At 47.4% G+C, this 288,358-nt stretch overlaps 1 protein-coding gene across 1 annotated transcript; it reads right to left on the bottom strand.

The window, feature by feature from the left end:
* Positions 1–139,546: 139,546 nt before the first annotated feature.
* Positions 139,547–141,546, bottom strand: LOC128843503 (brain-specific homeobox/POU domain protein 3). Its single transcript, XM_054040372.1, has 2 exons — positions 141,399–141,546; positions 139,547–140,619 (listed from the first exon to the last, which is right to left on the bottom strand). The coding sequence occupies exons 1-2, from the start codon at positions 141,516–141,518 to the stop codon at positions 139,714–139,716; spliced, it is 1,026 nt and encodes a 341-aa protein (XP_053896347.1). The 5' UTR covers positions 141,519–141,546; the 3' UTR covers positions 139,547–139,713.
* Between the last annotated feature and the right edge of the window lie 146,812 nt (positions 141,547–288,358).

The raw sequence follows: 288,358 nt of genomic DNA, 5'->3' as shown, positions 1-288,358 counted from the left end.
TTAAACTAAAGTACTACAAAACCATATTTTTCACCAATCTTAGCCCGCCACCTAAGAGTTAATTTACATTTTGACAAAAACAAATTAAAGGACAGTGATAACTATAGGTAAACAAATTGAAATATTAAAAATTAAAGAACAGACAAAAACAATTAATAATATCTTTTCAACCGAAACTGCTGGTTAGTGGTTTTGCCAGACAGAGTGTTATCTTGCAAAGTTTTCTGTATACATTTTAAGATTTGTCTGCTTGTTTGGTTACTATTGGTGCTATTAGGGCAGAAATGCTTCTTAACAACCCAATATTATGTTGTTTTGGTGCAATTTAAAGGGACATGACACCCTGTTTCTTAGCTCATGGCTGCTGCTTCTTACAGAAGAAAGGCCTTGGCCTACAGCATAAGGTATCATTGGAAAAGTTATAGTTTAAGTATGATTATCCTGTGTATATGCATGTATCATCATTGTATATGCAGTTATAAAACTTTGCTATGTGTTTGTATCTCCAACCTGTTGTGTTTCTGGGTAACACCCCAAAACAGATTTACATTAATTTTCCTGCTTGATGGCCCATTAAGGACAATCAGCTCCAGGAACCCCTCCCATGGTCTCTTCAGGCAGTATATAGGCAATGAATGCCTCATGACACAGCAAGGCACATGTGACCTGGAACTCCATATTTGTGCCAGTAACTTTCCATGCACCTGGACTAAGAGGTATAATCATAGAATATTAGGGTTGGAAGAGATCTCAGGAGGTCATCTAGTCCAATCCCCTGCTCAAAGCAGGACCAACACCAACTAAATCATCCCAGACAAGGCTTTGTCAAGCCGGGCTTTAAAAACATCTAAGGATGCAGATTCCACCACCTCCCTAGGTAACCCATTCCAGTGCTTCACCACCCTCCTAGTGAAATAGTGTTTCCTAATATCCAACCTAGACCTCCCCCACTGCAACTTGAGACCATTGCTTCTTGTTTTGTCATCTGCCACCACTGAGAACAGTCTAGCTCCACCTCTTTGGAACCCAACTTCAGGTTGTTGAAGGCTGCCATCAAATTCCCCCTCACTCTTCTCTTCTGCAGACTAAATAAGCCAAGTTCCCTCAGCCTCTCCTCATTAAGTCATGTGTCCCAGCCCCCTAATAATTTTTGTTGCCCTCTGCTGGACTCTCTCAAATTTGTCCACATCCCTTCTGTAGTGGGGGGACAAAAACTGGATGCATAAATTGCAGACACTGACATCATTATTTGTCTTCATTCCTGCTCCCCATCTCTGGACTGTGATTTTATAAAAAGGGAAGCTTTGAACACAGGACTGATGACCCCCAATCTTTTTGGGTGATCCTATCGGAAGCTAGGAGATTTAACATCACTGCTATTATCCTGATCTAAAAACTCTGAAATTGATTGCAATGTATATGATTCATTTTCATCTCTTAATAACTTTTTCTTTCTTATATTAATAAACCTTACGTTTTTCGTTGTTAAAGGATTGGCTGCAGTGTGATATTTGGTGAGACCCTGAAAATGCATGTTGACCTGGGGGAAAGTGTCCAATCCTTTCGCATTGGAAGAACCTAATGTGTGGTGAACTTTTGTTTTAATAATCTTTCATCACGAAGTCCGGTTGTCTGGATGATAAGCAGGGGCTGGAGTGCCTAAGGGCTTTTGTGTGGCTCTCCGTGTAATGATACAAGATCTCATTTTTATTACTGATCATTGGTCTGACCAATTTTGACCTGAAATTGGCACTCTTACCAGGCAGCGTGACATTAGGACCTCAAGATTTGGTTCTATAATAACAATGTTCACATTAGCCCATTGTCATCTTTTTAACTTGCCAGGTAAATCCTCTTTCTTGGTTTTGCTGCATTGGTTGGACTCATCAGGTTCCACCAGGAAGTTCTCTCCTGTCTTAGAATCATAGAATATCAGGGTTGGAAGGGACCTCAGGAGGTCATCTAGTCCTGCTCAAAGCAGGACTGTAGCGGGGTGGTCACTCCACTCCTGCCCGGAGGGATTAAAACAGCCCGGGGAGAGGGCTGCTCTGGGAAGAGAGAAACCTAGGCTGATTGGGGAAGCAGCCTCAGCTGGGGCCATGCCCCAATCAGGCCACAGCTGGCCCTATAAAAGGCTGGGTGCCAGGAGCTCAGTGAGAGTCTCTCTCTGGCAGTAGAGAGAGACGGGCCTGGCTGCTTGGGGGCAAAGCAAAGTATCTAGAGTGGAGCAGGGCTGGGGGAAAGCTAGAGGAGCTGGGGGAGCTCCAGCCTGGAAAACCCCCAGGCTGCAGGCCTTTGATGAAAGGTCAGGAAGGGTACTGGGGTTGCAGAGGTGCAGCCCAGGGTAGACCAAGGCAGCAGGTCCAAACCTCCCTTGCCAATGATGAGTGGCTTTTACAGACTGCAGTCTTCCCCAGCGAACAGGGGCTAGATGGTGACTGGCAGTAGCCACTGAGGCGAGGCGGGGATAGGGGGTTGGGAGTTCCCTGGGGAGGGGAGACCAAGATCTTTGGGGATACTGTCAGGGGGCAGCACCCAACATAAAGGGGCACTGGGGTGCGTGAAGGACATGGGGGCCAGCGGCAAGTGGGACATCGGCCAGCAGAGGACGCGCCGGAGCTGGAAAAGATAATTCCCTGGATAACCAGCAGGAGGCACCACGCCGGTGAGTCACCTCGCCGGTGAGTCACCTCATTACAAGGACCAATCCCCAACTAAATCATCCTAGCCAAGGCTTTGTCAAGCCTGACCTTAAAAACCTCTAAGGAAGGAGATTCCACCACCTCCCTAGGTAACTCATTCCAGTGCTTCACCACCCTCCTAGTGAAAAAGGTTTTCCTAATAGCCAACCTAACCCCCACCCCCCTTCAACTTGAGACCATTACTCCTCATTCTATCATCTGGTACCACTGAGAAAAGTCTAGATCCATCCTCTTTGGAACCCCCTTTCCAGGTAGCTGAAAACAACTATCAAATCCCCTCTCTACAATGAACCAAACAGAGGTGAGCTGAACCAGTTAACAAAGCACACTAGGGCCCAAACTGCTTTCAATGGGAGTAAAATGCCTAAATATCTTTGAGGATCCAGGCCTATGTGCTTCCTCCCAGTTCTCATATTAGTCACTGCCACTTGATTATTCCAGGAACTGGATGGAAAATGAGTTTAGTTTTGTTTTTCATGGAAAATTTCAACTTTTAATTGAAAACCACCCCCACACCACCAAACTGAATATTTTTTGGCTGAAAATCACTGTAAAATGTTTTTGATTTAATCAGAAGTTCCATTTTCTGTTTAAAAACAAACAAACAACAGTTTAGATGGAAAATTTTTAGCCAGCCCTAGTTAATTCCTTAGCTGAGGTACTGCCTCTGCTATGTTGCTTATGTTGTCCCTTGGACATTCTGCCTTGCAAATGGCTCCTCTGATGAGAATGATGCTAAAAGTTTGGATGAAGAAATGGAGTAGAGAAGCGTAATGGTTGACATGTGATTTTATTACAGGACATATCAATTTTGTTGGTTGTTCTTCTGAGAGTGACCTGTGGGCACCAACCTGTATCCTAAGGCGGGTATTTGATGATGGTGGAACCCAACAAGTTTGGCATCTGAATAGGTAGGTTGTAGACATAGCCACAGTGGAATCTGCAACTTGGCAGATGGGCTAATATTGACTAAGGGAGCTTAGTAGTTGTATGAGCTCATGGGTAGACTGGCTATTCTGAAGTTGAAGCAACCTGCCAATTTGTGGCTAAGTGGGGTGATTGGGGTGGTGGAGGCTGCCAGTCCCCAATCAATGATGGGTGTGCTGGATATGGTGAGAATAACCAAAGGAACATGTGATGACCATGTCTGATACCAGAAACTCCACAATTTTGCAGATGACCTTATGGAACAGATTAACCTGTAGCTTCAGACACAGAAGATTAAGGCTGAAAATAGACTATTTTGTAGATATCAGCTAAGCTCACCTAGGCCTAGCTCAGCACATGAACAAAACCCAAAGAACATTCCAGAACAGAAGAACCTGACCTCATCTAGCAAAAAGTTCCTCAGAAGACTTGTCAACTGGCTCTTGGTGGAGAGGGCAAATAAAGGGTTAAGAGCCTGGGATGGACAGTGAAGTAAGGAAAGGACCGTTTGAAAGGGCAAGGCCTCCTTTCTGCCATGAAATGTGGTTCTGCAAGTTTAGCCTAATTGCACAGGGGTGTTGGCAGCATGTCAGCACTATAAAAAATCTGGAGAGGTTAAGACCATGTTAATTTGTACACACAAGGGGATTGCAGGAATTAGGAAGTGGGAGGAAGAGAAGGTATATGAGAGAGGAGGAGGAGGAGGGAGGAGGACACTGAAACATGAAAATGCTGGGTTTGTGTGGGTTTTTTTTCCATTTCCAAAGCAGGAATACAAATGATCCCAACAAAGCCCAAGCTGTCCTGAAACCCTGTAGCCAATTAGTGCACATCAATATTTAATCAGATCTATGCTATTGTGCAGCCCGGGCTGTGCTACTTGAGGCCCTGCCACGCTAACTCTCTTCTCCCATCACAGACACACTGTTATGACACATAATGATATTGTCAATGAATAATTTAAAGCATTTTTCTCCTCTCTCTTCTCCCTCCCCGACCATTCTCTTATTAACAGAAAATGTGGAACAAGTTCTTGGAGGAGGAGAGAAAAGTAACTTCCCTTCTGTCATTCAAGGTCTTGGCCGCCCTCCCGCCTCCATCAGGCAGCTGTAACTGAGTGATCACAGAATCATAGAATATCAGGGTTGGAAGAGACCTCAGGAGGTCATCTAGTCCAACCCCCTACTCAAAGCAGGACCAACCCCAACTAAATCATCCCTGCCAGCGCTTTGTGATTGATGCTCCCAGGATAGGGTGGCTGGCGGGGTTGATGGGGAAGGAGGGAAGGGTGATAAGCCAAGAGCGCTTATCTCTTTTGAAAAGCGATAGGGATGTCATTTTGAGAATCCCTAGCATGGGCCTTCTGACACATTGGAGATGGTGAACCACACCACAGGCCCAAGGCACATACAAGGGAGGGGCCCAGAAATAGCCACCCTCTTAAAAATGAGACCCAAAATGGCATGTTCTTCAGAATGATAGTTCTGGGATTTGGAGCTGATGAAAATCAGGGCCCAGTCCTGGGTGTATTGGCAGGTTTGGCAAAGACTGAATTATTCCTTGTGAATAAATTATCTATCAGCTGTATCCCTTCTTCCAGACCGTTTGCATGGTGATCCTGATCCTGCAAACATGTTCATTATTCATACTTAGTTGAACCTCAGCTCATGGGGCACTCGTGAGCTGTTCATTCTGGACACTTGCTTTTATGATGTGAGGCAAGAGACTGGTCATCCCATGGTGCTGTTTTTGCTGACCTAGCAATGCTAGTGTTCCTACACAGAGCTGCCATTCCCCAAATTTCAGTGCAAACAAAAAACATCTGGAATAAATGTCCATGAAGAGTGGCTAATAAAGGCCACAAAGGTGACTGAAGGGAACAGCTGTTTGGAAATCCTTAGCATGATAGTCAATAAACACTATTCTTACAGTCTCCACACAGTGGTAGTTCTCCATTCTTTCTGAGTCCGGGTATATCTATCTTAATCACTTGCTGCCTTCGCAGGGGCCTTGGTGCACCTTGGTCCCTTCTGTTCTCTGCTTGTGGCACACAGTAGCTTAGTCTCCTGATTGTTCTAACACTTGGGTCTAGTTCTGGTTGTTGGGCTTGGTGTGCAGGTGCTGGGCAGTGCTGGTGGCCTGTGAGATACAGGAGGTCAGACTGGAGGATCTGGGTATCCTTTCACACCTTAAATTCTATGGCCCAGATCCATAAAGGTAACTGCCATCAAAATCCATGGAAGCTAGGATCCTAAATACCTTTGTGGATCTGGGTCTGAGAGTCCTTGTCTTTTGGCTTTCCCATCTCCTCCTCCTTCCCCCAAGCCTCCTGTCTGTCTCCCCTCTCTCCTTGAAGAATGTCTGCTGGGCAGACTGCCTCCTCTTTCAGCCAACCCTTGGCATGGGGGGGGTCTCACCTACAGTGGGGAATTTCAGCAGAAGTTTCCCCCTGTTGCTTCTGCCAGCTGCGGTTTAATTGACCTGGTGGTAAAAATACCCAAAGCCACCAGATCCCTGCCTATTATCGGCTCCCAGCAGTGCTAACACCAGGGCAGTTCTCCTGCTAGAATGTCCTAAGATAGACTAGATCTGAAAGACCAGTTGACTTGGCCACAGTCATGCAGAAAGTCAGTGGCAGAAATGTGAACAGAATCCAGCTCTCCTGGGCAGATGACCTTGTCCTACAGTGCAACTCCACCCAGAGTAATGGCAATCTGAGTGTTAAGGAGCCTCCTACATCTTCCGAGCACCAAACTAAGGCTATTTGAGTTTGGTTAATCATTTGGGCCCCGATTCAGCAAAGCGCTTAAGCATGAGCTTAACTCCCATTGATTTCAATGTTTAAAGTTAAGCACAGGCTTAAGTGCATTGCTGAAACAGGGCCTCAGTCTAACCCTCATGTAGATTCTACACTACTTTTTATTTTGTTTTCGTCACACAAATGAATCAATTTTGCATCAGACTCCAAGGAAATGGGACACAACTTTAATTACAACTTTTCTTTTATTATTATTTTTGGTGCACTGGACTCCTTGTAAAGGTCACAGGGCTGTGACTTCCAATGATGCCCTGATCACCAAAATGCCACTCAACACAGTTCATGTTATATGGGTGTGTGATGATGGTGCCAGAGTTGCTAGTAAGAACCAGCATTTACTGGGTTGCAATACTGGACTTCTAACTTTTATAATTACCTGATCCCTAGCATGGCAGTACCTGAGTAATTCCTAACGTTCAATGTGTTTCTCCTCATTTCATCCCTGTGAGGCAGGGCAGTTCTGTTATCCCCATTGCACAGCTGGGGAACTGAGGCACAGAGAGGCTAAGTAACTTGCCCAAGGTGATACAGGGCAAGGAATTGAACGCAGGTCTCTCAAAGTAGCACCCTAACCACTGTACCATCCTTCCTCTCTCCCATCAGGCCAGTATTGGTGGGATTCCCTGTGTTTAATTCTGAAAACAATATAATTGCTGCAGCAGATGTAACTGTGTGTCAAGTGTTATCATTTTATCCATTCCCATTGCAAATGTAATTCAGTCCACCTCTCTGAGGGCTTTTGTTTAATACTTCCCAAAAGTAGATCCACTGTTACTTTATTGGAAGAGCTCCTTCAGCCAGACTGATGCTCATCAGCTCATGCTGTATTCACTGACACTTTATTATCTGAAGAGAATAGGTCTGAGGTAGGAATCTCCCAGACATGTAAGGTGTGGCATTTTAAATTTATATTTGTCCTTTTCATTTCTCAGTAAAACCTATTGAGAATGTAGAGTGGATTCCCCCACTAGTCCAAATGGTTTAGCTGAACTTCTAGGCCTGATTCTGAACTCAAAGTGTTTTGACATGGTGTAACTCCATGGAATTCAATGGATTTGTTCTTTATTTGCCTCAGTGAAAATGTCAATATTGTTTAAATGCTTATGTTTAAATTGCCTGACTTTGTGCTTTTGTAACACAGTACATGTCATGGTAATAATACATAGGACATATGTGGTGCCTTTCATTCATGGATCTCAAAGAACTTTACAAAGATGGGTCCGTATAATTATTCCCTTTTTACAGCTGGGAAAACTGAGGTACAGAAGGAGGCGGGTGGTCGGGGACTCCCTCCTCAGGGGGACTGAGCCATCTATCTGCCGTCCCAACCGGGAAAACAGAGAAGTATGCTGCTTGCCAGGAGATAGGTTTCACAATATGTCGAGACTCATCAAGCCCTTGGATCACTACCTCTTCCTGCTTCTCCACGTGGGCACCAATGATACTGCCAAGAATGATCTTGAGCGGATCACTGCAGACTACATGGCTCTGGGAAGAAGGATAAAGGAGTTTGAGGTGCAAGTGGTGTCCTGTGGAAGAAAAAGGCACGGGTAGAGACCGTCGAATCGTGGAAGTCAATGAATGGCTACGCTGATGGTGTTGGAGAGAAGGCTTTGGATTCATAGAATATCAGGACTGGAAGGGACCTCAGGAGGTCATCTAGTCCAACCTCCTGCTCAAAGCAGGACCAATCCCCAACTAAATCATCCCAGCCAGGGCTTCATCAAGCCTGACCTTAAAAACCTCTAAGGAAGGAGATTCCACCACCTCCCTAGGTAACCCATTCCAGTGCTTCACCACCCTCCTAGTGAAAAAGTTTTTCCTACTATCCAACCTAAACCTTCCCCACTGCAACTTGAGACCATTAGTCCTTGTTCTGGCATCTGGTACCACTGAGAACAGTGGGATGGTGTTCCCAGAAGAACATGTTGACCATGTCCCAGAAGAACATTCCTCTGTTGACCATGGGATGGTGTTCCAAGAAGGAGTGCTAGGCAGAGACAGGCTCCACTTAATGAAGAGAGGGAAGAGCATCTTGGCAAGCAGGCTGGCTAACCTAGTGAGGGGGGCTTTAAACTAGGGAAGGAGAACAAAGCCCTGAGGTAAGTGGGGAAGTGGGATACCGGGAGGAAGCACGAGGAGGAGAGCACAAGAGGGGAGGACTCCTGTCTCATACTGAGAAAGTGGGACGATCAGCGAGTTATCTTAAGTGCCTATACACAAATGCAAGAAGCCTGGGAAACAAGCCGGGAGAACTGGAAGTCATGGCACAGTCAAGAAATTATGATGTGATTGGAATAACAGAGACCTGGTGGGATAAATAACATGACTGGAGTACTGTCATGGATGGATATAAACTGTTCAGGAAGGACAGGCAGGGCTGAAAAGTTGGAGGAGTTGCACTGTATGTAAGAGAGGAGTATGACTGCTCAGAGCTCCAGTATGAAACTGCAGAAAAACCTGAGTCTCTGGATTAAGTTGAGAATTGTGAGCAACAAGGGTGATGTCGTGGTTGGAGTCTGCTATAGACCACCAGACCAGGGGGATGAGGTGGACGAGGCTTTCTTCCGGTAACTAACAGAAGTTGCTAGATCACAGGCCCTGGTTCTCATGGGAGGCTTTAATCACCCTGATATCTACTGGGAGAGCAATACAGTGGTGCACAGACAATCCAGGAAGTTTTTGGAAAGTGTAGGGGACAATTTCCTGGTGCAAGTGCTGGAGGAACCAACTAGGAGCAGAGCTCTTCTTGACCTACTGCTCACAAACAGGGAAGAATTAATAGGGGAAGCAAAAGTGGATGGGAACCTGGGAGGCAGTGACCATGAGATGGTCGAGTTCAGGATTCCGACACAAGGAAGAAAGGAGAGCAACAAAATTCGGACCCTGGAAGCAGACTTTGACTCCCTCAGGGAACTGATGGGCAGGATCCCTTGGGAGAATAACATGAGGGGGAAAGGAGTCCATGAGAGCAGGCTGTATTTTAAAGAATCCTTATAGAGGTTGCAGGAAAAAAACATCCCAATGTGTAGAAAGAACAGTAAACATGGCAGGCGACCAGCTTGGCTTAACAGTGAAATCCTTGCTGATCTTAAACACAAAAAAGAAGCTTACAAGAAGTGGAAGATTGGACAAATGACCAGGGAGGAGTATAAAAATATTGCTCAGGCATGCAGGAGTGAAATCAGGAAAGCCAAATCACACTTGGAGTTGCAGCTGGCAAGAGATGTTAAGAGTAACCAGAAGGGTTTCTTCAGGTATGTTAGCAACAAGAAGAAAGTCAAGGAAAGCGTGGGCCCCTTACAGAATGAGGGAGGCAACCTAATGACAGAGGATGTGGAAAAAGCTAATGTACTCAATGATTTTTTTGCCTCTGTCTTCACGAACAAGGTCAGCTCCCAGACTGCTGCACTGGGTAGCACAGCATGGGGAGGAGGTGACCAGCCCTCTGTGGAGAGAGAAGTGGTTCAGGATTATATAGAAAAGCTGGACGAGCACAAGTCCATGGGGCCCCATGCACTGCATCCGAGGGTGCTCAAGGACTTAGTGGATGTGATTGCAGAGACTGTGACCATTATCTTTGAAAACTCATGGCGATCTGGGGAGATCCTGGATGACTGGAAAAAGGCTAATGTAGTGCCCATCTTTAAAAAAGGGAAGAAGGAGGATCTGGGGAACTACAGGCCAGTCAGTCTCACCTCAGTCCCTGGAAAAATCATGGAGCAGGTCCTCAAGGAATCAATTCTGAAGCACTGAGGAGAAGAAAGTGATCAGAAACAGTCAGCATGGATTCACCAAGGGCAAGTCATGCCTGACTAACCTAATTGCTTTCGATGAGGAGATAACTGGGTCTGTGGATGAGGGGAAAGCAGTGGATGTGTTATTCTTTTACTTTAGCAAAGCTTTTGATACAGTCTCCCATAGTATTCTTGCCATCAAGTTAAAGAAGTATGGGCTAGATGAATGGACTATAAGGTGAATAGATAGCTGTCTATATCGTCAGGCTTAACGGGTAGTGATCAATGGCGCCATGTCTAGTTGGCAGCTGGTATCAAGCGGAGTGCCCCAAGGGTCAGTCCTGGGGCCGGTTTTGTTCAATATCTTCATTAATGATCTGGAGGATGGCGTGGACTGCATCTTCAGCAAGTTTGCAGATGACACTAAACTGGGAGGAGTGGTAGATACGCTGGAGGGTAGGGATAGGATACAGCGGGACCTAGACAATTAGAGGATTGGGACAAAAGAAATCTGATGAGGTTCAACAAGGACAAGTGCAGAGTCCTGCACTTAGGATGGAAGAATCCCATGCACTGCTATACACTAGGAACCGAATAAATAGATAGGATATCTCTATCTCCTAGAACTGGAAGGGACCTTGAAAGGTCATTGAATCCAGCCCCCTGCCTTCCCCAGCAGGACCAAGTACTGATTTTGCCCCAGATCCTAAGTGGGCCCCCTCAAAGACTGAACTCACAACCCTGGGTTTAGTAGGCCAATGCTCAAACCACTTAGCTATCCAAATGGCTATGTAGCAGTTCTGCAGAAAAGGACCTAGGGGTTACAGTGGATGAGAAGCTGGATATGAGTCAGCAGTGTGCCCTTGTTGCCAAGAATGGCATTTTGGGCTGTATAAGTAGGGGCCTTGCCAGCAGATCGAGGGACGTGATCATTCCCTTCTATTCAGTATTGGTAAGGTCTCATGTGGAGTATTGTGTCCAGTTTTGGGCCCCACACTACAAGAAGGATATGGAAAAATTGGAAAGAGTCCAGCAGAGGGCAACAAAAATGATTAGGGGGCTGGAGCACATGATTTATGAGGAGAGGCTGAGGGAACTGGGATTGTTTAGTCTGCAGAAGAGAAGAATGAGGGGGGATTTGATAGCTGCTTTCAACTACCTGAAATGGGGTTCCAAAGAGAATGGATCTAGACTGTTCTCAGTGATACCAGATGACAGAACAAGGACTAATGGTCTCAAGTTGCAGTGGGGGAGGTTTAGGTTGGATAGTAGGAAAAACTTTTTCACTAGGAGGGTGGTGAAGCACTGGAATGGGTTACCTAGGGAGGTGGTGGAATCTCCTTCCTTAGAGGTTTTTAAGGTCAGGCTTGACAAAGCCCTGGCTGGGATGATTTAGTTGGGAATTGGTCCTGCTTTGAACAGAGGGTTGGACTAGATGACCTCCTGAGGTCCCTTCCAACCCTGATATTCTATGATTCAGGGCAGTAGAGGATCAGTCTGGGGTCATTTGCACAGGACCTGGCTGTTGCCCCAACCCCTATTAGGCAGACCAGTGTCGAGACTTGTGGCATTAATGGCTAGAACTCTATGTTCCTGGGCTCTAGTGCAGTTGGTGTGATCTGCCTCCTGTTCATCTGCATGTGCTCTGCTCCTCGTGGGTTGCTCCAAAGACATTCTCACCATCAAAGAAGCAGAAACTTTCACTGTAGCGTACAGCTGTACAACTGAATAGAAAGCAGCAGGCTCTGACTGGTACAGCCATGATCTTCATCTGGTGAAGTGGTACCATTGCCTAAAAGACTCTAGCAAACAGTTGTTCCAAGACTGGTGAGCTGTAATTACTTCCTCCCAGCAGAGCTCATCAAATGTTTCCTAGTGAATAATTTATTTGACACATTTAGCTCTTTTTTTTTCTCTTTGCAAATTACCCACAAACAGACACTGCATTTATAAATGCATTTGTTATCCATAGCTGTTCAACCAGCAGTTTGTGCAAACAAATTTCTGCTTATGTGGTGCTTGCTTTTACTGTTTGCTATCTCGGGTGCTACTGGTGGTCACTAAAGTCATCTGCTACTTGATTGGGTGATGGAAGCTTTTTTTAACCAGGAGACTAGTGAATAATGAATAACATTAATTAATAATCTTGTTTGTAAACTGATATGGAGAAGAGCTTTCTCTTTACAAGTCTTAAAGCATCTCAATGTCCAGTCTTTGCCTGCAGAGTTGCAACAAGTGTGTATTAATATAAAGTCTAAACTGTTCGTTTTGGTCAAAATGAATGAGTGGAAGAATAGTGTAGTGGTTGAGATCCTATACTTGGACTCAAGAGATGTGAGTTCAGCTTCTGATTTTCTTATGTGATCTTGGCCAAATCATTTAATCTCTGCTCCTTAGTTCCCTGTATGGAAAATGAGGATAGTAATAATTCTCCCATCTTTGTCATTTATATAGGTCAGGGCAGAGACTGTCTCTCACTAGAGGTATGGGCTGCTTAACACAAGGTGGACTCTATGTGCTGCTAGAATACACATAATACATGATATCAGAACTCATATTGAAATAATTTGTGTAACCCTTCTGCCAAGTGGAGCCAGCAGCAACAAGGGCTCAGTGTCTAGGGGTTCCTTTTCAACAATATAACACAAAACTGGCTTGAGCTCCCATCCAGTGACCTGGAACAATTACACACCACCCCCTGGGTGCATCTAAGAGGCAATACTTCACCTCTCGCAAGCACAGAGTCTGAGTGTAGCAAAACTTTTAATAAAAGGAGGGAAGGAACTCAGCATTAATTTTGGAAAACACCGCAACTAGGGTTCATAAACATAAACTATGAGCAAAAGACCCACCCCCGAGTAAGTTGGGCAGTGTCCTTTTCCCCTCAGGTTCTTAAGTCCAGCAACCCAAAGGTCCCTTTAACGTGCCCCTCCCTTCTCTGCACCCCACTCACAGTTGCTGTCCTTGGCCAGTGCAGCCCCAGAGTTCAGAGGTTCATCCTCAGAGTTCACCTCCCACCCTGTGGTGGGGTGGGAGAAGGGGAAGGGGAAGGAGGCAGCTTACATGCTCTACTGCTCAGGCACTTGCTGGTTTCCCTCTGTGGGTCTCTGCTCTGGCCCTCTCCACCAGCTGCCCACACCTCTCTGCCAGGTGCCCTCCTGGCCACTTGCTGCACCGCTCCACCAGCTGCCCACTCACCAAGATGGCTTCAGGGCCCCTGCTCCACTTAACACAGCTCTCAGTGATTTCAGCTGTTAGCGGGGGAGCCTCACTGCTGGTGCATACTGGGTAGTGTCTTGCAATAGCAACACTGTCCCAAAGCAGGTGTAATACTTAGACCTAATATCAATGATTTCAGCTCTGCAGCATGTAACAAGACTCTCAATTGAATCTAACTTAGCTCTTTTATTATACCATGAAGAGAGGAGGGGCTAATGTCTAAGACCCTTCACCACCACCCAGATGCAAGTGCCTATATCTTCCTCACTCACTCATTAGGCTTTGGAACCCATGTCCTCTGCCTAGCAAGTGCCATTCAGTTGAGAATGAGTCCCTCCATCGTACAGGTACAGTTCTGCTACCTTCAGTTCACACAACAAGGATAACAACCCTTTATTACTCCTGCCCCAATAACAAGGAGACTGGGGATCCAACACCAGCCACAAGCGATCATTTGGGCAAGCAATCCCATCATGCTGAGCACCTCGGCAGAGTGGGTGTGTCCATGCAAACGAGATCAGCTGCTGAAGTCTTTTTCCACAGCTTACCACTAGATGTCGGGGAGAGCTCATTCAGACTCTGCTTACATCCTCCCTCCAGCCAAGAATTTGTCGTCCCGACAAATCACACTCCATATTATACCAAATTCATTAGTTTCCCCCAAAGGGCCTCAGGAAACACACTATGGCTTCCACAAGCCTGTGAACTAAGTGTATTGGTTTTTCACTAGCCACCCCAGGTGCATCATAAGTTAACTGGCTTACTGACCTTATAACCCTGTCCCGCCTATTGAGAGTGGGCATTGCACGGGCAGGGGAGGACATCTTCTTGGGCAAGGGATGGTGAGGGTTCCTCTGAGGATCCCTTGGCTACGGGCATAGGCCCCTGCATCTCTGATTCTAATGGAAGGTCCAAGGCATCTGGGACACCTTCCACCTGTATGTCTCCACTGTCCAATAATCTAGATGTGTCATCGCAGGACGGTCTCAGTGGTGGCATGGTTCAGCTGATCGAGACAGAAATCTCGTCTCCATTCTAGGATACACCATGGTAGTGTCTTCCTCCTCAGACTCACTCTCAGATGTGCTGAGTAGGGGTAGGTTAGCCGCAGGGGGCCTACGGTCCATGTTGGATGGTGGCTTTGGTCTAGCACATTTGTTCTGCTCAGGTACCATGTTGTGGTCCACTTCGTAAGGGGTGCCTACCAACTCCCCCACAGGGAATAAAAGGTTTCTATGTACTGTCTTTATTTGCCCTGGCCCCACTTCTTGTTTAATCTTGTAGACCAGCAGAGCTCCCAGTTTTTTCACCACCATGTAAGGTATTGCTTTCCATCTATCATCTATCTTGTGTTTGCCAGCAATATCCAAATTTTGCAGCAGAACTCTATCCCCTAGCTGAAGATCCTGCAAATCAGGATACCGATGCTTGTTATGGTCTGAGTTTTTCCAGGCTGCAGACATAGCTCTGCTTACATTTGTTTAGTTAGTAGAGATTGTAATAGCTCTGAGCCTTCTAGGCCTGTCCCCTCCTTGCCAGTTTGCTCCTCACTACAGATGAGTTTTATCTGTATGCTTTGGCTCTGAAAGTGGCTCTGAAAGTTTGGAGGATTGTTGTGTGCTCCAATCTGAGATTCAGGTTCATGCTGTTAGAGACAAAAGGACAAGAAGCCACCAAATTTAGATCCAATCCAAACTTTTCCCCAAAGTCTGGAGGTTGTTTAGATCCATGTTTTGGTTTGAGCTCAACTCTAATTCTGATCTGGATGCTTCCAGTGGCTTGTACTACCCTGGAGGTGGTTGCCTCGGATCAGTCTATGGCCCCTCTGAGAGGATGCTTTCTGATTAAAGGGACAGTATCCCTGCAAAAGTCCCACTCACACCCTTACAAATCCTATTCATTCTTCCTGATCCACCACATCTCTATTCCCACACCTCAGGAGCCTCATTCCTTGCCCAAAGATCATCCCTCCATAGCTGCTGCTGCCCAGCCTGCCTCTGGCTCACCAGGGATGTGCGGGCCCCGCTGGGGAGTCAGCAATAGAGCTGGTCAGGAAATGCCAAAACCAAAAATGCTAAGGGGAAAAAGGAAGAATGAGAATTTCTGAGGGTTTGGGTTTTTTTTTTTTTTTTTTTTTTTTTTTTTTTTTTTTTGTGCCGTTCTTCCTTTCCTCCCCCAGTTTTCAGTGAGTGGGTTGGGAAAAATTGACAAAAATGACAAGATGATGGCAAAAAACAGAAAAGAACCTTCTGGAAAATGTCATATTTGCTTTTCATCCCAACCAGAAGTAGCAGAAATATCTAGGCAGCTCCATAACATGCGGGCAGGACTGAGGTAGCTTGCCCTAAAGAATGGGGAATAAATCAATGGGCTTAATTTTAAACATTCAGAAGTTGTTTAGGCCTGAGATATTGTGTATGTCCGCTTGACTCTGTCTGTGAAGGCTGGTGGTTGTGGGGTCTGTGGTTGTTTAGCTACAGAAACCCAATGATGTGAAGAAACCTGGGCAAATTTCATAATGTTTCCTCTGGAAAAGTTATTACATCTTTTACAGCAAAGAAAATGTAAATAAGGAAGTATTATTTACCCCACCACATCACACAAGAACTAGGGTTCCCCCAATGAAATTAATTAGCAGCAGGTTTAAAACAAACAAAATGAAGTACGATTTCCTACAGCGCACAGTCAGCATGTAGAACTCACTGTCAGAGGGATGTTGTGGAGGCCAAAAGTATAACTGGGTTCAAAAAAGACTTAGATAAGTTCATGGAGGATAGGTCCCTCAATGACTATTAGCCAAGATGGTCAGAGATGAAACCCTATGCTCTGGATGTGCCTAAACGTGTGACTGCCAGAAGCTGGGACTGGATGACACGGAATGGATCACTCAGTAATTACCTGGTTCTGTTCATTCCCTCTGAAGCACCTGGAAGTGGCTGCTATTGGAAGGCTGTGTTGGTGAGTATCTGAGTGTCTGCTGCTGGGACAGTTGGTCAGTTTGACCGTGTGCTTGATTGCTTGCTTGTTTGAAAAGTGTGAATTGGGAGTGCTTTGTTCCAGGTGGGCCTTGAGTGGGCCTGACTGGTATATAAGGGCAGTCAGCAGCGAACCACCTGAATGGCGAACAGCAGAGGCTAACAGAGGGAGTTCGCCTGGAGAGAGATCACTGAGGCTTTCATCTGCAGGTTTCTCTGAGTAGTTCCTGCAACAGTTGAGGAAGCTCTTAAGAGGACGGTGATATGGAAGGTGAGCGATCAGCTGTTGTAACCTGCACAGGTTGTGCCATGTTTGTCTTTCTTCCAAGGACAGAAGCGACTTTGTCTGTACAAAGTGCAAGCTGGTCTCCATATTGGAAGAGAAGGTTCGAGGGCTGGAGAAACGAGTATCAACTCTGCGTTGCATAAGGGAAAATGAAGATTTCCTGGACAGACATCAGGAGATGCTTCTATGGCCACAATGTTCTGAAGATTCAGAGCAGGCGGAGCAGGGACAGAAGGATTGTGAAGAGGTTTGGCAGCATGTGACCTCCAGAAGGAGAAAGAGGAGCGTCCATGCACCAGCAATGGAGATACAGGTGAGCAATCGTTTCCATGTTCTCTCTACAAGTACTAATGTGGAGAGTGGACTAGATGACCCATCTGAGGGAAGGGAGCAGAAGGAGACTCCACCGATTGGAAGGCAAAAGATACACTGTCCTAGGGATGGGGGTTCCACGACCACCGCTCCCAAGAGGAGGAGGAGGGTGGTGGTGGTCAGGGACTCCCTCCTCAGGGGGACTGAGTCATCTATCTGCCACCCTGACCGGGAAAACTGAGAGGTCTGCTGCTTGCCAGGAGCTAGGATACACGATGTGACGGAGAGACTGCCGAGACTCATCAAGCTGTCATATCGCTACCCCTTCCTGCTTCTCCATGTGGGCAACAATGATACTGCCAAGAATGACCTTGAGCGGATCACTGCAGACTACGTGGCTCTGGGAAGAAGGATAAAGGAGTTTGAGGCGCAAGTGGTGTTTTCGTCCATCCTCCCTGTGCAAGGAAAAGGCCTGTGTAGAGACCGTTGAATGGTGGAAGTCAACGAATGGCTATGCAGGTGGTGTCGGAGAGAAGGCTTTGGATTCTTTGAACATGGGATGGTGTTCCGAGAAGGAGGAGTGCTAGGCAGAGACGGGCTCCACCTAACGAAGAGAGGGAAGAGCATCTTTGCCAGCAGGCGGGCTAACCTAGTGAGGAGGGCTTTAAACTAGGTTCACCGGGGGAAGGAGACCAAAGCCCTGAGGTAAGTGGGGATATGGGATCCTGGGAGGAAGCACAAGCAGGAGAGCGCAAGAGGGGAGGACTCCTGTCTCACACTGAGAAAGAGGGACGATCGATGAGTTATCTTAAGTGCCTATACACAAATGCAAGAAGCCTGGGAAACAAGCAGGGAGAACTGGAAGTCCTGGCACAGTCAGGGAACTATGATGCGATTGGAATAACAGAGAGTTGGTGGGATAACTTACATGACTGGAGTACTGTCATGGATGGATATAAACTGTTCAGGAAGGACAGGCAGGGCAGAAAAGGTGGGGAAGTTGCGTTGTATGTAAGAGAGGAGTATGACTGCTCAGAGCTCCGGTATGAAACTGCAGAAAAACCTGAGTCTCTGGATAAAGTTGAGAAGTGTGAGCAACAAGGGTGATGTCGTGGTTGGAGTCTGCTATAGACCACCAGACCAGAGGGATGAGGTGGACGAGGCTTTCTTCTGGCAACTAACAGAAGTTGCTAGATCGCAGGCCCTGGTTCTCATGGGAGGCTTTAATCACCCTGATATCTGCTGGGAGAGCAATACAGTGGTGCACAGACAATCCAGGAAGTTTTTGGAAAGTGTAGGGGACAATTTCCTGGTGCAAGTGCTGGAGGAACCAACTAGCGGTAGAGCTTTTCTTGACCTGCTGCTCACAAACAGGGAAGAATTAGTAGGGGAAGCAAAAGTGGATGGGAACCTGGGAGGCAGTGACCATGAGATGGTCGAGTTCAGGATCCTGACACAAGGAAGAAAGGAGAGCAGCAGAATACGGACCCTGGACTTCAGAAAAGCAGACTTTGACTCCCTCAGGGAACAGATGGGCCGGATCCCCTGGGAGAATAACATGAAGGGCAAAGGGGTCCAGGAGAGCTGGCTGTATTTTAAAGAATCCTTATTGCGGTTGCAGGAACAAACCATCCTGATGTGTAGAAAGAATACTAAATATGGCAGGCGACCAGCTTGGCTTAACAGTGAAATCCTTGCTGATCTTAAACGCAAAAAAGAAGCTTACAAGAAGTGGAAGATTGGACAAATGACCAGGGAGGAGTATAAAAATATTGCTCAGGCATGCAGGAGTGAAATCAGGAAGGCCAAATCGCACTTGGAGTTGCAGCTGGCAAGAGATGTTAAGAGTAACAAGAAGGGTTTCTTCAGGTATGTTAGCAACAAGAAGAAAGTCAAGGAAAGTGTGGGCCCCTTACAGAATGAGGGAGGCAACCTAGTGCCAGACGATGTGGAAAAAGCTAATGTACTCAATGCTTTTTTTGCCTCTCTCTTCACGAACAAGGTCAGCTCCCAGACTGCTGCACTGGGCAGCACAGCATGGGGAGAAGGTGACCAACCCTCTGTGGAGAAAGAAATGGTTCGGGACTATTTAGAAAAACTGGACATGGGGCCGGATGCGCTGCATCCGAGGGTGCTAAAGGAGTTGGCGAGTGAGATTGCAGAGCCATTAGCCATTATTTTTGAAAACTCATGGCGATTGGGGGAGGTCCCAGATGACTGAAAAAAGGCTACTGTAGTGCCCATCTTTAAAAAAGGGAAGGAGGAGGATCCGGGGAACTACAGGCCAGTCAGCCTCACCTCAGTCAGCCTCACCTCAGTCCCTGGAAAAATCAGGGAGCAGGTCCTCAAGGAATCAATTCTGAAACACTTAGAGGAGAGGAAAGTGATCAGAAACAGTCAGCAAGGATTCACCAAGGGGAAGTCGTGCCTGACTAACCTAATTGCTTTCTATGATGAGATAACTGGGTCTGTTGATGATGGGAAAGCAGTGGATGTGTTATTCTTTTACTTTAGCAAAGCTTTTGATACAGTCTTGCACAGTATTCTTGCCGCCAAGTTAAAGAAGTATGGGCTGGATGAATGGACTGTAAGGTGGATAGAAAGCTGGCTAGATCGTCAGGCTCAACAGGTAGTGATCAATGGCTCCATGTCTAGTTGGCAGCCGGTTTCAAGCGGAGTGCCCCAAGGGTCAGTCCTGGGGCCGGTTTTGTTTAATATCTTTATTAATGATCTGGAAAATGGTGTGGACTGCAATCTCAGCAAATTTGCAGATGACACTAAAGTAGGAGGCGTGGTAGATACACTAGAGGGTAGGAATCGGATACAGAGGGACCTAGACAAATTAGAGGATTGGGCCCAAAAAAACCTGATGAGGTTCAACAAGGACAAGTGCAGAGTCCTGCACTTAGGATGGAAGAATCCCATGCACTGCTACAGACTAGGGACCGAATGGCTAGGTAACAGTTCTGCAGAAAAGGACCTAGGGATCACAGTGGACGAGAAGCTGGATATGAGTCAGCAGTGTGCTCTTGTCGCCAAGAAGGCTGTCAAGGCTGGATCCCCACTTTGAACTTTAGGGTACAAATGTAGGGGCCTGCATGAAAACTTCTAAGCTTAACTACCAGCTTAGCTCTGGTCCGCTGCCACCATTTCCCAATTAGATTTCCACCCTGGGAAGCCCTGAGAAAACCTTTCACCAACTCCTGGTGAATACAGATCCAAACCCCTTGGATCTTAAAACAAGGAGAAATTAACCATCCCCCCTCCTTCCTCCCACCAACTCCTGGTGAACATAGATCCAATCCCCTTGGATCTAAAACAAGGAGAAATTAACCTTTCCCCCTCCTTCCTTTCACCAACTCCTGGTGAACATAGATCCAACCCCCTTGGATCTAAAACAAAGAAAAATCAATCAGGTTCTTAAAAAGAAGGCTTTTAATTAAAGAAAAAGGTAAAAATCATCTCTGTAAAATCAGTATGGAAATTAACCTTACAGGGTAATCAAACTTAAAGAGCTCAGAGGACTCCCCTCTAGTCTTAGGTTCAAAGTACCGCAAACAAAGATAAACACTCTAGTAAAAGGTACATTTACAAGTTGAGAAAACAAAGGAAAACTAACACGCCTTGCCTGGCTATTTACTTACAAGTTTGAAATAGGAGAGACTTGTTTAGAAAGATGTGGAGAACCTGGATTGATGTCTGGTCCCTCTTAATCCCGAGAACGAACACACTCTCAAACAAAGAACACAAACAAAAGCCTTCCCCCCCCAAGATTTGAAAGTATCTTGTCCCCTTATTGGTCCTTTAAGTCAGATGCCAGCCAGGTTACCTGAGCTTCTTAACCCTTTACAGGGAAAAGGATTTTGGAGTCTCTGGCCAGGAGGGATTTTATAGTACTGTACACAGGACAGCTGTTACCCTTCCCTTTATAGTTATGACACGCCCCCCAAATCACAGATAGTGTTGGACGTTCGGTTCCACACTGGCTGTGATTTCTTCCTGGAGTTCTAGGAGAAAACAGAGTTAATAAGACACATGTACCTTTAGACATACTACTGATTATATAAAAACTAAAAATATGTTTCATTCCAAGAACAATTGTTAACCAGTTAACTCTGGGAAACTTTCCCGGGAGAGTGCATCAGCCACTTTGTTAGAAGTTCCCGAAATGTGTTGTATTTCAAAATCAAAATCTTGGAGAGCTAAACTCCACCGAAGAAGTTTTTTGTTATTTCCCTTGGCGGTATGAAGCCACTGTAGCGCAGCATGGTCTGTTTGTAGTTGGAAACGCCGTCCCCAAACATATGGGCGTAGCTTTTCCAGTGCGTACGCAATGGCATAGCATTCCTTTTCGCTGATTGACCAATGGCTTTCCCTCTCAGACAGTTTCTTACTGAGAAACACGACAGGATGGAATTCTTGATCCGGTCCTTCCTGCATTAAAACTGCTCCCACGCCTCGCTCGGACGCATCTGTGGTTACTAGGAACGGTTTGTCAAAGTCTGGGGCCCTTAGCACAGGGTCAGACATGAGTGTTGCCTTAAGCTGGTTAAAGGCCTTTTGACACTCATCAGTCCACTGAACTGCATTTGGCTGTTTCTTTCTGGTTAGGTCTGTCAGCGGGGCGGCGATTTGGCTGTAGTGGGGTACAAATCGCCTATAATATCCAGCCAAGCCTAAGAAGGATTGGACCTGTTTCTTAGACTTTGGAACTGGCCACTTTTGGATAGCATCCACTTTGGCCTGTAGGGGATTTATAGTTCCTTGACCCACCTGGTGCCCCAGGTAAGTCACTCTGTTTTGGCCTATTTGACACTTTTTAGCCTTAACAGTTAGTCCTGCCTGCTGGATGCGCTCGAAAACTTTTTCCAGGTGCTCCAGGTGCTCTGCCCATGAATCTGAAAAAATGGCCACATCATCGAGGTAGGCAACTGCAGATTCTCCCAGTCCTGCTAGGAGACCATCTACAAGTCTTTGGAAGGTGGCGGGTGCATTTCGCAACCCAAAAGGGAGTACATTGAATTCATACACCCCTGCCTGGGTGACGAAGGCTGACCTTTCCTTAGCGGGTTCATCCAGTGGTACTTGCCAGTACCCCTTGGTTAAGTCCAAAGTAGAGATGAATTGGGCATGTCCCAATTTCTCCAATAGCTCATCTGTGCGTGGCATTGGATAGTTGTCAGGACGAGTTACAGCATTTAGCTTAAGGTAGTCCACGCAAAAGCGTATTTGCCCATTTGGTTTGGGAACTAGAACTACTGGAGATGCCCATGCACTATTAGAGGGGCGGATTATACCCATCTGTGGCATGTCCTAGATCTCCCTTTGTATAGCAGTTTTGGCATGAGGTGACTCCCGGTAGGGTGGGGTTCTAATAGGGTGAGCATTACCTGTGTCAATGGAGTAGTATGCCCGTTCGGTCCATCCTGGAGTGGCTGAGAAAATTGGTGCAAAGCTTGTGCACAGCTCATAGACTTATAGACTTATAGACTCATAGACTCATAGACTTTAAGGTCAGAAGGGACCATTATGATCATCTGGTCTGACCCCCTGCATGCTGCAGGCCATAAAACCGTCCCTACCTCTTCCCTGGACTCTGCTGTTGAAGTCCCCAATCCTGTTTTTAGTGACTTCAATCGGCAGAGACCCTCCTGCTAGAGATCCCTGCCCCATGCTGCGGAGGAAGGCGAAAAACCTCCAGAGGCTCAGCCAATCTGCCCTGGAGGAAAATTCCTTCCCGCTGCAGACGTCCAAGGGTCGTGGAGAGGTTCACCTCTTCCACACCACCATCCTTTTTTCCTTCGTAGTAGACACCCTCAGGCCACTCCGCGTCATCTGTTTCCTGGGCTGTAAACTGGCAAACGTTTAATTCTCTGGAATAAAAGGGCTTAAGAGAATTAACATGGCATACCTTAGGCTTTATGTTGGAGGTGGGGGAGGCTATGAGATAGTTAACAGCTCCTAGCCGCTCCTGGACCGTGAATGGTCCTTCCCACGATGCTTCCATTTTATGGGCCTGGAGCGCCTTTAAGACCATGACTTGGTCTCCTACTTTGAAGGACCGTTCTCTGGAATGTTTATCATACCAGGCCTTTTGCTCTTCCTGAGCATCCTTTAGGTTTTCTTTAGGAAGGGCTAAAAAGTGTCGGAGGGTGCTTTGTAGGTTGCTTACAAAGTCTCGAATGTTAGTTCCTGGAGAAGGCGTAAACCCCTCCCATTGCTGCTTCACCAACTGTAATGGCCCCTTAACCTCGTGGCCATACACAAGTTCAAATGGTGAAAACCCTAAACTGGGATGTGGTACAGCCCTGTAGGCAAAAAGCAACTGCTGCAACACTAGGTCCCAATCATTGGAGTGTTCATTTACAAATTTACGTATCATGGCCCCCAAAGTTCCATTAAACCTCTCCACCAGGCCATTGGTTTCATGGTGGTAAGGGGTGGCAACCAAGTGATTCACCCCCTGAGCTTCCCACAGGTTTTCCATGGTCCCTGCCAGGAAATTAGTTCCCGAATCTGTAAGGATGTCGGAGGGCCAACCTACCCTGGCAAAAATGTCTGTTAATGCCTGGCACACACTTTTAGCCCTGGTGTTGCTTAAGGGTACTGCTTCCGGCCATCGGGTAGCAAAATCCATGAAAGTCAGTACGTACTGCTTTCCTCTGGGTGTCTTCTTTGGGAAAGGACCCAGAATATCCACAGCTACGCGCTGAAATGGGACCTCAATTATGGGTAGTGGCTGGAGAGCGGCTTTAACCTGGTCTTGGGGCTTTCCCACTCGTTGGCAGACCTCACAAGACCGGACATATTTAGCAACGTCCTTGCCCATTCCCTCCCAGTGGAAGGACTTCCCCAACTGGTCTTTGGTTCTGTTCACCCCAGAATGGCCACTGGGATGATCATGGGCTAAGCTCAAGAGCTTTACCCGATACTTAGTGGGAACTACCAACTGTCTTTGAGGATGCCAATCTTCCTGGTGCCCACCAGAAAGAGTCTCCTTGTATAAAAGTCCTTGTTCTACAACAAACCGGGATCGGTTCGAAGAGCTGAGAGGCGGTGGGGTGCTCCGCGCCGCCACCCAAGCTTTCTGAAGGCTGTCATCTGCTTCCTGCTCAGCCTGGAACTGTTCCCTTGATGCTGGAGACATCAGTTCCTCCTTGGACTGTGGACTGGGGCTTGGTCCCTCTGGAAGCGATGCAGGTGCTGGGGCTGTTTCCATTGACTGTGAACTGCTGTCCGCTGGTGCACTATGTGGTATCTCAGGCTCTGGCTGAGCCTCTTGGGTAGGGTTATCTGCTGCTTCCACCAGGTCAGGCTCGCTGGTGCCCTCTGGCATTGGAGTTGTAGACGGGTTTGCAAGCGCTGGACTCAGTGCTGGCAATGGTTCTGGTGCTGGTTGCGTTGCCAGTTCCGGTTCTGGGACTGGCTTTGGCTGGGTCTCTGGGATTGGATCCACTACGGCTGTTGCAGTCGTTGGCAGGGGATCCTGTTCCACCACCTTTGTTTGGGTTTCTGGTAACACAGATGGGGCCCTGGTAGACGGCTCAGGAACAGGGATGGGGGTGAAAGCTTGCTTAGCCTTTGCTACTTCCAGTTCATGCTTCCTTTCTTTTTCTCTCTCCTCCATCTCTTTTTCTTTCAGCTCCATAGTTCTCTTGTGAGCCTCCTCTTTGGCTTTTTTCAGCTCCATCTCTCTTTTATGGGCCTCCTTTTTGGCTTTTTCTTCTCTTGCTCTCTGCTTTGTCTTGAGTTTTGTTAATTGAAGCAGTCTTTGATGTTTTCTTTCATTTTCTTTTGCTTCTAGTTTGGCCAGTTCTATTTTTGTAGCTATTTCTTTGGTAGTCATTTTCCTGTTTTCTTGTGCTGGGTCACCCCCTCTGCAGTTGACTGAAACTGGGAAGCTCTCAGCTCTGGCTGCTGCTGAGTTAACAGAGACTTTCTAACTAGCTACTCCCGAGGATGTAAAAAGAAAAAAATAACACAATTCAGCTTGTAAATTCCTTTTACCAGTCATTTGCTAATTGAACCCTTCTCTTAACAAAGGACCTTGTTAAAAAAACTTAACACCTCTGCCTTCAGGCAAGGAGAGATAAGATATGCATCTATCTACCTCCAGCTCATCTTTCCAAGCAGCTAGAAGGAAAAAAAAATCTCACTGGCTTTTGGGTTTAAAATGATCCCACTGCTCTACCACCATGTCAAGGCTGGATCCCCACTTTGAACTTTAGGGTACAAATGTAGGGGCCTGCATGAAAACTTCTAAGCTTAACTACCAGCTTAGCTCTGGTCCGCTGCCACCATTTCCCAATTAGATTCCCACCCTGGGAAGCCCCGAGAAAACCTTTCACCAATTCCCTGGTGAATACAGATCCAACCCCCTTGGATCTAAAAACAAGGAAAAATCAATCAGGTTCTTAAAAAGAAAGCTTTTAATTAAAGAAAAAGGTAAAAATCATCTCTGTAAAATCAGTATGGAAATTAACCTTACAGGGTAATCAAACTTAAAGAGCTCAGAGGACTCCCCTCTAGTCTTAGGTTCAAAGTACAGCAAACAAAGATAAACACTCTAGTGAAAGGTACATTTACAAGTTGAGAAAACAAAGGAAAACTAACACGCCTTGCCTGGCTATTTACTTACAAGTTTGAAATAGGAGAGACTTGTTTAGAAAGATGTGGAGAACCTGGATTGATGTCTGGTCCCTCTCAGTCCCGAGAACGAACACACTCTCAAACAAAGAACACAAACAAAAGCCTTCCCCCCCCAAGACTTGAAAGTATCTTGTCCCCTTATTGGTCCTTTAAGTCAGATGCCAGCCAGGTTACCTGAGCTTCTTAACCCTTTACAGGGAAAAGGATTTTGGAGTCTCTGGCCAGGAGGGATTTTATAGTACTGTACACAGGACAGCTGTTACCCTTCCCTTTATAGTTATGACAAAGGCTAACGGCATTTTGGGCTGTATAAGTAGGGGCATTTCCAGCAGATCTTGGAGCATGATCGTTCCCCTTTATTCGACATTGGTGAGGCCTCATCTGGAATACTGTGTCCAGTTTTGGTCCCCACACTACAAGAAGGATGCGGAAAAATTGGAAAGAGTCCAGCGGAGGGCAACAAAAATGATTAGGGGTCTGGAGCACATGACTTATAAGGAGAGGCTGAGGGAACTGGGATTATTTAGTCTGCAGAAGAGAAGAATGAGGGGGGATTTGATAGCAGCCTTCAATTACCTGAAGCGGGGTTCCAAAGAGGATGGAGCTCGGCTGTTCTCAGTGGTGGCAGATGACAGAACAAGGAGCAATGGTCTCAAGTTGCAGTGGGGGAGGTCCAGGTTGGATATTAGGGAACACTATTTCACTAGGAGGGTGGTGAAGGACTGGAATGCGTTACCTAGGGAGGTCGTAGAGTCTCCTTCCTTGGAGGTTTTTAAAGCCCGGCTTGACAAAGCCCTGGCTGTGATGATTTAGTTGGGAATTGGTCCTGCTTTGAGCAGGGGGTTCGACTAGATGACCTCCTGAGGCCCCTTCCCACCCTGATATTCTATGATTCTATGAAGACAGTACATGGGGCTAGATGGACCTTTGGTCCCACCCAGTATGGCCATTCTTATGTAAAATTTCCATGGAAATTCAAGTGTCCTTTGAAGAATGGTTGTGTCAAACACAGAGGTCGATCGTCAGCTGGCCTACACCCCATGATGTGAGGTGCCCCTTACTCCCTTTCATGTAATACCTGCATCATGGATCACAAGATGGTGGGTAGAGCAGCCCCATAGACTATGACTTCACTGTAGAGCTAGCCCAGGCTCTTCCTGGGTGTTGCCCTTAACCCCTTCCCATCCACACACAAACCCTCTCCCCTGAGTGTGGTGCCTCCAGCCAGGGTTAACTGGCTTGTTTGGGGCAATAGACTGAAGTCTGAGAGCGCCTTTCACTCAGGCTGTAACCTGCCTAATTTTTGGTGTGGTCCACAGGCTAAACAATTTGAGTGCTGATAGTCCTCCAATGTCTTCCCACATTTCCCCCCATGCAGCCAGAAAGACAGGCAAGTTTTCTCACTGCTCTCTGGAAAAGAATCATTGAGCACTCAGCTAAATGCAATGCTAAGAGCCATGGGCTAGACCCCTAAAGACCTAGGGACAAACACAGATGAGTGCAGTATCAAGAAGGACACAATAACTCACATGAGGTCTGCTCAGACCTGGGCGAGGCTAACATGGGTGCTCAGCCCTGGATGCGGATCACCCAAGTTAACTCTGCAGTGAAGGCACACCCTAAGGGATCTCTGGTCACTTAGTTGGGTGGGGAATGGGCAGGGGGTGGGAGTAGGTGGAGTCAGGGCCGGTGCAAGGAAGTTTCACGCCCTAGGTGAAACTTCCACCTTGCGCCACCCCACACCAGCTAACCCCAGCCACCACGCCCCCCACCCCCCGCGGCAGCTAACCCAGCCCGCCACCCGGGGAGCCCCCCCCTCCATGGCAGCTAACCTCGCCCACTGCCCCACCCCGTGGCAGCTAACCCTGCCTGGGAAGCCCCCCCGCAGCAGCTAACCCTGCCCGGGGAGCCCGGCCCAGCTCATCTCCGCCCCGCCTCCTCCGCTGAGCACACCAGTGCCGCTCTAATTCTCCTCCCCTCCCAGGCTTGCAGTGCCGATTGGAGGAGAATTAGAGTGGGGGCTGTGTGCTCAGCGGAGGAGGCAGAGTGGAGGTGATCTGGGGCGGGGAGTGGTTCCCCTGTGCACCCCCCCACCCCATTACTGCAGGCTGCCCTCCCCGCCCCAGATCACCTCCACTCCACCGCCTCACCTGAGCGGGCTTTTAGGCGCCCTCAACCACTAGGTGGCCCCTAGTTCACCTAGTGGTTGCACCGGCCCTGGGTGGAGTTTTGAGTCTGCTCCCACATCACAATGCACTGTTCAGCAGAGCCAGCTGAGTGGGCACCGTGGGGTAGTAACCTGCTCCAGGAACAAATGGGGGCTGTTTACTACCACCTTGGAGTGAGAGGAAAGCCAGGACTGAATTGTGACTTTGAGAGCCCCATACTCTGAGCAGAGTGTAAGGTGCCAGGCCAGATCAAGGCCGATTTCCAGACATCATCTGTGAGTTCTAGCTGGAGTAAAGCAAATCTCAGGCTGCATCCCGCTGCGTTTCCTCTCCTCCCAAATTTGCATGCACCACTGTAGCAATTCCACCCTCTGCCCCCATCACAACATGCGGCATCAAAGATCCCACATCCCGTCTTGAAATCATTTTATTGGCAAAATAATTGCAACAACAAAACTGCTAAAAGCCCTGTTTGCACCCCTTTCATCTCAGCTCACGCAAGATCTAACTGGCCCTCATAATGGGTACTTTAAAGGGGAAAAAGAAAAAAAAACTACACACAATCCTTATCTTTACTGAGCCATCACTGGATATTCTCATGCTATAAAGCACAGTATTATTTGAGTTGCAGGGGGAAGGGAGAGAGGTTGTGTGAGTTTCTGAAGCAATTCAAAGTAGATTATTGATTGAGACTAGGGGATCTGAGACTCACATGAGGAGAACTGACTGATTACGCCAGCCCCATTCTCTCTCATTGTTTTGCATCAGGATTGGATTGATCATCTCCAGCCTTATTATCCTCCCCCGCCCCCCTTCTGGCCCCTACTGGGGATTCCTCACTAAACTATGGCAGGCAGGGCTCAATTGATCTTCCTCCGAAATTCACTTGCTTCTTGTGAGGAGGAAAAACTGCACCATTGCATAATTCAGAAAGCAAACACAGAGGGGAGAGGGAGAGAAAAAAATCAATACAGCTACAACTGATCCTGCAGATAAGTGAACTGGCAAGAGTTTCCTCCATGCAGCGGGGTTGAACACAAGGAAAGTTATATGACTCCAGGATGGGAAGAGAGGTGAGCAGACACAGACTGGACACATTTTAGGTACTTCCTAAAGCTGAGCAGCCAACCTGGGGCAGGTGATTTAAAAGCTGCATATAAATAACTGCCATGGGAGACTATCTGGATCCCATTGACGTCAGTAGGTTGGTACGAGAGTAGGGTTTGTCTCTCCACACCAGCAGTGAATCCAAGTGCATTTCATAAGTGCAATTATGTCCAGAGAAGTGACTGTAAGAACAGCCTCTTGCTAATTCCCAGATCTGCTTCCTGTTTGGCTTCTGAGTCAGTCCTGCCTACCTTACTTACAAAACAACATGGTTTTCTTACTGCTCTCAGAACCAGTGTCAGTATCATTCCTGAAGAGAAAACTGGGCTCTGTTCTGCCTCCCTCCATCCACAAGGCTTTGACCCCAGATGCTTTATGGTTGGTGGTGATGTAGGAAGCAAAATGGAAATGAACACAGCCTGATTTTCAGACCCTAGGGTGCACTTTGCTTGCTGAAAAATCTGGGTTTCCTTTATGGCCTGTACAGATCTCCTCTGAAAATCTAGGAAAGGAACATGTAGATTAAATATAGACTGTTTGTTTCATTATACTGGCTTTCCAGCAGGGACAATCACTGTCTTCTGAAAGGCAACTTTTGTCATTGAAATAAAATCATTGGTGAACTTTTTATAACTTAAAAATATAGCATATAGCTCCATTGACTTCAATGGGAAGACCGACATCAGCTGTCTCCTTCAGATGGGTTAATGAACTGGGTTTTAAGTTCTTGAGATGTGGGTTCAAGTTATGCAAACTCAAATCTGCAATCTAATGTTGGGCACCTGTGTTACATCGGAAAATCTGTATAAATAAGGCCCCAGGTGTGTTGTACATTATCAAACTGAACAGTCTCTACGCAAAAGAATTAATGGACACAAATCTGACATCAGGAATCATAACATTCAAAAACCAGTAGGAGAACACTTTAACCTGTCTGGTCACTCAATGACAGACCTGCTGGTGGCAATTTTGCAACAGAAAAGCTTCAAAAACAGACTCCAATGAGAAACTGCTGAGCTTGAATTGATATGCAAACTAGATACAATCAACTTAGGCTTGAATAGAGACTGGGAATGGTTGAGCCATTACAAACATTGAATCTATCTCCCCATGTAAGTATTCTCACACTTCTTATCAAACTGTCTGTACTGGGCTATCTTGACTATCACTTCAAAAGTTTTTTTTTTTCTTACTTAATTGGCCTCTGAGTTGGTAAGACAACTCCCACCTTTTCATGCTCTCTGTATGTGTGTATATATATCTCCTCAATATATGTTCCATTCTATGCATCCGAAGAAGTGGGCTGTAGCCCATGAAAGCTTATGCTCAAATAAATTTGTTAGTCTCTAAGGCCTGGTCTACACTACGAGTTTAGGTCGACTTTAGCAGCGTTAAATCGAATTAAGCCTGGACACGTTCACACGACAAAGCCCTTTCTTTCGACTTAAGGGGCCCTTTAAACCGGTTTCTTTACTCCACCTCCGACGAGGGGATTAGCGATAAAATTGGCCTTAGCGGGTCGGAATTGGGGTAGTGTGGCTGGAATTCGACGTTATTGGCCTCCGGGAGCTATCCCACAGTGCTTCATTGTGATCACTCTGGACAGCATTCTCAACTCAGATGCACTGACCAGGTAGACAGGAAAAGCCCCGCAAATGTCTGAATTTCATTTCCTGTTTGCCCAGCATAGATAGCACAGGTGACCACGCAGAGCTCATCAGCACAGGTAACTGTGATGGAGTCCCAGGATCGCGAAAGAGCTCCAGCATGGACCGAACGGGAGGTACGGGATCTGCTTGCCATATGGGGAGATGAATCAGTGCTAGCTGAACTCCGTAGCAGTAAAAGAAATGGCAAAATATTAGAAAAGGTCTCAAAGGCCCTGAAGGATAGAGGCCATAAGAGGGACGCACAGCAGTGTCGCGTGAAAATTAAGGAGCTAAGGCAAGCCTACCACAAAGCCAGAGGCAAACGGAAGGTCCGGGGTACAGCCGCAAACATGCCGCTTCTACGCGGAGCTGCATGCCATGCTAGGGGGTGCAGCCACCACTACCCCAACTGTCTGCTATGACTCCTTCACTGGAGAAACACACAGGGAAGAGGGTTCGGGGTACGAGGAAGAGTAGGATGAAGATAATGTGGATAGCTCACAGCAGCAAGGAAGCGGAGAAACCGGTTTCCCCAACAGCCAGGATATGTTTATCACCCTGGACCTGGAGCCAGTAACCCCCGAACTCACCCAAGACCCTCAGGGCACACAGGAGACCTCTGGTGAGTGTACCTTTGTAAATATTACACATGGTTTAAAAGCAAGCGTGTTTAATGATTAATGATTAATTTGCCCTGGCAATCGCGGCCAGTACAGCTACTGGAAAAGTCTGTTAACGTGTATGGGGATGGAGCGGAAATCCTCCAGGGACATCTCCAGAAAGCTCTCCTTCATGTACTCCCAAAGCCTTTGCAAAAGGTTTCTGGGGAGGGCTGCTTTATCCCGTCCGCCATGGTAGGACACTTTACCACGCCAGGCCAGTAGCACGTAGTCTGGAATCATTGCATAACAAAGCATGGCAGCGTATGGTCCCGGTGTTTGCTGGCATGCAGACAACATCCATTCCTTATCGCTCTTTGTTATCCTCAGGAGAGTGATATCATTCACGGTCACCTGGTTGAAATGGGGTGATTTTATTAAAGGGACATTCAGAGGTGCCCGTTCCTGCTCTGCTGAACAGAAATGTTCCCCGCTGTTAGCTACGCAGTGGGGGGAGGGGTGAAGTGATCATCCCAGAGAATTGGGTGTTGGGGGGAGGGGGTTAGTTGGGTTTGTGCTGCATGTTAACCCGGGAACTGCAGCCCCTCCTTTTACATTGCAAACCCATTTTAAATGGCCAACCCAATGGGTGCTTGGTATGGGAAATGAGGGCGCTACAGTTTGAAACCATTCCCACATGTTAAGAAGGTGAAAAAAGCCAAAAGACTGTGGCTTACCATGGCTGCCTGCAAGCTGAAATCTGTTGCCTGGCACTGCGTGAGTGATCTCTCACACCAAACCGACAGGCCCTCAATATAAGGAAAAATGCGACTTTGTAATAAAAGCACATGTGCTGTGTAATGTGAACAGCAAAATTTAATGTGAAAGAGTGTACCCATTGCTCTCTAAAATGTGTCTTTTTTAACCACCTCTCCCTTCTCCTCCACCAGCTGCAAATGTTTCTCCTTCACAGAGGCTAGTGAAGATTAGAAGGAGAAAACGGCGGACTTGGGATGACATGTTCACGGAGCTCCAGATGTCCTCCCACGCTGAAAGAGCACAGCAGAATGCGTGGAGACAGTCAATGTCAGACTACAGAGAAGCACCGTATGAATGAAAGGAGAGGTGGCGGGCTGAATCGCGGGATGAACAGAGCAAGTGGCGGGCTGAAGATGATAGGTGGCGTCAGCTTGCAGACAGAAGGCAAGAGTCGATGCTCCGTCTGCTGGAGCATCAAACTGATATGCTCCAGCGTATGGTTGAGCTGCAGGAAAGGCAGCAGGAGCAGAGACCGCCGCTACAGCCCCTGTGTAACCAACAGCTCTCCTCCCCAAGTTCCATAGCCTCCTCACCCAGATGCCCAAGAACACGGTGGGGGGGCTTCCGGCCACCCAGTCACTCCACCCCAGATGATTGTCCGAGCATCAGAAGGCTGGCCTTCAATAAGAGTTAAAGTTTTAAACTGCAGTGTGTCCTTTTCCTTCCATCCTCTCCCACTCATCCTGGGCTACCTTGGCAATTATCCCCCTAGTTGTGTGATGAATTAATAAAGAATGCATGAATGTGAAGTAACAATGACTTTATTGCCTCTGCAAGCGGTGCTCGAAGGGGGAGGGGAGGGTGGGGTTTTTGGTTTACAGGGAAGTAGAGTGAACCGGGTGGGGGGTGGGGCGGAGGGTTCATCAAGGAGAAACAAACAGAAGTCTCACACCGTAGTCTGGCCAGTCACAAAACTCGTTTTCAAAGCTTCTCTGATTCGTACCGCGCCCTGCTGTGCTCTTCTAACCGCCCTGGTGTCTGTCTGCGCGTAATCAGCGGCCAGGCGATGTGCCTCAACCTCCCACCCCGCCATAAATGTCTCCCCCTTACTCTCACAGATATTGTGGAGCACACAGCAAGTAGCAATAACCATGGGTATATTCTTTTCGCTGAGGTCTGAGGGAGTCAGTAAGCTGCGCCAGCGCGCTTTTAAACATCCAAATGCACATTCCACCACCATTCGGCACTTGCTCAGCCTGTAGCTGAACACGTCCTGACTACTGTCCAGGCTGACTGTGTACGGCTTCATGAGCCATGGCATTAAGGGGTAGGCTGGGTTCCCAAGGATAACTATAGGCATTTCAACATCCCCAACGGTTATTTTCTGGTCCAGGAAAAAAGTCCCTTCCTCCAGCTTTCGAAACAGATCAGAGTTCCTGAAGACGCGAGCATCATGTACCTTTCCCGGCCATCCCACGTTGATGTTGGTGAAACGTCCCTTGTGATCCACCACGGCTTGCAGCAGCATTGAAAAGTACCCCTTGCAGTTTATGTACTCGGTGGCTTGGTGCTCCGGTGCCAAGATAGGGATATGGGTTCAGTCTATCGCCCCACCACAGTTTGGGAATCCTATTTCAGCAAAACCATCCACTATGGCCTGCACGTTTCCCAGAGTCACTACCCTTGATATCACCAGGTCTTTGATTGCCCTGGCAACTTGGATCACAGCAGCCCCCACAGTAGATTTGCCCACTCCAAATTGATTCCTGACTGACTGGTAGCTGTCTGGCATTGCAAGCTTCCACAGGGCTATCGCCACTCGCTTCTCAACTGTGAGGGCTGCTCTCATCCTGATATTCTGGCGCTTCAGGGCAGGGGAAAGCAAGTCACAAAGTTCCATGAAAGTGCCCTTACACATGCGAAAGTTTCGCAGCCACTGGGAATCGTCCCACACCTGCAGCACGATACGATCCCACCAGTCTGTGCTTGTTTCCCGGGCCCAGAATCGGCATTCCACGGCATGAACCTGCCCCAGTAACACCATGATTTGCACATTGCTGGGACCTGTGCCTTGTGAGAGGTCTATGTCCATGTCAATTTCCTCATCAAAACTAGTATCTGATGGACGGAGGGAGGGAGGGAGGGAGGAGCGAGTGACGACATGGCGTACAGGTACAGGGAATTAAAATCAACAAAGGTGGCTGTGCATCAGGGAGAAACACAAACAACTGTCACACAGAATGGCACCCCCCCCCCCAAAGATTAAACTCAAAACCCTGGGTTTAGCAGGCCATTGATTTCACGGAGGCAGGGGAAAGCAAATGAATACAGAACAAATCTATTTTTTACATCTTAAGCTGGCAGACGACGGTGCAGCATGACTGATAGCCCTCGGCATCTTCTGGGTGCTTGGCAGAAAATACTAGGCTCTTGGCAGAAAATAGCATACTACGACTGATAGCCATCATCGTCGAGACTGCCCAGGTGCCCATGATTGACAGCCACTGCAGTACAATGACGACGGATACCAGTCGTAATATATCATCTTCTACCAAAAGGCAAGGGGCTGCTGTGTGCAATGCAGTCCTACGTCTGCCAGCCCCACGTCTGCCAGCACCCAGATCGCCGATGAAGGCTACCAGTCATACTGCACCGTCTACTGCCAAAAGGCAATTAGCTGCTGCTGTGTAGCAATGCAGTACCACGTCTGCCGGCACCCAGAGGATATATGGTGACGGTGAGCTGAGCTGAGCGGGCTCCATTCTTGGCGTGGTATGTTGTCTGCACAGGTAACCCAGGTAAAAAGGTGCGAATTGATTCTCTGCCGTTGCTCTGACGGAGGGGGATGTGCCTGACGACATGTACCCAGAACTCCCCGCGACACTATTTTGCATCATTCAGGCATTGGGATCTCAACCCAGAATTCCAATGGGCGGCGGAGACTGCGGGAACTGTGGGATAGCTACCCATAGTGCAACGCTCCGGAAGTCGATGCTAGCCTCGGTACTGTGGACGCGGTCCGCCGACTTCATGCACTTAGAGCATTTTATGTAGGACACACACAATCGGCTGTATACAACCGATTTCTATAAAACCGGCTTCTATAAATTCGACCTAATTTCGTAGTGTAGACATACCCATAGGTGCCACAAGTACTCTTGTTCTTTTTGCGGATACAGACTAACACGGCTGCTACTCTGATCCCAGAGGACAGGTATTTGTGTCCAAAAATGTATTATTATAATAACACAGGCCATAGCCTTTTTTGGACTGTATACAAGACCCAAGGTGATGGATCAGTTAGGAAATTTCTCGTATGAGATGGCAGGTTTGATGGGTTCTTAGGATATGTAGACTTTCTGGCCTGGATTCTGAACAGTCTGAGCCGCACTTGGCATAGATATGGAGGTGTTTGTGCAAATAAGTGACAGTAACATAAACACCACCCTATAACGGAAACCTACTGACCCCTATACTTACCTACATGCCTCCAGCTTCCATACAGGACACATCACACAATCCATTGTCTACAGCCAAGCCCTAAGGTACAACTGCATTTGCTCCAATCCCTCAGCCAGAGACAAACACCTATAAGATCTCTATCAAACGTTCTTAAAACTACAATACCTACCTGGGAAAGTGAGGAAACAGATTGACAGAGCGAGACGGGTACCCAGAAGTCATCTACTACAGGACAGGCCCAAAAAGGAAAATAAAAGAACACCATTGGCCATCACATACAGCCCCCAGTTAAAACCTCTCCAGCGCATCATCAACAATTTACAACCTATCCTGGAAAATGATCCCCCACTCTCACAGGCCTTGGGAAGCAAGCCAGTCCTCACTTACAGACAGCCCCCCAACCTGAAATAAATACTCACCAGCAACTATACACCACACCACAGAAACACCAACCCAGGAACCAATCCCTGTAACAAACCCCGTTGCCTTCTCTGTTCCCATATCTACTCTAGAGACACCATCCGAGGATCCAACCACACCAGCCACACCATCAGAAGCTCATTCACCTGCACATCTACCAATCTGATATATGCCATCATGTGCCAGCAATGCCCCTCTGCCATGTACATTGGCCAAACAGGACAATCTCTACATAAAAGCATAAATGGACACAAATCAGACATCAGTAATGGTAACATACAAAAGCCAGTAGGAGAACACTTCAATCTCCCTGGCCACTCAATAACAGATTTAAAAGTAGCCATTCTTCAACAAAAAACCTTCAAAAACAGACTTCAAAGAGAAACTGCTGAGCTACAATTCATTTGCAAATGTAAAACCATCAATTTGGGCTTGAATAGGGTCTGGGAGTGGTTGGCTCACTACAAAAGCAATTTCCCCTCTCTTGGGATTGATACCTCCTCATCAATTATTGGGAGTGGACCACATCCACCCTGACTAAATTGGCCTTCAACATTGGTTCTCCACTTGTAAGGTAACTCCCTTCTCTTCATGTGCCAATATATATTTATGCCTGTTTCTGTAATTTTCACTCCATGCATCTGAAGAAGTGGCTTTTTTACCCACAAAAGCTTATACCCAAATAAATCTGTTAGTCTTTAAGGTGCCACCGGACTTCTCGTTGTTTTTGTGGATACAGACTAACATGGCTACCCCTCTAATAATAAAGATGTTCACTGCCTCCATCATAGGTGGTGCTGTGCCTTTATGTTATTCCCAAACTCTAGTCTTCTTTGCAAGCTTTGTTGTTGCTCTGAAAAATTCCTCTGGGAATTGGGATAAGGCTCTGCCTGTGAGTTGTAATGAGTTGTAGTTACCAATAACTAACTTTCAACAAAGTCAAGAAGCATGGCAATATATTATGAACTAATACCTGGGATCCAAACAGTCCTGAATTTGGGGGGTATTTGAAATCAGAATCCACATCCAAAATTTGAAAATGGGCCCCTATCAGCCAAACCCCAGTCTGAACTACCGTGAATATCAGAATGTTCATACTCTCTGGCTGAATTTTGCAACTCATAAATATAAGCCTCTTGTGGGGGAGGGGGAATACAAGCTCTAATTAAAGATCTAACAGATTAAGCAGGAAAAAGCAAGGTCTAGATTAAAGATCTAGTAAACTTGAAGTTTCTAGTGATGTTGTAGTAAGAAAATCCCTGATGGTATCAAGGCCTTGTAATTTGCAGCCACCTACCACGAGGTATGTCTACTCTGCAAAGAAAAACCCACGGTGATGAGTCTCAGAGCCCAAATTAGCTGACTTGGGCTTGCAGGGCTCAGGCTGCGGGACTAAAAATAGAATTGTCAACATTCAGGCTTGGGCTAGAGCCCAGGATCTCAGACCCTCGATGGGTTTCAGAGCCTGGGCTCCAACGCGTACACTGCTATTTTTAGCCGTGCAGCCTGAGCCTGAGTCAATTGACCCTGGCTCTGAGACTTGGCACTGCAGGATTTTTTTTTTTTTTTTTTTTTTTTGCAGTGTAGACATAGCTGTGTGCTTTTGATCTCCTGCCTGTAATGGAATTCCTTGAAAGCCCCTGAGCAGGGCCTCACTAGCCGTAGGAACGTCGCCAAGCCGGATTGAGGTTTTATGTGGCCAGGAGAGAGCCAAAGCCTTTTAGGACGCTGGTGCTGTATATTTTAATGATTTAGGAGCCATCTAAAAAGCAGGCCAACACTGGGCTTGCTAGCGGAGGGCATGTTCTGTTCATTTAAAAGCTTTTAAATGCTTGTGAAAGGGGGAAAATAATACAGCTGCCTCATTTAGAAACTTTTGTATAATAACCTGCTTCCGGCCCCTCAATATACTGCTTTGATTCTTCATTTATGGGGGGTGGGACCAGAGACATTTGATTGCTTAGTATCATCCCTGGCTGGAATTTTCAAAGGACCCTGACTGATTTAGGTGCACAAATCCAAGTGACTTTCAATGGGGTATGTGCTCCTAATCACCTATGTGCTTCTACAGATCCCATCTCCAAATCGTGTTGAAATTCAGTGAGAGTTGGGCATCTAACTGCTTTGGCTTCCTTGCTAATGCCAGTCCTGGGGCTGCCAGTAGCTGATCTCTGGATGGGGATATCTCCTCTTGGAATCCATGGCCTACGTCCTTTTGGTTAGAACACATGGCAGCCCTTCTTTATGCAGTTATCTTGCAGTCCAGGAAATATTTGGCACCAACCATCAAATCCATAGCAAATTTCCTACCCTCCGTTCTAGTGGCTACATCCAAACGAGCTGACCCTGCTGGTGCAGTGGAACTCAGCACTGGGCACACTTGAGACATGAAGGGATGAAAGAGGCTGTCCTGTGAGGAGCAGTTCTTGTCTTTGACATTGAGTTGCTGAGGTCCTGGGGGGGTCACATGAAGGAGACAACATAGGATTGTCATTTCAGAGGTGTATGAATGCATCCAATGTGCACAATCAGTCACACAGTGGCCATGCCGAAGGTATGTGACTCTCCCTCTCTCTAGCAAAGGAAACGTATAGACCTGCTCAGACACCTGCTCAAGAATGGCTAGCTACTTGATATTGGGAAGAGGGGAACTCCAGGCTACTGCAATGCAAAAGGCTCTCAAGCCTCTGGTGTGGGATGCAGTGTATTTTCCTTTCACAAAGCAATTCTTTTGTAAGGTGCAAACAGACCACACTACAGAGATCGAAAACTGAACTCCCCTCTCACCCGTAGAGGGTCCCTCTAGACTAGGGTTGAGATAAAATTGGGTGGTCACTGTTGGGATGCTTGTGCAGCTGAGAACTGGGATGCCACTGTTCTGTGGGCAAACTGAGAACTTTGCTCTCTAAGGCACCAGATTCAGGAAGGCTGCATGGCATCCCCGTGCAGAGACAGCACAAGGCCTAGGGACTCAAGTGGGACATCAGTGGTGTACTGGTTTGTGCAGGGCTGAACTGCACCATACATGATTTTGTTTAAAACTCTTGAAGAACATCTCCTGTGATTTCCTGTTTGTTATTAGTATTTATGTGTATTATCACAGCACCTAGAAGTGCCAGACCTGGGCCAGGATCCCATGGTCCTAGCTGCTATTCAAACCCAGAACAAAAAGATAGTCTCTGCCTCAAATTTCCAACCCTCTCTTGACCCAGCCGCACACTGGGCCTGTCTGACAGGCAAAAGGAGCTCTGCTTTATCTCCTTTCTTGCCGACAGCTTTCCCAGTGCACCCTGCAACTCAAAACTGAGAAACCAGAAATAGAGCTGGGAAAATAGCTAACAGGAAACAGCAGGCTCCTGGGTTTGTGCTCCACAGCGGCTGGCTTACCAAGGAAATCACCAGGATCTGCTCAAATGTTTTGCTGAAAGACAAAGTAATGCTACTTTCCCTGCGGTCTGAGGGGAGGGGAGGGTTCAGATCACCCAGAAAGCCCCTGAAAATATTGCCAAGCTGGTATAAATCAGTGTCACACCATTGGAGTCAATGGGCCAGAGCTCCATCTGGTGTAAATCAGCATGGCTCCATTGCAGTCAGTGGATCATATCCCCTCTGGTTTAAATTGGTGTCACTCCATTGGAATCACTGGGCCAGATCCCCAGCTAGAGTAAATCAGTATCACTCCACTGAAGTCAATCTCCCACACTGAAGTCTGTGGAGCTACACCAATACACACCAGCTGCGGATGTGGTCCAGAGCCTGGAGATCTTTTATCTCATTGTGCTCCCCCAGCCCAGCCCCAAGTCCACACCCAGCAGTCCCTTCTTTGGGGACAGCTGCCTCTAACTTTGTTAAAGGACAATCTCTTTTCATAGCTTTGGATTTTCTTTCTATCTTTCTATTGCCATTGGCTCTGCCATATCCCCACCCCAACCATTCTCTCTCTACTGGAATATAAACTCCCCATCCCCCGACCTTTACCTAGTTTTGTATAACACTTGCACCACTCCATACTCTATCTTCTGTGGTGTAAACCTCCCACCCCCGGTACTCTCCCTTTGCTTCAGGCAGGAGTCAGCATCCAGTAGAACTCCCCTCTCATTTGTCCTGCACCTTTGTGATGTTCTTGTGTCTTCCTGTGTATAATAGCCCCACCTGTCTGTGCTGTGCACAGGCCTCATGTCACCATTGCTGTTCTCCAGCATAGAGGGATGGACAGGGCAAAGCAAGTACAACTTAAAATCAACCATTCTGGGATTGCTAGATCAACACCAGGCTGGTTGTGACACAGCCACTATTGCAACATTCGCTATGCCCCACCCCCACAGCACACCACCAGTGGCTCCGATCAAGCTGAAGATTCAAACTTACTGTGAAATTCACTGAGCTTCTTCTAAGCCAAAGACAAGACTGGGAGATGTGCTCTGTTATGGGGGGGGGTCTAATGGCTCAGCTAATCCAGGATCCAATCCAGTGGTCCATACCTGGGGCAACTGTGCATTGTCTGTCATTATGCAGTGCTACACCTTGGGATCATGTGTATTTCCTTCCTGCTCATGCAGGCAATTAGCTCAGGTATGTCTCCAGACTGATTAGCTCACACGGCCATACCCAAGAGCTATTTTTACTCCAGATAGCTCAGATACCAGAACATTGAACCCCTGGCAACACAAACTTGCCACACTAGTAATGACCCGGAGTGCCAGATAGGTTTGTACAGCCCTTGCTAAACCAAGCATTGCTGTGGCTTCACTGGTCCAGGACCCCAGCTAGCTAGACAAAAGCCAGCTTGGGTATGTCAGCTCCAGTGGAAGTCTTACTTCTGTGAGTGCAGTTGACACCTGACATTAGACTTGGCAACATTAAATTACTGACACTAGCTAACTATTAATGCAGAGTATGCTGCTTTTCATTTTCAAGGTGCTACATAAACAGGAACTAATTAGTTAATGAGCATCAATTGTCTTGATTGTAATCAGAGCTGAGCAAATAGCTGCCGGGGCTCCCAGTTCCAACTCTGCCCCTCTCCCCAATCCTGCTCCTGACCCCTGCCCTGCTCCTGATGCCAACCCCGGCCCCCTCCCCACCCACCTCCTGTGCTGCTATTGATGCTCCAGCGGCCGTCTCCTTCCCCTTCCCAGAGGATGACCCCCAGGGAGCGGCCTTCGTGTTCTTCTGTTCTGACCCCATAGGGGCTGCTATTTTCCCTCCTCTGCCCCCCCACTGAGCCGGGGTCTAAGGCGGGCTGCATGGCGCCGGCACATTGGGCGCCACGCCGGGGATCCGCCCCCTGCCTGCCCATCTTGGTAGCCCATGGGGCTTTGACAGGGGCCCCACTAGAGGATGGCCAGGGGCCTGTAACCCTGCCCCCCAAAAGGCTGTGAGAGGAGCGGCGAGAGTTTCTCCAGGACGCCCGTGGGTCCTGAAACAAGGTGCAGCTCGCTCTCCAGCTGTGGGAGGACTTTTATCAAATCCTCTGGGCCGTAAGGGCCATTCTGGGGGAGGGTAAAGGGACCGGGAGGCAGGCAGCTTCCGTGACTCTTTGCTCACCTATGGGGTAGGTCATGGTTTGCTGCGCGGCCCAACGGGGGCCGTGAGCGTCCCTGCCAGTGAGGATCCCCCCCAGCCCTCCACATGGCACCCATCATCTTCGCAACGGTAAACACCCGGGGCTGTAGGATGGGTCTCCGCAGGTGCCAGGTGCTCTCCTTCCTTCAGGGGGGGGTTACTCTGTGGTTTTTCCTGCAGGAGTTCCATACTGATCCAGCCACCGAAGCAAGTTGGCGGCTGGAGTGCGGGGACAGAGTCTATTTTCGTCACCTCACAGTTCGTACAGCTGGAGTGGCTACCCTGTTCTCCCCCGACCTACGGCCCGAGGTGCTTGGGGTCGCCATGGCTGTGCTGGGTCACCTGCTGCACCTCTGGGTCCATATGGAGGGGCTAATGGTCAACTTCATCAACATTTACACCCTGACATTGGGCCAGGAGCAGCTGCACTTTTATCAGCAGGCGTCTGCCTTCCTTGGCTCTTTGGATCGTCGTGAGTGCCTGGTCCTGGGCGGGGACTTTAACACCACCCTCGAGGAGTGGGCCCGCTTGGGGACCGAGCAGTGCTCGGCCTTTGCGGACGTCCTCCGGGAGATTGTCGACCGTCACTCCCTGGTGGACGTCTGGAACGACCACCACCCAGACCACGTCTCGACGTTCACCTTCATCCAGGTGGAGGCCCATCGGTCACGTCACTTCCGGTTGGACCGCATTTACTTCTCATGCTGCCATCTGTCACAGGCCTACTCCTCCAGCATTTGGCCGGTCCCAATCTCAGGTCACCACCTAGTGACCGTGATGGCCTCTCTCTGTGTGGAGAGGCCGGGGCCAGCCTATTGACACTTTAATAACAGCTTGTTCGAGGATGTGGCATCCTTCTGGGAGTTTTGGCTGGCCTGGCGAGGGCAGAGGTGCGCCTTTCCCTAGGCCCGGCGGTTGTGGGATGTGGGGAAGATGCGCGCCCAGTTCTTCTGCCGCAACTACACCCAGGGCGCCAGCCGATGGAGAGATGTGGCAATAGAACAGTTAGAAAGGGAGGTCTTAGAGCTGGAGAGGCATCTAGCCGCCAGCCCCGAGGATCCATCCCTCTGCTGAGCATGCCGGGAGAAGCGAGAGGAGCTCCGGGCCCTCAAGGACCATTGGGCCCGGGGTGCCTTTGTTCAATCCCGCATCTGCCTCCTTCAGGAGATGGATTGCGACTCCAACTTCTTCTACGCCCTGGAGAAAAAGAGGGGGGCCAAGAAACACGTCACCTACCTCCTGGCAGAAGACGGCACCTCCCTCACGGATCCAGCGTAGATGTGCGGGAAGGCACACCAATCCTGACGCTTGCAAAATGCTCTGGGACGGACTCCCAATGGTCAGCACGGGTGACCGAGACCGGCTAGAGCTGCCTCTCACTCTGGCCGAGTTCTCGGAAGCCCTCCACTGCATGCACACCAATAAATCTCCGGGCATGGACAGGCTGACCGTGGAGTTCTACCGCGTGTTCTGGGATATCCTTGGCCCAGACCTTGTCACCATCTGGGCTGAGTCCTTGGAGAGTGGGGTCCTCCCCCTGTCGTGCAGGTCAGCCGTCACGAACTGCAACTGGCTCATTTCCGGACTGCACCAAGAAGACATCTATACACGCTCATACTCCACACCCTTCATGTCCTCATCCTCGCATCCCACCCTGCCACAAAGTGGTGGGGCCTCCTACCACCTTGGAGGGTGAGAAACCCCAGTGGGCCAGCCTATATTCCACCCTGATCCCGAAGCCAGCCGGGGATAGTAGTTGGTGGCTCCTTCACAGAGCCATGAGCATGGGCGTGTTCTTGGTGCGGTTCACCCCCGTCCTGGACACCTGTCCCTTTTGCAGCGTGAGGGATACCCTGGCGCACGTGTATGTGGAGTGCGCCAGGTTGCAGCCCCTATTCTGGCTCCTCTTAGATATCCTGTTATGTTTTTGGCTGCACTTTTCCCATCACCTCCTTATCTATGCACTCCTTATCCATGGCCCCACAAAGTCACAGGACCTCCTTGTCAATCTCCTCCTAGCACTGGCCAAAATGGCCATCTACAAGACCAGAGAGAGGAGGTTGGCTGACAGGGTTTCCTGCGACTGCAGGGCCTATTTCCAATCCTCCGTCTGTTTACACATCCGGGCAGAGTTCCTCTGGGTGGTGTCCACTGGCTCCCTTGACACCTTTGAGGAGCAGTGAGTGCTGTCTGGGGTTCTCTGCTCAGTGTCCCCATCAGGTTCCCTTCGTTTAGCCACGTTCCTTGTGACTTCACTCCTGTCCCTGTTATATCTTTAGTTGTCCCCTGTATTTAATTGAGATCCTGGACTTTGTGGATTCTCCCCTTAGACTGGGGGAGGTCCTTTAGCAGTGGGTGGGCTTCCGCCTGCCCACTTCCAGGATCCCAACAGGACCAAACTCCTGCACCCAACTGGTCTGGGTCTGGCTAGAAATCCCTTTAGCCCGGGTCCAGTCCTTCCCCTCAGTCCAGTCTTCATTCCTCAGGTGTTTCCAAGAGTCTCCTTTGGGCAGCGAGTCAGTGAAGAACCACAATGATGTCACTCCCCTGCCTTAAATAGCTTTTGCATATGGTGGGAACCCTTTGTCTCCAAGCTTGGTTCCCATGCCTTTCAGTGGAAAAACACTGGTATTTCAAGATGGAGTCTAGTACCAGGTGACTTGGTCATGTCTCTGTAGGGCCATAGCAGCCATGATTTGGAGGCTGGTTGTAGCGTCCTCAGGAAGGCTCCCCGGTGGGAGATGAACTTCTTCTAAGGCCTATTGTTTTCTCTAATGGCCCTTCCCAACCAGCCATCTAGATCAAGGATCTCAAACTCAAATCACCACGAGGGCCACATGAGGACTAGTACATTGGCCTGAGGGCCACATCACTGAAACCTTTTCATACAACAATACAAAAGTATAGTCAAAAATGAAAAAAAAGAAGAGTAATATAGTATGCTATTAAAAGTCAATGTAGTAACTTTTTAAAAACTGTAATGTGAAAAGGGGTTTTAATATAATATAAACACCTGTAACTATTCCTTATGTGTTCAGTAACACTGATGATGATCTACACTAACAGTCTATCAACATAGCTGTAATGGCAGGAACTTTTTAAAGTAACTATTCATACAAAATACGTTGCTACTTTTAACAAACATTCTTCCCAACTACTCACAGCAAAGAATCATATATGCTGAACTTCATACCTCAGACTGCTCATCTAGTCCATACTGTTTGGCAGCGGAAAGCGCTGGGAGGTAGGTGGAGGAGCAGGGACGCGGCATGCTCGGGGGAGAAGAGGAAGCCTGGGGGGAAGGGGAGCTTGGCTGCTGGTGGAGTCGGTGTCTATGGTGGGCTGCAGGAAATAACTCCGCCGCATGTTTAGAATCATAGAATCATAGACTATCAGGGTTGGAAGGGACCTCAGGAAGTCATCTAGTCCAACCCCATGCTCAAAGCAGGACCAATTCCCAACTAAATCATCCCAGCCAGGGCTTTGTCAAGCCTGACCTTAAAAACCTCTAAGGAAGGAGATTCCACCACCTCCCTAGGTAACCCATTCCAGTGCTTCACCACCCTCCTAGTGAAAAAGTTTTTCCTAATATCCAACCTAAACTTCCCCAACTGCAACTTGAGACCATTACTCCTTGTTCTGTCATCAGATACCACTGAGAACAGTCTAGATCCATCCTCTTGGGAACCCCCTTTCAGGTAATTGAAAGCAGCTATCAAATCCCCCCTCATTTTTCTCTTCTGCGGACTAAATAATCCCAGTTCCCTCAGCCTCTCCTCATAAGTCATGTGCTCCAGCCCCCTAATCAGTTTTGTTGCCCTCCACTGGACTCTTTCCAATTTTTCCACATCCTTCTTGTAGTGTGGGGCCCAAAACTGGACACAGTACTCCAGATGAGGCCTCACCGATGTCGAATAGAGGGGAACAATCACGTCCCTCGATCTGCTGGCAATGCCCCTACTTATACAGCCCAGAATGCCGTTAGCCTTCTTGGAAACAAGGGCACACTGTTGACACATATCCAGCTTCTTGTCCACTGTAACCCCTAGGTCCTTTTCTGCAGAACTGCTTCCTAGCCATTCGGTCCCTAGTCTGTAACAGTGCATGGGATTCTTCCGTCCTAAGTGCAGGACTCTGTACTTGTCCTTGTTGAACCTCATCAGGTTTCTTTTGGCCCAATACTCTAATTTGTCTAGGTCCCTCTGTATCCTGTCCCCGCCCTCTAGCGTATCTATCACTCCTCCCAGTTTAGTGTCATCTGCAAACTTGCTGTGAGTGCAGTCCACGCCATCCTCCAGATCATTAATGAAGATATTGAACAAAACCGGCCCCAGGACCGACCCCTGGGGCACTCCACTTGAAACCAGCTGCCAACTAGACATGGAGCCATTGATCACTACCCGTTCAGCCTGGCGATATAGACAGCTTTATATCCCATTATAGTCCATTCATCCAGCCCATACTTCTTTAACTTGCTGGCAAGAATACTGTGGGAGACTGTATCAAAAGCTTTGCTAAAGTAAAAGAATAACACATCCACTGATTTCCCCTCATCCACAGACCCAGTTATCGCCTCATAGAAGGCAATTAGGTTAGTCAGGCATGACGTGCCCTTGGTGAATCCATGCTGACTGTTTCTGATCACTTTCCTCTCCTCTAAGTGCTTCAGAATTGATTCCTTGAGTACCTGCTCCATGATTTTTCCAGGGACTGAGGTGAGGCTGACTGGCCTGTAGTTCCCCGGACCCTCCTTCTTCCCTTTTTTAAAGATGGGCACTAAATTAGCCTTTTTCCAGTCATCTGGGACCTCCCCTGATTGCCATGAGTTTTCAAAGATAATGGCCAATGGCTCTGCGATCACATCCGCCAACTCCTTTAGCACCCTCGGATGCAGCGCATCCGGCCCCATGGACTTGTGCTTGTCCAGTTTTTCTAAATAGTCCCGAATCATTTCTTTCTCCACAGAGGGCTGGTCACCTTCTCCCCATATTGTGCTGCCCAGTGCAGCAGTCTGGGAGCTGACCTTGTTCGTGAAGACAGAGGCAAAAAAATCATTGAGTACATTAGCTTTTTCCACATCCTCTGTCACTAGGTTGCCTCCCTCATTCAGTAAGGGGCCCACACTTTCCTTGACTTTCTTCTTGTTGCTAACATACCTGAAGAAACCCTTCTTATTACTCTTAACATCTCTTGCTAGCTGCAACTCCAAGTGTGATTTGGCCTTCCCGATTTCACTCCTGCATGCCTGAGCAATATTTTTATACTCCTCCCTGGTCATTTGTCCAATCTTCCACTTCTTGTAAGCTTCTTTTTTGCGTTTAAGGTCAGCAAGGATTTCACTGTTAAGCCAAGCTGGTCACCTGCCATGTTTACTGTTCTTTCTACACATTGGGATGTTTTTTTCCTGCAACCTCTATAAGGATTCTTTAAAATACAGCCAGCTCTCCTGGACTCCTTTCCCCCTCATGTTATTCTCCCAGGAGATCCTGCCCATCAGTTCCCTGAGGGAGTCAAAGTTTGCTTTTCTGAAGTCCAGGGTCTGTATTCTGCTGCTCTCCTTTCTTCCTTGTGTCAGGATCCTAAACTTGACCACCTCATGGTCACTGCCTCCCAGGTTCCCATCCACTTTTGCTTTCCCTACTAATTCTTCCCGGTTTGTGAGGAGCAGGTATAGAAGAGCTCTACCCCTAGTTGGTTCCTCCAGCACTTGCACCAGGAAATTGTCCCCTACACTTTCCAAAAACTTCCTGGATTGTCTGTGCACCGCTGTATTGCTCTCCCAGCAGATATCAGGGTGATTAAAGTCTCCCATGAGAACCAGGGCCTGCGATCTAGTAACACCTGCTAGTAGCCGGAAGAAAGCTTCGTCCACCTCATCCCCCTGGTCTGGTGGTCTATAGCAGACTCCCACCACAACATCACCCTTGTTGCTCACACTTCTAAACTTAATCCAGAGACTCTCAGGTTTTTCTGCAGTTTCATACCGGAGCTCTGAGCAGTCATACTGCTCTCTTACATACAATGCAACTCCCCCACCTTTTCTGCCCTGCCTGTCCTTCCTGAACAGTTTATATCCATCCATGACAGTACTCCAGTCATGTGAGTTATCCCACCAAGTCTCTGTTATTCCAATGACATCATAGTTCCTTGACTGTGCCAGGACTTCCAGTTCTCCCTGCTTGTTTCCCAGGCTTCTTGCATTTGTGTATAGGCACTTAAGATAACTCGCTGATTGTCCTGCTTTCTCAGTATGAGACAGGAGTCCTCCCCTCTTGCACTCTCCTGCTCATGCTTCCTCCCGGTATCCCATTTTTGCACTTCCCTCAGGGCTTTGGTCTCCTTCCCCCGGTGACCCTAGTTTGAAGCCCTCCTCAGTAGGTTAGCCAGCCTGCTTGTGAAGATGTTCTTCCCTCTCTTCGTTAGGTGGAGCCCGTCTCTGCCTAGCACTTCTCCTTCTTGGAACACCATCCCATTGTCGAAGAATCCAAAGCCTTCTCTCCGACACCACCTGCGTAGCCATTCGTTGACTTCCACAATTTGACGGTCTCTACCCAGGCCTTTTCCCTGCACAGGGAGGATGGACGAGAACACCACTTGCGCCTCAAACTCCTTTATCCTTCTTCCCAGAGCCACATAGTCTGCAGTGATCTGCTCAAGGTCATTCTTGGCAGTATCATTGGTGCCCACGTGGAGAATCAGGAAGGGGTAGCGATCCAAGGGCTTGATGAGTCTCGGCAGTCTCTCCGTCACATCGTGAATCCTAGCTTCTGGCAAGCAGCAGACTTCTCGGTTTTCTCGGTCGGGTGGCAGATAAATGACTCAGTCCCCCTGAGGAGGGAGTCCCTGACCACCACCACCCTCCTCCTCCTCTTGGGAATGGTGGTCGTGGAACCCCCATCCCTAGGACAGTGCATCTCATGCCTTCCAATCGATGGAGTCTCCTTCTGCTCCCTTCCCTCAGATGTATCATCTACTCCACTCTCCGCATTAGTACCTGTGGAGAGAACATGAAAACGGTTGCTCACCTGTATCTCCATTGATGGTACATGGACGCTCCTCTTTCTTCTTCTGGAGGTCACATGTTGCCAATTTTCTACACCATCCCTCAGTCCCCTCTGTGCAACCTGCTCCGATTCTTCAGAACGTTGTGCCTGTAGACGCATATCCTGACATCTGTCCAGGAAATCTTCATTTTCTCATATGCAACGCAGGGTCGATACTTGTTTCTCCAGACCTCGAACCTTCTCTTCCAATATGGAGACCAGCTTGCACTTTGTACAGACAAAGTCGCTTCTGTCCTGTGGAAGAAAGACAAACATGGTACAAGCTGTGCAGGTTACAACAACTGAACACTCACCTTCCATATCACCGTCCTTCTAAGAGCTTCCTCAGCTGTTGCAGCAACTCACAGAAACCTGCGAGATGTAAGGCTCAGTGGGCTCTCCGCAGGTGAACTCCCAGGCAAACTCTCTCTGTTAGCCTCCGCTGTTCGCCGCTCAGCTGGTTCACTGCTGACTGGCTTTTTATACCAGTCAGGCCCACTCAAGGCCCACCTGGAACAAAGCACTCCCAATTCACACTGTTCAAACAAACAATCAAACAAACAAACAATCAAGCACACGGTCAAACCGACAAACTGTCCCCTGCAACAGACACTCAGCTACTCACCAACACAGCCCCCCTAATGCAGCACTTAGCGTACCTCCTCTCTGACAGATCCCAGGCAAACTCCCTCTGTTAGCCTCTGCTGTTCGCCGCTCAGCTGGTTTGAGTCCCCTGATCTAGACTGATTGCATTCTGCCTAGTGGGCATTCCCCAGGAATAAATACATTTGTAATAGATGCATAGACAATATTCCTAACTTCAGATACCAAAATGATACATGCATACAAATAGGACAATCATATTCAGTAAATCATAAACTTTTCAATAATATCTCACATGACCTATCTTGCATAAAATACCTCATAGTTATGCCATAATCATATCATAATAATATCTCTATGAAGAATATGGGGCATAGTGTCACAGTGATTTTTATGAATTTCAACTATAAAGATTTGCTCCCACTAGAACATTCCTGCTGCTTCATTTCTTCTGAGTTACCCCACAAGTTTACTGAGAATTAACCCATTTTCTTTCTGAGCCACTATGACCTCTCCCACAGTCTCATCATTCCTAGTTCTGCGAGGCTAGTGAAAGATTGACTGACTGACTGCAGAGTTTAAATTCACTTATCTCTCATCTCAGGAGCACCCTGCTTATGTGAGTGTGGTCCTAGCTGCTAAGTGAGTGATCAGAAGAACCTTGTAGGACTCATTCAATCACCTCTACCAAGAGATTGAGAGGGGGCTTGGAAACCCCATCTCCTTCAACGTCCCATCTTTAAAATGGGGGTGTGTAGTGGGGCAGCTGCCCCACTCTGGTGTGGAAGGAGTTGGAGCAAGCCAGAGAGGCTGCGCAGAACCCAGCCAATCATGGAAGGGCTTACCGGGAGCCAATCAAGTGGAGGCTTGAAAGCAGCCAAGCAGGGCCAGGATGGGCTCTATAGAAGGCTGCAGGGCAAAGAGGAGGGCAGTCTCTCCCTGGAGAGCAAAGGGAGAAGAACTGGCTCTTAGAGGGAAGCACCTAAGACATAACAGGGCTGGGCAGGGTCAGCAGAGGCTGGGAGAGCTCTAGGCTGATGACTGCCAGACTGGGGCCCTGACGCAAAGGTGCAGAGAAGGTGCTGGTGCTACGGGGAAGTGGCCCAGGGAAGCAGGCAGTAGAGGAGAGTTGGAGGAGGGCAGTAAGTGGCTGCCACTAGAGGGTCCCTGGGTCTGGGCCCAGAATAGTGGGGGGGCCTGGGCCCACCTTTTTTCCCCCCACTTGCCAGTGATGAGAGTAGCTAAGCCAGACTGCAGTTTGCCCTTGGAGGAAGGGGCTAGACTGAGGACTGCAGTGAGCCACTGAGGCGAGTGATAGAACCAGAAGCTGATGGTCCCCCAGAAGGGGAGGAAAGCCAGCGGAGTGGGCACAGCCGGAGAACAGTGTCCAGAAGCGGCCACCACAGTCCAGGAGTGATGTGGGTCCGACTGTGAGGAAGGTGAAGACAGAGAAAGTAACGGAGGGTGAGACACCACTAGCGAAGGCACACCACTGAAAGAGCTAATTCCCTAACCAACCAGCAGGAGCTGCTGTTGTGGTGAGTCCCATTACAGGGTGACAATCCTTCCTTTTGTCTGGAGTCCTGATCTCAGATAGTACACCTAGTACTGGCATACAAACTATAAAGAATATTAAGAATAATCCCATATAAAATATGCCAAGTACATTGCATTCAGTGGTCATTAATTTTCAGGAGTCTGCTGTACTTGAACTTACAAAATCAAGCAAGGAAGGTTCAGATGTGTCCACATGTTTCTTCATACATTTCCTACAGCCCTAGATAAAGCCAACTTTGTATTTCTTCCACATCACCAAGTCACCTAGCTGGTACGTGGTGTGGGCTGTAGGTTATTCATGCCTCCCTCATTCTCTAGGCCAGGCTAGATGATCACCGTAGTCCCTTCTGGCCTTAAAATTGATGAATCTGTGAGAGAGAAAAAAGATGAATCCCTATGTGACATTCCCCTCTGGTGTCATCTGGACCGGTGATCTGCTAGGTCACTCCAATCCTTGACTCTGGGAGCCAGACTTACCCTGCTCTGCTGTGAGAACCTCGACTCCTGGGCTGTTCATGCACAGCCTCTGGCATGTAAGCTGCTCCTTGGATTATGCAACTGAATGACACTAGCCATTAGTAGAAGCATTGCCAGCAGATCGAGGGAAGTGATTATTCCCCTCAATTCAGCACTGGTAAGGCCACATCTGGAGTATTGCATCCAGTTTTGGGCCCCCCACAACAGAAAGGATGTGGATAAATTGGAGAGAGTTCAGCGGAGGGCAACGAAAATCATTAGGGGGCTGGGGCATATGACTTATGAGGAGAGGCTGAGGGACCTTGGCTTGTTTAGTCTGCAAAAGAGAAGAGTGAGGGGGGATTTAATAGCAGCCTTCAACTATCTGAAGGAGGGTTCCAAAGAGGATGGAACTAGGTTGTTCTCAGTGGTGGCAGATGACAGAACAAGAAGCAATGGTCTCAAGTTTCAGTGTGGGAGGTCTAGGTTGGATATTAGGAAACACTATTTCACTAGGAGGGTGGTGAAGCACTGGAATGGGTTACCTAGGGAGATGGTGGAATCTCCTTCATAGTGATTTTTAAGGCCGGCTTGACAAAGGCTTGGCTGGGATGATTTAATTGGTGTTGGTCCTGCTTTGAGCAGGGGGTTGGACTAGATGACCTCCTGAGGTCTCTTCCAACCCTAATCTTCTATGAGTCTATGATTTTATAACATTTCAATAGATTGAGCATACTTAAGGTTTACCAAAGCTATCTTTAAGGCTGCCTCCAAGTCCACCCCACATAGCTGCCAAAAAATCTATATACCATGTCTGGATGAAAAATGTGCTGATCTCCTTAAACAGTATGAAAAATCCAGTGATCTAGAGCCTGAATGCAGCTCAAAGAACATGCTGGGAAAAAGTAGTTTTAGAAATGGACATGTCATGATCTACCAAGAAAGCATGGACACTCATCAGGAAGTTCAGAGCAGTACAAAACCCACCAGATACGTGGCAGTGGAAGGTCTCCCCAAACAGTGTTGCCACACATCTGACCAACATTGCTAATGCAGATAAAGATAATTTTTTGAGGTGTCAATCAAAAAACAGTGGCAACAATACAAGCAGCTTGATCAAGATGAAAACTTCCAACCATTCTCTAGGGAAGAAATACAAAAGGCACTGAAATCAATGAAAATAGGGGAAGTTTGCAGCTTTGACTAAGTGCCACCTGAACTACTACAAGAAAATGGGAAGAAAAGGCAACACTGGTTGAACATCTTCATTTCCTGAGGCATACAGGAGAATATGATACTCAAGGCCTGGTGAAAAGCTAAGATGATAGCTTTACCAAAGCCAGGTAAAGACCACTTGTTAGCAGCTAGCTATCAGTCAATATCACTCCAGAGTTGTAGCTACAAACTCCTGGAGTGGATGATCCTACAGAGACTCAAGCCTACGACAGAACAACTTCTGAATGATGATCAGGCAGGTTTTCGACCAGATTGAAACACCTGTGATCAAGTGCTAGTAGTTACTACATACATTGAGAATACATTTCAAGAGAAGAAAACTGGAGCTGTCTTTTTTGACCTTATAGCAGCCTATGACACCATCTGGCAGACCAGTCTGCCATACAAGATATCAAGAGCTCTGCCTAGATGCGTTGTCATGGCAACTGAACTGATGCCCCAAAGGCAGACATTTTCAACTATCTCTGGGCTACAACCTCAGCATCTGAAGATTCCAGAAGACCAGACTCCCACAAGGCTCAGTGCTGGCACCAAGTTTATTTAATTTATTCACCAATGATCTACCAAACACCATCACCAGTCAGTCCATGCACACCAATGATATTTGCTTGGCCTTAAAGAACTGTGACTTCTAAAAGATTGTAGAGACCCTGATTAGTGATATGGGTGCCAATAGATGACTACTGAAAGAAATGGAAACTGAAACCAAGTATAATCAAAGACTGTATCAACATGCATCCACTTTCACCATGCACAGAGCTCACTTGAGCTTCACATCTTTTTGAATGGTCAGCGATTGGCACACAATCCAAAGCCAGTGTACCCTAGATTGTACACACACATACAAATGCCATCTCACTTAAGTAGCTCAAAAGATCAAGATCAGAAACTGTCTCCTGAACAAATGAATAGAGTCCACCTAGGAAGCCAATGCACAAACACTGTGTAGTTGAGGGCTCGCTCTCTGCTATTCAGCTGGTGAATAGTGTGCCCCAATTTGGTTAAACTCTGCTCACACTAGATTACCAGACACACAGCTTAATCATACCAAGAGAATTATCACAGGCACAATCTGTATAGTTACCAGTCCTAATCAATGTTCCTCTGCCTAACATCCAGCATCTGAATGCAGCCAGCATACAGCAGATGCCACGCTTGTCCCTGTTTAAGGATCTATGGACTGCTCCCTGCCACAGATAGTGCTACCCACTTTTCATCCAGCTGAGAACATCATCAGCACACTGTGGCAGACAGAATGCAAGAGAGCCACTGCCACTTCCAGGAACTCCCAAAGCATCACTAGGCCAGATGAATGGCTACCTGGCTTTGGGCTACCAGGTGTGGTATGTCAAGTATCAGAGGGGTAGCCATGTTAGTCTGAATCTGTAAAAAGCAACAGAGGGTCCTGTGGCACCTTTGAGACTAACAGAAGTACTGGGAGCATAAGCTTTCATGGGTCAGAACCTCACTTCTTCAGATGCAAGTAATGGAAATCTCCAGAGGCAGGTATATATCAGTGTGGAGATAACGAGGTTAGTTCAATCAGGGAGGGTGAGGTGCTCTGCTAGCAGTTGAGGTGTGAACACCAAGGGAGGAGAAACTGTTTCTGTAGATGGATAGCCATTCACAGTCCTTGTTTAATCCTGATCTGATGGTGTCAAATTTGCAGATGAACTGAAGCTCAGCAGTTTCTCTTTGGAGTCTGGTCCTGAAGTTTTTTTGCTGTAAGATGGCTACCTTAACATCTGCTATTGTGTGGCCAGGGAGGTTGAAGTGTTCTCCTACAGGTTTTTGTATATTGCCATTCCTGATATCTGACTTGTGTCCTTTTATCCTCTTGCGTAGTGACTGTCCAGTTTGGCCAATGTACATAGCAGAGGGGCATTGCTGGCATATGATGGCATATATAACATTGGTGGACGTGCAGGTGAATGAGCCGGTGATGTTGTAGCTGATCTGGTTAGGTCCAGTGATGGTGTTGCTGGTGTAGATATGTGGGCAGAGTTGGCATCGAGGTTTGTTGCATGGGTTGGTTCCTGAGTTAGAGTTGTTATGGTGCGATGCGTGGTTGCTGGTGAGAATATGCTTAAGGTTAGCAGGTTGTCTGTGGGCGAGGACTGGCCTGCCTCCCAAGGTCTGTGAAAGTGAGGGATCATTGTCCAGGATGGGTTGTAGATCACTGATGATGCGTTGGAGAGGTTTAAGCTGAGGACTGTAGGTGATGGCCAGTGGAGTTCTGTTGGTTTCTCTTCTGGGCCTGTCTTGTAGCAGGAGTCTTCTGGGTACACGTCTAGCTCTGTTGATTTGTTTCTTTATTTCCTTGTGTGGGTATCGTAGTTTTGAGAATGCTTGGTGAAGATCTTGTAGGTGTTGGTCTCTGTCTGAGGGGTTGGAGCAGATGCGATTGTACCTCAGTGCTTGGCTGTAGACGATGGATCGTGTGGTGTGACCGGGGTGGAAGCTGGAGGCATGAAGGTAGGCGTAGCGGTCGGTGGGTTTTCGGTATAGGGTGGTGTTAATGTGGCCATCGCTTATTTGTACGGTGGTGTCCAGGAAGTGGACCTCCCGTGTAGATTGGTCCAGGCTGAGGTTGATGGTGGGGTGGAAGCTGTTGAAAGCATGGTGGAATTCTTCCAGGGCCTCCTTCCCATGGGTCCAGATGATGAAGATGTCATCAATATAGCGTAGGTAGAGAAGGGGCATGAGTGGACGAGAGCTGAGGAAGCGTTGTTCCAGGTCAGCCATAAAAATGTTGGCATATTGTGGGGCCATGCGGGTGCCCATAGCGGTGCCACTGGTCTGGAGGTATATATTGTCACCAAATTTGAAATAATTGTGCGTGAGGATAAAGTCACAGAGCTCAGCAATAAGTTGTGCTGTGTCATCATCAGGGATACTGTTCTTGACAGCTTGTATTCCATCTGTATGTGGGATGTTTGTGTAGAGAGCCTCTACATCCATGGTGGCTAGGATGGTGTTTTCTGGGAGGTCACCAATGCATTGTAGTTTTCTCAGGAAATCTGTGGTGTCACGGAGATAGCTGGGAGTACTGGTGGCGTAGGGTCTGAGTAGGGAGTCCACATATCCAGACAGTCCTTCAGTGAGAGTGCCAATGCCCAAGATGATGGGGCGTCCAGGATTTCCAGGTTTGTGGATCTTAGGTAGTAGATAGAATAACCCCGGTCGGGGCTCTAAGGGTATGTTGATTTGTTCCTGTGTTAGTGTAGGGAGTGTCCTGAGTAGATGGTGCAGTTTCTTAGTGTATTCCTCAGTGGGATCTGAGGAAAGCGGCCTGTAGAATTTGGTATTGGAGAGTTGTCTGGCAGCCTCCTTCTGGTAGTCAGACCTGTTCATGATGACAACAGCACCTCCTTTATCAGCCTCTTTGATGATAATGTCAGGGTGGTTTCTGAGGCTGTGGATGGCATTGCGTTCTGCACGACTTAGGTTATGAGGCAAGCGATGATGTTTTTCCACAATTTCTGCCTGTGCACGTCGGCGGAAGCATTCTATGTATAGGTCCAGACTGTCATTTCGACCCTCAGGAGGAGTCCATGTGGAGTTCTTCCTGTGTTGTTGGTGGGAGGGTATCTGTGTATCAGTGCGCTGTTCAGTGTTATCATGAAAGTATTCTTTGAGTCGGAGGTGGCGAAAGTAGGCTTCCAGATCACCACAGAACTGTATCATGTTCGTGGGGGTGCTGGGGCAAAAGGAGAGTCCCCGAGATAGGACAGACTCTTCTGCTCTGTGACACTACAGATTTCCTGAGAAAACTACAATGTATTGGTGACCTCCCAGAAAACACCATCCTAGCCACCATGGATGTAGAGGCTCTCTACACAAACATCCCACATACAGATGGAATACAAGCTGTCAAGAACAGTATCCCTGATGATGACACAGCACAACTTATTGCTGAGCTCTGTGACTTTATCCTCACGCACAATTATTTCAAATTTGGTGACAATATATACCTCCAGACCAGTGGCACCGCTATGGGCACCCGCATGGCCCCACAATATGCCAACATTTTTATGGCTGACCTGGAACAACGCTTCCTCAGCTCTCGTCCACTCATGCCCCTTCTCTACCTACGCTATATTGATGACATCTTCATCATCTGGACCCATGGGAAGGAGGCCCTGGAAGAATTCCACCATGCTTTCAACAGCTTCCACCCCACCATCAACCTCAGCCTGGACCAATCTACACGGGAGGTCCACTTCCTGGACACCACCGTACAAATAAGCGATGGCCACATTAACACCACCCTATACCGAAAACCCACCGACCGCTACGCCTACCTTCATGCCTCCAGCTTCCACCCCGGTCACACCACACGATCCATCGTCTACAGCCAAGCACTGAGGTACAATCGCATCTGCTCCAACCCCTCAGACAGAGACCAACATCTACAAGATCTTCACCAAGCATTCTCAAAACTACGATACCCACACAAGGAAATAAAGAAACAAATCAACAGAGCTAGACGTGTACCCAGAAGACTCCTGCTACAAGACAGGCCCAGAAGAGAAACCAACAGAACTCCACTGGCCATCACCTACAGTCCTCAGCTTAAACCTCTCCAACGCATCATCAGTGATCTACAACCCATCCTGGACAATGATCCCTCACTTTCACAGACCTTGGGAGGCAGGCCAGTCCTCGCCCACAGACAACCTGCCAACCTTAAGCATATTATCACCAGCAACCACGCATCGCACCATAACAACTCTAACTCAGGAACCAACCCATGCAACAAACCTCGATGCCAACTCTGCCCACATATCTACACCAGCAACACCATCACTGGACCTAACCAGATCAGCTACAACATCACCGGCTCATTCACCTGCACGTCCACCAATGTTATATATGCCATCATATGCCAGCAATGCCCCTCTGCTATGTACATTGGCCAAACTGGACAGTCACTACGCAAGAGGATAAAAGGACACAAGTCAGATATCAGGAATGGCAATATACAAAAACCTGTAGGAGAACACTTCAACCTCCCTGGCCACACAATAGCAGATGTTAAGGTAGCCATCTTACAGCAAAAAAACTTCAGGACCAGACTCCAAAGAGAAACTGCTGAGCTTCAGTTCATCTGCAAATTTGACACCATCAGATCAGGATTAAACAAAGACTGTGAATGGCTATCCAACTACAGAAACAGTTTCTCCTCCCTTGGTGTTCACACCTCAACTGCTAGCAGAGCACCTCACCCTCCCTGATTGAACTAACCTCGTTATCTCCACACTGATATATACCTGCCTCTGGAGATTTCCATTACTTGCATCTGAAGAAGTGAGGTTCTGACCCACGAAAGCTTATGCTCCCAGTACTTCTGTTAGTCTCAAAGGTGCCACAGGACCCTCTGTTGCTTTTTACAGGTGTGGTATGGCTCGCTGTACCAAGACCACCCATGCCTGGGACATCCAGGACAGCCCACTGTGCCTCTTTGGTGCTATGAAGGATGCTGCGCACATGCTGGATGGTTGTTTTGTGTGTGTTGGACTCCCTGGAGGTCTTATCCAGCTGAACACTGCAGATTCAGAGGCCATTAACTGGCTCAAGACTATTTAGCAGTTTTCTAAGTATAGCCTTGCTTGTCTTGCCCATACACAATTGTGCTCTCTCTCTCCCTCCCACCCCCCGTGTGTGTACACACACACACACACACACACACACGTCATGGAGAGATTACGGTCATCATTTTCATACTTGGGGGCCTCAAATTATACACCTACCTGTAAATCAGTACTTAGGCCCTAAAGAAGTTGCTCAGCATCTTTGAAAATCAGGCCACTTGTTTAGTGCCTTTAGACCCTCCAGTACCTCTGTCCCCTGCTCCCTTCCCTTTCTCTACTGCTCCAGGAGCTCTGCCCCCAGCTTCTTTCCTTCTCTATGACCCTTCAAAGTCCTTTAGCTTTCTTCCCGCTCTATGACCTTTCAATAGCCTCTGTCTCTGTGACCCTATAGTAATGTCAGGTTTGAGATCCTCCAATAGTCCCCTGCCCTTCCTCTATCCTTGTGACCCTCTATCCAATACCCCATGATGACTGAGACTTTCCAATATCCCTTCTCCCCCAACTTCTCTTTCCCTCACTGCAACCCTCCACCTCCATAGCATCCTTCTTCTTCCCCCTCATCCACTCGTATGGGCTCTAAGGGAGCCCTGGCACTGGTGGGAGTTGGGGAGTGGAGGCAGGAGGAGGGATATGTACCCATTTCTGGGGTTGGGTATGGGAGATTGGTGAAGGGTTGTGCCTATTCTCACTTTTCCCAGCCCTAGTAGGGATTTGGGGCACCAGGGGATGGGGCATTATCCCATACAGCAAAGCCCTTTCTGGTGTCTTTCATGGCCAAAGGCAGCTTTAGCTAGACTTGTTAAGACAAGACAATGGGGAAAGGTGCTTCACAGTGAAATGACAAGCTGATCCAACAACGGAGAGAATTCGTATGAAAAGGAAAATGAAAGCTCAGCAACAAGGTCACCTACACTGCCTCAGGCAATCTGGGGGCTGACAAAAGTTGAAACGTAGCACAATCAGCAGAAGACAAAACCTATCTCTGGGGAGAAGAGTGACAGAGGGAAGGGAGTGGAGCATACAAGGAATTTAATGGTGGAAAATTCACACCGATTGCTTCCTATGTAAAGGGTGCTCCTGAACAGATGACAGTGAAGATAGTAGTTTGTATAGGCCCTGTCTCCACTGTGGCCCTGATTCTCCACTGCCTTGCATGTTCTGTAGTCACTTATGCCAGTGCAGTAAAACACCACTCTTCTGATCAGGTACCTTTAACACACGCTTTGCACAGGTGTTGCTGAATGTGCAAGGTGGGGGATTTTAGCCACCTGGGTAGCCAACCCTGTGCAACCCCCTAGCAGAAACATGTTGCATACTAGCACAGTGCCATTTGCATAGGGTAAATCATGTTTTCACTAGGGGTTTGCACTAGAGCTGCTCGGGAATTTCCTGACAGTTTTTTCTCCAAAAATGTTGATTCGTTGAAACTGTTTGCAAGGCAGCTTCAGTGCTGACAAATCTCCAGACTCAAAAGTTCTTTTTGGTAACAAACAAAAAAAACGGAAGGGTCCCATTTTGACATTTGAAGGGTCCCATTTCAACATTTGCCCTGTTGAAGTGTTCCATTTTGCCATTTTCAGAATTAAAAGTTTCAGTTTTTCCAGTAAATATGACTTTTCTTGTAGAAATTTTAGTAAATTTAGACTAAAGTATGGTTAAGAAAAATAAAAAAAAGTCAGCATTGCAATGTTTCAACCTACCTAAGCCATTTTTAGTTCATTTGTTTGTCAGTTTGCAAAAATGTTGGAGAGTTCAACTTTTCATCCCAATTTGGGATGGTGACATTTTTCAAAATCTCACAAAGATTTCCTGTCTAGCCCTAGATTGCAGTAGTGCAGCTACACCAATGGCTAAAACCCCAGAGTAGAGATACATCCCCACTTGGATTTTTCCAGGGGAGCTCTAAGAACTGAGTTATTTCTCTATCCTGGGGTGTGCTGCTCTGTACCTCGGGGAAACACCCTACACCCACATGTTCATTTTTATAAAATTAGTGTGTGATATCCAATGCAAGGTTTGTCATGTTGGGTGTCTTCAGAAGGCTCATGATGCACTGAGCATGGAGGTTATAGTGATGTTATAGTAATTGTTAAAGTAATGTTATAAATTATAATTTCATGTATATAGTTATGAGGCTGAAAATGTATCCTCATGGCTTAAAGCAAGACCAGGCAAAAACTCTCCAAGAACAGAGAGACAGTTTGCACCTCATCAGAGCATGTATGGGACAAACACAGCCCAGCCTCACAGGAGCAAAGGACGCTGGCCTAGGCAATGACAAAAGGGTCTGTTAGACTCTGAGTGAGTCACCCCCCTTCCTTTGGTCAGTTTGGGACTGCAATGAGGTAATGCTCACCTGACTCTGAAGGGGAGGGGGGCAAAGCTAAGAGGGAAGAAAGGACATGATAAAAGGGCGAGACATTTGCCATACCCTCTCTCTTCCACCTACATCTACAGACACCACTACCATGTGACTGAAGCGCTGATCAAAGGGGAGAGCTTGGCTGAAGAGCAACTAGTCAGCCTGTGGTGAGAAGCATCTAAGTTTGTAAGGGCATTGAAAGTGTTAAGATCAGTTTAGGACGCATTTTGCTTTTATTTCATTTGACCAAATCTGACTTGTTATGTTTTGACTTATAATCACTTAAAATTTATCTTTGTAGTTAATAAATCTGTTTGTTTATTCTATCTGAAGGAATGCATTTGGTTTGAAGCATGTCAGGGACACACCTTGGGATAACAAACCCGGTACATATAAATTCTTTGTTAAATTGATAAACTCCTATAAGGTTGTAGCATCCAGTGGGCATAACTGGACACTGCAAGATGGAGGTTCCTAGGGTTGTGTCTGGGACCGGAGATCATAGAATCATAGAAGATTAGGGTTAGAAGATACCTCAGGAGGTCATCTAGTCCAACCCCTGCTCAAAGTAGGACCAACACCCACTAAATCATCCCAGCCAAGGCTTTGTGAAGCCGGGCCTTAAAAATCACTAAGGATGGATTTCACCAATATCTGGTCTGGAGCTTCCATGACAGCCCCTAGAGGGAGCTCAGAATCCTACTCCCAGAACCTGGCAAACAACTGAAGGCAATGTCAATGATCCTTTTGTTTGGCAAATAAAGGAAGTAGCCCACAAGGGAGCCATGTTGGCTAATGCTTTAGAAGGGCCTGTGGGAATTGTGGGAATATCAGTGCTTGCCAAAGGGAAAATGGACCTTACCAATGAGGTAAAAAAAGAAATGCAATTATCAAGCTTTTAAGAAGTTATTACAAAACGTGGGCTGGATCCTGGGAGATGCTGGGTGCCCTCAATTCCCATTGACATTGGAGGGATTATACAGAACTCAGCACCAGACAGGACTGGGCCCAAAGAAAAATTATAGATCAAACATGGGGGCTGAAGTTAGGCTACTAAAACAATAGCTAAAACCCTACATATAAATTTTGGCCTGATTTTCAGAAGTGCTGAGTACTTGCACTTCTCATCAATTTGAATGGGAGCTACTGGGTACTCATGACCTTTGAAAATCAGGCCCTTTTTGTGTAGCTGCCTAAGCATGGACTTAATAGCATAACTTTAGGCACCTAAAGATTGTAATTTTCAAAGGAGTGTAAAGAAGTTAGGTGCCCAACTCCCCTGGGCTCATTGAAAATCTGTAGTTAGACTGTGGAACTCGTTGCCACAGGATGTCATTGAGACCAAGGACTGAATACGAGTCGACATGAGATTGGATAACAAGATTACTCAGAGTTATCCTAATTAATGTGGGGGAGGGGCAGAGAATTGGAAGGGATATAAAACCCTTTTGGTTTTAACCCAATCTCTAACTATTAGAGGTCAGAATGAGTCTTAATGTGTGTGGGGGGGAGGCGCGGCAGATTATACCACATCTACCTACTCTGAGGTTCTTATCTCTTCTGAAGCTGCTGGTGCTGACTACTGCCAGGGACAGGATGCTAGACTGGATGGACCTTGAGTCTGATCCAGTCTGGCAATTCCTATCTTCTTATTTTCTTAAAATCTCAACCTTAAACGGCCTTAGTCTATTTTCAACTGTTTTAATAACGCATTATTAGCTGTGCTGTGACTGCCAATTATACATTATGATTATTATTATGATTCTCTGTGTTTAATGAGTTCAGGGGAAAGGGAGGGGTGCAGCTGTGTGATAGGAGTGGTTCATGGAGCATGAAAGACACTTAAGAAATTCCAAGAAGTACTATGCGCTAATAACCACACAGTTTGGGATGATCCAAATTCAGGATGGCCTATATCCACTTTATAATGTAGCTTTGAGAAATGAAGTACTAACTAAACAATCCAAAGAACCCTTCCCTTTAAGAAGAAAGGGTGCCATTCTTTGACCTTTCCTTTAAGAAGTAAGAATTTCAGGTGTTATTCATTGAGTAGTCTTGACTCAGGATAGCAGTCCTACTGAAGTCAATGGTACTACATGTGGGTAGGGTTACCATATTTCAGGCTACCAAAAAGAGGACACTGCAATGTGGTGGTGGTGCAGGGGTGGGGGGATTGAGGGGGTATTTGGGGTGTCCTGGAAGGGTATGTGTAGTGGGAGGGGTATTTGAGGAGTGCTAGAGAGGGTAGCTGCAGCGGGATACTCACTGGAGGAGGGGGGCAGTATCACTTCCTGTCATGGTGGCAGGGTGGCTGGTGCAAGCCCAGGACACAGTGACAGCTGTTCGTCAGCACCTCCCTGCGGGACTCCCTCCCTGAGGCTCAGAGCAGGGGCCTGGGTGGGCGGGATCCAGCAGCTGTGTCTGCAGGGGACTGGACCAATCAGCTACAGATGCAGGGAGGGACCAAACAGGAAGCAAACCAATCGGGGCTCTTTCTGAGATGCAATGACTGTTCTGCAAAAATCGTGGAAATTGCCTCTTGCTTGAAAAACCCACCCGGACAGAAGGCGGGGGCTCAAAAAAGAGGCAATGTCTGGGAAAACCAAGACGAACGGTAACCCTGCATGTGGGCTGTGATCCAAAACCCATTGAAGTCAATGGGAGTCCTTCTCAGCTTTCAGAGGGCTTTGAATCAGTCCTTAAGGTGTGCAAGGATTGTTCCGGTGTGTAAAGATTTGTAGGATCATGCCCCAATTTTGTCCTGACAGATAAATTCACTTTCAAGCAACATTCGGAGACAAAAGATGTTATCTGATTAATCTCAGGAGCATACAGTGCTAGTAAAACATCATTTTGAAAACACCAGATGGATGATGGAAACATCTTAACAATACCCACCATTTAAATGTTTAATGTGCAGTGTGCTCAGCCAACCAAGCTATCTGATTGTTGGTATATACCTAAATGCTTCAAGGTGGAAATTCACCCTTGGGCAGAGAACCCATACTAGGCCTTTTCACAGCTTAAGTCCAATTAGGAGGACCCTTGTGCTGGCTTTCTACATGAGGATGAATTTTATCCTAAAAGATTAGATGCATGGAGAGGTGTGCAAATATTGCAAAATCAGAATTTGTAAGAATGCACTGGAATTCTCAATGACTGTTTGGTTCACCTTGTTCATGCTCATTTTCATTTGCTATTTTCCGGTGTTCATGCAACTGTGTTTTGACAACACACTTGTTTGGGGAATGACTGTTCTTTGTATTAATACCCTTACGAGGCATATGTGGATATACATGCACAAACAAGAGCATGTGCTAGTCATTTATCAGAGGGGTAGCCGTGTTAGTCTGAATCTGTAAAAAGCAACAGAGGGTCCTGTGGCACCTTTGAGACTAACAGAAGTACTGGGAGCATAAGCTTTCGTGGGTAAGAACCTCACTTCATCTGAAGAAGTGAGGTTCTTACCCACGAAAGCTTATGCTCCCAGTACTTCTGTTAGTCTCAAAAGTGCCACAGGACCCTCTGTTGCTTTGTGCTAGTCATTATTATTCTGTCTAATCTACACGGATCTCACCACCACGGTATCTAAATACCTTCTTTTGTACAGGTATCCAGTCAGGGAACAGAAGCAACACCATGTGACATAGACAACCAATCATGCAACCTAAATAATTAACAGTGAGCTGCCTAAGTGAATAGTTTGCAAATACTTCATAACTTTGTTTTGTCAAAACAAATTTTTCATCAAAACCTCTGAGCAGTGAGTAAATATGAACAAATAAGAGTCTGTTCACAAACTATTTATGATCACAAAAAAGGGCTAAATTTCTCTGATAAATTTATTTGTTAAAAAAAGTCAATCTCCAGCTATGGAAGAAGATTTTATGCGGTTATAAATTCAGGAAGGATAGAAGAAGAAAAACAGCATAGACACTGCATACAGCAAAATTACAATATCATAGAAAAAATACCAAGGTGATCTAGTTTAATTTCAATTAGCATGTGCTTAGTAACTGCAACTTTTACTTAGCGCATTACAGTGTTGTCACTCACTGCCATTCATGGTGATGTTCTCCCACTGAAATTTTGACAGGTCAGTGGTGGGGATAACTTGTGGTTTGAGATAGTGGTTATGAGATGATTTCCAGATTTAGGACATTGAATGAGGAGATTCTACATTTTGATAATTGGGCAAACTCCTCCAGAAGGCACACTTCTTTCATAGTTCTAATGTTTATCCATCAATGACATTAGTAATATTATATCTATAAAAATATTTGAGCTGCTTTGAGATTGGACCTTCCAGTCCTTGGATATGAGGTATATTATAGACCTGAACTGAGTTGTCATTAGAGTTGGGTGAAGAGGACACAATAAAGAATGGATTCAATGAATTTAGCCTTTTTTTCTGCTTGTCAATCAATCATTGGTTGATTTGCAATATACTTGTTATTAAATCTCATTTTTAAATCTGTGAATTGATCATGAATATTCCAAATTTGAGCTCCTTTGCAATTGGTTGGCTAAGTCACATAGCATTATTTCTTCGTGGACACTACAGTGCAAATAATGATGGGCACATAAACACCACCTTATACCCGAAACCTACTGACTGCTGTGCTTACCTACATGCTTCCAGCTTTCATCCAGGACACATCACAGGATCCATTGTCTGAAGCCAAGCCCTAAAATACAACCGCATTTGCTCCAATCTCTCAGACAGAGACAAATACTTACAAGATCTTTATCAAGCATTCTTAAAACTACAATACCCACCTGGGGAAGTGAGGAAACAGATTGACAGAGCAGGACGAGTACCGAGAAGTCACCTACTACAGGACAGGCCCAACAAGGAAAATAACAGAACACCACTGGCCATCACGTATAGCCCTAGGTAAAACCTCTATAGCACATCATCAATGATCTACAACCTATCCTGGAAAACAATCTCTCACTCTCACAGACCTTCGGAGGCAGGCCAGTCCTCGCTTACAGACAGCCCCCCAACCTGAAGCAAATACTCACCAGCAACTACATACCACCACACAGAAACACTAACCCAGGAACCAATCCCTGTAACAAACCCCGTTGCCTACTCTGTCCCCATATCTACTCTAGCGACACCATCACAGGACCCAACCATATGAGCCACACCATCAAAGGCTCATTCACCTGCATATCTACTAATGTGATATATGCCATTATGTGCCAGCAATGCCCCTCTGCCATGTACATTGGCCAAACCAGATAGTCTCTACATAAAAGAATAAAGGGACACAAATCAGACATCAGGAATGGTAACATACAAAAGCCAGTAGGAGAACACTTCAATCTCCCTGGACATTCTATAACAGATTTTAAAGTAACCATCCGTCAAGAAAAAAACCTTCAAAAACAGACTTTAAAGAGAAACTGGAGAGCTACAATTCATTTGCAAATTTAACACCATTAATTTGGGCTTGAATAGGAACTGGGAGTCGCTGGCTCACTACAAAAGCAATTTTCCCTCTCTTGGTATTGACACCTCCTCATCAATTATTGGGAGTGGACCACATCCACCCTGATTGAATTGGTCATGTCAACACTGGTTCACAACTTGTAAGGTAACTCCCTTCTCTTCATGTGTTAGTATATTCATGCCTGCATCTGTAATTTTCACTCCATGCATCTGAAGAAGTGGCTTTTTTACCCACGAAAGCTTATGCCTAAATAACTCTGTTAGTCTTTAAGGTGCCACCAGACTCCTCGTTGTTTTTATAGCATTATTTCTGTTCTCTGACTAGATGAACACACTAGCTCTTCTGGTGTGAATACTTACTCATTCACATTTCAAATACATTATCTGGAACTACTCATGCACAGACTTTAAAATTTGCTTCCTGCAGACATTTGCACTGAAAAACTTGATCACTTGGATGTTTGCCGAAAGCAGATATAAAAGGAGCGCTGGCCTAGCTGAAGCAAAAACATTTAAAAATTAAAGAGAAGGTCCTTAGCTTTCCTGAGCCTGCCATAAGAAATGTCAATAAGAACCAGCTATACCATTGCTTCCTCTGACGGAGACACCTGTCTGCTATCCTCAAATTCATATAGGGGCCACTGAACAGCAACAGCTATTCTGAAATGGGTCAGGATTGAACAAGTAGTCTAGAAGCAAGAGTTCCTGAAAGCCCACGCCCAATTCCTCGAGCCATCCAGTCCTCTGAATTTTTAGAAATTTAAAGGATGAATGAACACATCAAATACCAAGACATTTTGCAACAGCAGCAACTGGAGGAAAAAAAAACATGCAGCTACAATCATTGAGCATGGACAGCTCCATATTTGTAGCTTTGAGACAAAGTCAGCAGCAACCATCAGAATCTGTTTCAAGTTCGACCTTCTGCTTTTATCTATTTTTTAAACCCCACACAAGGTATACAAGGCAACTGTTTCTGTTACAGTCAGAGAGGCCTAAATAATGGATGAAGAACAGAGGCTAAAAAGAAAAAGAAAAAGCTAGAGGGGAAAAAAAGAAATAAAAGAACTCTCCAAAATCAGAAAAAGCTGAACAGCTGCCACCAGTGAGAGCATATCATGATGCTGCTCCCATGCCAAGACACACACTGAGTCACTTAGCTGCCATCCCTGACATCGCTTAGCAGCAGCAAGTGTCAAAATTAAGCAGCATATGTTTTGCATTTCATAAACTGGGATCAGCATTCAGGGAAAGATGCAGGCTCCCTCCACAGAAAGGGGACAGGATATTTTGAGAGGGACATTGAAAGGGGAAGGTCCCTATATTGGCTGTGGTTGTTCCATATTCCTCTGGTGAAGCTCAGAATGTCCCAAAATATCTTCAGGGCTGATGCAACAGTTGCACCTGTGATGATGTTGCTTCATGACACAGTGACATTTCCAGGAACATGCTTGCCTTCACTGAAGCCCAGGCAGGTGGTTTCCTCCTGTTTCAGTCCAGATTGAAGATGGGGGCCATTATTTTGCAATGGTTTGGAGATGCTTTTTTGTCTAAATAGATCCTCTGAAGCTCTGATTCATGGATGTAAGTTATGGGTTCAAGCACTGTGTGATGGGGGCCCTGCGTGTCAAGCTGGGGCGCCCCTGTTGGTCTAGTGCAGGGTTGGTACATCCCATCACCCTGTCATCGGACTTCCCCGTTAAGTGGGTGATTTCGGCCAAGTGGATCTCGGCCCCCAGCGGGGTGACTTAAACAACTAGTCCGGGGTCTCTGGGCAGACAAAACAAACAAACAGCCTGGAGCCCTTCAGCCTCCTGGCTGGGGCAGGCAATAGTACTTGGGGAACTAGCCCCCTGGATGGGGCAAAGCAGCAAGCACGCTGCAGCCCCTGGGCAGGACAAAGTAAGCAAATAGTCTTGAGTCCTGCAGCTTCCTGGCTGAAGCAACAATGGCACTTGGTGAATTAGGGCATAACATCAATCAGTCTATGGCCCATGGATGGGGCAAAACAAACAAACAGTCTATGGGCCTTACTTCCCTCTGGGCTGGGACATAGAGAAGGCAGCAGCCTCCTCAGAGGTTGGCAGCTTGGCTTCCCCGGCCATCTCTGCCATTGGCGAGTCGCCTGGAGTGTAGTCCGGGTCTTCAGGCTCTACCACCCGGAGTGTCGCAGGAACCAGCAGTGTACATCCTTACTCCTCTCTCGCCCACCTTGACTGAGCCGGGCTGCCTCCTTTTAACTGGCTTCTCCACCTGGAGCACGTGCAGCAGGGGAAAGGGGGCATGGCTGCCTGTGCCCACAATGATTGGCCTGTCCGTGGTGGCCCAGTGTAGGGTTGGTATACCCCGTAACACACCCTCCCTCTCAAGTCCGGACCAGATGGTGGTCCCCGCCCCATCTTCTTTCCCCCCACCCGGGAAAAGAAGTCCACATTTACGTGGGCTCAGCCTGGGTGGTGAAGAACCTCAATTCATAGGGTTGGAGGGCAAGATACCATCTCATAATCCTGGCATTAGTATCTTTCATAGAATGGAACCATCAGAGGGGTGCGTGATCTGTGATAAGTTGGAAGTGGTTCCCCAGCAGGTAGTACCGTTGGGCTTCAACAGCCCATTTCACAGCCAGTGCCTCTTTTTCTGTTGTGGAGTACCTTGTCTCAAGGGAATAACTTTCTACTCAGAACACCAGGTGCTCCTCAGCCTCATGCTCTTGCGACAGGACCGTTCCAAGGCCTACCTCTGAAGCATCAGTCTGGAGTAGTGGATGGTTCTCTGAAATCATCCACTCAGTGTGTAGCAGCAGTCAAAAAAGTGAACAGACTGTTGGGAATCATCAAGAAAGGGATAGAGAATAAGACCGAAAATATCACATTGCCTCTATATAAATCCATGGTATGCCCACACCTTGAATGCCGCGTGCAGATGTGGTTGCCCCATCTCAAAAAAGATACATTGGAATTGGAAAAGGTTCAGAAAAGGGCAACCAAAATTATTAGGGGTATAGAACGGCTTCCATATAAGGAGAGATTAAGAAGACTGGGAATTTTCAGCTTGGAAAAGAGACAACTAAGGGGGGATATACTAGAGGTCCATAAAATCATGAGTGGTATACAGAAAGTAAATAAGTGTTAATTACTCCTTCTCATAATACAAAAACAAGGGGCCACCAAATGAAATTAATAGGTAGCAGGTTTAAAACAAACACAAGAAAGTATTTTTTCACACAACGCACTGAGTCAACCTCTGGAACTCCTTGCCAGAGCACGTTGTGAAGGCCAATACTATAACAGGGTTCAAAAGGGAGCTAGATAGATTCATGGAAGATAGGTCCATCAATGGGTAGTAGCCAGGATGGACAGGAATGGTATCCCTAGCCTCTGTTTGCCAGAAGCTGGGATTGGGTGACAGGGCATGGATCACTTGATGATAACCTGTCTGTTCATTCCCTTTGGGGCACCTGCCATTGTCCACTGTCAGAGGACAGGATACTGGGCTTGATGGACCTTTGAACTGACCCAGTATGGCCGTTCTTATGTTCTGATGATTATAAACCTTTTTGAAAAATTTGGGTGAAAAAGGACTGGCTCCTGATTTAACCACTCCTTCAAGGTCTGGGCAGGGTATTTGCAGGCCCTGGACCACTGTACTCTCTTGGGTTGGAAGCTTTTTGTCAGGTCTGTTAGCGGTGCTGCTAATGTGGCAAACTCTGGAACAAAGCATCTGTAGTAGCCAGCGAGGCTCAGAAACTGTCAGTGGGTTTAGCTGTCCCACCCTACCATGTATCCAAGCTATGTTACCTCCTTTTGCCCTAGGTGACACTTGGAGGACTTGGCCATCAACCCAGCTTCTCCAAGGGCTTACAGCACTGCGGTGAGGTGTCTAAGGATATGTCTACACTAAGAAATTAGGTCGAATTTATAGAAGCCAGTTTTATAGATATCGGTTTTATACAGTCGATTGTGTGTGTCCCCACATAAAATGCTCTAAGTGCATGAAGTCGGTGGACCGCGTCCACAGTCCCGAGGCTAGCGTCAACTTCCGGAGCATTGCACTGTGGGTAGCTATCCCACAGTTCCCGCAGTCTCCGCCGCCCATTGGAATTCTGGGTTGAGATCCCAATGCCTGATGATGCAAAACAGTATCGCGGGGGGGTTCTGGGTGCATGTTGTCAGGCCCCTCCCCCTCCATCAGAGCAACGGCAGACAATCGATTCACGCCTTTTTACCTGGGTTACCTGTGCAGACAACATACCACGGCAAGCATGGAGCCTGCTCAGCTCAGCTTAGCTCACTGTCACCATATGTCATCTGGGTGCCGGCAGACGTGGTACTGCATTGCTACACAGCAGCAGCCCCTTGCCTTTTGGCAGTAGATGGTGTATTACGACTGGTATCCATCGTCGTCGTACTCCAGTTCAATCAGAGGCACCTGGGCAGACATGCTTTGTCTCCTGGACACTCAGTCCTGCCGGCAGTCCTATTGAACCGTCTTGACGATGATGGCTAGCAGTTGTAGTACAGTATTTTCTGCCAAGCACCCAGAAGATGCCGAGGGCTATCAGTCATGCTGCACCGTCGTCTGCCAGCTTAAGATGTAAAAAATAGATGGACCAGATTTGTTCTGTATTCATTTGCTTCCCGCTCCCTCCGTGAAATCAACGGCCTACTAAACCCAGGGTTTTGAGTTCAATCTTTGGGGGGGGGCATTCTGTGTGACAGTTGTTTGTGTTTCTCCCTGATGCACAGTCACCTTTGTTGATTTTAATTCCCTGTAACTGTATGCCATGTCGTCAGTCGCTCCTCCCTCCTTCCGTCAGTTTCACGCCTTTTTTCACAACAGACGCCATAGCACTGGGATCATGGAGCCCGCTCAGATCACCGCGGCAATTATAAGCACTATGAACACCACGCGCATTGTCCTGGAGTATATGCAGAGCCAGGACATGCCAAAGCAAAACCAGGACCAGTCGAGGAGGCGATTGCAGCGTGGCGACGAGAGTGATGGGGAAATTGACATGGACATAGACCTCTCACAAGGCACAGGCCCCAGCAATGTGGAAATCATGGTGTTACTGGGGCAGGTTCATGCCGTGGAACGCCGATTCTGGGCACAGGAAACAAGCACAGACTGGTGGGACTGCATCGTGTTGCAGGTGTGGGACGATTCCCAGTGGCTGCGAAACTTTCGCATGCGTAAGGACACTTTCATGGAACTTTGTGACTTGCTTTCCCCTGCCCTGAAGCACCAGAATACCAGGATGAGAGCAGCCCTCACAGTTGAGAAGCGAGTGGCGATAGCCCTGTGGAAGCTTGCAACGCCAGACAGCTACCAGTCAGTCAGGAATCAATTTGGAGTGGGCAAATCTACTGTGGGGGCTGCTGTGATCCAAGTTGCCAGGGCAATTGAAGATCTGCTTATATCAAGGGTAGTGACTCTGGGAAACATGCAGGTCATAGTGGATGGCTTTGCTGCAATGGGATTCCCAAACTGTGGTGGGGCAATAGACGGAACCCGTATCCCTATCTTGGCACCGAGTACATAAACCGCAAGGGGTACTTTTCAATGGTGCTGCAAGCGCTGGTGGATCACAAGGGACATTTCACCAACATCAACGTGGGATGGTGCTCCCGTCTTCAGGAACTCTGGTCTGTTTCGAAAGCTGGAGGAAGGGACTTTCTTCCTGGACCAGAAAATAACCATTGGGGATGTTGAAATGCCTATAGTTATCCTTGGGGACCCAGCCTACCCCTTAATGCCATGGCTCATGAAGCCGTACACAGTCAGCCTGGACAGTAGTCAGGACCTGTTCAACTATAGGCTGAGCAAGTGCCGAATGGTAGTGGAATGTGCATTTGGACGTTTAAAAGCACGCTGGCACAGCTTACTGACTCAGATAGACCTCAGTGAAACCAATATCCCCATTGTTATTGCTGCTTGCTGTGCGCTCCACAATATCTGTAAGAGTAAGGAGGAGACATTTATGGCGGGGTGGGAGGTTGAGGCAAATTGCCTGGCTGCTGATTATGCGCAGACAGACACCAGGGTGGTTAGAAGAGTACAGCAGGGCACGGTGCGCATCAGAGAAGCTTTGAAAACGAGTTTTGTGACTGGCCAGGCTACGGTGTGAAACTTCTGTTTGTTTCTCCTTGATGAACCCTCCGTCCTGCCCCCCCACCCTGTTCACTCTACTTCCCTGTAAACTAACCACCCTCTCCTCCCCCCTTTGAGCACCGCTTGCAGAGGCAATAAAGTCATTGTCACTTCTCATTCAGGCATTCTTTATTAATTCATCACACAACTAGGGGGATAATTGTCAAGGTAGCCCGGGATGGGTGGGGGAGGAGGGAAGGAAAAGGACACACTGCAGTTTAAAACTTTAAAACTTTAACACTTATTGAAGGCCAGCCTTCCGATGCTCTGGCAATCATCTGGGGTGGAGTGACTGGGTGGCTGGAGGGCCCCCCACCATGTTCTTGGGCGTCTGGGTGAGGAGGCAATGGGACTTGGGGAGGAGGGCTGTTGGTTACACAGGGGCTGTAGCGGCGGTCTCTGCTCCTGCTGCCTTTCCTGCAGCTCAACCATATGCTGGAGCATATCAGTTTGATGCACCATCAGCCGGAGCATTGGCTCTTGCCTTCTGTCTGCAAGCTGACACCACCTATCATCTTCAGCCTGCCACTTGCTCTGTTCATCCCGCAATTCAGCCCGCCACCTCTCCTCTCATTCATATTGTGCTTTTTTGCATTCTGACATTGACTGCCTCCACGCATTCTGCTGTGCTCTTTCAGCATGGGAGGACATCTGCAGCTCTGTGAACATATCATCCCGAGTCCACCGTTTTCTCCTTTTAATCTTCGCTAGCCTTTGCGAAGGAGAAACATTTGCAGCTGGTGGAGGAGAAGGGAGAGGTGGTTAAAAAAGACACATTTTAGAGAACAATGGGTACACTCTTTCACGTTAAATTTTGCTGTTCACATTACACAGCACATGTGCTTTCATTACAAGGTCACATTTTTCCTCTTATGTCGAGGGCCTGCCGGTTTGGTGTGAGAGATCACTAATGCAGTGCCAGGCAACAGAATTTGGCTTGCAGGCAGCCATGGTAAGCCACAGTCTTTTGGCTTTTTTCACCTTCATAACATGTGGGAATGGTTTCAAACAGCAGCGCCCTCATTTCCCATACCAAGGACCCATTGGGTTGGCTATTTAAAATGGGTTTGCAATGTAAAAGGAGGGGATGGGGTTTCCAGGTTAACATGCAGCACAAACCCAACTACCCCCCCCCCCCACACACACACACAGAGTTATCTGGGATGATCACTTCACCCCTCCCCCCATCGCGTGGCTAACAGCAGGGAACATTTCTGTTCAGCCAAGCAGGAACGGACACCTCTGAATGTCCCCTTAATAAAATCACCCCATTTCAACCAGGTGACCGTGAATGATATCACTCTCCTGAGGATAACAAAAAGAGATAAGGAATGGATGTCTGCTGCCAGCAAACACCGGGACCATACGCTGCCATGCTTTGTTATGCAATGATTCCAGACTACGTGCTACTGGCCTGACGTGGTAAAGTATCCTACCATGGTGGACGGGATAAGGCAGCCCTCCCCAGAAACCTTTTGCAAAGGCTTTGGGAGTACATGAAGGAGAGCTTTCTGGAGATGTCCCTGGAGGATTTCCGCTCCATCCCCATACATGTTAACAGACTTTTCCAGTAGCTGTACTGGCCGCGATTGCCAGAGCAAATTAACCATTAATCATTAAACACGCTTGCTTTTAAACCATGTGTAATATTTACAAAGGTACACTCACCAGAGGTCCCTTGTGTGCCCTCAGGGTCTGGGAGCACACTTTGGATGAGTTCAGGGGTTACTGGTTCCAGGTCCAGGGTGATAAACATATCCTGGCTGTTGGGGAAACCGGTTTCACCGCTTCCTTGTTGTGAGCTATCTTCATTGTCTTCATAATCATCATCATCTTCCGCATACCCTGAACCCGCTTCCCTGTTGCGTGTTTCTCCGTTGACGGAGTCAAAGCACATGGTTGGGGTAGTGGTGACTGCACCCGCTAGGATCGCATGCAGCTCCGCGTAGAAGCGGCATGTTTGTGGCTCTGCCCCGGACCTTCCATTTGCCTCTCTGGTTTTGTGGTAGGCTTGCCTTAGCTCCTTAATTTTCACGTGGCACAGCTGTGCATCCCTGTTATGGCCTCTGTCCTTCATGGCCTTTGAGACCTTTTCTAATATTTTGCCATTTCGTTTACTGCTACGGAGTTCAGCTAGCACTGATTCGTCTCCCCATATGGCGAGCAGATCCCGTACCTCCCGTTCTGTCCATGCTGGAGCTCTTTTGCGATCCTGGGACTCCATCATGGTTACCTGTGCTGATGAGCTCTGCGTAGTCACCTGTGCTTTCTATGCTGGGCAAACAGGAAATGAAATTCAGACGTTTGCGGGGCTTTTCCTGTCTACCTGGTCAGTGCATCTGAGTTGAGAGTGCTGTCCAGAGCGATCACAATGAAGCACTGTGGGATAGCTCCCGGAGGCCAATAACGTCGAATTCCGTCCACACTACCCCAAATCTGACCCGCAAAGGCCGATTTTAGCGCTAATCCCCTCGTCGGAGGTGGAGTAAAGAAACCTGTTTAAAGGGCCCTTTAAGTCGAAAGAAAGGGCTTCGTTGTGTGGACGTGTCCAGGCTTAATTCGATTTAACGCTGCTAAAGTCGACCTAAACTCGTAGTGTAGACCAGGTCTAAGATGGTCCTCCCAGCTGGTACTGTATATCACTATATTGTTGATATAGGCGGCCGCGTATTGCTCATGTGGCCGCAGTAGTTGGTCCATAAGCCTCTGAAAGGTCACAACAGTGCCATGTAGCCTGAATATAGCCTGGAGCTAGTTGCGGGGACTGTTTGATAGTGTGTTTGTCTGTTTGTTTGTTTGTTTGAAAAGTGTGAATTGGGAGTGCTTTGTTCCAGGTGGGCCTTGAGTAGTTGATTGGAGGGAAGGCTTTGAGCCAGGCCAACTGCTTTGAGCCATCAGCCTTATAAAAAGGCAGCCAGTTGCAAACTTAGTGAGCAGCAAACAAAGAAAAGGCAAACAGAGGGAGTTTGCCTAGTGGGACTTCCCACAGAGTGTTTTTGCCTTTCAGGCTTCTGTGAGAAGTAAATACAACATCTGAGGATGCTTTTAGAAGGAAGACATGGATAGTGCGCGATCAGCTGTTGTGACCTGCACAGGATGTGCCGTGTTTGTCTTTCTACCAGAGGATAGAAGTGACTTCATCTGTACAAAGTGCAAACTGGTCTCCATATTGGAAGAGAAGTTTAAAGGACTAGAGACGCAAGTATCAACCTTGCGTTGCATCAGAGAAAATGAAGACTTTTTGGACAGAAGTGAGCGTTTGGTTCTGGAGGCACAACATGCCGAAGAATCAGAGACGGCAGCGCAGAACGGGGAAGAAAATTGGCAGCATGTGACCTCCAGAAGAAGAATGTGAAGAACCCATGTACCCCCTGTGCAGATAGAGGTAAGAAATCCTTTTCAGGCTCTTTGCATAGGTTCCACAGTGGAGAATGATTTGGAAGAGCCCTCTGAGGGAAGGAATAAGAAGGATTCCCTATCGACCGGAAGACATGAGATGCATTGTCCTAGGGATGGGGGGGTCCACGACCACCACTCCCAAGAGGCGGAGATGGGTGGTGGTGGTCAGGGACTGCCTCCTAAGGGGGACGGCGTCATCCATCTGCTGACCAGACCAAGAGACTCAAAGTGTGCTGCTTGCCTGGAGCTAGAATTCAGAATGTTACGGAATGTCTGCCAAGATTGATCAAGCACTCAGACCTCTACCCCTTCCTACTTCTCCACATGGGCACCAATGATACTACCAAGAATGACCTTGAGCGGGTCACTGCAGACTACGTGGCTCTGGGAAGAAGGATAAAGAAGTTTGAGGTTCAAGTCGTGTTCTCATCCATCCTCCTTGTTGAAGGAAAAGGCCCACGTAGAGATCGTCAAATTGTAGTGGTAAATGCGTGGTTACGCAGGTGGTGTTGGAGAGAGGGCTTTGGATTCCTTGACCATGGGATGTTGTTCCGGGAAGAAGGATTGCTAGAAAGAGATGGGATCCACCTAAAAAAAGAGGGAAGAATATCTTCACAGGCAGGCTTGCTGACCTAGTGAGGAGAGCTTTAAACTAGGTTCGTCAGGGGACAGTGACCTAAGCCCTGAAGTAAATGGGGAAGTGGGATACCGGGAGGAAACACAAGGAGGCCCTCCTGATTCATACTGAGAAAGCAGGGCAATCGGCTAGTTATCTTAAGTGCATGTACACGAATGCAAAAAGCCTGGGAAAAAAGCAGGAAGAATTGGAAGTCCTGGCACAGTCAAAGAATGATGATGTAATTGGAATAACAGAGACTTGGTGGGGTAGCTCACATGACTGGAGCACTGTCATGGATGGGTATAAACTGTTCAGGAGCAACAGGCAGGGGAGGAAAGGTAGAGGAGTTGCACTGTATGTAAGAGAGCGGTATGATTGCTCAGAGCTCCAGTATGAAACTAGAGAAATGCCTGTTGAGAGCCTTGGGTTAAGTTTAGAGACGAGAGCAACAAGGGTGATGTCATGGTGGGCATGTGCTATAGACCACTGGACCAGGAGGATGAAGTAGATGAGGCTTTCTTTGGACAATTAACTGAAGTTTCCAGAACACAGGTACTGGTTCTAATAGGGGACTTCAATCACCCTGACATCTGCTTGGAGAGCAATACAGCAGTGCACAGACAATCCAGGAAGTTTTTGGAGAGTGTTGGAGATAACTTCCTGGTGCAACTACTGGAGGAACCAAGCAGGGGCCATGCTCCTCTTGACCTGCTGCTTACAGACAGTGAAGAATTGGTAAGGGAAGTAGAAGTGGGTGGGAACCTGGGAAGCAGTGACCATGAGATGGTTGAGTTCAGGATCCTCACAATAGGAAGAAGGGAGAGTAGCAAAATACGGACCCTGGACTTCAGAAAAGCAGACTTAGACTCCCTTAGGGAACTGATGGACAGGATCCCCTGGGAGGCTAATATGAGGGGGAAAGGAGTACAGGAAAACTGGCTGTATTTTAAAGAAGCCTTATTGAGGGCACAGGAACAAACCATCTCGATGTGCAGAAAGAATAGCAAATGTGGCAGGTGACCAGCTTGGCTTAACAGTGAATTCTTCAGAGGTCTTAAACACAAAAAAGAAGCTTACAAGAAGTGGAAACTTGGTCAGATGACTAGGGAGGAGTACAAAAATATTGCTCGAACATGCAGGGGTGTAATCAGGAAGGCCAAAATATAACTGGAGCTGCAGCTAGCAAGGGATGTGAAGGGTAACAAGAAGGGTTCCTACAGATGTGTTAGCAACAAGAAAAAGGTCAGGGAAAGTGTGGGACCCTTTATGAATGGGGGAGGCAACCTATTGACATATGATGTGGAAAAAGCTGAAGTACTCAATGCTTTTTTTGCCTTGGTCTTCACAGATAAGGTCAGCTCCCACACTGCTGTCCTGGGCAAAACAGTATGGGGAGGAGGTGAGCAGCCCTCAGTGGTGAAAGAACAGGTTAAGGACTATTTAGAAAAGTTGGACATGCACAAGTCTATGGGTCCAGATCTAATGCATCAGAGGGTATTGGCTGATGTGATTTAAGAGCCATTGGCCATTATCTTTGAAAAATTGTGGCGATCAGGGGAGGTCCCAGACGATTGGAAAAAGGCAAATATAGTGCCCATCTTTTAAAAAGGGAAGAAGGAGAACCTGGGGAACTACAGATCAATCAGCTGCACCTCAGTCCCTGGAAAAATCATGAAGCAGGTCCTCAAGGAAACCATTTTGAAGCACTTGGAGGAGAGGAAGGAGATCAGGAATGGTCAGCATGTATTCACCAAGGGCAAGTCATTGCTGACCAACCTGATTGCTTTCTATGATGAGATAACTGGCTCTGTGGATATGGGGAAATGGTGGACGCGATATATCTTGACTTTAGCAAAGCTTTTGATATGGTGTCCCACAGTATTCTTGCCAGCAAGTTAAAAAAGTATGGATTGGATGAATGGACTATAAAGTGGATTGAAAGCTGGCTAGATTGTCGGGCTCAACGGGGAGTGATCAATGGCTTGATGTCTAGTTGCCAGCCGGTATCAAGCAGAGTGCCCAGGGGTCACTCCTGGGGTCAGTTTTGTTCAACATCTTTATTAATGATCTGGATGATGGGATAGATTGCACCCTCAGCAACTTTTTGGATGATACTAAGCTGCGGGAAGAGGTAGATACCCTGGAGTCTAGGGATAGGGTCCAGAGTGACCTAGACAGATTGGGCCAAAAGAAATCTGATGAGGTTCAAAAAGGACAAGTGCAGAGTCCTGCACTTAGGATGGAAGAATCCCATGCACTGCTACAGGGCGGGGACCGACTGGATAAGCAGCAGTTCTGCAGAAAAGGACCTGGGGATTACAATGGATGAGAAGCTGGATATGAGTCAGCAGTGTGCCCTTGTTGCCAAGAAGGCTAATGGCATATTGGGCTGCATAGGTAGGAGCATTGCCAGCAGATCGAGGGAAGTGATTATTCCCCTCTATTCAGCACTGATGAGGCCACATCTGGAATATTGCATCCAGTTTTGGTCCCCGCACTACAGAAGGGATGCGGACAAATTGGAGAGAGTCCAGCGGAGGGCAATGAAAATTATTAGGGGGCTGGGGCACTTGACTTATGAGGAGAGGTTGAGGGAACTGAGCTTGTTTAGTCTGCAAAAGAGAAAAGTGAAGGGGGATTTGAGAGCAGCGTTCAACTACCTGAAGCAGCATTCAACTACCAAAGAGGATGGATTTAGACTGTTCTAAGTGGTAGCAGATGACAGAACAAGGAGTAATGGTCTCAAGTTGCAGTGGGGGAGGTATAGGTTAGATATTAGTAAAAACTTTTTCACTAGGAGGGTGATGAAGCACTGGAATGGGTTACCTAGGGAGGTGGTGGAATCTCCTTCCTTAGAGATTTTTAAGCTCAGGTTTGATAAAGCCCTGACTGGGATGATTTAGTTGGGGATTGGTCCTGCTTTGAGCAGGGGGTTGGACTAGATGACCTCCTGAGGTCCCTTCCAACCCTGATATTCTATGATTCTATTAAATCAATGCTCCATAAATTCATGGAGGATGACTTGCCACACTGGACTTCCTTTGAGAAACCTGGGAGGAACAAAAGTCATGAGTTATGGGGTCAGTTCCATATATATTACAACTGTGAGAGCGCCTGAAGAGGCTTGGAGAGTTTGCCCATGAAAACTGAATGAAAGCCCAACAGACCCAGGAGCAGAGATACAACCAGGGCACCCGTCTCAGACCTTCAAACCCGGTGATTGTGTCTTGTTGTTACTCCCCTCATCTGAGTCCAAACTGTTAGCCAAATGTCAGGGGTCATTTGAAGTTGTCCAAAGGTTGGGACCGGTAGATTACAAGGTACAGTTGCCCAGACGGCAATGCAATACCAGAGTGTACCATGTCAACCCCTTAAAGGCCTGGAGGGCCCAGGAGGGCATGCTAATTGCACCTTACATGGTTGACTCTGAATTAGGGCCAGACATGTTGAATCCCCTGGATGCAACAACGTCGCCATCAGGCAGGAGCTCAATGAAGAACAGCGGTAAAAACTGCAACAACTCACCCAGTCCTTTCTGGCCATTCTATCACCCTGCCCCGGATCTACAAAGATGACGTACCATCACATAGCTGCCAGCCCAGGACAGAGGGTGCGAGATCATCACCAGCCATTACCCTGGAAGATGTGGGGGATCATCAAGGAAGAAGTTGAGGCAATGCTAGCCTTGGGGGTCATGGAAGAGTCCCATAGTGAGTGGAGAAGTCCTATCATCCACGAGGTTCTGCATAGACTTTCGGAAAATAAACGTAATCTCCCAGTTTGATGCATACCCTATGCCATGGGTAGATAGATACTGGAATAGCTGGGGAATGCTGAGTTCATATCTACTCTAACACAGGGATACTGGCAAATTCCCCTGACTCTGGCTTCCTGGGAGAAGATGGCCTTCGCCACATTGTTCGGCCTCTTCCAATTTACGACTATGCCATTCATAGTATCATAGAACATTAGGGTTGGAAGAGGTCATCTAGTCCCAGGGCCGGTGCAAGGATATTTTGCACCCTAGGCAAAACTTCCACTTGTGCCCCCCTCACCCTCTTCCTCCCCTCTCCTCCCCCTGGAGCATCGCTTATTATAAACTTTCAAAAATGAATACTGCATAATGTGGCATTGTTCATTAGAATTAATACACATTCGGCTTGAAAATGTATTAATTTCATTATTTAGTCTACATACAATATTTAATGAAAATAAATGGCCTTGGGTCTCCTGCACATGAGCTGGCTCTGGGGGCAGGCGGGCAGTGATGTGGGGCACGGTGCAGGGAGGCGATGGGGCCAGCAGTTGCAGAGGACGCCCGCAGAATTAGGTGCTAAGGGGCAGGTTCTGTGGGTTGAGAGGGGAGCGCTGCAGGGTGGGTTCTCGAGGGCAGGGTCTGCGGGGAGAGAGGAGCGCTGCGGGGCGGGTTCCCCAGATCAGGTTCTGAGGGTGGAGAGGGGAGCGCTGCGGGGTGGGTGCCCGAGGGCAGGGTCTGGGGGGAGAGGGCAGCCCTGCGGGGCGGGTTCCAGGGGGAAGGGTCTGGGTGGAGAGGGGAGCGCTGTGGGGCGGGTGCCCGAGGGTAGGGTCTGGGTGGAGAGGGGAACGCTGCTGGGCGGGTTCCCGAGGGCAGGGTCTGGGGGGAGAGGGGAACGCTGTGGGGTGGGTGCCCGAGGGTACCCTTCTCCACCCAGACCCTGCCCTTAGTTTTTACTAATCTCTAACCTATACCTCCCTCACTGCAACTTGAGACCATTACTCCTTGTTCTGTCATCTGCTACCACTAAGAACAGTCTAAATCCATCCTCTTTGGAACCCCCCTTCAGATAGTTGAAAGCAGCTATCAAATCCCCCCTCACTCTTCTTTTCTGCAGACTAAACAATCCCAGTTCCCTCAGCCTCTCCTCATATGTCATGTGCTCCAGCCCGCTAATCATTTTTGTTGCCCTCTGCTGGACTCTTCACGATCCCATAAAACCTCTCGACTAAGCCATCGGTCTGGGGATGGTAGACGGAAGTCTTCAGAGCCTGGATGTTTAGTAGCTTGCACAACTCTGCCATTAGTTGAGATGAAAAGTTGGCACCTTGGTCGGTCAGTATCTCTCTTGGTTGGTATCCCAACTTGGGCAAACATTTCCAAGAACTCCTTTGCTATGGTGGTTGCAGTTGTTGAATGCAAGGGGACTGCCTCGGGGTGTTGGGTTGCATAGTTTACCACCACCAATATGTAGTGGAACCCTGAACTGCTTTTCTCTAAGGGCCCAGTTAGGTCCATGCCTATCCTCTCAAATGGCACTCCTACCATTGGGAGTGGGATATGTGGTGCCTTGGGTATTCCTTTGGGGCTGGCCCATTGGCACTTTGGCCAGGAGGCACAGAAGTCACTCACTTTCTTATGGATGCTGGCCAGAAAAACCTAAGGGCCACCTGGTGTAGGTCTTCTCTTGCCCTAGGTGTCCAGCCCAGGGCACCAAGTGAGCCAACTGCAGCAAGTCACGCCAGAACTTACGTGGCACCAGCAGTTATTGGATCACTTCTTGGGTTTGCGGGTCCTTGGTCATCCAGTATAGGAGTGCATTATGCATCTCAAAGCGGGGTCCTTGGGGTGTCTGTGGCTTGGCATCCCCTTCCTCCTTGATTGGGGTCAATTACTCCCATGTGTAACTCAGAGTCAGGCTTTCCCTTTGCTCTCTCAGGAAGTCCCCATCAGTCATCAGCCATTCCCGCTTCACTTCCAGCATCTCCCCTCCCGCAGGGCATGGTCTGGGGCCTTCTGCAGGGCCCTGTAAACTGTTCCAGGGTGATAGCCTCTGCCACTTGAGGCCCGGTCATATTCTCAGGTTCCAACCACCTGCACCGCCCGAGGTCGCGCTCCCGGGGAATACCTTTCCCGTCAAAACCACTAACGGAATGTTTTGGGGCTTTCCCTGGTGTGGTCTAAGATGGTGGCCTTCACTTTGGCATAATTTAGGGCTTCTATAGAGTCTACGTTCCGGTAGACCATTTGTGCAGGTCTGGTTAAGTATGGGGCCACTAGAGTAACCCAGTGCTCTGGAGCCCAGCAGGCTGCCATGGCGACCCACTCAAATGTAACCAAGAAGGCCTCTGGGTCATCTCTGGGTCCCATCTTGGCCAACCTCACTAGCAATCCAGTAAGAGCATTCTCCTAACCCTGGCTCACCCCAGTAGTTTCTGGTGGTCCCCTCAGTTGCAGGAGTACTACCATCTGCTGAACTAGCCATTTTTGCTGGGATTGGTGTTGTGCGGCTAGCTCCTTAATCAGCTGCTGCTGCTGCTGCTGCTCCTGGTGATGGGCCATCTGTTGTTGTTGGGTGGACATTTGCTGTAGCAGCTGGCTTTGTTGTTGTTGTTGCTGAGTAGCCGCTGCTGCTGGCTTTCCAGCATCCATTTTAATATCTTGTCTGTATCCATGGTGTCTGTGGGGCTCTCTCATGTAGCTCTCCTTGGGTTAGTCCTCGTAGCAGGATCCGTCTGGTGCCTGCGTTCTCCACCAGGTGTGACGGGGACCCTACATGTCAAGCTGGGGAGCCCCGTCGGTCTAGTGTGGGGTTGGTTCACCCTGTCGTCGGGCTTCCCCATTAAGTAGATGATTTCGGCCAAGTGAGTCTTGGCCCCCGACGGGGTCACTTAAACAACTAGTCCATGGTCTTTGGGCGGACAAAACAAACAACCAGTCTGAAGCCCTTCAGCCTCCTGGCTGGGGCAGGCAGTAGGACTTTATGAATTAGCTCCCTGGCCAGGGCAAAACACTAATCAGTCTACGGCCCTGGGTGGAGTAAACAAACAGCTATGGGCCTTACTTCCCTCTAGGCTGGGACATAAAGCAGGCAGCAGCCTCCTCAGCAGGCAGTGGCTTGGCTTCCCCGGCTGTCTCTGCCGTCGGCGAGTTGCCTGGAGTGTAGTCTGTATCTTCGGGCTCTACCGCTAGGAGCATTGCAGGAACCATCAGTGTACGTCCTTCTTCCTCTCTTGCCCACCCTAACTGAGCTGGACTGCCTCCTTTTATCTGGCTTCTCCAGAGCATGTGCAGCAGGGGAAAGGGGGCATAGCCGCCTGGGCCCACAATGATTGGTCCGCCCCTGGTGGCCCAGTGCAGAGTTGTTACACCCTGTCACACACTGAACCAAAAGAACTACAACTATTAGCCCCACTGACAGAGCATGTGCTCCTCTGTAAGATGCAGCCTCTTCAAGCCCCCCTTGGGACTGCAAGTGTCTGTGTAGGGAGTAGAGAAGGTTCTTTGTTGCTTTCTGCTTTGTGTAGCCATGCAAGGGTCAGACACAATGGCCAGTGACAAGCAGAAGCTATGTCCATCCCTGGAGTAATGTTCCACAGTTTCACCATGAAACCGATCCTGTCAAAATAGAATTTTCCCCTTGCTGCTGTTAAATTTCAGTGGCTCACCCAAAAAACCCACAAGACCAACAGAAAGACTGGAGTATTGACACGATGTGCTAATTAAACCCAAACAGTTAAACTCCCACAATTCCCCGCCCCCCCCCCCCATTGTACTTTTCCTTCAGGCCCGGCTTTCCTTACGCTCTCCCTTTATTCGTGGGAAGGTTTCAGAATTGATGAATTAAGACCACCTGGGATAATCACTGTTGATCTAATGAGGATTTCACTATGGAAGCAGCAAACATATAAGAGTTTCATATGGAAATGTTTGCTGGGTACTTATTTATTTCCATAAAATGTTAATATGTAGCCAGAGACATGCATTTGCATCATGGTTTGGCACAGCAGGGAAATATTTGCTTTTGGCAGCAAGTGTTTCCTTTGGATCACTCTGAATGCACAGTGTAAGGGTATATAGCATGTATCACTTGTATACTGCAAGGCGGAGTTTAGACCCCTGCAAGTGCCATGTAGGTATAGATTTTTTTTTCTCCATTTGGCCTTTTATTACTAAAGATAATTAGTATCAGGTACCACTGAGTCTGCCTATTCCACCAGCCTGGGCTCCCTTATACTGTCCTGCTGAGCCAGGCCCTCAAGCCTCCTCTACTACACACACAGGTAGGGACACACCCAACTGCAGAAAGACAGACACTGAAATCAGCACTGCCTGGGAAGGCTTTCAGCTAAGGAATTGCCCAGCACTCAAGTGCACTCCCCCTCTGGAGTGTAAACCTAAAATTGTATTGTCTTGTGCTGCACAGAGAACTGTCCAGTGTAAGCTAATTGAAATTCACCCTTTCCCTCAATGTAGAAAGAGATATGCACAGCCTTTTGCCCTCCCCGCCCCAGTTATGAATTACACAAACTGAGTTTAAAACAAAAACAAGTTTATTAAGTACAAGAGGTAGATTTTAAGTGATTATAAGGGATAGTCAGCAGATTACCTTAGTAAATAAACAAAAACCGCAAACTGAGTTTAATACACTAGATAGGTAGGATATGAATTAGCAAATTCTCACTGTGAGTGATAAATAGGCTGGCAGACTCTTAAGGCACAAGTTGCCTTGGCTCTCTCAGGTTTTCATACACAGGCTAAAGATCCTAGCCTGGGACCATCACTTCCCTCAGTTCAGTCCTCGTCCCTCAGGTGTTTCCAGGTGTGTTGTTGCAGGGAGAGTGAGGTCCCATTATGATGTCATTGTCCCCCTTTTACATCTTGTTCTCACTTGCTGGAAAGCTCTTTTGCTGTGACCTGGGTCAAACAGTTCCCATTGTATAGTGCTATCTGTGAGAGGTTTCTATTGTACACAGTTCCTGGGGTAATCCTTGTGCTTGTGTGCATTTCCTCAATAAGCCATTAACATTGTTTGGCCTTTCTACCATTATACCTGAAAGGCTGTATGTAGGTGCTTTCAACCTTACAACATGTTTCAGTAACACATACATAGCCAAACTTCGTAACTTCACATATGACAAGAACACATACAACCCAACAAGATTTTAATGTCTAGCAGATCAAGACTTTTTGAATGATACCTCACAAGATATACTTTGTACAAAACATATCCTAATTACATGACAGTGGTGAATATTGGGGTGTCAGATCATGTGGTGATTATTGGGGTATCAGGGTGTCACACCCAGGATGGAATCTTAACCTTAATGATGAATAACAGAGGTGTGGGTTTGAAGCTCACTTCTTATGTCAGGCTAAGAGCTGATATAAAGACCTGCACAATTTGTGGAGCACAAGAAGATGTTTTACTGGTCCTACAGGAACTATGCTGCATGTTCTTCAGTGCCATCTATTGGCACCTTATCTAGTAACTACATATACACAGCCCTCTTGTAACAATAAGCATCAAACTTTTGTGTGTTTATCGTTGGTGGTGCATATAATAGGTCAGGGGAGGCTACCGGACTCCCTGTTGTGGGGTTTGGCGATGAAGTTTTTGCTTTGTTATGCCCCATGCAGATTCCAGGGCAGCTGAGGAACTGGTATGTGCTATTCAGCTTCCTGGGTTCATCAGTAATCTTCCTGGACTCCAGAGAAATTACTGAAGAACCCATGAAACTGAGTAGCCTTGGAACCTACATGGGGCATATCAAAAGCATCTCCAAAGAGATGCTTTTCCCCGGGGTGCCTTGGGTCTGGAGAGGGGAGGGGAAGGGCGGCATGGCTGCGGCTGGCCCGAGGCACCTCCAGGCAGGTGAGGGGTCACTCAGGGCTTCGGCCGGCCCAGGGCTCCTCTGGCCAAGGGGAGGGGGGTGCTCCAGGTTGCGGCTGACCTGGGGTTCCTTCGTCCAGGGGGGGAAAAGGGGGGCGCTCGAGGCTTCTCCAGGCGGAGGGGGTGTGGCGCCAACCACAGATGGGGGGCAGAGATCTCGGGGTTCCAGATGTGGGGGGAGGCAGAAGGGGCACAGACAGGGGCTAGCCTTCCCAAAGGGGGACTCCACCTGTCGCCCATAGTGTTTATCCAAACTCTGGGACATTTTGAGCTCTGTCCATCAGGTTATTAACCTCCCTGTCTGACCGCACCTACTGTGTCTGTTATCAGATAGTTTGTAATGGAAGGTCTTGAGTGACTGACTGTGTGTTTGCTTGTTTGAAAAGTGTGAATTGGGAGTGCTTTGTTCCAGGTGGGCCTTGAGTGGTTGATCGGAGGGAAGGCTTTGAGCAAGGGCAACTGCTTCGGGGCCAGCAACCTTATAAAAAAGCAGCCAGTTGTGAACCAAGTAAGCTGTGAACAGAGAAGCCAACAGAGGGAGTTTGCCTGGGGGGAGTTCCCACAGAGTTTTTGCCTTTCAGGCTTCTGTGAGCATTAATTACAACCTCTGAAGAGGCTTTTAGAGTATGTCTACATTGGCAGAGATGCAGCACCGGTAGATACAGCGCTTCTCAGAGAGCGCTGAAGGGAAACCGCTGTTGTGTGTTCACACTGTCAGCTGCCTGCGCAATAGCATGTTCACTCTTGCGGCACTTGCAGCGATATTTGGAGTGGTGCACTCTGGGCAGTTATCCCACAGAGCACCTCTTCCTCTTCTGCCGCTAAGAGTTGTGGGAAGGCAGAGGGGGTCATGGGGCACCCTGGCTCCTGTCCCAATGCCCCGTGATGAATTGCTTCGCATCCCAGCAATCCCTGTGCTTCTGTTCGCATTTGGCGCCACCTTTCAATGGTTTGTGTACTGTGCGCTCTGCCTCTTCGGTCTGCAGGAATGGATCTCGAACTGTTGATCAGTATGCTGCTTGTTCTGACTAATACATCATGAGTGGCAGTGGAGTTATTGCTTAAACTACAAAGGCAAGAGGAGTGTTACATTGATCTTGCCATGCGTACTAGCTATGACACAAGATTACTTGTGGAATTCACAGAGGTGCTGACCAGAGTGGAATGCCGCTTTCGGGCTTGGGAAACAAGCACTGAGTGATGGGATCAGATCGTCATGCACATCTGGGATGATGAGCAGTGGCTGCAGAACTTTCGGATGAGGAAAGCCACATTCATGGGACTGTGTGATGAGCTCGTCCCAGCGCTGCAGCACAAGGACACGAGAATGAGAGCTGTCCTGCCGTTGGAGAAGTGTGTGGCGATTGCACTGTGAAAGCTGGCTACTCCAGTTCAGAGTGGGAAAGTCGACCGTTGGACTTGTGTTGACAGAAATGTGCAGGGCCATTAATCACATCCTGCTCCGAAAGACCGTGACTCTGGGCAATGTGTGTGATGTTGTGGATGGCTTTGCACAAATGGGCTTCCCTAGCTGCAGAGGGACGATAGATGGGATGCATATTCCAATTCTGGCACCAGACCACCTAGCCACTGAATACATTAATCAGAAGGGATATTTCTCAATAGTTTTCTAGGTGCTTGTGGATCACTGCAGATGTTTCACAGACATTAACACAGGCTGGTCCGGAAAGGTGCATGACGCACGCATCTTTTGGAACACTGGCCTGTTCAGAAAGCTGCAAGCAGGGACTTTCTTCCTGGACCAGAAGATCACCATAGGGGAAGTTGAAATGCCCATTGTGATCCTGGGAGACCCCACCTACCCTTAATGCTATGGCTTATGAAGCCATACACAGGGCAACTTGACAGCAGCAAGGAGTAGTTCAACAGCAGGATGAGCAAGTACAGAATGAGTTTTGAGTGTGCTTTTGGCCATTTGGTGCTGCCTATATGGGAAGCTGGACCTGGCCGATGACAATATTCCTATGCTTATAGCCGTGTGCTGTACCCTCCATAGTATTTGTGAAGGGAAGGGTGAAAGCTTCACTTAGGGCTGGACTGCTGAGACTCAGCAAGTGGAGGCTGAGTTTGAACAGCCAGAGACAAGGGCTATTAGAGTGGTGCAGCACGGGGCCATAAGGATAAGGGATGTCTTGAGGCAGCAATTTGAAGCTGAAAGCCACTAATATTTGTTGCTATGCTTCGGAGTGCAGTGCTTGTAATGCTAGGAGGTGATTGTGATTGGTGCAGACGATGCAATATGAAGGTTAAAGATAATTGTCTGTTGTTTTGCAGAGCTCTGTTTTATTTCAATTATAGATTCATAGATTCATAGATTATAGGACTGGAAGGGACCTCGAGAGGTCATCGAGTCCAGTCCCCTGCCCGCATGGCAGGACCAAATACTGTCTAGACCATCCCTGATAGACATTTATCTAACCTACTCTTAAATATCTCCAGAGACGGAGATTCCACAACCTCCCTAGGCAATTTGTTCCAGTGTTTAACCTGACAGTTAGGAACTTTTTCCTAATGTCCAACCTAGACCTCCCTTGCTGCAGTTTAAACCCATTGTTTCTGGTTCTATCCTTAGAGGCTAAGGTGAACAAGTTCTCTCCCTCCTCCTTATGACACCCTTTTAGATGCCTGAAAACTGCTATCATGTCCCCTCTCAGTCTTCTCTTTTCCAAACTAAACAAACCCAATTCTTTCAGCCTTCCTTCATAGGTCATATTCTCAAGACCTTTAATCATTCTTGTTGCTCTTCTTTGGACCCTTTCCAATTTCTCCACATCTTTTTTAAAATGCAGCGCCCAGAACTGGACACAATACTCCAGCTGAGGCCTACCCAGAGCAGAGTAGAGCGGAAGAATGACTTCTCGTGTCTTGCTCACAACACACCTGTTAATACATCCCAGAATCATGTTTGCTTTTTTTGCAACAGCATCACACTGTTGACTCATATTTAGCTTGTGGTCCACTATAACCCCTCGATCCCTTTCTGCTGTACTCCTTCCTAGACAGTCTTTTCCCATTCTGTATGTGTGAAATTGATTTTTCCTTCCTAAGTGGAGCACTTTGCATTTGTCTTTATTAAACTTCATCCTGTTTAACTCAGACCATTTCTCCAATTTGTCCAGATCATTTTGAATTATGACCCTGTCCTCCAAAGTAGTTGCAATCCCTCCCAGTTTGGTATCATCCGCAAACTTAATAAGTGTACTTTCTATGCCAATATCTAAGTCGTTGATGAAGATATTGAACAGAGCCGGTCCCAAAACAGACCCCTGCGGTACCCCACTCGTTATGCCTTTCCAGCAGGATTGGGAACCATTAATAACAACTCTCTGAGTACGGTTATCCAGCCAGTTATGCACCCACCTCATAGTAGCCCCATCTAAATTGTATTTGCCTAGTTTATCGATAAGAATATCATGCGAGACCGTATCAAATGCCTTACTAAAGTCTAGGTATACCACATCCACCGCTTCACCCTTATCCACAAGGCTCGTTATCCTATCAAAGAAAGCTATCAGATTGGTTTGACATGATTTGTTCTTCACAAATCCACGCTGGCTGTTCCCTATCACCTTACCACCTTCCAAGTGTTTGCAGATGATTTCCTTAATTACTTGCTCCATTATCTTCCCTGGCACAGAAGTTAAACTAACTGGTCTGTAGTTTCCTGGGTTGTTTTTATTTCCCTTTTTATAGATGGGCACTATATTTGCCCTTTTCCAGTCTTCTGGAATCTCTCCCGTCTCCCATGACTTTCCAAAGATAATAGCTAGAGGCTCAGATACCTCCTCTATTAGCTCCTTGAGTATTCTAGGATGCATTTCATCAGGCCCGGGTGACTTGCAGGCATCTAACTTTTCTAAGTGATTTTTAACTTGTTCTTTTTTTATTTTATCCGCTAAACCTACCCCCTTCCCATTAGTATTCACTATGTTAGGCATTCCTTCAGACTTCTCGGTGAAGACCGAAACAAAGAAGTCATTAAGCATCTCTGCCATTTCCAAGTTTCCTGTTACTGTTTCTCCCTCTTCACTAAGCAGTGGGCCTACCCTGTCTTTGGTCTTCCTCTTGCTTCTAATGTATTGATAAAAAGTCTTCTTGTTTCCTTTTATTCCCGTAGCTAGTTTGAGCTCATTTTGTGCTTTTGCCTTTCTAATCTTGCCCCTGCATTCCTGTGTTGTTTGCCTATATTCATCCTTTGTAATCTGTCCTAGTTTCCATTTTTTATATGACTCCTTTTTATTTCTTAGATCATGCAAGATCTCGTGGTTAAGCCAAGGTGGTCTTTTGCCACATTTTCTATCTTTCCTAACCAGCGGAATAGCTTGCTTTTGGGCCCTTAATAGTGTCCCTTTGAAAAACTGCCAACTCTCCTCAGTTGTTTTTCCCCTCAGTCTTGATTCCCATGGGACCTTACCTATCAGCTCTCTGAGCTTCCCAAAATCTGCCTTCCTGAAATCCATTGTCTCTATTTTGCTGTTCTCCCTTCTACCCTTCCTTAGAATTGCAAACTCTATGATTTCATGATCACTTTCACCCAGGCTGCCTTCTACTTTCACATTCTCAACGAGTTCCTCCCTATTTGTTAAAATCAAGTCTAGAACAGCTTCCCCCCCTAGTAGCTTTTTCAACCTTCTGAAATAAAAAGTTGTCTCCAATGCAGTCCAAGAATTTGTTGGATAGTCTGTGCCCCGCTGTGTTATTTTCCCAACATATATCCGGATAGTTGAAGTCCCCCATCACCACCAAATCTTGGGCTTTGGATGATTTTGTTATTTGCTTGAAAAAAGCCTCATCCACCTCTTCCACCTGGTTAGGTGGCCTGTAGTAGACTCCTAGCATGACATCTCCCTTGTTTTTTGCCCCTTTTAGCCTAACCCAGAGACTCTCAACACTTCCGTCTCCTATGTCCATCTCTACCTCAGTCCAAGTGTGTACATTTTTAATATATAAGGCAACACCTCCTCCCTTTTTCCCCTGTCTATCCTTCCTGAGCAAGCTGTACCCATCCACACCAACATTCCAATCATGTGTATTATCCCACCAAGTTTCAGTGATGCCAACAATGTCATAGTTGTATTTATTTATTAGCACTTCCAGTTCTTCCTGCTTATTCCCCATACTTCTCGCATTTGTATATAGGCATCTAAGATACTGGTTTGATCTTTCCTCCCAGTTTTGTCCTGACTCTCCTTTCTCTCTGCCAATATAGCCCACACTCCCTCTCGTTTCCGACCCATCTCCCCGGTCTCCATGTTCCCCACTTACCTGTGGGCTTTGCTCACCTGTCCCCGTCGAACCTAGTTTAAAGCCCTCCTCACTAGGTTAGCCAGTCTGTGCCCGAATAGGGTCTTTCCTCTCCTCGAAAGGTGAACGCCATCTCTGCCTAGCAGTCCTTCCTCGAATAGCATCCCGTGGTCTAGGAAGCCAAAGCCCTCCTGGCGACACCATCTTCGCAGCCAGGCATTCACCTCCATGATGCATCTGTCTCTGCCCGGGCCCCTACCTTTGACAGGAAGAATTGAAGAGAATACCACCTGCGCTCCAAACTCCTTCACCCGTACTCCCAGAGCCCTGTAGTCACTCTTGATCCGCTCAGTGTCACACCGCGCAGTATCATTTGTGCCCACATGGATGAGTAGCATGGGGTAGTAGTCAGAGGGCTGGATAATCCTCGACAATGCCTCCGTAATGTCTCAGATACGGGCCCCCGGCAGGCAGCATACCTCCCGAGATGAAATGTTAGGGCGAGAGATGGGCGCCTCCGTCCCCCTCAGCAGAGAGTCTCCGACCACCACTACCCTACGTTTCCTATTCGCAGTGGTGGCAGCAGACTTTCCAGCCTTAGGGGTACGAGGCTTCTCCTCCTTTACTGTAGGGAGTGATTCCTTCTTTCCTGTATCAAGAAGAGCATAACGGTTACCTATAACCACGGCAGGAGGGTTCGGAGCAAGGGTGGAGCGCTGCCTGCTGCCAGAAGTAACCAGCTGCCAGTGTCCACCCTGAGCCATCTCCTCCTCCACCAGTGGTGTATCAGCAGTCCTGTGTACTAGGACAGCTACCTCAGCTGTCTCCACATGGACACTGTCGAGGAATTGCTCATGGATACGGATGCTCCTCTACCTAGCCACCTCCTCCTGTAGCTCTCCCACCTGCTGCCTGAGAGATTCCACCAGCAGGCACCTCTCACATTGGATGGCCCCCGCAGCCTGGATATCAGTAAGTGGAAATTGCAAGTTACAGTCTTTGCAAAACCACACCAGGATCTGGGTAGAGGCATCCATGCTCAGGCGCTCTGTCTGGCTACAGGCACAGGTGGAGGAGACAGTAGCAGTGCTGGCACAGGTGTTGCGGGTCTTCCTAACCATCGTAAGCCTCCCTCTGTCAAACTCCCGTCTGCAGCCCCCTGTCAGCTGAAAGGGTTGTTTAAGCAAAACGTTATGAATGTAGTTGCTTTATAGGTATTAAGGGGAATCAAGAGAAAACAGATAGAACCGACAAGGGACCCTCGCCCCCTTCCAAACTCCCTTGCGAAACTCCCTGTTAGCAGCCCCTGTTCGCAAAGCTCCCTGGTCGCTTGTGCGCTGCTTTATAAAGCCCTGGCCTGTATGAATGCCCCGCCCACTGATGAAGGCTCAGCCACTTACCAGAGGCTTCTAGCTTTCAAACCTTCCTTTGAAGCTCACAGCTTCCAACTGCCAGCCACAGCACACGGTCCTTCAAACAACCAAAACAAACAAACAGACTGACAAACACAAGCTCTGCACACAGCAAGTAACCCTCAAACACAAACAAACACACACTACAGACAGTCACTTACCCCAAAAGGGTGCTGTATTGCTCCTCCTTCACCTGGAGAACTCCCTTGCGAAATTAATAGAATAAAGATTGCTTTCAAACCAACGCAATTCTTTTATTAAAAAAACAACAACTGGAAGAGAGATTCAAACAAAAAAACACATCAGCGCTGAGGGGGATGGGGGAAGGGAAGGGAAGGGAAGGGAAGGGAAGGTCCCAGGAGGAGGTGGGGTCCCGGGACAGTTAAAGATTTGTGTATGTCCAGGGATCATATCCAACCTTCTCCTTTGGAGTACAGTGCAGTGAGTACTGTACTTCAGCAGGGCCAAACTGCAGAGGGATGGGTGCTGAGTGCAGTGGGTACTGGGAGTCCACAGTGCTGGACTGTGATCGGGCAGGAGTGGAATGCTGCGGGTACAGACTGGAGCTAGGAGGTTGATAAGAGTTTGTTAGTGGTGTCTGGGGGGTGCATGGGAAAGAGTTTTGTGGCGGCAGGGGAGGGTGGACACAGAGCTGCTTGGTTTTCAGTGCTAGTATCACCTGGAGCATGTCTGCTTGACGCTCCATAACATTTAAGAACTGCTCCATGGCTTCATTCTGGTGTGCCGCGTTCTCCTTTCGATCCCTCTACTCACTGTCTCGCCACTCCTTAAATTCCTGTTTTTCAGCCGCGGAGTGCATCATAACATCATGCAGAAAGTCCTCCTTAGCTCTTCGTGTCCACTTTCTAATTCTGCACAGCCATTCAGTCAGCAATAACAAAGAGGGAAGCTGGGCTCTCAAGGTCATCTCTGTGAAGCCAAAACACAACATTTTAGAGAAGCAGTATTGTTTGCAACACACAGATTCCGTGATTTAAAACACAGCCAGTATTCACATACCTGTCACTACTGGCTGACCCCAGGCAAGCACACATGAGCCACAAGACCCCCAAAATGGTGAGTAGCCGCAGGGGCAGGGTAAATCAGTGATCCCGGATCCTACTGTACACTGGGCACGTGGCTCTTGGGGAGAGCCAGCACTGGGGGGGTGGGGGCTGATAATCATTCCTGTCCCCACATTTTCCACAGGCTGTGAACATTATCGTGCTGATATCTTGCTGCTGAGAGTGAGCAGGGAATCAGGGGAGGGTCTTCTCCAAGACGGCGGCTTCCGCCCTGGCCCTTATGTGGCTCGCCTGTGTGCAGCAATGGTTGTCCCCCACATCCACCTTCCCTCCCCCCGCCCCCCATGATGGCACAGTAGTGTGGGAAAGTTACTGTTAATGGGGCAAGAAACAAAGCAGCTCTGCCAAAGAACCTGCTGCAGTGGATTGCCCAGTATCTCCATGATAGTTTCCTGGAGATCTCTGAGGCAGATTCCGATGAAGTGAGGGAATCAATCAACACCCTGTTCTGCCACTCAGACTAGGCATGTGGTGGTGCGAACATCATGCAGACACAAGCCTGTTTTCTGCAGCCCTCCTGCCGCTGAAACAACTTGCTTCAGCGATTCTCAAAATCAAATCCACTTATCAGGGACCTCCTCTTCTGTTTGCGCTTCGCCAAGATCTGACAGCTGTGACTGACTAGCCTCCTCCGGGGTAGAAAAGAGCTCCTGGCTGCATGCATTTCTGACCTCCAAGTCATCCTCTGCCTCTGGGTCCCCCTCCCCATCCTCATCCAAGATTTCCTCCTCCTGGCTTGGTTCATTCTCGACTGGCACACGAGCCACCGAAGTATCCACAGTGGCTTTCGCAGTGGAGGTGGGGTCACCACTGAGTATCATGTCCAGCTCTTTGTAGAACCGGCACCTCGTGGGCGCAGCACTGGAGCGGCGGTTTGCTTCCTGTGCCTTGTGGTAGGTGTTCTGCAGCTCCTTCACTTCCACCCTGCATTGCAGTGTGTTCCGGTCATGGCCCATTTCTGTCATGCATCATGAAATCTGTCCATAGATATCATAATCCCTCCAGCTGGAGCACAGCTGGGACAGGACAATCTCCTCTCCCCAAATGCTGATGAGGTCCAGCAGCTCCGCATTGCTCCAAGCAAGGGATCGCCTGATGCGTGGAGTAGGCATGGCCACCTGGAAAGATGTGTTGAGATCACTGCACGCATCACCAAGCAAATGGGAAGGGGACTTTCAAAATTCCAAAGGAATTTATGGGGTGGGGATGATGGTTGGTCACCTGAGGGCAGGGCAATAGAGTTCAAACTGATGACCAAGAAGACAAGAACAGGCATTGTGGGAAACCTCCCGGAGGCCAATTGTAGCACTGTAATCAACCAGGGTGTCTACAGTGGCACCGTGTCTGTACCCCCCAGTGCAGAAAGCTGTACGCCTCTCATAGGGGTGCTTTTTACAGCGCTGCAACTGTGAAGTTTCTGAGCACTAAGAGGCTTGGGAGTGTGTTCACCTTGGGAGTTACAATGCAGAAAGCTGCTTTACTGCACAGAAACCTGCCAGTGTAGACAGGGCCTTAGAAGGAAGACATGGATAGTGAGCAATCAGCTGTTGTGACCTGCACAGGATTCATAGATTCATAGATTCTAGGATTGGAAGGGACCTCGAGAGGTCATCGAGTCCAGTCCCCTGCCCTCATGGCAGGACCAAATACTGTCTAGACCATCCCTGATAGACATTTATCTAACCTACTCTTAAATATCTCCAGAGATGGAGATTCCACAACCTCCCTAGGCAATTTATTCTAGTGTTTAACCACCCTGACAATTAGGAACTTTTTCCTAATGTCCAACCTAAACCTCCCTTGCTGCAGTTTAAGCCCATTGCTTCTTGTTCTATCCTTAGAGACTAAGGTGAACAAGTTTTCTCCCTCCTCCTTATGACACTCTTTTAGATACCTGAAAACTGCTATCATGTCCCCTCTCAGTCTTCTCTTTTTCAAACTAAACAAACACAATTCTTTCAGCCTTCCTTCATAGGTCATGTTCTCAAGACCTTTAATCATTCTTGTTGCTCTTCTCTGGACCCTCTCCAGTTTCTCCACATCTTTCTTGAAATGCGGTGCCCAGAACTGGACACAATACTCCAGCTGAGGCCTAACCAGCACAGAGTAGAGCGGAAGAATGACTTCTCGTGTCTTGCTCACAACACACCTGTTAATACATCCCAGAATCACGTTTGCTTTTTTTGCAACAGCATCACACTGTTGACTCATATTTAGCTTGTGGTCCACTATAACCCCTAGATCCCTTTCTGCTGTACTCCTTCCTAGACAGTCTTTTCCCATTCTGTATGTGTGAAACTGATTTTTCCTTCCTAAGTGGAGCACTTTGCATTTGTCTTTATTAAACTTCATCCTGTTTACCTCAGACCATTTCTCCAATTTGTCCAGATCATTTTGAATTATGACCCTGTCCTCCAAAGCAGTTGCAATCCCTCCCAGTTTGGTATCATCTGCAAACTTAATAAGCGTACTTTCTATGCCAATATCTAAGTCGTTAATGAAGATATTGAACAGAGCCGGTCCCAAAACAAATCCCTGCGGAACCCCACTTGTTATGCCTTTCCAGCAGGATTGGGAACCATTAATAACAAATCTCTGAGTACGGTTATCCAGCCAGTTATTCACCCACCTTATAGTAGCTTCATCTAAATTGTATTTGCCTAGTTTATCGATAAGAATATCATGCGAGACTGTATCAAATGCCTTACTAAAGACTAGGTATACCACCTCCACAGTTTCTCCCTTATCCACAAAACTCATTATCCTATCAAAGAAAGCTATCAGATTGGTTTGACATGATTTGTTCTTTACAAATCCATGCTGGCTATTCCCTATCACCTTACCACCTTCCAAGTGTTTGCAGATGATTTCCTTAATTACTTGCTCCATTATCTTCCCTAGCACAGAAGTTAAACTAACTGGTCTGTAGTTTCCTGGGTTGTTTTTATTTCCCTTTTTATAGATGGACACTATATTTGCCCTTTTCCAGTCTTCTGGAATCTCTCCTGTCTCCCATGATTTTCCATGTGCCATATTTGTCTTTCTACAAGAGGATAGAAGCAACTTCGTCTATATGAAGTGCAAGCTGGTCTCCATAATGGAAGATAAGGTTAAAGGACTAGAGACCAAAGTATCAACCCTGCATTGCATCAGAGAAAATGAAGAATTTCTGGACAGAAGTCAGCGTTTGTTACTGCAAGCACAGCATGCTGAAGAATCAGAGAGGGCAGTGCAGAATTGAGAAGAAAAGTGGCAGCATGTGACCTCCGGAAGAAGAAAGAGGAGAACCCATATACCCCCTATGCAGATAGAGGTACGAAACCATTTTCAGGCTCTCTGCACAGGTACTATGGTTGAGAATGGTTTGGAAGAGTCAGCTGAGGGAAGGGATCACAAGTGGACTCCATCGACTGGAAGGCATAGGCTGCATTGTCCTAGGGATGGGGGTTCCACAACCACCACTCCCAAGAGGAGGAGATGGGTGGTGGTGGTTGTGGACTCTCTCCTAAGAGGAACAGAGTCATTCATCTGCCGTCCAGACTGGGAAACTCAAGAAGTGTGCTGCTTGCCTGGAGCTAGAATTCAGGATGTACTGGAGTGTCTGCCGAGACTGATCAAGACCTTGGACTACTACCCCTTTCTACTTCTCCATGTGGGCACCGATAATACTTCCAAGAATGACCTTGAGCAGGTCACTGCAGACTATATGGCTCTGGGAAGAAGGATAAAGGAGTTTGAGGCACAAGTCGTGTTCTCGTCCATCTTCCCTGCTGAAGGAAAAGGCCCAGGTAGAGATCATTGAATTGTGGTGACAAATGCGTGGTTACATAGGTGGTGTCTGAGAGAGGACTTTGGATTCTTCAACCGTTGGATGTTGTTCCAGGAAGAAGGATTGCTAGGAAGACATGGGATCCACCTAATGAAGAGAGGGAAGAGCATCTTCTCAGGGAGGCTTGCTAACCTAATGAGGAGGGCTTTAAACTAGGTTCGCCAGGGGATGGAGAGCTAAGCCCTGAGGTAAGTGGGTAAGTGGGATACCAGGAGGAAACACAAGGAGGAGGGTGCAACAGGGGAGGCCTCCTGATTCATACTGAGAAAGTAGGGCAATCGGCTAGTTATCTTAGGTGTCTATACACGAATGCAAGAAGCCTGTGAAACAAGCAGGAAGAATTGGAAGTCCTGGCACAGTCAAAGAACTATGATATGATTGGAATAACAGAGACTTGGCATGGGAGAAAAGGCGGAGGAGTTGCACTGTATGTAAGAGAGTGGTATGATTGCTCAGACTTACATGGAGAAACTGGAGAACTGCCTGTTGAGAGTCTTTGAGTTAGGTTTGGAAGCAAGAGCAACTAGGGTGATGCTGTGGTGGGCATCTGTTATAGACCACCAGACCAGGAGGATGAGGTATATGAGGCTTTCTTCGGACAGCTAACAGAAATTTCCAGATCTCAGCCCTGTTTTAATGGGGGACTTAAATCACAGAATATCAGGGTTGGAAGGGACATCAGGAGGTCATCTAGTCCAACCCCCTGCTCAAAACAGGACCAATTCCCAACTAAATCATCCCAGCCAGGGCTTTGAAAAGCCTGACCTTAAAAACCTCTAAGGAAGGAGATTCCACCACCTCCCTAGGTAACCCATTCCAGTGCTTCACCACCCTCCTAGTGAAAAAGTTTTTCCTAATATCCAACCTAAACTTCCCCAACTGCAACTTGAGACCATTACTCCTTGTTCTGTCATCAGGTACCACTGAGAACAGTCTAGATCCATCCTCTTTGGAACCCCCTTTCAGGTAGTTGAAAGCAGCTATCAAATCCCCCCTCATTCTTCTCTTCTGCAGACTAAACAATCCCAGTTCCCTCAGCCTCTCCTCATAAGTCATGTGCTCCAGCCCCCTAATCAGTTTTGTTGCCCTTCACTGGACTCTTTCCAATTTTTCCACATCTTTCTTGTAGTGTGGGGCCCAAAACTGGACACAGAACTCCAGATGAGGCCTCACCAATGTCGAATAGAGGGGAACGATCACATCCCTTGATCTGCTGGCAATGCCCCCACTTATACAGCCCAAAATGCCGTTAGCCTTCTTGGAAACAAGGGCACACTGTTGACTCATATCCAGCTTCTCGTCCACTGTAACTCCTAGGTCCTTTTCTGCAGAACTGCTGCCTAGCCATTCGGTCCCTAGTCTGTAACAGTGCATGGGATTCTTCCATCCTAAGTGCAGGACTCTGCACTTGTCCTTGTTGAACCTCATCAGGTTTCTTTTGGCTCAATCCTCTAATTTGTCTAGGTCCCTCTGTATCCTGTTCCTACCCTCCATCATATCTACCACTCCTCCAGTTTAGTGTCATCTGCAAACTTGCTGAGGGTGCAGTCCACGCCATCCTCCAGATCATTCATGAAGATATTGAACAAAACCAGCCCCAGGAAAGACCCCTGGGACACTCCGCTTTAAACCAGCTGCCTACTAGACATGGAGCCGTTGATCACTACCCATTGAGCCCGACAATCTAGCCAGCTTTCTATCCATTATAGATGGATAGTCCATTCATCCAGCCCATACTTCTTAAACTTGCTGGCAAGAATACTGTGGGAGACTGTATCAAAAGCTTTGCTAAAGTCAAGAAGTAACACGTCCACTGCTTTCCCCTCATCCCCAGACCCAGTTATCTCCTCATAGAAGGCAATTAGGTTAGTCAGGCATGACTTGCCCTTGGTGAATCCATGCTTACTGTTCCTGATCACTTTCCTGTCCTCTAAGTCCTTCAGAATTGATTCCTTGAGGACCTGCTCCATGATTTTTCCAGGGACTGAGGTGAGGCTGACTGGCCTGTAGTTCCCCGGATCCTCTTCCTTCCCTTTTTTAAAGATGGGCACTACATTAGCCTTTTTCCAGTCATCTGGGACCTCCCCTGATCGCCATGAGTTTTCAAAGATAATGGCCAATGGCTCTGCAATCACATCCGCCAACTCCTTTATCACCCTCAGATGCAGCGCATCCGGCCCCATGGACTTGTGCTCGTCCAGTTTTTCTAAATAGTCCCGAACCACTTCTTTCTCCACAGAGGGCTGGTCACCTTCTCCCCATACTGTGCTGCCCAGTGCAGAAGTCTGGGAGCTGACCTTGTTCGTGAAGAGAGAGGCAAAAAAAGCACTGAGTACATTAGCTTTTTCCACATCCTCTGTCTCTAGGTTGCCTCCCTCATTCAGTAAGGGACCCCCACTTTCCTTGACTTTCTTCTTGTTGCTAACATACCTGACATCTGCTTGGAGAGCAATACAGCAGTGTACAGACAATCCAGGAAGTTTTTGGAGAGTGTTGGGGACACCTTCCTAGTGCACGTGCTGGAGGAACCAACTAGGGGCCATGCTCCTCTTGATCTGCTGCTCACTAACAGGGAAGAATTGGTAGGGGAAGTAGAAGTGGGTGGCAACCTGGGCAGCAGTGACTATGAGATGGTTGAGTTCAGGATCCTGATATAAGGAAGAAAGGAGAGGAGCAGAGTACAGACCCTGGATTTCAGAAAAGTGGACTTAGACTCCCTTAGGCAACTGATGGATAGAATCCCCTATGAGGCTAATATGAGGGGGAAAGGAGTCCAGGAGAGCTGACTGTATTTTAAAGAAGTCTTATTGAGGGTGCAGGAACAAACCATCCCAATGTGCAGAAAGAATAGCAAATATGGCAGGTGACCAGCTTGGCTTAACAGAAAAATCTTCGGTGAGCTTAAACACAAAAAGGAAGCTTACAAGTGGAAACTTGGTGAGATGACTAGGGAGGAGTATAAAAATATTGTTCGAGCATGCAGGGGTGTAATCAGGAAGGCCAAGGTACAACTGGAGTTTCAGCTAGCAAGGGATGTGCAGGGCTGCCCAGAGGATTCAGGGGGCTGAGGCAAAGCAATTTTTGGGGCCCCTTCCATAAAAAAAAGTTGCAATACTATAGAATACTATATTCTCGTGGGGACCCCTGTGGGGTCCGGGGCCTGGGGCAAATTGCCCCACTTGCCCCCCTGAGGATGTGAAGGGTAACAAGAAGGGTTTCTACAAGTATGTTAGCAACAAGGTCAGGGAAAGTGTGGGACACTTACTGAATGGGGGAGGCAACCTAGTGACAGATGATGAGGAAAAAGCTGAAGGTGATCAGGAACAGTCAACATGGCTTCACCAAGGGCAAGTGATATCTGACCAACCTGATTTCCTTCTATAATGAGATAACTGGCTCTGTGGATGGGGAAAGCAGTGGACATGATATACCTTGACTTTAGAAAAGCGTTTGATACGGTCTCCCTCAGTATTCTTGCCAGCTAGTTAAAGAAGTATGGATTGGATGAGTGGATTATAAAGTGGATGGAAAACTGGCTAGATCCTCAGGCTTAACGGGTAGTGAACAATGGCTCGATGTGTAGTTGGCAGCCAGTATCAAGCGGAGTGCCACAGGGGATGGTCCTGGGGCCGGTTTTGTTCAACATCTTCATTAATGATCTGGATGATGGGATGGATTGCACCCTCAGCAAGTTCGTGATGACACTAAGCTGGGGGGAGAGGTAGATACACTGGAGGGTAGGAATTGGGTTCCCCTACTGGCCCTGAGGAAGGGGGTCTGCAAGTTCACTATAAGGTTTATCGAGCCCAGGAACGGGCTGCAGGCTGAGCTGAAGACAGGCTGAGAAAAAGCCACAGTAAGGGCAGAAGGATTTGTTTTGTGTGAGACATTTTGGGATTTTTAGCGTGGAAAACTGTGACACCGGAAGGGGTGGACTTAAGATGGTGACCAACCCAGAGGGCCATGTTACCAGGCAAAGAAATGGCTACCACAGCAGACTGACCATTGGCAGGGGCTGTTAACCCAGTGAGAGAGTTTTGACTCCACATCTGGCACAATGGGCGCCTGGCAGTGCTTGACTGTTATACACTCCAGTGGCTCATTACAGAGGGACCTGCTCATAGGGGACACTTTTTTCTAACCGCTCTCAGTAAGTGGTTGCCTTGTGCCCTGATCATGAGAGTTGATATTCTTACAAAACAGAGAAAGGATACCAAGATTAGGCTCAATGGCAGGCTGCTCTTACCCAATACCTTGAGAATTTCCCCAGAAATTGCATAGTGACTTGTTCAGGAATTCCCCCAGCTCTATTTTGTACTGTCAGCGGTTTCCTTGATTTTCTAGTGGTCGTTTCTTAAAGGGGCAAACTGCCTTGCTAGAGTGGGATGCTATATCAGGTGAGAAATGAACCCCCTCCCCAGCCAGTCAAGGCCCTCCACCACATGGAGAGATGCCCAGAAACATGCATGTAGAAAATCTTGCCTGATCATGGTTAATAATAAGGAAAGGGACTATTTGACTCCAAATTTGTCCCATAAATTAAAATGCCATAGGCTGGCTGTTTGCCCCCATGTAGTGGGGTATGCTTGCCCCTTACTGGTACTGTGAGGGTTAACTCTACTCCCTGAGCTGAGGAGGCCATACACACACCAGACCTGATGTGCATGCTCCACCTGGAGACTAAGTATAAGAGGGAGTAACTTTTGGACTCAGTGGTTCCAAGCTCACGCATGGTAAACCTGAGTTTACAATTGCTGGACCCTGGTCTCACAAGCATGATAATGCTGTGAAACCCAGTGAAGGGGAGAGTCTCAGATCCTGAGCTCTAGCCCAAGCAGGAATGTCTACACTGTCGTTTTTAGCCCCATAGCACAAGGCTCGAGTCAGCTGACACTGGCTCTGAGACTTGCTGCAGTGTAGACATACCTTCAGTGTATTGATGCTGCAATGTCATTCCTGATTCTGCTACTTGAAGAGAGACAGGAGTTCTGGGAATAACTATGCAGAGTGGCGACAGGCAGAAAAACATTTATCTTATAGGCTTGGTAACAGCTCAGCATCTCATGCCATCCATCCATTGTCAGCCTTCTGCAAGGCAAAGGCCTCTCCAGCACAACTCCTGCCCCTCCGTAACAATATCCATATCTGCCTTTCTAAACCTATTTCAAAGCAAAAGTCTCCTCGGCATTGCTCCTGTCCATGCATCTCAGATATTCTCATCTCACAGCACAGAGAAGTCTCTTCAGTAAGGCTTGTGTCCATCCACCATGTCAGCCATTTCAGCCAATTGCAGGAGGAAGACCCTTCAGCACAGCTTCCATCCATTCCTCCATTCCTCCCTTTCTCCCTCCCTACCAGACTTTGTCAGTCCCATTGTGGCACAATAGTCTCTTTAGCTCTGCTCCTGTCCGTCTCTATCCGTCCGGTCCACTGCTGATGTCCATCTATACCACCCATTCCCAATCTATGCCAGGGAAAAGGCTTTTCTAGTTCTGCTCCTAGTCTGTAGGGTTTCGCTGGATCCTCACCATGCTCAACTAGCAAGAGAATGGCACTGAGGTTGAACTTTCTGAGGCTTGTCTTTGGGTTCATCCTTGATGGCATTATTTAGAAACCCTTTGCCAGGTTATTCATGCTGGCTCACCACCTATGCGATAACGTCTGTGACTTCTGAGTCATTGTTTAAGGAGTGTGGGGGAGGTGTGGGTTATACACAACTTTGTACTACTCCTAGTAGTTAGCTACACCCAGAAATAGTCTGGTGGGGTGTAGTGGGCAAGCATGACCCGTCTCCTCTTGGGGCAGGGTGAGGGTAATTACTTCCCTGCAGCCACGTCTTTAAGACCACCCCTTATCTTGGGGTAGTACTTGTGATGCTCTGTACCTCGGGGAGAACACCATGCACCCCCATGTTCATCCTTATAATATGATTGTGTGGTATCCAATGCAAAGTTTGTCATGTTGTGTGTCTTCAGAAGCTCATGATGCACTGAGCATTGTTTTTATAGTAATATTATAGGTTGTAATTTCATGTATATAGTTATGAGGCTGAAAATGTGTCCTCGTGGCTTAAAACAAGCCCCGGCAAAACTCTCCAGGAACAGAGGGGCAGTTCACACCTCACTCAGGGCATGTATGGGACAAACCAAGCCCAGCCTCACAGGAACAAAGGACACTGGCCTAGGCAGCAACAAAGGATCTGTTGGACTCTTGAGTGAGTCACCCCCCCCCCCCGCCTCTTGGTCAGTTTGGGACTACGATAAGGTAATGCTCACCCGACTCTGAAGTGTGGGGGGGCAAAGCCAAGAGGGAAGAAAGAACATGGTAAAAGGGAGAGACGTTTGCCATGCTCTCTCTCTTCCACCTCCATCTACAGACACCACCACCAAGCAACTGAAGCACTGATCAAAGGGGAGAGCCTGGCTGAAGGACAGCCTTGGTGGTGAGAAGCATTTAAGTTTGTAAGGGCATTGAAAGTGTTAAGATCTGCTTAGAATGCGTTTTGCTTTTATTTCATTTGACCAAATTTGACACATTATGCTTTGACTTATAATCACTTAAAATCTATCTTTATAGTTAATAAATCTGTTTGTTTATTCTACCTGAAGCAGTGCGCTTGGTTTGAAGCGGGTCAGAGACTCCCCTTGGGATAACAAGCCTGGTACATATCAATTTCTTTGTTAAATTGACGAACTCATATAAGCTTGCAGTGTCCAGTGGGCATAACTGGACACTGCAAGATGGAGGTTCCTAGGGTTGTGTCTGGGACCGGAGATATTGGCTAGTGTTGTTTGGTTGCACAATCCAAGCAACGGTTGGCCAAAAGTGCTCACTCACGTAGATGGGAGAAGCTTACATGCTAGAGGCTGTGCGTGAACAGCCCGGGAGTGGGGGTTCTCACAGCAGAGCAGGGTAAGGCTGGTTCCCAGAGTCGAGGATTGGAGTGACCTAGCAGATCACCAGTCCAGATAACACCAGGGGAATGTCACAGCATGGCCTAGTGGCAAGAGTCAGTAGGGCTGCCCTCTCTCAGGGCTGCGTGGCCCAATGGCCAGAGTCAGGATAACTACCCACTTCCGTAGGGCTGTGTGGCCTAATGGCCAGAGTCGGTAGTGCTGCCTGTTCAGCAGGGCTGTATGGCCTAGTGGCTAGAGTCTATATAGCTGCCGTGGTCAATGGCCAGAGTCAGTCTAACTGTCCTCTTTCAGAGCCGTGTGGCCCAATGGACAGAGTCAGTATAATGGCCCTCTTTAGAAGGGGTTTTTGGCCTGGCAGCTGCTCAGGGGAGTGAGCCGCCACCTGGGGGAGGAGAATGTAGCGGCCAGGTAGGGGTACCTGGGCCCTCCCTGCTCCACTGAGTCCGAGCTCAGGGCCCTGTCAGTGGCAAGCTGATTTTACCTTGACTTTAGCGAAGCTTTTGATACGGTCTCCCACAGTATTCTTGCCAGCCAGTTAAAGAAGTATGGATTGGGTGAATGGACTATAAGGTGGATAGAAAGCTGGCTAGATCGTCGGGCTCAATGGGTACTGATCAACAGCTCGATTTCTAGTTGGCAGCCGGTATCAAGTGGAGTGCCCCAGAGGTTAGTCCTGTGGCTGGTTTTGTTGAACATCTTCATTAATGATCTGGATGATGGGATGAATTGCACCCTCAGCAAGTTCACAGATGATACTAAGCTGGGGGGAGAGGTAGTTAAAGGCTGCTATCAAATCCCCCCTCACTCTTCTCTTCTGCAGACTAAATAAGCCCAGTTCCCTCAGCCTCATCTCACTATGTGCCCCAGCCCTCTAATAACTTTTGTTGCCCTCCGCTGGACTCTCTCCATTTTGTCCACAGCCTTTCTGTACACAATACTCCAGATGTGGCCTCCCCAGTTCCAAATAGAGGGGAATATTCACTTCCCTTGATTTGCTGGCAATGTTCCTACTAATGCAGCCCAATATGCCGTTAGCCTTTTTGGTAACAAGGGCACACTGTTGACCCATATCCAGTTTCTTGTCCACTGTAATCCCCTGGTCCTTTTCTGTAGAACTGCCTCTTAACCAGTCAGTTCCCAGCCTGTAGCAGTGTTTGGGATTCTTCAGTCCTAAGTGCAAGACTCTGGACTTGTCCTTTTTGAACCTCCTTTTGGCCCAATCCTCCAATTTGTCTAGGTCACTCTAGACCCTATCTCTAGTCTCCAGTGAATCTACCTTTCCTCCCAGTGTCATTCATGAACTTGCTGATGGTGCAATCTATCCCATCATCCAGATCATTAATGAAGATGTTGAACAAAACCAGCCACAGGACTGACCCCTGGGAAACTCTGCTTGGTACCAGCTGCCAGCTAGACATCGAGCCATTGATCACTACCTATTGAGCTCAACAATCTAGCCAGCTTTCTATCCACCTTATAGTCCATTCATCCAATCCACACTTCTTTAATTTGCTGTCAAGAATACTGTGGGAGACTGTATCAAAAGCTTTGCTAAAGTCAAGGTAAAGTCAACTTGCCACTGACAGGGCCCTGAGCTTGGACCCAGTAGAGCAGGGAGGTTCCAGATCGCCCTACCTGGCCACCACTCTCCCTGCCCCTAGGTGGTGACCCACTCCCCTGAGCGGCTGCCAGGCCAAATGCCCCTACTCAAGAGGGCCATTATACTGACTCTGTCCATTGGGCCACAAGGCCCTGAAAGAGGGCAGTTAGACTGACTCTGGCCATTGAGCCACGGAGCCCTGAGCCATGGCTGTGGGTAGTTATGATGACTCTGGCCATTGGGCCATACAGCCCTGAGAGAGGGCAGCCCTACTGACTATTGCCACTAGGCCACATAGCCTTGCCAAGCCAGGTAGCCACACTGACTCTGACCACTAGGCCATGCTATCTCAAGATAAGGGGTGGTCATAAAGATGCAGCCACAGGGAAGTAATTACCCTCACCCCACCTGTGTATATTCTGCTAACTACTAGGAGTAGCACAAAGTTGTGTATAACCCACCCCCCCACACACTCCTTAAACAATGACCCAGAAATCACAGACGCTATCCCATAGGTGGTGAGCCAGCATGAATAATCTGGCAAAAAGCTTCTGAATTATGCCATCAAGGATGAATCCAAAGACAAGCCTCAGAAAGTTCAACCGCAGTGTCATTCTCTTGCTAGTTGAGCATGGTGAGGATCCAGCAAAACCTTACAGACTAGGAGCAAAACTAGAAGAACCTTTGCCCTGGCATAGAATGGGTATGGGTGGTATAGATGGACATCAGCAGTGGACTGGATGGATAGAGATGGATGGGAGCAGAGCTGAAGAGGCTATTGTGCCACAATGGGACCGACAATGTCAGGTAGGGAGGAAGGAAGGGTGGGATGGATGGAAGCTGTGCTGAAGGGTCTTCCTCCTGCAATTAGCTGAAATGACTGAAATGGTGGATGGACACAAGCCTTGCTGAAGAGACTTCTCTGTGCTGTGAGATGAGAATATCTGAGATGCATGGACAGGAGCAATGCCGAGGAGACTTTTGCTTTGAAGTAGGTTTAGAAAGGCAGATATGGATATTGTTATGGAGGGGCAAGAGCTGTGCTGGAGAGGCCTTTGCCTTGCAGAAGGCTGACAATGGATGGATGGCATGAGACGCTGACCTATTACCAAGCCTGTAAGATAAGTGTTTTTCTGCCTGTCACTACTCTGCATAGTTATTCCCAGAATTCTTGTCTCTCTTCAAGTAGCAGAATCAGGAATGACATTGCAGCATCAATACACTGAAGGTATGTCTACACTGCAGCAAGTCTCAGAGCCAGTGTCAGCTGACTCGGGCCTTGTGTTGTGGGGCTAAAAACAACAGTGTAGACATTCCTGCTTGGGCTAGAGCTCAGGATCTGAGACTCTCCCCTTCACTGGGTTTCACAGCATTATCATGCTTGTGAGACCAGGGTCCAGCAATTGTAAACCCAGGTTTACCATGCCCGAGCTTGGAACCACTGAGTCCAGAAGTTCATGTCCCACAGACATGGGTTTACAATGCAGTGTAGACATACTCTGATTAGCTGGTTCTAGGCACAGCAGGCCAGTCAATTGGCTGGTGAACTATTGAGAAGACAGACAGATAGTACCACATGGGACATGAAACACTCGATAATAACATGAGAGGACTTCCTGTTTCTAAAATTAAACCATCTCTTGATCAAGAGAACTATTTACAGAGATGCTGCAGCTGTAGCTAGCATTCCAACCATGTACACACAGACTGACTTCCTGGTGCCCCTACAAACTCTTCCTTCATTCAACCAGTGCTCCTTCCACTAAGGTCCTTGCAAATGAATCATAGAATAATCAAAGATTAGGGTTGGAAGAGACCTCTGGAGGTCATCTAGTCCAATGGTGGTGATGGATGGATAGATAGATGGTGATAGATGGATGGATGGATAACTATGCATAGCAACTATAGTTTGCTCTTTTATTTTAAGCTGTCAGCAGTTGGAGTGAGAGTTTGATACTCAGGAACTCAAACAATTTTGCCTTCCATAAAGGCTACAGTGGCAGTCAATCAATTAAGCTTTGTAAGATTAAATCTAAATAAGATAGTCTACTTAATTTTAATAATTGAATGATTTTATCTGGTTAAGTGTCTGACCAAGTAGTTGGTTGACTTGCGTGTCCATCAACTGTTTGGTCAGATGTCATACCAGGAAATACCATGTATGACATACCAGATGTCGTACCAGGAAATACCTCTTCCGGGCTGGCAGTACATCTAGGAAATAACCAAAGTGTTTAATACCAGGGTGCATGTGCAAGACTTACTTTTATCAGTGTGGTGCCACTGTGTGCACATTTGTCATCCTGGCCTATCTCTGTCAGTTCTTTGGCATTTTTTGGTGTGTGGTTTCTCCTGGGTTTTTGGTGGCAGTCTCCACACCATGTTAGGTTCTTTGTGCTGGCAAAGGGGATTGGAGGCGGGGGCAGTAGAGTTGAGAAGGTCCATGGAGTATGAAAACTGAACGTGGAAGGAAGTTGATGCATCACATGAGTGAGGGAAAGGAGCTCAATAACTCGCAAGTAGTGAAATAAACCATGGTGATTTGAAGCATTAATAACATGCGCTGTAACAATGGGAATGGAGGGTACATGAGAGGATGGAGAGATGAAGGGGAGGAGGGCGAGATCTGTCTATTTGCCAAATGCCTGATACAATGTGGCTGTCTTGATCAGATGCTTCAGATGAAGTCTGACAGCTGCCTTTGAGAAAACACACATATATATAGTGGCTGTTGTCTCTGAGTGTGCATACACACATTCAGGCATATATGTCTGTATCTTGGGCCAGATTTCCAACCAGTCTTCAGGTTTGTCTGCCCAAACACTCATTTGCAGCACGCTGGGCTGTTAATGTACTCTGTGGTAGCCTGCTGTACACTAAGTGCCCATGTGGCTCCTGCTGCACCCTAAAAATTCCACAGCCCACTTAGATTTACTCCCATTTGAGAGGAGTAGATTGAAGCTCCCTATGGAATGTTTAGTGCACAGCAGTAGGGTTCACATGGACACTTAGTGCGTGGCAGGCTGGTGTGGGGTAGACTTACACCTCACCTTGCCACAAACTAAGTGTTCCTTTAGACAAGCTTTTAATCTCCCCTCCTGCTGCATTTGCATGTGCAGACATGGCAACTGCATGCCAGCTGGAGGCTATGTGATCCCTGCACCAGGTGCATGTGCACATGAATACAGCATGAGCTGTAGATACAACAACCAAGCTCATTGGCAGTAACTAGGAAATCCCTACAATGGACAATTCTGCCATAACCTGCTTATGTGTTATGGGGGAAGCTCCTCCCTACTGTACTTAGTGTTTGGCTAATGGCCTGAAGAATGAACACTTATATTCTTTAAAACACAGTAAGGACATGAGGAATTGGCCTACTGAGAAGACACCGTTATCCACCACCAGAAGACATTCCATGGAATCAGGGCTTAAATTCGGCCAGAGCTGGCTGGAGTGGAGCTCCGGTAAATATTTTCAAACACAAAGGACCCTAGGTGCCTCCCGCTGGGCTGAAGCCCCGAGTCCTGGTGCGTTCCACAGAGCTGAAGCCCCGGCGCATGCCGCAGGGCCCAAGCCCCAAGGCTATGGGAAATAATGAGACTTTAAGCCCTGCATGGAATGTTCTATCAGCTGAGACCTTAAGGATCCAAGCAGGGAGCTAGGGTGCTAATGTCTGTGCCTGTGGGAAAACCTGCCAGAAGGAGATAAGCACCAGGGGAATCTTGTGGAGTTGTCTATCTGAAGTGTCCGTCAGGATGAGGGGTATTGGCCTCACACAGGGACCAACCCATACTGACAAGCCCAGAGATACACATGGAAAGCAAGTTTCTTCCTCACAGTATCCTGGGGAGCCAGGTGGAGAGAAGAGGCCTCTGCGGTGCTCCTGAGGAAGCCATGCAGCTGGCATCTCTCCTCTCCTTTGCTTGAAGCTCATCCCCATCCAAGACCCTCCTGCCCTGACACAGCCTTCCTGACCTAAGAATGACTAACCAGCAAATCTGTGGAGGAGCATCTGCGGGTTTAGACACCAGAAGAAGATTCCCACAGAGCCAATGAATAGCTCCCCACTTCCATACTCCCTGCCCTAGTTCCTCATGCATTGGTTCCCTCTTCCTGTGTTAGGAGAAAGGCACATGCAGCCTCTGATAAGAGCACAACAAAGGGTGTCTCCGTAGCTGTGCTCCTCCAAGTCACAAACAAATGTGCTTAGGCACTATCTCTAAAAACCCAAGAAAGGAGAAGAAAGATGGTAGATGTTGGTGGCTGAAGAACGGTGGGATTAGCCAATTAATCTACGCAAGGAGTTAAGTCGTCCTTTCAACTGATGACTCTTTTAAAGGCCTGGGTTGTGCTGAGGAGAGGTCATCATGTGTGCTTATGTGTGCACACACCCACCAGCAGACATTAAAGTTTTATATTAAATAACACAGTTTTGCCTTCTGCTACTGAGGAAATGCAAATCTCGGCATCCTGCTGGCAAGTGCAGTCAGGTATCCAAATGAACAGGGGAGTGTTATTTTTAGGCTGTGATATTTGAAGGGCAATGTGCTGGACAGGGGCTTCCTTGAATCTGTTGATTAATAATAACAGCAGCAGTGACTTGGGGTCTGTGGGTTAAGCAAAGCCTTTAATCTTTTCTGTGTGGTGGAGATTTCGTTCCCCCTTGAGCTGGAGGAATACCATAAGGGAGTATTTAAGACAGGCTCTAGTTCAGACAGAAATTATTTCAAGAAAGTTCTCTGGCCTGATGGGTAGGAGGGCAGGCTAGATGATCACAGTGGTCCCTTCTGGCCTTGGAATCGCTGAATCTATGTATTTAACTAAAGCTCACAAATGCACTGCAGTGAGATCTGCTGCCTCTGTCATTTGCATCCCTCCGTTGTCCCCAAGAGATGAATTTAGCAAATGCTCATGGAATGAGCATCCTGAGTGCTTGTGCACATGTATATTTACACCAATATTTATGCTTGCAAGTATTCAGCCAGCCATCTTGAAAACTTCTTGTGGGTTCAGCATTCATTCAATCAGGGAGTTGACACAATAGCATGTGACCTAAGGAGTAACCCACTGCACAGTGAACACTGAACAGCAAATTGCAGCTAGCAGCCATTCAGAGCAGTAGGAACCATGAAGAGCTCGCTAGCTCTTTGGAGGCTGATGGTGTTTCCACAGAGCAGTGGTTGAATGATTGATTAAGCATCTGTTCATGATTAATTTGTGAAAATAAAAGGGGGGTAAATTCAATGAATGACTTGATCTCTACAGGTAGGGACTGATCCAAAGCCCCCTTCAGTCCATGAAAAGACTCTCTTTGGCTTTGGATCAGGCCTTAGGCCCCGGCACAGGAAAGCATCTATCCAGGACAACATTTCAGCATATACTCAAGTCCCAGTGATGTCAATGGGACACAGGCTTGTGTCCCATTGACCACATGCTTCAGTGCTTTTCTGAATTGAGGCCTGAGGCCCTGTTCTTGCAAAGGCTAATGAGTGTGCTTAACTTGGTTCATGGTCCCATGGATTTGAATGGGATTATTCGTAAAGCTTTACAGGATCAGGGCCTGGTTTTGCTTGGCTGTGGCCTTCATCCCACAGTCATAGACAGGAAGGATGGTCTAAGGGTTAAGGAGCTAGCATGGGAAATCTGGGTTCAATTCCATGCTCTGCCACAGACTTGCTGTGTGACCATGGGCAAGTTACTTAGCCTCTGTGTGCCTCAGTTCTCCATCTGTACAATAGGATAACAGTACTGGCCTGCTTCCCAGTATGTTGTGAGGATAAATACATTAAAGATTGTGAGGTGTTCAGATACAATGGTGATGGTTGTCATATAAAAAGTGAACATAGAGAATACTAAGGTTAGAAGAGTCCTCAGGAAGTCATCTAGTCCAACTCCCTGCTCAAAGCAGGCAGGTTTTTACCCCAGTTGCCTAAATGGCTCCCTCAAGGATTGAGCTCACAGCCCTGGGGTTATCAGGCCAATGCTCAAACCACTGAGCTATCCCTCCCCCATGCACCAGCTAGTCCAATCCCCTGTTCAAAGCAGGACCAACACCAACTAAATCATACCAGCCAAGGCTTTGTCAAGCCGGGCCTTAAAAACCTCTAAGGATGGAGATTCCACCACCTACCTAGGTAACCCATTCCAGTGCTTCACCACACTACTAGTAAAATAGTGTTTCCTAATATCCAACCTAGACTTCCCCAATAATATGTCTGCATTACGATGGAGGGAGGGGTTGGGCCACCAAAACCCCAGTACCAGACACCTCCAGACTTTGGGGAGTTTCAAATCTGGAACTAGATCTTTTCTTTTGCTCAGGCCTCTCTCTACCCTAATAAGACACTGCATTGGTATTACACGGGGCTGTTGTATCCAACATATGAGTGTACTGTCTACCTCAAGTTTTGCTAGTGGATGTTTCCTACACAGGCTGTGCTTCTTGCTTTAGCTCTAAATGAGCCTTGTGGTTCTGCAGCATTGATTTATTAAAAGAAGCAGTTTAAAGGGAGGTGGGAAGGGGATTAGCCCAAGCTTGTAAGCTTTAGCTGAAACCCCAAGAATCTCCCATACTACAACCAAATGCATTGCCAGTATGTGTATGGCACTAACGCCAGTGAAGATAATATGCTCATTGGGTAGGGTTACCATTCGTCCGGATTTACCCGGACATGTCCTCCTTTTTGTGCTAAAAATAGCGTCCGGGGGGAATTTGTAAAGCACTCACAATGTCCGGGATTAGCAGAGCGAGCAGCTGGGAGGGCTGCAGGGAAGTCCCGGGCTGGACTTAGGAGCAGCTGTAGAGGAGCCGGATCCGCCCTGCATTCTGAGCCGGCAGCTCCCTTGCAGCCCAGTCCGGCAGCACTGTGCAGGGCCAGACCGGGTTTTGTTGTGCAGGGCCAGGGACCGGGTTTTGTTGTGCTGGGGAGCTCAGCCACGTGTCCGGCTCGGCTGCACAGAGCTCAACACTCTGTTCTGAGCAGCAGGGTAAGGAGGTCAGGGGGCAGGAAGGTTCTGGAGGTGGCAGTCAAGAAACGGGGGGGGCTTTTTGGGGGGGTGGAGAAGGTTTTGGGCACTCAGGGTGCAGGTAGGGGGTAGGGTCCTGGGGGGCAGTTGGGGGGGGTCTTAGGAGGGGGCAGTTAGGGGACAAGGAACAGGGAGTCTTAGGTAGGGGGTGGGGTTCTGGAGGGCAGTTAGGAGCAGGGGTCCCAGGAGGGGGCAGTCAGGGGACAAGGAGCAGGGGGGGAGTGTTTGGGAGTTCTGGGGGGGGCTGTCAGGTGGCAGGGGTGGGGAGATGGATCGGAGCAGTCAGGGGACAGGGAGCAGAGGGGTTTAGATGGGTTGGGAGTTCTGGGGGGGGGGGGCTGTCAGGGGGTGGGGAGTGGTTGGATGGGGCGTGGGAGTCCCAGGGGTCTGTCTGGGGGTGGGGGTGTGGATAAGGGTTGGGGCAGTCAGGGGACAAGAGGCAGGGAGGCTTAGATAGGGAGTGGAGTCCTGGGGGGCAGTTAGGGGCAGGGGTCCCAGGAGGGGGCAGTCAGGGGACAAGGAACGGGGGGAGGGTTGGGGGTTCTGGGGGGGCGGGAAGTGGGAGGGGCAGGGGCGGGGCTAGGGCGGGGCTCCTCCCGTCCTCTTTTTTTCTTGCTGAAATATGGTAACCCTATCATTGGGGAGTGTGGGAATCATTCTCTGGCCCTACTTTATTCATCCCAGGGTGCAACTGTGCCTTTGTTACATTTTTTTTTGCTGCTGTCTTTACAAAAGCAGGTGAATATAAAGGGCCAAATGATCAGCTGGTGTCGATTACTCAGTGGAGCTATCCAGATTTACCCCAATTAAGATTCTGAGCCATGTTGCCTTAAAGAATTTACCCTGTTAAGAAGCGAGCAATGGCCAGAGACAGATACCAATAAGCTGTGGATGCATATGGTGAAGAGTGTAATGATACTAACCTGTTGTTATACAACACCTTTCATCCAGAAAATTCCCCAAGGGGTTTCCTATAAGCCCCAGGTCAAATTCTCCTCTGTTAGATGTGAAACCAATGCAATTATCCCAAATTTATGTTGGTGTACATGAGAGCAACATGTGTAGGAATCACTTTACCCACAAATGCAGACACCTCTGGGGTGGAAGGTAGTAGCTATTTTACAGTGCACAGCAACACTGTTAGAAGTAAAGCTAGTCAGAACTTTAGGGCAAATTTAGATAGACCAACTATTCTCACTCCAATTGAAAAAAGAAGAACAGGAGTACTTGTGGCACCTTAGAGACTAACAAATTTATTAGAGCATAAGCTTTCATGGACTACAGCCTTTTCATGGACTTGTGGAAGGTGCCACAAGTACTCCTGTTCTTCTTTTTGCGGATACAGACTAACACGGCTGTTACTCTGAAACTTGTCACTCCAATTGGAAATTGTCCAGGATGACTCTGGGACAACTGTTCTTCCAAAAGGTGTACTGGGATATTTAATGATTGTAAGAGATCCAGGCCTTAGAATTAAATTTAATCTGAAAGTTGGCACCTCCAGTGGCACAGTGCACCCTAATGCCAGGATGGGACATTGGTCCAGTATGGGTTCTGAGGTCCACTTTTTGCAACCCTTGGATTTTCATTTCTAGGATTTAACTCAGAGGAGGACAAATCCCCCATTGCCCAATCTCCCTGTCATATGCTGCAGACATTTTTAATGTGAAGCACTAAAGTTGATGAAATTTGATACATCTTAGAGCGTGGCAAATCATTCATCAAAATAATGGATAGATCATTTTTTAAAATGTTGACAAAATATTTTCCTGAACATATCTACCAATTTTTATCAGCGCTGGTCATTTATTCAATGAAGATACCTCTTTTCCTTTCACACCTGGCAAATTGTGATGTTCTCAAGCTTGTTTGTTATTTGAAATTATTTTCTAAATAGGTTCTGTCACTAATTCCTGGTCTGTCAATCATTCACAGACAGTTTGTGGGAATTTGATATTGAAGATTTGGAATTCAAGTTATTTTGATTAGGCTAGATGGGATTGTTCCTTTTTTCTTGATTGGATGAGCCTATCTTTTAGAATAATACTAATACCTAGCTCTTATGGAGCACTTTTTATCAGCAGATCGCAAAACACTTTACAAAGGATGTCAGGATCATTATCCCCATTTTAAAGATAGAAAAACTGAGGCACAGAGAAGGAAAGTGACTTGACCAAGGTCACCCAATAGGCTAATGGCAGAGCTGGGGATGGACCCCAGATCTCCTGAGTCCCTGGCTAGTGCTGTCTCCACTGAGCATGACTGCTCTGTCAGCTTTCTAATGCAACTCTCTGTGTTTATGAATTCAAACTGTACTTTTTAAGTTGTTATTTGTATTGCAGTAACACATAGAAAGCCCAAGTGGAATCAGGGCCGCATTGGGCTAAGTGTTGTGCAGGCACATAGTGAGAACCAGTCCCTGCCTAAATAGACAAGAAAAAGGGCAGAAGGGGAAACAAAAGTGACACTCCCAAGGTCATGCAACTGGTCAGTGGCAGAGCTGGGCATAGAAACCAGGCATCCTGAGTCCCAAGCTTGTGCCCTAACCACTAGACCCTACTGCCACTTCTGCCAATGTTATCTTAAAGGCACATAAAATTCACTATTTTTGCCAACATTCCTGCCAATAACCTGGAACACTAGGCTGTTCACAGAGCGTGGATACCAACAGACAACTGAAGTATATTTGTTTAAAGATTCCAATGACTTTTCATTGCAATTTTGTTGTTGTTGCATCACCTGCCAGCCTCTCATATAAATGTTGATAATTAACATGCTGCCAACTCATGTGGCACGTCTGCCCCAGGAGAGTCACCAGTGTTAAGTGGTGTCTAATGCTCCATTCAAACTTTTCCCATTGGGGGAAAAAAAAGGTGTTTCTCCTACAGGAAAATTTGAAAAATTAAGCAACAGTAACAATGAAGTTTTCCCTGATTTCTCTTGCTTTCTAATTGTTTTCCAATAGGAAAAACAAAAGTAAAGATCTTTTGTGGTGTCACAGTCTCTCACTTAAAGAGAGAGCTTAAAAAGTAGATAAAGTGTTACTTTTAAAAATGACATTGTTACATTCTCTCTCTTTTTAACTTTTTTTTTCTTTATCACCACTTTCATGGGGAAGTGGGGAGGAGTCAAAAATTGAGAGAAGGTGGGCATTTTCCCACAATTTCACAAAAATAAAAATGTCACATGAAAAATGTTATTTTTTATTTAAAAAAACAAACAATTTTTTGGCAACCAAAAACAAAACCCTAACCTTTTTGTCAAAAAAATTCCAGCCACCTCTATTGATGTCTCCCTGGGATGGCATCAGGAGTAACAAAGTTCTGGTATATGTAGTGGAGTAGGACACTTCTCATGCCATCCATGTGAAGCCATCCATTCCCCACACCCTTTTTCTGATCCTTGAACACACTGGTTCTTCTTGAGAGCTTCCAAGAAGGCAGAGTGGATCCCCAGCTCTTGTCCCTGAGAGCAATGGGAGATTAGGTTGTCTAGCTCCCTGGGGATCTGATTCTGACTGCAGACCCTCTCAATGAAGCGGGTGATTTCCATAATAACCTGGCATCAATTTCAAACACAACTTTTCACTCTCTTTGCCAGCTGGGAAATAACCAGGGAGGGGAGGCCTAGTTAAATTCAATACATCAAGATAGTTTAACAGAAGTAAGAAGACAAGGAGGTGGGGGTCAGAGAGATGGAACCAGCATAAAAATGAAACAGTTTCTGGGCTAACTGCAAAACAAAGAAAAAAATACAAAATTTGCAAAGCTGATCTAGATCTGTCCAGAAATAGTCACCAAAGGTTGTTTGCCCATTACAGGGGAGACTCGTGTTCAATAAGATTCATCTTCAGGGAAGTCTTCTGTCCCTGCTGTTATGACCCCACAAAAGGAAAGGATGGATGCTGGAAGTCTTTGTAGCCCTAATGATAGAGCTAATGTTCTTTCCAGTAGGATAATGAGGTACATCACTCAAACTGTATTAATGTTCCTCATGCACTGAAGAATTAATGGAGACATGATGAGTAACTCCACATCTATTTGGCTTAGGTGATGAAGACTGCATTATCCTTGGCTCCCATGCCGCCCATGCTGTGCTGAGCCTTTCAAGATGGTGTTTGCTATCTAACAGCCACTAATACCATTTCCCTGGATAGATGGGCTGATATGTGCCAAGAGTTGTGTGGAGTGAAGTTAAATGCATAGAGATCTTGGTCCTGCTGTTCCTAGAGATCAGGGTACATTGGAGGAGGACCTTCATAAAGCAAGGGACTTCTGAATGGGGAACATTCTCTGCTAAATCATATGGTGTACCTTGTCTCCTTGAGGTTTTATTTTGGGGTTCAGTTTGTTACCCCCCTCGACTCTTCTTTTCTCTATCTCTGTAGTGCAGTCACTGGTTAGCTGACTGAGCTTTCCCTCTTATGCACCTGCAACAAAGGCAAGAGCAAATTCAGACCAAGTTCATGGTGCAGAGATCCCATTTTTGCAAGTTAACTTGCATGACTGCAGCTTTGACTCTCAGATCAAGCAGCATGGGGCACGGGTCAGTTGCTGGAGGATTCTCTGTGCCTTGAGGTCTTTAAACCACGATTTGAGGACTTCAATAACTCAGACATAGTTTTGTTACAGGAGCGGGTGGGTGAGATTCTGTGGCCTGCGTTGTGCAGGAGGTCAGACTAGATGATCATAATGGTCCCTTCTGACCTTAAGTCTATGAGTCTATGAGTCTAACATGCCTTATATGTCCCAAGTATAATAGGCTGGTAAGTGTGGAGGGCTCCTTGCTAACTCTGAATGGCTCATTGTAGCTCTGTTTTCAAAAAAGAACTAGATACATTCATGGAGGATAGGTCCATCAATGGCTATTAGCCAGGATGGGCAAGGAGGGTGTCCCTAGCCTCTGTTTGCCAGAAGCTGGGAATGAGTGACAGGTAATGGATCACTTGATGATTACCTGTTCTGTTCATTCCCTCTGCGGCACTTGGCATTGGCTACTGTCAGAAGACAGGATACTGGGCTAGATGGACCTTTGGTCTGACCCAGTATGGCCATTCTTATTTTCTTGTGTTTTCCAGCAGGGAAAGTTCATAAATGAAGCACATCAAAGCTTGAGGTATCAAAGCCTTTGAATGTGGCTGAGGTTTCCAAAGTCCTAAGTCATCATGTTACCCAGAATTCAAGTGGTTTCAACATTTCTTTGCAGTTTTGGGTGGCAAAGGGGTCACCATCAACTGGGTCCTCCTGAAAGCACAAAGGAAACAAAGCAGAAGTGTCTTTTAATCATTGCCACCAGAAAGCTGATGACTCCAAGAAGACCTGAAGACGAAAAGCTTTGTGTGGCTCAAAAGCTTGTCTCTCTCACCAACAGAAGTTGGTTCAATATTACTGTATCTCACCCACCTTGTCGCTCTAATATCCTTGGACCGCCACAGCCACAACACTGCACAGGAAGCTCTCAAGAGTGGTTCAGAGTGGAACACAACTCACAGTGGACAACACAGTCAGATGGGATCATTGGAAAAGTTTCCATCTGAGCACGAAGCTGAAATGAGACGTGCAGGTGAATATTGTGTCAATAAGAGAGTTGTTGCAGTGATTGCAAGTGGATTTGGCTATTAAGGTGCCATTACAGTCAGAAAAGGGAGTGTGGAAATGACCTCACAGAATCCCCTATTCTTGCTCAGTGGCTTCTCTGCCCCTGGGGAAACTACTATACCAAGGATATCAAGGTGAAACTGAATTACCTCCTTGCACCATTCCTATCTGTTAACTGCACAGGATCCATGAGCTACTTCAATGCAAGAGGCAGGGCAGCACACATTTGCATGAGAACAAACCTGAGACTTTGAGGTTGTCACTGCACTGCATGACCATCTAAAACTTCATGGGAGTAGAACTCAGACCTCCTTGATTCCCAAAGCATGGGCCACTGCCTAGAGCCTGAGCTACAAGAGATTCTCTAAGAGGAACTCACAACATAAGGCCTATGACACATAGCTGAGCAGTTCTGTTTCTATCCAGTAGACATTATTATTTATACTATTTATGTGTATTACCAGAACACATAGGAGCCCCAGTCATGGATCAGGACCACTATGCTAGGCACCATACAAAAACAGAGCAAAAAGATGGTCCTGCCTCAGAGAGCTCACTATCCAAGTATACAACACAAGACAGCAGACGGATACAGACACACCAACAGGGGAGTGCAAAGAAACAATGAGACAATATCGGTCAGCATGATAGGCAGTGGTCTCAGTATGTCTGCGTTGCTCATACACACTAGCCAGTTTATTTCAGTGTATTCCAGTGGGTCCTGCCTTCACGTAAACAGCATAGCCCAAAAACCAAAAAAGAGAGGTGAGAAAAGGGAATTTTCAATTAAATGTTCACTACCTTTTTTGACCAGCTCTAGTCTATCTTTACACATAGGTAGGTTCATATACAATAAGTCCAGAAACAATCATCTTCTCTGACCTCCTCCATAAGTGAGGCCAAAGATCCTCACCCAGGAATTTCTGCATCAAGCCCATCACTTCTGATTTAAGCTATAGCATTTCTTTTAGAAAGGCATAAAGATGGCAAGTGCTGGAGAAGCCACTGTTTCCCTTGGTAAGTTGTTCCAATGGTGAATGCCCTTACTGACTAGGGCATGGGGAGAGAGAGAGAGAGAGAGAGAGAGATTGTACTGAAAGAGATAGATCTATAGAGCAAAAATGCATCTCACTTAGATTTTTTTTTTTTTTTTTTTTTAGGATATGTTATACAGAACCTGCAAATGTCAGAAATGTGAAAACAAGAATGAAACATCATTGGTATCACAATGGGAAGAAAAACACTTGTTAAGTAGAAACCAACTTAGGCTGAAGTGCCCATTTCTGGAAAAAAATTAAGGAAGAATGTATTGCAATGATCTGCTTATTAGAAATAAATAAGTCTGTTCATAGACTTGTTGCTAAGGAAATAAAGTGAGTTAATAATGCTATAAAATATCTGTGCTCGATTTGTACACTGTATGAAGATTATTAGCAATATGGTTTCACTGCAAGTAGTTTTGCTCCTTAGGTTTGAATTTAGCACTTTCTGCCTTGGCTTTTCTGTTTTTAACTTTTTGTTTTCCAAAACATCCTACTACAAGAGGAAATACACTCGGAATGAAATCCTGACCTTGTTGAAGTTAATGGAAGTTTTGCTATTGATTTCAGTGGGGTCAGGATTTCACCCTAGATCTTGGAGCTTCCCATTTTAATGCCTGACCTTGAATTCTTACACGGTAAAACTTCCATTAAGTTCAATGGGAATCTTTCCTGGGTAAGGGCTGGCAGATCAGGGTCTCAGTGCTATCTCTAGTGTCCTAGTTTTCCACTTGCAACAAAAAAATAACCAGTTATAAATTACAATATAACATACCAATTATAATTCCCAGTCATGCCAATAGCAAAATGCCCACTTGTTACAATCAGAGCAGAATAGGCTCGAAATGCACTTTCCAAACAAGGGTCAGATCCTTTGATGTGGTGAGTAATCGAAGTTCAGGGTGCTCAGCTCATCCCATGAGATACTGAGCAGCTCACAGAATCAGGTTTCTGGAGACTGGAGATGCCAATGAGCTAAATGCATTTTGGGCAAAAGCAACTAAAATCAATGAACTTGTAGCTGGAATGAATGGCATATTTTCTTTCTGCATTCTCCATTGTATTGCATATCACAGTTGAGATCTACAGATGAAAAGCACTATATCTGAGCTAGGTGTCATTATTATCATCGTTATACATAACAAATTATCTACCTTTCAAGAGCATAGGTATGAAACTTTCTAACAAAGTCCCCCCCAAGCAAATGAAGGGCAATGGTGTACATTGCAATGCTGAAGGGGTGGAAGGGTTAAAATTAAGATGTGATCAACATAAAATGGACAATTTTCCAAAAAGTTACTTGTATCAATTATTAATTAATGCAAGTCAGGACATTATGCAGTCAGGGTTCAAGCAGAGGTATTTATATACTAGATTAACCTTGAATAAATTTATGAAGTCACCAACACAACCATTAATCACAGTCACCAGATGAGCACCCATGATTATTAGGAGCCAAGTCTGTGACGCTGCACTCCATATTTTTATACAAATATGTTTATAAGTGTGGATACAATGTAACTGGAATATGCTTTATGCAAAAGGTCTCTTGTAAGGATTCATTACAAAGTTTATAATCTACTGAGTGTGGTCATCCTATTTGTGTGAATGTATCATTATTGTATCTGAAACTAGGAATATGAAATATAACTCTGAGGTCTTATTCTAATTATGCAAAGTGTGGGCCATTAATGGTGGTTTATAATCTTGATGGCTCCCATCAACTAGGACAATTGGTTGTAAATGGCTCTGTTTACTTGTAAGCCTTCCTGTATAGGTGGTTGGCAGCCACTGAATAATGAAGTCTCACAGGACATGTGAACATTTCACATAATACTGGAATCCATCTTAAACCTGGTGCTTCTCCATTTAGAAGGAAGGCGGGGAACCCAGAGAGAAATTAAGGATTCCCGCCTTGTGCCAAAGCCATAAAAGGGGGTGGAACAGAACAAAGGAGGCTGCAGTAATGAGAAATCCCCTAGTCACCACCTGAGCTGGAACAAGGACTGTACCAGGGGAAAGGATTGGGCCCAGACTAAGAAGGAGTCTAGTCTGTGAAAGAAGTTTATTGGAACATCTCTGAGGGTGAGATTTACCTGTATTCAGTTTCTTAAATGTATTAGGCTTAGACTGTGTGTTTTGTTTTATTTTGCTTGGTAACTTTGTTCTGTCTGTTATTACTTGGAACCACTTAAATCCTACTTTTTATTCTTAATAAAATCACTTTTATCATTATGGAACCCAGAGTAAGTGACTAATACCTGGGGGAGCAAACAGCTGTGCATATCTCTCTATCAGTGTTATAGAGGGTGGACAATTTATGATTTTACCCCATATAAGCTTTATACAGAGTAAAACAGATTTATTTGGGGTTTGGATCCCATTGGGAGCTGGGTGCTGGAGACAGGAATACCTGCTAAGCTGTTTTCAGTTAAAGCCTGCAGCTTTGGGGACGTGGTTCAGATACTCGGTCTGTGTTGCAGCAGGCTTGCGCATCTGGCTCAACAAGACAGGGTTCTGGAGTCCCAGGCTAAGAGGGAAAATGGGCTCAGAGGTAATTTCAGCACGTCAGGTGACAGTCCCAAGGGGACTGTGACCAAACCTGCCACAGTGGCATAGTCGAACAGGATCTGTTCACAGCTGATTGCTTTGAGATACTGGTAATGAGTTTTGAGTGTGGTGGCTGGAGAACAGACAAAGTGGTACTGGTTTGTTATTTTCTGTTTGTTTATTTCAGGTGAGGGAAATAAACACAAGAAAGCAGGAAAATGACTACCAGTGAGGCAGCTACAAAACTAGAGCTGGCCAGACTGGAAGCAGAAGAGAAGGCAAAGGACCACGAGTTTCAAATGAGGCTCAAAGAAGCAGAGGCAGTCATGGAGGAAGCTGCTCACAAAAGAGCCATGGACTTAAAAGACAAAGAAATTGAGGCACAGAAAGCTGCCCAGGAAGAGAAGGAAAGGGAGAGACAGCTAGCCCTGGAGTTAAAAGACAGATAAATGCAGGCCCAAATTGAGACCCAGATGCATGAACTGGCTGTAATGAAGTGGAAAAGACAGCAGCTGGCTCTACTTCCCCAAAAATCCACAAATGGGAACGATTATGCCCACAGTATGATGAATCCAGTGATATTGCCGAATATTTCATCACCTTTGAGAGACTGTGCACTCTCAAAACAATTCCTGAAAATCAAAAAATGACTACTTTATTTGCAAAATTGACTGGGAGAGCTCTGGACATATTCAATAAGATGGCTATTGCTGATGCTTCAAACTATGGTAAATTTAAAGAACTGGTTTTGAAACAGTTTCAGATTATACCTGAAACCTACGGGGTTAAATTCAGTAGTCTTAAAAGGGGATCTGGATTAAGTAATGTGGCCTATGTAAATGAAATGAGAGATTTGTTAGACAAGTGGGTGTGGGGAAAGGGCATCACAAGCTTGGAAGAAATGTGTGATCTGGTTACTCAGGAACAGTTCCTGAATATGTGCAGTGATGATGTAAAACAGTATTTGTGGAACAAAAAGGTGGATGCAGTGAGGGAATTAGCTGGGTTTGCAGACTCTTATGAGCAGTCACAAGCTGCAATTAAACATAAACCACTGGCAGAGGGGTACAGGGTTGGTGGAAAGCAGAATCACCATTTTACCCCTGGGAAAAAGGAGGCTGGGCGTTCACCTCCCCATTCCCCTGTTACTCATTCCAACTCTCCTGTACAAGCAGAGGAGCCCAGAAGGTGATATAATTGTAAATCCACTGAGCACCTGAGGAATAAGTGTCCTTGGCTGAGTGGAAACAGGCAGCTGGTAGCACATGAAGCTGCTGCTTCTCGGAGCACAGGGGTATCCCAGGCTGTTGCCTCTTTCCACGCAGGATTTGTAAAGGTTGCTTCTGTACAACCAAGCAGTGAGCATATGCATGCTATTAAGCTTAATGGCAAAGTACTCCAAGGTTTAAGGGACACTGGTGCAGAAATTTCTAATCCAGGAGAAGGATTCTAAATTCTAAAGACCTAATCCAGCAGAAGGATTTGTTACCAGGAAAAATGGCAGAATTAGATTTGGTGGGAGGTTACAAAGTCCTTGCACCTTTAGCTAAGGTACACATGGTAACTGGTGATTTGCAGGCTGAAATGACTGTTGCCGTGGTGGCACACAATTTTGCACCATTTCTACTGGGGAATGATTTTTTTGATGTGGCAGAATCTGTCCCAGGGTTTGTTAGCAGAAGGAATTTTCTGCTAAAAGCCCCAAAGGGGATGGTGAAGTCACATGTGCTGCTGGGAAAATAGAAGAGTGTCTCTTTAATTCCTCGGTAGCAGCAGTTTCTGTAGCCCCAGGGCTCAAGGCAAGTCCCTGTGGGAGGAGTTAGATAAAGCCAGCTCCTGTCCTGTGATCATCTCCCTGGGAGAGATGTAACAGGGAGGACTTCCTAGCTGCTGACTGCCAGGAAGTTGCAGGTCAGCAGGGGACAGGTCCTGCCTTGGAGTGCACAGAGTCATGTATCCCGGAGATGGAAGTTGGGGTCTGTTCCCACCACTACGGTGGGAACAGACCACAAGGACACTGTAGCTGGAAGCAAGCCCAACCTGAGTGGGGGAGGGGGGGGTTGCTGGCCAGTAAAGGGTCTATCATAGCTGGTAGCTGTGAGCCCACAGCTGGATCAGGGTCACCTTCCCTTTTAGGGGACACAGGAGTGTCTGCCTCAGAGGGGAGCGCAGAAAGGGAAGTCCAGATGGAAGGTGAGGAAGGACAGGAGGGTCTGCCCACCTTTTGTAGGAAGTTTTTTCCCCAGGAGGAGGGTGAAGGATCTGCATCTGAAATGCCAGATCCCTCATCTGTGGATGAGGTTGTAAGGGAAGACTGAGGGTCAGATCATCTGGAGTAGTGAGTCCACCCAGCTGACCTTTTGGGAACAGAGAGTGGGGTAACGGAGGGGATCTTACCAATCCAAAGCACTCCATTGAAAGATGTTCCTGCTACACTTGTAAGAGATAAAACTGTCTCTTCAAGGCAGGAGAAAGAAAAACTTTGCATTTGGGAAGCTTCACAAGGGTGTGGGGTCCAACACAAAGAAATTCCAGAGGAAGGGGCCGAGGGTAGGCATGGTTGCAGTGCACCCTTTCCTTGCCAGGACCCCAAACACATACCTGAATTAAGAGCCTTCTCCAAAGAGACAGAAGTACCTGTATCTGAACACCTACCATGGTACACAAAGGGATTGGAAAATGGAATAGACACTGGACAGGCCAAACTGTGTGAACAAAGTCTGTCTGTCATAAATTGGCTGTTAATCTTGTGTCTTTTGCTACTTTATCTATGACTCAAGACAAAGAAGTTGATGCTAATGGTAAACGCTTTGAAGATGTGTGACATACCTGATTTATGGAAAAAACTTTTGTACATGCTAGGGGTGGTAACAAGACAATACCACAAACCTGATGCTTCTCAGCTAATACCTGTAAACAGGCTTATAGCTTGGCACAGCAGCAGAAGCATAATAGGCATACACTGCTGTGTGGGAGGGGAAAATGAGGCACACCGCCTCATGGCATTTGTGGCTAAATACCAAGACACCTACACTTTAACAGATATTGCTATCTGCATTCTGTTAGCAATACTACACCCCAACGTGTTTTCAGGCACCCAGGGACCAGGAACCCCAAACCTTGCTAGTACACCTGTGAATGACATCAAAGGGTTTAAAGGTACTGGGGGGATGTGTAACCAGAGACAAACAGGGATTTTACAAGAACTGCCGCCGCCATGGACAGTGTCCAAGTCTCTGGCAGTAAGTGCAGGAGGAGGGTGTGATGTTTCACTCCATATATTTATAAAAATATGTTTATCATAGAATTGGAAGGGACCTCAGGAGGTCATCTAGTTCAACCTCCTGCTCAAAGCAGGACCAATCCCCAGACAGATTTTTACCCCAGTTTCCTAAATGGCCCCCTCACAACCCTGGGATTAGCAGGCCAATGCTCAAACCACTGAGCTATCCCTCCTCCTCCATTATAGTCCCATCCTTATGGCACTCACCTGGGGTGTGGGAGACCCAGATTCAAATCCCTGCTCTAGAACGGATCCCAAATGGACTTTTTTGATCCACCGAAAATTCCAAAACAATTCAGATTCAGTCACAAAGTCAAACATCAGAGGAAAGGAAATGAAACCTCACTAATAAAGCACATTTGTGATGCAGTGCTCCTATCATTGTCTCCTCGTAGAGTCTCAGCCATTCTCCAGCAACTCAAACAGCATTTCAGAGGATAGAAAGCCTCTGGCTTGTTCAGTCTTCTTAACGTAAAGGAAATATTTTGGGAATTGGTGCACATCATACAACAGAATCTGATGAATGGCATCATTTCCCCAGACACTCTGTGGGACCAAAGTCCAAATTCCTCCTCTATAGTCAGAAATTCCTGCTATGGCAGAAAATTGAAAACCTCTACCTATAAAATACTATGATATTGGGAAAACACAGACATTAAAAACACAATACAGTACATCAACACCAACTTAATGTCAGTGTGTAAATCATTTGGTTAGTTTGGAAGATGGATAAAGTCCCCTTTGATTTTATAACAGAACATCTTGACAATAATGGCTTTATATTTATATAGCAGCTTTTATCTTGAAGGATCCCAGTGCATTTAACAAACATTATAACCTCTGACTATATGTAGGACTCAGCTTTGAACTGCAGCTGCCTCTGGGGTGGAACACAGCAATTGTTTAACAGAGCAGAGAAGCAATAACCTACAACTTAGTGCATGAAGGGGGGAATGCCTTTTTCCATTTTAGCTCACTTGCTTCTTCTGCACTTGTCTGGGGATGGTGACTCAGACCACATGTGGCCTTTAATGATCAGGCATCAAATCCAGGAGGACCTGATCCTCCACAGATAGCGACTCCCTGTGTCACAGGTCTTCCTCCTACTCTTTCTATTTAAACTGTAAACTCTTCAGTGCTGGGACTGTCTCTTCTGATGTATAACACCTAGCACTAGGATGCCAAACTAATTACACAAGGGGTCCCGCTTGTGAACATGGTATATTCAGATTCTGCAGAATCTAAGCTTTCTTTTTTTTTTTTTTTGTTAAAGTAAGTCTTTAGCCCCAGTGATTGTAAAGAAAACTTCCCAAATATGATCACAGGGTAACTGATGTAGTGAAGTCTGCCTGGGTCTGCTGAGAGCCTGAAGCAATGATGCAGATTTGTGACTCCCCACCTCCCAGTAATCTTATTGGAGGATTAACTTTAAAACCCAATAATGACAGTTGTGTGTCAACATTAACTGTTTCACTACTGATCTTTTCAGTGGATAGGCTGGAGGAAGGGATAGGAATAAAGCCCGTGCAGTTTGGAGTTGCTATAGGGAAGAAAATGCAGAAGGAAGAATAGAAGAGACACCCAAATTGAGGGAAGAGGAAGAAAAAGAGGAAAAGATGTATGGGGAAGAAAAATAATCAATGGCAGAAATAGGGGTGAAAAAATGGGGAGGAGATTTTCTCACTGAATGATGCTGAAAGAGTCAATGAATAATAGTAAGAAGCTTAGTGAATACCTAAAGGTCATACTCTCCCCTTGATCTTTGTGCAACCCTTCCATTGATATCAGGGGGTGCTTGTTTCTGCTCTGAGGGGAGTGTACAGTTCTCAGTGCATACCCGAACCCATGAAGCATAATTAAAAGAGGAATATGGCACTCTCCAGAATGAGTTTGACACCCCTGGCCTGACATAATGGGGCCCTGATCTTAGTTGTGGCCTCTGGGAGCTACTGCAATTCAACTCACAGTAAAGAGAGAGTTGTTTTCATATCTCCAAGGCTTGAGTGCCACCCCTGGCTGAGATTCCTAGTGCTACTTTTATTCAAAAGCAAACAGTGCTATAGGTACGTCTGTATCATACTGCATTGCAGAGCATCAACTGTCCAAATCCTTCCTGAGCTGTGAGCTAAGTTTCATGTAAATTTCACTCTCTTGCTTCAATATTTAACAATAATCTGCAACAGGACTGGAAAGCACTTTTTATGGACTAGATGATGAATGAGGCAGAGTTTCTGCTGACTAGTTTGGTACCCAGTTGCTGTGTACATCACTGAAAACAACTCTGTAAAAAGAACTCCATTTCTGAGTCACCTAATGCCTAAGGAATATTTTTTATTCCTTCCTTCCTAGGTGAAACCCCATTGCTAGTCATCATGTGAATCATGTTCATATTTCTCAGAAAATGCTGATTTTCTTTGATTTGCTGGCTATACTGCTGAAGAGCTCTTAGCTGCTCTCTGAACTATGGATTTAGTTCTGATCTTCACTCTTTAGCTCCAGGTGTCCAGTGTCTCTTAACTGCCCAGTGCACACTCCCCATCTCTGAGCTCTCTAATGAGCTGAAGCCAAATCCTGCAGCCCTTCCTTAGGACCTAATACTGCAATCCCTCCATGAACTTATGCCCAGAGCTTGTAGTGGGACCATACACCTGAGTGAGACTATTCCTGCAAGGAAGGTTTGGCTGGGTCAACGCCTCAGTTCTTACGCAGGCAAAGGAGTTTTGCCCACGTAAGGACCAATCCCAGATCCTCAAAGGTATTTTGACATTTAACCTTCACTAAAAGAACAGGAGTACTTCTGGCACCTTTGGGTACATCTACACTTACCTCCGGGTCCGGCGGCAGGCAATCGATGTTCTGGGATCGAATTATCGCGTCTGGTCTAGACGCGATAAATCGATCCTGGATCGATCCCAGAAGTGCTCGCTGTCGACGCCAGTACTCCAGCTCGGTGAGAGGAGTACGCGGCATCGACGGGGGAGCCTCCCTGCCGCGTCTGGACCCGCGGTAAGTTCGGACTAAGGTACTTCGAATTCAGCTACGTTATTAACGTAGCTGAATTTGCGTACCTTAGTCTGAAGTGGGGGGTTAGTGTGGACCAGGCCTTAGAGACTAACAAATTTATTTGAGCATAAGCTTTTGTGGGCTACAGTCCACTTCATCGGATGCATAGAATGGAACATATAGTAAGGAGATATATACACATACCGAGAACATGAAAAGGTGGGCGTTGTCCTACAACTCTAAGAGACTATTTAATTAAGAGAAAAAACTTTCGCAGTGATAATCAAGATAGCCCATTACAGACAGTTTGACAAGAGGTGTGAGAATCAGTCGGTGTTAGGTGCCTAACTAGCTTAGAGGATATGCACCTGAGATCCCATTCCTGCTGACCTCCCATAGCCTTATGGGCCAGCCCTACTGGGAGGGGTTTTCCAAAGTCACTCAGGCCCAGATTCACACAGGGATTTAGCCACCTATCTCCCATTGATTTCAACAGGAGTTAGGCACCTAAGTACTTCTGTGTACCTGGGCCTAGGTGTTCCATAACTTTGCTCCCAAAAGGTCAAAGGTCAAACTCTCCTTGACCCCAGTGAGACCAGAATTAGGCCAGTGCTGAGCACTGTCAAAAATCCCGTCTAGTGACTTCAGTGGTGTTGGTCACATAAGTAAGACGAGCAGGACTGAGCCACTAGAAATAAAAGCCACACATAAATTTCAGAATTGTAAGCCCAGGCAAACAGTCTTGTAAGCAGCTGCAGATCCCATCCTATTCTGAACTGCATCAACACACAGTATACCAATTTCTGATCTCAGTTATTCTGGATTTAATGTGGATGTAGCTATTAACCTCAGTGGCGTTACTCTGGATTTACCTAGGTGTAAATGGGAGCAGAATTTAACCCAAGATATTTAATCCAAATCTAACCCCTTCCAGGGTTTGGCTTTATTACTAACACAAACATACTAATTGTTGGCTGTCATCATCAGTAGATCTCAAAGCCCTTTATAAAGGAGAGCAATATCATTATGCCCATTTTAAAAATGGGGAAACTGAGGAACAGAGAAGGGAAGTGACTTACTCAAGGTCACCAGTAGAGCTGGGAATAGAACCCAGATCTCCTAAATCCCAGTCTAGTGCACTAGACGCTAGACAGGTTTCTGCAACAACAGAAATTTGAACATCTGTCTAAACTTTCTCCCCAGGCTTGGCTCTGCTTACAGCTTCCATGCAGGACCTCATCTGTCCTAGATCCCAGTTCCTTCTGCCCAAATATCCAGGGTGGAGATAACGACCTGCATTCGTCACTTTGAGGGTACATCTACACTGCAAAACATCTCACAGCAGCGAGTCCCAGAGCCTGGGTCAACTGACTCAGGCTCACGCTGTGGGGCTAAAAATAGCAGTGTAGGTGTTACTGCTAGGGCTGTGGCCTGGACTCTGAGGCCCACCCCTCCAGCCCATGTGGGAACATCTAGGTTGCTCTTTACAGCCCAGTACCACAAGCCCCACAAGCTCAAGTCAAACCTGGGCTCTGAGACTTGCTGCTACAGGAGGTGGGGGGGGTTCTGCAGGGTACCCTGAGCCAACAGCAATCAATCCACAATGCCCTGCTGCATGCCAGCACCTGACAAGAGGGTGGGCAAGCAGGAGAGCCCTGTCTCAACCCACACCCTGAGACCAGATGCAAACACACAAGAAATGGAAATACAAAACATAGGGCCCAATCCTGCACTCCCTACTCAGCCAACCCGCCTCTCCTCCATATACTTCACTGAGGATTCAGCCAGTGTAAGAGGCTTAGTATCAGACCAAGAAAAAATGAGATGGAGGGCGGGATGCATGCCTGGTTGAGGAATAATTAAATAATTCAGAGGGAGAACATCCAATAGATGCCCCCCCCTTACAAATTAATCACTCGATCTTCCCTAATACAAGAATTAACCTGCTCACTATCCAGCATTCTTCTTCAGGCAGCTCATTTATAATCTTCCTCCCTGGGTTTCCTTTCTAAACCCTGCTGTTCTCCTTCATGCTACCACACCTCCAAAGCCTGTAATTACTGCTTTGCTACTTTTTCTCCCCCTGTAGTGGAACAGAGCCTACTTCAAGCACATACCTGTTTAAAAATACATCTTCACTGCACTAAACTAAAACACATAGAATAATAGAATATAGTCCATCAGCAGGGGCACCCTTTCCCAGGATGTCTTTCAAAGGAAGGAATCTGTTAAAAGAACACTGGCCATTTTCTTTCTTTCAGCCCTGAACCCGAGTGCGGAGCATGACATGCTGCCAACACTTTAACTAGGGGCTTGCACCAACATTTTCCTCCTCAGAACCATGGTCCACTCTCAGTGGCACCAGTGTAAATCTGGAGTAACTTCACGAAGTCAGACTTATATCACTCCGGGGCACCAGAAGCAGTGCTTGGTCCATAGCCAGTGATGAACCTACTGCATGAGGGATACATGTGCTGCAGAGAGCATAGGGAAGCGCTGTGTGATCAATTCATTCGCACACCCACTGGGACAAAAAATACTTCCTCGGAGCCACAGCCAAAGAGGGAGGTAGCAGCACTGCTGGGCAAACAAACTTCTGCTGTTCTGCTGAGCTGCATGTGTCTGGGATGTAGGTCCCAGTTCAGCAAATCACTTCAGTCCAGATTTTTAAAGGTCAATGGACCAGGATTTTGGTGCCTAAGAGCCTAAATCCCTTTTGAAAATGATATTTCAGCTCTGAAAGCAACTAGGCACCACCAGGCTGAGTGAAGCAACACCTAAAGACCTTTAAAAATCTGAAGCACCGGCTTCAGTTCCATCAAAGTTACCAGGTCACTAAAGAAGTCAATGGGAATTCAGCATGTACTTAAGTGCTTTGGTGAATTGGGGCCACAGGCACTCTGTGCATGGATAGCACAGCACAATGTTCAATAGCTGGGAAATGATGTGGGCACTTAGTATGAACAGGCCAGTGGGTCCCCAACATCCTGTCCAGGCAACAGAGAGATGCTGTCTCAGAAACACACCATTCCCAAGGTCCCAGTCCCTTCACTGCTGACTTCTCAAAGCATTTTATTCTGTGGACCACTGGAATGGGTTTCATGGACCACAGGATGAGAACCTCTATTGTAGGGGTATTTCAAAATGTATTTCCCAACCACCTGCTGATAAGTGCAAACTGACCTGTTTTCTCAAAGGCCAAAAATTATATGATGGGGATTATATGATGGGGTTGCCTGCAATAGCAAGAGACTGAACTGATGTCCCAAGATGTCCAGGCCTAAGTACTGTGTTCCTAAAAAATGTGTTCTTCAGAATACTTAGAATCACTGTAAAAGTCACTTCTGACAGAGATGGTTTAGCAGCACCATGAGAGGGATGGTGGCTCCATGCAATGCAAGGAACTCTCCCCCCACCTCCATCAACATGATAGAATTTTAACTGGTTCCCCCAAGAACCTCCTCTCTATCTGTCACTGGCACAGTGGCCTTCAGTATAGAGGAGAAAGGAAGGGTTCCCTTAATCAAAGAATTACTTACCAAGCCACAAATCTGATAAAAGAAGAAACAGCTCATATATCAAAACCTCAAGTAAATAATTTGCAAGTGCTGGGTGCCCTGCTAATCAATAATCTGTTAATTTAATACAATTTCAGCACTGAGGCCATGGTTCACAGGTTCCCTTTGCAATCCAGGAGCAGAAAGAGTGTATGTGGGTATGTGGGTGTGATCCTTCTGGGGCTATATTTTTGTTATTGCTTTGGACTCTCATAAACTCTGCCTATACTGTCTTGCATGCAAAGAGTGGAGATTGAATTTTAAGGTGGCATGGGGATAAATTTAGATTTATAAATTTGGACTCAGCTGCTCTGTTGATAATATTCATGTGTGCTGTGTTTTTAAAAAATGGAATAAAAAGGAATATTTAAAGAGAAAAGAAAAATGTAGATCCTTAGGTTTCTCTGGGTTGATAAAGTTCCCTCTTATTTTCATAGGAACCATATTAACAAACTAAAAATCAAATCATGTGGAATGTGCATTTGAGTGAATTTGAATTTAAGGAGGATAAGTCTTTGTCTGTTTCCCTAAAAGGCATATTCCTTTCAACACTCTATCCCAGCTTCTGGATTCTAAGCCATACCCCGGAGAAGAGAAACAGAATAAGGAACAGCAATTGCTTCTGTGTGTCTTTCTCTGAGATAGTGATATATTATTAAGCTGTAAAATATTATGAGACAGATCCAAATCTTGCCATCTGACCTCTTTCCAAACGAAGATTGGCAATTGATTACTGGAAAACTGGATCAAATTATATTTTAACTCTACTTCCACTCCCAGGAGTTGCAGTGATTTAGGTTAGGTTGTGTTTTTTTTTTTCAGCACTCATTTAAAAACTCAGATGCCAAATGAAAACATAAAGGCTGTGCAAAGAATAACACATAAGCAGTAGAAGAGGCAAATAGTTTTTAAGGAGAACCGTGGGGATTTGGTACTTTGCCTTTGTACTGCAGATTTACCTGTCCAGGGTGCTCAAAATGAGACCATTATTTTATTGATGTCATCTCTCTAATTCTTGCTTTCCTTTTTTACTCTTCAAAAATGAAAAATTAACAGCCTTGTTGCAGTTTGTCTCAGATGTGAGGGCTTTTTTATTTAGAGCTCTCCTTTTACAACAACTTTTTACAGTTGTTTTTCTCGCCTCCAGAGCAGGAGTCTATTTTTTCTTTCAGTCTTCCTTCCTCCCTCCCTCCTGTCAGATATCCGCTAAGTGAGAATTTTCCCAATTCTTTTGCCTGTTTTAAGGCATGATTTGAAATGGAACCTAGTTAATTCGGGGAACTTTTAAATTCGTTTTGGAGATAACTAGCCTCCAAAGGTAGCACATATTGAACAGATAATTGCATTTCAGTATTATTAATGAAGATTATAGATTTTAAAAAATCCAATTCAAATGTCATGTCTGAATCGCCAAGGGAGCTTCCTCTTTCCATTGATTTCTCGGACAATTTTCAATCTATAAATTGTTAAATAAATGTTAGAGGGAGGGTCATTTTCAGGGATTTTTGGGGTTTAGAAGGAGTAAATCTCTGACCAAAATAATTCATGAATGGTTTCTTTGGGCAGTGAACATACCACCCGTGATTAAATAGTTCCTCTGCTGGCTTCATTTCACCAGCGATCCCTAATTGTGCTTTCCGGGTGACACATTTTTACAGTTACAAATATAACATCCTAGAGTTCCTCGGTGAAAATCAATTCTGGAGCTACATTGTTCTGAATTGGGTTTTGTCGTGGTTTTGTTTTAAATAAATATTTCCTATATTTATTTAAGAATGAGCAAATTCACTTCTTTTTTGCTGTGGAAGTAAATATTATTGATTGATTTATTTTACATTCAGTAGAGCTCATGTTCTGAATATGATCCTAAAGTTAATGCAAGATGTTTGATGCTGAAACTGAGTCCATTCAATTCCCTTGATCTTTTGCACCTGTCTATGCAAAGAAAGTACCTGATCTCTTTAAAACAATCCCGTTACTTTCCTTTTGTTGGGGCCATATTTGTCAAATATGACATTTGCAAGCACTCCATCGGATCGACTAGATTACAGTAATAACAGCTATTTCAGTCGGAACAAAAATCCCAAATTCTTAGCAACTCCACCCAGTCCGCCACTTTATAAAAAGCCATGCACTGAAGTTGTTTTAACACCGACTTTCCTTTCCTCCCCCCAGCCCGTTCTCATGACAAACCAACAGATCGTCTAAAATCACTTCCTTTGTAGATGTGCATAGACAAATACTTCTAGGCTAATTTCCCTGGGATACAACAAAGATCAAGAAAAAGGGTGGGAAAAAATCTTGGTACTGACAATACTAAATTAGACGTGATTAATTTGCTAGTTTTCTTAATTGTTAAGCCTAATAGCCGCTCCTTTTCTGATTCTGGAGTCTCAAGTGCTCAGTCAATGTATTTACTTTGATTATATTCCTAATTATGTTGTTATAGTTAATCATTGTAAAAACATGCACGCTTTTTTGTTCTACTCGCAAGAGATCAAGACATGCATAATTGTATTTAGATTCAGAGGTGATAGGAGGGGGGGAACCCCTTCCTTTTATCTAAACCTTGTTCAAGCTATTCCTGATTTCTCACAGATCCCCAGGTCTGTATAAAATCGCCCTTACCTGGCTGCTGTCAACATAATTCTGATGGATATAGTTATTATTTTAAGTCCCCTGGAAAAATAAAAATTGAGAGATCTTCCCCCAACTAACCCTTCAGATCGATTCTGCAGCCCAGGCATTTGCTTAAGCTGTTTGAATTTGTGACTGGAAAATACTGACTTGCCTTTTTATTATCTCAGGTGATAAATATTGCATCGCCTGCATTTAAAACTTTTAATAGCAGGGGTGTGAGCTGCACCTGCGAGCGCTTTCCTTTCTGCCTCCTACCAAGTGTGGGTTGGGGCTGAAGTCACTCTGCGCTGGTGTCATGTATTTATTTGTTGTTTCGTGGCATCCAAGGTAGGATTCGGTGTCCTTTTCTTTTGGGGAAGGGGGGGAGGTTCAGTCTGAGGCACAAGGGTTGCAGCAGACTGGAGTGTGTTCTGTCTGAGAGGGAAAGAGCCACGAAGGGAGGGAGGGAAAAGAGAGAGAAAAGGGCCCTGCTAATGTTGCATTGAGATGATTCTCAAAGGCCCCCCAGGCAGCACTCAGCATCCAGACTTCATTAAAATTTCATACCCAGCACTTGGCCAAGGTCTATTTATGAAAATGCGCTTTTCGCTTCATGGAAAAAACAGGAATCAAGCGAAAGAACAAAGGAGAGGATGAGATTCTAATGTGCCTATGTACAGTACATGGGGGGGGGAGCAGCCGGACAGCCCCGTACACCTGCCAGGGACACCAGCCCACCTCAGCTTCCTGCGCATTCAGATATATGTGAATGGGCAGGGCACGGGAGGGGAGGGCACGGGAAATGCGTCCTTTCAGCGCGAGGGTTGTGACTCTGCTCCTTGCCCGGCCTGAACCGAGCAGGGAAGCGCGAAGAGAATCTCCAGCTGATCTCCGCGCCTCGGATCTGTCCGAGGTGCTGAACTGGACCGGCGGCGGGAAAGGGGCGCGAGCGGTCCTGTTGCAGTGTTTGCAGGGAGCTAGCCCAAGGCTTTAAGGCATTAAAACCCAAGCCTCTCATTCATGGAGAAGGGCTCCAGCACCATATATTCCCTCTGCCTAATGCCTGCCGGGGAGGGTTTAATGTGGTCCCAGGCGGGATGCCAAGCGGAGGAGCTCAGCAAGCCTGCAAGACGTACGAAGTGGCGGCCTTCTTCCTCTGCCAGAGGGGGGGAGGGATGGAAAATTCTGGGGGTGCTTCCCACGCAAACTTCCCACCGAAGTTCAGAGGGTGAAAGCAAAGTAGAGAGCTGTGGTCCCCCAAGCCCCGCGGCTGTGCTAGGAGCACCACAGAATCCCGGAGCCCAGGTCAGACCTTAGCCTGAGGGACCGGTGCGGAGTGGGTGCTTTTCTCCTCGATTCTCCCCTCGGGGCGGATGCAGATTGCAATCGGTTTGATCGATAAGGTTGGGCGACTCCCTGCACTTATATCTTTTGCCATCAATTTTTGACATTTGTATTCCGCTCCTCCCACCTCCCCCGCTTCATAATTTACAGGAAAACCTATGAACTCCGCAACCACTGTTACCAGTGTTCCTCTGGTGAAAACGCGAAAGGCTTCAGTAGGCAAAAGCAAGTATTTAGAGGGTGGGACATTGATATTCCTAGTGGAAGTCCCTCCCCCATTTAAATAATAACAATAACAACTAAGAAACATTGATTTCGGGTTAAATCGAATCTCTCCAGCAGAGTGGAGGGGGGGTTGTGAAATACCATTTGATAGTGTTTCCCAGCAAGAAAGACACACCCGGGTATTTCTAGCGCACACATTTGGAAGGGGGAGGTTTCCCAAGAAGTCAGAACGAAAAAGCAGGCTGAAAAGAAACAGCTCGGTGCCATCACTTCGTTAGCCCCGGGACACATCCACCGCTCCGTTGCGGTTTTCTGGGGCTTTGGGCTCTAGTGGAGACACTGGGAAGTGTTGTAAGCAGCCATGGGATCCGTTTCAGCTCAGAGAAAAAGGGAAATGATCTAAAATCAGGTTCTTCGCTCATGTCAGGCAAGAACTAGAGGCTGCCTTGGGCCGGTGAATCTTTAGTCTGCCAAAATAATCCATAGTGGTGATCGCCGCAAACTCCTCTCTGAACAGACCCCCAGCTCAAGACAGGAGGGGAAAGATACCAACCTGGTATCGGTCGTAGAACGAGAATCTCCGAGGGAAAGGGGAAACACCAGTACCTGGCTCTGATCAGCAAGGCGAGAGCGCTTTCGACCTGGGGTCAAACGGCTTCATCTGCTTCCAGATCAATGACAAGAAATTTCGTTTGATAGGCCCCGGGCTGATTTCAAAAGAAAACAAGGGAAATTCCCCAGATCCTTTGCGGTTTGGTTTGGACTGGAAACTTGGAAGTGTCTCTAGTGTTGTCTCCCCGCCTCCTCCCCCTGGGTTATGCGGGCAGAGGCCATAGCCAGCGCTGGTTGAATGAGACACGCACGTGCTGCCCTTCTGACCCGAGGGATCGGAGAAAGGGCGCTGCACAAAAATACAACGTCCAGAGAGCACGAGAGGCCAGGCTGGGCTAACTGGTGTGTGTCAGCAACGCCCCTCCCCGCCTGAGACCCTCACTCTGGCTCCTTGGCCTCCCACGTGGGGACGGAGGTGACACTAGAAACCCCTGCCCAAGGCTGGAAGGTTGCTCTAAGCAGTCCCAGGCGGGGCTTCGTTAGATCCCAGGTACTTTAGGCCCTTCCGGCTGCATTTGTCTTTACAGCTGATGCAGCCTGAACAGCCCCTCGCCCGGCGGGTCAGACTGAGAGCGGGAAGAGAGGGGCACTGTAGCAAGAGGACATTCGGCCAGTTTGCAGCAGCCCCGATGTGCTTTACCGAGAGAGACGCTCCCTCTGCGCCCATGTGGTGGGAAATTTCCATGTGTAGTTGCTAAAGATTGAAGAGAAAATGGGTCATTTGCGCCAGCATCGCGCCGGGGGCGGGGGGTGGCGGTGGGGGTGCTGTGTGTCTGTGTAAACCTGCTGGAAGCGGATTGGCAACCAACAGAGGTCTACACTTGTTTGATATCTTTTGGGTTTGCCTTCAGTGCTGATAGGAGTTTTCTCTGGACCATTTCTATTCTCTTCCCCGCTTTTAATTCTATCTGACAACTCCTAAGAAAAATTCTGAGAGCCCCCGGAGAAAAGAACAAAGATTCACACACATCTGCATGTCAGTGTGTATGTATACACTACACACTTCAAAGTGCATTAGAAATAAACGACTTAGGTCAGATCGGCGCCCCCAACACACAAATTACATTTAAACAAAGTAATACCAATATCCCACAGCAGTTCTATCATTTTGATTGTTGCTAAAGGACCCGCGATTCATGTTTCTCCCCGCCCCCCCCCCCCCCACCTGCAAGTTAGCTGTCATATGGAACAAGATTCCGCCCTTGCCCCGAGATGACTTCTATGAAATAATCAAGAAATGCCCGAACGTTGAGAGAGAGAGAGAGAAGGGGGTGGGAGGTATTGTCATTTCAAAGCTCTTAATGTAAAGCTCTTCAGGTTAAAACATTTTATTGACAACTAAATGCCTGTAATGAAATATTTCTTTGATTTCGGTGTCACATTTTACAGTCGCTGGAGTCGAGTAGAATTCCTGGGCCGGTGCTCACTTAGTTCTCTCTCTGTCTAATACGTTGTGCATGTTGAAGGTTTCCTTAAATGGTGAAATACCTCTTTCCCCTGACGAGCAGGAATCCCCGCCTCAGAGAAAGACACTGGATATTGCAGAGACAAGTTGGATGCAGTATTTACATTTTCGTGGTACAACTAGACCTTGTTTAGCGAAAGGCACGTGAATTAATTTGTTCGATTTAAAATGCTTTGCATTTGGGGGTTTTTCTGTCAAGAGCAAAGCACAACCGATTCAAGAAATATCATGCCTGCAACAAACTTCTATCACTACAAATCAGGTGTTGTGACTGCGAATCAAATAAACGGCAGTTTTGGCTAAAGAGGAGGCTGCGGTCCTGGCAATTTTAAAAACATTTGTAGTTGGGTTCCTCCCTCTTCCCCCTCCCACTGCCACCCCCCCCCCCCCCAGTTGCTTGCTAAAGAAGCTACCTTGTAGCAAGCCAGAAATAGGCAGCATAAGCGACTGGGAGCTTTTGTTCTGCAGGATATATAGTTGCTAAAAAGAGGGGCATTTCTATTTGGATATTGTTCCCTACAGCTCCCCCTACAATAACTACCACAAGCCAAGGAATGAGTGAGGTAAAACGTGCATGGTTTATTTGAAATTCTGTAGCATACACAGACACAAAATTTCATTCAGCACACACACAACAAAATTAAATAATCATTAAAAAGGAAACAAAGGCAAATTTCTCTATTAAATACGTAAAGCAAAGAAAAAATCTTGCCTTAGAAAGTGCAGAGTTAAATATTTGCAAAGTAATAAGTTATTTACTAATAACTTCTGATAACCATAGTGAGTTTTCTTTAAGTTACATATAAGTTAGATCTCTCAAAAATAAAACTTTCCCCTGGGTCAATACATCCTGGAAAAAAAAACCTCACAGAAACGAGTGAATTGTGCAGAGAAAAGAAACTCATATGTCAAATCCAAGAGCTTTTATCGTGAGAAGCAAGTAGACCAGTTACTTACACGTTATTATACTCATTTCAAGGGGAAATGTCATAAATATGAGATTTAATTATTTGATTGTCAAAGCGTTTTTTTACGGTGAAATTATATGGACGTTGAATATTTCAAGTAAAACAAAAGCAAAATAAGTCCCCAATTTTCCAAACAAACCATTAATCCATGGACCTGATATTTTTTCCTTTTCTCTTTTTTCCATTATTTTTTAGCTGATGAGGTAGAAACAGAACAGTTATTGCAAAAATGCGACGGATTTGCAGCTAGATGAGAGAGGGGGAAAAGCCAAGTAAACCATGCAAGTGTGTGTGCAGGTGAGGAGCCCTTCAAGTAAATACTTGTTTAAATAAAAAAAAATAGAGTTTGACATGGATGACGTGCTATACAGCAACCTAACAGAACGGAACTTTCCAACCCCGGTGGAGTGCCATCACAAGGACATATTTACAATCAAATATAAAAAGAGTATTTGAAACTGAGAATAAACATTTTTTCAAGTTTCATTGAATTTGTTTCTCCTCTGACATTTTCTAGTAGTCAGTGGAGGGGGTAAGTGGATTTCATCTCAAAGACACAAGCCCTGACATTCACTCACCAGGACTATTGGACAGTTCTATACCTTTCTCCTGTATGGTTTTGTCTTTTAAAAAAGTATTTATTAGTAACACTATTATGCCCAGTTCCTTGATTTGCAGAGACAACGACGGATTCGAGAGGAGAGAGAAGTGGTTTTCCCTTAAAAAAAAAATCTGCCTGATTTAGGAGCTGGGGAGGCAGATCATTCCAGGGCTGGTTTGGGGGAGGGGGCGAACACTGGTTTTCTCTGCCCTCCCATCCCCTCTCCAGCTCTCAGTAGGTTGCAGAAAATTTCATCCTTTTCTGTTTCTGTCTTTGGTTGCAAAACCAGACGCGCACCACGTTCTTCTTCAAGTCTAACTTCTCTGCAATGGCTGCGATTTTCTCCGAGGAAGGTCTGGGCTGCACAGCAAAATAAGCTTCCAGCGACCTCTTCTCCGGGGCTGCTATGGAAGTGCGCTTGCGTTTCTTGTCCCCGCCAGTATAGATTTCGGGCTTGGTCATTTTCTCTCTTTGAGCCCTCTCAGCCTCCTCCAGCCAAGCCTCCAAAATGGGCTTCAGGGCCACCATGTTGTTGTGGGACAAGGTGAGGGACTCGAACCTGCAGATGGTGCTCTGGCTCAAGCAGCCAACACCTGGGATCTTCAGGTTGGCCAAGGCGGAGCCCACGTCTGCCTGGGTCACCCCAAGTTTGATCCTCCTCTGCTTGAACCGCTCAGCAAAGGACTCCAGCTCCCTGGGGTCTGTCTCTGTCTCGGGGCCTGAGATGACAGCATGGGAGCCCAAGCCGTGGGGGTGGGACATGTTCATGGACTGAGGGTGGTGGGCCATGTGGTTGAGGGCTGGCATATGGGAGTGCGGGTGGGAGGGCGTGGAGCCCACCTCGGGTCCGGGCACACCCCCCAGCGGGATGGCAGAGTTGAGGTGGTCCAGGAGCTCCCCTTCCAAACCCTGCGAGGGCTGGTGGTGGTGGTGGTGGTGATGGTGGGTGGTCAGCACCGAGGGGTGGTGCAGGTGAACCGAAGAAGAGGTAGGCGTGCAGGAGACGCTGCTCATGGTGTGGTAGGTGGCATCTGGTTTGAAGGGATGGGTTTTCTGAGACACTATATCCACAGCTGCCAGAGCTTCAGCCCCTCTCAGCAAAGTCTCATCGAAGCCCGCGAAAATATTGCCTTGGATCTGAGGAAACAAAGAAACAAAAATGCCAGAAGAGTGTAAAGCACGCGATAGCTCTCTGAAATGCAAGGGGGGCAAGACTGGCGACAGGCAACGGGTCCCCCCAGACTAGAGGAGCAGGAGAGGCTTCGGTGTCAGGACACCAACATCCCATTAGGAGAATTACCAGCCAATGCCAACATGATCTAACCCAATCTTCAAGGGAACGCTCTTCGAAAGCAAAGAGATTTTTGAAAACAAAAAACAAAAAACAAAACTAAAAAAAAAACAAATAAAACGAGGCAATGGACCTAAATCCGGCAAACATGCCCAAAAAGTGAGGGAGACCATTTATTTTTCTTACTCCAAATAGCTGCAAGCCACATTCCCCTTATTTCTTAAACCGGGAGCCCCGAGCAAACTGCCCCGCAAACACATACTTGGGTCCTTCACATAATTTATATTCCTTCCAGGAAAAAATATACTAGGAATCGAAATTGCCCGACAAACTTATCGCCAATCTAGTTAGAGAGATTTTGCTGAATGTGACTGCCTGTAAAATTAAATTAAAGAAAAAGTTAGAAGCAGTTTGCGGAATCCCCATCACACAGACGGTCTAAGCATTAGCTGAAGACACTAAATAAAAATAATCCATCCGCTGTTCATGACTCTTGCATCTTTCACTTGCCTATGAAATAAACTGAAATGCATGTACATCTAGCACGGGGCTCCCAGGCAGCCTGCAGCAAAGCCCGACATCAGTCCCCCTCTAAGGGACGTGCTGAACTGTTTGTGCCGCTTACCTGGGGGGCTGGCAGACAGGCTCTCCTGATGGCCTCCGAGCTTGTGTGCAGGTGGGTGTATTTCGGCTCGTGCAGGATGGGGTGCATGCTGAAAGCCTGCTTGCTGTTCATAGACATCATGGTGACAGAGAGGAAAAGAGACGCAGTGGCACCGTGTGGCTACTGCATGGGCAGGTGGAATCCGTTGAGCTTTGCTCTTTTGGTCTGTTGTTATTGTCTGACTGCTGATCACAGCATCAATGGCATTATAGACCTACCCTGGCCCGCCCCCAGCTCCTCCAATTGGGGGAGCTGGCTGCAGACTCCGCCTCCTCTTCCTACCACTCCCCCGAGAAGGCGAGCAGGAGCCAGTGATCTCACTAGCCTCTTAGCCCCGGCGTTCCCCACCTCTTCCCGTCCCCGCCCCAGCGATGATCCAGCTGCAGGCAGTCAGTTGGCTGAGGGTGCATTGATGCCTTTGTGCAGCGGGACTGGTACACTGCCTCGGAGCCCAGACCGAATGTCTCCCAAGCAGGGTACGAGGGCTAGCTGCCAGCACCTCAACTCGCTGAGAAATACTGCCCGCCGCTAATGGGTGAAACAAGGTAAAGTTCCTTGATCCCCTGGCCTGAGCTAAACTGGTTAGGGGTACCCGGTTAGATGAACCACCCAATGATTATTGTCTCTAAGTTTCCATTCGTTTGCAACAACCCCATATTTATTTGGAATGAAGGCGAGGATATTCTTGGCAAGCCCTAACGTCTGACTCAGTCTGAGGGCTCACTGAGGAAGGGTGCGTGAACAGCACAAAGTCAATGGATACCTGGATATTTTGGTGGTGGATAAATGCTCCGAGTTCTGATCAGCGAGTATCCATGACAATGTTCACGAATTCTGACTGGTTCCAGATATGCTAGCAGGAATGGTTAGTCCTCTGAAGAGCTGTACCTGAAAGTACATTGTCCACTTGTTGTTCTTTATCTTCCTAGCTGTATGCTTCCAGGGGCCGCTTGTCTGCAGAACCTGAGCACCTCACACACGGCTGAATTTCTACTCCAGACAGCTTCGAATATTTTATCCCCACTCTGTACATATTTTCCTTCGCTTTCTGTATAAAAAGTTTGTCAGCTAAGCAGGGTGGAGGACCATGTGATTTAGATGACCAATCAGACAAGACAAAAAGCATATCGCGCCCATCAAAAATAAAATAGTTCACAAACAACCTATAGTTGGAAAAATCCTTTGTCCAAACAATCCAGAAAACATTTAGAAATAAAGACTGTTGGGAAGAAAATCAGGATTGGCTCCCAAACAATTCGTTAACCAAGAAAGGAGCTAATTTAATAGTAAGTATCATTTTAACAAATAACAAGCTCTAATTGTACTCATCTCTCTCCCATATGTTCAGCCATTGATTTAATTAAAATATTAGTTTCTAACAATATATTGATTGTGATATCTTCTCTTCTGCAGTGGCTATTGTATATTTCTCATGATGAACCAAACTAACCCACTGACTTAATTCTGCTCACAGAAGTCAACTGGAATACTCACCCAAGTAAGCAGACACGTTAAAAGTGTTTGCAGGATTGAGGCTTAAAGGATTTACTGTGCTAATTTTTCTAAATCAGAATCTATCTGTTCTAGAATATCGTGCTATATCTGTACAGTGCTATAAACATTGCTTTTGTGCCTTTTGTGCCTATCATATTGTTTTTTAAATTATTAAGGGCTTTCAAAAATTGAGTTGAGGCTAGTCACAAAGTTTGCTTATGAATCTGGATGCAAACTTTCTCAAAGTCTCAGGGTGTTTGAAACCAGGATTTCAATACAGATGCATGACTAAAGGAAATTTATTTTATTTATTGATCATATTTTGACTTCTTTTAAAGTGGTCTTGGCTGTAATAAAAAAATGGGTCGTCAAAGGGTTGTCATCTTAGAATAACTATCAATGGCTCGCATAAAAATGGTGAATATATTTAACTATATGGTATCAATTTTTTAAAAAGACAATTTTTTTTTCAGAAGAAATTTTTTTAAATCATTTTTTTCAAAATTTCTGTTGAATTTATTTATTTAGGTTTTAAATGAGAAACCAAAAAGTAAAACATTTTCACTTAAAAAAAAAAAGAGGAAAAAGTCAGTTTTCAAAAATTATTTTTGAGATAAAAAATGTTTAGTTTTTGAATACCAAAACCCAATATTTTAACAAAAATCTTTGTTTTTTGATTTCCATAAAAATCTGGAGTATTCTAGCCAAATGAAAAAATTCTACAACAAAATATCATTTTGATCAAAAAGCCACTTTTTTGTTGAAAAAATGTTTCAATGATTTTTTTCACCCACTCTAATAAATTTGCTTGGCAATCATAAATATGGGTTATTTATTCATATTCTGTTCTTCTGTAAGAATTAGTGCAGTACCAGATGGCTTACCATGCTTATGGATTTAGCTACCTAGTTGTCCTCTGTGTTTCAGTAAACTCCTCCCCCACCACCCCCATCTCCACTGTTTCATTGTAATTTATCCATTCAACTAAAGTCTGCATGGAGATAATGCTTGAGCCCATTCTGAACTGGGGGAATTTGCAAATCCAAGCCCAGCCCAGCCCACTAGATGCTCTCAGGCCTTCATGCAGCCATTTGACAGGCAACAAAGACACTACCCTAAGGGTGAGCAGGTGCATTGAGGGATTTCAGGGAAAGACTAAGTGTACTGCTGCAGGTGCTTTCCCAGTGCTTACTCTATACTGTGGCACTGCAATGGTGCAGTGTGACAGGAAGGTGGATAAAAAGGTGCTTGCTCAGAGCAGGTGCAATGTGCAGCACTGTACACACATAGCATGTCACCGATATGCAACGGTTGTAGCAGTGCAGGCAACACCTGCATGCTCTCTTAGTATTACATAGCTCCTGCTGGCCCTGTACCAACATAATGCCCACAATGCTATTATGAGACAGTGGGTTCAAAGTTAACTGCCCCAGCTGGATTCCTACAGAATTTAGGTGTCTCTTGGAGATCTCCCCTCTCAGTACTGATCCAGCTTGGCACCTGTGATCTTCTAGGGCCACAGAAGAAGGTGGCAGGTGTGGCTGCACACAAAGTATTAAAGCTGGGAAACTGGAAGCTTTAAAAACTATAGGGAGTAGGAGAGAGGAGAAGGAGGCAGCCAAGGTGTGAGGGTTGACAGAAAAACCAAAACACAGTCTAACTGGCTGAGATGACACCAAAAACCAGAGTCTGAACACCTGCAAAGTCTGGGCAAGTCCAAATCCAGGTTCCAGGGCTGGAACCAGACTTTGAGGCTATAGTCTTGTGATCCATTATCAGGTCATTGGATTGTGGTTGGCCAAAGAAGCGTGCAATGAATCAATGAACTATGTCTATGTAGCAAATCACTGATGGGTGTCTAGAGATTGTGTCCAAGGAAAAATTAAACTCCATGCCTGTGGAAAGACCTTGGCAGAAGAACTGGCTGTGCTCTGCTGTGCTGGAATGAGAAGTCAGGATTTGGAAGCTATAGGGGGAATGCTTTTTCCCTTATGGCATAGAATCCATGGGAGCTCCCTGTGGCAGCAAAAGGCAATAGGCAGGCAAGGGTGGGGCAGAGCTGGGGCCATAAAATCTGCATCTTTGGAGATCACACAATCCTCTCACAATGGGAGGGGACACATAATGGGTGATCCCAGCCACTGGGCTGTAGCAAACTGTGCAGAATGGCTCTAAACCCACTCTGCAGCCTTGGGAAAGATTCTTGCTCCTCCTTTATGTGTCTGAATAATGCCCTGCCTCTTCAGATTGAGTTTAGGCTCTGCTCTAAACAAAAATCCCTACTGACAATATTAGATCCAGGCCTAGAGTGTCATCACTGCAAAACAAGCAGCAGAACCCAATTGCCTTTTCTTGAATCTTATAAATTTGTAAAGAACATTTGGGACCTCTGTTGTTCCCTGCCAACATGGCTACTCCATGCTAACTGCCTGCAGGTCTAGAGCATGTGGGAATGGAATGCTTTCCGCTGCATGGGGATGGAGAACGCTTCCCGCGGGCCCCCCCCCCCCCCTCAGTTTTCCATCAGCGCAGCTGTCTGAGTCATTCTGGAATTACCACCACTGCTTGCAGAGACACTGCAGCATTGGATGATGGGCAAAGGAAAGACACTGCCAGCGAGGTTCATTTTATGCTCCCTTTACACTAGAGACTTGTGGAATGACTGCAAGGGGGAATTCTCATTGCCTGGTGCTCTGCGGCGGAGAGAGCAGTGTGGTCAGGCACTTTCTCGGCTAATAGCTTGTAATATCATTACCTCTGATGGCTGCAATAATCTCTTGGCAGTTGGGTTTTTCTTGGGGAGTTGTGGAGCCTCCCAGATACCCCTTTCTCTTCATCTGCCCCTCTCTATCCTTGTTCTCTGCATTCCAGCAATTCTAGCCCCTGGCAAGGAAGGCTGGACCTGGAGACAGGCCTGATCCCAGGGCCTGGATTTACTCAGAGTTGAAGAATCTCATGTTACAACCAGCCCCTATAGTGCTAATAGGCTGGGCAAAAACCCTGCAGCTGAACATGCCCAAGCCTTGCACCAGGCACGGAGACCACTTCAGATGGACTATGGTGACCCACTTCAGAGAGGCAGGCTCTCCCATTGTTCTGATACCAGCCCTACTCAAGCTGACCCTCAGAGCTGTGTTGATGAGGGAGATCTTTTCCATTAATCTTGGCCCATGTGATGGAGTTCAGGTCTAGGTCTGAACTTGAACTTCCCCAAAGCTCTGGCATGTTCAGCTGCAGGGTTTTTGTTCAGCCCATTAAAACTATTGGGGCTGGTTATAATGTGAGATTCTTCAAGAATGAGCAGATCCAAGGCTTAAGGAGGATGAAAACATCTTCATTTCCTATCATTATCATCCTTTCCTGTCTGGTAAACACTGTGTGCTCTCTCTCTCTCTCACATGCGGGCACATAAACACATACACACAAACAAACAACTGCAAGCACACAAAAGTACATAGGCATCTATATGCAAAGACACACACAGTGTGTGTGTGTGTGTATACACACACACACACACACACACACACAGAGCAAACACATACCCATACCCCAAACACAAGTGCACATACCAGCACAAACACACACTCCTTATCTCTAGTGAGTCCAGTGGAGCTAAAATGTACACACCTGTTCCTCTGAGATTCCATGTGTGCACACTCCCACCATCAATGAGGTCATCAGTAATAATATTAAATGCATTGATAAAGGCATGCTCTTATACTCCATCAGTGGGAGTTTTACATGAATTGGACTGCAGGGTTAGACCCCAAATCAGGAACATATACAAGTCTGGGGTTGCTGGTTATTATGCTTAACTACTGACGCAGAGCCAGCAGGTTGACCATGTGAATAAAAACCCATTGTTTTCATAGGACCCAAAAATATGACTATTGGACTGAAGGACTGAAGGAATTAACAGTTGTTTGCAGTTTAGATGTACTGTTCAGATCTGCATATATGTTGATCATCTATGATATATCTTTAATAGATGTTTGGGTCAAAGTACTTAACCACATGGCAAACCCCAGACTGCACAGAGTATAAAATCTATTGATGTCAATGGTTTTTCCAGCTAGGGAGGGGAAGCAATTTGGACCTGATGGTTTTGGGATCGGGGGTGGAGGGAAGGAGGGATAGGGGATCAGACTTTCTGGAACTTTCTGGCTATTTTGAATGACTCCCATAATTCAAAGGAGGCCTAACCCATCCTAGACAACGTATTACATTAATTACTATAATCAACTGGCTTGTATGGTCCCTCTCCACTCCACACCCCCTGATTCCAAATGAGCAGCATAGCCTTTTCTTAGTGCCCTTTCCTGCTCCCAGTGCAGATAGGGGAAACTTTGCTATTGATTTTCAAGCTCCCAAAGTGTCATAGCTACATTGCCTTGTTGTCCTGCCATGTTCAAGTTGGTCAGATAGGGCTCCCACATGATGCAAAAGATGGACTATAATACAATGATGGATATTTAAAAGAAAACACACTGATTTAGTTACAGTCAGCCAGGAGAGCAGATGTATTACAGATGCAACACACCAAGGTTTCCTAGAAGTTTAGCAGATTCTTCTGTGATTGGTGAAGCTAGACATCTTAAAACCAGACTGATGCTATCAAGCCAAAAAATGGGCAGCAGTATAACAACAATTATTATTATTAATTATTCCACTTCCATAGCATCTTTCACCCTGAACAATCCAAAATGCTTTGCAAATATATGGTCCAACTCTTCAGATCACTACCTACGTTCACTTCTCCTTTCGATTTACACTGGGATAACTCTACTGGCTTTAGTGGCACTCCTCCAGAGTTACACCAGTGTTACTCACTGGTTGCTCATTGAATGCAGTGGGCAAGAGTCTCTTTTAAGGTATGAATCAGGAGTAACACCAGTGAAGTCAAAGGAGGTACAGCAGTGTAAATGCAGGTGTAAGGAAGAGGAAAATCAGGCCCATTGAGAGTTCTGCTTGTGTTAGGACTGAATAAAAACTGCATAAAGAATCTGACATCTCTGAAATGCTGTCACCTCTGGGATGGAGACCAATTTCCAGGCAAATCCTTGGCACCCACAGCACACCATCAAAGGAAGGGGAAACTTTGGAAGAGAACACTGGGACAAACCCCTATGGGTGTCCTTTGTGCCATGGGCTTCATCGTGCTGCCCCTTTGGCTCGAGCAGTTAGCCCAAGCTCAGGACCTGCAAAGTTGTTTCCAGTGTGAGAAGTGGATCCTAGGAGTCAGGCCTGTTTGTGGTACAATCCTGTTTATTTACAACAAAAGCGCACAGAGTCCTGTTTCCCTGAACATCACAGAAAAACAGCAACAGGCACTTTCCTTGCTCAGAAATCCCCAAGTACACCACTCTAGCAGGCTCTGTGCCCAAAAAGCCCCATCTGTCGGCTTCTTCTCAAGGTCACACTCACAGCTCTTCATGCTGGCTTGCTCTGCCTCCAGCACACACAGTATGCAACCAATCCCCAGCCCCGTGTCTGCAGCCAGGGAAATCCCTCAGTTCACATGGCTTAGCTCTGACCTGCCACGTGGCTTGGTACCTCAGCTGGTCACAACCTTCACCAGCCCCTAGCTGTTTTTACTACATAACAAGGTTTGATTGCTTCTGTTGCGCCTAAAAGAGAGTGTGGATCCCCTCCCCCTTGGCTTGAAAGAGGTCTCTGATTGTCAAGATAGTTAAGTGGCAGGCAGACTGCGAAGAGCTACAAAAGGATTTCACAAAACTGGGTGACCAGGCTACAAAATAGCAGATGAAATTCAATGTTGATAAATGCAAAATAATGCACATTGGAAAACATAATTCCAACTATACATATAAAATGATGGGGTCTAAATTAGCTGTTACCACTCAAGAAAGAGATCTTGGAGACATTTTGGATAGTTCTCTGAAAACATCCACTCAATGTGCAGCGGCAGTCAAAAAAAGCAAACAGAATGTTGGGAATCGTCAAGAAAGGGATAGATAAGACAAAAAATATCACATTGCCTCTATATAAAGCCATGGTATGCCCACATCTTGAATACTGTTTGCAGATGTGATCACCCCATTTAAAAAAAAAGATATATTGGAATTGGAAAAGGTTCAGAAAAGGACAACAAAAATTATTAGGGGTGGCTTCCATATGAGGAGAGATTAAAAAGACCAGGACTTTTCAGCTTGGAAAAGAGATGACTAAGGGGGGATATGACAGAGGTCTATAAAATCATGACTGGGGTGGAGAAAGTAAATAAGGAAGTGTTATTTATTCCTTCTTCTAATACATGAACTAGGGGTTACCAAATGAAATTAATAGGCAGCAACTTTAAAACAAACAAAAGGAAGTATTTTTTTACACAACGCAGAGTCAGCCTGTGGAACTCCTTGCCAGAGGATGTTGTAAAGGCCAAGACTATAACAGGGTTCAAAAAAAGAACTAGATAAATTCATGGAGGATAGGTCTATCAATGGTTATTAGCCAGGACGGGCAGGGATGGTGTCTATAGCCTCTATTTGCCAGAAGCTGGGAATGGGTGACAGGGGATGGATCACTTGATGATTACCTGTTCTGTTAATTCCCTCTGAAGCACCTGGCATTGGCTACTGTCAGAAGACAGGATACTGGGCTAGATGGACCTTTGGACTGACCCAGTATGGCCATTCTTATGTCTTCTGTAGCACGCCACTGACTCACTGGCACAGTGGCTCCTGCTGGTCAGTCCAGGAATTAGCTCATCCAGCTCAGGAGTGCCCTCCTCTGGCCAGTTTCTTGCCCTCAGTTACCTTCCCTGTTGTCTCCACCACCTCTGGCCCCATGTCCCTCCCAAACCCCGGTGCCCCTTACCTTGGGGTGCTGCCCCATGACAGTGTCCCCACACTCTGGGTTTCCCTTCCCAGGTGAACCTCAACCCCCTATACCCACCTTGCCTTAGTGGCTACTGCATGTCATCATCTAGCCCCTTCTCTCAGGGGCAAACTACAGTCTGAAATGGCTGTTTATCACTGGCAAGAGGGTGGGACCTGCTGCATTTTCTTGGCCTGGCTGCCTCCCTGCAGCCCTAGTACCTCCTCAGGTCTTTGCTGCAAGGCCTCAGCCTGGGAAGTCACCAGGCCAGAGCTCTCCAGCCCAGCCTGCCCTTTCCCAGTACTGCTCTGTCCAAGGTAGCCCTGTCACTACCAGGCAGCTAGGTCCTTACTCCACTGCAGGAGCAAAACTCACTTCCTTGTCCCCAGGAGCCCTTCTTATACTGGCCCATCCAGGTCCTGATTGGCTGCCTCAAGCATGCTCGTGATTGGCTGCCCTCGGGCAGCCCTTTCCCAGGGCGGTTTTTAACCTCTTCCAAACCAGATTGGATTCAAATACACACTGGATTCAAAACTCACCTGCTGGCCGTCAATAGCACCTTGCAACATAGCACCAGCATGGAGCAGACAAGACCTCTGCTTTCAAAATCTCAGTGGAAGTACCCAGATGAAGTATCATTTTATCTGCTCTAAAGGATGAAGGATTGAGTCATCTCTGTCAGGCTTTGAAACTGTGGTTTCAGGAACTCTAGGGCCTGCTTGTCTCTTACTTCAATGGGGCAAAGAAGTCATAAAGGTGGGAGAAATGACTCCTTGAACTGGCTTAGATTTGGCAGAATGGGTCCTGGCATAGGGGATATGATGAGTGTAGCAAGAGAGCACCTTTGCTCCACAGTCTTTGTTTCCATGACTCATATTCCAGGGGCTGGACGGGCCCTTGGCAGTTCATGGAATACAGGGAGCAGAAGGGTGGTTTAAACAGCCAGCACTGAGTGCAGAAAAGGAGGTGCTGAAAATCAAATCAAGCCTTATGTATTTCAAAGATGATGCACGAAACCCTATGGCCTGATTCTGCTCTGACTTACACACCTGTAAATAAGGAGCACCTCCATCTAAGTCAATGGAGTTACCTCCATTTAAAGCTGGTGTGAGATCAGAAATAGGCCTATAATGAGCTAAAGGGAGTGACCCCAGTGCAGCTCCACAGCAAGCAGTGGAGTTACAGCAGGACTCAATTAGGTGCAAGTGCTCTGTACTGCTCCATTCATAGTCTGGCTAAAAACCATCAAGTGGTGATTTAAAACAATGTGTTTTCAACTGAATCAGTTTTAGAGGTGGGGAAATAGAACCAGCTTCCCGTGATGCCAAGGTCCATCTCTTCCTGATTTCTCGCTCTGCAATTTAACTCAGGGATCTAACCCAGAAGAAAAAAATATCCCTGCAGAAAAGTGATTCAGACCAGCTTGTAAAAATCCTTATTAAAACCTCACTGCACCCAACTGTGAAAGATAGCTTTCAATTAAAGAGTGCAAACATTCATCCAAGTTTATAGGAAGATGCTTCAATCCCTGAGATGTGCCAACCAGCAATTTAGTGGGGCCCTTCTGCAGGGGGGGAACCTTTTCATCCCTCAGTGTTAGCTGGCAGGGAACATCTTAGTTTAAATGGGCAACTTTGTAAGTTTCTTGAGCGTGGTTTCTTCCATTAGAAAATGGGAATCTTTTAATAGCTCACCCAGGCAACAAAATTCCCCCATTCCATCTACTGCATTAGGAACCTGGAGCCTGCACCAATCTGACTCCGTGGAGAAGGAGAGAGCGAGAGAAAAGAAAATACAGATGGGGCAAAGTGTATCTCTACTTTTTAATACTAAATTATTTACAGTAAGTAAAATCGTGTGTGTCAATTGTGAAAAGAGTCCAATTTGTTTGATTTACATTGCAGGGGGGGTGCCCTAGGGTAGGGGGTGTTTAACTATCTCCTCTAATGTAATTGCCTATGGCGGCCTGTTAAATATTTTATGGGCTGCCTGGGCAAAGTGAGGAAGCCTTGTCTGATATGCTCATGCAACCCTTTCAGTGTATCAAATGTATTTGCTCGTGCAGCCGGAGATTACCTGAGACCTAGCACTAGGAATTCTCATTTCAAGCCCACATGGACTGTAAAAGCGCTTGTCACAGCCCATCTTTAGAAAGCTGGGCATGCCTAATTTCTATGGGAAAGTGCTTCCCATTGGGAAATATGGTCTATTCCCTGGCCTCAGTGCTTCCATTAGAAACCCATGTTCTCTCTCCCTCTCCATAGGAACCTTTGTCCAGAAACACCGGCAGGGGAAACATGTATTTCTCGAAGCTGATTGAAGGGGTGTGTGTATGTCTGTACAAAGGGGCATGCTGTAGTGTAGGTACATTGGCAGAGCCATGGAGGGCCCAGAACTTGATATGGGTGCCACAGCTGATCAAAACTGTGTACATTGGCAGAGATATGTGGGAGACAAGGACTAGAAATGCAAGTAATATTACAAGGTTAGTAGTCAGGTGCACTAGTAGAGCAGTGTGGGGAAGCCAGCACAACACCTGGCCATAGTCTTTCTAACTCTAGCCATTGTTACCAGCTCCTCCTTCCATATATATGAAATTCACCTACAACAAGCACTGAGAGAGTACCTTTCACCCAGGAGCTCAATGTAGTTTACAAAGAGGTAGGTGACTGTTGAACTGTAAAGCAGAGAGCAATTAAGTAACTTGCCTTTGATAGACACTTGGTGGCCCAACTGGCCATAGAACCTGTATCTCCTGATTCCCAGACATGTGCTATGATCACCAAACCGTGCTTCCTCTAAGAGATTCAGCAGAAATAAACATGTGAACTGAGGCTCCCAAGGTGAAATCCTGCCCCCATTGAAATCAATGGCAAAACACCCCTTGATGTTACACCCGCAGCTGTTAAGGATCTGCCCATCACCCAAGAGAATCATTTTCCCATTCTGTGCTATGCTCGGGGAGGTACAAAGCCCTGACACAGCCATTTCACATTGTAACAACCCAGTGGCTGTCATGGTTCTGTGCTTCATGAGCAGCCACATATTCTCAGATGTTTTAGTTTTATATTAAGGAAAATATTAACAAGAAAGAACCAATGTAAAGTCTCCAGGAGAGAACACAGTGTGTGTGTTTGTGACAGGGTCAATCCGGCCTTCTCTGGCCCCCGTGGGAGGCATCAGCACCCTGATGCTGCCTGCCCAAGGAAAATCTAGTCAGACCAGGCGACCAACAAGGCAGTCCTCCAGAGGGCTAGAAGGGCCAGGAGGAAATACTGACCAGTCAAGAATCAGCAAGCCTCTTAAGAACACTTTCAGGCTTTTGCTCAGGGGCAGAGCTGGATGAGCCTGGTATAGAGGAGGAGCTCCTAAGGGAGAACCCAGGCCAAGGCCTAAGCTCTGCAACTAAGCACTTGCATTTGAAGGGGTTTTCCTCACTTTGTTTAAAGGCTCGGACAGCTGAGTCTAGAGCTGCTATTTTGATATTTGATAGTTTAGAGACTGATGCCAAGTTTACAACCCGGGCTACCCTGCCCCAACCTCACAGACTGAGGTGGGGAGCATCTGCAGTACCATGCATGGCCCTGAAGGCAGCGCTGCAGAACAGGCCTACCTCCCATAGTGTTTCCTGTGTAACATGCTGCAGCAACTCTGAACAAAGGAGCGTCTATCTTAGGACAAGGGTGGAATTCTTAGAAATTTAAAGGTGCAGGACACAGAAAGCAAATGCACCACAGTGGGAAAGTGAGACAAAAATGTGAAATACATGTGTTCTTCTTACTTCTCAACCGGCACAGCTACACATCTGCCTGATCAGAGAACTGGTCCATGAAAGTCTATACAGCAAAGAACTGGAGACTCTAATAGGTCAGGAATGTTACAGCCTGATTCTCTTTGGCCTGGTCTACACTACGATTTTAGGTTGAATTTAGCAGCGTTACCTCGATTTAAGCCTGGACCCGTCCACACGACGAAGCCCTTTTTTTCGACTTAAAGGGCTCTTTAAATCGATTTCTTTACTCCACCTCTGACAAGGGGATTAGCGCTGAAATCGGCCTTGCCAGGTCGAATTTGGGGTAGTGTGGATGCAATTCGATGGTATTGGCCTCCGGGAGCTATCCCAGAGTGTTCCATTGTGACCGCTCTGGACAGCGCTCGCAACTCAGATGCACTGGCCAGGTAGCCAGGAAAAGGCCCACGAACTTTTGAATCTCGTTTCCTGTTTGGCCAGCGTGGCAAGGTGCAGATGAGTGCAGATCTCATCAGCAGAGGTGACTATGATGGAGTCCCAGGATCGCAAAAGAGCTCCATCATGGACTGAATGGGAAGTACGGGATCTGCTCACCATATGGGGAGATGAATCCATGCTAGCTGAACTCCGTTGCAGTAAACGAAATGCCAAAGCATTAGAAAAAGTCTCAAAGGGCATGAAGGACAGAGGCCATAACAAGGACGCACAGCAGTGCCGTGTGAAAATTAAGGAGCGAAGGCAAGCCTACCACAAAACCAGAGAGGCAAACAGAAAGTCCAGGGCAGAGCCGCAGACATGCCGCTTCTACGCTGAGCTGCATGCCATGCGAGGGGGTACAGCCACCACTACCCTAACCCTGTGCTTTGACTCTGTCAATGGAGAATCACACAACACGGAAGCGGGTTTTGGGGCGAGAAAGATGATGATGAAGAGATTGAAGATAGCTCACAGTAAGGAAGCAGAGAAACCGGTTTCCACAACAGTCAGGATACATTTTTCACCCTGGACCTGGAGCCAGTAACCCCCGAACCCACCCAAGGCATGCTCCCGGACACCAAGGGCGGACAAGGGACCTCTGGTGAGTGTATCTTTGTAAATATTACACATGGTTTAAAAGCAAGCGTGTTTAATGATTAATTTGCCCTGGCATGCGTGGCCAGTACAGCTACTGGAAAAGTCTGTTAACGTGTATGGGGATGGAGCGGAAATGCTCCAGGGACATCTCCATAAAGCTCTCCTGGATGTACTCCCAAAGCCTTTGCAAAAGGTTTCCGTCCGCCATGGTAGGACACTTTACCATGCCAGGTAGTCTGGAATCATTGCATAACAAAGTATGACAGCATATGGTTTGCTGGCATTTAGACAACATCCGTTCCTTATCTCTCTGTGTTATCCTCAGGAGAGTGATATCATTCATGGTCACCTGGTTGAAATAGGGTGCTTTTATTAAGGGGACATTCAGAGGTGCCCGTTCCTGCTCGGCTGTTTGGCTGTGTGGTTGAACAGAAATGTTCCCCGCTGTTTGCCATGTGGTCGGGGGAGGGGTGAAGTGATCATCCCAGAGAATTGCGTTTGTGTGGGGGGGGGGGGATTATTTGGGTTTGTGCTGCACGCTAACCCACAAACCGCAGTCCTTCCTTTTAAATTGCCAACCCATTTTAAATGGCCAACCCAATGGACGCTTGTATGGGAAATGAGGGTGCTGCTGTTTGAAACCATTCCCACGTGTTATGAAGGTTAAAGAAGCCAAAAGACTGTGGCTTACCATGGCTGCCTGCAAGCCGAATTCTGTTGCCTGGCACTGTGTGAGTGATCTCTCACACCAAACCGGCAGGCCCTCGATATAAGAGGAAAAATGCGACCTTGTAATGAAAGCACATGTGCTGTGTAATGTGAACAGCAAGGTTTAACAGAAAAGAGTGATCCTATTATTCTCTAAAATGTGTCTTTTCCCCCACCAGCTGCAAATGTTTCTCCTTCGCAGAGACTAGCGAAGATTAGAAGGCGAAAAAAATGCACTCAGGATGAGAAGTTCTCAGAGCTGCTGCTGTCCTCCCACACTGACAGAGCACAGCAGAATGTGTGGAGGCAGACAATGTCAGATTGCAGGAAAGCACAATATGAACGCGAGGAGAGGTGACGGGCTGAAGAGAATAAGTGGCGGGCTGAAGAGGATAGGTGGCGTCAGCTTGCTGACAGAAGGCAAGAGTCGATGCTCTGCCTGCTGGAGCATCAAACTGATATGCTCCAGCATATGGTTGAGCTGCAGGAAAGGCAACAGGAGCACAGACCGCCACTACAGCCCCTGTGTAACCAACAGCCCTCCTCCCCAAGTTCCATAGCCTCCTCACCCAGACGCCCAAGAACGAGGTGGGGGGGCCTCCGGGCACCCAGCCACTCCACCCCAGAGGATTGCCCAAGCAACAGAAGACTGGCCTTCAATAAGTTTTAAAGTTTTAAAGTGCAGTATGGCCTTGTCCTTCCCTAGCTTACAGGGAAGTAGAGTGAACCAAGCGGGGGGCAGTTCCTCACAGAGAAACAAACAGAACTTTCACACTGTAGCCTGGCCAGTCATGAAACTGGTTTTCAAAGCTTCTCTGATGCGCACCGCGCCTTGCTGTGCTCTTCTAACCGCCCTGGTGTCTGGCTGTGTGTAATCAGCAGCCAGGCGATTTGCCTCAACCTCCCACCCCGCCATAAATGTCTCCCCTTTACTCTCACAGATATTGTGGAGTACACAGCAAGCAGTAATAACAATGGGAATATTGGTTTCACTGAGGTCTATCCGAGTCAGTAAACTGTGCCAGTGCGCTTTTAAATGTCCAAATGCACATTCTACCACCATTCTGCACTTGCTCAGCCTATAGTTGAACAGCTCCTGACTACTGTCCAGGCTGCCTGCGTATGGCTTCATGAGCCATGGCATTAAGGGGTAGGTTGGGTCCCCAAGGATAACTATAGGCATTTCAACATCCTCAACGGTTATTTTCTGGTCTGGAAAGAAAGTCCCTTCCTGCAGCTTTTGAAACAGACCAGAGCTCTTGAAGACGCGAGCGTTATGTACCTTTTCCGGCCATCCCACGTTGATGTTGGTGAAACATCCCTTGTGATCTCCCAGTGCTTTCAGCAGCATTGAAAAGTACCCCTTGCGGTTTATGTACTGGCTGCTTTGGTGCTCCGGTGACAAGATAGGGATATGGGTTCCATCTATCGCCCCACCACAGTTAGGAAATCCCATTGCAGCAAAGCCATCCACTATGACCTGCACATTTCCCAGAGTCACTACCCTTGATATCAGCAGCTCTTTGATTGCGTTGGCTACTTGGATCACAGCAGCCCCCATAGTAGATTTGCCCACTCCAAATTGATGCCTGACTGACTGATAGCTGTCTGGCACTGCAAGCTTCCACAGGGCTATTGCCACTCACTTCTCAACTGTGAGGGCTGCTCTCATCTTGGTATTCTGGTGCTTCAGGGCAGGGGAAAGCAAGTCACAAAGTTCCATGAAAGTGCCCTTACACATGCGAAAGTTTCACAGCCACTGGGAATCATCCCAGACATGCAACTCTATGCGGTCCCACCAGTCTGTGCTTGTTTCCCAGGCCCAGAATCGGTGTTCCACGCCATGAACCTGCCCCATTAACACCATGATATGCACATTGCTGGGGCCCATACTTTGTGAGAAGTCTATGTCCATGTCTATTTCCCCATCACTCTCATCACTGCGCTGCCGTAGCCTCCTTGCCTGGTTTTGCTTTGGCAGGTTCTGTTTCTGCATATACTCCAGGATAATGCACGTGTTGGTTATAGTGCTCATAATTGCCGCGGTGATCTGAGCGGGCTCCATAATCCCATTGCTATGGTGTCTGGGCTGAAAAAAGGCGCAAAACGATTGTCTGCTGTTGCTTTCATGGAGGGACGGAGGGAGTGGGGGCCTGACGACATGTACCCAGAATCACCCACGACACTGTTTTTGCCCCATCAGGCATTGGGGTCTAAACCCAGAATTCCAATGGGCGGTGGAGACTGCGGGAACTGTGGGATAGCTATCTACAGCTACCCAGAGTGCAACGCTCCGGAAGTCGACACTAGCCTCGGTACTGTGGACGCAGTCCACCGACTTAACGCACTTAGAGCATTTTGTGTGTGGACACACAATCAGCTGTATAAAAACGATTTCTAAAAAAATGACTTCTATACATTCAACCTAATTTCGTAGTGTAGACATACCCTTTGTCTCCTTTGTGTCTTCCCAAGCAGACACCCAACAGCTCATTTAGGTGATAACACTGCTGATTTCTCTGAGTGATCCAGTTCAGTGGCTTCCTTGTAGATCAACCTTCATTTCAGGAATCAAATTCAGCATGGAATTAGGAGCTGGGTTTTCTCAGCTACCCAGTGCTGTGTTAGGAATATCAGGATCCAGCACTAACCACTATTATCTGTAGCTACAAGAAAACCCAATGTAATAACATGAAAGATTCTTCCCAGCCTTTAGTGTGAAGTTTCGCTTAATGGTAATGGTGCATCCCACAAAGTCACCTTGGTACCTTTCGCTCTTTCTTTCTTAGCTAATTTCCTGAGTCTGCCAACAAGGCATCGCTTGTGGTGGGTTTTTGGAGTAGGTATGTCTGTTAAGTAAGAATTTGATGTAAACCCCTCAGTTTGTTACATGTAAGTCGTCAAGCAGACATTAATGGCAACATATTTCCAGTCACTACTGATCAGCAGCTGAGATAAAAAGAAGACCCACTGACAGTGATCAGTAACCAGATCTCCATCCAAAGAAAGCCCCAGTTTATTATCATTTCACTTGCATATAAAAACAATGATGCAAACCCTTTTAAAACTGTTACACATTTATTCAGTCATCATACTTGTTTTGCTTAAGCACAGGTATAAAGACTATAGAGTTTGGCACATAGTATTTCAGCTGTCTCTGTAGAATGCTGGTAGAAAGAAAGGAAGCTATCTTTTGGCAGTAAAATGTTATCTCCTTGTTCTGAGAGCTTGTCTGAGCCACTTTGCTGGCCTGTAGTGTCACCAGCTGAGGGCTGGGGTTTTGGGGTCGGGGGAGGGGTTAGAGACTGCAGTCTGCATTGCAGCTGTTGAGACAGGTATCCCTTTGTGCAGCCCAGATCAGCCCTCCCTGTTGCCCCTTTGTTCTGGGATTGAGATGAAGCACCCGTAGAAAAAGATCAAAGACCACTGTGTACCAGCCCTTCAAACGTCACAGCTGTAATGTGAGCTGAGCCTTCTGAATGGGGATACTGGAGTGAGTAATACAAGAGTGGAGGGAAGGGCCTGCAGCGAGTGGAAAAGCTCCATTGTCAGGATAAAAACAACAAGGAGTCTGGTGGCACCTTAAAGACTAACAGATTTATTTGGGCATAAGCTTTCGTGAGTAAAAACCTCACTTCTTCGGATGCAAGTGAGGTTTTTACTCACGAAAGCTTATGCCCAAATAAATCTGTTAGTCTTTAAGGTGCCACCAGACTCCTTGTTGTTTTTGTAGATACAGACTAACACGGCTACCCCCTGATAATTGTCAGGATAGGCTGCTCCCCTATTTATCACCATTTGCAGTGACAATGGCAAACACATGGAAACCTTTAGAATAAGTGGCCAGTCTGCAGCAGACACTTCCCCACCCCCGGCAGGCCCTCTGCCATACTGATCCCAGGAGGCAATCCTTGACTGAGGATGTCACAGTTGTATCCGGTGGAAACCTGCAAGAAATGCCCACTCTCTAGCGGCACCTTACCACCATCAGTAGTTGTACTGCTAGAAGTCCCTGCTGAGCTCAGGCCCTGATGTGCTAGGCACTGTACATACACCTAGTGAGAGAGAGCCCTGCCCTGTATAACTTACAGAGATAGACAAACCAAGGGTGGGGAAAAGGAAGAGTATTACCCCATTTGACAGATGGGGAACCGAGGCACAGTGACTTATCCCAGGGTACACAGGAAGTCTTGAAAGAGCTGGGAATTTAAACCAGACCTGCCATGCCCCATTCTAGTGCTTGAACCACTTCCTTTCTCTCAGGCTGGTCCAGAAGTGTGAAGCAGCCAGAAGCCAGCTGACCTGATTCCCTGAAGATTACCCTTGTGTAGAAGGAATCAGTCATGGCATAGAGCCAGTGGGTTCTGGAACATCCCATCCCCCAGCCCGTGACACAGGCATCCTTGTATCCACTGATCTACAGCTGACACTCGGGCTAGGGGCAGATGGTCATAACTTAGAACACCTCTGAGGTTGTTGACAGCCCCACAGAGAGGAACTGCTGAGAGGGTGTGGAACCACCTTTGCCATCCACACATCACCCCTCTGCAGCGTTACTGAATGCATTTTGGTCACAGTTGAGGTTCACACCCCCATGCAATCTCTAGAGGATGTTTATAAGAGTTCTAGAAAGTATCCCAGGCTTGATGGAGAGACATAGGGTCCAACCTGTCCCTAGGATATGCAGATGCAGCATTTTCATTTTTACCGGCATACCTGAGGGCAGACTTGGGCATGGGACACCCATAGAAATGTAGCAACAGTGAGGAAGAGATTGCATGAGTATTAGGTAACTCCCTCCTTCCCATGGGTCTACTCTCTGTTAATAGACAGGCCTATGGGTCTTACTGCCAGGGGAATGGTTTCCACTGATACTGGCACCAAGTGGTAAGGGATCAGCCAATACACCTCAAGAAGAGGGTTGGTGGGGTAGGTGGGTTCTTCTTTTGAAGCCCCCTCAGCACATGGTTTGCAATTACTGTCACCATTGTTATAATTCCGAGAGGAGAGTTCAGAAAATGTCACTGTTTTATTCAACTAGTGAAGAAACAGATGAAGCTGAACATGCATTCATCAGCTCTGCCGCATTAGACCCAGCTCCAATAATGCACAGCAACAGACATCTACCAACAGCTTGGCTCATGGCTTAGGCAGGAAAGCCAAGCCAACCAGATCTGCTGGAGTCTGACCAGCTCCTCCCCAACATCGTAAGTTCATTTTGGCAGATAAAGGGTTAACTCCTCTTAGATGTTTGGTCTGGGAGTACCCCTTGAGCCCAGGCAGAGAGAAGAGGAGTTTGGGTGCAGGTTCATGTCTGCCAATGGTAGTAGTTGAGTTGACAGCACACCTTGACCTCACACATCTCTGGCATTGGGCTCCTCTAATCAAGACGTTTCTATCCTGGGGTCATCTGCAGCACATGAGATTCTGGGATTGGGGGGCAGTTTCTGCATGCTGGGAACTTTGCTATGTCTCTAAGCATCCTCCATGGTTAACACTTACACTAGCTAGGAATTCCTGGAGGGCAGAAAATATCATGTAACCAGGGCTCATGGTTAATATTTAACAAGGGGAAGATGCCTTTGCCTCTCTCGTCTTCTCATACATATTAAACAAAGGCATCTATTTCAGCAGGCAAAATCGTGCTCCTCTCATCACTTCTCTCCTGGGCTTCCTCAGTTCTAGCACTGGGGAAAAACAATCCCTCTGGGAATGAGCTGAAGAGGCTGTTTGGCGCTGGGAGCCACATACACTGTGGAAAAGCCACCACCAAACAAGCAGAGGACAGTACAGCCTTGGAAGAAGTAAAGAGTGAGATGGGGATCTGGGTGGGGCAGGGGTATGAAGCAACCTGAACCAGCTGACATCTAGCCCTTTAGCTTGTTGAGATTCAGCAGATGAACCATGGCGATGCTGCAACTCTGCATCCTGACATTATGATGCTGATGAAGATGAGAGCTGTTATATCTATATCTATATATATTCAACACTGGTGAGGCCATACCTGGAGTATTGAGTCCAGTTTTGGTCCCTCCACTACAGAAGGGATGTGGACAAATTGGTGAGAGTCCAGCGGAGGGCAACAAAAATGATTAGGGGGCTGGGGCACATGACTTATGAGGAGAGGCTGAGGGAACTGGGGTTATTTAGTCTGGAGAAGAGAAGAATGAGGGGGGATTTGATAGCAGCCTTCAACTACCTGAAGGGGGGGTTCCAAAGAGGATGGAGCTAGGCTGTTCTCAGTGGTGGCAGGTGACAGAAGAAGAAGCAATGGTCTCAAGTTGCAGTGGGGAAGGTCTAGGTTGGATATTAGGAAACACTATTTCACTAGGAGGGTGGTGAAGCAGTGGAATGGGTTACCTAGGGCGGTGGTGGAATCTCAATCCTTAGAGGTTTTTAAGGCCCGGCTTGACAAAGGATTGGCTGGGATGATTTAGTTGGTGTTGGTCCTGCTTTGAGCAGGGGATTGGACTAGATGACCTCCTGAGGTCTCTTCCAACCCTAATATTCTATGATTCTATCAGCTCAGAAGAACCCTGCTTACTGGAGCCCCATCCTTGGAGGGCGGGAGCAACGTGAGCTCACCCGCAGTTGTAGAAGCTACATTTCTCCTGGTCCGCCTTCTCCAAGACTTTCCCTCAGACTGATTGGTGCCAGAACTGGAAGGCATAGCCCTTGTAACTTGTAAGTTACGGTATGGAGAGGGATGGCAGTGCAGTGGGTAGACTTTCACAGGCTCGTGAAGAAGCCAATCCATATAATGCCAGCAAGAGCTGTGTGGTGTAGGGAGAACGCAACCCACACAAAGGGAGCGTTGAAGGAGATGCCTAGGTGAAGGAAGGCTATTTTGCTCCCAGAATAGGGATCTGAAGGAACAGGTCTTTCTGTCTTTCCCTGGACCATTGGGAATGTTTGCCGTAACATGCCCATCTCATTTTCCTAGTGGATCCTTGCCATCTCTCTGGGCTCCTCCAGAATGTTACAGAATACAGACCTCTCCAGAACACATGAGCCTGACTTGTTTGAGTTGTCTTGTGACTTTCTCTCTCTATCTATCTATCTCTCTGCAGACTGCACCTTCCCTTTATCTCTTTTACAGAAAATATCTCTATTAATATCCCATTGTCTTTCTCTATACCCATTATTCTCCTGATGGCCCAAATTTCCAGTTATCTCCTTTCCAAATTTAAACAATTGCTTCCCCCCTCCTATCTTTCTCCCTCCCCACCTTTCCGAGAGATGATGTCACAAATGACCTATATTCTCCTTCCTCCTTAATGGCTGGCGCCTGGGCTATTAGATCCCAGCTACTCAACTCTGATTGGCTGACAGCCAGTCCCAACCTCACAAGTAACCACTGTGTGCTGTAAATGGCCATTCAACAGGAGAAGGGGAAACTCCGGCACTAAAAATAAGACTCAGAGGAATGGAAGAGGAAGAAAGGAAGGAGATGATGTTGTAGAAAATGGATCTCACTCCTCTCCCATCCAAGGGATGTTTGCAGAGAGACAAGGCAGGGGAGTAATAAAATAATTAACTGCATTGACCAAATTAAAGGGACTGAGGGGAATTATTGCATACTTCTTCTCTGTTCCACCTTCCATCAGAGGCAAGGAAAAGATCAGGAGATTCTGTAACACAAGCAGTAAGATAACAGTGCATTTGCCACTCCTGTAACCATTCCCCAATCAGATGGTTCCCAAATCATTGTAGGTCCCTTTGCAATACTCTAGACACTTCTTTCTCTGCTTCTGCCCTGGGGGAATGTCTCCTCCAAAATATTATTAGTCCTATTTTAATTGTCACTTTGGGTGTCTGGAGAGCTCCTTCTGGGGGATGTGATCCTTTTTGAGCCAAATCGCTGGCACAAATCCACACTGAGGCAACAGTGAGCAAAAGTTTTTTGTGTTTTTTTTTTACTGTTCAGTGGCTTTTGTGAAACAAGTGGCTAGATGGTCTCAGTCAACTGCCTATCCGGCAGGTCTCTCCTCTAGTGTTGGCATTGATTGGCACTCTTGGCAGACAGGTCATTGATTGATTAGCTTATGGAGAATGAATCCCTCCAGCTCCTTTAAGGTCCATCCTGAGCATTGGTAAGACCCACTGGCAGGGAAGAGCATGGAGGAAACTTACACTATTGTTGTCATGCTGTACCTGTTCTATGGGTAAAAAGAGAATGCAACAGTCCAGTACCTTGCACCAGCCATGATATTCTATGAGATTTTCATTGCAGGTTCAATCGATTCCTGTCCAAGTGCTCGGCTTCTGCTGCTTTGGCCTGATCATCTGCAAAATTGATGCTTTATGTTATAGCCAACCAGCAGCAGTGTTGTCAGGCAAACAACAGAGCTGCAGCATCCCAGGCCTCTTAGAGAAGCAGATGAGAGGGAAGCTGAAAGATGCCCTGGATTTGCCTTGGGACCTTATGTGACTCACATGGAAATGCCACTGTTCCCCAGTGATTACAGGTACATTAATGTCACAGGGAAGATGGGTATTCACAGCTGCTTCCCTCCAGCGCAAAGCACATGGACTCTTCTTCTCTTGCTGCCACTGCCACCAGTTCCCTGAGCACAGCCTTACTGAATCAGCACCTTGGATAGTCCTGCCTCCGGCCATCTCATGAAGGGGTGTTCTACCTCTGGCAGGCACTGAGAAGCAGGGGGTCTACACAGGCATTTGTATAATGTGGGGAAGAGGAGAGAGGGAGGGAAAATGGGTGGGGCACAAGAAAAGCAGGAAATAGAGGTCCCTTCCCTTCTTTAATATTCCAGCCCCAGGAACCCCTCACTCATCTCCCAGTGAGCCTCACTCCCACTGTGCCTTCCTAGTCTAGGCCTGAGCCTCCTATGCTGCACTTGCAAAATAGATGCCAGTCCTGAGCTACAACACCCCCAGTTATCCCAGAGCTCGGATCCCCACCCAGCTCTGCTGGTGCAGCCACAACATCCACAACATCCCCTGCCATTCCAGCCCTGAGCCTTTAACTCTACCAACGCACCCCCGCCCTGACCTGTGACCCTCATTCCCGTTGCCAACCTAAGACTTTCAGAGCAGATAGTTCAAGATTAAAGGCCTAATCCTTTAGCTTGTGTTTATATGATTTCACTCTGGGTGTAAGGGCTGCAGCAAGGAGCCCCTAGGGCCCAGGCCTGGCCTCCTGACTCATTCAGACAACAATACCATTTACTTTGATGGGAGTTTTTCCTGAGTGGGGAGTTTGGGTCTGTGTCCCAAGTTCTAGTGTTGTGGCATCGATAAAGATCCACAAGTGATTCTGGGAGAACACCAACCCCATTTCACTTCACAACCCAGCCAGGTTTTAAACAAGCATCCAGAGCAGACAAAGCTCCTGGAAACAGCTTCCCCCTCTCCCACCCTTTTGAAAAATACCAACTCTAACTGTGTTTCATTCCAGTTTTATTCCTGTAAATTGTTCCAATTAGTGTAATAATTCCAAAGAAAGAAAGAAAGAAAGAAAGAACAGGAAGCAAATGAAGAGAAAAAGGGCAAGGAAAAACAGAAAGAAAGACAGAGTCTTGGTTTTCTGAGTAAGAAGCAAAATTATCTTGATTTCTGGTTGAATAATTCATGTTTGCCATGGGCCATGTATTCCTGAGCTTGGGTGTCAAGTATTTATTGAATATACCTCTTGACAGGGCACTTGTGTGATAGTCTGCCATCTGCAGCGTGTTAAAAAAGAACCCACAACAAATGTAAAAGAGGAAAAAAAGTGAACTCCGAGATGACGGCTTCCTCTACCTCAGTTTGAGAATAATTGGTACAAATGATGCCCCCTTCTTTTTAATCCAGAGTTTGTTTCTCTCCGTCCCCTCCCCCTAGGCTGGGAAACTCAGCTGTAATGTGTGGACTTGGTGGGGAAACTTACAATGGCCAGTTAAGATGATGAGTGAATCCACAGGGCTAAATTCAAAGGTGTTTCTAGGAATTTTCTCAATGCCGCTGCAGTCGTATGAGCTCTTCATGGTGGGAGGTGGAAATTCTCTCCCAGAGTCGTGAATAATAATAATTAATAAAATAAAATAAAAATGCTTATTCCTTATATAGCACTGTTCATTTGTAGATCTCAAAGCGCTTCTCAATCTTTTAATGTATTGAGCCTCACAACAGTGCTGGGAGGTAGGCGAGCGTTATTATCCCCTTGTTACACATGGGGAATTGAGGCACAGAGAGGGGAAGTGGTTTGGCTAAGGTCACATAGGAAGTCCATGACAGAGCAGGAAACTGAATTTGGGTCTTCCACGTAGTTGGCTCGTGCCCTAATCACAGGACCAGGCTCCCTCTCTTTGATGTTTTCCAAGGTCTAGATCCCTAACCCTTTAGAGATGGGTCCAACCCCGTGTCCAGACAACCCTGAACCTTGTGGAAGTTCCAATCCAAAACCCAATCATGGCCTAAGCCCACTGAGTGCAGGGGCTGGTTCAGCCCCACTGCTAGAGGGCAGAACAGTCCATGCTAGAGAACTGTGGATGAAGGGCCATGCATTGCCTGTCAGGGCCTGTCTACACTGCATTCACAGGGTGTGATTGCAGCATGTGTACACATACCTGAGCCAGCTTTACTCTTGTGAGCTTTGGGGCTGAAGCAGTGAAGCCACAGCAGCATGGCCTTCAGTGTGGGCTAGCCACCCAAGTGATTACCTAGAGCTGTACAGCCCACGCTGAAACCCACACTGTCGTGGTTGCATTGGTCTGGTGCCAGAAGGAGCTAGATTAAAACTAGCTCAGCTACGTCTACATGAACTGCAATCACACCCCATCAGGAGACCTGATGACAGTCTTCAAACTGGTTACCAGATAGTCTAAAGAAGACAGTGATCAATTGTTCTTAATGTCCACTGAAGGTAGGACAAGAAACCATGGGCTTAGGTTAGATATTAGGAAAATCTTTCTATCTCTAGGGACAGTTAAGCTCTGGAACAGGCTTCCAAGGGAGGTTGTGGAATTCCCATCATTGGAGGTTTCTAAGAGCAGGCTGGACAAACACCTGTCAGGGCTGGTCTAGGTTTACTTGGTCCTGCTCAGCATAGGGTGGCTGGACTAAATAATTTCTCAAGATCCCTTCCAGCGCTACATTTCTGTGAGTCTATGATCACAGTGTAGAGATTCACTCACCAATAGGCCTGGTTGGGAAATGACTAACTGAAAACACAGTTTTCACCAGAAAAAAATAATATCCATGGTCAATTTTGTGAGTAGTTTGGTCTGCAGCATCCAGCAATCCCTAGAACCTGAACCCTTGGGAGTGGGTCACATGCCTGGGGAGCTGGAGGCTTTCCAGAGCCCCAAGGAGGGTCCTGTCACTTAGGAGCTAAGTCTGGTTTGGGAATGTAACCAGGGAAGGCTTTTCATCTGGGTCATGTGGGAGGTGGCTGAATGTCTAGGGAGAGGCTGACATGTCTATTCAGGGTAATGACTTAAAGCCAAACTGGAAAAGAATGCCTGTGTGGCAGGGCCAACTCCATGGGGAATGTGGGGAGCCACCCTAATACTAGCAAACTTTAGAACTCTACTTCCTTGTGGGGAATAAATCTTTGTTCCAGGGCAAAACCTGGCAAGGGGGCAGAAGGAGGGGCAGGTTATGTCTCCTGATCCTAGGACTGCTGGGACTGGTTCACCAGCTGGGGTCTTCCAATAGTCAGGGAACAGCTGGGATATGTTAATATTCAAGCCAAACTACCTCCCATTGCCAGCCCTCCTGCACAGCCCCTAAATCCCCATTTTGGGGTGATGAGGGTGCTGAGTTGGCAGCTCCAGGTCTGTGAATGGTGGAAAGGACCCTCTGTTACTGGGACTATTTCCCAGGAGAACATGGGGCTGCTTAATGGCCAAATTGCATTGGCTACGATGGTACAAAGTAGCCATGAGGCAACCATGATTTGGGCCTGAGGGCCTCATCTGAGAGGTCTGGAGCACTTGCCACTTCATTTCAGTGGACATGGAGGGCACTCAGCATTTTGCAGGATTGGGCCCTTGGGGCTGTTGCTGGGGATTCAGTGAATCTATGTGCTGTTTCTTTCATGGCCAGCATATATCCACTGACAGCACCCCGTGGATACCAAACGATGAAGAGCAGGACAGACACCCTGGACTCTACAGACAGGGTCAGAGTGCAAGAGCAGAGCCAGGCAGATGGAAAGAGTAGGAGGGTGGCCACTGGAGCTCAGGAAGGGGTAGAAGGATACTGTGGGTCAGGTATCAGTGTTGGGGTCACCAGGAGGGGACATGAGGTCTGTGACAGGTTCAGTCACAGAGACCCCCTTGGGACTGTCACCTGATGTGCTGAAATTACCTCTGAGCCCATTTTCTCTGCCAACTTGGGACTTCCAGAACCCTGTCTTGTTGAGCCAGACATGCTAGCCTGCTGCAACACAGACCTAGGATCTGGTCCATTTCCCCAAAACTGCAGACTTAACTGAAAACAGCTGAGCAGGTTACCTGTCTCCAACACCCAGACACCCAGTTCCCAATGGGATCCAAACCCTAAATAAATCCATTTTACTCTGTAAAAAGCTTATGAAGGGTAAATTCATAAATTGTCCACCCTCTATAACACTGATAGAGAGATATGCACAGCTGTTTGCTCCCCCAGGTATTAATCACTTACTCTGGGTTTATTAATAAACAAAAGTGATTTTATTAAGTATAGAAAGCAGGATTTAAGTGGTTTCAAGTAATAACAGACAGAACAAAGTAAGTCACCAAGGAAAATAAAGCAAAAACACGCAAGTCTACACCTAATACATTAAGAAACTGATTACAGGTAATATCTCCCTCTCAGAGATGTTCCAATAAGCTTCTTTCACAGACTAGAAGCTTTCCTAGTCTGGGCCCAATCCTTTCCCCTGGTACATTCCTTGTTAGTTCCAACAGACATCTCAGGTGGTAAGCAGGGGTTTTCTCATGACTGGCAGCCCCATTTGTCCTGCTCCATGCCCTTTTATAGCTTTAGCACAATGGGTAAATCTTTTGTCTGTGCTGGTCCCCACCCTCGCCTCATCAATAGAAAAGTACAAGGATTAAGATGGATTCCAGTATCATGTCCCCATTCTTTCTGGGTTGGCCCTCACATACCCAGGAAGGCTTTCAGGAAAATAAACCATTTACAACCAAGTATCAGAGGGGTAGCCATCTTGCATCTGAAGAAGTGAGGTTCTTACCCACGAAAGCTTATGCTCCCAATACTTCTGTTAGTCTTAAAGGTGCCACAGGACCCTCTGTTACATTTACAACCAATTGTCCTAGTCAATGGGAGTCATCAAGATTCTAAACCACCATTAATGGCCCACACTTTGCATAATTACAATAGGACCTCAGAGTTAAACTTCATATTTTTAGCTTCAGATACAAGAATGATACATGCATACAAATAGGAGGAATATATTAAGTAGGTTATAATCTTTGTTATGATATCTTACAAGAGACCTTTTGCATAAAGCATATTCCAGTTACATCATATTCACACTCATAAGCATATTTCCATAAAACATATGGAGTGCAACATCACAAGATCAATGTGCAGGGGGCCAGGCTGGAATAGATTTTGGAATCAGGTCTGCATGGAGGGATTCACATATAACAGGGACTCATCACTTACCTAGTTTTGGGACTGACCCAGTCACTCAGACATCACCCACTAAACAAACCCCTTTTCTTGGTTCACTGTGGACAGAACACTCTAGGGCCTTCTTTTTTGCATTGAAGACACAAAACACCCAGCAAAATGATGTCTGATTCCCTTAACATTTCTTGTGAACACAGAACTTGCCTTAAGCTAGCTGTGACCTAGGGAGGTGGTGAAATCTCCTTCCTTAGAGATTTTTAAGGTCAGGCTTGACAAAGCCCTGGCTGGGATGATTTAGTTGGGGATTGGTCCTGCTTTGAGCAGGGGGTTGGACTAGATGACCTCCTGAGGTCCCTTCCAACCCTGATATTCTATAGCCAACTGACAGTTGTGTTTTCACCAATCTCCATCCATTTTTAGTGCATAACTGGAACAATATGGGCACTCTCTGGTGGCCAAAAATAATACCTGGGACTATTTGTGCTTTTTAAGGCTTAGACACTGGTTACCAACCTGAACCATGTTGGTGAGCAGATGTTTCCCCCCAAATCAGGGGAACATCTGGAACTGGAACATGGGTTTGTGGTGTTTTCCATCAGTTTCTCGAATTGAGAAAGCTAACCTCTTCCATGGCAGAGACAGCTGGAGGTATTTCAGCCATGACCCCCACACACTAAAATGAGGGAGGAAAGGAAATGCCCATTGAAACCAATGAAAATCCTCCCATTGACATCAATGGCATTGGATCAAGTGCTTGGAGTTAACAATCTATCCAGAAGAGAGTGGTGCTAAGAGTGTCAGAACCTCTACACCCCTACTGATAGGTTTTAGGGAGAGGGGGGATTTGCTCACCTCAGTGGCCCCAGTTCCCCAGATGGTTTGATTTTCTAAAGCACCATATGCACTCTTAAGGACCCCCTTTTATGTCCTCCCTCATCTCAGCTTCATATCCGAGCAAGAAGCAGAAAATGCCACCTACACCTTCTACTCTCTTGCTGTATTATTTTCACTCAAGACTCAGTCAATACCAAATTGTCTGTCATCTGTGGCAGGGGTGCCCAACCTGCAGCTGATGGGCCGTACATGGCCCATCAGAGAATTTCATAAGGTCCATGGCCTGCTTCAGCATAATGTATTAATAGCTGATTCATTAGTGTTTTGTCATCAGGTTTACATCATTTTAGTTTAGTTATGTGTTCTTTACTGTTTTCTCCTGTTTTCGATAATTCTGATATATGTTTTATGCACTGATTTCTTTCTTTGTTTTTAAATCAACAATTCTGTACATAGGTTGTTTCTATCTAAATCCATACAAAACAGACTCTGTTTGGCCCATACAAGTCTGTGGTTAGGTTTATGTGGCCCTCCTGTGTAATAAGGTTGGGCAACACTGATTTGTGGGATCTTCCATTTTGAACTTCTTTCACATTTGAATGGAATGATCCAGCAAGGCAGAAATATGAACAAGCTTCCCCTAGCATCACCTACAGATTCAAACTTCAAGGGAGGGTCCCAGTTTCCTTAGGTCTCTGATCCCTGTTCCAGGAACAAGGGTGAGCAGGGTAACTAATAGATCTTCTACTTGTATTTTGCCTACCATGATGTAAAGGGGATGACATTGTATATAGGGGTTGTTTCAATATTGTAGGAGGTGCAAAATATTCTAGCATGGGTGAATTTTCATTAAAATATTTGGTGACTTTTTTCACTTGCCCAGAGGCCCCTTTCCAAGTGAAAGTGAAATGGTCCATGCTAAAATGGGCCCATTTGAAAAGAAAAGAGGGGCCCAATGCAAACTTCAAAATTCAAAGTTCTCTCATTTTTTTCAGTGCAAACAGCCATTTTGTCAAAATTCATAGACACGCGAAATCTCGGGGTGAGGTTGCCCGCAATGAAATGGTGACATTGTACATGAGAAATTTTTACTACTTAGAGGGCAAGTTCTTTGGGGCTGAAATCATCTTTAGTTATATGTGTATACAGTGCCTAGCACAATGGGCCTCTCAGAGCTACAGCATGTATGAATGAATTAAGAATTGGAGAGGTGCATACTAAGCCAAGGCTCTTGAAGCACTTCACAAATATTAGTGAATTAACCTTTCACTCAAGCCCTGTGAGATAAGTAGGTATTACTCCTATTTTACACATGGGGAAACTGAGGCACAGAGCAGCCAAGTGACTTGGCCAAGGTCACACATACTATCAGTGCCCGGAACAAAACTCACAACTCTGGACTCACTGCTCTTTGCCTCCTGATTTCTCATGTTCATGAGATTTGGTTCTTCGAGCCATGATGCCATGCTAATGGGTGATAATGCAAGGCAGGATTTGAAGAAGCAGAGGCTGTCATTGCACAGGACAAATATAAATAGAAGGCAACTCTGATAGCCCTGGCTACATGGATTACACGCACCTCTGAATGAAATGCATCCTTCCCCCAACATGTTCTGGGATGGGCCTATATCTGCTCTGGAACCCTCATTGCAAGAGCTAGGGAAAGAGTATTTGTCTCTACTGTTGGGGAGGGATACACAGTGCAGTTAACTCCTCTGGCTCCCAGCTGGCTCTGTTTATTTCTCATTGTATGCAGTAAAGATGAGCCCAATCTGCAGGGTTTCATAGAGTTTGTGGAGTGATAGGGGGATTCAGACAGACCGATTTTAGAGTAAGGGGGCTGACTGCAGAGCTGGAACCTGGATTCAAATTTCCCCGGAGCTTGGGGGGGGAGGTGGGTGTTTGAACCCAGGGTTTGATTCAGATCTATGCGTTTAGGAGGCTGAGAGGTTGACAGCAGCTGCTGGAATTCCCTGGAGCTATCATTGCTCCCTTACCACTCCTGGAAGTCAGCTCCAAACAAACCAAGTCACATTGCCAAGCTTTGGAAGGGGATGCTCCAGGCCAGACTCAGATGGTAAATGGATCAGTGCTGGCCAGGCTTGTCTTGGGTCTGAACGCTCACAAACACCTATGGGGCCGTGTGCACTGCAGCCGGGAGTCAGCTTCTTAGTCTGGGGGACAGATTCGTGCTAGCAGGGTTTGAGCTAGCACTCTAAAAATAACAGTAAGTGTGGCAGCCCTGGCTCTCTAGCCCACTTGACCCCTTGTCTGGAGAGCCTGTGCTGCAGCCCAACCTGCAGCAGCCACATGGCTCCCTTTAGTATGGGAGCTCAAATCCCGCTAGAGTGAGTTTGTCTACCCAGGCAGGGAGGCTCGCCCCTGGCTGCAATGCAGACAAACCCTCTGGGGCCAGTTACACAGGCCCAGCACCCATTAGAGTCAATGGGAATTCCCCCTCTCTGGATTGGACAGGCAGAACTGGGTCTCCAAGAGGCTATCATCATTTAACCATTCAAGGGGTCCTGTTTAATCTAACCTGGATTAGGAGCAACTGCAAATCCACTGGTGAAGTAACATCCCCCTTTCCTTCTATTGACTTTTACGCAGCCATCCTAAATCTCCTCCTTCCCCCAGGGGATGACAGAAGGATTATTATTGCCATCTTCTCGACTTTCATTGACTCTCCCAGGACCTTAGCTTATGGAGCAACAAAGGTTTAGAAGAGGCCAAAAAAATGGAGGGAAAGACGAGAGAGCGAGAGAGAGAGAAAGGTACTTTGTGTGAAGATTCATTTGTTAAATTAGCCATACTATATATTACCTAGATTCACATAAGTTCTAAGCTCAGAATGTTTCCTAAAATCATACCACTATAAAACTACCAGTGATGTTAGTAAAGGATCATGCACTATATAGAATCTGAGCATTGTGTGTGCATGATGGCCTGGACTCCTGCCCCTCCTCTACAAACAGCTAGTTCTCAAACTGTGCTACATGGACCACAGATAGTCTGGAGAACACTTTCAGAGTGCCAGCTGGTCACATGATGCTGGCTCCTCCTCCTTGTTTCCACCTGCAAATCCATATGAAAAGATGCTAAGTATACAATAACATCTTTGTAGGCAATAGCTGCCATGGTGAATGGGAAGGAAGACAGGGGCTTGGTTATCGTGAATAGAAATTGTGGCCCCCAACGCCCAAAAGTTTGAGAACTCCTAGACCACAAGGAGCTGCAGGTTAATCCATATAGGTCAGCAGTAAGGTCTTGGCTTTCACCATGATGTCAAGGCATTAAGGATTTCTGTTCTATATGCAGCCAGATAAAACACAGTTTACAAGTACATGCTAGAACTCCCTGTGTTCAAACAGATTTACACTAAGAAGATCCACTAGCAATGAAACATTACAAACCCCCAGGATCATAAATCTTATAAATGGATCCATTACAAATGGATTGTCCAGGGCAATGCAGGCCTCCTGTTCCCTGCAGTGCATGAAATGACCCAGTCGTCCCGATGTGTCCATTGGGCTCAGTCTGAGGAGAAAGGGAGAACAACACTTCAAATGAAGACAGTAATTTCATAAACATGGGGAAAAGAGGGTGGAAGTGGGGTAGCCTTATTAAGTATTTGACATGTGAGGCCTTATATGAGACATAGTGTATGTCACATGATCCCCTGTGACACATGGTAAGTGTTTATCACATGTGGCATGCAGCCAGCTGAAGATATTCTGATAGGGAGTTGGGGTTTCAGATCTAGGGCTCCAACATGGAGCCCTCTCCAAAGCCAATACCCTATGTGATGATCAAACTAAAGCAGCTCTCAGCCCAGCTGGAGTGTGTGACTGATCCAAAGGAAAAGGCACAAGGGCAGAGCATTGGCTGCAAGTGGAAATGCATTTGGGTGACCAGGGGCCTGATCCAAAACCCATTGAAACAATTATTGTCATTTGTATTCCAGCAGCCCGCAAAGGCCAAACCAAGATCAGGGGCTCCTTGTGCTAGGCGCTGTACATACATATAGTGAGACACAGTCCCTGCTCTGGAGAACTCCCACACCAGACAAAGGATGGATCATTAGCCCTATATTACAGATGGGAAATTTAGACAATGAATTCATTGACTTGCCCAAGGTCCCCCAGAGAGTTGCAGCTGAGCCAGGAACTGAACCCACATTTCTTAAATCCTTGTCTTGCACCTTAAGCCCAAGTCCAGTCTGAGGTAAACCCTTGCTGGTGAGGAGCATTGGGGATATGAGCACTCTCAGCAGCTGCAGCAATGAGCGGTTCCTCTGACAGAGCTATGGTCCCCTGATGAGAAGTACCTGGAGAGAGGTGGGGAGCAACCTATTCTCCAGGCGGCGGGGACCCTGGTTGAACCACATGAACTGGGGAGCCTCTTGCACTGGCCAGGCCTGCCCATGCTGGTAAAACACACAGAGAACAAAAGAAGGGGAACAGAAGGCACAGCAGTGGGGAGAGAGGAGGAGAGGGAGGGGGGAGGATGAGAAGAAAGGGAGAGAAGGCGAGTAGGGGAAGAGAGAACTTGAGAAGAGGAGCTTAACCTGAAAGCCTGGGCTATTTCTCCCCCCAGGCATCCAGACAGCTACTAACTGGCCTCTTTAAGAACTGTCATTTGAATAACTGCCTCAGCAGAGGGTGAGCAACAGCTAGTGATAGAGACAGACAGGGAGATGAAGCCTTTTAATGTGTGCTTGATCCACGGCACCCAGCTCACAGCTGGTGCACCAGCAGGTATCCCTGCCTGGCCATATGCTGTACGTGCTGCTACAATTACCCCTCCTGAGGAAGCAGGGAGTTCACACAGCACCATTCTCCTCCCAGGGAGAGGAGAGGAAAGAAGAGCGCTGTGGGGGGAGGGGATGCACCCCAGGCTCAGGAAGGGATGAGGAGAGCCTTTGCACAGGCTGCTTCATCTGATCTGGGCTCGTTTTCACCCCTCCACCAAGGAGAGTCAGCCAGATTCTCAGCAGATGTAAGTCAGAGTAGCTCTTTTGGCTGCAGTGGGGGAGATTGACTTCAGTGGAGCTATGCCAATTTACACCAGCTAAGAATCTAAATCAGTGCCAGTAGTTTAATTCTGCTTGGACAATCATTTATTTCCATTACCATAAAAAAGGGATATATCACAGGAAGGAATCCCATTGCAGAACTCTGCAAAGACCACTTCTAGATTTAAACACCCACCAACCTTTGAAGGGTGTCCCATTCTGAAGATCAGCCCCTTTAATGAAACTGACATCAGAGTTCCAATTCAGAAGCATGGTCCTAAATTCAGGAGTGTCTGGATGCTGGAGGGCTAGGAGCCATCTCTAGTTGTAAGGATGGGCAAATTGGAATGGAAAAGATACAAATTTCCCCATCCCATTACCCTGAACCTTAGCCAAAGCTGAGAGCGTGCTCAATTTTTATGGAGAGCAGGGCTGGTCAGAAATTTTCCATCAATTATTTTCAGTGGAAAATTGGTGTTTTGTCCAAAAGGAAACATTGACAGATAATGTCTGCATTCCCCAAGAAGGCTCAATTATTGTTGAGAAAACTAAGTTTTTCTTCAGACTTCAGCTAAATATTTTCAATTTTTTGGCAGTTTTCACTTAAAATGTTTTCATTTTTTGTTTTCAGAAAAACAATTGTCAGCTTTTGCTTATTCAACGAAAAGCTGAAATTTTCCCTGGAAAAGAAAACAATTTTCTGACCAAATCTAAGGAAGAGTGATCCAGCAAATACAAAACCGGCTAGCTGCACAAATCCTGTTTCCAGCCACAGGTGTTACCCAGGGTTCTTTCAACCCAAAGCTCTTGGTAACTTTTACTCTATGCGAGGTGGTGTCAGGAAATAAATCAGGGAAGACACGGCTGTCCGACCGATAGATGGCTGGCACAAACAGGACAACACAAGAGTGCTTTCACCTAAAGCTAAACTTTACTTAGTCTCAAGCACTTACACGCGTCCACAACAGGTTAGTAAAACACCCTCAACCCTTGATCATTACCAAAGCTGTGTGTGGCTCTCTGCCGGTGGGGAACACAAGATGCATCCAGAGGGAGAGTACAGTCCTGAAGAGTCCCCCCCCAACTCTTTCCCCTTATTTTATACATTAGTAACACAATGACATGTCCCTTAAAGAAAATTTGTTAAGCTAGCAGTTTCAATGGTCAAGCAAGAAGTTCCAATTATTGATTAACCAGGTATGGGTTTTTCCAGACTTTGCAGCCTTGAGGCCCCAATAGACATTCCTGGGGCACATCCTGCTCTTCTAAAATGAATGTATCAGCAACTTCAACACAATTCTTATCAGGAAGGATGCGGGGTCAAGCTATCCTTTCCAGGGCCGCCCAGAGGAGGGGGCAAGTGGGGCAATTTGCCCCAGGCCCCGGGCCCCGCAGGGGCCCCCACGAGAGTTTTTCGGGGCCCCTGGAGCAGGGTCCTTCACTTGCTCCAGGGCCCTGGAAACTCTCATGGGGCCCGGGCCCCTGGAGCGTCTTCCGCTCCGGGTCTTCGGCAGCAGTTCGGCAGTGGGGGGTCCTTCCGCCCCGGGACCCGCCGCCGAAGTGCCCTGAAGATCCGCGGCGGGGGGGGCCTTCCGCCCTGGGACCCGCTGCCGAAGTGCCCTGAAGACCCGCGGTGGGGGGTCCTTCCGCCCTGGGACCCACCGCCAAAGTGCCAGGTCTTTGGCGGCAATTTGGCAGCGGGGGCCCCCTGCCGCCAAAGACCCCAATCCTTTCTGTGGCACCCAAAACCCCCTCCCTTCCTGCCTTGGTCAAGCTGAGCTTGCTATATGGCCACTTTATGGCCTGCTGACTTGGCTGCTTTTAGCAATAAGCCATAGTGGTTTCAGGCACTTTACTGGCTTGCCAAAATCTCCCCATACACAGGAACTGACCTAATGCTGTCTAGACTGTTTCATTCTGCAATTTTTTAGAGCAAAAGAATGACATACATGCACATACACACACACACTCTCTCTCTATAAACCATTTCTATTCTTGGTGTACGGCCCAATAAAGGTGGCTTAGGATATATGAGCTGGGCAGGAACAAGATTTTCCATTTTGTGGGAAACACCATGCTTTTTTAATTTTTTGCCATTCTGAAACAGAATGAAACCAAAAACAAAAAAACCCTGAAATTTCCTGATAAATGAATTTCTGAAAAAAATTATTTCAGGTCAATACAATATTTTATTTTGATAAAATCAAAACATGTTGCTGCAATTTTGACCTTTTAAAATATTTATTTAAATGTTTCAATATAAAGACAATGCATTTCAGTTTGAAAAGTTGTTTCCAAATGAAAAATTGAAACATTTTGTTCTGAAAAAGTCAAAGTGACATTGTGATGGGGGATTCCTCCTACACCAGCACGGATGGGGTTAAAGTGGCAAGAAAGGCCAATTCACCTTAGGCTGCACCCGCTGGGAGCTAAGGGGCAATGAGACTGGTTAAGAAGGAAGTTCACCTCGACAGGAACAGGTGGAGCTTCTATAAAGCCTAGGAGTTGAGGCTAGAGCTGCTGGCTGCAGGGAGACAGTAGGAGCCTGAGAAGGGCCGGGTCGGGCGCCGTCCAGGGAAGGAGTAGTAAGGGCTGAGAGGGATAGACCTGAACTGCTGGTTTGAGGGCCCCGGATCGGAACCCAGTGTAGAGGGTATGCCTGGGTTCCCCTACCAGCCACTGTGGGAGTGGCGCAGTCAGCACCTTGGAGATGGAGATTGAGGAAGGAGACTCTGATAATAGCCTGGAAGTGGGGGATAATGGTGGTTTGGGCACAGGGCTAAGCCACAAAGAAATGCACTGCAGCTCCTGACAAGCGAGAGCAGAACCGCAGTGCGAGTGTCTGAGGCGACAGGCTGAGTGACTGCCAGATGGGGCGCAGACAGGGGTGAGTTAATTTCCCAGATAAGCCATGAGGAGGCACCGCTGAGGGGTGAGTAGCAGACCCTGTGACAGGGACTTTTGACATTATTGAAATGCTTCATTTAATATTTTAAAACAAATTTTAATCAAAATCAATGTTTTTGTAAGTGTTTCGATTTCAATAAAACCAGCATTTTTTGACAAAAAAATATTTCAACAATTTTTTTCCGACCAGCACATGATGTCCCAAATAGCTTGTCAAAGCATCCCCAACACTGGGCACCAGAGAAAGTTTTGGGACTTTTAATTTTTTACTTCTTTATAAAGTATGAGTTTGTAAAAGTGAGAGAGAATTAGTCTGGCTGGAGGCAAGCACTGTGCATGCATCCTCTAAATAGCTGTTGATGCACATCCCCCTGCCCCCATCACACTATTCCAGGTCTGGGCTCCCCACACAGCTCGCCAATGCACCTGAGTCCAAGCTTGCAGTCCCCCTGCTATCCCAGCTCTGGGCTCCCCACTTACAGCTCTACTGATGCATCTCATTCATGGCCTGCAGCCTCCCATACTCTCTCACTATTCAAGTCTTTGGAACCCATGCAGCGTTGCCAATGTGCCTTACTCCTGAATAGCATCCTCCCTGCTAGGGCCCAGTGAAAAACACAAAAGAAATGCCCATTAGCATTCATACAGATTGAAATGTGGATGTCTATCATCTATGTTTGCACATCCTTTTTTGTTACATAAACACCTCTGATCAAGAGTTTGTAGCATCGATGCCTTTTCACTTTCTCTAGCAAAGCTTCAGCAAGTATTTGCATCAGAAATCTGATTGAGATCAATGGGAAAATTCCCCTTGATTTCAGTCGGTGCTGATTCAAGCCCTATAAAAGCTACACCTCTAATCCAGGGACAAGATAAGAACAACATCACTTGATTTCTGTGGCAAGTCACAACTAAGCAAGACAGTGAACATTTCAGATATTGACTATCAAATGGCAAGTCAATGAAATTAGCAAAAATGTCATTGACTAATTTCAAATACCAGAGACATCTGAGGACATTGTGATGTGCGCACAGGCATCCTGGTGACACAAAAAGAGGTGACATTGCTTGAATAAATTATTCCTTATGAATTATTCTCTCATTTTTGGTCTCTGTTACTCTATTCCTGGGCTCTCACATAGCTCACCTCAATCCTGACCTGTATTCCTGTCCCTGTTAGTGCACTCTGCTACCTCCAGCTTCCCACGCCAGCACCAGCTCTGTGAGCAGCCCTCTGTTCTGACCTGCAGCAGTCCCCCATAATTCTCTGGTTTGTCTCCAGAGATTGCGGTCATACTAATGCTATGATATGGTTAATGGGCTAGCATGTACTAGGTAAATGGGATGCTCTAGAGCAGTGGTTCCCAAACTGGGGTTCGTGAACCCCTGGGGGTTCGCGAAATGTTACAGGGGGTTCTTGGGAAAAAATTCCCTAATGGTGGACAGAGCTGTCCCTAAGGACCCCAGGCACCATGGGGCCAGCAGCCCGGAGCCCCTGGACTTCCAAGAGGTAAGCAGATCAAAGCAAGCATATCTATCACACTGAAGAGATTTAAGCTTCAAGACTCCTTATAAGAAATGGAAAGGGAGGTAGATATTTTTTGCTGTTTTTAAAATTAAATAGGCAGCTAGTATTGTTTTTAAAATTGTTATGAAGAACAAGTTTAAGCTTTGTTGTAAAGTGCGTTGTTTGCATGGACTGCTCAAGACTTGAATGCTTGTGTAGGAGGAACTCTTTAAGTTGGCTTCTTAAATACCTCTATGCTTGTTTCACATCTGATACTCCTTGATGACACATAGGAGCCTTGTCTTATAACAGGCTTATTCAAAGTGATACAAGCTACGAAAGTGAGATCTTGGAAGAGTGTTGCTGTTTTCATAATGTAATAAGAATACTGTAATGATAAATAATAATTAATAATAAATAGTGTGTAATAAGCATGTCATAAAAACAAATTTTATATTTCCAAGATCACTGCTTTTATTATTTATACTCTGGTAAAGTTGAAAATCCCTGGAAATATTCATTTTTAGGAGGGGGTTCGCGAGACTTGACATTTTAGTGAAAGGGGTCCACAGGTTGTTAAAGTTTGGGAACCACTGCTCTAGAGGATGGCACATGATCTTGAAAGTCAGGAGACTAGCATTCAATTCCCAGCTTAGCTATAGACTTTCTGTGCAACCTTGGGCATGTCACTTAATCTACCCTGAACCTTGTATAAAATGTGAATAGTAACTCACAAAGGTATTGAGCAACTAACTCCATGAATGATGGGGAGGCACTCAGATGATATGGAGATGAGAGCTACACAAGTACTTGGAATGTATTTAAGGCCTTCTGGAGATGATATTGACACATAAGTGCTAAACAATAGTAGCATTATGTGTGATGCTTTTGTTATGCGGACAAGGGAGGATGTCAAAACCAGGAGGCTAAATTACAATTATGCGACTTAGGCAAGATTTTACCTCCATTCTCCAGTGGCTAAATGTCAGTGCATGAATGAATCCACTTCAGTACTTAGCCCCATGCATGCAACAAACCTACGCAGGTATGTATACTGTGGATGGCAATGGAATGCTTGCAATGCTATACTTGTGACAGGTGTATGCCTTTGTTACTGATCCTTTGGGGAACGCAGAGGCAGTGCAGGAACTGAACTGGAGTGGTCAGTTCTAAAGCAGAGAAAGTTTATATATTTCACAGGTTTGTTCTTTAAGTAAAGCAAAGCAATCTTTAACTTACCAGACCCTGTTGATTAGCCTCTCCTAGGGAACTGAGTCAAAGCTGTGTTGGTATCTTAGCTAATGTGTACTGCAATAATGATGCTCTACTTTTATGCACCATTTTTCATCCAAGGATCGTAATACCTGGACATAGCAGAAGGACAAAGTATTGATTGAAAGACAGAGTGAAAACCCCTTAGTGATATTATAATAATGTTTCTTTTACATCAGAATAGTATACGCGACTGCTGTGCTAGGAACAGGTGACCAATTGCATTAGATAGAAATAGACTCAATTTTGGAGCCAAAATTCAAACCATATCTGAACCTTCATTAGTTTTATTTTTAGTGTGGGAATAATAGTCCTGGAGAATGAAGTCACCCATCCTATCATCAACCAGTCCCACACTGACTTCTCTCACTGTCCTGCAAGGAAACGTGACTGTGTTCTGTCATACCCTGTCTGGCATGCTGCCTGTAGCATGGAAAGCCTGGCACACGGAGCACTGTAGACTTTTGGTGCCATTGTGTTCCTGCCCTGCTTGCCCAGTGGCACTCCAGCTGGAAAAGTGACCAGGTCAATTCAGCAACCTGGGCAATGTGCTTTTTGTAAAATCCACTACGGCATTATGTACTTAGGGCTTCTGTGTTCCTGAGAGCGGGTCTGTTATGAGCATAAGCATTGCACTGGTTACCATTCTTGCAAAGAGGAAGGGGAATGCATTGTGTGGAAATATATTAGTGAGTTGGCTGATGAGATGGCTTATTTTATCTTGCTTTCTAAGTCCCATGGCCTGGCTGACAGACAGAATTCTTCCAGGAAGGTTCCATGAGATCTTTGGTAGGCAAAGGGTTAAGAGCCCTCTAGGCCAGGGCCTGACCCACAGGCCTTCTCCATATTGTCCCTCTTCTTATCCCCTATTGCTGGGGAGATCAGCAGCCAGCAGATTAACTTCAATTGTGAAGCTCACAGCCAGGGCTGGAGCTTTGGAAATGAAGAAGAGAGGAGAGAGTGGTTGTTCTGTGAATTTCTAAATGCTTGGACTTCCATGCAAGCAGAAGACAAGGGCTTTGGGGCGAGGGGAATTAATGCCTTGATTTGGATAGGGAGAAAGCTCCTGGGGTTTCAGGGAATGTTTACTGGACAAGTCATACGTTTGCTCAAATGAATTTTGGCCCAGATCCTCAAAGGGATTTAGGAGCCTAATTCCCACTGAAATCAATGGGGCCTGGGCCTTGGTGCCCTATTTTAGAGGTAGCAGCTCTAGAAATGTGTAGGCTCCACTAAGGGGAAACCAACTCAACTCCCAGCATGCACCAGAACGTTGTACCTCCCCATCCCCAGTGCCCCTCTGAGCACCTGCCTGGGCTGAGGTAGTGGTGAGGACTGAACATATGCAGACGCAGGACCCTACTACTTGACTACATCTCCATGGAGTGTCTGGCCACCAGCTAGCAGACGGAACACACAGATCAGTCCAATTCTGATAACTGGGAACAAAGAGAATCTCCTTCCAATGCAGATGGCCCATAGAAACAATGCCCTCTCCCTTATATCACTAGCCCAACCTTCTAGCATTTCTCCTGGGTAACTCCCAATTCTAACGAAACCCAGAATAGTTGCCTTCCCCCAGCAATAAGAACATATAAGAACATAAGAATGGTCATACTGGGTCAGACCAAAGGTTCATCTAGCCCAGTATCCTGTCTTCTAACAGTGGCCAATGCCAGGTGCCTCAGAGGGAATGAACAGAACAGTAATCATCAAGTGATCCATCCCCTGTCGCCCATTCCCAGCTTCTGGACCTATCCTCCATGAATTTATCAGTTCTTTTTTGAATCCTGTTATAGTCTTGGCATTCACAACATCCTCTGGCAAGGAGTTCCATAGGTTGACTGTATGTTGTATGAAAAATACTTCCTTTTGTTTGTTTTAAACCTGCTGACTATTAATTTCATTTGGTGGACCCTAGTTCTTACTTTATGAGAAGGAGTAAATAACACTTCCTTATTTACTTTCCCCACACCAGTCATGATTTTATAGACCTCTATCATATCTCCCCTTCGTCGTCTCTTTTCCAAGCTCAAAAGTCCCAGTCTTATTAATCTCTCCTCATACAGCAACCATTCCATACCCCTAATCATTTTTGTTGCCCTTTTCTGAACCTTTTCCAATTCCAATATATCTTTTCTGAGATGAGGCAACCACATGTGCACACAGTATTCAAGATGTGGGCGTATCGTGGATTTATATAGAGGCAATATGATATTTTCTGTCTTATTATCTATCCCTTTTTTAATGATTCCCAACATTCTGTTGGCTAAACAATATAGAGCATGCATTTCCTGAGCACACTAATCTCTGCAATAAGAAAGGTAAGAGAGTTCTGGTAAAGAAACAAAATTACAGGAACCCTGAGGGTGAGTACAGCAGCAAAAGGAGCGAGGGGTAGTGGTGAGCATCCAGGAGGGAGCCCTCCTCCCTTTAAACAATGGAAGCAGAAATAACGTCTAGCTCCACTAAAGCACAAACCTAAATGCCAGATGCTGCTATGTAGCCACTGTGCATGGTACCCACTTTATGCTGCAGCTCCAAACTAGAACTGTGCAGGAGAAACCCCTGTAGGAACTAATTATCTCCACACTGCAGTCTGGATTGTGCAAACCCGTGTCTGCAAAATTAGAGGCCACATTTGAATATTTAAGTTCAAAGAGAGGGGCCTTCTGGGCTCCATACCCATTCATATAAGATGTTTAAGAAAGTTCATTCTGGTGATCTGATTGGCTAAACACTAGAACTGCACAAACCTTTTAAATAAAAGCCTTTCCCCATGCCAATCTTGACTTTTTCATGTTTGACCATGGAATAAACTGTCAAATTTCATTCAAGACTTTCCAGGCTCTACAAACCAAGTGGAACTTGTTGCCATCTTTGGATTGGTTTAATTTCCCCCTGGTTGATCTGTGATTTGTTTTGATTTCAATTACATGTGACACCCTGGACTCATGGTTGATCTTCATGGTCAAACAACGACTCTTCCAATGAAGCCCATATATAATGTACCAAGATTAACGGAACTCACCACTTTTGTTGCAGATATCACCTATGTGTGCCATGTCGAACCAGAGCAAGCCAAAAACATGAAAGAAAAATCCATGGATGTGAAACCATACAAGCTGAAATGGACAGAAGAACTTGTTAAACCTCAAATGTATCTGTCTGTCTATCTAAGTATAATCACCATAGTATCTAGGTGCTACAGACTAGCATCTAAATGTGGTGAGCAAAAATATGGCATAACTCTGCTGATCACTCCCTTGCATAGCACTGCTGATTGGCTAAGAACCATTGAAAATTATTGATTTATCAGGTCCAATTGCCATCAAAAAATGTAGTAGCCAAACTGCAAGAGATGATTAATGTGCGGAGAACATCTAGGTTTAGCCTCTGTCTCCCTTAATCATGTTGGTGAGCATTTACTCACACAAATAGTTTCACTGACTTCAGTGAGATTATTAAATGTTCACTGATATTAGTAAGAATTGCACAATCTAACCCCTCAAAAACATTAAGTAGGATCCCTCTTCCACATACACACACACCCAGACACAGTGTTACTTGTCCATCTCAATGTAGTTAAAATGAAATCTTGTCCCATTGATCAGGTCATGCGATCAATGGGCATCAGAGTGCTAAGACACCATCCAAATAAAGATAATACAAATGGCAATAAAATAGTGCCATTGATTTTAAAATACCCCATTAAAGGCTTTATAAAGTATTCATTAACTGTCTATTAGGATAAATTGAAAGCATTAGGAACAATGGTAACTGGTTATGCAGATTTGCCAGTGTTTTGCAGATCTATCTATCTATCTATCTATCTACTAGCCCGTATTCATTTTAATGGATTTCAATTTACTATGCATTGAGTATATTTAGTAAAGAACAGCAGAGACCAGTGGTATTAGAAAGCAGGGTTGCAAAACTGATACTTAAAGCTATGCTCTGAGGCTGTTGGAGGGCCTGATCCAAACAGCACTGAAATCCATGGAAAGACTCCTACTGACTTCAAAAAAAAGGCTTTGGATCAGATCTAAAGCAGCAGATAAATATCATAATGAATTTGAAGTTAAACTGGCCAGGAAAAGCTTGTCCTGGCAAACCAACCTGAGAAGCCTCCACTGACAGAGCGCAGCTAGGAAGCTCACCATTTGTGTTCTACTGGCTGAATCTTGTTGTTATTGGTAGTTCTTCTATTGCTATTTCTGCAATGATGATGGTGATTCCAATAGTACCATTGTGCTAGGTGCTGTACATACACATGTTAAAAGTCAGTCTCTGCGCCAAAGAACCTACAATCTAAATAGACAAGCCAGACAAGGGGAGAAAGGAGTCATTAGTATGCCCATTTTACAGATGGAAAACTGAAGCACAGAGGCATTATTTAGGCTGCAAGTTCTCTGGAGCAAGGATTGTCTTTTTTGTCATATGTGTGTACAGTGAGTAGTACAATTCAGTGAATGGGGTCTCTTGGCATTATTGTGGTACAGATAATAAATTGTAATTACATACAAACATCCTTCTTTGTCCATTTTCCATACCTTGCATAAAAAACTTGAATATTTATATGCCAGCAGCTTCCCCACATCCAAAATGATACCAGGCAAATCCTGGAAAAAGGCTTGTCTTTTTTTTTAAAAAAAGCTGCTAGGTTGTCATCTGATTTATTCTGCACAATGTGATCAAATCAAATGGCAGCTTGACACTGTGTGGTGCAAGAACTGACTTGCAAAGATGTTTGCATAAAGTGCTCTAACCATAATATGCTCTAATGCATAACAGGCAAACCCTTTAGAGCAGTGCATATGGGGACCAAGACTCCCTGGTTCTACTCCCAAATTTGCCAGTGGCTTATTATGTGGCCTTGGATGAGCCTCAACCTGCTTTTGCCTTAATTTCTCCCTCTGCTCAATGGGGATGATAATACTTTTCAATCCACAGGAGTGTTACAGATCTCAGTTAATGTTTGCAGAGTTCTTGAGGTCCTCAGATGAACAAGTGCATCATCGATGCAACATAGCCCAAATTGCCTTCTCTCTATTGTTAGCTCCTCTCCTTCCTTTGTTATCCTTTCGTTTGCCTGCTTTCTCTCTACCCCTTTCCTGCTTTTTTCTCATTGAATAAACTGTATTGAAAATACTTAGTCCTGTTGCTTTGTGAATTATTAGAGACATTTACCATAGGCCTCCTCATTAATCATTCATGGATGTTTTGTTCTGGGGCTCAGATGTAATTAATGACTCAATTAATATTTAAATATTAACTATTTTTAAAAACCAAGACATCTCTGTTAAGCTCACCCATTGAGAGATAGGAACCAGGAATGAGGCTCACAGGAAAACCCCAATGAGGACTGGGCATCCCTTGCTGAACCAGGTTTCCATGTAACTGTGAAGGTGAGCCCTGGGAAGTGTAGTGGGAGAGGAGTGCCAGTGAGTTTGGCCATGTCCCTAATGCCTTTTGTGTGGGTGTTGTATTTCTTGTTATTCCTCCTGAGCCTGACCCAGCTACTTATAGAAACTATGAATGGAAACAGGTGCTGGGAGCTAACAGAATGTGATGTCAAGTCTGAGGTCTCAGATACCTAAATCTTTGGTGGACCTCTTCGGAGTATGAACGAGTGAACCTAAGTGGGTTTAAAGTTGGGTTCATACACCCACTACATGGTAGCTACATGGATTATCCAGTCCTCTTGGATCTCCAAACTGGACTGAAAATCTCCCAAAAGCAGGCTTCCTCCTGGTATTTCAGCATCTCCTGTCCCAGACAGAGCTACATATGCAGAGAAACAGAAAATGAATGATGTATAAATACGGGCAGAGCCTCAGCTGGTGTCAGTTGGTGGTAGTTCCATTGACCAGCAACTGAGGACTGGCCCTATTTCCAAACAGAACCATAGGTCTCAGACAGGGTTCAATCTGGGAGTTCAGTTCATGTTCTCAATGGTTGTTTGGAGTGGTTCTTCCTTTATGGGAACTAGTTTGAAGTCAGGAGTTCTTGGATCCTAGCCCTCATGCTTAACCTCCAAGACCATGCTTGGCAAAGGACCACAGACCATTGACTAGACTCTCAGCTGGTTTAAACTGAAGTAGCTCTATTGACTTCAAGGAGTTATGTCTATTTATACCACCTGAGTATCTGACCTTGTAATTTTAGAACCTAATCTTACCAGAGCCCTCAAATCTCATCCAAGTGGAATGAACACAAACAAAAACAAAAATTGAAATTTTCCATGAAAATTTTTGGGTAATTGGAGTGTTTGGATTCAACAAAATCAAACAATTTTTTTTCCATTTTTGATTTTTACAAAGTAAATTAAATTAAATTAAAAAATATTGAAACAAACAGTCATTTCAAAATGAGAAATCAAAGTTTCCATGTTGATGATGTCAAAATGTACCATGACATCCTCAAAATGCTTTGTTCCAATTCTTTTTAAACAAAATTTTGTCAAAATTGGCACATTCCCGTGGAAAGTTTCAGTTTTGACAAAACTCATTTTCCAGCAGACTTTCAACCAGCTCTAGTGATAAGGAATTTCCTTTGATCAGTTCTGAATTTTTCACCTTTCTGTTTCACTGCATACTCCCTTGCTCTGGCATTATTAGAAAGAAGATGTGAACGAAGATATGAAGAGAAGAACCCGAACTCTATGCCATTCATTACTTTGTAAGAACCCCACTAATTCTAGCCCTAGTGGACACAGTCCTCCCCAGAGCATACCAACACAGTGGTTTATTCTGATTGGATTAGGTTTCTATTCTAGCTTCTCTAGTTGGTAGCCTGGGAGGCTAGGCTCTCCTCTCTCATGATCTAATTTAGTAAGAGGTTCCCCGGGCATCTCTGAGTGCACAGGAAGAGTGCTGGTTTAATACACCAACCCCTCTGACAGGAATTCATGTGAGTGGGTTTCACTGTCACCATCTAAAGCATTACCGGAGCTCCGGTAGCCACAGAGACGTTTCCGCTGGCATTCTTCTCAGACCCTAATAATTCACATTGGGTGATGTGCAATTCTCCGTCTGTCTCCCTGGTTAGGACGTGTCACCCACTTACAGGCTCTAGCTTTCCCGGTGAATAAGAAGTCCAGGCTTGTTCTTGTAGTTGCAATCAGGAGCAACCTGTACACCAGTATATACGGTAGCACACAATGACTGAATAATAGATGGCTGGTGCATTGTGAAGGCCACGTAACCTGATCCCTATCATAGGGCACATGGACAGAAATGTAGCGGAGAAGCTCAAAAGAGGCCAGCCACCCAACAATACAAGATGTGGTCACCTGATATGCCCAAAGACCATCCCTTGAGTGCAATCTGGTGTCCAGCCAATAGACATCAGCAGGGAGGAACTGAAAAGCCAGTCTCTTAGAGACCGGCTGACACCCTGCCCCCTCCCCAGTCCAACATCCTGAATTGCAGTTACCATCAGTAAAATGATGTAAAGACAATATTCGTAATACTTTGCAGTGCAGACCAAGGAAGCTCTGGGTTGGGTTCCCTGAAGGGAAGGGAAGGTTTGACCAGTCCAGCTTGGTAGCACTTCATCTGGACGCTGATCATTTGGTAACCTCAAATTCCTTAAGCTGAGGCACTTAGAGACCATTCTCCATTCCACTAAGGCTCCATTATGCCATGCTGGCCATGGAAAGGGGGCTGAAAGAGCTCCTGAGAAATACCCTTGTGTGATGAGGATCCTGCACTGCTGTTGAGCTGCCAAAGCAGCCCTCTGCTGGCCCCGCTCTCAGCCACTGCCTCAGCAGCATATATGAGGCAGGCCAGGGGGCAAAATGGAAAGGCAGAGAGGGGTGTGACCAGGGTACAGTGCATTCCAGTTATTCCCTGCTTCCCACAGCCCAAACAAAGCAGAACATAAGTAAGAGCAGCCCTGAGGCCACTCTGACAGTAGAGTGAGGAGTTTAAAGTGGCCCAAAGGTATATTTTCCCTATCCCATCACCCTCTCCCATTAGTGTGTCCAGCTCAGGGCCAGACTGACAGAGAATTAGGACCAGAGATTCCGTAGTGAGCAACATTCTGGTAACTAGGAGCTTTATTGATCACATCCTTTCACCTGGAGCAAATAATCTTTTCCATCCCTAATGTCTCTGATTCCCTAGGGCTGTACCAGATTTAGGGCCAGGTTCCAGTCACTGAGATGCCAAAGGCAATGTTGTTTATTTTGTCACATTCACTGGGCACCTGGCCTTCCCTGCTTTCCAGGTGGAGCAACTGGGCAGCAGTGAGCATGCCAGCCTGGGACTCCAAAGCATCAGGTTCAAGTCCTTCCCCCACCACAGATCCCTATGTGACCTTGGGCAAGTCACTTAGCCTCTGTGTGCCTCAGTTACCCACCAAGACAATGGGGATAACAGCACTGCACTACCTCCTGGGCATGTTGTGAGGGTAAATACATTGTGAGTTGCTCAGACATAAGTACCTCAGCTGGCTGCACAGAGAGGTTCAGGGAGTGGGGGTAAAAAACAACAACAAAAAAACAGGAAGTCCAAAGGATTGAATGCATCAGTAAGCACAGACTGTGTGATGTGACGTCTTTCCCACTGCTTAACTTCACCACTATGGCACTGCCTGTGGAGAGTGCTGTGGCAAGGTTTGTGCACATCTGTACCTCACCACTGTACGCCGGTCACAGCTGGTGGTGTTTAAGAAAGCAGCTTTAGCTGCAGGAGACCATCGCCTCCAAATCAGGAGGAAGGCTCAGTGAGAGTAGAATAAAAATCAACAGTGTTGGCTGTGACAGAAAGTGAGGGGTCCTGTCCCCAGGGGAAAGTGAGGGGTGAGGTCAGAGGGGGGCTAAATGACAGAGGTAATTATACCCTGTCAGTGTCACTCTGTCTTTTACTAAATCCTGACCCAACACCAAATTCTTCCCATTTCTTTTCTTGTCTTGGGCCAGTGTAATAAACCTTTCCCCTCAATGTGAGTGCTGGGATAGGCTGAGTGGGGGTCAGGGGCTAACCCTAATAATACCTTCCCCCACTTTGCAAGTTAACGAGTATTAAAACTCAGCCCCTGCCCTCCTCCAAATCCAGCAGCCCATACTTCCATCTGCTCAGAGGGCTTTAATCGGTACCTGGTCTTGACATGCTCACCATATTGCTAGCAACCCCCAGCTCTGGTGCGTGTTAGCTTTCAGTAATTACTGTGTACAGCTATTCTCCACAGCCACAACCCTGACAGCAGGCGGCTGGCTCTCCTCAGGGAGGAGATGAAAAGCCTTTCCTGGCCAGGTTTGCTGTAGGCAATCACAACCTCTCCTCCCAACACACAGATCCAGACACACACCCCACCCCAGGCTCCAGGGCAACAGTAGCAGCAGCAATCGGGCCAGACAGGGGCGGGGAACTGAGTCTGGGGCCTAGGAGGTCATGTGACTGTCAGCTGTCAAGCAGGAGAGGGTTGATCCTGCAATTACCTGCTTTCTCTCTGTTCGCACACACAGGGCAAATATTAAAGCTAGAGATGAAATATGGCCGGAGAGCTTCAAAGGATAAATTGTTGCTCTTAAGCACTTCCCTTTTCTGTGCCTCTTTCCCTGCATCCCGTCTCCACCCCACGCCTTTTCCCCACCTGGGTGTTGTTTCACTTTGGCACCTGGTTCAAAATCCTGAGCACCGATATGGGGATTAAAAATAAATAAATGATCAGTGGAGAGCAGCAGAGCTGCCAACTCTCACGATATTATCGTGAGTCTCGTGATAGTGGGTTATATCTTAAAGTCTCAGCTCCTGGAGTTAAGGGGGTTACCTGAGAATCTCAATTTGCATTGAAAACATGACCTGAGTGCACCCTAAAGGCTCAGAACCCAGAAGGCAAAGAAGAACTATACATTTTAAAAATATCATGATTTTAAGCCTGTCTCATGATTTCTGAATGCTTGGGATTGGCAGCACTGCACAAGGAATCCTTGTGTGTCTGAATCCACAGGGTTCAAAGATACCAGAAATGGGCTTGGATGGATTAGATTTTTAACAGTAGATGTGAGTAAGCTTTGATTTCACCATGCACACAAACATATTTCCATAGCTACTAACAGAAATGTATTGGTAGGCAAAGTACAAAAAATGCTGCTTAAAGACTTAGTAGAATTCAATTTAAGGATATTTTCTTCATACATTTTGCTATTTGATGTTGACAAGTTGCATTTTAACAGTTACAAAGCTTTAACTTTTTGAATCTCAGCATCCACTTTCATTAAATAATTGCTGTCTGACCGCTGCCCATAATTTGCCATAACTGAAAATTTAAATCGATAAAAATAGAAAAAATTGCTCAAAAATGAACATTGATATTATTTGCTGTTGTTATAAAAAAATAAAAATGGAATTCTGCCAAGCCTAATCATAAGTTACCCTGTGTTGAGTGGGCAACATCTGGGACCAGAGACAAGAAAGATTCTAAATGCCAAGGGCAATACGGTACCCTCAGTGTCAAGCATTCAAGTCCTATCAGTGCCAGTGGGTGCCTGGTGTACCCATCCAAGATCCGAGCTTGGCTCAAAGGAAAGAGAGGAATTGTTCGGGGGGGGGGGGATGAAAGGGGTACAGTTTGTAGCAATGAGATGGATTGAACAAGGGCACATGAAAGCAATCGGGGGCTATGTTAACAGTGACCGAGTTAGGCTCTGGAATAGTCTCCCAATGACACCCTATTGCCTTCTCTTTTTAAGACCAGAACAGAAAAAGCACTAGAGGATATAATATCGGGCACAGTCTTTATTGGCTGGGGGCATGGCTAAGATAAGTTACAGAAACAGGTCTTCTCTGTCCCCCGTTTCTATCATTCTAGGAAAATCCCAGTGAGGCAATATTTTTAAAGCTATTTCAATGCTTGTCTCATAGTTTCCTTGTGCCTCCCAGTTGGTTTGTTGTAACAGTGACGTTCCCCTGGTGTTATCCAGACCGGTGATCTGCTAGGTCACTCCTATCCTTGACTCTGGGAGCCAGCCTTACCCTGCACTGCTGTGAGAACCTCCATTCCTGGGCTGTTCTCATGCACAGCCTCTGGCATGTAACCTGCTCCTTGGATTGAGCAACCGGATCACACTAGCCAATATCTCCGGTTCCCAGACACAACCCTAAGAACCTCCATCTTGCAGTGTCCAGTTATGCTCACTGGACGCTGCAAGCTTATATGAGTTTATCAATTTAACAAAGAAATTTATATGTACCAGGCTTGTTATCCCCAGGGGAGTCTCTGACACGCTTCAAACCAAACGCACTGCTTCAGGTAGAATAAACAAACAAATCTATTAACTACAAAGATAGATTTTAAGTAATTATAAGTGTAGTGGGGTGGACACTTGCTCCTGCCTGGGAGGACTGGAAAGCAGCCCTAAAGAGGACTGCAGCTCTAAAAGCTGGGCTGACTGGGGAAGCGGCCACAGCTGGGCCACACCCCAATCAGGCCACAGCTGGCCTGTATAAAGAGGCTGGGAGCCAGGAGCTCAGACACTCTCTCTCTCTGCATTCAGAGAGAGAAGGGCCTGGCTGCAGGGATCTAGAGACAGGGTAACTGAGTGGAACAGGGCTGGGGGAAGGCAGAGGAGCTGGGGAGCTCCAGCCTAGAAAGCCCCAGGCTGCAGCCTAGCATTGGGCTAAAAGGTACTGGGGGTTGCAGAGGGCAGCCCAGGGGTAGGCAAAGGCAGCAGGTCCAAACCCAACCTTGCCAGTGATGAGTAGGCTGATACTGCAGTCTGCCCCAGGGTGTGGGGGCTAGACAATGACTGGCAGTAGCCGTATACTGAGGCGAGGTGGGGATAGTGGGTGGGGGTTCCCTGGGGCGGGGAGACCCTAAGACTGAGGGGTTACTGCCGGGGGCAGCACCCGGAGAAAAGGGGCATTGGGGTCCTGGGAGGGACACGGGGCCCGCGGCAAGGTGGATCACCGGCCTGCAGAGGGCGCGCCAAGGCTGGCAGAGCTAATTCCCAACAGAGACCAGCAGGAGGTGCCGCAGGGGTGAGTCCCGCACTGCTACAATAAGTCAAAGCACAACAAGTTAGATTTGGTCAAATGAAATAAAAACAAAACGCATTCTAAACTGATCTTAACACTTTCAATGCCCTTACAAACTGAGATGCTTCTCACCACAGGCTAGCTAGTTGCCCTTCAGCCAGGCTCTCCCCTTTGATCAGTGCTTCAGTCGCTTAGTGGTGATGTTTGTAGATGTAGGTGGAAGAGAGAGCAAACGTTTCTCCCTTTTATTATGTTCTTCCTTCCCTCTTGGCTTTGCCCCCCCTTCAGAGTCAGGTGATCATTACCTCACCAAGGTCCCAAACTGTCCAAAGGAAGGGGGGTGACTCACTCGAAAGTCCAACAGATCCTTTGTTGCTGCCTAGGCCAGTGTCCTTTGTTCCTGTGAGGCTGGGCTGTGTTTGTCCCATACATGCCCTGATGAGGTGTGAACTGCCCCTCTGCTCTTGGAGAATTTTTACCTGCGCTTGTTTTAAGCCATGAGGACACATTTTGAGCCCCATAACTATATACATGAAATTACAACCTGTAACATTACTATAAAAAATTACTATAACATTACTATAACAGCAATGCTCTGGGCATCCTGAGCCTTCTGAAGAAACTGGACATGACAAACATGCATTAGATACCACACAATCATATTATAAGGATGAACATGGGGGTGTAGTGTGTTTCCCCCGAGATACAGAGTGTCACAGTATCCAACTGTTGTCTCTTGTCTTAGACTTAGATTGTAAGTTCTTCAGAGTGGGGACAGACTTTTTGCTATGTATTTGTACAGTACCTAGCATAGAAGATCCCAGATTTATAATAGGGGCCTCTAGGCATTACCCCATGAGGAATAAATAATAATAGCAATGGCACTATGATGGGATGTGCACCCTGCACCAGCCCTGATAGGGTTAATGGGGGCTAGAGAGGCCAATTAGATTACCTGGCATCACCTGTGAGAGGGAGGGCCTGGTTTAATTAAGAGGGAAGCCCAGCTGGGGAAGGGCTGGGCCAGCAGTCTAAAGCCAGGAAACTGAAAGCAGAAAAAGGCTGCAGGGGAAGGCGGCTGCCTTCCTGGGAGGTCATCAGGACAAGGAGGCAGTCCAGGGGAAGAGTAAGCCCTGAGATCCTGCCCTGGAGTAAGGAGTCTAGCAAGAGGCTAGGATGGGGTGAAGTAGCCACAGGGAGTAGAATAGATTCCTTTGGTAAACCCAGAGACAGGAAAGGGAAGAAAGAGAGGCTGGGTAGGAGGGAGCTCAGAGAAACAACAACAGGGACGGGGACTGAGCAGACCTGCATTGCTGGTTATAGTGTCTCTGGGCCAGAAGCTGGTGTAATGGGGAGGCCCAAGCTTCCCTGCCAGCCATTGGGATAGTGGCACAGAGCTGGGGCAAAGCACCACCCAGAGATAGCATCTGGAGAGTGGTCCTGTTGGACTCAGTAACCAAGGAAGAGGTGTATTAAGGGGACCAAGTTACTGGAAGAGAGACTATCACAGAGTGGGCAGTAAGCAGAAAATTATTAATCCGCCCCTGGGTGTAAGAGGACACCAGGAGAGTCACCACCAGAGGAGGGCGCAACACTTGGCTGGATCTAACCCCCAGAGCAACCAGGAGGAGGTGTCACTAGCAATGAGTGGACCCCAGGACATCATGGTATGCTTTTTAAACTGGGGATTTTATGCTGGTGTAATGTTCTGCATTTATCTACAGAGGAAGCATGGCACAGACAGTGGCAATGCAAGCTTGTCCCACTCTACCTTTCATGTTTGCCTTAATCCTGCTCTGGAGTGACCTCTTCTAGGAGATCCTAGTTCTCCTTGGCCATTTGGTCTTTGATCTTACCATTGAGACATCCAACAAGGGGCCAATTATTGCCTGTGGTGGTGATGTCGGCTCCTGCCCACTAGAAACTGGGCTGATACAACCCAATCCATATAATCATGGTAGGTGGTGAAGAATTTACTGTGATAGAGGTGGGATCTGAAACTGCGTGGACCATTTAAGTCTCCCTCTGCCTGAAACGATCCTAGCAATGTCTCACTTATTGTCCCACCAAATGTGGAATTCCTCTCCTTTCGGTAATTTGATAAATTCTTAGAGCCAGCAACAAATTTGGGCAGCTAAAATTTCATTAAAATCCTACAGTAGTGTCCAGAAATGGTCCTTGAGAGTAAATCCCACTTAAATAGATGTAAGCAGAGTCAGGATGAGCTCTACCCTGACATCTGGTTGTGAATTATGGCGAGTGTGGAAAAGAACTCCAGGGGCTGATCTTGTTTGCATAGGCACACCCACCTGCCTGACATGAGACAACAGCAACGGATAGTGGTTACTTTGGATGGGGTGGGATCCTCAGTTTCTCTGTTACTGGGGCAGGATGAATAAAGTGTTGTTACCCTGATTATGTGAATCAAGGACAATGAAACTGTTTTATGACAGAGGATCTCACCATCACCTAAGTAGCACTCACTAGACAAGGGATATGGGTTCCACAACCCAGTGAATTGAGAGAAAAGGGGAGCAGGTATTTGTACCTGATGGTATGAGCCCCTTTTGAGGGCCTAAAACACCAACTGTACCACCTTCTTTCTCCACTGTTGAATGTCAGAGCTAACTTTGATTCCATTAGGAGTCTAGTTACAGACTGCTGAGCTGAATTCACTTTGAGCCAATGGTGTACCAGCACTGGGGCTCCCCTACTATGAGCTGAAATCACAAAAGAGCTAACATTACTAAGAGCTGAGATCACTGAGTGCTGTGTTAACTAGTGGGGAAGCCTGCAGCTATATTGCTAAGCGGCTGGCGGAGCAGCGAGAGGCACGGAGCCTTGTGGGGATGGTTGGAGTGGCCCAACGAATGGCAAGCGGAGCTTTTTGCGGGGACGGCTGGAGTGGCTCACAGGTCGGTGAGCGGAGTGGAGCAGCTCGTAGAGCAGAGCAGTTTGTGGGATGGCAGGAAGTGGACTGGCTCGTGGTGAAGGCTGCGGCGGAACCCCAGGGAGAGACGGCCGGTCGGCCTCGGATCACGTAAGGTGCCCCTTAATACCCTGTGTGCCCCCCCTTTTACTCTGGGGCTGCACTGACCAGGGACAGAGACTTTGGGGGTTGTTTGGGTGGTTGCTGGACCCAAGAGACTTTGGGGGTGTTGGACTTTGGGGACTCTGGGTGATTTTTGGGTTTCTGGATTCAAGAACCAAAGGGAAAGGACACGGCCCAATTTGCTGAGGTGGGTCTTTTGCTCATGGTTTGTGTTAGGAATCCTGTTTGTGGTGTTTTTTCCAATTTAATGCTGATGTCGTTTACCTCATGTTATTAAACATTTTCTGCTACACTCAGACTCCGTGCTTGCGAGAGGGAAAGTATTGCCTCTTAAAGGTGCCCAGGGGGTGGTATGTAATTGTCCCAGGTAACTGGATGGGGGCTCGAGCCGGTTTTGCATTGCGTTATTTAAACGGAACCCCTAGATACAGAACCCGGCCTTTGTTGTTGCCAACTTAGATGGGCAGAAGGGTTACATAAATAAACTATTAAAACACTTTAAGGAATGTTGTAGGAGTGCATGGCTGTCCCACACCATCCATCTCTGAGGGAGGCCACACCTCCTTGCTGTCACACACCTATAAGGGTGATCTCAACTGGGGGAAAATTACCTGCTTCTAGTGTTCAGGTCCTCAGGCCAGACAGAGCAATAAAAAGTCCAGGAGCCAAGGCCCACCAAACAGTTAGTGGCTCTGCCCTGGGGTAGGACAGAATAGCAAAGCATCTATAAGCCCAGGCCCTCAATCAGGGTGAGGTAACAAACAGTTAGGAGCTCTGGCCTGCAGTCAGGGCAGAGCAGCAAAGGGTCTATCATCCTAGCTCTAGCAGATGGTAGACTAGCGCAGACCTCCTGGCCTGTGGTTGGGAGGCTGCCACTCCAGGAGTGGGGCAGCATGGGATGGGGGACCCAGGCCTACCTGACTCAACTGAGTAGCAGCCCAGGGCCCTAACAGTGGCAAAGTGTTCTGCCACTGGGGTCATCAGGGAATCAAGTCAGTATGTTGTGGCTGATCTGCCAGGAGTCACATAGCCAAAACTACAGTCGGCTGTTCGTGGGCTACTTCCTACATCCCTGGGGTTCGGTACCTCCATGCTGTGGGTGTCCTCCATCTCCCCGGGATCGGTGGTCAGCAGCAGCTCTAGCAGCTCGTCATGTCTTGGTCGGCTGGTGAATCAGGGAGCTCTGGCCAGTCCTCAGGCAGCAGCCCCAGCAGCTACTCAGAATCTCGGTCAGGTGGTGACCCTGGAAGCTCTGGCCAGGCCTCAGTATGGCAGATGTCCTCTGCGGGCTCCAGCAGCAAGTTGGATGCATCTGTCTCACTTAGTGGCTTCTGCCCAACTGAGCTGTAATGCCTGACTTTTATACTTTCTTTTCCTATGTTGCCCTTCCACTTCCGGTGGGCCGCGGCCATCTCTTGCCATCAATCTCTGAAGGAGGCCATGCTTCCTCACTACAAATGTCCTTTTAGATTCTCCTCCATTACTTTGCTCACCTACTTAGTTAATCCTCCAACTGCAGAATTTTGTACTGTTGTGCCTTCCATATGATCCTCTACATGCATCTGTACAGATCTGTGTGACTGCTCACACAAGACTGGATGCCAATGAACATAATTTCCTCCAGAGAGAGGAAAGGAGAATGAAAAAACCTCATTGGACAAAGACTAATCATCATGTCACTCAATCATGTCATACATTTGTGGAAGGGGCTCAGATACTATGGTGATGATGGCTGTATGTGAGCTTGAATAGAACAGAATAACGTTTCTAGTTTCATTCTCCCCGTTGAAAACACTGCTCTACAGCCAAAATGCTTCTGAAATAAATGTAGTCAAACTTTACTAATTCTGGGTCACTGAGAACAAAAATGATACTTAAAATTGTTGATTGGCTCTAGTTTTCAAGATATGCTATTGGGTCAGTATATACGACCCTTGACTTGGGAATGGCAGAGGATAAGTGAGTTATAAAGGGAAGGGATCTCAATTTAAACTAAAAATGACTAAAATACATCTTTGACTGGATCTATGAATAAATCTATGACTGGGTTTGGACAGTACTTGCTTTTTAGGCAAAACAATGAATGATGCAATCTGAAGCTGGTATTGCGTCATACATGATATGAATTGCATCATGTTATTCCTAGAAGTCATGGATGATGCAATCATAATGAAGCTTACATCACTATGCTGAACAAATTGCCCTATATCAGCTCTAGAAATCATACAGTGTCGTGCTCTCTTATTTGTCAGTGTTTGATTTTGCAAAGGGACACATTTCTGTTTAGCCAAAGTGAGCAGAGATGCCTCGTACTTGTGTGAACAGTGCAGATAACTTCTGCTATGTTTGTGGTGAAGTGACTTTTGCATCACAAAAGCGCAGTATACCCACTATGGTTAAGAAAGCCTATCACCTTTATTTTGGCTGCAAAATTGGAGATCAGGACAAGAGGTGGGCCCCACACATATGCTGCAACACTTGTGCAACAAATCTTCGCCAGTGGTTGAACAGGAAAAGGAAATCTATGGCTTTTGCAGTGCCAATGATTTGGAGAGAGCCAACAGATCGTACCAGCAATTGTTACTTCTGCATGGTGCCGCCAGTTGGGAAAGGTGTGTCAAAGAAGAAAAAGTGGACTGTGCATTATCCAAACATTCCATCAGCTATACGCCCAGTACCCCACGGAGAAGGACTGCCAGTTCTTGATGCACCAGAATCATTCTCACTTGAGTCAGACGAGGAAGAGGAAGAGGATGAAACTTCTGGTCCTGAACCATCAGTGTCACAGGACCCACATTTTCTCCCATCCTCCTCCTCTGAACCACACCTCATAACACAAGATGAACTGAATGACCTTGTCAGGGATTTGGAACTACCCAAGAGTAAGGCAGAGCTGTTGGGCTCCAGACTACAGCAGTGGAAACTCCTGGCAGGTGATGTTAGGGTTTCCATGTTCCGTGACCGTCAAAAGGATCTTGTCCCATTCTTCTTCATGGAAGGTGATCTTGTAGCCTGCAACAACATCGATGGTGTGATGGCAGCCCTCAACATCGTTCACGATCCAGATGAGTGGAGACTGTTCATTGATTCATCGAAAACGAGTCTTAAAGCTGTTTTACTCCATAATGGCAATGTTTTGCCATCAATTCCAGTTGGTCATGCAGTCCATATGAAGGAAACCTATGACAACATGAAGCAACTTTTGAGGTGCATAAACTATGACCAACATCAGTGGCAGCTTTGTGGCGATTTGAAGGTTGTTGCTCTCTTGCTTGGTCTGCAGACTGGATACACAAAGTACTGCTGTTTTCTCTGCGAATGGGATAGTCGTGCAAGAGATTCCCACTACATCAAGAAAGATTGGCCACTCCGACAGTCATTGGAGCCTGGGAGGAAAAGTGTTCAGCATCCACCACTTGTTGAATCAAGGAAGATTTTGTTACCACCCTTACACATCAAGCTGGGTCTGATGAAGAACTTTGTCAAGGCCATTAACAAAACACAAGCAGCTTTCAAGTACCTCGCTGGAAAATTTCCAAGGTTAAGTGAAGCTAAGATAAAGGAAGGTGTCTTTGTTGGTCCATCTTCTTCGAGATGATGCATTTGACCATACACTGCGTGGCAAGGAAAAGACGGCATGGAAAGCCTTCCAGTTAGCGGCAATAAATTTTCTCGGAAACAACAAGGCAGACGACTACAGGTTGTTGGTGGAAAACCTCCTCAAGGCATACAAAAGCCTTGGTTGCAACATGTCACTAAAGATACATTTTTTGCACTCTCATCTAGATTTTTTTCCACCGAACTGCGGAGCAGTGAGCGACGAGCACGGCGAGCAATTTCACCAGGACATTGCAACAATGGAGAAATGCTATCAGGGCAAATGGAGCCTATCAATGCTTGCAGACTATTGCTGGACAGTGACAAGAGATGCACCATTTAATGAATACAAGAGACAAGCCAAGAAGCGCCGAGTAGACACTGAATAGGACTAAACTATGTACATAATAGTTTTTTGCCTTTTGTTTCATAATAAATTTTATTTATATAACCCTTTTGCTGATTTTTAAAGTGTTACATAAACAGGACAGGTGAAATATTATCATGTAAAGCAACCATAAACACATGAAAAGACCTAGGTTTACAATTTATGATTAAAACTCTACTACCTACACAATGTACATAGACATAAAATGTAAAAACTTAAATATCTTAGAAACAGTAGCCAATCAGTTGTTTTAATTGTCATATTTGAATTCAGCACATCAAAATACATAATAAATAGCACATTTTATCCCTGAAGCAGACGACTTCTCAAAAATTGTAGACCAGTGAAATTATCTGGAAAAGATAATCTCCGATGTGTACTTATATTTCACTATAAGTAGACTAATCCCTTGAGTAGCTACTGCCTCTGTAAAAAAAGCTGGTGTACAATGATGAAGCAATATGCATTGGACAGTATGAACTGGCATGAGGACAGAGAAGCAGAGAGTCAATATAGTTCCTATATTTAATTCCTGTTGGCCCTAAACTTTGCCCTTGAAGCCAGTGGAAAGATTCCCATTCATTCTACTTTCAGTGGGAAATTGTATTTTCCCATCAGGTCTTAAAACCACATTTTATGAATTTATCATCTTGTCCAAGGTTCTGCAGAGCACAGTGAAAATATATGTATATATTGGGAGCTGAACCTCTATAAATTAGATTGTGTGTGTGTGTGTGTGTGTGTGTGTGTATATATATACACACACACGGAGCTGAATCACTATACACAGTATATTGGAAACTGAAGCACTAGCTACCATCTTGGGAGCAAATAGCATAAGTGGAAATGCCCTGATTGTATTGAGGTACAATCGATGGGGACTGGAGATGATTTATACCACATTTTGTATATGCATAGGGTCTGAAGACATTTATACTGCATTTGTATATATAACAGAGGCAGAAGTTAATATTACATAATGTACTGTGCAGGGCAGATGCAGAAGCCAGGAAGGGCACATGGAATCTCTCAATATTGGAGGCTGAGTTCATTTTGACTCATTGTACATATATATTGGTGGCTGAAGCACCACTGTACATCCACAATACAGTATCTAGCTATGATTTTGACATCTTTGTGGGTACACAGGGGATAGCAGAAAGGGGCGTGACTATCCTAAGCAATTCTGATGACAGTATTTTGTTTGTGGCTTTCTTTGCAGCATGCCAGGGTTGGGTGGAAGCATCCCCAGGGAACCCACATTATCAGCAAACTGCTCATAATCCCCCTGCGATCCACTTGCCCATCTCCATAACGTATACTGACACAGTTTCTTTAGGCAGACGTGTGATTGAAAGCTGTCCCTTTGAGCTGTCCCACTGGAGTAACTTTTGCCCTTGGAGTGACTCCATTACCAGGGAACCCTGCAGAGGGGCTGGAATAAGCCATTGTTTTATGACTTCAGTCAGAAGTCATTATTCGAAGCTCCCCCACTGTTTTACACAAGCGTTCTCCTTTTTCACTGTCTTTTCTCTCCTTCTGGTCATCTGTTCTTGGACTGGTAAAACGTTTACAAATCAATCAGAGACACACTGTGCTGACATATGGCTTCTTGAAATCCATCATTGTGCCCCCATACAACCAGGGGTAATAAAATATCAGGGATGGAGTCTGTCCGTCCCATCTTTAGGCAAGCCCAACAACTTTTAATGGGGCTTTAAATCAGTTCCGCTGAAGAGGCACGTGCTGAAACTTCTATACTCTATGTCTATGTCCACTAATCACTGACTGCATTGTTCACACTGATTATGCCCCTTGCAATCTCTTTTGTTTTGTCACCCAGTGAACAAGAAGACATACATTTCTGCTACACAGCCTGCCTCATTCAAAATGGTAGAAAACTGGGACCCAGAGTCAGACTTTAGCCGCTAGAGCAGAGGATTCTAAATGGACAATCTGGAAAAAAACAAATGGTGTGCATGATACATCTTCTCATCTCCTTGTTCCTTCTCTCTCCACATCTTTCAACCCCATCTGTTTGAGCATCAGGAACATAAGGCGAAACACCCCTCCGGAGCTGGCCTCAGTACGTCCTTACTGAAATGCCATCATTGCAATGAAAAGCTGATCCAGTGGAACACGGATGAATTCAAGGCCCAATGTCTTATAGACAACTAGAGATCAAAGGAGCCTACTGATGAATTGAACTGACACATGGTATTAATCTTCTGCCTCTTAACATTAGGGGGACTGAAGCAGATGAAGAGTATCAGCTATGTGAGATGCCAAATAAAAAGCTACTACAGTTCCTTCCAGTATGAATGATGTAACAGGATGCAACCACATAGTAGTCAGAGTGTGACGGGGTGAACTAGGTCCGGAGGCTCCCTGCTGGAGGCCCTGCCACACCCTGCCCCATAAAGGACAGTAGAGAGGTCCTCTAAGCTGCCTAGAGTGGCTGTATGGGAAGCAGCCAGTCAGGACCCAGCAGGCTAGTATAAGAACAGCTGCAGGGCCAGAGTGGAGTTCAATTCCTTGCTAGATCTAGAGGAGAGGAGAGGGTGAGGCAGCTATAGGACCACAGACATTTCAGTGCTGGCAGGGGCATGCCCAGATTAACTCTCCTGTGGGCCTGGGGCTATTAGATTTTGTGGGGCCCCTGTATACAAGTCTTTTCCCTAATTTAAAACAAAATTCTCACAATTATGGCATCGAGGCTATTAACGATATACTAAACTTGCCTTTTAATTAACATAAAGCCATTCTGTGGTTACATTTCAGTCTTAAGACATATAGAATATAGTTAAGTTAATTCAAAATAGCCTACTTCTTACCTTAGAACAGCTGTTATATTTGTTTCTTTCTGGGAGGAAGTTTGGGTGCAGGAGTTGCTTCAGGCTGCGACAGAGTATTGGGGTGCAGGAGAGGGTGAGGGGTGCGGGCTCTGAGAAGGAGTTTGGGTGCAGGAGGGGATTCTGACCTGGGGCAGGGGATAGGCTCCAGCTGGGAGGTGCTTACCACAGGTGGCTCCCAGCCGGCAGTGCAGCAGGGCTCAGGCAGCCTGCCTGGATGCCCTGGCCCCACACCACTCCCAGAAGTGCCTGACTGCTGGCACGTCTCTGCACACCCCTGGGGGGAGGGGGACAGCGTGTCTTTGTGCGCTGCCCGTGCCCACAAGTGCTGCCCCTGCAGCTCCCATTGGCCAGGAACTGGCCAGTGGGAGCTGTGGGGACGGTGCTGAGGGAGGGGCAGCGCACGCAGCTGCCTCCCTTCCCCTCCCCCCCCCCCAGCCTGGGGTCCTGGGCTGCTAAAGTCCCTGCGTTAATCTGGCCCTGGGCAGAGAGTGAGGGGAATGCAAAGGAGCTCTGGGCTGGCTGCTGGGACTCCACCCTTACCTCAGGGCTTTGTCCTGGTGAAGAGTGTGCTGGAGTCTCGGGTAAGTGACCCCGGAATTGTAGCAGCAATGCAGTATATGTAAAAGGACACAGCAGACAGCTGTTATCTATGGAGTCCCTGAACTGGGACCTGGAGTAGAGGGCAGGCCCACGTCCCCCACCACTGGGAAAGTGGCCTGGACATCGGTAAACTCCAGAAGGGGAACTAAACTATCGTGGCTGAGTTGGAGAGCTGCAGCCAGAAGGGCCCTGAGAGGGCAAAGACATTGCCTCCAGGTAGGGAGCCCTGGGGCACCACTCTGTACTAGAGCAGGGACAGCTTAAGAGAGACATGGCAGAGGGCACTGAAAGAAGCCCCTGTTGGTCTTGTACCCCAGAAAGGGTTTGCTTTGTTTTTATTTCATATACAGACTGTGTGATACTCAGACAGGGGGCTGAGTCACCGAAGACCCACCACAAACAGAGAGAGAGAGAGAGCAGGCACACGCACTGAGACAGGTGAGTTCACCCCATTACACAGAGGCTACAAAAAGATCTATTGAGCAAGACACTCTAAGATAGGTAGATGTGGTATATAGCTTTCATTGGCATAAGTCTGCGATAGCCATACTACTCAGGTGTTTGAAAGCCATGGAAGAGTCATGCAGGTCATCCTAAATATGCATCATGTACATCACAAAATCATGTACTCTGCATGTACCACGTATGTTACAGACAACTTTTGCAAAAATGTTTCAGAGAAATTTAATTTTTTTTTATCAGGGATATAATTCATATCCATTGACCCAAAGTCAGATTTCTTAGTTACTGTAGGTCCAGCTATGCAGGGCTCAGAGAAAGACTAAATTTCAGATGAGTGTATTTTAAGCACAACAGAAAATGACCTAAAATAGTTTTTATGGCCCTAAAATTGTCCCCCTCCTAGGGGGTATACAGCTCCTATTTCTAGGCTTAAGGGCCATGCTGCTCTACAGTTGTGACTGTGGGGTTATAGAAAAGCCATCACTGGCTGATGACTGCAGCCTGCAGCCCATGCATGGGACTCAGTATGAGTCTCAGCTGGGATAGTACGTGAGGTGCACAATACCCATGTGGCACTGAGTGGGTTGCCACATTAGTCAATACTGAAAGCATGTTCATAAAATCATTGAATTGAATAGAGGAGTTGCAAGTTCTGGGCAGCAGTGATTGGAACTGCTCAGAGTTTGGCTAATACCCTGCAGGATAGTCCTAAACAATGCAGCACAGGCTTTAAGCGTTTTCATTGTACAAACTTACATAACTGATTCCATGAGCCCCTGGGCCAGGGCATGTGATATTAGTTATGGCAGCTGAGTACAGCCACTTTGTAGATGGGCAACTAGGGGTCAGTAGGGGAGAAGTATAAAAACTCTAGGCTATCAGGAATTCAGCTACTTGCCCTCACCCTGGTTTCCTGAATCTCTGTGCATTCAGCATGGTGTGAGTGGTGGGATTCCACAATGAATCTGACGCTGATTAAACAGCATGTGCGGCTGGCATTTGGGAATCCATGCTGGATGTCCTTACGAAAGCCCTGTGGAATTCAGGGGTTTCCATTCTCAAGGGGTTGTCTGGATTCTCAGAGGTTTGTCTGGTTGTAGTACTCACAGGCAGGCAATTCCTCCCACCGAGTTTCACTTTGAATTTGGGGGTTAAATGAATCCAGACACTCGAAGTGTAATTCAACCACAACAGCCAAGATTTGCCTTGTTTTGGCTCCAATCCAGCACTTTTCGTACCACTTCCACCCAAAACCATAAACTGGCTCACAGTGGCACCAAATACGGTCCCCAGTCTATGAAACACAGTGAAACCAAAGCTCCCCATGAAACCCACACATCCAGCAGTGCTTCTATATCCTGGGAAATTTCCCAAAATTTGGGAATTTTTAACAGCATGTGCCCTGCAGTTTCCCAATTTGCCCTGCAATTTCCCAAGGGGAAACATTTTACTCAAAAATTCCCAGATTTGGGGAAATTTCCCAGGATATAGAGGCACTGGCTAGCGCCAAAAATTTCCCAACTGGTAAAAAATTCCAAGAGTCTGGGAATTTTTCACCAGATTTGGGAAATTTTTAGCACTAGGTTGGGAAAAATTGGCATCACGATATAGAAGCACTGACATCCAGGTTCCTGCCACAGCTGGACCAAAACTCCTCACCATGGTTTGGCAAAAGGCTGGCAAAGCCCATCCCATGTTTGCCTGGCTGCAGATTTCAATAGGAATATTTCACACCTCTAGGCTTCCTACCTGCTGCTCCTTATGCTACATCCAGCTGCATCAGTAGAACACCAACTGTTTGCACCTTCATCTGTGCAGGTTTCACCCTGGAACACCTTGTTGTAAATTCACTCTCTGTAGCCTTACCTGACATGTGAACTGTGCAGAATCTTTCCTGAGGTTTCTTTTTACACCTCTGGTTCAGTCCCTTAGTGTGACTGGTCTCCTGTTACATCTCTGTCTGAGCAGTTCCAGAATAAATGTTCTTGTCTGTCCATTCAGTCTTTTGGACCAAGTTGCTACAGTTAACTACCATAAGAGCAGCTGGATTTTCAGAGATGCTGAACAGTTGCATCTCCCAGGCACATCAGTGGGGGTGTCATGCCTGTAGTAGATGCAGGATTTGGTCTGGAAGCATTAGGCTAGCTTACCCAGTCTGCATTGCTACAAATGCTACTTTGGATCATAAACTAATCCAGACATTGTTAAGCCCATATGACCTGCTGCAATGAACCCCTTTCCCTCCCCCAGCTGAGAGCATGCTGTGGGAGAATGCATTTCATATTCCTGATTCTAAACATACCTGCCATTAACTCCTTCAAATGATCCTTTCTTTGCATGTTACGGGACAGGCTGAGAAGATAGAGTTTCCATTAGGCCTTTCCTTACCTTCAGTACCGCCACCAAACCCTCTCTGATTCTTCTCTTCTTCAGGTGAAATCACCCTTGTTTTTTGTACTCTTGCCAAAACACTGAAAAGTCTGCCACAGATATCCCAAAAGATATGAGTGTTTGAGGCAGAGGAAAGGAGAGCCACATCTTTCCCAGTTTACAAACAAATATGCTGAGATCACAGGAGTATATTCAAAGTTCATACACACATACACGCACACATCCCGCAGGGACTCCCGTAGCAACATCTGTTATGTTGCCACCCACACTGTGTTAATATTTGTACAAAGGGAACTATCCCTAGTTCATTTGGGAACTACCTCAAGGCTGTTCATTTGGGAACTACCTCAAGGCTTCCAGGTTCCGAGCAAAGACCACACTGAAAAAACCTAGTGCTATGGTTAGGACAGAATAAGTTAAAGTTGACTTGCAGCTGCATTTAGGAGCAGAGATGTGAGAGTCCCCTCTCTCATATTATACAGCTGCTGCTACCAGTGCCCCACCTAGTGGCTAAATGTGGCAATAAGGCTGTCTCTGAGGTCACATTAAAGCAAAAGAGATCAATGAATGGTTGCCCCATAACTGAGTATTTAGAGTGTGCAAATACTTTATACTGTAATATATATATACTGGCTTAGGGTAAGCATGTATCCATTTACTTACAACATTTATGAGGATGCCACTGCAACAAGACTGACGATATACTGGTTTCAATTATAACACAAGAAACCACATGTACGATGCCAGTCCCTAATACACTAGTTGGAGACCTGGATGCTGTAGCAGTTCCAGTAAAGGTACAATGGTTTAAGTGGAAATGACTGTTATTGATCCTGGTGGCCATATACCAGCAGAAGTAAAAATAAGCTGCTCTCAATTAACCTGCATTGATTTGAATTAAAAGAAAAATGGATCAGCCTGAATACAACTCTGGTGTCTCAAGAAAAGCCTTTCTCAGACCAGCAGTGGGTGGCTTTTAGGCAGCAATAGGTGTTTGGTTCAGGAAAGGAAATGCCTGGTTTTAAAGTGTGGTTACGGTCAGAAAAGTACTGTAGAAAAATGGATGCGCCTTATTTTTTCTTTCTCAGTACTTCCATATCCCAGGGGCTCTGTTTGCAGGTGAAAAGGAGAGTTTTCAAAAAGCCAGCCCTGCCAGCTGGACCAGGAATTTCCAAACTGGTCTCAAATCAGCACCAGTGGTAAAGATTCTGGAAATGAAATTCAGTGGACACTTGTGTAGGTGGTGCACAGGGCCCAGATCATTCTCCCATAGCTATGGTCTGGCCTATGATTGCACTGGTCAGCAGCAGTACAGCGTACCAGCACCTCTTTAGATCTGCCTTCTTGTCCTCCAGAATCTCAGACACTGTGTTAACAGGAGCAAAAGCTTCTTTGGCTCAGTGAAGTCAGCAGATCTGGCTTGAAAGCAAACAGGAAGTAATAGGATGACATATGAGTGAGTGAAAAGATGTCATCTTTGCACTGTTGGCTTTCTAGCACACTTCATAAAAGTGTCCAAGGGCTGGGAATTAAATGCAGTAAGTTACCCAGTTTACTCCAAGGCCTCAAATTGTGGGAAAGGAATGAGTGGCAATGAAAGAGCTACAGTGCAAAGTGGGAGTGAATATGTCCTGTCACCAGTAACAATGCAGAGTAAAGAATGGAGAAGCAAGTTAGGGTAGCATGAAAATCCAGTCAAGAGAAACAAAAGGAACCAAGAACAGGAGACAGAAAAATTCAAATGAAAAAAAATAATTTATGTGCCACATCTGTGTGCTACCTGTCCTAGCTCGACCACTTGGAAATATTTCTGTACCTACTAAACAGCACATTCTCCTTTAGCTAGACACAGACAGAGCTAGAACTACAGCTGGCAGAGCTGCACACATTTCCACCAGCTGCGGATCTGGCACCAAGCTTTTAATAACCATTGGAAAAACATATGGGTCTCAAGGTTGATATGTGTGCAGGAGACTTGCCCTGCCATAGCCTGTCCTTCACTTATCCTGGGGAGAATTTCAGCCTCCAGGGACATCAATCCAGCAACTTTCCCCAGCACTAAAGTCACACGAAAAGGAAACTCCCCCTGAAAATTTCCAGTTCATAGGGAGGAGAAAGGATCCAGATTCCTTACTTCAAATTCCCTGTCGGCCCTTTGCCATAAACAGGCTACCCTCACCACCACTCTCCTAGACTAGATGTGCCCCTGCCCTCTGTCCTCCACTCCCATTCCTCTGGATGGCTCTTCTTGTGAGCCCATCCCCCTTGCCAATGAGCTGGCTACAGTCATGAATTCCATCCCCTCTCCCCACAGCTAGAGATAAGCTATGGTAATGACCCCCTAACAAATCCCACAGGCTTGCTATTCTCATGACCTATGACCTTCACATCCCCACTCTGGCTACAGCTATGACTCCCTGTGCCCTTGTCCTTATAGACTGGGTCTGCATCTCAGAAGGCTGTGCAAACACATCCCATCTTTGGACAATTTCCAAATGAGGAAACTGAGGCACAGAGAAGGGAAGTAACTTGCTCAGGAGTTAGGATTGCTGAAGCCAGGATTCACTTTCAGGAGTTTATGGCTCCCAGTCTCATTCTCCAAGAATTAGGCCAGGCTCATATAATGCACTCAGATGTATCTACCACCCAAGTGGCTCCGAGGATGAACTGAGCTGGGCTCTTGGGAGAGCAGAAGCGAGTTTTGTGCTGTGGGGAAAGTTGGCAGCCCACCCAGGCAATGTGTTTGTATGCCAGGCTTTGACAGGGTGGCATCTGCAGTTTCTTCTACAAAGTAGGGTTTGTAAATGTACAGTCACATTACTCTCCAGGCATTAAAAACTAAGGATGGACTGGTACTGAGCAACCTTACTAGTCTGAGCACCGGACACCAGCAAGGCATTGCCCAAATTTGTGCACGCTCAAAAAAGTTCCCCCTCAGCTGGCAATAAGTGTGACATTCCCTGGGTAAAATATTCTTTTCCACCCCCTGCCAGAATGGCATCACTTCCACACTCTCCCACCTCTCACTCCCATCTATCCATCCACCACTACTTGCCTTTGCCCCAGAACATTTTGCCCATCAGCTTCCCCCCTCCCTGCAACCCCATTGTGGATGCCAGAGATGGCTCCCCTTGAGGCTCAGAACTATTTTACAGAGGTGGGTTTTGAGCTTCATAATTTGTATCCAGATCAGAATCTGAATTTCCCTGAAGTTTGAGGGTCCTCTGGATCTGCCATTCTGTGTCTAGTCCTTTCAAAGCTCTAGGGGGGCTGGAGCCAATGTTCTGGTTCAAGACTAGCACCATATGGGGGAGTGTGGTGAAAAAGAGATTAATTTAAACAGTGTTCATGTGGCGATTTCTGTTCCCCATCGCCCTTAGCTATGTCTGCCAAAGGCAAAAATGAACAGGACTGATACCTGGGGAAAACTCCAAGGCTGCACTCAGAGGGTAGGTCTACAGCCTTCCAGCCAAGGCAAACAAGCACATGCTAGTTAGGCTTATGCTAGTGCACTAAAGCAGCAATGTGGACATTGCGGCATGGGCTGGGCTCTCAAACCTGGGGTGCTGAGTGGAGCTCCAGCCTGGGCCTGCAACATCCACATTGCTATTTCTAGTGCACTAGCTTGAGGCCCATTAGCACGGGTCTGTTTACTTGGCCCTGGACACTGACTCCCAGTCACAATATAGACATGCCCAGAGACTAAAGCTGGGGCCCTGAGCTTGCAACAGCCCTTTGTAGCATGTCACCCAACAGGGACCAAAACGGAGGTGAGGTGTGTCATTAGTAGCAAGCTGTGATTCCCTGTTGATACACACGCTCAGAGAGTGGGCCAGATCCCCCAGTGGTATGAATCAGCTTCACTCCCTCTGTCAGCGTTTAACAGCATTCTTGCCCTATGCTGCTAAGAGGTTCATTTTCCCTCTCTTCCTTCCCTGCCCTTACCCGCTCCATCTTTCTCCTTCCCATGCCTCCCCACCAGTTGTTCTCTTTTCCCCCCATCACTCTTTGTCTTCTCTGCAGTCTCACCATGACATTTCTCAGAGTGTAACTATAATGCATGCTCCAGAGTCGGAAGTTCAGATCCCCAGTTGGTGTGGTTGGCTGCAGCTCCACTGACTTCAGCTGAGGGTGTGGCCCTGGGGATGTCCAGACAACTGAAGATAGGAGAATCAGAGTTTAGGCCCCTTTAAGAGCACTTAGAGCATTTCCATCTATAAATATATTTATTACATGGCTCAGAGATTTCTGGAGACCACGGGAGGGTGGGATGGTCAGACAGAGGATGTGGTCGAGAGCACAGAGGAGCACTGGTCACAGTTTAGACAGACATCAAGGCTCTTTTCATTCTCACCGAGATCCTTTCATCCTCACAAACTTGTTGAGATGATTTGTAGACATGAACAGGGGTGCTCTGAATCTTCAGGAGGTGGAGGGCATGGTCTAGAATAATGAGCCCATTTGCTGATTGAGGAGCCGCTTTAATGAACAGTAAGTCCTGTCTCACCCTCCTTACTTGGAAGAACGACGTTTGTAAAAATGGAGACCCTTGAAGAAGGAGTGCAAAGTAAGGGGAGAACTTAGGATGTAGACAGGGACCTAGAGGGTTCTCCATGGGCATGGAGCATTCAGCTAGTCCAGTAGCCAGCCTACCCAGTCACCAAACCAAACCCCTACCAAAACAAACCATTCCACTGCATACATAACTCTTCCTCTGGGAAGAGGATGCAAGAGATCATGAATCACATATGACAGATGTTAACCACATTTCTTAATGCACTACTGGAAGATGCTGAAATACTGTGGCAATGAGCATGGTATAAGAACCTGAATAGAATAGAATAGTTCTCTTCAACATGCTGCATGTGCAGGTCTACATTGAAGCTCACCCTTGGCTAAGCTACTGGTTGGTGCCTTATATAAAATTATAATACCCATAATTTAGTAACTGACTAACCTATGTTCTGAAATACCCACACTTCTCCAAATCATTGCTACTGTTTCATCAATTATTGATCTATTTCAGGCACATATAGCACACCAATCAGTATAGTAGCTGATGGGAGAAGTGTGGTCCAGTAGAGAGGACACATGACTTGGCATTAGGAGGCCTATCTTACCAGCCTGCTCACTGCGTGACATTAAGCAAATCACATTATTTATCTGTGCCTCAGTTTCCCCATATGTAAAATGGAGGTGATGATGCTGATCCATCTTTGTGTAGTGCTTCAAGATCTGCAGATCAAGGTCTTGCAAGTATGTTTGCCACCCTTTTGCCCTGCAATTGAGACCCACATGTTTTCCCCATGGCAATTAAAAAACCTGGAGCCAGACCCTCAGCTAGTGTATGTGCTAAACAGTAAAAATACTTAATTGCCTTAGTCTCTTTTTTGACATTGCCTGTGTCCACTTATCCCATTAAAGACAGTGCTACCTGCCTCCTTTAGTGGACAGGCACATTGTAGGTTAGCTCATAGTAAGAGGCGCAACATGAACACAACCCCCTGGATTCACTAGTCATGAACTCTGTCCTTTCGATAACCAGGCACCTCCACTACCTCTGCCTTACACCAATGCTCTCATATCCTTGGTGGCAGAGTGGCTGTTTGGCACAGGTGGCCATTGTGTTGATTAGACAGGAGTAAGCCTGGTCTCCTCACACCCAGCAGTGCTGGGCTGCTCGGCTAGTCCTTTGGAGAGCTCTCATGTCTGCCTATGCAGGCTACGCACTTGAACCCCAAAGATTTCTCTGTGCTTGGAGGTCTAAAGGCTGAGCTACACTTGGCTTTTTGCCCAGGCTGGTTTGTTTGGTTTGGGAAGGTCTTGGAGAGTTCTTTTATTAGGGAAGCCCTTTTTTTCCATTTTGGAAGAACCCCAAATGGGCTTCCTGGAAAAACTAATGTGCAAGCAGCTTGACATTAAGCACTGAGTAATCCTGGAAGCACAGACCTGATGTCTCTACAGGCAGCAATAAACTTTTCAGCACAATATTGTAACCTCAATTCTTCCTCCTCTAATGGCTTTTCTCTGTGCCATTAACATTGTTGTAAAACTTACTCTCCCTGCTCACACAACACGCTCACCAGCAGCCAGCCACAGGAGTCAGGGCTAGGGTGAGGGTGCATTCGTTTTTCATCAGGCTCAGAACTCTGTGTGATCGAAGGAAACTGTTCTTCAGAATACAGGAAAGAAAAACAAAACAAACCCCTCCATGGTTTGGTGTCTGCCTTTGTTTGTCCTGTGCAGGATTAACATAAACTGAATTGGGAGTGGTGGCACCATGGGATAATGAATGACACCCCCACAACACATCTCTCTATAGCTGGGTTCAGGTCTGGAAGTTTCCATCTATTGTACAGATTCAGGCTAAAGCAGCCTGTCTCAGGCTCCCAATCCAAACGCGTGTGTGTCACTGCACAGCGCATCCAATTCTCTTGATGAAGGCAATCTTGTCCCCCTCCATAAGCTACCTTCCTAATAGCAAGAAATGTCTCTACCTGTCTGCCCACTGACACTGCTGCCACTGAAACCCAATTCACATGGTTAGGGTGCTGTCCAGGTCACTGGCAGTGCCTATGCTAAGGACCAAGTTCGGTGCGGGAATAAGCGAGTGCAACCCCATTGCTTTCATTAATGTTTCATCCACTTATGCTGCAGCTGTGAATTGAGTCTTAGGACTTTGTACTGGATGTGAGTAAAGCAGGGCCGCCCAGAGGGAGGGGCTAGTGGGGCAATTTGCCCCGGGCCCCGCAAGGGCCCCCACGAGAATATAGCATTCTATAGTATTAAACAGAAGTTAAAAGGTACAGTGACTAAAGTGAAATCCCTGCGAGCTGCATGGGTGCTTTTTAAAGACACCATAATAGAGGCCCAACTTCAATGTATACCCCAAATTAAGAAACACAGTAAAAGAACTAAAAAAGAGCCACCGTGGCTTAACAACCATGTAAAAGAAGCAGTGAGATATAAAAAGACTTCCTTTAAAAAGTGGAAGTCAAATCCTAGTGAGGCAAATAGAAAGGAGCATAAACGCTGCCAAATTAAGTGCAAGAATGTAATAAGAAAAGCCAAAGAGGAGTTTGAAGAACAGCTAGCCAAAAACTCCAAAGGTAATAACAAAATGTTTTTTAAGTACATCAGAAGCAGGAAGCCTGCTAAACAACCAGTGGGGCCCCTTGACGATCAAGATACAAAAGGAGCGCTTAAAGATGATAAAGTCATTGCGGAGAAACTAAATGGATTCTTTGCTTCAGTCTTCACGTCTGAGGATGTTAGGGAGATTCCCAAACCTGAGCTGGCTTTTGTAGGTGACAAATCTGAGGAACTGTCACGGATTGAAGTGTCACGAGAGGAGGTTTTGGAATTAATTGATAAACTTAACATTAACAAGTCACCGGGACCAGATGGCATTCACCCAAGAGTTCTGAAAGAACTCAAATGTGAAGTTGCGGAACTGTTAACTAAGGTTTGTAACCTGTCCTTTAAATCAGCTTCTGTACCCAATGACTGGAAGTTAGCTAATGTAACACCAATATTTAAAAAGGGCTCTAGAGGTGATCCCGGCAATTACAGACCAGTAAGTCTAACGTCTGTACAAGGCAAATTAGTCGAAACAATAGTTAAGAATAAAATTGTCCGACACATAGAAAAACATAAACTGTTGAGCATAGTCAACATGGTTTCTGTAAAGGGAAATCGTGTCTTACTAATCTATTAGAATTCTTTGAAGGGGTCAACAAACATGTGGACAAGGGGGATCCAGTGAACATAGCGTACTTAGATTTCCAGAAAGCCTTTGACAAGGTCCCTCACCGAAGGCTCTTATGTAAATTAAGCTGCCATGGGATAAAAGGGAAGGTCCTTTCATGGATTGAGAACTAGTTAAAAGACAGGGAACAAAGGGTAGGAATAAATGGTAAATTCAGAGAATGGAGAGGGGTAACTAGTGGTGTTCCCCAAGGGTCAGTCCTCGGACCAATCCTATTCAACTTATTCATAAATGATCTGGAGAAAGGGGTAAACAGTGAGGTGGCAAAGTTTGCAGATGATACTAAACTGCTAAAGATAGTTAAGTCCAAAGCAGGCTGTGAAGAACTTCAAAAAGATCTCACAAAACTAAGTGATTGGGCAACAAAATGGCAAATGAAATTTAATGTGGATAAATGTAAAGTAATGCACATTGGAAAAAATAACCCCAACTATACATACAATATGATGGGGGCTAATTTAGCTACAACAAGTCAGGAAAAAGATCTTGGAGTCATCGTGGATAGTTCTCTGAAAATGTCCACGCAGTGTGCAGAGGTGGTCAAAAAAGCAAACAGGATGTTAGGAATCATTAAAAAGGGGATAGAGAATAAGACTGAGAATATATTATTGCCCTTATATAAATCGATGATACCTCATCTCGAATACTGCGTACAGATGTGGTCTCCTCATCTCAAAAAAGATATACTGGCACTAGAAAAGGTTCAGAAAAGGGCAACTAAAATGATTAAGGGTTTGGAACGGGTCCCATATGTGGAGAGATTAAAGAGGCTAGGACTCTTCAGCTTGGAAAAGAGGAGACTAAGGGGGGATATGATAAAGGTATATAAAATCATGAGTGATGTGGAGAAAGTGGATAAGGAAAAGTTATTTACTTATTCCCATAATACAAGAACTAGGGGTCATCAAATGAAATTAACAGGCAGCAGGTTTAAAACAAATAAAAGGAAGTTCTTCTTCACACAGCGCACAGTCAACTTGTGGAACTCCTTACCTGAGGAGGTTGGGAAGGCTAGGACTATAACAGAGTTTAAAAGAGAACTGGATAAATTCATGGTGGTTAAGTCCATTAATGGCTATTAGCCAGGACGGGTTAGGAATTGTGTCCCTAGCCTCTGTCTGTCAGAGGATGGAGATGGATGGCAGGAGAGAGATCACTTGATCATTGCCTGTTAGATTCTCTCCCTCTGGGGCACCTGGCATTGGCCACTGTCGGTAGACAGGAAACTGGGCTAGATGGACCTTTGGTCTGACCCGGTACGGCCTTTCTTATGTTCTTATGTTCTTATGCAACTTCTTTTTTATTGGAAGGGGCCCCCGATATTGCTTTGCTCCAGGCCCCCTGAATCCTCTGGGCGGCCCTGGAGTAAAGAGCTCTCTGCTTTATTAACTGCATCCGTTCAGTTGAAGGTCACTACAGAAGTGACTAAACAGTCCAGGTATCCCATCCCAGCATACGCCGAGTCTTGTGTTAAACCCAAAATGCATCCTTCATGAGCATTCCTCCCAGTTGGGGTGTTTAGGGGTTCTGATTGGGATGCATTGGGAACCGCTCTAGATTATTAAATTTATGTATGGAGAAGGCAAGATTTTGCAGATTTCCCATGATGGCTTTCGGCCACCCAGCTTTGGTTGTGGGTGAAACCACGTTTCTTGTGTTCATGCAGCTTTCCAGAAAGAGACAGCACTCCTGGGAGTATTGACTGCTGCTTCTGTAATGGCTTTGACAGCAGTAGCACCTTCTGGAGGTGGTGATCATGGCACTATCATCCCTCTGTGGAGATTACGTATCTCTATTGCTCCTTGGATCTTTGGGGGCTATCAGGAAATAAGACCTTCCATGCTGGTGCTCCTGTAGGGGAAATATATATATATACACACACACACACACTTGAAAATGTAATACTGCACATTTCTTCTACAGAGCTCAAAACACTAGTAGACAGAAGCAATAAATACCTGCTTTCAGGTTACTATGAAGTTGTGTGCACTGTGAAGTTGTGTAGTGACCCAGTAGCTTGACATATTGCTTGTGCACTTATTAATGACATGATCATTAAATAACTCATTTCACTTGGTGGAGATATAGGGGATTATGGGACACAAAGCAAATGTCAAACCCATCTAGTAGTGATGTATTCTACCTTACCATGTGCAGAAAAATCAGTTTAATTCCCCATCCTGACTTCTGACTCCTCAAGCTGCCAGGGGCCAAGAGTGCTGTAGATGCAACACGCAAAAAAGGCCTGGTCTACCTTATGAGTTTAGTTCAAATTTAGCAGCGTTAAATCAAACTAACCCTGCAGCCATCCACACAATGAAGCCATTTATTTCGAAATAAAGGACTCTTAAAATCAATTTCTGTACTCCTCCCCGACAAGGGGAGTAGCGCCGAAATTGACATTGCCATTTCAAATTAGGGTTAGTGTGGCCGCAATTTGATGGTATTTGCCTCCGGGACCTATCCCACAGTGCACCATTGTGACCGCTCTGGACAGCAATCTGAACTCAGATGCACTGGCCAGGTAGACAGGAAAAGTCCCGCGAACTTTTGAATTACATTTCCTGTTTGCCCAGCGTGGAGAGCACAGGTGACCACGCAGAGCTCATCAGCACAGGTAACCATGCAGTCCGAGAATCGAAAAAGAGCACCAGCATGGACCGTACGGGAGGTACTGGATCTGATCGCTATATGGGGAGAGGATTCAGTGCTAGCAGAACTACTTTCCAAAAGACGAAATGCGAAAACTTTTGAAAAAATCTCCAAGGGCATGATGGAGAGAGGCCACAATAGGGACCTTCGCTGGCGGCGAACAGCAGAGGCTAACAGTGGGAGTTTGCCTGGGAGCTGTCAGAGAGGAGGTACGCTAAGTGCTGCATTAGGGGGGCTGTGTTGGTGGGCCTTGAGTGGGCCTGACTGGTATATAAGGGCAGTCAGCAGCGAACCAGCTGAGCGGCGAACAGCAGAGGCTAACAGCGGGAGTTTGCCTGGGAGTTCGCTTGGGGAGAGCTCACTGAGGCTTTCATCTGCAGGTTTCTCTGAGTAGTTCCTGCAACAGTTGAGGAAGCTCTTAAGAGGACGGTGATATGGAAGGTGAGCGATCAGCTGTTGTCACCTGCACAGGCTGTGCCATGTTTGTCTTTCTTCCACAGGACAGAAGCGACTTTGTCTGTACAAAGTGCAAGCTGGTCTCCATATTGGAAGAGAAGGTTCGATGCCTGGAGAAACGAGTATCGACTCTGCGTTGCATAAGGGAAAATGAAGATTTCCTGGACAGACGTCAGGAGATGCTTCTATGGCCACAATGTTCTGAAGATTCAGAGCAGGCGCAGCAGGGACAGAAGGATTGTGAAGAGGTTTGGCAGCATGTGACCTCCAGAAGGAGAAAGAGGAGCATCCATGCACCACCAATGGAGATACAGGTGAGCAATCGTTTCCATGTTCTCTCTACAGGTACTAATGCGGAGAGTAGACTAGATGACCCATCTGAGGGAAGGGAGCAGAAGGAGACTCCACCGATTGGAAGGCAAAAGATGCACTGTCCTAGGGATGGGGGTTCCACGACCACCACTCCCAAGAGGAGGAGGAGGGTGGTGGTGGTCAGGGACTCCCTCCTCAGGGGGACTGAGTCATCTATCTGCCACCCCGACTGGGAAAACTGAGAGGTCTGCTGCTTGCCAGGAGCTAGGATACACGATGTGACGGAGAGACTGCCGAGACTCATGAAGCCCTCGGATCGCTACCCCTTCCTGCTTCTCCACGTGGGCACCAATGATACTGCCAAGAATGACCTTGAGCGGATCACTGCAGACTACGTGGCTCTGGGAAGAAGGATAAAGGAGTTTGAGGCGCAAGTGGTGTTCTCGTCCATCCTCCCTGTGCAAGGAAAAGGCCGGGGTAGAGACCGTCGAATCGTGGAAGTCAACGAATGGCTACGCAGGTGGTGTCGGAGAGAAGGCTTTGGATTCTTCGACCATGGGATGGTGTTCCAAGAAGGAGGAGTGCTAGGCAGAGACGGGCTCCACCTAACGAAGAGAGGGAAGAGCATCTTCACCAGCAGGCTGGCTAACCTAGTGAGGAGGGCTTTAAACTAGGTTCACCGGGGGAAGGAGACCAAAGCCCTGAGGTAAGTGGGGAAATGGGGTCCTGGGAGGAAGCACGAGCAAGAGAGCGCAAGGGGGGAGGACTCATGGCTCATGCTGAGAAAGAGGGACGATCGATGAGTTATCTTAAGTGCCTATACACAAATGCAAGAAGCGTGGGAAACAAGCAGGGAGAACTGGAAGTCCTGGCACAGTCAGGGAACTATGATGTGATTGGAATAACAGAGACTTGGTGGGATAACTCACATGACTGGAGTACTGTCATGGATGGATATAAACTGTTCAGGAAGGACAGGCAGGGCAGAAAAGGTGGGGGAGTTGCGTTGTATGTAAGAGAGGAGTATGACTGTTCAGAGCTCCGGTATGAAACTGCAGAAAAACCTGAGAGTCTCTGGATAAAGTTGAGAAGTGTGAGCAACAAGGGTGATGTCGTGGTTGGAGTCTGCTATAGACCACCAGACCAGGGGGATGAGGTGGACGAGGCTTCCTTCTGGCAACTAGCAGAAGTTGCTAGATTGCAGGCCCTGGTTCTCAGGGGAGACTTTAATCACCCTGATATCTGCTGGGAGAGCAATACAGCGGTGCACAGACAATCCAGGAAATTTTTGGAAAGTGTAGGGGACAATTTTCAGGTGCAAGTGCTGGGGGAACCAACTAGGGGCAGAGCTTTTCTTGACCTGCTACTCACAAACAGGGAAGAATTAGTAGGGGAAGCAAAAGTGGATGGGAACCTGGGAGGCAGTGACCATGAGATTGTCGAGTTCAGGATCCTGACACAAGGAAGAAAGGAGAGCAGCAGAATATGGACCCTGGACTTCAGAAAAGCAGACTTTGACTCCCTCGGGGAACAGATGGGCAGGATCCCCTGGGAGAATAACATGAAGGGCAAAGGGGTCCAGGAGAGATGGCTGTATTTTAAAGAATCCTTATTGAGGTTGCAGGAACAAACCATCCCAATGTGTACAAAGAATAGTAAATATGGCAGGCGACCAGCTTGGCTAAACAGTGAAATCCTTGCTGATCTTAAACGCAAAAAAGAAGCTTACAAGAAGTGGAAGATTGGACAAATGACCAGGGAGGAGTATAAAAATAATGCTCAGGCATGCAGGAGTGAAATCAGGAAGGCCAAATCACACTTGGAGTTGCAGTTAGCAAGAGATGTTAAGAGTAACAAGAAGGGTTTCTTCAGGTATGTTAGCAACAAGAAGAAAATCAGAGAAAGTGTGGGCCCCTTACTGAATGAGGGAGGCAACCTAGTGACCGAGGATTTGGAAAAAGCTAATGTACTCAATGATTTTTTTGCCTCTGTCTTCACACACAAGGTCAGCTCCCAGATTGCTGCACTGGGTAGTACAGCATGGGGAGAAGGTGACCAGCCCTCTGTGGAGAAAGAAGTGGTTCGGGACTATTTAGAAAAACTGGACATGCACAAGTCCATGGGGCCAGATGCGCTGCATCCGAGGGTGCTAAAGGAGTTGGCAGGTGAGATTGCAGAGCCATTAGCCATTATTTTTGAAAACTCATGGCGATTGGGGGAGGTCCCAGATGACTGGAAAAAGGCTAATGTAGTGCCCATCTTTAAAAAAGGGAAGGAGGAGGATCCGGGGAACTACAGGCCAGTCAGCCTCACCTCAGTCCCTGGAAAAATCATGGAGCAGGTCCTCAAGGAATCAATTATGAAACATTTAGAGGAGAGGAAAATGATCAGGAACAGTCAGCATGGATTCACGAAGGGGAAGTCATGCCTGACTAACCTAATTGCCTTCTATGATGAGATAACTGGCTCTGTGGATGTGGGGAAAGCAGTGGATGTGTTATTCCTTGACTTTAGCAAAGCTTTTGATACAGTCTCCCACAGTATTCTTGCCGCCAAGTTAAAGAAGTATGGGCTGGATGAATGGACTGTAAGGTGGATAGAAAGCTGGCTAGATCGTTGGGCTCAACGGGTAGTGATCAATGGCTCCATGTCTAGTTGGCAGCCGGTTTCAAGCGGAGTGCCCCAAGGGTCGGTCCTGGGGTCAGTTTTGTTTAATATCTTTATTAATGATCTGGAGGATGGTGTGGACTGCACTCTCAGCAAGTTTGCAGATGACACTAAACTAGGAGGCGTGGTAGATACACTAGAGGGTAGGGATCGGATACAGAGGGACCTAGACAAATTAGAAGATTGGGCCAAAAAAAACCTGATGAGGTTCAACAAGGACAAGTGCAGAGTCCTGCACTTAGGACGGAAGAATCCCATGCACTACTACAGACTAGGGACCGAATGGCTAGGTAGCAGTTCTGCAAAAAAGGACCTAGGGGTCACAGTGAATGAGAAGCTGGATATGAGTCAACAGTGTGCTCTTGTTGCCAAGAAGGCTAACGGCATTTTGGGCTGTATAAGTAGGGGCATTGCCAGCAGATCGAGGAACGTGATCGTTCCCCTTTATTCGACATTGGTGTGGCCTCATCTGGAATACTGTGTCCAGTTTTGGTCCCCACACTACAAGAAGGATGTGGAAAAATTAGAAAGAGTCCAGTGGAGGGCAACAAAAATGATTAGGGGTCTGGAGCACATGACTTATGAGGAGAGGCTGAGGGAACTGGGATTGTTTAGTCTCCAGAAGAGAAGAATGAGGGGGGATTTGATAGCAGCCTTCAACTACCTGAAGGGGGGTTCCAAAGAGGATGGAGCTCGGCTGTTCTCAGTAGTGGCAGATGACAGAACAAGGAGCAATGGTCTCAAGTTGCAGTGGGGGAGGTCCAGGTTGGATATCAGGAAAAACTATTTCACGAGGAGGGTGGTGAAACACTGGAATGCGTTACCTAGGGAGGTGGTGGAGTCTCCTTCCTTGGAGGTTTTTAAAGCCCGGCTTGACAAAGCCCTGGCTGGGATGATTTAGCTGGGAATTGGTCCTGCTTTGAGCAGGGGGTTGGACTAGATGACCTCTTGAGGTCCCTTCCAACTCTGATATTCTATGATTCTATGATTCTATGACTCAGATCAGTGCCGCGTGAAAGTTAAGGAGCTCAGACAAGCCTATCAAAAAACAAAGGAGGCAAATGGTCGCTGTGGGTCAGAGCCACAGACATGCTGCTTCTACACTGAGCTGCATGCAATTCTAGGAGGGGCCGCCACCACTACCCCACCTCTGACCGTGGATTCCGAGCAGGGGGTAATCTCAGCCATGCCTGAAGAATCTGCGGACAGGGAAGATGAGGAGGATGACGACGAGCTTGTGGAGAGCACACAGCATTCCATTCTCCCCAACAGCCAGGATCTTTTTCTCAGCCTGACTGAAGTACCCTCACAACCTCCAGGCAATGAGGCCATGGAAGGGACCTCCAGTGAGTATACCTTTGCAAATATAAAACATGGTTTAAAAGCAAGCGTTTTTTTAATGATTAATTTGCCCTGAGGACTTGGGATGCATTTGCGGCCAGTACAGCTACTGGAAAAGTCTGTTAATATGTCTGGGGATGGAGCGGAAATCCTCCAGGGACATCTCCATGAAGCTCTCCTGGAGGTACTCCAAAAAGCCTTTCCACAAGGTTTCTGGGCAGTGCAGCCTTATTCCGTCCTCCATGGTAGGACACTTGACCACGCCATGCTAGTAGCATGTAATCTGGTATCACTGCATGACAAAGCCTGGCAGCGTATGGTCCTGGTGTTTGCTGGCATTCAAGCAACATCCATTCTTTATCTCACTGTGTTATCCTCAGGAGAGTGATATCATTCATGGTAACCTGGTTGAAATACAGGAATTTAATTAAGGAGGCAGAGGTGGCCATTCTTACTGGGCTGTTTGCCTGTGGCTGAAAAGAAATCCTTCCCTGCAGTTAGCCAAGCGGGGGTGGGGGGGTGGGATCATTGGCGCTGAGCTTTTCGTCTTTGGCTAGCAGGGATCTTCCCTGATACCAGCCACTCAGTGCGGGGAGGGATAAAGCGATCATCCCAGAGAATTGGATGTGGGGGGGGTTAGTTTGGTTTCTGCTGCTGCACGTTAACAGGAAAACTGCAGCACTCAACGGGCTTTGCTTGGTATGTGGGAAAGGAGGGCGTTGCTTTAAGGCTGCAGAAGCCGAAAGACAATGGCTTACCATGGCCGAATTCTGTTGCCCGGACCTGCGTCTGTGATCTCTAACACCAAAGCCGCAGGCACCCAATATTAAGATGCAAAATGTGACCTTGTACCGAAATCACATGTGCTATGTAATGTGAATAGTGTTGTTCACCATGAAAGGGTATAAGCATTGTTCTGTAAAATGTATCTTTTTAAGTACTTCTCTCCCTTTTTTCCCTCCCTCCCGCAGCTGAAAATTTTTCAAGCCTCCCTCCTTCATCCCGAAGGCTATCTCAGATAAGGCGGTAAAAAAAAAGGACGCGAGACGAAATGTTCTCTGAAATCATGGAATCCACCCTCAATGAAAAAGCTCATCTGAATGAGTGGAAGGACATGGTATCAAAGAACAGGAAAGATGCCAGTGAACATGAGGCCATGAGGGATGCTCGAGATGAGAGGTGGCAGGCTGCAATGCTGGGGCTGCTGCGTGATCAAACGGACATGCTCCGGCATCTGGTGGCACTTCAGGAACAGCAGCAGGATCACAGAGTGCCGCTGCAGCCGCTGTATAACCTCCCTCCCCCCTCACCATGTTCCATAGCCTCCTCACCCAGACGTGTAAGAACGCGGGGCGGGGGGGAGATTCCGTGCACCCTCCCACTCCATCCCAGTGGACAGCCCAAGCAAAAGGCTGTCATTACTTTGAACTTTTTTAGTGGCCTTTTCCTTCCCTCCTATCCTCCTCCCAAACCCCACCCGGACTACCTTGTCAGTTCTCTCCCTATGTTTATAATCAATTAATAAAGAATACATGATTTTTAAACAATAGTGACTTTATTTCCTTTGAAAGCAAGCTGTGATCAAGGGGGGAGGGTGGTTTGCTTACAGGGAATGAGTCAATCAAGGGGGCAGGTTTTCAACAAACAGAACTTTCACACAGTAGCCTGGCCAGTCATGAAACTGGTTTTCAAAGCTTCTCTGATGCGTAGCACTTCCTAGTGTGCTATTCTAATTGCCCTGGTGTCTGGCTGCGCGTAATCAGCGGCCAGGCGATTTGCCTCAGCCTCCCCCACCATAAAGGTCTCCCCCTTACTCTCACAGAGATTGTGGAGCACACAGCAAGCAGCAATAACAATGGAAATATTGGTTTGACTGAGGTCTGAGCAAGTCAGTAATGTGCGCCAGCGACCCCTTAAACATCCAAATGCACATTCTACCACCATTCTGCACTTGCTCAGCCTGTAGTTGAACAGCTCCTGAGTACTGTCCAGGCTGCCTGTGTATGGCTTCATGAGCCATGGCATTAAGGGGTAGGCTGGGTCCCCAAGGATAACTATAGGCATTTCAACATCCCCAATGGTTATTTTCTGGTCTGGGAAGTAAATCCCTTGCTGCAGCCGTTTTAACAGATTAGTGTTCCTGAAGATGCGAGCATCATGAACCCTTCCCGGCCATCCCACATTGATGTTGGTGAAACGTCCCTTGTGATCCACCAGGGCTTGCAGCAGCATTGAAAAGTACCCCTTGCGGTTTATGTACTGGGTACCCTGGTGCTCCGGTGCCAAGATAGGGATATGGGTTCCATCTATCGCCTCACCACATTTTGGGAATCCCATTGCAGCAAAGCCATCCACTATGACCTGCACATTTCCCAGAGTCACTACCTTTCATAGCAGCAGCTCAGTGATTGCTTTGGCTACTTGCGTCACAGCAGCCCCCACAGTAAATTTGCCCACTCCAAATTGATTCCCGACTGACCGGTAGCTGTCTGGCGTTGCAAACTTCCACAGGGCTACTGCCACTCACTTCTCAACTGTGAGGGCTGTTCTCATCTTGGTATTCTGGCGCTTCAGGGCAGGGGAAAGCAAGTCACAAGGTTCCATGAAAGTGCCCTTATGCATGTGAAAGTTTTGTAGCCACTGGGAATCGTCCCACACCTGCAACACTAAGCGGTCCCACCAGTCTGTGCTTGTTTCCCGGGCCCAGAATCGGCATTCCATGGCATGAACCTGCCCCATTAACAGCAATCTCCAAAGTGCCATTTGATAGAATTCCATGTCCATGTCCTCATCACTCTCGTCGCTGCGCTGCCGTAGCCTACTCCTCGTCACCAGGTTTTGCAGGTTCTGGTTCAGCATAAACTGCACGATAATGCGCGAGGTGTTTACAATGTTCATGACTGCTGTCTTGAGCTGAGCAGGCTCCATGCTTGCCGCAGTATGGCGTCTGCACTGTTCACCCAGGAAAAAGGCGCGGAAAGGTTGTCTGACGTTGCTTTCCCGGAGGGTGGGGAGGATGTACCCAGAACCATCCGCGACAATGTTTTTGGCCCCATCATGCATTGGGATCTCAACCCAGAATTCCAATGGGCGGAGGAGACTGCAGGAACTATGGGATAACTATGGGGTAGCTACCCACAGTGCAATGCCCCGGAAGTCAACGCTAGCCTCTGTACATGGATGCACATCGCCAAATTAATGTGCTTAGTGTGGCCGCATACACTCGACTTTATACAATCAGTTGCCAAAAATCTAATTCTGTAAATTCAGATTAATCCCGTAGTGTAGACATACCCTTAGTTTCTGGAAGGGAAGGGTGACATTGCACCACTCAACAGCAATCTCTAAAGACAATTAAAAATCAGCACTGATGGGCTCTGTAGAGGATCCCATCAACATAATCAAGTGCAAAGTAATGGATATTGGAAGAACACTTTTTCTGCTGCTCAGACATGCTGTTGAATTTGGAATTAGATGTAGACTAGAAAGAAAAAGTCCTACGGGGAAATCCTGGCGCCACTAAATCAATGGCAAAATTTGGGAAGATAGATGGTTAAAAACCTTAAAAAAAAACATCCTTAGAGGATTTTAAGGCCTGGCTTGACAAAGCCGTGGCTGGGATGATTTAGTTGGGATTGAGCCTGCTTTGAGCAGGGGATTGGACTAGATGACCTCCTGCAGTCTCTTCCAACTCTAATCGTCTATGATTCTATGGTCTTGCAATTAAGATTGTTTGCAGTGTTGTTGTAGTCATATTGGTCTCAAGATATTAGAAAGACAAGGTGCATGACGTAATATCTTTTATTGGACCAACTTCTGTTGGTGAAAGAGACAAGCTCACACAAAGCTCTTCTTCAGGATCTGAAGTAGAATTGGGAGTTGGGTGACCTGGAGTCTACACCTGACTCTGCCCTGAACTCACAGTGGGCACCTCACTATGCCAGATTTCTAAAGGTATGCTGCTTCTGAGGATTTGCAAAATCATATGAAAGTTCATGAAAAGTAAACACAAAAGATGCCAAAATGGTAGAAGCAGCTTTGAATGAATAACCCCAGAAATCTGTTTGCAGTATTTACCATGCCATTCACACCCAGTTACAAAACAGTGCATTGTGCACAGTAGCTAATGGTTCCAACAAAAAGTTATTTTCCATGCATATTGTAACTTCAGTGTCATTTCAATGTCCATATTGTATAAGAATGTGTGGTAAGCACATGCATCAAGAAGCACCCATGTAATTTACCCTCCTAAGAAAAAGGTAAACTTGATCATTAGAGCTGGTTGGAAATTTCCCCCTCCCATGGAAATTTTCAATAAAGAGGAAAAATTTTCAGTTTTGTCAATATTTTTCCTGGAAAATGTTGAGTTTTCGACAAAAAATCAAAATCTGAAATAGTTCAGCCCAAAAGCAAAATATGTTGATTCGGAAATGCCTGGAGCCTGCTTGGTGCAGTGAGGAGGTGCAATATGGCAATGGCATGGCTATGGTGCATCATGGGGGATGAAGTCCAGTTGGGGCTTCCAGCATAGGAGCATGAGGCATCTGAACTATATCTCCCATGAAGCACAGCATTGGTATTTCCGAATCAAAATATTGAGGTTTTGGGCATTCTTCTGTTTGACAAAAAAGCGAAATTTTCCGAGAAAGGCAGACTCTTTTCACGAAAACTTCTCATTTAGTCAAAAACCCAATTTCCCCTAGAAAAACAGTTTTGACAAAAAAAAATTCAGCAAGCCCCACTGTTAATGTTCAAGGCTGAATAAGGGGGACATTTGCTTAGATGTGAAATGAGGCAGTAAAACAAAATAAAACCGGGACTGCATGCTGTCACGTTTCTGTACCTTAGGAGCCTGCAGAACTTCCTGCTGACAGCAGTGTTAGTATGCTTCATGCTGAAGAACTGCTGGGTTCAAATTTCACAAGCGCTCCCTGTGCCTGTCATGCTGCCAGCAAGAATAAAGGACATTGAGTATTCAGCGAGTATTGTACTCCAGGTCACTGCTGGAGGCTTTGAATTAATACACTAATTGAGCAGTAGTAGTTGTTCTTAGAAACCCCAGTCAGGAATCAGGGCTCCCTGGTGCTAGGTGCTGTATAAATACAGTACAAAAGGATAAACACCTCCAAGCTAAGAGAAAACAGGTGATGGCAGACAGACAGAGAAGTTCAAAGTAACTGTGAGACAGCTGGGATTAATGCAATAAGCAGAGATGACAGCACACCTGCTGCCTAGAGAGAGATAAAGACAGTGCTAGTTAAACTGTCTCAGAGCGTCCTTTTCTAGCATGCTCTGGGCCAGATGTAAAACCTGGCATGGAATCTTTAAGGACTCTACTTGCTCCAAAGTCCTGGTCAGGAATTCAGAAGGAATCTCTTCAGGACATCACGCTGAAGCATGAGGCAAGCGCTATTATACCCAACAATGAGACCTTCTGGCAAATCAAGAGCAGTGCTAATGGGATTCCCAGCTGTGCTAACATGAGGCCTATACACAGGGAGGGGTGTGGTTATGTAAAATAAGAATACAGATTCCTATGAATGGACAGGTGTGATGCAGAGAGACCCACCATGCCCTGCTCAGACCCCACATTTCATGATCTAGGTGGGTTCCAACCACCACAGACAGCCCCAGTCCTTAATGGGGGATTGCACTAGTGGTGGAGAGTTCCCTTGGAGAGTTGGAGGGAGAGAGAGAGGTGTTATCCAACAGCATATGAGCAAACACACACACAGTCCTGCACTTAATGTTGTTTTTATTTACTGTAAGTTGATCACATGAACTACAGCCACCAGAGCAAAGCAGGGAGATCTGGCATTGCATTAACAGTATCAGTCACATGGTCCTCCCAGTGGGTTCCCTACAGCCTGGCTGCTCCTAGCTTACACAGGAAAAGCCAGAGGAAGAAGAAAAGGCTTTTGGAAGAAGCACACATTAGCATGCAACTGGAAAGATTGCTAATGGGTGGGACTTCCTGGAGCTGCTTCAAGGGGCTGCTTTTTTATTGGCCTGCCAGGAGATATGGGGTGGACAGGATGCTGCCCGCAGAGTTCCAGAGGGGGATGGAAGAGGAGCTGGAATCCCCTGGAACTCCCAACCCCAGGACATCTGAGATGGGAAAGGAAAATCTGTCTTCCTCTGAAACGTTAAGCTTGTGAGGTTGTCAGCTGATGGAGCCGCTTTAAGAGGAGAGTTGAGACCAAGTGTGTATGGATGCTGCCAGGGAGAGGAGGTAGCCAGGACATGTGGACAGTTTAGGTGAATTTTATTATTTATAATGCTCAGTTACCAATGAAAAGCCAGTCCCTAATGTAAACTTTGAAATATTTATCCAGACTCTCAGGGTATTGGATGGTTTCCCGTGCGCATCTGTAATTGTCTACATTGCCTAGTGTTTCTCATGTCTTTCAGAATGCTATCAGCTCCTTGCGTCCTCCTTACCCCCAGCTGCTTCCCTCCCCTCCACTCCAGGAGCGGCGTTTATCCCTTCCATGGACAATCTTTTACTTTAACCAGCACCAGCACCTCCGTGTTTCCTGCTAGCTGCAGAACCCCATGTTCTCCCCCTGTAACCCTCCCCATCCTTTTTCCTCCAGCCCTCTCAGACAGCCATAGAGGAAACAAAAGCACTTTAGGGCCTTACTGGCCTAGACTCCAGATCCTAGCACCCCTGGACTGGTGGTGCTGGAAATCTGGACCCACATCTGAATTTCCCCACTTGAAGTCATCTCAATATCTAACCACCCTGCCCCCTGTTCCAAACCAGGCAGGTGGAGTATTCCTACTCTGCTTCTAGCCCTTCCATGGCATAACAACCCTGTGTGCTGCAGATGCCAATTACAGCAGGATTTGCATATGGGGAGTTGGAACTAAAGCCTCCATCCACCTAGCTCCAAACACACAGGCCTCTACCACTTGAGCTAAAGGAGAGCTCCTCTAGGTGGCAGTAGTAGTAGATTCCTTATCCTCACTTTGCAGATAGCAACATCAGACATTCATTCATGCATACAAAACCTATCCATTACAGCAGCACTGAAACTGCCTCCACTTCCACGCCTCCTCACCCCAAATGTGCTGCATCTTTACCTCCCTATTCACCCCAAACTCCCAGGAGCCCCTCTCCTTATCACCCCAAATTACCACTGAAAACAAGTTTTGCTTGTATAAAATGTAATGGACTGGAACTTCCAGGGCCTGATCCAGAGCTCACTAAAGTCTAAGGAAGTCTCCAGCTGGGTCTCAAGACAGACCCAATTCCCTCTATTCCGAGAGAACATGCTTCAGCCTTGTTTGAGCTCCATTTATTCCCACACCCTGAAATAAACGTAAGAAACCTCCCAAGTGTGAACACTGCCCCCACCTCACACCACTGCTTCTGGCCTGAGAGTATCACTGCCCCCCTTGGGAAAAGTCATAGAATATTAGGGTTGGAAGAAACCTCTGGAGGTCACCTAGTCCAATCCCATGCTCAAAGCAGGATTATCACCAACTAAATCATCCCAGCCAAGGCTTTGTCAAGCCGGGCCTTAAAAACCTCTAAGGATGGAGATTCCACCAACTCCCTAGGTAATCCATTCCAGTGCTTCATCACCCTCCTAGTGAAATAGTGTTTCCTAATATCCAACCTAAACCTACCCCACTGCAACTTGAGACCATTGCTTCTTGTTCTGTCATCTGCCACCACTGAGAACAGCCTAGCTCCATCCTCTTTGGAACCCCCCTTCAGGTAGTTGAAGGCTGCTATCAAATCCCCCCTCGCTCTTCTCTTCTCCAGACTAAGTAACCCCAGTTCCCTCAGCCTCTCCTTGTAATTCCTGTGCCCCAGCCCCCTAATCATTTTCGTTGCCCTCCGCTGGACTCCCTCCAATTTGTCCACATCCCTTCTGTAGTGGGGGGACCAAAACTGGATGCAATACTCCAGGTGTGGCCTCACCAGTGCTGAATAGAGGGGAATAATCACTTCCCTCGATCTGCTGGCAATGCTCCTACTAATACAGCCCAATATGTCATTGGCCTTCTTGGCAATGAGGGCACACTGCTGACTCATATCCAGCTTCTCATCCACTGTAATCCCCAGGTCCTTTTCTGCAGAACTGCTGTTTAGCCAGTCGGTCCCCAGCCCGTAGCAGTGCATGGGATTCTTCCTTCCTAAGTGCAGGACTCTGCACTTGTCCTTGTTGAACTTCGTCAGATTTCTTTTGGCCCAATCCTCCAATTTGTCTAGGTCACTCTGGATCCTATCAGATGTGAGTTCCACATCAGGCTGATGGAAATAAATAAATAATCCCTGGCATTCCCCAAAGGTGTCATTAAGGAGCAGCAAATTAGTGACTAGTAGCAACAGGAAAGAAAAAAGATATAAACAAAAGTCAGAGCCCTGTCCACGAGGAGAGCACTTCTAAAAATCCTCTAACAGAGCTCATTAAATATACATGCCTTTGTCGCTGGCTATCCATCCTGATTAGGGCATGACATCAGGACTTGGATTCCAGGCTGCTCCTGCTTTTTTTCACCAAAGAAATAAAAGCAGAAAAATCCATCCAACTGGAAAATCTTTTTCCTCCTTGTATCCCAGCATCTTCAGCCAGCTCCTGTGAGCATCCCAGTCCTTGAGGAGAGAGCTTGCAGGTGGTCAGTTTCCACAGTAGCCTCCACTCAACAGGTTCACAGGGGACTCTGAGCTGCCAAAAGGTGATTGGGTGAGTCCAGGAACAGTTGGAGATGGGGCAGGACAGAAGGATGGGACTGATGAGCAGCAGTGAGTGATGAGCAGAGTTTGGGTGCTGAGCACCTTTGGAAGTCTGCCCCTGAGTGCCACAGCATAGGCTCATAGGGTGCTGAGCATGTTTGATGATCTGGCCAATATTTAGGTGCCTACATGGGAGCTGAGCTCTAGTGCAAATCTAGTTCCATGTCATCTAAGCCTGATCAGTGCACATCTAGTTGACACTGGTTAAAATGCCACCAGCTCCTTGTCTATCCTACAGCTTCCACTGTTGTCCCCAGCCAGTCAGGTTAGTGAGACAGTGTTAAATACACTTACCTCATGTCTACATTATAGCTTCTACTGTTGCTCTGAATTCAGACACAGCCTAAGAACATTCAGCCCATCCACTCACTAGTTTAGAGGAACATTCTAATGCCTCTTTTTCTCTTTAACAATATTCATGTTCTGTAACTTTTCATTGGAAGAAACATATAAATGAAAGTGTTTATGGGGAAAATGCGCTAGAGCTCTCCAATGTGAATAAATCTGGTAAACAAGGATTGTTCCCTTTGTGAGCGAAGTTAACATAACATATTAATGATGCTCTACAATCAGTAATATCACAGGAAACCAGCGTGGCTGAAAGATAGGTCACTGACTTAACTTACATAATTATTGAAGGGACATCGTTCAAAGGGTAGGGTTTTGTCAATAGGAGTTTTTTTTAAATGTCAGAGAAATATAAATCTCTTCCAGATGTTGCAATAAAAATCAGCCCTAAACAGATGGAAACATCTCTTGGAAATGTTTTCTACCCAAACTTGACAGCATCAGAGACCCAAGAAATGAAACCGATGGCTGCATCATTGCCCAAGGTAAACTTAGTATAGAAACTACATGAGCAGCAGCAGCAGCAATGGTGGAAACTAAATTAGGTCTTAATGTTTTTACTTGAAATAATTGAAGGTTTTGTAATGATGACCCTGCTTGAACTTTCAGCACAGATTAAGCATGGGACCCCTGGATCTAAAAGCATGTGATGTCGTGGTTGGAGTCTGCTATAGACCACCAGACCAGGGGGATGAGGTGGACGAGGCTTTCTTCTGGCAACTAGCAGAAGTTGCTAGATCACAGGCCCTGATTCTCATGGTCTCATGATATCACCCTGATATCTGCTGGGAGAGCAATACAGTGGTGCACAGACAATCCAGGAAGTTTTTGGAAAGTGTAGGGGACAATTTCCTGGTGCAAGTGCTGGAGGAACCAACTAGGGGCAGAGCTTTTCTTGACCTGCTGCTCAAAAACAGGGAAGAATTAGTAGGGGATGCAAAAGTGGATGGGAACCTGGGAGGTAGTGACCATGAGATGGTCGAGTTCAGGATCCTGACACAAGGAAGAAAGGAGAGCAGCAGAATATGGACCCTGGACTTCAGAAAAGCAGACTTTGACTCCCTTAGGGAACAGATGGGCAGGATCCCCTGGGAGAATAACATGAAGGGCAAAGGGGTCCAGGAGAGCTGGCTGTATTTTAAAGAATCCTTATTGCGGTTGCAGGAACAAACCATCCCGATGTGTAGAAAGAATAGTAAATATGGCAGGCGACCAGCTTGGCTAAACAGTGAAATCCTTGCTGATCTTAAACGCAAAAAAGAAGCTTACAAGAAGTGGAAGATTGGACAAATGACCAGGGAGGAGTATAAAAATATTGCTCAGGCGTGCAGGAGTGAAATCAGGAAGGCCAAATCACACTTGGAGTTGCAGTTAGCAAGAGATGTTAAGAGTAACAAGAAGGGTTTCTTCAGGTATGTTAGCAAGAAGAAGAAAATCAAGGAAAGTGTGGGCCCCTTACTGAATGAGGGAGGCAACCTAGTGACCGAAGATGTGGAAAAAGCTAATGTACTCAATGCTTTTTTTGCCTCTGTCTTCACGAACAAGGTCAGCTCCCAGATTGCTGCACTGGGCAGTACAGCATGGGGAGAAGGTGACCAACCCTCTGTGGAGAAAGAAATGGTTCGGGACTATTTAGAAAAACTGGACATACACAAGTCCATGGGGCCGGATGCGCTGCATCCGAGGGTGCTAAAGGAGTTGGCAGGTGAGATTGCAGAGCCATTAGCCATTATTTTTGATGTTCAACAAGGACAAGTGCAGAGTCCTGCACTTAGGACGGAAGAATCCCATTCACTGCTACAGACTAGGGACCGAATGGCTAGGTAGCAGTTCTGCAGAAAAGGACCTAGGGGTCACAGTGGACGAGAAGCTGGATATGAGTCAACAGTGTGCTCCTGTTGCCAAGAAGGCTAACAGCATTTTTGGCTGTATAAGTAGGGGCATTGCCAGCAGATCGAGGAACGTGATCATTCCCCTTTATTCGACATTGGTGTGGCCTCATCTGGAATACTGTGTCCAGTTTTGGTCCCCACACTACAAGAAGGATGTGGAAAAATTGGAAAGAGTCCAACAGAGGGCAACAAAAATGATTAGGGATCTGGAGCACATGACTTATGAGGAGAGGCTGAGGGAACTGGGATTGTTTAGTCTCCAGAAGAGAAGAATGAGGGGGGATTTGATAGCAGCCTTCAACTACCTGAAGGGGGGTTCCAAAGAGGATGGAGCTTGGCTGTTCTCAGTGGTGGCAGATGACAGAACAAGGAGAAATGGTCTCAAGTTGCAGTGGGGGAGGTCCAGGTTGGATATTAGGAAAAACTATTTCACTAGGAGGGTGGTGAAACACTGGAATGCATTACCTAGGGAGGTGGTGGAGTCTCCTTCCTTGGAGGTTTTTAAGGCCCGGCTTGACAAAGCCCTGGCTGGGATGATTTAGTTGGGAATTGGTCCTGCTTTGAGCAGGGGGTTGGACTAGATGACCTCTTGAGGTCCCTTCCAACCCTGATATTCTATGAAAACACTATATAGGAGTCAGGTATTATACCTGTTTGAATTAAAGGATTAGAATCCTTAGCATGGAGGAAGTTGACAGACTCATACATCTCTTACACAGTTCAACCACTAGAGGGGGACAAAGACACTTGGACAGTGAGTTACAGCATTTTATTAGTAAAACAGATAACTATTTTTTAATACACAGGTCCCAGTCCTCAAATCTGCTGCAGGTTAACTGTGTCCCTGAGAAGCTCTCCAGTGTAAAGGAGATCCCCAGACGATGTGGAGCCAAAGTAGGGCATTTACACCAGCATCCCCCTATCAGGATAAGGGGCATTCTTGGGAAAAATGACAGTATCGGCAACCCCGTGCATTCAAAACTCTCCGCCAGGTCCCGAAAAGTAGGAGATTGTTTTTAAAAGCATGAGATCTTAAAAATAATAAATTTTCCAGTTCTTTTCCTTTGCTTTCTGGGTTTGAGCCTCTGTGTTATAGTCAGTTCGTATTTTCAGGCTTTTCTTGGCAATCAGAGCTAGAAATATGGTGCTGAAGAAACACCACCAAATATCATCAAAGAGTCCTGTGGCACCTTATAGACTAACAGACGTATAGGAGCATGAGCTTTCATGGGTGAATACCCACTTCGTTGGATGCATGCTCCTATACGTCTGTTAGTCTATAAGGTGCCACAGGACTCTTCGCTGCTTTTACAGATCCAGACTAACACGGCTACCCCTCTGATACTTGACACCAAATATCATGAAACTCATAATAGAATCACAAGAGCTGATCGTGCGCTTTAACATAATGCTGATTGAAACAGTAGTACATGAAAGAGCACTAGGGAACATTTAGTGCTATCAGCAGGGTCTACACAGCCCAATTAATGTGTGACGTGCTAGTGTGCTTTAAAAATTATACCTGTGATGGGTTGAATCATGAAGACCCCCTTGAGACTGCTATCTGATGTGCTGAGACTACCTCTGAGCCCGTTTTCCCTACCAGCTTGGGACTTCAGGACCCTATCTTGTTGAGCCAGACACGCTAGCCTGCTGCAAACACAGACCCAGGTCTGAACCACATCCCCAAAGCTGCAGACTTAACTGAAAACCACTTAGCAGGTACTCCTGTCTCCAGCACCCAGGTACCCAATTCCCAATGGAATCCAAACCCCAAATAAATCAGTTTGACTCTTTATAAAGCTTATATAGGGTAAACTCAAATTGTCCGCCCTCTATAATACTGATAGAGAAATATGCAAAGCTGTTTGCTCCCCCAGGTATTAATTACTTGCTCTGCATTAATTAATAAGCAAAAGTGATTTTATTAAATATAAAAAGTAGGATTTAAGTGGTTCCAAGTAACAACAGACAGAACAAAGTAAGTTACCAAGCAAAATGAAACAAAACACGCAAGTCTAAGCCTAATACATTAAGAAACTGATTACAGATGAAATCTCACCCCCAGAGATGTTCCAATAAGCTTCTTTCACAGACTGGACTCCTTCCTAGTCTGGGTCCACCAATCACCTCATAGTTACTGTCCTTTGTTCCATTTTCCTTCAGGCATCTCTTTGGGGTGGAGGGGCCATCCCTTAAGCCAGCTGAACACAAAATGGAGGGATTTCCAGGGCCTTTTATATTCTCTCTCTTGGTGACAGAAACCCCTTTGTTATCCTGTGCAAAATCACAGCAACAAGATGGAGTTTGTCACCACCTGGGCAAGTCACATGTCCATGAATGATTCAGCTTTTTGCAGGCCAACGCCATTGTTTACATGTTAGTTTTAATGTTCCCAGTAAAGCTCAGATGTGAATTGGCATCTCCCAAAGTCCATTGTCAGTTAAGTGTTTCTTGATTGGGCACTTACTGAAATAGTCCTTTCTCAAGAAGCTGACCAAATGCTTCAATGAAGCTACTTAGAATCAAACACACTGAGATACAAGTACAGAGCCAATATTCATAACTTCAAATACAAAAATGATGCACACATACAGACAGCATAATCATAACCAGCAAACTACAACCTTTCCATAGACACCCCACTTTACCTCTTCTGTACAAGACCTGGTGCAACCATAGGACCCTGGTTGCAATAATGATCTGTACAGTCACAGTTCATGTCAATAACGTCACAATACCCCCATAGTACTCATTGCCACACTGTGTAGACAAGCCCTTCCCTAATGTTTGTATTTTATGTCACCAAGAACTAGGATTGCTACAAGGAAGGTGCAAGGTCAGGACTGAGAGTTTGAGGTGTCCATGAGAGAATCTCAGTTTTAAGAAGTTAATCTTTAACTGTTGATGTCAGAGATAGCACTGAATTAACTGCAAAGAAGTGGGTTAATGCAACACTAAGTTTGCCCAGTTGCTCAAGTCCTGCTGGAACACTCTGGAATGCCATTCCAGCACTTTTTGGGGGAGCCAAAAGGTTCCGGTACTATCATTTACTGGAAGTACTGAACATGCATTCCAGCACTTCTTGGAAGTGTGTTCTGACACTTCCCCCTTTTGGGGCCGGGGGAGGAGCAGGACTGGAGCTGTACTGCACTACACAGCCAACAATCACATGGTCACCAAAAGCTTCACTACAGAGATAAGACTGCCAATGTTGTACATGAATACCCAGACCACCTTAAGGACCTAGCTAGAGATCGATCTGGGTTCTGCTTGATCTGCAAGGAGGCTGCAGCCCTTTCGTATTTGCCATGATGCCGTGGAGGAGGAAGAGCAACAGCTGGTCAGAGCAAATGGGATGTTCAGGTTCAACACAGTAACCTTGGCTTCTCATGTTCCTTAACAGTTTTGAATCACACACTCCCCAGTCTGATGACTAGCATAAACATTTCCAGTCAGCTCACTCACTGTCCTGACCGTGTTGGGCCATCGGGCAGTGGAATTATGTTAATTCTGCCATCAGAATGATTAGCCATTCCATTTCAGCTGAGCAAATGCTGGAAATTAGCTCATGATTTATTCTGCACTCTTATTTTATCTCATACTTTTAAAACAGCATTTTGGTCTCCCTGCAGGACGCTTGCCAATTAGCAAAATCAAGGAAGGCACAGAGAGATCCAGGCCTTTGACACATGTGACAGATTCAAACCAGAAGAATATAAGAGTGCTGGAAGGCAGGTATATCAGCCTTCAGAATGAGCAGGCACTTGTTCCCTGGATAGCCAAACAAAGGCTACTCCAGGCCAATTAAGACACCTGACACCAATTAACCAGTTAAGGCAGTTAGGCTAATGGAGACAGCTGGAACCAATCAAGGTCCCACTTACACTGTTTAAAAGCTCTCCTTCCAGTGCCCTCCAAGAGGCTGAGGTGAAAGGAGCTGGAAGGAGAGGAAGCAGTGCTGAATCCTGAGGTAAGGGTACTCTACAGAGACCCCCTGGAGAAGGGAAGCAGGACTCGGTCCAGGCAGGAGGCCAAACTGCGCCTACTGAGCTCTACGGAGCAACAGAGACTGTGGGGTATTCCCTCTTCCCATCTCCCATACTGGCCGGTGATGAAAGTAACTCAATAGGCTGTGACTCTTGCCACTACACTGAAAGGAAGGTCACATTGGGGCCTTATCGAGTTTCTGAGGCCACTGAAACCGCCCAGAAGCGCGGGACCCACCAATACAGGTTCGGGACTTTGTCACAACTGGTGTTAGCAGTGGGATAGTCAACTTATCATTCACAGCGCAACAGAGGAAGGGGAGAGTTGTTGGTTTTTTTTTAAATGTGCACTGGGTTTGGGTGTCCTCACCACAATGGAAGACGTAATAAAAGCACTGATGCAAGCCACTGAAGCCCAGCAGGAGGCCACCCGAGTTCAAGCGAGGGCGCAACAAGAATCCATGCAGCTACAACAAGAGGCTAACCAATTATTGAGAGGGCAGGCCTCCCAGGATCGAGCCCTCTTGCAGGAGGTGGTCGACCAACTGAAAACCCTCACCACCAAAAACCAAGGGTCTAAGGGGTCGTGAGTATGGAGGGCTGCCGGTTGTCTACCAAAGATGACAGCCGATGATGACAGAAGCGTATCTACTCTCCTTTGAGAGGACCGCCATGTGAGAAGCATGGCCCCTGGACCAGTGAGCCAGCATCCTCGCTCCCTTCTTATGTGGAGAGGCCCAGAAAGCCTATCACGACATGCCAGCTGAAGCTGCTGTTGACTACCCCCAGCTGAAGGCAGAGATCCTGGCACGATCAGGCGTAACGACCTTATTATAGGCCCAGAGATACCATGAGTGGAGGTACCAGAAGGGCAAACCTCCGAGGTCACAACTGTTCGACCTCATTCACCTCATCGGAAGTGGTTACGACCCGAAGCAGGCAACCCAGAGGAAATGTTGGAAACTTTGGTCATAGACCGCTATATGAGGGGACTGCCGCTGGATCTTCGTGCATGGGTGGGCCAGAATGACCCCTCCACTTACGACGGTGTGATCATGTTGGTGGAGAGACGGATAGCAGCCTAAGAGCTGTCCCGACTACCTAGAGAAGCCCCCTTCCGAAACAGGTACCCGGCTACGACCCCAGAAGGTCAGGCAATCACGCATCCAGGAAGCCCCAGGTGGAAGAGGGTAGTGGCTACAGAGCAGCTGGGAAGCCAGAAAGGGGGGGAATAGCCTAAACAGGGGGAACCATGGGGCAAAGACCCCTAACCCAAGAGACAGAGGAGCACCTAGAGCCCCTTATAGGTGTTACGCATGTGGGGAATTGGGACACCTAGCGGCACAATGTCCCAATATTGAGGAGCCCATGCAGTGTAACCTGGGGGACTGGGCAGACCCATGCACCTTAATCAACCTTGTGGGGTTTGCAATCACTCCACATCAGTATACAAAACCAGTGAAACTGAATGGGGTAGAGACCATGGTGCTTGTGGACTCTGGCAGCACTGTCACCCTGATTTCGGGGAAACTAGTGAAACGCAGCCAGTTAATACAGGCCAAGCATATGGGAATAACATGTGTACATGGGACCATTAGTTATTATCCTGTCATCCCAGTAAGGATAGAAATCCAGGGGAATATCACTGGGGTAAAAGTGGGGGTGGTCCCTAATCTCCTATACCTCATTGGAAGGGATTTCCCAGGATTTGGAAATTTGCTCCCACCATAGGGGAGGGAGAGTGGAGAGGACCCTGAAGTTAAGGAGTCATCCCTAACAGAAAGTCACCCCCCACCTTCTTCACTGAAATATCACAAGAGTTATTCCCTGCGCCTGGGAGGAGCAGAAAAACCAAGAGGTAAAGAAGGGTGGCAAAGGCTTTGGGCACCTGGATCCTGGTTCAGGGCCAGAACGTTGCCCTCATAGGCTGACGGGCCCAGGTAACGGAGGGAGAGACCCCCGAAGGGGAGAAGGAAGCAGAGACTGGTCCCAAATCCAATGCCACCGAACTGACCAAGGAGGTGGAGGCCAGTCCCACGGAGTTCTGGTCGATAGGTCCCGAAAGAAAGACTTTCAGGCAAGACCAGGCAGAAGGCCCCAGGTGTGATAATGTCAGAAAAGAGGTGGCCGAGATAGATGGGATACCTGTGGAGGGAAAGGCCTGAGGGCCAGCACCCTATTTCATGATTAAGAGGGACCTCCTGTACTGGGTGGTGCAAATGCAGGAACAAGCAGTAAACCAGCTCCTGGTACCCCAAAAACATCAGAGGACGATATTAAGTCTTTCCCATAGACACCTCTTTGGGGAACACTTGGGGGTAGAGAAGACTCAGGCACTAATCTTACACAGATTCTTTTGGCCGGGGGTACATGAGGATGTCCAGCAGTACTGCACCTCCTGCCCTGAGTGTCAATCGCATAGCCCTTGCCCACATCTAAGAGCCCCTTTAATACCCCAACCAATAATTGAGATTCCCTTTGAGCGAATAGCCATGGACCTGGTGAGACCTTTAGAGAAGACGACTCGAGGCCACAAATATGTGCTTGTCGTCTTGGATTATGCAACCAGGTATCCAGAGTCCATTCCACTCTGAAACACGACCTCCAAGTCCATAGCAAAAGTGCTAGTGGAGATTTTCTCCCGGGTAGGGTTACCGAAAGAGATTCTAATGGACGAAGGAACACCTTCTATGTCTAAACTGATGAAGGACCTCTGCTCCATTCCAGACCCTGCAAATTTCTGTTTATTACCCGCAGACTGATGGTCTGGTAGAGAGATTCAACCAGACCCTCAAAGTCATGATAAGAAAGGTGGTAAGTAGGGATGGAAAGGACTGGGATACTCTGTTGCCCTATCTTATGTTCGCCATCCGTGAAGTTCCCCAAGCCTCCACTGGATTCTCTCCCTTTGAGCTATTATATGGTCGCCACCCCCAAGACATACTAGACATAGCCAGAGAGATTTGGGAAGAGGAGCCCAATACGGGGAAGAATATAGTTGAACATGTTTTGCAAATGAGAGACCGTATAACCCGAGTCATCCCCATAGTGTGGGAGCACCTGGAGAAGGCCCAAAAAGCCCAGCAAACTCATTACAATCGCCAAGCAAAAGTATGGCAGTTCCAACCAGGAGACCGAATAATGGTGTTAGTATCCACGGCAGAGAGTAAACTCTTGGCCCAGTGGCAGGGGCCCTATGAAGTAGTTGAACCTATAGGAGAGGTAAATGACAAGGTATGGCAACCAGGACGTAGAAAACCAGAACAAGTGTATCACGTCAACCTTCTAAAACCCTGGCGTACCCAAAGAGTGTGTTTAGTCGTCCAAAAGGACCCACCACAGGAGAACAAAACCCCTGAGCCAGTGAGGGCATCTCCCGATTTAACACCAGCCCAAAGAGAGGTGACCAAGATGATCAACCGGAACCAAGACGTAGTCTCGTCTCGGCCAGGTTGAACAACTGAGACATACCACCACATCATTACAAACCCTAGGGCCAAGGTAACGATGAGGCCATACCAGGTGCCAGCAGCCAAAAGAGAAGAAATCAGAGCAGAAGTAAAGAAAATGCTGAAGTTAGGGGTAATCGAAGAGTCTTACAGTCAGTGGTCTAGCCTGATCATGCTAGTACCCGAACTGGATGGCTCCATGAGGTTCTGCAATGACTTCTGTCGACTGAATGAGGTGTCCCAGTTTGATGCATACCCTATCCCCCGCATAGACGAGTTAGTGGACCAATTAGGAAATGCCCGGTTCCTGACAACTCTAGACTTAACTAAAGGGTATTGGCAGATTCCCATTGCTGAAGATGCAAAAGAGAAGACAGCTTTCTCCATGCCGGAGGGTCTCTTTCAATACACAGTCCTCCTGTTCCGTCTGCATGGGGCCCCAGCTACCTTTCAGCGCCTCATGGATAAGCTATTGCGCCCCCATGCCAATTATGCGGCCACCTATCGGGACGATGTGGTTATTCATACTTTGGACTGGGAAACCCACCTGGAGAAGGTGGAAGCTGTCCTAGTTACCCTATGGCATGCTGGCCTTACTGCAAACCCCACCAAGTGTGCCATAGGGTTAACAGAGGCTAAATATCTGGGCTACATTGTGGGACGAGGTGTAGTAGAACCCCAACTCAATAAACTAGAGGCCATCCAAAACTGGCCCCGACTGGTTCGCAAGAAACAAGTCCAGGCATTTTTGGGAGTAGTGGGGTACTATCAATGCTTTATCCCCCATTTCACCACCAGAGCAAGTGCCCTGATGGATCTAATAAAAGCTCTGGGACCTGAAATAGTATGATGGATTGACGCAGCAGAGATCTGCAGACAGCCCTCTGCAGTGACCCTGTACTCATAGCCCAAGACTTCACTAAGGGATTCATCCTGAAGACAGAGGCATCCGAAGTAGGACTGGGGTCTGTCCTATCCCAGATGGTCAGAGAAGAACACCCAATCCTCTGCCTCAGTAGGAAACTCCTCCCAAGGAAACAGAAATATGCAGTGGTCGAGAGGGAATGCCTCACCATTAAATGGGCCATGGAAACACTGCGATACTACCCGCTAGGGAGGCAGTTCATTCTTGTGACCGACCATGCCCCTCTTCAGCGGATGCAGTGGAACAAGGAAAAAAAGTGCGAGGATGACCAGATGGTTCTTATCCCTCCACCCCTTCCAGTTCCACATACAGTACAGAGCCGGAAGTCACCACGGCAATGCATGACAACCCAAGTTTGCCCAACCCCTTGGTGTGGAGCAGGGGGGAGGACTGTGTGACATATTCAGACCAGAAGAATATAAGAAAGTGCTGGAAGGCAGATATATCAGGCTAGGTCTACATGGGGGAGAGGGATCGACCTAAGATACGCAACTTCAGCTATGCGAATAGCGTAGCTGAAGTCGGCGTATCTAAGGTCGATTTACCTGGCCTTGAGGACGGCAGCGAGTCGACCGCTGCTACTCCCCCGTCGACTCCGCTTCTGCCTCTTGCCGCGTGGAGTTCTGGAGTCGATGGCAGAGCGATCAGGGATCGATTTTATTGCATCTACACTAGACGCAATAAATCAATCCCTGATAGATTGATCACTACCCGCTGATCCGGCAGGTAGTGTAGACATACACTCAGATGTCTTCAGAATGAGCAGGCACTTGTTCCCTGGATAGCCAAACAAAGGCTACTCCAGGCCAATTAAGACACCTGATGCCAATTAACCAGTTAAGGCCATTAGACTAATGGAGACAGCTGGAACCAATCAAGGTCCCACTTACACTGTTTAAAAGCTCTTCTTCCAGTGCCCTCCAAGAGGCTGAGGTGAAAGGAGCTGGAGGAGAATCCTGAGGTAAGGGTGAAGTTAGGAAAAGGGGACCACGGGGGAAGTGGCCCAGGGAATCAAAGCAGTGTCAGTGGTGAAGGGAAAGCCACCAACAGCTGCTACCATTAGGGTCCTTGGGCTGGAACCTGGAGTAGAGAGCGGGCCCGAGTTCCCCACCCCCCTGTACTCTACAGAGATCCCCTGGAGAAGGGAAGCAGGACTCGGTCCAGGCAGGAGGCAAAACTGCGCCTACTGAGCTCTACGGAGCAACAGAGACTGTGGGGTATTCCCTCTTCCCATCTCCCATACTGGCCGGTGATGAAAGTAACTCAATAGGCTGTGACTCTTGCTGCTACACTGAGAAAGGCAGGACACATTGGGGCCTTATGGAGTTTGAAGCCACTGAAACCACCCAGAAGCACAGGACCCACCAATACAGGCTCAGGACTTTGACACACACAGCTCCAGTTGATCCTTTAACGGGGCCTAGATGCAGGGCCGGCTCCAGGGTTTTTGCCGCCCCTGCAGCGGGGGGGGGGAAAGCAGCAATAGAGATCGGTGGAACTTTGGAGGCAGCTCCACTGTGCCGCTTCATTCTTCGGTGGCAATTTGGCGGCAGGTCCTTCCCTCCAAGGGGGACTGAGGGATCCGCCGCCGAATTGCTGCCAAAGAGCTGAATGGGCCACCCCTCTTCATTGGCCACCCCAGGCACCTGCTTGCTGTGCTGGTGCCTGGAGCAGGCCCTGCCTAGATGGACCCACTCTCAAGGGGTTTATGAAACTGACGTCTCACTTCAGGAGGTCATCTGGTCCAACCCCCGGCTGAAAGCAGGACTAACACCAACTAAATCATCCCAGCCAGGGCTTTGTCAAGCCGGGCCTTATAAACCTCTAAGGAAGGAGATTCCACCACCTCCCTAGGTAACCCATTCCAGTGCTTCACCACCCTCATAGGGAAATAGACCTCCCCCACTGCAACTTGAGACCATTGCTTCTTGTTCTGTCATCTGCCACCACTGAGAACAGCCGAGCTCCATCCTCTTGGGAACCCCCCTTCAGGTAGTTGAAGGCTGCTATCAAATCCCCCCTCACTTTTCTCTTCTGCAGACTAAATAAGCCCAGTTCCCTCAGCCTCGCCTCATAAGCCATGTGCCCCAGCCCCCTAATCATTTTCATTGCCCTCCACCAGACTATCTCCAATTTGTCCACATTCTTTCTGTAGTGGGGGGCCCAAAACTGGACACAATACTACAGATGTGGCCTTACCAATGCCGAATAGAGGGGAATATTCACTTCCCTTGGTCTGCTGGCAATGCTCCTACTAGTGCAGCCCAATATGCAGTTAGCCTTCTGGGCAACAAGGGCACACTGTTGACTCATATCCAGCTTCTCATCCACTGTAATCCCCAGGTCCTTTTCTGCAGACCTGCCACTTAGCCAGTCGGTCCACAGCCTGTAGCAGTGAATGGGATTCTTCCATCCTAAGTGCAGGACTCTGCATTTGTCCTTGTTGAACCTCATCAGACTTCTTTTGGCCCAATCCTCCAATTTGTCTAGGTTACTCTGGACCTTAACCCTACCTCCATCATACCTACCGCTACTCCCAGTTTAGTGTCATCCACAAACTTGCTGAGGGTCCAATCCATCCCATCATCCAGATCATTAACGAAGATGTCGAACAAAACCGGCCCCAGGACCGCCCCCTGGGCACTCTGCTTGATACCGGCTGCCAACTAGACATCGAGCCATTGATCATTACCCATTGAACCCGATGATCTAGACAGCTTTCTATCCACCTTATAGTCCATTGATCCAATCCACACTTTTTTAATTTGCTGGCAAAAATAACATGGGAGACCATATCAAAAGCTTTGCTAAAGTCAAGATATATCACATCCACCAAGCCAGTTATCTCATCATAGAAGGCAATCAGGGTGGTCAGGCATGACTTGCCCTTGGTGAATCCATCTTAACTGTTCCTGATCATCTTCCTCTCTTCCAAGTGCCTCTCCCCATGACATGTTTTCTAGCACTTTTTCTAATCTGATTTGAAATGACCCTGGCAATGGGATTGCCACTGCTTACCTTGGGAGATTATTCCACAGCCTAATGCCTCTCACTGTCAGTAAGTTTTCCCTGACATTTCATGTAAATAGTGCCATTTCTCTTAGTTATACCTCCTTACACCACTCCTAATAATTTTCCCCCCTTGTAGGCAATTAAATGCTTTCCATACTTGTAAATGTACCAGGCTTTATCAGCCTGTTCCAGGAAAATGTATTCTGCCCTGATATCGCAGTTGATGACACACTGGCAGAAAAAACTTGAAATCTTGGCAGCACTTTATCTAATAATGCTCTGATCAATGATGAAATCTCACAGTGCATTTCTAAAGCCCCCCTCTGCCAGTGGTCAACTTTGTCACCACCTATGGAACATGAGAGGCATTTGACTTCACACCAAGATTAGTGCCTATTGTGCAGTCGTGTTAAGCACTCTTTTCTACAGCTGTGAAACATGGACACACTACAGCAGGCGCTTGAAGTAACCAGAATGTTTTCACATGCATTGTCTGAATCTCATCTGTAACATCAAGTGGCCAAACACTGAGGCCCAGGACCGGTGCCGCATGAATCTCTAATCATATAGGTAGAACTTCGCTGAGTGGTCACCTCATACGTATAAATAATACGCAAGTCCCCAGAGTCATATTTTATGGACAGTTGACAATGGGAGCATATATGCCGGGAGAGCAACAAAAATAATATAAGGACACTCTCAAACCTGACCTAAAAGCTGGCCAAGTCAACCTGAATGCATGGGAAGCTGCTGTTGCCAACAGATCAGGATGTTGGCAGACCTACTGTCTGCAGTTAAAGCCATCAAGAATAGCAGAACAGAAGAGACCAAAGAGAAGCATGAGCGAAGAAATCAGGTTGTGGTAAGAACATGCAGCCATATCTGCCTGGCATGCGACGCATCTGCAGAACTCTCATCAGTTTACATTTACACACACTCTCATTTGCTAATTACAACAGTAGACTCCAACAATATTTGTAAATGGCTGTCATGATGCTCCACCATAGTAATCATTTTGCTAAGATCTACATATCTAGACCTTTTAACCTGTCTAGCTCGATGGTTTGTTAATATCTTATATATTTATCAGGGTGAAGGTGTCTAGATTCCAAGGCCAGAAGGGACCATTGTGATCATTTAGTCTGACCTCCTGCATAGCACAGTCCATGGAACTTGGTCACATGTCACTGTAAGATCCTTAGTCTCCATTCTTCCTGGGTTGGCCCACACATACACAGGAAGGCTTGCAGGTAAATAAACCATTTACAACCAATTGTTCTAGTCAATGGGAGCCATCAAGATTTTAAACCACCATTAATGGCCCACACTTTGCATAATTACAATAGGATCTCAGCGTTATTCTTCATATTTCTAGCTTCAGATACAAGAATGATACATGCTTACAAATAGGAGGAATATATTCAGTAGGTTATAACCTTTGTTGTGATACTTTACAAGAGACCTTTTGCATAAAGCATATTCCACTTACATCATATTCACACTCATTAGCATATTTCCATAAAACATATGGAGTGCAATGTCACAGACCCCATCCCAGCTCTCTTGGTTATTAAAGTCCAGATTCAAGACTGTTTGGCTTGAGGAAGCCAGGTCTTGTGTTTACTGCACTGAACTGGGACTCGGAAGAATTGGATTCATTTTCTTGCTCTGCCACAAACTATCTGTGTGATGTTAGTCAAGCTTGTATTTTATTTATAACTAGTGTGAGCCTGTGTAGCTGCTTAAAGGAAGAGGTTTCTCGTGGCCAGTAAATTACACTTCCGGGGTGTGCTAAATCTCCATGTCCTATCAAAGACAAGGAGCAGAGGTGGGAGACTCGGATTTCTAGCTAGTCTTTAGTGGCAGTGTGATCGGGTGAATGTACTTGTCAGAATCATAGAATATCAGGGTTGGAAGGGACCTCAAGAGGTCATCTAGTCCAACCCCCTGCTCAAAGCAGGACCAATTCCCAACTAAATCATCCCAGCCAGAGCTTTGTCAAGCCAGGCCTTAAAAACCTCCAAGGAAGGAGACTCCACCACCTCCCTAGGTAACACATTCCAGTGCTTCACCACCCTCCTAGTGAAATAGAGTTTCCTAATATCCAACTGGACCTCCTCCACTGCAACTTGAGACCATTGCTCCTTGTTCTGTCATCTGCCACCACTGAGAACAGCCGAGCTCCCTCCTCTTTGGAACCCCCCTTCAGGTAGTTGAAGGCTGCTATCAAATCCTTCCTCATTCTTCTCTTCTGGAGACTAAACAATCCCAGTTCCCTCAGCCTCTCCTCATAAGTCATGTGCTCCAGACCCCTGATCATTTTTGTTGCCCTCCGCTGGACTCTTTCCAATTTTTCCACATCCTTCTTGTAGTGTGGGGACCAAAACTGGACACAGTATTCCAGATGAGGCCTCACCAATGTCGAATAAAGGGAAACGATCATGTTCCTCGATCTGCTGGCAATGCCCCTACTTATACAGCCCAAAATGCGTTAGCCTTCTTGGCGACAAGAGCATACTGTTGACTCATATCCAGCTTCTTGTCCACTGTGACCCCTAGGTCCTTTTCTGCAGAACTGCTACCTAGTCATTTGGTCCCTAGTCTGTAGCAGTGCATGGGATTCTTCCGTCCTAAGTGCAGGACTCTGCACTTGTCCTTGTTGAACCTCATCAGGTTTTTTTTGGCCCAATCTTCTAATTTGTCTAGGTCCCTCTGTATCCGATCCCTACCCTCTAGTGTATCTACCACGCCTCCTAGTTTAGTGTCATCTGCAAACTTGCTGAGAGTGCAGTCCACACCATCCTCCAGATCATTAATAAAGATATTAAACAAAACCGGCCCCAGGACCGACCCTTGGGGCACTCCACTTGAAACCGGCTGCCAACTAGACATGGAGCCATTGATCACTACCCATTGAGCCCGACGATCTAGCCAGCTTTCTATCCACCTTACAGTCCATTCATCCAGCCCATACTTCTTTAACTTGGCGGCAAGAATACTGTGGGAGACCGTATCAAAAGCTTTGCTAAAGTCAAGGAATAACACATCCATCGCTTTCCCCTCATCCACAGAGCCAGTTATCTCATCATAGAAGGCAATTAGGTTAGTCAGGCACGACTTCCCCTTGGTGAATCCATGCTGAATGTTCCTGATCACTTTCCTCTCCTCTAAGTGTTTCATAATTGATTCCTTGAGGACCTGCTCCATGATTTTTCCAGGGACTGAGGTGAGGCTGACTGGCCTGTAGTTCCCCGGATCCTCCTTCTTCCCTTTTTTAGAGATGGGCACTACATTAGCCTTTTTCCAGTCATCTGGGACCTCCCCCGATCGCCATGAGTTTTCAAAAATAATGGCTAATGGCTCTGCAATCTCACCCGCCAACTCCTTTAGCACCCTCGGATGCAGCGCATCCGGCCCCATGGACTTGTGCACGTCCAGTTTTTCTAAATAGTCCCGAACCACTTCTTTCTCCACAGAGAGCTGGTCACCTTCTCCCCATATTGTGCTGCCCAGTGCAGCAGTATGGGAGCTGACCTTGTTCGTGAAGACAGAGGCAAAAAAATCATTGAGTACATTAGCTTTTTCCACATCTTCGGTCACTCATTCAGTAAGTGGCCCACACTTTCCCTGACTTTCTTCTTGTTGCTAACATACCTGAAGAAACCCTTCTTGTTACTCTTAACATCTCTTGCTAGCTGCAACTGCAAGTGTGATTTGGCCTTCCTGATTTCACTCCTGCATGCCTGAGCAATATTTTTATACTCCTCCCTGGTCATTTGTCCAATCTTCCACTTCTTGTAAGCTTCTTTTTTGCGTTTAAGGTCAGCAAGGATTTCACTGTTTAACCAAGCTGGTCGTCTGCCATATTTACTATTCTTTCTACACATCGGGATGGTTTGTTCCTGCAACCACAATAAGGATTCTTTAAAATACAGCCAGCTCTCCTGGACCCCTTTGCCCTTCATGTTAGTCTCCCAGGGGATCCTGCCCATCTGTTCCCTGAGGGAGTCAAAGTCTGCTTTTCTGAAGTCCAGGGTCCGTATTCTGCTGCAGAGTCAAATCAGAACTTCTAGGGAGGTCTGAAATACTTGCAAACAGTCTTGAAAAGGAGACATGATAAATAGCAGTTCTTTCTGTGGCTGGGCCATCCATACCCTCTCTAGAGATGTGAGCATCACCCCGCACAATCACCACTCCCTTACTTTACAACTCTTCATCCGATTGCCAGGCACTATGTCTCCGAGAAAGACTGGAGAATGAACTGCCATACTGGAGCAGACCATTGGTACCATGCCCTAACACTGGCCTATACTGCACCTGCCTTACTGAGAAACCCACGGTAATGACAATGGCCCTGGACATAGCAAGAATTTGTCCGTCTGATATACTTACCTGGCCCTGTTACCAGAGTAGCTGAGCACCCCATGCGCTGTAAGGTATTTAGTCTCACACCCGTGAGGCAGGGCAGTGCTCTTATCCCCATTTTACCCGATGGGGACACTGAGACACTGCATCATTCATCCAAACTCACTCAGGGAGTCTGTGACCAAAGACGGACTTGAAGCTGGCTCTCCCAATTTACAGACTAGCATGCTCAGCCCGGGCCATATTGTAACCATTGTTAGAAGGGTAATAATGGCTAGCTCTTACATAGCATTTTTCATCAGCCGCTCTCAAAGTCATTATCCCAGTGGGACACTGGCATGGGTGACAAAATTCACTCCAGAGAAGCAGCCATGGCGCTGGAGCTAAAACAAAGCTTCCATCAACATGGGGTTTCCCTGCCTACCAACAAGCCAGAGACTGGCTGCTCCTGTCTGTGTGCCAGAATGTGCTCTTGCAGTGGTCTCATTAGCAACACTGTTTCACGCAGCCATTTGACTCAGTCCCCGCCAATGTGTGAACCAGACCTGCTGACTAGCCTGGAAACAGACAACCAAGCTGAGGTTTATTTTCTGTCTCTCACATCACCAAGAATCAAGGTTCTGCAATACAAATATAGGTCCCAGTACACCTTGTCCCTCTCCCTTACCAGCAACCCATAGAAGGAGCCAAACGTGTCACCACTAGCTGGAGCAAATAATTCCTGTTTGCCCTGGACTCCCCTTAGAGTTGATCAATCCTTAATTGACGCCTTTGGTCCCCTTTCTTTGGGCTTCTAAATGAAAGTGACTTTCTTGGCTCTCCTGGGACCTGTTTCCCCATTTATCTCAATGAGATTTGTGACATTCTGAGCTGTGATTCATGAGCTGTGCCATGCTGCTCTTCTTGGTGACATCCGTGTATTTTCTACTTCAGTGCTCCAGCCACCCACCCGGGACACCTGTCATTTCTGGATCTCTGGAGACAATGTTCCTGTGTCACTGTGGACAGGGCTGGGAGCCTCTTTCAAAGGAAGATTCTCTATCCAGTGTTTTAAATATAGCCTTATCTAAAGTGCTGTTGTTTGCAACCCTTGTAGAAGTTCTTTTCTATGTTGTCCTTTGAAAGGCAGAATTGCCTAGAGGGTGGAGCAGGGGGCTGTGGGTCAGGACTCCTAGGTTCTATTCCAAATTTTGCTTGCTGTCTCACTGTGTGACTTCAGACAAGTCACTTTAATCTTTGTGCACTGGTTTCCCCTTCTGTACAAGAAGAAGGCGTTATGAGCAGTGGCGGAGCCAGGTGGAGGGATGAGGGGGAGCGGGGAAAAAAAAAAAGGCGCCACCCTCTGCGGCGCTTTTACTGACGGGGCAGCGCTCCGGGTCTTCGGCGGCACGACCTTCACTCGCTTCGCAGGTCTTCAGCGGCATTTCGGTGATGAAGCTTCAGTGCCACTGAAGCGAGTGAAGGGAAAGGGGCTGCTGGGGGGACCCCGGATCCCAGCAGTGGGGGGCTCCCAGAGGGGGACAGCCCAGCAGCGCTCTCCGTAGCAGGGGCAGCAGCATCGCCTCAGGAGCAGTGCAGACTCGGAGTCGACAGGTCAGACCCAGCGCAGCGCACGCTCGGGGGTGGGAGGAACAAACAGGCTGCAGCTCCCAGGAGGGGACCCAGCTGCCCCCCACCCCCCCCGGAAGGCTAATGTATCCAGTAGAGTGCCCCCAAGCAGCCACCGGTGAGGATGTCCCAACCCTGTCCCCCGCGCCCATTCCCCAGGGATCGCATATTGTGCCACTAACCCTTCCCCCTCTCCAGCACATGGTGCAGTGAGTTCCGTCCTAGGGTGGTGCTGTATCAGCCAATCAAATCATAACGTGGGGCCTTCTGACCAATCAGCTGCTGCTTCATGTTACAACCCGATACAAGGAGGGAGGCGGTAAAGTTCTTTAAAGGGTCACCCAGGTGGCAGGGGGTGGGAAAGGGGAGAGTTTGGATAGACCAATGGTGGGGGGGGTGGCACTTTTTTTTTTTTTAAACTGGTGTGAGTTGCAACCCCTCCGCCTGCCGCTACGTCATCTCGCCCATCCACCGCCTCTGCTTCCATCTATAGTGGCCTGGGCCCCTTCCCCACCTTGACTAGGAGGCATGGCATCCGTTGCCTCCAGGTGCCCGCCTTGCCGCACGTGGAAACCTACGTGCGGGCGTTGGCGAGGGTGGTGGGGCCCACGGCCATCGTGGCGGCCTCCAAAATGTATGGCAAGGTTGTCTTCTTCCTTGCCTCGGAGGCTGCCGCCCAGGAGGTGGTGGAGAAGGGCCTGGCAGTGGGAGGGCGTGTTTGTCCCCCTAGAGCCGCTGGAGGACCTGGGTGTCTGTGTGGTCCTCACCTCCGTTCCTCCTTTCTTCCCCAATGTTGCCCTGCTACCTGCCCTTTCTACCCTGGGGAAACCTATTTCCATCGTTAGCCCTCTCTCACTGGGCTGCAAAGACCCCGCCCTCCGTCACGTCCTCTCGTTCCGCCGGCACGTGTAACTCCAACTGCCGCCGGCGGCACGTGCCGGAGAGGCGCTCGAGGGGTCTTTCTTGGTCCCCTATCAGGGGGCCCATTACCAGGTGCACTATTCTACGGGAGAGGCCCGGTGCTACCTCTGCCGGGCGATAGGGCACGTCCGGAGGGACTGCCCCTTGGCCCGGCACGGAGGAGCGTCTGGGACCCCCGAGCCCCAGCAGAGTGCCAGCCCCACCATTGCTGGCGCCCCTAGTTGCCCGGTACCCAAAGCTGCCCCTCCTCCTTCTCGGACCACCACTGCTCCTGCTCGGACCCAAGGGGTACGTCCCCCACCATGCCCAGACGAGTGGGAGAGCCCTGCCTCTGCTACGTGCATTGTGGCGGGGCCTGTAGAGGAGGGTGCGGTGGGGGTATTGCCGGGCGTGGGAGAGGGCCCTCCCCAGGGGGATTTTGCCCCCCCTCCTGCTGCCCCATTGTTACCTCCTCAGGTCCTCGAGCCGTCATCTCTGCCCCCCGACCCAATCCCTGTCACCCAGCCCGCAGACAATGCCATGGAGGGCTGGACCATAGCACAGGGAAAGCGGGGCAAGCGGAAGGCTCGAGCTCCGCTCCTGCCATCCGGTGCGGAGGCCCCCCGGAAAACCAGGAAGGGGGGCACCGCTCCTGAGCCTTCCGCTTTGCTCACGGGTGCATTACGTCTACTGTTGCCGGCTGGGGAAGCTGTGGCAGCACCGGAGGATGCCGCCATCCATTCTCCGCGGTCCCTCCTCGCGGAGGCCCCCGTTGCAGCCCCTCCTACCCCCTTACCACCTATACCCCCTGCGATGCTCGAGGCAAGCGTCGCCTCGGGTGCTAGCGGGGATGACCCCGGGGTGGTGGGAGGTGAGCTGCCCTCTATCTATGAGGAGATCGAGGCCCTGGGTCTGACCCCGGTCACCCAGGGGGAGGACGACCCTCTGCCACCGGGCCTTGATCTGGCCGACCTCACCCCAACCCCCCCTTCTCCGTCTCCTGTTCCCCTGACCGCTGCTCCTGCCTTAGAGGAACCCCAGGAACTCTTTGACCTGCCCGGCTGCAGGTGATGCTCCGCTGACGACCGTCGAGCCTGTTGAGGCGACGGCCGGTGCCTCGCGGCTGGGACCCGAGTTACCAGGGGTATCCCTGGTTGGTATGGGGCAACCGAGTTCCTTCCCAGGTGGGGGCCCTGTTGCAGATTGCTCACCTCCTGCTGCCGTGGCTGTTCCATCTACCATAGAGCCTGAGCCCGGCATCACTGGGGACCCCCTCCCTAACCCTCAGACCCCTGGGCCCGACCGAGAGGAGCTACCTTCCAGCTGTCTAGCTCTTGGGGCCCAGGATCCCACCTCTGTCCCTCTTCCTGACCCTAATCCTGCCCCCGGCCCTACCCCTACTCCTGACCCCGGCCCTATCCCCTCCACCTCCCGCGATGCCATTGCCGCCTCTGGAGATGTCTCCTTCTCTTTCCTGGAGGGTGACCCCCAGACAGCGGCCTTTGTGTTCCCCAGTCCCGACCCACTAGGGGCTGCTATCCTCCCTCCGCCGCCGCCCCCCATTAAGCCGGGGTCTGAGGCGGACCGTGTGGCACCGGTCCATCGGGCGCCACGTCGAGGGTCCGCCCCTTGCCTGCCCGTCTCAGTGGGCCACGGGGCCGTGCCAGGGGCCCCAACGGGGGATGATCTGAAGCCAGTGACCCCACCCCCCCATACGCTGCGAGAAGAGCTGCGGGAGTTTTTAGAAGATGTGCGTGGCTCCTGCAATAAGGTGCCGCTCGTTCTCCAGCGATAGGGGGATTTCCACCAGATCCTCCGGGCCGCGAGGGCCCTCATGGGGGAGGGTAAAAGGACTGGGAAGCAGGGTGCTGCAGCTTACCAGTGGGTCCACAGCTTCCGTGACTCCTTGCTCGCCTTCGGGGTGGGTCATGGTTTGCTGCGTGGCCCAATGGGGGCCGTGAGCATCCCTGCTAGCAAGGATCCCCCCCGGCCCTCCTCATGCCACCTATCGCTTTTGCAACATTGAACACCCGGGGCTGTAGGGTGGGTCTCCGCAGGTGCCAGGTGCTCTCCTTCCTTCGGGAGGGAGGGTACTCTGTGGTTTTCCTGCAGGAGACCCACACGGATCCGGTCGCCGAAGACAGCTGGCGGCTGGAGTGGGGGGACAGGGTCTATTTTAGCCATCTCACAGTTCGTACGGCTGGAGTGGCTACCCTGTTCTCCCCCGACCTACGGCCTGAGGTGCTGGGGGTTGCCGAGATTGTGCCGGGCCACCTGCTGCACCTCCGGGTCTGCATGGAGGGCCTTGTGGTCAATCTTGTCAACGTCTATGCCCCGACATCGGGCCTGGAGCGGCTGCCTTTTTATCAGCAGGCATCCACCTTCCTCGGCTCCTTGGACCCTCGTGAGTGCCTGGTCCTGGGCGGGGACTTCAACGCTACCCTCGAGGAGCGGGACCGCTCGGGGACTGAGCAGTGCCTGGCCGCCGCGGACGTCCTCCGGGAGATTGTGGAACATCACTCCCTGGTGGATGTCTGGCATGACCACCACCCGGACCATGTCTCCACGTTCACCTATGTCTGGGTGGAAGCTCATCGGTCGTGCCACTCCCGGTTGGACCGCATTTATTTGTCACGTTTCCATCTTTCACGGGCCCACTCCTCCGACGTCCGGCCGGCCCCTTTTTCGGATCACCATCTAGTCACCGTGACGGCCTCTCTCTGTGCGGAGAGGCCGGGGCCGGCCTATTGGCATTTTAACAATAGTTTGCTGGAGGATGTGGGCTTCGTGGCGCCCTTCCGGGAGTTCTGGCTGGTCTGGCGAGGGCAGCGGCGTGCCTTTCCCTCAGTGCGGCAGTGGTGGGACCTAGGAAAGGTGCGTGCCTGGCTCTTCTGCCGCGACTACACCCGGGGCGCCAGCCGACGGAGGGATGCGGCGATAGAGCAGTTGGAACGGGAGGTCTTAGAGCTAGAGAAGCGTCTGGCCGCCAGCCCTGAGGATCCATCCCTTTGCAGAGCATGCCAGGAGAAGCGGGAGGAACTCCAGGCCCTCGACGATCATCGGGCCCAGGGTGCTTTTGTTCGATCCCGCATCCGCCTCCTTCGGGAGATGGATCGTGGCTCCCGCTTCTTCTACGCCCTGGAGAAAAGGAGGGGGGCCAAGTAGCACGTCACCTGTCTTCTGGCGGAGGACGGCACCCCCCTCACGGATCCGGTGGAGATGTGCGAGAGGGCCAGGGCCTTCTACGCACTCCTTTTCTCCCCGGATCCGACCGACCCTACCGCTTGCAGAGTGCTCTGGGACGGACTCCCGACGGTCAGCGCGGGCGACCGGGACAGGCTAGAGTTGCCTCTCTCTCTGGCCGAGTTCTCGGAAGCCCTCCACCGCATGCCCACCAATAAATCTCCGGGCATGGACAGGCTGACCGTGGAGTTCTACCGCGTGTTCTGGGACGTCCTCGGCCCGGGCCTAGTCACCATCTGGGCTGAGGCCTTGCGGAGCGGGGTCCTCCCTCTTTTGTGCAGGCGAGCCGTGCTCGCCTTATTGCCGAAGGAGGGGGACCTCCGCAACTTACGGAATTGGCGTCCTGTCTCGCTCCTCAGCACGGACTACAAAATAGTAGCCAAGGCCATCTCGCTGCAGCTGGGGTCCGTGCTGGAGGACGTGATCCACCCAGACCAGACCTACATCGTCCCGGGCCGTAGCATTTTTGATAACCTCTACCTGGTCCGGGATCTTTTGGAACTTGGGTGTAGGGATGGTCTGTCGTTCGCCCTCCTGTCCCTGGATCAGGAGAAGGCGTTCGACAGGGTGGACCATGGGTATCTCCTGGGCACTCTGCAAGCGTTAGGCTTTGGACCCCAGTTTGTGGGTTTTCTCCAGGTGCTGTACGCCTCCGCAGAGTGTCTGGTCAGGCTCAACTGGACCCTGACCGAGCCGGTCAGCTTCGGGCGGGGAGTGCGGCAGGGGTGCCCCCTCTCGGGCCAGCTGTACACTCTGGCGATCGAGCCCTTCCTCTGTCTCCTCCGCAAGAGGTTGACGGGGTTGGTGCTTCAGGAGCTGGAGCTGCGGCTGGTCCTGTTGGCGTACGCCGATGATGTGCTCCTCGTGGTCCAGGACCCGGGCGACTTGGCGCGGGTGGAGGCTTGCCAGACCGTGTACTCGGTGGCCTCCTCCGCCCGGGTCAACTGGGTCAAGAGCTCTGGCCTGGTGGTAGGGGCCGGGTGGCAGGCGAGCTCCCTCCCACCCGCGCTTCAGGCCGTCCGGTGGAGCGCGGGTCCGCTGCTCTATCTCGGCGTTTACCTTTCTGCCACGCATCCGTCTCCGCCAGAGAACTGGCAAGGTTTATAGGGCAGGGTGACGGAGTGGCTCTGGAAATGGACAGCACTACTCCGGTGCCTCTCCCTTCGCGGGAGAGCACTGGTACTCAATCAACTAGTCCTGTCCAGGCTCTGGTACCGTCTCAACACCCTGGTCCCGGCCCCGGGCTTCCTGGCTCACCTCCGGAGGGTGATTCTGGAGTTCTTTTGGCCAGGACTGCACTGGGTCTCTGCAGGGGTCCTCCATCTGCCCCTGGAGGAGGGAGGGCAGGGCCTGAAGTGCCTCCAACTCAGGTCCATGTCTTCCGCCTCCAGGCCCTGCAGAGGCTCCTTTATGGTGCAGGTAGTCCGGCGTGGAGCGTATTAGCTCACGCCTTCCTGCGCCACTTCCGAGGGCTCCGATATGACTGGCAGCTCTTCTATCTCGATCCGAGAGGTCTTCCACGAGACCTCTCCGGGCTGCCGGTATTCTACCAGGACCTCCTCCGGTCCTGGAAACTGTTCTCAGTGACCAGGTCCGTGGCGGCCACCGGGGGGGCAGATCTCCTCACGGAGCCCCTGCTACACAACCCCCAGCTCCGTGTGCAGGTGGCGGAGTCCCCCGCGGTGCACCAGAGGTTGGTCCTGGCAGAAATCACTAGAGTCGGAGACCTCCTGGACTACGACCGGGGAGTCTGGCTGGATCCCCTGTCGCTCGCTCGGCGCATGGGGCTCTCCAGGCCTTGTACTCCCCGGCGTGTACTTCAGGAGGTGAGGGCCGCTTTGCCGCCCGCTGCTCGGGTTTGCCTCGACCGGATCCTGCACAAGGGCACGCCCCGCCCACCCTCCACCCCTGGCCTTCCGGACCTTTTCATCGGGCCCCTGCCCCGTGGACCCAACCGGCCCCCCCGCCCCTTCTCCGTGAGCCGGCTGCACGACTTGCAGCCGGTTCATTTCCTGACTGCGCCAAGGAAACATCTATACACGCTCGTGCTCCACACTCTTCACTTCCTCACCCTCGTGTCCCGCCCCGATACGAAGTGGCGGGACCTCCTGCCACCTGTCGAGGGTGAGAAGCCCCGGTGGGCCAGCCTCTATTCCACTCTGGTCCCGAGGCCCGCCGGGGATATCAGCTGGCGGCTCCTTCATGGGGCCGTGAGCACGGGTGTGTACTTGGCGCAGTTTACCCCTGTCCCAAACACCTGTCCTTTCTGCGGCGTGAGGGAGACCCTGGCTCACGTTTACTTAGAGTGTGCCAGGTTGCAGCCCCTACACTGGCTCCTCACAGACATTATGTTACGTTTTTGGTTACACTTTTCCCCTCACCTTCTCATTTATGCACTCCCTATCCGTGGCCCCACAAAGTCACGGGACCTCCTGGTCAACTTCCTCTTGGCACTGGCTAAACAGGCCATCTATAAAACCAGGGAGAGGAGGTTGGCCAATGGAGGTTCCTGTGACTGTGGGGCCTGTTTCCGATCCTCTGTCCGTTCACGTAGCCGGGCAGAGTTCCTCTGGGCGGCGTCCACTGGCTCCCTTGACGCCTTTGAGGAGCAGTGGGCGCTGTCCAGGGTTCTCTGCTCGGTGTCCCCGTCAGGTTCCCTTCTTTTGACCCTTTGACCGTGCTCCTGTCCCTGTTTTTACATTAGTTGTCCCCCATAATTATTTGAGTTCCAGGCCCTGTGGATCCTCCCCTTAGGCTGGGGGAGGACCCTTTAGCAGTGGGCGGGCTTACGCCTGCCCACTTCCTGAAGCCCAATAGGTACACCTTGTGAGAATTGGAATGATTATCCCCGTTCTACCTGGGCTGGAGAAGTGATGCCTACAGCAAAAGGCCCCAGTGTGGCAAATCTTTTACATATTTGCTCAAGACCATCTTTATTTAGTAAAGCACATACACACTGAAGTCAATGGGACTTAAGCACAGAGCTAGAGTTTAAAGCAGTTCTTTCCTGATGAGGGATGGATTGCTGAATTGGGGTCTAAATGATTTGCCCATGGTCACACAGGGAGTCTGTCTGTCCCATGCCAGGGCTTTAACCAAAGACTAAACATAGCATTATAGCTTCTTTCATTTCTTAGTGAGCCCTGTCCATGTTCTAACTCCTGCTTGCTATGAAGCCTTGAGACAATAGAAAACATTTAAATGTAATTTAATAAACTTCAGATTTAAGAGAAAATGGAAATCTCTCAGGAAACTAAAGGAAAGTCTCAAAAAGCAGAAGAGAGAAAGCATGAATGGCCGACTCTGTGGCAAGAACAAGATCTGAAGCTTAAATTAAGTTAGAGCAGTTCTCTCTAAATACCTGCCTTTCTGTCCAAGCACTCACTTATCTCAAACACAAATGGGCCTGAGTTGTATATTTAGGTCCAGGTCTTAATTTCACCAGGTTCAGGAATTCTTGTATCCAGTGTTGTATGATTTGTCCTAATATAGAAAAGGTGCCAGCTGTGGAGTTCTGAACCAGGCATCTCCACTTTCTGAGATCTTTGGATCTAGGCTTTTGACTCAAACCTTTCTCTGCTTTCAAGGGAAAAAAAGATTTTTGCTTCGAGGTTGTACGAAACAGACTAATGTGACTTTTAGAAATACACCTCTACCCCTATATAACGCGACCCGATATAACACGAATTTGAATATAACGCGGTAAAGCGGTGCTCCGGGGGGGGGGGGGTAGCTGCGCACTCCAGTGGATCAAAGCAAGTTCGATATAACGCGGTTTCACCTATAACACGGTAAGATTTTTTGGCTCCTGAGGACAGTGTTATATCAAGGTAGAGGTGTACTACTTGAGATGGGATCAATCATGGATTTTGAAGTTTGCTGACAATTTAAACTGTGGAAGAACCATTTTTGGGTTAAACAAAATCTCAAAAATGTCAGTGAATCTAAAAATCAAGAATCATTTCAGGCAAACTAACCTTTTTTTTAAAAAAAATAAAATTAAAGGAAATTTTAAACAAAAATCACTTCAAACCAAAAAGTCAAAACATTTTGGTTAGAAGATGTTCTTATGAACTATTTTAACTCTTTTCAGAACTTTTTTTTTTCTTTTGCTTGACTAAAACAATTTGGCAAAACCAACCCAAATGCACAAAATGGGGTGGGTTTGCCCAGTCTGTATTTTTTGCCAAAAAGAAAAAAGTTTGACCCAAAATCTCACCATGCTCTACTTAAGATGCAGCCCTTCATTTGGTTCCATGGGGGCAGTGAAGGGAAGAGAGGAATTTGGGGCTAGATGGGTCTGTGAGAGAAGCTTTTCTGCAGCAGAGCATAGAGGAAATTTTAAGTTTGAGCAAAACTTCATCAGCCTGATTTAAAAATAACTGTGATGAACAGAGCGGGATGTGCTGCAATCCTGACCTTCTCTGTGCAGTAGCTTCACAGAGCTGAAGGCTATAAATTATCAGCAACTGACTTTTCTCGTAAATGGTTTTAATTTTTTTCTTTTTAATGTTCAGAGGGGGACTGCGTGATCTATAGCACAACAGATTGCTGTCCATTTTCCCAGAGAGCTGCCTTGAGTCTCCTTTTTTCTTTGTTTTTTTTTTTCCTTTCCCATTAATGACATGCTCTAAAGCAAAACCAAGGAGGCTCATTGTCGGTCAAGATCATCCCAGGGCCCAGGCCGGAGACGGACAGATGCAGGCAGTGCCCAATAATTGCCTCACATGCCATCATTTCTCACCCGAAGGCGGGAGCTGTCAAGGCCTTAAAGTGACAGCACCGCTTTAGCGGGGGAGTTCCCAGAATCAAATAGCCATTCAAATCCAAATGCCCCTCAGAGAAGCACACGCTGCCTTATTCATCCCCCACAGAGAGAGACACAAGTGCTCCATCTACTATACATACATGATAGAGGAGAGACAAGGTGGGTGAGGCAGTATCTTTCACTGGGCCAATGTCTGTTGACGAGAGAGACAAGCTTTTGATCTTACACAGAGCTCCGAAGTGACCTGGAGAAGAGCTCTGTGTAGCTTGAAAGCTTCTCTCTCTCGCCAACAGAAGTCAGTCCAACCATCCTGGGAGCAGCACGACTACACAGCACTGCATACATACATGATAGATGCCATGCAGAAACCAATGTGTAGCTTTCAAGTGCAGTTGAGTGTATAAAGAACGGATTTTAAAGACTATGAAGTGGACTGGATTGTGGGATCTTTATTGAGGCAGAATTCCCACTGACCACACGTAAGGACCCCAGATTTGGCCCAGGGAAATCTCTCACTCTCTCGTTGCTGGGGGTTTCCATTGCATCCATCCCCACAGTATCTATGTATCCATATAACTGTAAATGCCTTGGGCCACATCCTTCCCTGCCACAGAGAAACTCCTAGGAAGACAGCAGAAGGGATGACAACCCCCCTCCTTCCCAGGGGTATCAGGAAATCATCTCTTGTGGTGGGAGGGATGTTTTCAAGCAGGGAACAAAGCCTCTCAACCCAGATCCACACGAAAGGGAACAGCAGAGACTGCCTGGCTCCACTGTACAGCTGTGAGGCCTCCTTCTTGATAAGTCTATTTACCTTAGGATTTCTACTGTCATCCATCACCATAGTATTTGGGCACCTTCCACGTACCATCAACAGCAAGAGTGCAGTCCCTAATGGATCTAATGGAATTACTGGCAGTGCTCCCCTTTTGAAGAAAAAACTCTGCTTGGGGTAAGGTTGGGAGGTTGTTGGTTTTTTTGTTTTTAATCTGATTAATTTCCTCTTTTTGGGGTGGGGTTTGGTTGGGGGTTCCAGGGAGGAAGGAGGTGCCAGGATTGGGAGTGTTGCTCTTTATGACGAAAAGGCATTTGAGAACAGGAAGGTTTTCAGTTACCTGGAGACTCAGACTCTGGCCTGGCCTGATCTCCTCTGGGAGTTTAGGCCAGAGCCAGAACCCCTTCGAGTGAGAATACTTTGTCCCCGGCTCTCACATGCTTTATCCTGGGCTGTATGATCTGCATTATCGCAGAAGAGTGCAGCTGTTGCAGGGGTCCATAGATTGAAATTTGGTCTTTGAGGTAGTTGGGGCTTGATCGTTAATTGCTTTTCAAATGAGGACCCAGGCCTTACCCTAACGTTAGAAGCTGACTGGGAGCCAGTGGAGAGCCTGGAGCACTTCAGCTGCCCTGCGGAAGCAGCCCCAGAGGGGACGCCACAAGTCTTCACGCTGCCTCTGCTGCTTGGATTTCCAAAGGGAATTCCTTAGGCTTAGCAGGGGATGATGACACAGAGGCTGGCTGTCCCTGTGCTCCACACCTTCCTGCCCCTCTCCTGCTCACAGATCCCTTTGGGGCCACTTTCCAATGGCACTCCAGCTGTAGGACTCCCTATGGATCCCAAAGAACTGGGGGAATGATATCATGGCAGCTCCAGTTTGCTGCATCTCTTGTGGAAGGGATGAAACAACCTCAGCCCTTCTCAATTGTTCTGCTTAGTGTCTGTCTGGAACGTTCCATCTCCAAAGCACTTTTCGCCACCGCGCTCCTGGAGCCAAGCAATATCTCAGCTATGGCAGCCTGGCACCATGGAAACCTGCAAGAAATATGATGAAATCAGTGCAGACATCCCCAAATGCCATGAGATTCAATGGGGCTTTTATCCAACCTCTCTGGGATGTCAGAGATGTGGGTGGCTTAGTGTGCATTTCCTCTTGGTCCTATTCTTATATCTTCCCACCTGATACCAATACAAGAGGCACAGCAAAGAGCCCTAGAGAGCATCTGCTGCAGCTATTACCCAGTGGGTCCTCTGACAAACACTTTGACTTCAGTGAGAGTTTGCTTGAGGAGGCGCTGCAGGATTTAGCCCAGGGCCATTAAAGTGAACTGCTGGTACTGGACCACACAAACTACATGAGAGAGGCAGGGCTGTCTGGTGTATGGCTTTCTAAGGAGGGAGTACATCCTGTGTGCTCCTTAAATCGAGGTTCTGATCTAGGGCTCAGTAGTGACATACTTAAACTATGAGCTCCATTGATTGTGTCTGTACTGGTAACGCGCAGAGCTGACGTGACTCCTAAGGCCCTGCCCCAGCATGAAGTGGGATCTGACCCCAAAAATCCCTTAGGAGATCCCTGTATCCCAAGAAATTCTACATGTGTGGCTTCTCTGTACTAGTGATTATCACCATTTTATAGGTGAAGGAAACTGAGAAAGTGAGATTAAGTAACATGGCCAAGAGCACAGGAGGTGGGGTTGTAGACAGAACTAGAACTCACCGATTCCTAGCTCCCACTCTTCCACTCTCATCACACAGGGGGTAAAGATGTGTGCTAATGAAAAATTGACAACCAGCATATGTAAAGGGCATAGGGAAAAGTTTAGCCTGATGGGGCTGCTTTGATCTAATGGCGATTTCCTCTGCCCTCTTCACTGGGCAGTGTGTTTGCCAAGCCTATAACCTCCTCTGAATGAGCTGTGCTGCAGGGTGTGTATAATTCCTAACCTCCATACACATCCCTCAGAGGCTATACCTGCAGCTAGGATATAGCTACATGGCACAGATATCGATTTCTGAAGAGATATAAAGCTGCCACTGGCCCTCTGCACCTGCCTAGAAACCTCATGTTTCCAGCTGTTCTCGTGGTATTTCCAGCCTGATGAGCAGGACCAGAAGCTGAGCAAGAAGGATGTCCGAACAAGACTTCTGGCCTTAGCTTGCAGACACAAGAGTTTTGGATAGCTCTGCTGAAGTCCAGGTTTCAGGGGATTTATTCAAAATCTGCCTCCCAAGCCACCCGTTCATCATCTCCACACATGCACTGAAAACTTGGAATTTCTACATCTAATCTAGGGACTGCTTTAGCGAGAGGTCTCAGCCCTGGGTGGAATGTCAGGGCACCAGTGGGCAGAACTGAAACCCTGCTGCTTATCCAGAGACTTTCTGGCCCCTTCAAAGCAAACACCCCCTCCCAACAAGGTAGAGTAAGGGCTTCCTGGGGTTGTTACAGGCTGGGCTGTCCCCTGCTGGTCAGACTGCACATTTCTTCTCACTGGGTTGATGAGTTCAATGCACTCAAGTCCTGGCTACACACAATAGGCAAAGAAGATAACCAGGGCCGGCTTTAGGCCAATTCAGCCAATTTGGCTGAATTGGGCCCCGCGCCAAGAGGGCCCCGCGCTGCAGCTCTCCACCCCGCCCCCAGCTCACTTCCCCCTCCTCCCCTCCCCTGAACGCTCCGCCCCCTCCCCTGCTGAAAAGAAGCAGGGGCGGGCCGGCAGCACAAGGTAAGCTGGGGTGGTGGGGGCACGAGAAGGGCTCGGGGAGGCGCGGCCCGTTCCCACAGGCCCCAGCGGCTCTGGCCCGGCTTGGCTCCAGCCCGGCCCCCGCGGCGCGGCCCAGCTCGGCTCGGCCCCCACGGCGTGGCCCGGGTCTGGCCTGGCCCGGCCCCCGCCCCGGGTCGGCTCCGGCCCCCGCGGCTCGGGTCGGCTCCAGCCCGGCCCGGTCCCCAAGGCGCGGCTCGGGTCGTCCGTCCCCCCCGTGGCACGGCTCCGGGTCGGACCCAAGCCCGGCAACCCCAGATGGAGCGCGGCTCGATTCCTGGGGGCGGGGCTTGCAGCAAGCCCCGCCCCCAGGAATCGGGCCCCGCTCTTGCTAAAGCCGGCCCTGAAGATAACATCCATGTCTTAATACACATGAGGATGGAGATGGGCTGCAAAACCAAGAGCTCAGTGTGGGTGTGATACAGAACAACAGCATTCCATACCGTACTTTAGCTAGCTTACAGACAGGGTCCCAGAACCAAGATTCTTAGTTTCTATGGCCAGAAGGGACCATTGTGATTAGTCTGACCCCCTGTATGACACAGGACTTCCCAGAATTGATTCCTGTTTGCACTAGAGCAGATCTTTTAGAGAAACATGCTGTCTTGATTTGTAAGTTTCCAGTGATGGAGAATCCACTGTAGCCGTTAGTAAATTGTTCAACGGCTAATTATCCTTATTGTTTAAAAACTTGCACCTTATTTCTAATCGAAATCCATCCAGTTTCAACTTCCAGCCATTGGATCTTCTTTATCAGCTAGATTGAAGGGCCCATGATTATCAAATTTCTCTCCCCATGTAGGTATTTATAGACTGTGATCAAGTCACCCTTTAACCTTCGCTTTGTTAAGCTAAACAGATTGAGCTCCTTGAGTCACTATAAGGCAGGTTTTCTAATCCATTAATCATTCTCATGGCTCTTCTCTGAACTCTCTCCAATTTTTCAACATCTTTCTTGCATTCTGGACATCAAAACTGGACATGTGATTCCAGTCGCTGTTGCACTAGTGCCAAATATGGAGGAATATAACTTCCCTACTCATACTTAAATCCCCTGTTTGTGCGTCCCAGGCTGGCATTAGCCCCTTTGGCCACAGTGTCACACTGGGAGCTCCTGTTCAGCTGATTATCCACCATGATCCCCAAGTCTTTGTTAGAGTCACTGCTTCCACGATAGAGTCCCCCATCCTATAAGTATGGCCTGCATTCTTTGCTCCTAGATGTTTGTCTTTACATTTGGCCATATGGAAACACATATTGTTTGCTTGTGCTCAGTTTACCAAGTGATCCAGATCACTCTGTATCAGTGACCTGTTCTCTTCATTGTTTACCACTCCCCCAGTTTTTGTGTCATCTGCAAACTTTATCATTGATGATTTTATGTTTTCTTCAACTCACTGATAAAAATGTTAAATAGCATAGGGCCAAGAACCGATCCCTGTGGGACCCCACTAGAAACATATCCATTTACAATTAGATTTTGAGACCTTTTGGTTAGCCAGCTTTTAACCCAGTCCATTAAATGTGTGCCATGTTAATTTTATATTATTCTAGTTTTTTTTATCAAAATGTCATGCATTACCAAGTCAAATGACTTACAGAAGTCTAAGTATATTACTTCCACACTGCTACCTGTATCAACTAATAATCTCATCAAGAAAAAATATCTAGTTAGTTTGCCAAGATCTATTTTCCTTGAACACTTGTTGATTGGCATTAATGAGATCTGTGACAGGATCCCCCCCGGGGTGTAGCCTGGGACTGTGGGATCGCTGTGCCCCCTTAAACTCTCTCCAGCCTCTCTCACAATGCCTTGCTAGTGACCAGCAGCAAACCCCTCCAGGAGCTCTGATCTGTGGATGCGGGGAAAGCAGTGGATGTGTTATTCCTTGACTTTAGCAAAGTTTTTGATATGGTCTCCCACAGTATTCTTGCCAGCAAGTTAAAGAAGTATGGGCTGGATGAATGGACTATAAGGTGGATAGAAAGCTGGCTAGATCATCGGGCTCAACAGATAGTGATCAATGGCTCCATGTCTAGTTGGCAGCCGGTTTCAAGCGGAGTGCCCCAAGGGTCGGTCCTGGAACCGGTTTTGTTCAATATTTTCATTAATGATCTGGAGGATGGTGTGGACTGCACTCCCAGCAAGTTTGCAGATGACACTAAACTGGGAGGAGTGGTAGATACGCTGGAGGGTAGGGATAGGATACAGAGGGACCTAGACAAATTAGAGGATTGCGCCAAAAGAAACCTGATGAGGGTCAACAAGGACAAGTGCAGAGTCCTGCACTTAGGACGGAAGAATCCCATTCACTGTTACAGACTAGGGACCGAATGGCTAGGAAACAGTTTTGCTGAAAAGGACCTAGGGGATACAGTGGACGAGAAGCTGGATATGGGTCAACAGTGTGCCCTTGTTGCCAAGAAGGCTAATGGCATTTTGGGCTGTATAAGTAGGGGCATTGCCAGCAGATCGAGGGACGTGATCGTTCCCCTCTATTCGACATTGGTGAGGCCTCATCTAGAGTACTGTGTCCAGTTTTGGGCCTCACACTATAAGAAGGATGTGGAAAAATTGGAAAGAGTCCAGCAGAGGGCAACAAAAATGATTAGGGGTCTGGAGCACATGACTTATGAGGAGAGGCTGAGAGAACTGGGATTGTTTAGTCTGCAGAAGAGAAGAGTGAGGGGGGATTTGATAGCTGCTTTCAACTACCTTTAAGGGGGTTCCAAAGAAGATGGATCTAGACTGTTCTCAGTGGTAACAGATGACAGAACAAGGAGTAATGGTCTCAAGTTGCAGTGGGGGAGGTTTAGGTTAGATATTAGGAAAAACTTTTTCACTAGGAGGGTGGTGAAGCACTGGAATGGGTTACCTAGGGAGGTGGTGGAATCTCCTTCCTTAGAGGTTTTTAAGGTCAGGCTTGACAAAGCCCTGGCTGGGATGATTTAGTTGGGCATTGGTCCTGCTTTGAGCAGGGGGTTGAACAAGATGACCTCCTGAGGTCCTTCCAACCCTGATATTCTATGATTCTATGATTACTCAGCACAACAGCATGTGGAGCCCCCACCCAGCTAGATTGCATGAATGCTCCCAGAGCCGCTCATGAATCACACAGAGAAAGGCACCAGAGGCAAATCCCCCTAGCTCCCACTGTACCTCAGGAATATACCGTCTTGTAAGATGGGCAGTGCAAATTTATTAATTGGTTCACCACTTCATCAATGGAAAGTGGATATACCCCAGCCTTTGCAAAACCTGAGCAGATTTGCCCCACACTTCATACAAACTCACTGGAAAAATAAACAATCAAAAAAATGTATTGAGTATAAAAAGTAGATTTTAAGTGAAATCAAGTAATAGGCAAAAAGTCAGAGTTAGTTTCCAAAAGAAATAAAATATAAGCACACAGTCTAAATTTTCAACCCTATTAGACTGGTAAACATCTAGATTAAGCAGTTTTTCTCATCCCACTGGATTTTACAGTCCTTAATATACAGGTTTGTTCTTTAAACCTGGGCCAATCTCCTCTGTTGGAGTCTTGTCTTCTTCTCAGTGTCTTAGTTGCTTGTAGCGTAGGTGGGGGCAGGAGAAGAGCCCAGCATATGCCCTCTGTGTCTGTTTTATACCCTTAGTCCATGTGCTTGGAAAACACAAGTCCAGGTATGCCTGGGAGCATTGCTGAGTCTCCAGACAAGCAGGGCCGGCTCCAGGATTTTTGCCGCCCCAAGCGGCGAAGGGTGGGGGAAGCCGCGATCGGCAGCACTTCGGCAGCTGCTCTTCCGCGCCACTGTATTCTTCGGCAGCAATTCGGCGGCCGGTCCTCCCACCACCGAATTGCCACCAAAGTCCCAGACGTGCCACCCCCTTCCGAGAGCCACCCCAAGCACCAGCTTGCTGTGCTGGTGCCTGGAGCCAGCCCTGCAGGCAAGGTTGAACAATTCCCCTGGTGTGGCCTCATGCAGGTGAGTCATTGCATTGTAGCTCCCTTGCTGGACAATGGTTATTGATGGGTTGATTGATAACCCACCCCGGTGCTGGTTACTTTCCTTGCTGTCGCCTCTGGGGAGCTAATATCTGGCTGATTTCCCAATTTACAGCATGTTTTAGTGACAACCATACTACACAATTCTCATAACTTCATATGCATTAATGATACACATATATGGATAGAAAAATGACTTTCAGCAGATCATAACCTTTCCCCTGATACCATACAAGGCATGCTTTATATGTAAGATCACGATTACATGAAAATGAGGAATATGGGGGTTCCATGACACTCCCCAAGGTATAGAATGTCACAATATCAACCTCCTTTCCATCTTTATTAATCAAGTCCCATATCAGCAGCTCCACTATCTTGCCTAGATTGATGTCAGACTGACAGGCCTATAACCTGTGTTGTCTCATTTACTCTTTCTAAAATATTGGCACCATATTAGCTTTCTTCCAGTTCTCTGGAGCTTCCCCAGAGTTCCAAGACTTATTGAAAATCAACATTAATGGTCCTGATTGTTCATCTACCAACTCTTTTAGAGCTCTTGGATGCAAGAAAAATACTAAGTCAAATAACTGCCAAGAGGGAGAGAAAGAAGAGAGATATTAAGAAGCAGAAGCAAGGGGGGAGAAAAAGATTTCTTTTATTGTTGAACATGAAGTGAAGTGGAGAGCTGATGAGACAGCTGTGCATATCCTTTATCTACTCTAGGCATGAAAACCAGAGAATGAGGCGTGACAGCCATGTACTATCCTTCATTCCTGATATGTGTGGACAGAGCCTAGCATGTTGTAGGCAATAGATAGAGTGATGAAAAGAAAAGCCAAGATCCTCAAAAGTGACTTGTGATTTATGGGTGCCTCAGTTCTGGGGTGGGGCAGAGACCTGTAACTTGAGACACCAAAAGGGACCCAATTTGCCCAAAGCACTGAACACCCACCCTGTGAAAATCCAAGTAAAACTTTAAAAAAAACAAATGGAACTCGTCCCAGAAAATGGAAAATTCCAATAATGTTGATAGTTTTCATGAAGTGTTTTACTTAAAAAAAAGAAGACCATTTTTTGACTTTGTGAAAAATTTCAACTGGCTCCATGTGTTACCAAGGGTGAAGCATGTGAAACCCAGATTTGGAATCTTCTCAGATCTAGTCCAACAGCTGGGATTCCACTTCTGCTCAGTTAGTCTGCTGTAAGTGCAATTCTGCTCTTGACCTTAGAGAAGTGACAGTCTTGTACTTGATCCAATCTGAACTGTGCATCTGTGATTATGGGTTCATTATTGATTATAAACATCTGTTGCATGGGTATTGTACTATTTTAAGGACCTTTTCTGAAAGGCAGGGCAGTGTCTAAAACAGAGTTTCTAAAAGAATTCTAGGAAGTGTGAGCAGGTATTTAATAATTTTTCTGATTTGCTATCATTTATTATTTCTGAGCAGGTTTTTGTGTAATTCCAAGTCTGGGTCACAAGAGGGAGCAATTGTCCTGTTTGTTGGCTCAGTGCAGGGAGAGGCTGAAGAAAAGAGTGGGTTCTGTGCATGCCTCTGGAACTGACTTGAAACTGAATTAGTCTGTGTGCTTAGGTGCAGTCCTGCTCCCGTTGAATGCCATGGCATTAGGCAAAGTTCCCACTAGCTTAGTATTGCTGGGAGTGTGGGGGGGAAATATCATCTTGATTGTCAGTGTTGCTTTTTAAATGTATGTCGGGCCCATCCTGGTGCCACGTGGCATATTAGATCAGACAAACAGCTGTTGCCTCCTCCTCTGCTCTGCCAGCAAAGCCAGCCTTCACCACCCATTTGTTGTATTTTTGTGCTTTCTCACATGCTGTCCCTCGCACTTTGGAGAAGTTCCCCGGAAACATCTGCAAGGCCAACTCGTCGTCCTCCTTAAAACTTCCCTCTGCGGCGATGCCTACAATATACTTCCCAATGATCAGGCAGCTGGGCCAAGATGTTTAAAAGCAGCAAGGTGCTTAACTCCCATTGAAATCAGCCTGGGCCCTGGTGCGCTGTGACTGTTGATTATCACGCTGACTAGAACTGTCTCGCTGTTGTCCCTTGCTGTGTAGGCAAGCCCTAAGTGTAAGACAAGTGACAGTGCTGTAGTAAGCCCTGCTGCACTGCAGGACTTTCTGGTAGGGTTGCCAAACCCTCCAGGTTTCGTCAGGAGTCTCCCAGAATTGGGCTCTGTCTACTGAAGCCAAACCGGGATATTTTAGGACGCTTAAAGTCCAGCGGCATAGCGGGGATAAGGCAGGCTGTGGGAACTGTGGCCAATACGAGCTGCGGGGGCAGTGCCTGCAGGCAGGGGCAGTGCGCGGAGCCCCCTGTCCCCCCCACCCTCCCACCCAGGGGCCGCAGAGATGAGCCAGCCACTTCCTGGAGCTGCACGGGGCCAGGGCAGGCAGGGAGCCCGACTTAACCCCTCAGGAGCCACCCTAAGTAAGTGCTGCCAGCCAGAGCCCACACTCCTCACCCCCTCCCACACTCCAACCCCCTGCCCCAGCCCTGAGCCCCCTCCAGTACCCAAACTCCCTCCCAGAGCCTGTACTTCGCACCTGCCCCAGCCCTGAACCCCCTCCCACAGCCTGCACCCCCCTCACACCCTAACCCCCTGCCCCATCCCTGAGCCCCCTCCAGCACTCAAACTCCCTCCCAGAGCTTGCACCCCACACCCCCTCCTGCACCTCAAACCCCTGCCCCAGGCTCAGCCTAGAGCCCCTTCCCACACTCCAAATCCCTCGGCCCCAGCCCAGAGCCCACACTCCCTCCCATAACCCAACCCCCTACCCCACCCTGGTGAAAGTGAGTGAGCGTGGGGGAAAGCAAGCGATGGAGAGAGGTGGGATGGATGGGGGCAGGTCCTCAGAGAAGGGGTGGGGCAGGGCCTTGGGGAAAGGGCGGTGAAGGGGGAGGGGCAAAGGTGTTTGGGTTTGTGTGATTAGACAGTTGGCAACCCTACTTCTGGACCCTATAGCAGTGTCCACACCAGATGTTACTGCGCAGCAAGCTGGTGCGCTGTAGATTCACACTCTGGCTTGCCAGGTAGTAATTTGCTATGTAGACAAGCTCCTAGATTAGAGCTTAAGCTCCTTAGATCAAGGACTGTCTTTTTGTTCTATCTTCGTACAGTGCCTAGCACAATGGGGTTCTGGTCCATGACTGGGGTTCCTAGGTGCTACATGAAAGCCATAATGCAGAAAGGTACTTTGCACTGCTTCCTAAATGGCCTTCTTGTTTCAGTTGCACCAGAAACCCACGCCCAAACACCCTTGAATTTTGCGGGAGTTTGAAATCCAAACCTGGATCTACATATACATTTTGCAAATGACCCCACTGCTGTAATGGGCCCCACCAGAACCCCACCTCAGATCTGAGTTTTGTTATGAGTGTGCATCTCAGTTCTGCATAATGTTTTTAGTCATCAAGGTCAGGTGAAGAGATGCACTGGAGATTGGGAAGGGACATGGATACCCCAGGACGGAGGCTAGGAACAGATGCAACGAGCAGCAGTGAGAGTTGGAAGATGTGAGCTCTGGGGGTCAAGCAGCTAGTAGAAGGAGAGAGGAAGGAAGTGAACTCTGGAAAGTGTGGGAGGTTTGTGCCCCTAAAAGGAGAGGGGAAGATAGGAAGGAAGAAAAGATGGAGGAGGAAGAGGGAAAAGGAGACAGGCACATTAAGTGCACCCAGCGTTTGCTAGGGTTAGCACTGGTCCAGGGTCTCAGCCATATTAGACTGAGGCTTGGTTCTCCACTGCCTAGCATCTTATGAAGTCGCTTACACCTGGGCAAAGTGAGTGTGACCCTCATCCGGATATCAGGGCACCATATTATTATCTCAGTCACACAGATCCTCCATTAGATGTTTGGTCAGCTCAGGTATGTGGGTGAGTGGGTATGGTCCAGGCACAAGAGGACGAATTCATGGGGAGTGGGGGAGATGCACAGCAGGAGGCGATGAGCTCTTGAGTAGTAAAGACCCTGTGGAGATGTATAGGAATATTGGAGACCAGATGGTTCTGGGTATGTGAAAGAGGCTCAGGAGTTTCTCACTTTTATTATGACCGTAGCACCTGGAGGGCTCCAAGGATGAATTCACATTGGAGCAGGTACAGAGAAGAGCTCCTAGGATGATCAAGGGAATGGTGAACCTGTCTTACCTGTCGAAAAGAGTTTGGCTTTTCTAGCCTAGCCAAACAAGCCTGAAAGGGGATCTGCTTACCCCCTCAAGTATTTATAGAGAGCAGATACCAGGAAGGGAGAAGAACTATTCAAGCTAAAGGACAATGTTGGTACAAGAACAACTTGGCCATGTGTAAATTTAGGCTGGTTTCTAGCTATGGGAGGAGCAAAGTTCTGGAACAGCCTTCCAATAGGAGCAATGAGGCAAATGCCCTACGTAGTTTTAAGATGGATCTTGATAAGCTTCTGACTAAGATTCTGTGATGGAGCTGCCTGTGAAAGCAAGGGATAGGACACAATGGCCTAGGAGCTCCCTTCCAGCCCTGTGCTCTAGTGAAGATCAGAGGCCGATTGCGGGAGGTATTGTACAAGCGTGGTGAAAGAATGTCCTTGCCCCAAAGAGCCTACAGGACAAACCAAGGCACTGAGAGAAGGAGAGTGACCTGCCAAAAGTCAGTCAGCAGGGAATAGTATCCCTGTCTCATGAGGCCACTGACACCGATCGCCAGCGCTGCAGTCACTTAACGTTATGTCAGAAAGTATTATAGCTGGGCCTAAACATCACAGTCCCACTGTCCTCCCTGCACCTCACTGAAATGACTGAACATTACATAGATGAGCCCCAAGGCAGAGGTGGGGAGCCAGCATGGTATGGCATAGTGGCATGGGCAGCAACATAGGGCGCAGGCTAGCTGCGTTCTGCTCCTAGATCTGCAAGGCACCTGGGGTGAGCTCTCTTTGCTTCTGTCTTGTCAATTTAGATTGTGAACTCTTTAGGTCAGGGACCATCGGTCACTCAGCACGCATTCAGGTCAGTGGTGTAGTTATGGGCAAACCATTCACTTTGCATTTAAGGAATAAAGCATTGACTCACTTCTGCTCTGCTGTGATAGGCAAATCCTGTCTGTGCATGGTAACTCTGTCTGTAGGAGTGAGTGCCAAAAAACATTTTAATGGCACTTCTGTTTTTTGCCCCTAGCCTAAACCCAATTCAAAATAAGGGCATTTCCGCACCCCCATAGTGCCAGGTCTGGGACATTAAAAAGGGTAACTTACCTCCCTTCCTGTTTACCACGACACTAGTGTCCTGGCTGAGCACATGAGAATCTAGACACCATTGTAGAGTTAGTAACAGAAAAAGGTTGGCTGGTCTGTGAAACACTTGTGTGATATTCTGGGGCTTGCCAGTCGACATTGAGTTTGGTTTTAAAATACATGTATCCCTTCCAGAACAAACTCAGTTCAAATCCAGAGCATGTTTCCTGCTGATGGATGGAGCTAGGCTGTACTCAGTGGTGGCAGATGGCAGAACAAGAAGCAATGATCTCAAGTTGCAGTGGGGAGGTCTAGATTGGATATTAGGAAAAACTGTTTCACTAGAATGGGTTACCTAGGGAGGTGGTGGAATCTCCATCCCTAGAGGTTTTTAAGGCCGGCTTGACAAAGCCCTGGCTGGGATGATTTAGTTGGGGTTGGTCCTGCTCTGAGCAGGGGGTTGGACTAGATGACTTCCTCAGGTCTCTTCCAACCCTAATTTTCTATGGTTCTATGATAGGTTGGTCTGCGGTCTGCATGAGGGATAGAAGGGCCCATGGATACCCAGCTGCCACAAATGGACCCCTTCTCTCATCAGAATCTTTTTTCCCTCCTCCTGTATGCACAGCCAAGTGAAAGCTGAGCTGAATTTCCTCAAACCACAATGTTACAGCGGGTATAAAATTAGGCCAAGCACGTTTGCGCCTCCTTAGTTAAAGTCACAACATATAATAATAAAAACCCAATATTACCCTGTATTCCCAGCTTCATCTGTGCCTGGGTTTTCTCCCTTCCTATGTCATCTGTCCCTGAACTGTGCCTGCTGCTCATTCCAGGGATGTTTGTCCTGGCCGTCCCAAGGAATGCAATGCCCTGGATTTGCATGGGGCCCGGACTGAAGCTCTTCGACACAGGACAGCAATGAAGTCAGAGGAAGCGTATTTTTAACCCACACTCAAACGAAAGGAAACGAGCCAGAGGAAACACATCAAAGCCCTGACAATGAAAACCCCAGCTAGCTTTCAAGTTTGACTTTTCCCAGGGCACTGGCTCCCTCCCTCCCTCTGAAACCCCCCCGGCCAGCTATAGAAAGAACAAGGCAGCTGCAGCTCTATGTATCAGGAGCCAAAGTGGCAGTCACTCTGAGCATGCCAGGGCTCCATTGTCATTCCCCTGGGCTGCTGATTCTAAGGGCCAGGCCATGTGCCTGCCTCATTGCACATTTACTGCAACTGCACATGAAATGAGCTGGTGGGTCTCAGGCCACTTGCCATTCAAGCAGGTGTCCTCATGCTAAATGTCACTCTGCCACCTGACATGAATTAGCCCCCTCGGTAGCAGTCTCTACAGAGAGATCCAGGGTTGAATTGGCCCTGGTGCCTGGGCTTCACTCCCCTTTCATCCTGTTGTGCATCAGTGATTCTGGTTGGCTGGGCAATCCAGGGAGCTTGCCTGGCTGCTGCTTATCCTGGAGCTGTTTTGTGACTGAACAGAGGCCATCAGTCCCCAAGACCGCTTTCCCAGCCCCTTTCCTCAGCACTTCACCCCCTAAGTTGCACCCTAGCAGCAGTCAAACAAGCATTAGAGGGATCAATCAGCCATGATGGAGAGAGATGCTATAATGGGAAATGCAGGGATCCTGGAGGACTTCTCTCCTTTCCTTCCCAAAAATCTAGGGCTTATAACTATCATCCCTCCTACCGGATGCAGGTCAGCCCCCATCTGACAGGTACTCATGATACCAAGCACCAAATCACAGGGGAGCCCCTTCCAAACAGGAACAGAACAACTTTGCTTCTTTGTATTCATCCCCAGCTATGCAATCCCCGTTGAGCCACAGCCCATTAAAGTCAATGAGAGGACTTCACTTGGCTTGAGTTCATGCCCTGTGAGAGCAAATTTCTATGCCAGAGTAGAGTTCCCAGGCATCTAGTTTTTTACCAGTACACCTGATCGAAAAGGGACACTGGTGGCTCCAGTTAGCATCTCTGGCTGGGCCATTAAAAGTCCTGTTGGCCACCCGCAGTGGGGTAAGCAGGGTGCCTGCCTGGCTCCATCCAGAGCCCAGGAAGCTGCCAGCATCTCCCTCCGGCTCCTAGGTGGCAACAGGGGCTCTGCACACTGCTCCCACCCTGAGTGCTGACTCCACAGCTCCCATTGGCTGGGGCATAGCATGGAGCCTCCGCCTAGGAGCAGATGTCGCCACTTCTGGGAGCCATCTGAGGTGAGCGCCGCCCAGAGCCTGCACCCTTCACCCCCTCCCATCCCCCAACCCCCTGCCCCAGCCCTGAGCCCCCTCCCACACCCAAACTCCCTCCTGGAGCCTGCACCCCAGACCCCATTCTACTCCCCAACCCCCTGTCCCAGCCCAGATTCCCCTCCTGCACCCCAAACCCCTCATCTCCAGCCCCACCCCAGAGTCCTCACCCCCAGCCAGAACCCTCACACCCCAACACCCTGCCCCAGCCCAGTGAAAATGAGCAGATGAGTGAGGGTCGGGCAGAGCAAGCAAATGAGCGAGGGGGGATGGAGTGAGTGGGTACAGAGCCTCAGAGAAGGGGTGGGGCCAGGGCATGGCCTCAGGGAAGGGGGGCAGGAGGCAGAGCAAGGGTGTTCGGTTTTCTGCAAATAGAAAGTTGGCAATTTTACGCCAGAGTCTTAGCCCATCTATAGAATAACCCTCTAGAGAAGTGGACAGTAACAGCATCACACACTCAATGTTGCTATTGCAGGCTGTGGGGCTGCAATATTGCTGTGGGGCACAGCAGTGGGGAATGCAGTGCAGCATTGGAATGCAGTGTGGCATAGGACTACTGAAGCAAATACTAAAGTCAAAGGGAGATTCACAGCTCCATGGGCCTGGCAGTAAGCATTAGAGATGGTAAGAACATGGATTTTCCATCCCAGGAAAAATTTCAAGATTTTAGAAAAAAGAACTATTCCAATTCAGGATGAAAAGCTGAAAATTTTAGTGATACGATTTTTTTAAAAAATCATTTCAATTTCAACTTTTTAAAAAAATATATAGAAGAAAGGCAAATTTCAAAACAAAAAGTGGTTTCAAAATGAAAAACTGAAACTTTTCATTCCCAAATTTTGCAAACGGGACATTTTGACATTTTCTAGTTCTTTCTTTGTCAAAATGAAATTTCATCAAAAGTGATAAGATTTTGTTAAAAAAATGTATTTAATCAAAATGGAATTTTCTGACTGTTTCAGCAAAAATATTCCATCCTGCTCTAGTGAGTGCCTGCTGTGCAGAGAGGGCCCCTGGCGAGTCCCAGTCACGGATCCCATGGGATTGTATCCCATTCACACCCACCTCTCTCCTGGGCAGTCGCTGGGGCAGAGACGCAGGCACTGTGGGTCGGGCTGTAGGGAGAGCCTGCTCACACAAAGAAACATTGGGCACAGACACCATTCTGATAACACAGCCCACTGTGGCCTCAAGGAAAGTCTGTTCCAAGCAATGCAGTAGAGCAAACAGGGGGTTAGACCTGCCAGAGAACTGGACCAGAGTTCTCATTGCTTGGGGTGGGGAGCAACATGAGAAAATCAAACAAAGAATTTAAACCTCTAGGGAAATCATAGAATCATAGAATATCAGGGTTGGAAGGGACCTCAAGAGGTCATCTAGTCCAATCCCCTGCTCAAAGCAGGACCAATTCCCAACTAAATCATCCCAGCCAGTTGTTGGGGAGAATGGAATGCTGTGTGCTCTCCGCAAGCTCGTCGTCATCCTCCTCATCTTCCCTGTCCGCAGAATCTTCAGGCATGGCTGAGATTACCCCCTGCTCGGAATCCACGGTCAGAGGTGGGGTAGTGGTGGCGGCCCCTCCTAGAATTGCATGCAGCTCACTGTAGAAGCAGCATGTCTGTGGTTCTGACCCACAGCGACCATTTGCCTCCTTTGTTTTTTGATAGGCTTGTCTGAGCTCCTTAACTTTCACGCGGCACTGATCTGAGTCATAGAATCATAGAATCACAGAATATCAGAGTTGGAAGGGACCTCAAGAGGTCATCTAGTCCAACCCCCTGCTCAAAGCAGGACCAATTCCCAGCTAAATCATCCCAGCCAGGGCTTTGTCAAGCCGGGCCTTAAAAACCTCCAAGGAAGGAGACTCCACCACCTCCCTAGGTAACGCATTCCAGTGTTTCACCACCCTCCTCGTGAAATAGTTTTTCCTGATATCCAACCTGGACCTCCCCCACTGCAACTTGAGACCATTGCTCCTTGTTCTGTCATCTGCCACCACTGAGAACAGCCGAGCTCCATCCTCTTTGGAACCCCCCTTCAGGTAGTTGAAGGCTGCTATCAAATCCCCCCTCATTCTTCTCTTCTGGAGACTAAACAATCCCAGTTCCCTCAGCCTCTCCTCATAAGTCATGTGCTCCAGACCCCTAATCATTTTTGTTGCCCTCCGCTGGACTCTTTCCAAATTTTCCACATCCTTCTTGTAGTGTGGGGCCCAAAACTGGACACAGTATTACAGATGAGGCCTCACCAATGTCGAATAAAGGGGAATGATCACGTTCCTCGATCTGCTGGCAATGCCCCTACTTATACAGCCCAAAATGCCATTAGCCTTCTTGGCAACAAGAGCACACTGTTGACTCACATCCAGCTTCTTGTCCACTGTGACCCCTAGGTCCTTTTCTGCAGAACTGCTACCTAGCCATTCGGTCCCTAGTCTGTAGCAGTGCATGGGATTCTTCCGTCCTAAGTGCAGGACTCTGCACTTGTCCTTGTTGAACCCCATCAGGTTTTTTTCAGCCCAATCCTCTAATTTGTCCAGGTCCCTCTGTATCCAATCCCTACCCTCTAGTGTATCTACCACGCCTCCTAGTTTAGTGTCATCTGCAAACTTGCTGAGAGTGCATTCCACACCATCCTCCAGATCATTAATAAAGATATTAAACAAAACCGGCCCCAGGACCGACCCTGGGGCACTCCACTTGAAACCGGCTGCCAACTAGACATGGAGCCATTGATCACTACCCGTTGAGCCCGACGATCTAGCCAGCTTTCTATCCACCTTACAGTCCATTCATCCAGCCCATACTTCTTTAACTTGGCGGCAAGAATACTGTGGGAGACAGTATCAAAAGCTTTGCTAAAGTCAAGGAATAACACATCCACTGCTTTCCCCTCATCCACAGAGCCAGTTATCTCATCATAGAAGGCAATTAGGTTAGTCAGGCACGACTTCCCCTTCGTGAATCCATGCTGACTGTTCCTGATCACTTTCCTCTCCTCTAAATGTTTCATAATTGATTCCTTGAGGACCTGCTCCATGATTTTTCCAGGGACTGAGGTGAGGCTGACTGGCCTGTAGTTCCCCGGATCCTCCTTCTTCCCTTTTTTAAAGATGGGCACTACATTAGCCTTTTTCCAGTCATCTGTGACCTCCCCCGATCGCCATGAGTTTTCAAAAATAATGGCTAATGGCTCTGCAATCTCACCCGCCAACTCCTTTAGCACCCTCGGATGCAGCGCATCCGGCCCCATGGACTTGTGCACGTCCAGTTTTTCTAAACAGTCCCGAACCACTTCTTTCTCCACAGAGGGTTGGTCACCTTCTCCCCATGCTGTACTGCCCAGTGCAGCAATCTGGGAGCTGACCTTGTTCGTGAAGACAGAGGCAAAAAAATCATTGAGTACATTAGCTTTTTCCACATCCTCGGTCACTAGGTTGCCTCCCTCATTCAGTAAGAGGCCCACACTTCCTTGATTTTCTTCTTGTTGCTAACATACCTGAAGAAACCCTTCTTGTTACTCTTAACATCTTTTGCTAACTGCAACTCCAAGTGTGATTTGGCCTTCCTGATTTCACTCCTGCACGCCTGAGCAATATTTTTATACTCCTCCCTGGTCATTTGTCCAATCTTCCACTTCTTATAAGCTTCTTTTTTGCGTTTAAGATCAGCAAGGATTTCACTGTTTAGCCAAGCTGGTCGCCTGCCATATTTACTATTCTTTCTACACATCGGGATGGTTTGTTCCTGCAACCTCAATAAGGATTCTTTAAAATACAGCCAGCTCTCCTGGATCCCTTTGCCCTTCATATTATTCTCCCAGGGGATCCTGCCCATCTGTTCCCTGAGGGAGTCAAAGTCTGCTTTTCTGAAGTCCAGGGTCCATATTCTGCTGCTCTCCTTTCTTCCTTGTGTCAGCGCAGTTCCCCCTTCATTGTTCTGCCACTGGCCCTGACTACCCTAGCTGGGCACAGTGAGCTCCTCCCCACCCCCAAGTCAGCTGGTCTTGCCCCCACTGCACTGCTCTGTGGATGGTTAATGTGCATACCTGTCCCCTGTCTCCCAGCACGTATGGAGCACCAGCTAGCTTGTCCTAAAGCCTTGGTGTAGAACTCAAGAGCTGTTTCCCTAGTGATACACTTAGGTGAAATGTATGTGAGCTCTGCTATCTGCAGTAGCTCTGCCAATGCACCTCAATCCTGATCCATAGCACCCTTGTAAACTCTGTGGCTTCTTGGGAGGAGAGGCTGATGCTCATACTGAATTATGACTACGAGAGACTGGGAAAGGTCACTTCTGGGAGTGAGGCTTTCTGGACCAACAGCTTGTGGGGATGATCAGAGCAGGTGGATCTGTGAGTCCCTGAGCCTCGAGAGAGTCCATACTACCCAGATCCCAATCTCCCTCAGCTCCAAAGGGCTTTGACAACCAAACCAGATCCAGGGTTTAGAATCCCTCTGAAGCCCATAAGCCAACCTGAACCCCTAAATCAAACACTCCTCCCCACCAGCTCTCAGCTATGGAGCATGGGACAAAATGTGGATCTGACTTTTGGGTTGAGGCCCACAAATGGGGAGGACTCTCAAGACAATTTAGCTGGGCTCATCCTGGAGATACCGTCCTAAGGACATGGCCATTTCAGAAGCCAAGGATCCAGCAGAATCCCATAGCCCCAGCAGTAGGGGAAGGCTCAGAGAGCCAGGCTGCTTTGGGAAGCGAGAGGAGCACAGCTAGAGCAGCTGCAGAGATGTATGCCTGTTCCTCCCAAGGAAGAAAGTCCTGCTGCAATCCCCCAGGCTTTCCCCTTGCCCTCTCTCCACCTTGGCCTGCATTAACTCCTCATTAGGAAAAGCAGTGAAAGGCTGGTGGGTCTGTTCCAAGCTGGGGTCAGCACCATTTCCTCTTGCTGGCTCTCTGAGACCTACTCGCTTTCTGCATTAATCCACCCCCACCCCTGCGTTCACACACGCTGTCAGATGGGGCTGTTACTTATGCAAAAGAGAGGCTGGGGAGTGATAACATGACCTCTCTCAGCTGTGCTTCCTGCCCTTGAAGAGAGAATGTGCTTCATTTCTGGCATTCCCAGGGTCAGCTGGGTTCTAGGGTGCCTCAGCTTTCCTTCTCCTGCTCTGAGTGCAGCCTTTCCCTACTCCTTCCCCCATGGCCCCCAGACTCTGTGCTTCCACATCCACCCTGGGAGGACAGAGAGGATAGTGATCACGGCCAGACAAAACAGAAATAGTACAACTGGTAACCGACATGTCCATTCAGCACATCACCAGCTCCTCTGGCCAGCCTATGCCTATGACCCAGCTCATCGAGCAGGTGTTTGGGGTAAGGACTAAGTGCTGAGCAGCTGGGCTCACTTCCCCATCAGTCAGAGCGGCACTGGTGGCTCTGAATGGAAACCCCACCTAGATCTCTTTGGCATGGCCTCGAAGTTAGACTGTAATGGGGCTAGCCAGATCACAAGAGGTGCTGAGCACCCGGTAATACAAGCGATTCCAAGGGTCAAGCTAGGGAACTGGGAAGCTGATAGATGTATTCAAACGTTTATCTGGCCTTATGAGTACAGCTGGGGGGAAAAATTTGGTACGTAGTAAATTCCCTGACAAATGCATTTGTCAGGGCACGAAAACAATTTGTGAATTTGGGGCAAATTCGGTGAATACTTTCGCTAAAATAACTGGATTTTTTTTTTTTTCCAAAAAAGCCCCAATGGTTCGCTTCAACCATTTTGAAACAAGTTTCAGAGTAGCAGCTGTGTTAGTCTGTATCCGCAAAAAGAAGAACAGGAGTACTTGTGGCACCTTAGAGACTAACAAATTTATTAGAGCATAAGCTTTCATGGACTACAGCCCACTTCTTCGGATGCATATAGAATGGAACATATATTGAGGAGATATATATACACACATACAGAGAGCATAAACAGCTTATGCTCTAATAAATTTTGAAACAAGGCAGTTTTACTTTTCATTTTGAAGCAAGTTTCATTTTGAAATTTAGCTGTATTTATTTTTTTAAAAATATAAAAAGGATGAAAAATACCCAAAAGCTAAATGGAAAATTGAAAAAAAATAATGTTGTTTTGTTTTTTTAGTTTTGTTTTCAATCAAAAAAAAAGCCAAATAAATAAATGAAGTGGAAATGCCTATATGATGATTGGGGTGTGTGTGTGTGTGTGTGTTTATTTGGGGAGGGGGGTCTTGTGTAATTTAGTTTTGGGGTGTTTTTCTATCTGAAATCATTTTTATTTTTGTTTTTCATTTCAGCCACACACAAAAAAAATCACGAAAACATTTCAGTTTTGGCCACCAAACAGAAAAATCTGTTTTTCTCTCAAGGCTACTTGTGAGTATAGCTTTAAGGGTTAAAGGTCATGGGGCAGCCAATTATTTTTTGTTAGATCCAGATTTCTTGGTCAAAGTCTAGGTAAGGTCCAGATTCCAGAGAAAATAATAAAAAATAACAATAATGATAATAATAAGTAAATAAAAAGATTTTGGGATCCATTCAAAATTGCCTGGCAGTTCGAATTTGGCCCGTGGTCCATCTATTGAATGCTCCTGATCTAGGGCTAGGCATAGCAATATGGAGTTTTACAGGGCTCCAGTTAGATGCAGGGGACTGCACCACCTCCCATTCTATAACTGCATTCCCCTCTCCACTAGGAAAACAGAGACCACAGTCTGCAGGTGGTAGCAACTGCTGCACCCAACTTTCCACCTCAATAAGGTAGTGATGGGTGCATTGCAAGTAAAGAGTTAGGTGTGTGCAGTTGTTCTTATCTCATAGTCCCTTAAATAGGATTCCATTCCTTTTTTTAGCATGCTGCTTCTGCTTCTGCCTTCTCAGATACAAATTATTTAACTATAGGCTCTATTTCTCTTCCAAGCTTTGCTTTCCTGTGCATCCCATAGTTAAAGAAGTGTTCTGTATTTGGTGGGGGGAAGATGATGTCATATCACATGATAGCACTCTTTCCATTCTGCTATTTTCTCAGGAGGATGTTAAACAACTGCTACTAAAGTTAGAAATTTTTCAATTGGTAGGTCGGGATAACCTACATCCAAGAGTTTTAAAAGAGGTGACTTTTAATGTTGATTTTCAATACGTCTTGGAAAACCTAGGAAGTTCCAGAAGATTGGTAGAAAACTAATGTTGTGCCAATATTTAAAAACAGCAAATGGGATGACCTGAGTAATTATAGGTCTGTCAGTTTGATATCAACCCTGGGCAAGTGGGGCTGATCAGGACTCAATTAATAAAGAATTCAAGGAGGATAATGCCAATGTCAGTGGAATTATTAAAAATCAGTTGCACACATACAAAATGGGATATGACTGCCTAGGAAGGAGTACTGCGGAAGGGATCTGGGGGTCTAGTGGACCACAAGCTAAATATGAGTCAACAGAGTAACACTTTTGCAAAAAAAGCAAACATCATTCTGGGATGTAATAGCAGGAGTGTTGTAAGCAAGACATGAGAAGTAATTCTTCCGCTCTACTCCATGCTGATTAGGCTTCAACTGGAGTATTGAGTCCAGTTTTGGGTGCCACATTTCAGGAAAGATGTGGACAAACTGGAGAAAGTCCAGTAAAGAGCAACAAAAATGATTAAAGGTCTAAAAATCATGACCTATGAGGGAAGATTGAAAAAATCTTCAATTTTTCAAAGGTTAGGTCGAATTTAGCCGCGTTAGGTCGATTTTATAAGCAATGCGTCTACACAACCAACCCCGTTCCATCAACCTAAAGGGCTCTTAAAATCAACTGCTGTACTCCTCCCAGGCGTGGGAAGTAGCACTAAAATCAACCTTGCTGGTCGAATTTAGGGTAGTGCAGACGCAATTCCTCCAGGAGCTATCCCAGACGTTATTCGACGGTATTGGCCTCCGGGAGCTATCCCAGAGTGCTCCAATGTGACCGCTCTGGACAGCACTTTCAACTCCGATGCACTATCCAGGTACACAGGAAAAGCCCCTGGAAATTTTGAATTTTATTTCCTGTTTGGTCAGCGTGGCGAGCTCAGCAGCACAGGTGACCATGCAGTCCCCCCAGAATAACAAACAAGCTTCAGCATGGAGTGAACGGGACACACTGGATCTGATTGCTGTATGGGGAGAAGAATCTGTGGAGACCGAACTCTGATCAAAAAGAAGAAATGCTAATATATATGCCAAAATTGCACAGGGCATGGTGAAGAGAGGTTACAACAGGGACACACAGCAGTGCCGCCTGAAAGTTAAGGAGCTCAGGCAAGCCTACCAAAAGATAAAGGAGGCAAACGTTTGCTCCGGATCAGAGCCCCATACATGCCGCTTCTATGATCAGCTGCATGGCATTCTAGGGGGGGACCCTACCACCACCCAAACACTGTCCGTGGACACCTGCAAGGGGGAAGTCTCACACAACAGGGAGGAGGATTTTATGGAGCAGGAGGAGAATGAGCAACAGGCAAGCGGAGAATCCATTCTCCCTGGCAGCCAGGACCTTTTCATCATCCTGGAGCCAATACCCTCCCAAGGCGGGTTCCTGGACCCTGAAGCCAGAGAAGGCACCTCTGGTGAGTGCACTTTGTAACTACACTACAGGGTTTAAAAGCAATTGTGTTTAATGTTTGATTTGCCCTGAAGCCTTGGGATGGAGTGGAAATCCTCCAGGGACATCTCCATGAAGCTTGCCTGGAGGTACACTGAAAGCCTTTGCAGAAGGTTTCTGGGGACGGCTGCCTTATTTCGTCCGCCACGGTAAGACACTTTACCACGCCAAGCCAGTAGCAAGTAGTCTGGAATCACTGCAGCATAAAGCATGGCAGTGAATGGTCCTGGATTTTGGTCGCATTCAAGCAACATTCAGTCTATATCTTTCTGTGTTAGCCTCAGGAGAGTGATATCATTCATGGTTACCAGGTTGAAATAGGGGAATTTTTGTAAGGGAACAGTAAAAGGACCCTGTTCATGCTGGGCTGTTTGCGCTTGGCTAAAAGGGATCATCCCTGAGAATAGTCACATGGTGGGGTCAGGGGAGGGGTGTGCTGCACATCCACCCGAAAACCACAGCCCCTCCTTTTAAACGGCAAACCCAACCGGCATTGCTTGCTATGGGAAAGGCGGGCGCTGCAGTTTGAAATCATTCCCACATGTTGTGAAGGCGTAAGAAGCCAACCCTGCATACCCTTTGGCTTACCATGCCTGCCTGGAAACCGGATTCTGTTGCCCAGCCGTTTGTGATGTGTCACCATACTTTTATATTGAGCACCAAAAGGCGCTCAATATAAAAGGCAAAATGCGACCTTGTACCTAAAGCACATGTGCTGTCTGCTGTGAATTGCTTGATTCACTGTGAAAGAGTCTCCCTTTTGTTCTCAGAAATGTATCTTCTTAAATTCTACTCTCTCTTTTTATCCCCCCGCAGGTCCAAATGTTTCTATGCTCCCTCTATCATCTCTATCCCAGAGGTTATCGCAGATTAGAAGGTGAAAAAAACGCACTTGCAATGACATGTTTTCTGAGCTCATGCAGTCCTCCCGCACTGATAGGGCACAACTGAATGCATGGAGGCATACAGTAACAGAGGCCAGGAAAGCATTACGTGAGCACGATGAGCAGAGGCAGGAGGCAATGCTGAAGCTAATGGGGGAGCAAACGGACATGCTCAGGCATCTGGTGGAGCTGCAGGAAAGCCAACAAGAGCACAGACCACCGCTGCATCCACTGTATAACCACCTGCCCTCCTCCCCAAGTTCCATATCCTCCTCACCCAGATGCCCAAGAACATCTGGCACACAGCCACTCCACTCCAGCGGATGGCCCAAGCAACAGAAGGCTGTCATTCAAACAGTTTTGATTTGTAGTGTGGCTACAATAAGCAATGTGGCCTTGTCCTTCCCTCCCCCCGCACCTCACCCGGGCTACCTTGTCAGTTATCTCTTTTTTTTTTTAATCAATAAAGAAAGAATGCATGGTTTCAAAACAATAGTGACTTTATTTCCTTTGCCAGCTGTGATCGAAGTGGGAAGGGTGGTTGACTTACAGGGAATTAAAATCAACAAAGGGGGCGGGTTTGCATCAAGGAGAAACACACACAACTGTCACACTGTAGCCTGGGCAGTCATGAAACTGGTTTTCAAAGCCTCTCTGATGCGCAGCGCGCCTTGCTGTGCTCTTCTAATTGCCCTGGTATCTGGCTGCTCAAAATCGACCGCCAGGCGATTTGCCTCAACCTCCCACCCCATCATAAACGTCTTCCCCTTATGCTCACAGATATTATGGAGCACACAGCAAGCAGTAATAACAATGGGAATATTGGTTGAGCTGAGGTCTGACTTAGTCAGCAAACAGCACCAGCAAGCTTTTAAACGTCCAAAGGCACATTCTACCACCATTCTGCACTTGCTCAGCCTATAGTTGACTGCTCCTTACTACTGTACAGACTGCCTGTGTATGGCTTCATGAGCCATGGGAGCAAGGGGTAGGCTCGGTCTCCAAGGATAACTATTGGCATTTCAACATCCCCAACAGTAATTTTCTGGTCTGGGAAGTAAGTCCCTTCTTGCAGCTGTTTAAACAGCCTGGAGTTCCTAAAGATGTGAGCGTCATGCACCTTTCCCGGCCATCCCACACTGATGTTGGTGAAACGTCCCTTGTGATCCACCAGTGCTTGCAGCACCATTGAGAAGTACCCCTCGTGGTTTACGTACTGGTTGGCAAGGTGGTCCGGTCCCAAGATAGGGATATGCGTTCCGTCTATCGCCCCACCACAGTTAGGGAACCCCATTGCAACAAAGACATCCACTGTGACCTGCACATTTCCCAGAGTCACTACCCTTGATAACAGAACCTCAGTGATTGCATTGGCTACTTGGATCACAGCAGCCCCCACAGTAGATTCGCTCACTCCAGTTTGATTCCCGACTGACCGGTAGCAGTCAGGCGTTGCAAGCTTCCATAGGGCTATCGCTACTTGCTTCTCAACTGACAGGGCAGCTCTCATCTTGGTATTCCTGCTCTTCAAGGTGGGGGAAAACAACTCACAAAGTTCCAGGAAAGTGGCCTTACACAGTGAAAGTTTCACAGCCACTGGGAATCATCATACCTGCAAAACTATGCGGTCCCACCAGTCTGTGCTTGTTTGCTGGGCCCAGAATCAGCATTCCACTGTATCAACGTGCCCCTCTGCTGCCATGATGTCCCAATTGCCATATCCCATGCTTTCAGAAACATCTGTGTCCATGTCATCCTCACAATCATCCTCCTGCTGGCGGTTCCTAGCCACGTTCTGCACATACTGCAGGATAATGCACGAGGTGTTTACTATGCTCACAACAGCAGCAGTGAGCTAAGCAGGCTCCATGCTTGCTGTGTTATGGTGTCTGCAAGGGTAACCCAAGAAAAAAGGCTCAAAATGATTGTCTGATGTTGCTTTCACGGAGGGAGGGGAGACTGATGACATGTACCCAAAACCACCCGTGACTATGTTTTTGCCTCATCAGGCATTGGGAGCTTAACCCAGAATTCCAATGTGCAGCGGAGACTGCGTGGACTGTGGGATAACTACCACAGTGCATCATTACATGAGTCGATGCTAGCCATGGTATTGAGGACGCACTCTACCGACTTAATGCGCTTAGTGGGAACATACACAATTGACTGTATAAAATCGCTTTCTAAAGATAGACTTCTATAAAATCAACCTAATTTCGTAGTGTAAACATACCCTGACAGGAGACATGATAACAGTTTTCAAGTACATAAAAGGTTGTTACAAGAAGGATGGAGAAGAATTGTTCTTCTTAACCTCTGAGGATAGGACAAGAAGCAATGGGCTTAAATTGCAGCAAGGGAGGTTTAGATTGGATATTAGGAAAAAATTCCTAACTGGAATAAATTAGGGTTACCATATTTTGTGCCTCCAAAAGGAGGACACTCCACGGGGCCCTGGCCCCGCCCCCAGCCCCGCCCCCTCCCCCGCCCCAACTCCGCCCCCTCCCCAAAGTCTCCGCCCCCTCCCCTGCTTCCCGCGAACATTTAATTCGCGGGAAGCCTGGGCAGGTAAGGGGGGGTGTGGGGGGAGGAGGTGCGGCCCAGGCTGGCCCCCCCGGCGGCTCCAGCCTGGGTCGGCTCGGGCCCTCGGGTGCCGGCCCTGGCCCCCGGCCGACCACCCCCGGCCCGCCCAGCACTGCTGGCCCCCGGCGGCCCAGCGCACCCCCCGGATCCCGGCCCCGGCGGCCCAGCACACCCCCCCGGATCCCGGCCCCGGCGGCCCAGCGCACCACCCCGGCGGCCCGGCTCCCGGCCCGACCCCCCGGCTCCCGGCCCAACGCACCCCCCCGGCGGCCCGGCGGCCTGGCCCGACCTCCCGGCCCCGTGCACCCCCCCGGCGGCCCGACCCCGCTGCCCAGCGCACCCCCCCCGGCGGCCCGACCCCGCTGCCCAGCGCACCCCCCCCCAGCGCACGCCCCAGCGGCCCGGCTCCCGGCCCGACCCCCCGGCTCCCGGCCCCGCGGACCCCCCCGGCCCCGCGGCCCAGCGCACCCCCCCCGGCGGCCCGGCTCCCGGCCCCGCGAACCCCCCCGGCGGCCCGGCTCCCGGCCCGGCCCCACGAACCCCCCCGGCGGCCCGGCTCCCGGCCCGACCCCCCGGCTCCCGGCCCGGCCCCGCGCACCCCCCCGGCGGCCCGGCTCCCGGCCCGACCCCCCGGCTCCCAGCCCCGCGGCCCAGCGCACCCCCTCGGCGGCCCGACCCCGCGGCCCCGGCCCGGCTCCCGGCCCGGCACCGCGCGCCTGGCACCGCGACCCCGGCCCAGCCCTCCCTCCCGATTTTCCCGGACATGCCCGGCTTTTGGGGGATTTCCCCCCGGACGGGGATTTGAGCCCCCAAAAGCCGGACATGTCCGGGAAAATCCGGACGTATGGTAACCCTAGAATAAATAGCCCAGGGAGGTTGTGGAATCTCCATCATTGGAGATTTTTAAGAGCAGGTTAGACAAACACCCATCAGGGATGGTCTAGATAATACTTAGTCCTGCCATGAGTGCAGAGGACTGGACTAGATGACTTCTTGAGGTCCCTTCCAGTCCTATGATTCTATGAAAATAGATCTTGTCAAACTAACTTGATAGTGTTGATGTAAGAGACTTCTGTAAGGCATTTGCATTGGTACCATTGACATTTTGATTAAAAAACTAGAAAGATATAAAATTAACATGGCATACTGTAGTGAGGCGGTGTGGCCTCTGTCCAAGCCAGAGAGGGAGGAACCACCCTCCATGCTCAACTGGGCAGAACCAGGCCTGCCTCGCTCCTCTTGCCAGAAGTATGTCACCAGGACAGGAAGTATAAAGGGCAGGGCCTCCCGATCAGTTGGGTCCGAGCCCACTGTTATGCTCTGGGTTGGGATCTGGTGGAGTAGGGTGGACCCGGACCCTCGCCAGGCCCAGCATCCTGTGTTCGTCGGCCATCTTCTAAAGCTAGGACACCTGACCCCTGGGGTTGCTCTGTCTCTGCAACCAGAGACCAGAGCTGATTGCCTAGTGTGTTTGCTCTGTCTCTGCAACCAGGTGCCAGAGCTGATTGACTCCTGGGTGTGCTCTGTCTCTACATTGAGTGATCAGGGCTAATTGACTGCTGGCTGGTTCTGTCTCTGCACCGAGAGACCAGGGCTGATTGACTCCTGGGCTTGCTCTGGCCCTACAACTAGAGCCCAGAATTAACTGACTGCGGGTCTTACTCTCTCTGTCTTCAGAGGCCAGAATGAATTGACCACTGTGTTTACTCCACCCTTGGCTGAAGGGTCTGGGGCTACTTGTTGCCTGTGTGGGCTCTGAGCCCTGCCACAAGAGCCCAGAGACCATAGACTAAGCTGTGCACCATGCCCCCACGTAGAGGGCCCAAGAGCTATAGACGGTTAATTGCTTAGCCCTGGGATCTCAAACTCAAATCACCACAAGGACCACATGAGGACTAGTACATTGGCCCAAGGGCCACATCACAGAAACCTTTTCATACAACGATGACGAAAAAGGCTAATGTAGTGCCCATCTTTAAAAAGAGGGAAGAAGGAGGATCTGGGGAACTACAGGCCAGTCAGCCTCACCTCAGTCCCTGGAAAAATCATGGAGCAGGTCCTCTAGGAATCAATTATGTTGCACTTAGAGAAGAGGAAAGGGATCAGGAACTGTCAGCATGGATTCACCAAGGGCAAGTCATGCCTGACTAACCTAATTGACTTCTATGATGAGATAACTGGTTCTGTGGATGAGGGGAAAGCAGTGGTCGTGTTATCCTTGACTTTAGCAAAGCTTTTGATATGGTCTCCCACAGTATTCTTGCCGGCAAGTTAAAGAAGTATGGGTTGGATGAATGGAATCTCCTTTCTTAGAGGTTTTTAAGGTCAGCTTGACAAAGCCCTGGCTGGGATGATTTAGTTGAGGATTGGTCCTGCTTTGAGCAGGGGATTGGACTAGATGACCTCCTGAGGTCCCTTCCAACCCTGATATTCTATGATTCTATGAAAAGTATAGTCAAAAATGAAAAACATGAAGATTAAAATAGTATGCTATTAAAAGTCAATGTATTAACTTTTTTAAAACTGTAATGCAAAAAGTCAGTGCTAATTTTGACAGTCATTTCATTTTTGGCCACTTAGCTGGCAGCGTTTTGCATCAGCCAGAGCATCAATATTAGGTTTGATATCCTGAGACGAAACCAATCTCAGTGTTGCTTGCAAATTGTAGCACATTCCATACAAAAAACTAAACTAATAGAATGTTAAGACTGCACAGTTAAGCACATGTGCCAAAATTAGGGTTGCACACACAACTTTTTCTCTGCCCCTTTGAGACCATGTGTTATCATGTAATCTTTTAATTATAGGCTCACGTACTGTTTCTCATACAATATATACCTTTTTTCTACACCCTTAAATTGTATAGCATCTTACAGTGATTTTTCTACTGACTTTTATTGCATTGTCACAGTAGCCCAATATATGCTTACTAGCAAAGAACTTGCCACTTAGCCACTCAAGTTTATGGGAAGTATGACTGAGGGTGGGCAAATGTGTGTTGTGATGGGAAGCTCTGTTGATTTGTGCCTGGGTTGTGTTGTGCTGGGAGATTTTGGTTGATTTGTGTTGGTGGCAAATAAG

Source organism: Malaclemys terrapin, chromosome 9 (genome assembly GCF_027887155.1).
Source record: "Malaclemys terrapin pileata isolate rMalTer1 chromosome 9, rMalTer1.hap1, whole genome shotgun sequence".
NCBI classification, from domain to species: Eukaryota; Metazoa; Chordata; order Testudines; family Emydidae; genus Malaclemys; species Malaclemys terrapin.
The sequence above is the reverse complement of the archived record's forward strand: the minus strand, read 5'-3'. Positions and strand labels throughout refer to the sequence as shown.

Bases quoted from the DNA above. Each gene is read 5' to 3' on its own strand.
- LOC128843503 (XM_054040372.1), bottom strand. From the start codon at position 141,518: ATGATGTCTATGAACAGCAAGCAGGCTTTCAGCATGCACCCCATCCTG. The intron at 140,620-141,398 runs GTAAGCGGCACA...TTGTTTCCTCAG, and splicing joins CCTGTCTGCCAGCCCCCCAG to ATCCAAGGCAATATTTTCGC.